General features: G+C 47.9%; 46 protein-coding genes and 1 non-coding gene across 47 annotated transcripts; 27 read left to right on the top strand and 20 right to left on the bottom strand.

Annotated features, from left to right (window-relative positions):
- Nucleotides 1-12,222: 12,222 nt before the first annotated feature.
- On the top strand, nucleotides 12,223-13,223 carry HRG_09914 (uncharacterized protein; the record flags this gene model as incomplete). Its single annotated transcript, XM_044868385.1, has 2 exons — nucleotides 12,223-12,367; nucleotides 12,454-13,223. 2 exons carry the CDS (start codon nucleotides 12,223-12,225, stop codon nucleotides 13,221-13,223), a joined length of 915 nt encoding a protein of 304 aa, XP_044716382.1.
- Nucleotides 13,224-17,497: 4,274 nt separating this feature from the next.
- Nucleotides 17,498-17,583, bottom strand: HRG_12131. The gene has a single exon. It is a non-coding gene; the product is annotated as a tRNA-Ala (tRNA).
- Nucleotides 17,584-21,431: 3,848 nt separating this feature from the next.
- On the top strand, nucleotides 21,432-23,905 carry HRG_09913 (PIF1-like helicase domain-containing protein; the record flags this gene model as incomplete). Its single annotated transcript, XM_044868384.1, has 8 exons — nucleotides 21,432-21,573; nucleotides 21,765-21,956; nucleotides 22,101-22,336; nucleotides 22,487-22,911; nucleotides 23,121-23,123; nucleotides 23,222-23,327; nucleotides 23,400-23,555; nucleotides 23,654-23,905. The coding sequence occupies 8 exons, from the start codon at nucleotides 21,432-21,434 to the stop codon at nucleotides 23,903-23,905; spliced, it is 1,512 nt and encodes a 503-aa protein (XP_044716381.1).
- A 679-nt stretch (nucleotides 23,906-24,584) lies between these two features.
- On the bottom strand, nucleotides 24,585-26,180 carry HRG_09912 (phosphoesterase family domain-containing protein; the record flags this gene model as incomplete). The annotated part of the gene is made up of 4 exons (XM_044868383.1): nucleotides 24,585-24,617; nucleotides 24,970-25,434; nucleotides 25,624-25,988; nucleotides 26,069-26,180. 4 exons carry the CDS (start codon nucleotides 26,178-26,180, stop codon nucleotides 24,585-24,587), a joined length of 975 nt encoding a protein of 324 aa, XP_044716380.1.
- A 597-nt stretch (nucleotides 26,181-26,777) lies between these two features.
- HRG_09911 (multicopper oxidase domain-containing protein) lies at nucleotides 26,778-28,768 on the bottom strand (the record flags this gene model as incomplete). The annotated part of the gene is made up of 5 exons (XM_044868382.1): nucleotides 26,778-27,078; nucleotides 27,283-27,528; nucleotides 27,585-27,933; nucleotides 28,141-28,356; nucleotides 28,411-28,768. 5 exons carry the CDS (start codon nucleotides 28,766-28,768, stop codon nucleotides 26,778-26,780), a joined length of 1,470 nt encoding a protein of 489 aa, XP_044716379.1.
- A 5,719-nt stretch (nucleotides 28,769-34,487) lies between these two features.
- Nucleotides 34,488-35,631, top strand: HRG_09910 (salicylate hydroxylase; the record flags this gene model as incomplete). The annotated part of the gene is made up of 2 exons (XM_044868381.1): nucleotides 34,488-34,512; nucleotides 34,565-35,631. 2 exons carry the CDS (start codon nucleotides 34,488-34,490, stop codon nucleotides 35,629-35,631), a joined length of 1,092 nt encoding a protein of 363 aa, XP_044716378.1.
- Nucleotides 35,632-35,752: 121 nt separating this feature from the next.
- Nucleotides 35,753-38,385, bottom strand: HRG_09909 (fungal specific transcription factor domain-containing protein; the record flags this gene model as incomplete). Its single annotated transcript, XM_044868380.1, has 7 exons — nucleotides 35,753-36,288; nucleotides 36,350-36,819; nucleotides 36,893-37,042; nucleotides 37,100-37,292; nucleotides 37,352-37,831; nucleotides 37,893-38,232; nucleotides 38,305-38,385. The coding sequence occupies 7 exons, from the start codon at nucleotides 38,383-38,385 to the stop codon at nucleotides 35,753-35,755; spliced, it is 2,250 nt and encodes a 749-aa protein (XP_044716377.1).
- A 637-nt stretch (nucleotides 38,386-39,022) lies between these two features.
- HRG_09908 (mitochondrial carrier protein) lies at nucleotides 39,023-40,283 on the bottom strand (the record flags this gene model as incomplete). Its single annotated transcript, XM_044868379.1, has 4 exons — nucleotides 39,023-39,235; nucleotides 39,292-39,348; nucleotides 39,406-40,030; nucleotides 40,090-40,283. 4 exons carry the CDS (start codon nucleotides 40,281-40,283, stop codon nucleotides 39,023-39,025), a joined length of 1,089 nt encoding a protein of 362 aa, XP_044716376.1.
- An 898-nt stretch (nucleotides 40,284-41,181) lies between these two features.
- HRG_09907 (uncharacterized protein) lies at nucleotides 41,182-43,114 on the bottom strand (the record flags this gene model as incomplete). The annotated part of the gene is made up of 3 exons (XM_044868378.1): nucleotides 41,182-42,470; nucleotides 42,558-42,650; nucleotides 43,012-43,114. 3 exons carry the CDS (start codon nucleotides 43,112-43,114, stop codon nucleotides 41,182-41,184), a joined length of 1,485 nt encoding a protein of 494 aa, XP_044716375.1.
- A 3,592-nt stretch (nucleotides 43,115-46,706) lies between these two features.
- On the top strand, nucleotides 46,707-47,271 carry HRG_09906 (LSM domain-containing protein; the record flags this gene model as incomplete). Its single annotated transcript, XM_044868377.1, has 3 exons — nucleotides 46,707-46,896; nucleotides 46,976-47,047; nucleotides 47,138-47,271. 3 exons carry the CDS (start codon nucleotides 46,707-46,709, stop codon nucleotides 47,269-47,271), a joined length of 396 nt encoding a protein of 131 aa, XP_044716374.1.
- Nucleotides 47,272-48,143: 872 nt separating this feature from the next.
- HRG_09905 (PAB-dependent poly(A)-specific ribonuclease subunit) lies at nucleotides 48,144-50,469 on the bottom strand (the record flags this gene model as incomplete). The annotated part of the gene is made up of 5 exons (XM_044868376.1): nucleotides 48,144-49,664; nucleotides 49,711-49,808; nucleotides 49,871-50,004; nucleotides 50,211-50,331; nucleotides 50,400-50,469. 5 exons carry the CDS (start codon nucleotides 50,467-50,469, stop codon nucleotides 48,144-48,146), a joined length of 1,944 nt encoding a protein of 647 aa, XP_044716373.1.
- A 1,490-nt stretch (nucleotides 50,470-51,959) lies between these two features.
- Nucleotides 51,960-53,610, top strand: HRG_09904 (UBA-like domain-containing protein; the record flags this gene model as incomplete). Its single annotated transcript, XM_044868375.1, has 2 exons — nucleotides 51,960-52,148; nucleotides 52,198-53,610. The coding sequence occupies 2 exons, from the start codon at nucleotides 51,960-51,962 to the stop codon at nucleotides 53,608-53,610; spliced, it is 1,602 nt and encodes a 533-aa protein (XP_044716372.1).
- A 1,033-nt stretch (nucleotides 53,611-54,643) lies between these two features.
- Nucleotides 54,644-56,230, top strand: HRG_09903 (GAT domain-containing protein; the record flags this gene model as incomplete). The annotated part of the gene is made up of 4 exons (XM_044868374.1): nucleotides 54,644-54,731; nucleotides 54,830-54,864; nucleotides 54,926-55,333; nucleotides 55,388-56,230. 4 exons carry the CDS (start codon nucleotides 54,644-54,646, stop codon nucleotides 56,228-56,230), a joined length of 1,374 nt encoding a protein of 457 aa, XP_044716371.1.
- Nucleotides 56,231-62,096: 5,866 nt separating this feature from the next.
- Nucleotides 62,097-63,570, bottom strand: HRG_09902 (fungal zn(2)-Cys(6) binuclear cluster domain-containing protein; the record flags this gene model as incomplete). The annotated part of the gene is made up of 2 exons (XM_044868373.1): nucleotides 62,097-62,885; nucleotides 62,950-63,570. The coding sequence occupies 2 exons, from the start codon at nucleotides 63,568-63,570 to the stop codon at nucleotides 62,097-62,099; spliced, it is 1,410 nt and encodes a 469-aa protein (XP_044716370.1).
- A 16,199-nt stretch (nucleotides 63,571-79,769) lies between these two features.
- Nucleotides 79,770-80,916, top strand: HRG_09901 (methyltransferase domain-containing protein; the record flags this gene model as incomplete). Its single annotated transcript, XM_044868372.1, has 4 exons — nucleotides 79,770-79,807; nucleotides 80,004-80,148; nucleotides 80,207-80,293; nucleotides 80,488-80,916. 4 exons carry the CDS (start codon nucleotides 79,770-79,772, stop codon nucleotides 80,914-80,916), a joined length of 699 nt encoding a protein of 232 aa, XP_044716369.1.
- Nucleotides 80,917-81,107: 191 nt separating this feature from the next.
- Nucleotides 81,108-83,059, bottom strand: HRG_09900 (histidine phosphatase superfamily (branch 1) domain-containing protein; the record flags this gene model as incomplete). The annotated part of the gene is made up of 4 exons (XM_044868371.1): nucleotides 81,108-81,195; nucleotides 81,310-81,534; nucleotides 81,712-81,978; nucleotides 82,878-83,059. The coding sequence occupies 4 exons, from the start codon at nucleotides 83,057-83,059 to the stop codon at nucleotides 81,108-81,110; spliced, it is 762 nt and encodes a 253-aa protein (XP_044716368.1).
- Nucleotides 83,060-83,977: 918 nt separating this feature from the next.
- Nucleotides 83,978-89,316, bottom strand: HRG_09899 (endonuclease-reverse transcriptase domain-containing protein; the record flags this gene model as incomplete). Its single annotated transcript, XM_044868370.1, has 15 exons — nucleotides 83,978-84,113; nucleotides 84,204-84,747; nucleotides 84,799-84,977; nucleotides 85,022-85,199; nucleotides 85,289-85,683; nucleotides 85,780-85,800; nucleotides 85,922-85,949; nucleotides 86,008-86,445; nucleotides 86,491-86,575; nucleotides 86,634-86,732; nucleotides 86,867-87,152; nucleotides 87,204-87,535; nucleotides 87,840-88,712; nucleotides 88,796-88,939; nucleotides 89,041-89,316. The coding sequence occupies 15 exons, from the start codon at nucleotides 89,314-89,316 to the stop codon at nucleotides 83,978-83,980; spliced, it is 4,014 nt and encodes a 1,337-aa protein (XP_044716367.1).
- A 978-nt stretch (nucleotides 89,317-90,294) lies between these two features.
- HRG_09898 (uncharacterized protein) lies at nucleotides 90,295-90,705 on the top strand (the record flags this gene model as incomplete). Its single annotated transcript, XM_044868369.1, has 1 exon — nucleotides 90,295-90,705. One exon carries the CDS (start codon nucleotides 90,295-90,297, stop codon nucleotides 90,703-90,705), a length of 411 nt encoding a protein of 136 aa, XP_044716366.1.
- Nucleotides 90,706-90,797: 92 nt separating this feature from the next.
- On the top strand, nucleotides 90,798-91,184 carry HRG_09897 (uncharacterized protein; the record flags this gene model as incomplete). Its single annotated transcript, XM_044868368.1, has 2 exons — nucleotides 90,798-90,923; nucleotides 91,020-91,184. 2 exons carry the CDS (start codon nucleotides 90,798-90,800, stop codon nucleotides 91,182-91,184), a joined length of 291 nt encoding a protein of 96 aa, XP_044716365.1.
- Nucleotides 91,185-91,439: 255 nt separating this feature from the next.
- Nucleotides 91,440-93,218, bottom strand: HRG_09896 (ubiquitin carboxyl-terminal hydrolase domain-containing protein; the record flags this gene model as incomplete). Its single annotated transcript, XM_044868367.1, has 2 exons — nucleotides 91,440-93,118; nucleotides 93,203-93,218. The coding sequence occupies 2 exons, from the start codon at nucleotides 93,216-93,218 to the stop codon at nucleotides 91,440-91,442; spliced, it is 1,695 nt and encodes a 564-aa protein (XP_044716364.1).
- An 850-nt stretch (nucleotides 93,219-94,068) lies between these two features.
- HRG_09895 (ARP2/3 complex 20 kDa subunit (ARPC4) domain-containing protein) lies at nucleotides 94,069-94,830 on the top strand (the record flags this gene model as incomplete). The annotated part of the gene is made up of 5 exons (XM_044868366.1): nucleotides 94,069-94,071; nucleotides 94,153-94,479; nucleotides 94,533-94,658; nucleotides 94,720-94,764; nucleotides 94,822-94,830. 5 exons carry the CDS (start codon nucleotides 94,069-94,071, stop codon nucleotides 94,828-94,830), a joined length of 510 nt encoding a protein of 169 aa, XP_044716363.1.
- Nucleotides 94,831-96,086: 1,256 nt separating this feature from the next.
- HRG_09894 (uncharacterized protein) lies at nucleotides 96,087-96,718 on the top strand (the record flags this gene model as incomplete). Its single annotated transcript, XM_044868365.1, has 2 exons — nucleotides 96,087-96,320; nucleotides 96,380-96,718. The coding sequence occupies 2 exons, from the start codon at nucleotides 96,087-96,089 to the stop codon at nucleotides 96,716-96,718; spliced, it is 573 nt and encodes a 190-aa protein (XP_044716362.1).
- Nucleotides 96,719-96,763: 45 nt separating this feature from the next.
- HRG_09893 (RNA recognition, RNP-1) lies at nucleotides 96,764-98,614 on the top strand (the record flags this gene model as incomplete). The annotated part of the gene is made up of 4 exons (XM_044868364.1): nucleotides 96,764-97,399; nucleotides 97,451-97,867; nucleotides 97,930-98,316; nucleotides 98,378-98,614. The coding sequence occupies 4 exons, from the start codon at nucleotides 96,764-96,766 to the stop codon at nucleotides 98,612-98,614; spliced, it is 1,677 nt and encodes a 558-aa protein (XP_044716361.1).
- Nucleotides 98,615-99,534: 920 nt separating this feature from the next.
- HRG_09892 (CRAL/TRIO domain-containing protein) lies at nucleotides 99,535-100,735 on the top strand (the record flags this gene model as incomplete). The annotated part of the gene is made up of 3 exons (XM_044868363.1): nucleotides 99,535-99,965; nucleotides 100,045-100,462; nucleotides 100,523-100,735. The coding sequence occupies 3 exons, from the start codon at nucleotides 99,535-99,537 to the stop codon at nucleotides 100,733-100,735; spliced, it is 1,062 nt and encodes a 353-aa protein (XP_044716360.1).
- A 3,004-nt stretch (nucleotides 100,736-103,739) lies between these two features.
- Nucleotides 103,740-106,150, top strand: HRG_09891 (SET domain-containing protein; the record flags this gene model as incomplete). The annotated part of the gene is made up of 3 exons (XM_044868362.1): nucleotides 103,740-104,805; nucleotides 104,855-105,237; nucleotides 105,305-106,150. 3 exons carry the CDS (start codon nucleotides 103,740-103,742, stop codon nucleotides 106,148-106,150), a joined length of 2,295 nt encoding a protein of 764 aa, XP_044716359.1.
- A 2,820-nt stretch (nucleotides 106,151-108,970) lies between these two features.
- Nucleotides 108,971-110,302, top strand: HRG_09890 (DHHC palmitoyltransferase domain-containing protein; the record flags this gene model as incomplete). The annotated part of the gene is made up of 4 exons (XM_044868361.1): nucleotides 108,971-109,088; nucleotides 109,143-109,420; nucleotides 109,475-109,574; nucleotides 109,626-110,302. The coding sequence occupies 4 exons, from the start codon at nucleotides 108,971-108,973 to the stop codon at nucleotides 110,300-110,302; spliced, it is 1,173 nt and encodes a 390-aa protein (XP_044716358.1).
- An 809-nt stretch (nucleotides 110,303-111,111) lies between these two features.
- HRG_09889 (uncharacterized protein) lies at nucleotides 111,112-111,402 on the top strand (the record flags this gene model as incomplete). Its single annotated transcript, XM_044868360.1, has 1 exon — nucleotides 111,112-111,402. One exon carries the CDS (start codon nucleotides 111,112-111,114, stop codon nucleotides 111,400-111,402), a length of 291 nt encoding a protein of 96 aa, XP_044716357.1.
- A 912-nt stretch (nucleotides 111,403-112,314) lies between these two features.
- HRG_09888 (G protein-coupled glucose receptor regulating gpa2 domain-containing protein) lies at nucleotides 112,315-113,837 on the top strand (the record flags this gene model as incomplete). The annotated part of the gene is made up of 2 exons (XM_044868359.1): nucleotides 112,315-113,013; nucleotides 113,088-113,837. The coding sequence occupies 2 exons, from the start codon at nucleotides 112,315-112,317 to the stop codon at nucleotides 113,835-113,837; spliced, it is 1,449 nt and encodes a 482-aa protein (XP_044716356.1).
- Nucleotides 113,838-118,376: 4,539 nt separating this feature from the next.
- On the top strand, nucleotides 118,377-118,757 carry HRG_09887 (uncharacterized protein; the record flags this gene model as incomplete). Its single annotated transcript, XM_044868358.1, has 1 exon — nucleotides 118,377-118,757. The coding sequence occupies one exon, from the start codon at nucleotides 118,377-118,379 to the stop codon at nucleotides 118,755-118,757; it is 381 nt and encodes a 126-aa protein (XP_044716355.1).
- Nucleotides 118,758-119,760: 1,003 nt separating this feature from the next.
- On the bottom strand, nucleotides 119,761-121,074 carry HRG_09886 (peroxidase domain-containing protein; the record flags this gene model as incomplete). The annotated part of the gene is made up of 3 exons (XM_044868357.1): nucleotides 119,761-119,964; nucleotides 120,042-120,451; nucleotides 120,516-121,074. The coding sequence occupies 3 exons, from the start codon at nucleotides 121,072-121,074 to the stop codon at nucleotides 119,761-119,763; spliced, it is 1,173 nt and encodes a 390-aa protein (XP_044716354.1).
- Nucleotides 121,075-122,814: 1,740 nt separating this feature from the next.
- On the top strand, nucleotides 122,815-123,414 carry HRG_09885 (NUDIX domain-containing protein; the record flags this gene model as incomplete). Its single annotated transcript, XM_044868356.1, has 1 exon — nucleotides 122,815-123,414. The coding sequence occupies one exon, from the start codon at nucleotides 122,815-122,817 to the stop codon at nucleotides 123,412-123,414; it is 600 nt and encodes a 199-aa protein (XP_044716353.1).
- A 2,361-nt stretch (nucleotides 123,415-125,775) lies between these two features.
- On the bottom strand, nucleotides 125,776-126,309 carry HRG_09884 (uncharacterized protein; the record flags this gene model as incomplete). The annotated part of the gene is made up of 1 exon (XM_044868355.1): nucleotides 125,776-126,309. The coding sequence occupies one exon, from the start codon at nucleotides 126,307-126,309 to the stop codon at nucleotides 125,776-125,778; it is 534 nt and encodes a 177-aa protein (XP_044716352.1).
- Nucleotides 126,310-127,869: 1,560 nt separating this feature from the next.
- Nucleotides 127,870-128,508, top strand: HRG_09883 (uncharacterized protein; the record flags this gene model as incomplete). Its single annotated transcript, XM_044868354.1, has 1 exon — nucleotides 127,870-128,508. The coding sequence occupies one exon, from the start codon at nucleotides 127,870-127,872 to the stop codon at nucleotides 128,506-128,508; it is 639 nt and encodes a 212-aa protein (XP_044716351.1).
- Nucleotides 128,509-130,182: 1,674 nt separating this feature from the next.
- Nucleotides 130,183-131,829, bottom strand: HRG_09882 (uncharacterized protein; the record flags this gene model as incomplete). Its single annotated transcript, XM_044868353.1, has 2 exons — nucleotides 130,183-131,601; nucleotides 131,650-131,829. The coding sequence occupies 2 exons, from the start codon at nucleotides 131,827-131,829 to the stop codon at nucleotides 130,183-130,185; spliced, it is 1,599 nt and encodes a 532-aa protein (XP_044716350.1).
- Nucleotides 131,830-134,492: 2,663 nt separating this feature from the next.
- HRG_09881 (uncharacterized protein) lies at nucleotides 134,493-136,281 on the top strand (the record flags this gene model as incomplete). The annotated part of the gene is made up of 10 exons (XM_044868352.1): nucleotides 134,493-134,601; nucleotides 134,651-134,755; nucleotides 134,876-135,031; nucleotides 135,089-135,136; nucleotides 135,189-135,236; nucleotides 135,325-135,441; nucleotides 135,491-135,580; nucleotides 135,637-135,677; nucleotides 135,736-135,896; nucleotides 135,954-136,281. 10 exons carry the CDS (start codon nucleotides 134,493-134,495, stop codon nucleotides 136,279-136,281), a joined length of 1,203 nt encoding a protein of 400 aa, XP_044716349.1.
- A 1,253-nt stretch (nucleotides 136,282-137,534) lies between these two features.
- HRG_09880 (enoyl-(Acyl carrier protein) reductase domain-containing protein) lies at nucleotides 137,535-138,485 on the top strand (the record flags this gene model as incomplete). The annotated part of the gene is made up of 2 exons (XM_044868351.1): nucleotides 137,535-137,641; nucleotides 137,717-138,485. 2 exons carry the CDS (start codon nucleotides 137,535-137,537, stop codon nucleotides 138,483-138,485), a joined length of 876 nt encoding a protein of 291 aa, XP_044716348.1.
- A 260-nt stretch (nucleotides 138,486-138,745) lies between these two features.
- HRG_09879 (uncharacterized protein) lies at nucleotides 138,746-140,187 on the bottom strand (the record flags this gene model as incomplete). The annotated part of the gene is made up of 3 exons (XM_044868350.1): nucleotides 138,746-139,470; nucleotides 139,513-139,943; nucleotides 140,072-140,187. The coding sequence occupies 3 exons, from the start codon at nucleotides 140,185-140,187 to the stop codon at nucleotides 138,746-138,748; spliced, it is 1,272 nt and encodes a 423-aa protein (XP_044716347.1).
- Nucleotides 140,188-140,574: 387 nt separating this feature from the next.
- On the top strand, nucleotides 140,575-141,088 carry HRG_09878 (proteasome assembly chaperone 4 domain-containing protein; the record flags this gene model as incomplete). The annotated part of the gene is made up of 2 exons (XM_044868349.1): nucleotides 140,575-140,760; nucleotides 140,822-141,088. 2 exons carry the CDS (start codon nucleotides 140,575-140,577, stop codon nucleotides 141,086-141,088), a joined length of 453 nt encoding a protein of 150 aa, XP_044716346.1.
- A 1,315-nt stretch (nucleotides 141,089-142,403) lies between these two features.
- HRG_09877 (importin subunit beta-2) lies at nucleotides 142,404-145,364 on the top strand (the record flags this gene model as incomplete). The annotated part of the gene is made up of 4 exons (XM_044868348.1): nucleotides 142,404-142,505; nucleotides 142,567-143,849; nucleotides 143,934-145,197; nucleotides 145,263-145,364. 4 exons carry the CDS (start codon nucleotides 142,404-142,406, stop codon nucleotides 145,362-145,364), a joined length of 2,751 nt encoding a protein of 916 aa, XP_044716345.1.
- Nucleotides 145,365-158,551: 13,187 nt separating this feature from the next.
- HRG_09876 (fungal zn(2)-Cys(6) binuclear cluster domain-containing protein) lies at nucleotides 158,552-160,788 on the top strand (the record flags this gene model as incomplete). The annotated part of the gene is made up of 7 exons (XM_044868347.1): nucleotides 158,552-158,586; nucleotides 158,660-158,692; nucleotides 158,774-158,815; nucleotides 158,895-159,197; nucleotides 159,305-159,532; nucleotides 159,610-159,646; nucleotides 159,751-160,788. 7 exons carry the CDS (start codon nucleotides 158,552-158,554, stop codon nucleotides 160,786-160,788), a joined length of 1,716 nt encoding a protein of 571 aa, XP_044716344.1.
- A 2,015-nt stretch (nucleotides 160,789-162,803) lies between these two features.
- HRG_09875 (SPRY domain-containing protein) lies at nucleotides 162,804-164,424 on the bottom strand (the record flags this gene model as incomplete). Its single annotated transcript, XM_044868346.1, has 3 exons — nucleotides 162,804-163,738; nucleotides 163,801-164,106; nucleotides 164,166-164,424. The coding sequence occupies 3 exons, from the start codon at nucleotides 164,422-164,424 to the stop codon at nucleotides 162,804-162,806; spliced, it is 1,500 nt and encodes a 499-aa protein (XP_044716343.1).
- A 2,125-nt stretch (nucleotides 164,425-166,549) lies between these two features.
- HRG_09874 (uncharacterized protein) lies at nucleotides 166,550-167,695 on the bottom strand (the record flags this gene model as incomplete). Its single annotated transcript, XM_044868345.1, has 1 exon — nucleotides 166,550-167,695. One exon carries the CDS (start codon nucleotides 167,693-167,695, stop codon nucleotides 166,550-166,552), a length of 1,146 nt encoding a protein of 381 aa, XP_044716342.1.
- A 2,062-nt stretch (nucleotides 167,696-169,757) lies between these two features.
- On the bottom strand, nucleotides 169,758-171,662 carry HRG_09873 (uncharacterized protein; the record flags this gene model as incomplete). Its single annotated transcript, XM_044868344.1, has 2 exons — nucleotides 169,758-171,255; nucleotides 171,301-171,662. 2 exons carry the CDS (start codon nucleotides 171,660-171,662, stop codon nucleotides 169,758-169,760), a joined length of 1,860 nt encoding a protein of 619 aa, XP_044716341.1.
- Nucleotides 171,663-177,339: 5,677 nt separating this feature from the next.
- On the bottom strand, nucleotides 177,340-178,422 carry HRG_09872 (endonuclease/Exonuclease/phosphatase family domain-containing protein; the record flags this gene model as incomplete). Its single annotated transcript, XM_044868343.1, has 1 exon — nucleotides 177,340-178,422. The coding sequence occupies one exon, from the start codon at nucleotides 178,420-178,422 to the stop codon at nucleotides 177,340-177,342; it is 1,083 nt and encodes a 360-aa protein (XP_044716340.1).
- A 2,086-nt stretch (nucleotides 178,423-180,508) lies between these two features.
- On the top strand, nucleotides 180,509-181,261 carry HRG_09871 (uncharacterized protein; the record flags this gene model as incomplete). Its single annotated transcript, XM_044868342.1, has 1 exon — nucleotides 180,509-181,261. One exon carries the CDS (start codon nucleotides 180,509-180,511, stop codon nucleotides 181,259-181,261), a length of 753 nt encoding a protein of 250 aa, XP_044716339.1.
- Nucleotides 181,262-188,778: 7,517 nt separating this feature from the next.
- Nucleotides 188,779-189,624, top strand: HRG_09870 (uncharacterized protein; the record flags this gene model as incomplete). The annotated part of the gene is made up of 1 exon (XM_044868341.1): nucleotides 188,779-189,624. The coding sequence occupies one exon, from the start codon at nucleotides 188,779-188,781 to the stop codon at nucleotides 189,622-189,624; it is 846 nt and encodes a 281-aa protein (XP_044716338.1).
- Nucleotides 189,625-191,237: 1,613 nt separating this feature from the next.
- HRG_09869 (reverse transcriptase) lies at nucleotides 191,238-193,153 on the bottom strand (the record flags this gene model as incomplete). Its single annotated transcript, XM_044868340.1, has 4 exons — nucleotides 191,238-192,668; nucleotides 192,731-192,845; nucleotides 192,899-192,932; nucleotides 193,129-193,153. The coding sequence occupies 4 exons, from the start codon at nucleotides 193,151-193,153 to the stop codon at nucleotides 191,238-191,240; spliced, it is 1,605 nt and encodes a 534-aa protein (XP_044716337.1).
- Between the last annotated feature and the right edge of the window lie 87,144 nt (nucleotides 193,154-280,297).

The following is a 280,297-nucleotide window of genomic DNA, read 5'->3' as shown; positions in this document are numbered from 1 at the left end:
CTAAGGAAGCTCTATACGCTTATTTATATAGTTAGGGCCGCTTAGTCTTAGATCGCTTAGATCTTTATAGGATCCGCCTATATACCTACGCTTATATAGATAATAAAGCCTAGGTACTTAACCCTCTTAACCTTAAATTCGTACTTATCTAGGTTAAGGTAGAGCCTATAAAGCTAGAGGCACTCTAGGACCCTTTATACTTTCTATATATAGTCCTTATAAGAGCCGCTTATATAAATAAGGATATTATCTATATATATAAAGGCGAACTTATCTAAGAAGTCTTAACGTACGTTATTAATATAATACTAAAAGGTAGCGGGCGCTCTTAAGAGGCTAAAGGGCGTTATAAGCTACTTAAATAAGCTATAGCGTATATAGAACGCTATCTTTTACTTATTACCCTCTAAGATCTATACTTTATAGAACGCTTATTTTATATCTAGCTTTATAAACTACTTTACCTTTAAGAGGTTATAAAGTATATCTAAGATTAAGGGTAAAGGGTAGCGGTCTAGCCTTATAATTATATTTAAAGCCCTATAGTTATAATAGAACTATATCCCGCCCCTTAGTTTATATATAAATAAGACTAGCGCTCTTACTTTAAAGCTACTTACTTAAATAAAACCCTTATCTAAGAGGTCCCTTAACGTCTTCTTTAGCACTAATAGCTCTATATATAATATACTATATAGCGGTCTAAATAGTATAGGTAGTTCCTACCCCTTCTTATTAATATAAAGTACGATCTTATAGTCTACCCTTAGCTTATATAGGTTAAGCTTATTTACTTCTTAGGACTTAAATAGCGGTAGGAGGTCGTAAAAGCGCTTTAGTATCTACTACTATAGCTTAGAGGGCGACTTTAGCTTCTTTATTTAAAGGGCCTTATCGATATCCGCTAGGCTAACTATATAGACTATAGCGTTAGCCGCTACCTAGCCTTGCCCCCGCTCTACCTATTATATAGTTCCTACGAAGATAGAGGTAAGGACTTCTTATATTAAGTATAAAGCTCGCACGCTTAGTCCTACGCCTATAGAACTATCGTCGTAGTAGACTTACTATTATATAGGCCTAAACTATAGCTTCCTTTAGTATAGAACTAAGTATAACTCTATATATAATAACTAAGGTTTCCTAAGGATTAAGGGAAACTTTAGTTAAGGGATTATATAGGCTACGATAAGCTTATAGTAACTATCGACCTCTATAGCTAGCTATATAATACCCTTAATTACTATACCCTCTATCGCGCTTAAGGCGCCCTTTACTTACCTTAAAGCGATCTTTTCTACTAGTACTTATATCTCTTACGTAAGCGCCTCGTTAACTACGGCGTAGTACTAGTAGCCCTCGTCTATAAAGGTAGTAATAGGTAAAGAGTTATTAATTATAACTTATATTAAAGTAAGCTCCTTCTTTATATAAGCGGATAATTCCTCCTTCTCCTTTACTAGTACTAGTAACTAAGGCTCTAGAGCCTATCTTTACTCCGGAGCTACTCTTTTTCCTCTAGGCCTAAGGGGGCAAAGTCCTCCTCGTTATCTAAGGCAAGGAGCGATTCTATCTTCGCTACTTAAACCGCTATAGGCCGCTTAGCTAGAAGGAAGGGGCATTTTAATATAAAGTATATAAACGCGCCGTAATATAGGTAGCGGCCGTTAGCTTTCTTCTTCTTAATTTCCTTGCTTATTACTTACTTCGCCCGCTACTTAGAGTATAGGGCGGTATAGGGGGTAGTCGACGGTATCTTTTTACTACGTTTAGCCTAGTCTATATAAGTAGCCGATATTAAGGTATCTCTATCTATATCGATAGCTAGTTATTTATCTTATAAAGGGGCGGTAATCTTATCGCCGCTATACGGCGAGCGCTTATAGAGCTTTTAGAAACATAGCGTTTACTTATAGCCCTATACTACCTTTATTAACTAGCTTATATACTCGCTATAGTTAGTAGGTATAATTATAGGGATAAGTAGCTCTTATAGGGCTAGAGTAATTAAATTCTATAGCTATATAAGCTTCGCGCTATCTTCCTATACTATAGTCCCTGCTACTTATAAGAGCGTCTCTTTAAAATCGGGTAAGAATTCGCTAAAGGTTTATCTATCTCTTTACTTAAGGGTCTATAGCCTATCTTATACCTTCTCCCGCTCCTATACGTTACCGAACGTATATATAAGGTATTAAAAGAAGTCCTATAGGTCGCGTCTACCCTTAGGGCCGCCCTTATCCTAGAATCCGGAGATCTACTATATCTAGGGCTTTAGTAGCGTATAGAGGAGCGAATACTACGCTATATCGCGATAGCTATTTAGGCCCTATTTCTTATCGGTTATAAACTTTATCTATAGCCGGCTAAGGAAGAAGTAAAAGGACTCTAGCTTACTATCCTAAGTCGGCTAAGGGAGCGGCTTCTACGTTAGTAGTATTACTGCCGTAACTAGCGTTATAGAGGTCGTAGGGGTTAAAGCTAGTCTCGTAGATAGCTCCCTTAGTATAGCGAGAACCTTATCTTTCTCGCTAGCTATCGCGCTTTTAATCGCTTCTAGGATAGCTATAATACTTCTTATCCGTCTAAGGAGGGGCGGAGTACTTCCTCGAGGAGGAGGCACCCCCTCTAGAGAGATATCTATTAGATCTATTAGTTAATAGCTTATACTATTATAAAGTAGGTAAAGGTATATATATAGGTGCTATTTATAGGATAATATTAATAAGCTATATAGAGCTCTCCTATATATAGCTAGCCTATATATATACGTATAGGATCTAGCCCTCTATATATAACTATATAGCTTAAGCTATAGCCTAAGCCTATAACCTATAATAGTTAAAGACTCTTATAGTACGCGCTAAGCTAGCTAGAAGAAGTACGTATATAGTTACTAGGAAGTTCTTAGAAGGGTAACCCCTTTACCTAGGCTTATAACTATTATAAAAAAGATATAGCCGCCGATTAAATATAAGCGATAGCGTTAATTAACGTATATAGTATACGCGATATTCTTAGCCTATAAAGGTAAGCTTATTAGTAGTTAAAGTTAAGGTATTTAGCGGGGTAATAAAGGTATAACCCTCGCTAATATTAGGTCTTAAACTAAGAGTCTTTTAAGACTAAGACTCCCTTATACCTTTCTTAGCTTTCTTTATTAAGGGAGAACTAATATTACTATAAGACTTCTAAGCTAATTACTTATACTTTAAAAGTAAACCTACCTTTACTTACTTTTATATATAGCGTACGAAATTAATATTATAATTCTTTATTTTCTTTAGCGTAAAAGGTATTAATATTAATAAATCGTTAATAAAAAGTAATATAAAAAGGTATAAGGGATTAATAAAAAAAGATATAAAACTCTATAGTAATTATAAGTAAAAGAGTTAAAGAGAAAAAGAAAATAGAAAAAGTAAGAGATATATATATACGCTCTTTATATTATAGTTACGTAGCTAATATATAAGTAATACTATAACGGTTACTTAATAGTAACTACTAGTATAATAACTATTAATATTATAGAGTATAGATTAATATATACTTATATAGGCGTATATATATAATATATAACCGAAACTACTTTTTTTCTTAACTAAATATATATAGTATAGTAAAAGTAATATATATTAAAGATATAGCTAAGATATTTATATAAAAGGGGAGATAATTATAAGAGCGCTACTAAAAGGTATAAGCTAATTATAAGAATATACCCTTATATTCCTATTTTACTATTATAAAGAAATAATAAGTATAGGGAGGCTCTATAAAATAAGCTAGTAAAAAGAGGCTCTATAATATAGTCTAAGGGAATAACCCTTAAAGATAAAGACCTCTACTAGATATCTATACCTTCCTCTAAGAAAAGCGGGTTAAGATAAGCCTATCCTAATAAAATAAAATATATATAAAATGCATAAGTTAATTACGAGCAGAACGGATACCCTATTACCTATTTTAGCCTAGCGGTTCCGAAGATATCCGCGATATAAGAATAGGTAGGGCATAGAACATTCTAGTTAAATCTACTACTTATACTAGAACCTATAGTCTTACGTTAACTATTATGTTATAATTAGACCACCTACTAAGTTAGAAAGATATACTATAGATAGAGCTTTTTAAGCACTATAGAAAGTGCTAGAAAGCTAACTAATTAGTCTACTAGTAGTCGAGCAATAGTCTATAAAAGACAAAGGATTTCCCTAGGAGTAGTAGATAGAATAAGTAAGTTTATAAGTATCCTTTATAACGCTATTCTTTTAATATATTATTTAGCCCCTTATATGCTCGTTATAAATTCCGGACGAAATCCTACCCTATACTCCTTCGACTAATCTTTCCGCTTACGTTATCGATTACCCGATTCTACGCTTATTACTTATACCTTCTTATACTAATAAAGTACTTAGGTACGTAGTACTAATATATTAGTAGGGTATTAATAGGGAATTATACTTACCTTACTTATAGGTTATAAACTACTTACTACTTTAACTAAAAAGGAGAAATTCCTCTTTTTATAAGCTTTAGTTTTATAATAAGGAGAATATAATATATATAGTATAGTACCTCTAGCTATCTCTACTACCTAACTAATCGTACTATAATATATATTCCTTTATAAGCTAATTTTAAGATATAAGTAGTTACTATTTAAGAGACTTTTAAGAGTATTAAAAGAGCTAATAATACTTAGACGGCCGTTAATAATAAATACTACCGCTTTAAGGGCTATAAGTACTAGGGCTTTTAGTATTTTTAAGCTATACTTTATTTCTTTAAAGGAAAGGTTATTTATTTATATCTTAGTCGGTTTTAACTATATTCTTATTAGCCCGCTAAGTAGGTAATAGCTAGGTTTTCTAAGTTATAAAGAAAGTAATATAAGCTAGGCCTAAAAGTACTAATATAATATAAATCTCTAATAGTATTAAAGAAGAAGTAGTAGTAGGTTTTACTACTAATAAAATTAAAGCGGTATTTAAATATTATACTTCTATAGTTTATAATATAATAGCAACTAATACTAGTATATTATATACTAGTCCCTTAGTATAAGGCTAGTACTTAACCTTACCGTTTACCTAGATTAAGTATAAGTCTAATAGGTAACTAAATAAACTAGCTACTATATATTATTATACGTATTTATAAGGAACGGTATTCCTATTATAAATAAAGCAGCTATAATATACTCTCCTAATTATATAAGCTAATAAGTAGTATATTAATTATAGATAAAATCCTATATTATAGAGTAAGAATCGCTCGTTATTTTATATATTATTATATATTAAACGGGTTGCCGGTTATTATATAATCGGGAATTAAAGAAATAGAGCTAGCTTAGAATACTAGCTAAGACCTCTTAAGAATACTAGCACGACTAACCTCCTTTAAACACGAATATTAGTAGAACTAAGATACTTTCTAATATACTTAAGGTATTACTAAATTCCTTAGTCTTAGGGCTATACAGCAGCCTAAATCTAGTCCTAAAAGGTTCTTCCGTTTAGCTATAATTATCTATATAAGATAGTATATCCGCTAGTAGATAGAGATAGAATTATTAACTTTAATACCTCTTTTATATACTAATATATTACTAATAAATTCTATTAAAAATCCTACTTTATACTCCTTCTTCCCCTTTATTACGTAGTCCTATATTATTCCTTAATTTCTTAAATTTCCGCCTTTGCTTATATATATTAAGAGGTTATAAGCCCGGCTTACTTCTTTTAAGCTAGGAAATTAACTTATACCTTTAAAAAATTCCTCGTCGAAATATTCAATTAAAATTCCTTTCGAAATTCCCCTTAACTTCTTTTACCTTCCTACGCTCTTAAACTCCTATTTAGATTTCTAGATCCCTATAAACGAAATAATACCGAATTTATATAAAATAGGTAGATAGAAAGAATATAAATTTACTAGACTTAAGGGAAATTTAAATTATACCTTATAAACTATAAGGATAGAAGCTATCCTTATAAAAGAAAAGCTTATTACTACTCTAGAGTAAGTAAATTATATATAGACTATAGAGGCTTTATCTCTAATATTCCTTTAAGTTAAAGATAGTCCCTTAATATAAATTCGGTATCTAAAAAATGCTAAAGAAGTATAGGATAGGCTTAAAAAGCTATATAATCTATCGAACTTTTCGTTAAATTATCTACTTATTAAGCAGCTCTTTAATCTTAGTCCCTTAGACTTTAATTTAAAGAAATACCTTTATAAGGTAAAAGAAATTTATAAGGATTTAAAATCCTATAATATAGAAATTCTAGAAGTTATTCTTATAGTATAGATTCTTAATTACCTTAATAAGGAATCTAGAAGCTATATTATAAATATTATATAGAGCCTTAGGTATAATTCTATAGCGTTTACCCTCGAATCCTTAATAGCTAGTCTTTTAGACGAAGCTAGAAGAATAAAGGATATAGATAGATCTTTAGAGAAAGCCTTCTTAATATAAAGGAAGCCTTAGAAATCCTATAGAAATTCTATAGATACTCCTTATTATAAGGAATATAAAAAACAAGGGCATTTTATAGTAAATTACTATAAATTATACCCGAATAAGGCTCCTACTTATTAGGTTTTAAATAAAGGAAAAAATAATTATAGGACTTAAATTTCTAAGAAGAGAAAATCTTCTTCTTCTTCTTCTTCTCCTTCTTCTTTTAGGAAGAAATCCCCTTTTAATAGTATTTCTACTACTAATAAAAGAAGGAAGGCTCGAATTATAGAGCTAGAGTCTAATTTAAACGATAGTAATAAGGTCCTAAATAAAGCTTCGTAAGAAAATATAGACCTAGATATCGACCTTATAGACCTTTCTAGGGCTCCGACCCCTATATAAACGTCTAAGGATTTAGAAGTAATTTTAACCTCTATAAATACCCTTATAGTAAAATCTAATAAAGACTCTCTTTTAGGACCTTTAAAAGCCTCGATTCCTAGAATAAAGGAATTAGTTTTAAAGGTAAGAGAAAGTAGATTTCCTAGTTATAAAAATAAAAGGACCTTTAATTTTATTTATAATACCGGAGCTACTAAGTATATAGTATTAAATAAGAATTTCCTTATTAACTATAAAGAAATTAAGTTTAAAGTTTACTAGGGAAAAGCTTCTTTTATATTAGTAAAATAAAAGGGGGATTTAGTATTTAAGTTCCCGTATAATCGTAAAAGGTATATTCTTCGAGACTGCTTTTATATACCTAAATTAAGGGTAAATATACTATCCTAATCTTATTTTAATAATACCTATGCCTTAATAGGAGGAAATAAAGTCCTTTTATTAGATAATAAAGCTAAGGTCCTTACTAAAGGATTTCTTAGAAATAAATTATATTATATTCTTATAGAACCTTTATTAGAAAGCTAATTAATCCTTATTATATCTTTAAGGGCAAAGGATATAGATTTTTATACTTAGCACTTACGCCTAGGGTATATAAATAGTAGGGCTATTTTAGAAATATTAAAAAGATATAATAAGGATATAAAAATGCCTCTAAAAGAGGAAAATAAAATAAGATAATGCAAAATATATATTAAAGCTAAAGCAACGAATAAGGTTAATAAACAACCTTCGTATAAGTCTTATACCTATTTAAAAAAAATAGTATAAGATATTTAGGGGCTAATTAAAGTACCTACTTATAATAAATATTACTATTATATTTCTTTCCTAGATATAAGAACCTAATATCTAGAAATATACCTTCTTCGAAAAAAAGGGGAAGCTTTAAATAGGTTCCTAGAATTTAAAAATAAGGTAGAAAATAACCCTAAAAATACTAGGATTAGAGAAGCATTTTCTAATAATACTAAAGAATTTATATATAAAATAAAGCTCTATTACGAAAAAGAAGGAATTACCTTTAATTCTAGTCCTCCTAGGACGCTAGAATCTAATAGTAGAATAAAAGGAATAAATCGTACTATATTAGAAAAAGTACGAGCTCTTTTATTTACTACTAGGCTTCTTAAATATCTATAAGGAGAAGCTGTTTTAATAGCTACCTATTTATATAATAGATTACTATATTCTATAATAGGACTTAAAAGTCCTATAGAAAAGAAGGATAATATAATACTACCCTTCGAGACCTTAAATAAAATTAAGACCTTCGGAAGCCTTATATATTATAAGAATAAAGACCCTAAAGATAAGCTAGATAATAAAGCTTTTAAGGGAATAATAGTAGGCTATTTAGAAAATATATATAAAATCTAGGATTTTACTAAGAGAAAGATTACTATCTCTAGAGATATTACTATACTAGAAAATAAATTTATAAAAAATCTAGAAATTTCTAGTAGTAATAATACCTTTGATTTTAATTTTATTCTAAATAAAGATAAGCTAGAAAGCTATATCTTTATAGAGGAAGCTACTAAAGAACCTAGAGATAAAAGTCCCTTGCCTTTTATAAAAGAAGAGTCTCTAAATAACAATCCTATTCCTACTACTAGTAAAATAGTAGTAGAATTACCTAAGAAGCTAGAAGGGTTCGATTTTAACTATATCGAATACCCTAATATTAATTTATTTTTAAACTACGATTTTATAAAGTTAATTCTAGCTAGTATAGAAAATTAAGATCTAAAAATTCTAAAGACCTATAAATAGGTAATAAATAGCCCCGAAGTAGCATTTTAGAAAGAAGCTATAATTAAGGAAATTATCTAGCTAATTAAATATAAAACTTAGGAATTTTCTTACCTCCCTAAGGATAAGGACGCTATAGGAGGCCGCTAGGTTTATACTATAAAGAAGGATAGTTAAAATAATATAATAAAATATAAAGCCCGTTTCGTAATATAGGGATTTAAGTAGATCTATAGCTTAGATTTCCTAAATACCTTCTCGACTATAGCTAGACCTAAGTCTATTAGAATTCTACTTATTTTAGCTATTATTTATAAATTCGAAGTTTTATAAATAGATATAATAAATGCCTTCGTATATACCGATATAGATAGTAAAGTATATATCGATCTTCCTATAAGCTACGAAGAATACGCTCTTAAAGAGTATTATTTAAAATATAGATTAGCTTATAAAGCTAAAGGAATTAAATTAACTAAATTCCTAGACCTATATAAAACCGGTTAAATTAAAGCAAAGCTAAAGAAAGTATTATATAGCCTAAAATAAAGTCCTAAGCTCTAGTATAATTATTTAAAAATTATACTAAATAAACTCGGATTTCTTCCTTTTTAATAGATAAAGGAGTATTTATAAATAAGGACTATAGTATAGCCTTAGAAATCTATATCGACGACTTTCTTATAGTAGGGCCCTTTAAATCTATAATAAAAGAAAGATTATTTAAAGAATTATTTAAATTCCTAGATTTTACTATCTTAGGAGATATAAAAGACTTCTTAGGTCTAAATATTATACTAAATAGAGAAAATAAAGAGATATATATATCCTAAGAAATTTATACCTTAAATAAATTAAAGGAATTTAATAAAGAAGGTTTAGGAACTTCGAATTTACCCGCTATAATAGGCTTTAAGCTTATAAAAGCAAAGGAATTACCTTTTAAGGAAGATATATTATAATTTTAGAAAGAAATAGGATCTCTATTATACTTAGCCTTATTTACTAGGCTAGATATCTTATATTCTATAATTTCCTACGCTAGATTCGTAGCTAAGCCCGACTAAACGTATTTTAAGGCATTAAATATAATTTAGAAATATTTAAATAAATTCCCTAGCCTAAAGATTAAATATAATTATAATATCCCTTTTACCTATCTATATATAAAGGGTTTTACCGACTCTAGCTAGTCGTTAGATTTAATAAACGGAAAATCCTTTTCCGGTTACTATTTTTATATATATAATAATATAATAAGCTAAGCTTGCTCTAAGTAGAAAGCCGTTGCCCTTTCTACTTACGAAGTAGAGTATATTAGCTTTAAGGAGGTAAATAAAGAAGCTATTTATTTAAATATGCTTTTTAAAAATATTACTAAGGATCTATCTATTAAGATTCTTAATACTATACCTCTTATTTTAATAGATAATACTACTGCTATTAAATTAATAGAAAATCCGGAATTTTATAAAAGGTCTAAATATATAAGATTAGCCTATTACTATACTAAAACTAGTATAAGAGAAGGGGAAATTAAAGTCTTTTATATTAAATTAGAAGATAATATAGCTAATATTTTTATAAAGGAATTAAGACCTAGATTACTCTATAAATTTAAAGACGGTCTATCCTTAATATAAGTTCCTAAGTAATTAAAAGGGGTTTTTAGATATTTCTTATACTTTCTATATCTTTCCCCTACTAGGTTTTTCCTTTTTAGGTTTCCTAGAGAAATATTTACTAGGTTTTTATCTATTAAGACTTTCCTAGTAATAATAGGTTTTACCTTATATAAGGTTATCCTATAAATAATTATTATAACTATAGATTTTTCCTACTATAGGTTTTTCTATTAGTATATACCTAAGGATTTTTTTTTCCTAAGAAAGAATAGGTTTTTATATCCTATTAAGGTATAAGAATAGTTTTCCTAAATTAGGTTTTTACCCTATATATATATTACTATAAATAAATTAGTAAAGAGTATATAAATCTACTCTTTAAGGGAGGCTATAAGGAACAGTGTTCCTACTATAAATAAAGCAGCTATAATATACTCTCCCGATTATATAAGCTAATAAGTAGTATATTAATTATAGATAAAATCCTATATTATAGAGTAAGAATCGCTCGTTATTTTATATGTTATTATATATTAAATAGGTTGCGGGTTATCGTATAGTCGGGAATTAAAGAAATAGAGCTAGCTTAAAATACTAGCTAAGACCTCTTAAGAATACTAGTACGACTAAACTCCTTTAAACACGAATATTAATAGAACTAAGATACTTCCTAATATACTCGAGGTATTACTAAATTCCTTAGTCTTAGGGCTATATAGCAGCCTAAATCTAGTCCTAAAAGGTTCTTCCGTTTAGCTATAATTATCTATATAAGATAGTATATCCGCTAGTAAATAGAGATAGAATTATTAACTTTAATACCTCTTCTATATACTAATATATTACTAATAAATTCTATTAAAAATCCTACCTTATACTCCTTCTTCCCCTCTATTATATAGTCTTATATAATTCCTTTATTTCCTAAAATTTCGCTTTTACTTATATACCTTAAGAGTATTAAATATAGACTAATAACTAGTCTTATAAGTTAAAGTAAAAGTAGTAATAACTATCTATATTCTTTTTTACCCGCCTAAGATCTAAAGGGTTCTCTATCTTTTATATATACTATAGCGAGTATAAGACCCTACTTAGGGCTTTAACTAAGTAATATCTTAACCTTATAATTATATAATATTAGTATAGTATATTTAGCGGTATTTCTTAGTATTTTCCCTAAGTAAGTATAGGTATTTCCCTATAATTTCCCTACTATAATCTTATAGTAACTTCTTAAGAAAATATTAATATAATCCTTAAGAAGCTATTATTACTTAGGAAATCATAGTATATTCCCTATATATTATATCTATAAAGGAAATCTCTATAAAATATCTATATAATCTACTAGGTTATTATTTCTAGGATTTCTAGGTAATTTCCTAGAGTTTACCTAGTAGCTTCTAGGTTCCTTCTTCTATAAGGAGCCTTAGGGAGTTAGTAGTAACTTCCTTAAGGGAAGTAGATATTATTATAGGTACCTAGATTATCGATTATAGGGTATCCTATAATAGGTAACGTCCTCGATATCCTTAGTTATATAGATCTAGCTGTCTTAAGGTATATAAGTAATAGTAGAATTTTAGGAAATTAAGGAATTATATAAGATGTCACACATAGGATATCAGCCTCCAACAGTCTGACCCCCTATTCGCACAGTCCGTTTCCACATTTCCCCACAGAAACTTCTAGGAGGCATCATCAACGCATCAGTGGCTTCCAGATGATCTGATCAGATGCTTCCATTCACTACCATTCCCTTCCATTCTCATATTCAGGCAGTCTATAAAGATCTCGCCTCTTTCCCACCTTAGATAGCAGAATCAAGAGTCTTCCAGTCCCTGATCTTTATGCCCACTTGCTCATCCTCCGTGCGATAGTTATGAGCCCGGTCTGCCACTGACTGGGTATCTTATTCTTGTTCACCTGCTGCGCAGAATAGCTTCCACAATGAGCTCAGCTCTAGATCTTGATGGCTCTTCCAAGGGCACCGTGCTCAACGGCCCTTGCGACTGGAAACAATGGATTTCTATCATCAAGAAATTCGCCACGTCCCACAGTCTTTGGGACTTTCTGGACCCTGCCGTCAAGGAGGGTAAGCCGGTTCTTCAGCAGCCAGTTGAACCAACATTCCGACAAATCAACCACGAAGCATCTGATCTCGTGGATCTGACCTCGGAGGAATTTCGCCGTCTCGAATTCTCCACACCCAATACCGCTCGAAGCTTCAAGGGTATAGGGATCAAGTGAAGGCACTCGCCAGCCTTCAACAACACATCGTCAAGACCATCGGCAACTACTACAGCACCATTGCCGAGGAACACGACGTTGCAAAGCAACTTGCCTTGCTTCAGGCTCGTGTGGCCCCAACCGACTGGGCACTCGAGAGGGAAGTTGTTCAGCGTTATCGTTCCACCCTTCAGTCGCCAAACAGGACCAAGATCGAAGCTTGGGTCACCCAATGGCAGAAAGTCCTCACTGAGGCAAAGCAATTAGGGCTTCCTGATGTCCAGGACCTTCGCCCTACCCAAGATTTCCTACAGGCTGTTTCGTCCATCAACGCCCCATTCACAGACTATTGGGTCAACAAAATGGAAGACGAGGCCGTATTCGGCAAGCCTGATTGGAAGACGGACTTCCCGGACGGCATTAAGATCAGTGAGATCTTTGAACGAGCTCACCGAATCAAGGCCGCCAACAACAGCAAAGGATCATTCGGAGCTGCCTTCCAAGGCAAGGGAGAGAAATCGGAGAGGAAAGAGGACAAGCCTAAGTGGTCTTCAAGCAAGAACGCTGATGGTGTTCCTATGTGTGTCTGCGGAGAATATCACCGCTTCGTAGATTGCTTCTATCTCATCAAATCAGCTCGGCCTGATGGCTGGACTCCTGATCAGAAGGTTGAGAAGAAGATCAAGGAAATCCTCGACTCAATCCATGGGCAAAGAAGATGACGGAGAAAGCACAAGACTTCAAGAAGAAGGAAATGGAGAAATCGTCCGACTCCTCCGTTAAAGGCACAGCGTTTGCCGGTCTTCTACCAGCTCCTGACAACACACCGCCTCCTCAACACCTCCATCAACCAGTTTCTCGACGGGAAAGGCAGTCTACCCGCTGTATGACTCCTTTATCCTTGATTCCGGATCAGACACACACATTTGCAACAACCGATCCCGTTTTCTTGACTACACCGCCCTTGCAGAGCCAAAAGAGCTCTTTGCAGGCGATAGTCAACTTCAGATCCTTGGCTACGGCACAGTCCGTATGAAGCTTGAAGAAGGAGGACTTTTTCAGCTCAACGAAGTTGCCTTCGTGCCAAAATTCCACACCAACATCGCACCCTCTACCGCTTTCTTGCGAAGGGATACAACTGGAATCCACTATCTGGACGCGTCTCTAAAGACGATCAGATTATATTTCATACGAAACGCCGCTTTCGTCAACCGGTCATCGAGTTCAACCCGATTAAGGAGGACTCTCACGCCTCCAACTTCACATCTTCATCTGCACCTCGCGCAGTGAAAACAGCAGATGCTACGCTTTGGCATAAGCGCCTAGGCCACTTGAACGCTCAAGCCCTAGAGCGTCTTGTTGAGAACACGACGGGTTCGAAGATCAAAGGCCCAGTTACCATCGATTGCACCGCGTGTTCCCTTGGGAAGGGAAAGAAGGTCGTCTCTCGCCGAACCCCTCAAAACCGAGCCCCCAGACCATTCTGGAGAATCTACGTTGATATCTTCAGTATGAACACCTCATTCAACGGCAAGGAAGCTGTTCTTCTTATCAAAGATGAATTTACAAGCATGATCTTCATCTACCTTCTGAATGACGCGACACAAGGGTCCGTTATGACTGCTTTGAGAAACCATGAGGCAATGATTCAACGCCAATGGAATCTCAATATTTGCATTATCCACCGTGATAACGATCGTTCTCTTCAGAGTGCGTATGAGAGCTGGATCGAGGAAAAGGGATTCAAGATGAACCTTCTGCCCTTACTCCCGCTCAAAACGGCTCTGCAGAGCGATCTGGGGGTAATATCTGCCCAGGCCAGAACAATGGGAATTGATGCCAATTTACCATCTGATCTTTGGCCAGAGACTTGGAAAGCAGCAGTGTTTTTGCACAACAGATCGCCCATGCAGAACCACAGCTTCCGAACGCCTTTCCAGCTGCTTCATCAGTGGCTGCGAGACAACAACAGAGACATAGGCTACCAGCAAGACCAGCCTGACATCACGTTTCTCAAGGCATACGGCTGCAGAGCCTATCCTTGACACCCCAGGCCCTTCAGAACAGACAGAAGAAGGACCTAAAGACCGACCTCACACAGAAATCGGTTATCTCGTTGGATATGATTCCACGAACATTTTCAGGATCTGGATTCCGTCCACATCAGAAGTCCGAAGGGTCCGAGATGTGACCTTCAATGAAAGCATCTTCTATGACGGAAATGATCAGCCACCAGAACCTATCCCACAGCGCGTGGAAGTACAGCTTCCAGCCCACATCGAGGACGAGTCGGATTACGAGGAAATCCCCACTCAAATCGATGAACCTGAACCTGACCCCGTTGAGCAATCTCCTCAACCTCAGACCAAGGAGACGCCACCACGATTGTGGTACAACCCGAACCATCTGATCATGAGGACTCGGATGATCAGGATGAGTTTCATGACATTCAGCACCCATATCCGACACCGGACCCCGGTCCGAGTGACTCTCAGCCACGGCGCTCAGCCCGCACTCCAAAGCCTCGCAAGCTCAGTGCTTTTTCGACCAACACTAAGGGTCAATTCCACAGCTCTTTCTTTCTCGGCAGAGAAGAAAACTTCACAGACGACACCTTCCTCCCGAACCTACGACGTATAAGGAACTTCGCACCCACAGATTTGGTCCTCAGTTCAGAGAAGGAGCCCACGCCGAGTGGAAAGCACTCCAACAGAGAGGAACCTTCAGAGCGGTCCCCAGAGACCAGGTCACGGGCAAGCTTTGCCACTTACCTGGGTCTTTAAGTATAAGTTCGACAAGCATGGCTTTCTTACAAAGTTCAAAGCCCGTCTTTGTGTTCGAGGAGATCTTCAACAGCTAGGTGACAAGGACACCTATGCAGCAACCCTTGCAGGACGTTCTTTCCGGATTCTCATGGCCATCACCGCCAAATTCGACCTTGAGACCCGACAGCTCGACGCAGTTAATGCCTTCACAAACGCCCTCTTAGAAGACGAGGAGGAGGTCTATGTAGCCTTCCCAGACGGATACTACAGACAGGGATGGGCTCTTCGCCTCATGCGAGCCCTCTATGGCCTCCGACGGTCCCCTCTTCTTTGGCAGAAGGAACTCACTGCTGCATTCAGAGAGCTTGGTCTTACACAGTGTCCCGACGAACCCTGCATCTTCCAGAACGACTGGCTCACTGTTTTCTTCTTCGTTGACGATATTGTTTTCCTCTATCGCAAGGAAAACGAGGACGCAGCTGATGAGATGGTTGCAGCCCTCAAGAGGAAGTACGCGATGACAGACCAAGGGGAATTACAATGGTTCCTTGGTATCAGACTCTACGTTGCTAGGGATCTAGTTTCTTTCTTCAGTTTGCACTGCCCACTAGCCAGCACAACCTGGGGGGGGGGTATGTCACACAGAGTATATCAGCCTCCAACAGTCTGATTCCCCTATTCGCACAGTCCGTTTCCACATTTCCCCACAGAAACTTCTAGGAGGCATCATCAACGCATCAGTGGCTTCCAGATGATCTGATCAGATGCTTCCATTCACTACCATTCCCTTCCATTCTCATATTCAGGCAGTCTATAAAGATCTCGCCTCTTTCCCACCTTAGATAGCAGAATCAAGAGTCTTCCAGTCCCTGATCTTTATGCCCACTTGCTCATCCTCCGTGCGATATAAGACTACGTAATAGAGAGGAAGAAGGAGTATAAGGTAGGATTTTCAACGGAATTTATTAGTAGTATATTAGTATATAGAAGAGGTATTAAAGTTAATAATTCTATCTTTATTTACTAGCGGATATACTACCTTATATAGATAATTATAGCTAAATAGAAGAACCTTTCGGGACTAGATTTAAGCTACTATATAGCCCTAAGACTAAGGAATTTAATAATACCTCGAGTATAGCTAGAAGTATATTAGTTCTACTAGTATTTATATTTAAAGGAGGTTAGTCGTGCTAGTATTCTTAAGAGGTCTTAGCTAGTATTCTAAGCTAGCTCTATTCCTTCGACTCCCGATTATATAATAACCGGCAACCCGTTTTATATATAGTAATATATAAAATAACGAGCGATTCTTACTCTATAAGATAGGATTTTATCTATAATTAATATACTACTTATTAGCTTATATAATTAGGAGAGTATATTATAGCTACTTTATTTATAGTAGGAACACCGTTCCTTATAAATCGCCGTCGCTTAGTAGCTAAGTAATAGTAATATTAAAAGGGGTCTTATTTACTATAGCTCTCTTCTCTTCTATTACGCTTATACTTAGGTCTAGAAGCGTAGCTAAGAGCTAGCTAAGCGTAAGTATAGCGATCGTTACGAACTTTATAGTTTTAATACTAAATTACTATTTAGAGAGCCCTTAATTTAAGTAAAAAGAAAGAAGCTCTAGCTTCGTCTTTTTATAGTTCTTTAATTACTATAACTCGGCTAAGTGCTAGCACGCTAAACTATTAATCGGGGAGATAAGTATCTTCTATTTAAGGGTTTTATTAAGTAGAAAGGGGGGGTAAGGGGAGAATTAAATAACTATTATATTAGTTTAATCTATAAGTAACGTAAAAGCCTAGGAGTCGACCTATATAAGCTTTTATAAAAAGACTAAGTAGTTATACCCTAGTATAGTAAGTCGATACTAAGGATAAGGTAACTTCCGTAGGATCTAGTAGATATAAGGTAATATCTTCCTAGCTAGTAGCTCTGGTCCCTAAGCTAGTAACTAGGTAGACAGGGTCCCTATTTATACGGGCCTGCTATGTCTAGTAAGTTATACGACTTTATATATAATATAGGGCACGATAGTAAAGGGACCTAGTTATCCCTTAATAGCTAAAGAATAAGAATTATTAAATGTAAGGGGCAATACTAATATAATATATCGATATCTTAGTATAAACATAGCCGTTTATTAGAATGGAATAGAGGTAGTTTTGCGTAGAATCTAAGTACGAGCGACCGAGCAAAAATTAAAGCCGTTTAAAGGATGGACGAACAGGGAATCGAACCCTGGACCTTTCCCAAGCGACCCGGAAAGTGCTAAGGGAAAATTATACCACTAAACCATTCGCCCAATTAACAATATAAATCAGAAGTTTTAGCAGCTTATAAATACTACGTCTTAAAGACTAGGCTTTTAGTTTAGCCTCTACTAAGACTACTAGAGTTATCCGATATTCGCTTACTTTTAACTTCTTTTATCCTAGTTCTAGATATATATATAAGCCTTTATTATAGGCTTATATCTAATTCCCTATTTATATACTAGTTATTAATAAAGATAAAGTTATAGGATTTAGTTTTTATTAGTCTTCTATTTATATATATAGTAAATATATAAAGTTAGGTAGATAAAATAATTTATAACCTTTATTTAAGGTCTTACTATAGATAATAGCTATTTAAAGCTTATAGGCGTCTATCGGGGCTACCCTTATTTCTTTAGTATATAATAAGCCCCTTAGGAAAGCATCTATATTTTGCACCCTTTATTCAGCCGAAGGCTGACTCTACATCAATCCATAAGTTTCCCGAATAATGAGGGTTTGGTGCAGACAGGGGTCAATAAGTTTCCCGAGTTCTGATTGGCCCGAATTTTGTATGGACGGCCGCAAAACGTGCAACAATTGGATAACGGCTGCAAAAATGTGGGACTAGGTGTCTGTGGCCCGTAGCAACCCTGGTTTGTTTACTTGCGCGTCGCCTTGACGTGGAAACTTCGTTGAAGCAACGCGTCTTGATGCGTGGTTCGCGAAGTACTGAGTCCTAAGTCTACTCCTCAAGGGCTTCAAGATGGACTTGATTTCCATCGTCTGTGCCCGCTGTGGCGAGGAGAAACCGGCGGGTGACTTCGTCAGCAAACGGAAGTCTGTTTGGAAGACCAAGAACTGCCTCGCCTGTCGTAGTCAGTGCAATTCTCATGTCAGCTCCGTCTTCCTCACTCCGTAAGGCCATTCAACGCTAACTAAATGAAGAACTCCAGATCCAGAGGCGCGACCCTGACGTTGAGGAATCTCGCCGCCCGTCCTTCCTTAGCCGAGAGACCTGCTCCGAAGAGAACTGAAGGGAATGCTGGTCTATCGCCTTGCAACGAGAGATCCGGAACCCGGCCCACATCGCCAGAGAAGCTACGGCAACTTCATACAACTAGGAGGTTATTCGAGAGCCAAAGAGCCAGCCCCAGGTAGTGCTTGGGACGCCAATTCCACCAACCCAACAGAGCTCGCGGCTCTTCCGGACTCTTGCTCCTCCCCACCGTACAGCCAACGACCCATCCGATCGCCTCAGATTCTAGTCCGTTTACTGTACGAAGCATCAGCATAGCCGACAAAGATTACTCTTACCTAGCGTCTAGGTTCCACAAAGGTGGGAAGCACTCACAAGATGATGCCTCCAAGACTGGGGCGAGGGCCAAGCAGGCCGCTATCCAGCGCGGCCACCGTTCACGGCGTCGTGCAGGGGAGATTGTGTCACCGACTCCCACAATATCCCAACTCGGCGTCTTTAAAGGTTCGGAGGTTCCTGGAGAAGATATCCTTGCGCTGTGCTCGCAGTGGTTTGTTTGCGCTAACCACGGAACGTAGGTGCGAGTCAAGATCGACCGCAGCTGATTGGGCTTCCAGATGGGGATGAGGTAAGGAGGGAAGGACATGACAGCGGCCAGTTCTCTGAGTCCGATATTGACGCTGAGGACTACTTCAACTTGCTGCTTTCACCCGCCTGACCTCGCCGGTACCTCAAACAATTAGGGTGGAGCCCGATTCCGATCTAGGGACGAAGACGAGGACAGCGATGATGATTACGTGGATGGAAGCCCTCTTCGCCATCGCATGCGGCAGCCTTCGGCACAGCCAAGGCGTGGCGGCCGTGGTCCTGCCCCAGGTACAGGAGGGCGGCCGAGACAATCTCGAAGGCAAACTCGACCGTTGAGGCCGCCACGACGTGTTCGGAGCCCGGTAATGATTCCACCTGAACAGTCGGCGGTATTTCACGCACAAGATCCGGCGTGGAATGGCGACCTCGACGCTTGCGCCTTGACTGACCGTGACAAGACCACCCTCCGCGAGTTCTGGACAAAGCTGGACAATGACCAAATGCAGTTTTGCAGTCGATGCCAAGAGAGTTGGTTTCAGATGAATATCGATACCGACGGCATTTGTGCGCGTTGCTATCGAAAGGATGCGAAACGCGGCCCCCGCGAGCCGTATTTCTTCTCTGCGGATAATCAGCTCGACTTTGGCCCTGTGTCGGCCCGGTTGCCCGAGCTTACGCCTACCGAAGAGTCGTTGATTGCTCGCGTTCACGCCCACGTCAACATTATGCTTGTGCGAGGGCAGCAGTACAAATATCGGGGGCACGTCGTTCACTTCCTCCGCGAGGTTGGCTTAGTGTACAACCAGCTCCCGCTGTTGCCGCAGGAGTTGAACACTGTATTATTACGGCCTGCCAATACGTCGTCCCACGCCAATCTTAGCCGGCAATTCACCCGCCAGTTCCCGTGCGCCGCCAGGCGGTTGTGATATGGCTCAACCACCTGCGGCGCCATCATCCTGGCTATCGATGCATCGTTATCGACGAAGAGCGGCTGAGCCAACTGCCTGAGAATGGCAATATCCTGGATGCAATACCCCAAAGTCAGGTGGAGGCTGCCGATGTTGGACCCGAGGAAGATCACGAGGCAGAGCCTGACCTAGAGGACGAAGCTGCGGTGCCGGACCTTTGGCCAAGGACACGGAGCTCGATGCTCTGCGGGCTATTCTCACTAGAGAATCAGAAGCTGATGCAGAGCTTCCACGAACGTCCAGGCTCGGCCGCAACACGAGTTGCAGCTCCCGAATATACGGCACACGCCAATAAACGAGTTCAATCGCTCTCATGCCCTTCTCCTTGGCCTTTCCCTGCCTCTTTCCTGACGGTAGAGCTGACTTTGTTGAGCCTCGATTACGCTCCATTGATTACAAGGATTACATTGAGCACGCGATGCGTTGGCATGACGGGCGTTTTGCCCGCCACCCGACCTTCCGCTTCGTCGCATTCAACACTCTAATGCGGTCACAGGCACGTACACGGTCCAAGTTCTTTGTGAAGCAGCACGATGGCACTCATGAAGCGCTCACAAGAGAGCGGCTTGTTCAGGCGCTCCAGCACAGCGAGGACCCTGAGGCGCAGGCGCTGATCAACTCGATCACAAGACACGCAGTGTCTATTCGCGGTACACGCCCCTTCTGGAACAAAAAGAGGCAGGACCTGGAGGCTTATGCCTATAACCTTGGCTGTCCTGCTGCATTCATCACATTTAGCCCGGCAGATCTGCACTGGCGGAGTCTCTACCAACACATGCCCCGATATGAAGAATGGCTGGCCGCATCCGAGTCGGAGAGGATGGCTCTATCCCGCCAGTTATTGCGGCAGAACCTCACATTGCAGCTTTCCACTTCTACCGCCGATACTGCTTCTTTCGGGATATCGTGTTAAGGAAGAAGTTCAACGTCACGGATTACTGGGATCGGTATGAATGGCAGGGCCGTGGTAGCCCGCACAACCATGGCCTGTACTGGATGGAGGATTGCCCGGGACCGACATGGAGGACGAAGCCGCTCGTGAGGTATTCGCACGCACGTGGGGATTTCACATCACCGCTATCAACCCCGAGCCGAGTAGGACTGTGCCTCAAGGTGAGGGTAATCCCCTGAGCGCGGATCCGCTGGGCACGGAGATGACGTTCTTGCGGCTCTCGCAAATTGTCAACCGCTGCCAGCGTCACAAATGCAATACCACGTACTGCTTGCGCGTCAGAAAGCGAACGGGCGATCTAGCGAGGGACATGGAGGCGGCTGCTGCAGATATCGAGGCTGCAAATGCGGCCAATCCAGAGAGGAGTGCCGCTTGACTTCCTCGCGCCTTGCGGAGCTGGCCGCAGTTATGAGGAAGGAAGGAAGGTCGTACTTCGTCTTCGAGGCGGCCCGGAACGACAGCCTCATGAACCATTTCAATCCTGCTATTGTCCTAGGCTGGCTGGCCAATATCGACATATCTCCTGCACCAGCTTACAGGCGGTTATTACGTACGCTGCGAAGTACTGCAGCAAATCTGAGAAGAAGACCGAGCCATACTGCAAGCTGGCCGACCAGGTGTTGCCACACACAGCGCACCTTCAGCCCCTGCTCTCTCCTCTCGCCTTATGAATAAGCTGATTGCCGAGAGGGATTACTCGGCGTAAGAGATTTCCCACCTGCTGCTCAACATCCTCTGCAGGAAGGTACGCGGATGGTGGTGTACGTCGACTGCCGCCCGTTGAGCATCATGCGCGGTCGTACCGCGTCGACGATGATGTCAATGAGACTGTCGGCAGCTACCAGAAATATCTGGAGAGAAATGGTCAGCATGAACGAGTAACCTACCTTGAGTACCTTCAGTCGTACAATCTCAAGACGTGGAGGATACTCTGTGCGAACGCGAAGAAGAGGGTCCTGTCTTACTTCCTCGGTACCGGCCGGAGGCTTCTCCCAGTTTAATGACTTCTGCCGTGTCAAGTTGATGATGGTCCATCCGCATCGCTACCCAGAGGAGTTGCTCACTGTGGGCGGGCAGCGGTTCGAATCTTCGCGGCCGCGTACCAATACTGCCGACAGCAGCACCATTCCCATGAGGACGACCATTACGGAGAGCCAGGAGCAAAGGAACTGAGGGCAGAGGACGATCAGTTTGAGCTGGAGGAGCATGTGGATCCCGTTGTGGAAGAAGATTGGCATGAACTCGCCCGCATGCTGCCGGATCATCCGCTGGGGGAAGAGGACATCGACATACTCGGCCGCCGAGACCTCGATGTGAATTATGATTGACTCCCACGTTGGACGGTATACCGACAGTGGCATTCTGACCGGCGACTACTGGAAGCAGCGCAAAGCGGAGAACCCCATGTCCCTTGAGGTGGATGATCAACCCTTGGATGCTCGCGATTCCTAAATCCGGAGCAGCGTCTAGTGTACGACACGGTCATGGACCACTTTCTGACCCAGCACGCTTCCCAGCTGCTGCTCCACGTAGATGGCGGAGGCGGCACCGGCAAGTCATACCTCATTAACATACTCTCCGCCCACCTCCAAGCCGCCGCAGGCGGAAGGGGAACGCCTGTTTGGCGTGCCGCTCCCACAGGCGTTGCGGGAAATCAGATTTCGGGCACTACCTTGCACTCCCTGTTGCATCTCCCAATCAACAAAGACTTCAAGCCCCTGTTAGCGATTGACAAGGCTCAGCTCCAGAAGAAGCTTAAGGATGTCAAGTACCTGATCATTGATGAGAAGAGCATGCTAGGACTGCGTCAACTATCATGGATCGATGACCGTCTCCGCGAGGCGTTCCCGAATCGGAATGAGGAATTCTTTGGCGGCCTGAATATCCTGTTGGTTGGCGACTTCTTTCAACTTCCCCCAGTGCTGCAGAAGCCGCTTTATTACGACAAGGAAGTGCAGGAGTAGAGATCAAGGGCCGGAACGCATATCGGCGCTTCGACAAGACGGTCTTCTTAAATGTTGTCCAGCGTCAGCGTGGTGACGACCAGGAGGCATTTCGCACGGCCCTCGGGGAATTGCGACTGCACCAACTATCCAGGGAGTCCTGGAAGCTCCTCTCCAGTCGTGTACAGGCGAAGCTAGACGATCGGGAGGTTGCAAGTTCGACAACGCCTTACGGGTGTACGCCACGAAAGACAGGGTCAACGAGTTCAACCACTACCACCTCGACCGCCTCGGCCGGCCTGTCATCCAGGTAATGGCCAAAAACGTAGGCCCTGGCGCCGCGGCAGCGCCTGATGACAAGGCGGGCAACCTTGCGAAGCAGATCCCCATATGCATTGGCTCCCGTCTGATGCTGACGTCCAACCTTTGGCAGCCAGTTGGCCTCTGCAACGGCGCTCGTGGCACAGTTCACGATATCGGCTGGGCACCTGGGGCCGACCCCATCCAAGACCCTCCCTGCGTTATCATGATGGAGTTTGACAAATACAGCGGACCGGTATTCCTGACCACCCCTGATGGCAGGAAGATTGTGCCGATTCTCCCAGTGGAGAGGACTTCATCGGAGCCACTCTCTGCACTCGCACCCAGTTTCCTCTGATCGTATGCTATGCAATTACCGTGCACAAGTCACAAAGCATCACCGAGGACATGGTCGTTACAGATCTGTCCTGCCGAGACTTCCAGACTGGTTTAAGCTACGTGGCCGTCTCACGCGTGAAGACGCTGCAGGGTCTGATGCTGGATGCGCCGTTTGACCGCAATCACCTGACTTACGCGTCTCCACCCGAGGGCATCAAAATGAAGATGAGGGATCAGGAGATCCGCAGACGACAGGTTCTTACTCGGAACCCCTACGAGACATACCACGGGCCAGCGTAACTCCAGGTGATGCAACTCGCATTAGAGAAATACTGCCGAAAATATCCGTGGGCGTAGATAAGGTAACAATTACATGCTTGTAGATGATTTGACTGCTCGGTGATTGACCGCTTGGCCCGTTGGCCCGCGGACTCGCAGCCTTCGGCTGATTGTACGCCTTGCACAACCGCTCTAAACTGCAAGGCGTGACGTAGTATTTTATCGTCTCTAATGTTTAGAAGCAAATACCACGCAACTAGTCTAACCAGAGGTATTTATACTTAGTAGTTTACACTATACATCCTCCAAAACTCCTGTCCTGTTTGAATCGATAGCTGTCCTTCTTTGGTGGCTGCCATGTATAACTTCTTGTCTTTAACTTGCAAGCTATAGCCTCTGCTGGATTGAAAGGTCACCTTGAATACAATCGCTTTCTCTTTATCAGCACACAGGGATGCATTGCCGCACATGTATCGTCTATCAATGGCGCTGGATAGAGTAAACTCATCTCCGCCCAACTCCACGGCATGAACCACCCATCGCTGGGATGGCCCGTCATGCTTTTCTGTGCATTTGCTCAAGGAAACTTGGTCTCTTGCGGTGCAAGGGGGCGGAGCGGATAGCGCGTAGCCGTTCATCTCTAGAACGAGATATCGGCCTTCGGTAAGTCGACCTCGGATGGGCTTGAAGCCATGCTCAACTAAGCGGTCGATATCTTCCACAGCTCCGTTACCTGTGTAAGGAACGGGAGGTCTTGGCCACGAATATAGTCCTGAGCAGTGAGCAGCTCCATCAAAATTCCCATGCTTGTCTTTATGCGGCTCTGGTACATCTGGTAAGCCTGGAATGCTATAGTCCGGGCTGGAAAAGTCGAGAGCTCCGACTAGGTCGCCCATGTGGTTCCGACGCCAGTGAACCATCTCGTCAGTAGTGACGTTGCGACCCTTTGCGGCCTGCCACTTCTCTATAAATAAGAGTTGCGAGTTATGGTCCGAGTGTTCCGTATAGACACCCCCGTTCCTGGTCCAGGGAGAAATGATATACATCGGCACCCGAAATCCTGGGCCGGCAAAGGTATGACCGACTTGGCCGTAGGGATCATCTAACCATTCCCCCGGCGTTCGATCCGGCGAACGGTAGGGGTCAACGTGGTCGAACCAGCCACCTGTCTCGTCAAAGGAGATGATAAGGACTGTTTTTGAATATTTTGGCGATTTGATCACTGCTTCGGCAATCTTGTTTTCCAGCCAGGCGCCATCATGGGGAGAGTACGGAGCGTGTTCTGACAGCTGCGCCGGCCCGATAATGTAGGACACCTCAGGCAGTGTCCCGTTGGCGGCCTGCTCGTAGAAAGTATTGAGCGGCAAGCCCTTGATTCCCCTTTCGTGAAGACTTGTTCCCTTTTTGGCGTCCTGGAATTGCTGAAACCAGGAAAAAGCATTATCATCAAAGTTGTCGGCGTCTTGGAAGACTTGCCACGACACTCCAGCATCTTCATAGTATTCAGCAGCAGTCTTCCACTTCAAAGGATAGCAGTTGAAGCCGTCGCCCTGACAGCCAGGTGTCTCGTTGTTGTCAATGTACGGGTTTCCCCCCTGGTCCGGCTTCTGAGGCCCACCTGGTACGTTGATGGAGCCGGAGGCCCAAACGACTCGGTTCGGTGACGTCGACGCCACGACGGATTCCTAATATTGTTAACTGCTGCGGAGGGTGCATAGAGGAGCCTTTGATCTGGATACCTGATACATGTCCGCGACTATCCAATTATCCACTAGTGCCCATTGAGTAGGCAAATCCTTTCGCTTATAGAATCCAATGCTCCATGGCGTGTTATTCATGGCCCAGTGGTCATTGGTGCCGTGGTTCCAGGCAGCATGGTTTTGGTACCAGCCGTTGCTCCCTGCTATCATACACTGCGTAGCCTCGGACCAATTGCCGCCGAGATAGTTGAGATACCAGGGGGTCACGTATGTCGTCTCGTTCGTCAAGTCAGTGGTCGTCAGCTGTTTCCAGACCGGAACCCCGTCATTTGTCTGAAGATTGGCATCGTTGAATCCACGCACGCCTGCCATCGTACCAAAATAATGGTCAAAAGCTCGGTTCTCTATGCGCCATTGACATCGTTGTTGTTAGCTTCGAAGACCGGAGTAAACCGCGACTAACCAACCACAAAATATGCCCTACCTTGCATGAAGAGAACGACATGATCAATGTCAGCCAGCCCTGTGGCATGTGCCAAATTGACAACGCTGAACCCGGTGGCCAGGATCCGGGCCAAGAGCCCAAGTTGAGTCATGGCTTGTGACTGTTTGACACAAGAAGACTCCCAGGGGGGGGGGTTCGATTTGGATCAAGAGGTTCGGCACTTCGACGAGGCGATTTGGAGCGTATTAAATGCAATTCTACAAGCTTCCCAACTCGCGTCGCGTTGCTCACAGTGCAGCTTTTGTATGAACATTGGCAAAAGGTCCCAGTACAGCAACAACTGTGTACCGCCCACGCTGTTTATTGGGGCCCGGTGATCACTCGGTTACATCGAGCCGGGTGTGTGGAGCCAGGCCCTGCACCTGCGGTAGAAAAGGGGCCATCGCCCAGTGATTTGCGGATCGTTTCCCCATGCCAGCGTAGTATTATTGAAATTAAGATGATGGCCAGCTTCTCCGCATTTTGACTCTCCATAAGTCGCTGTGACTAATAGCCCTCGGTAAAGTTGAAAAGATCGATGAATCAAAGGGGATTTGGGACAGCTAGTATCGTCACATCTTCAGTCGAGCCTCACTCAGCCGCCAATGAGCCCCTTTGTGGCACAATCTGGCGTTAGTGTTTTCCAAGGCACGGGCGTTTGCCCAACCCGTCCGGTCGGGCGTGCATTGCTAGTTGCCGGACACCGCCGCTAAAGCAGTCCGCCTCCATCCTTGCAAAGCCTTGCAGCCGCTGATTCTATGTCATGAACGTGATCAAAGTCCTCGGAAGTACCCACATGAAGCCCGGCTACCATGCCCGTGCCCATGTGTACCAGCATGTGACAGTGTATCGCCCAAATTCCGGGATTGTCTGCAGTGAGGCGGACCACAACATGGCCTCGCCGAGGAACGATAATGGTGTCCTTGATAAGGGGGTTTTCCAAGTTGATGGCTGGGGGGTGCTTCGATTCGAATGGGTTGTAGCTGCCCCAGCCATCGCGGCCTTCGGCTCTGAACGAGGACAGCACGTGAAAGGAATAACCGTGAAGATGAATGGGATGTGACCCATCATCCAGGTTATTGATGACAAGGTCAACTGCCCTCGGCTGAGCTGTGGAGTTGATAAAAGGGAGCATTTGATGAGCGTTCCAAGATGTTCGGTTCAGCGACAACAAAGGTGGTGTCTGTGCCTTCCAAGTAGTTTGATTTACGAACCCCAAGGGCTTGTTTTCAAACCTGGAAAGTTTTTGAGTTTTCATGTACAGAAGAATGGTCTGCTGGGCTTTGGCGGGGAGAGCCGCAGTCGGCGTTGAGAGCGCCGTCAAACTCCCGAGGTCGCGATGATCAGGGCCGAGCTGCAGAAGCGGAGTGTCTTCGACCCGAAAGCCTCTTTTGGCCTCTGGCAGTGCCACAAAAGACTGGTTCGGGCTCAGGGCATCATTCGGGAAGCCTGAGAAGTTCCTGCCAACGTTAGCTTTCAGTGCGTCTCTTTCTGGCAAGACCGGACTGGAACATACTCGTCATCAAGATAGATGTTCACGCTTGGTTTTCTGTCCCCACCAGCCTGCCAGCTCAGCGCCAAGTCAATCCTCTCTCCGGGATAAAGAATGCCAACGGAACGACCAGGCCGGGCGTCGACAGCACAGGCGCCGTCAACGGCCAACGGCTGAACCGACGCCCCGTTAACCGAGAAGTAAAACCCGGCTATTGTGCCTGTGTTCACAATTCTCAACCGCATCGGAGATTTTTCACGAGCTCCGAATATGGGATCTATATCAGTCGGGGAAATCTGTCTGCAGACGAGAGGTCGAGCCGGGATGGCCATGGAGCAGTTGAAGTGGCCCTGGCCATTAATTAGGAGCGAGTCTGGGACAGGTTCGTTCCCAAGACTGCCATAATCGGCGTACCAGCTCAAGACATCAGTATGCCTGCGATGGAACCAGTCACCTATTAAAAGGAGCGCGTCACTCCCCGTCGAAACAGGGGAAACCACTCCAGGCCGATGAACTATCAGGCCCCCGAAAAGGCCATCGCCTCTTTGGACATGGCTGTGGCTGTGCCACCAAAATGTACCATGCTCCTTTTTGCCGATGGCAAAGCCGTAGATGAAAGACTCCCCTGGCGGAATCGGACACTGAGTAAACCCAACGGCCCCGTCCATGTTGTTGTGGCCCTTCATCTGCAGCCCGTGCCAGTGGATGGCGAGGCCTTCGGACTCGAGCCTATTCGAGACATCGACAATGATTCTATCTCCTGAACGAGCTTCGACTGTTGGCCCGGGGAACTGGCCTTTTTCTGGATAAGTCGCCCAAGTATGCCCTCAACGCAAAGGGAGGCACATACCGTTGACCAGGTAAACCTCCTTCTCGACTCCATCAGGCGCCCTCGTCCCCAGGGTAATGGTCCAGTTGAATACTAGCGTCGCTGGTCCTCGTGTGACATGCTGCTCGGGATGCAGCGCCAATGCAATCTGCTTCTCATTTTCATGCTTCGCAATGGGCAATCTTTCGTGGCGCGTGTAGGCAAGCAGCGGCAGCGCCAGCACCGTCGCCAGCACCAGAGAGGCCAGTACAGTCCATTTCGAAACACTTGCAAGGAGCTCACTGAAGCCCATCGACTGCCGCGGTGGCCTGCGAGGTGGAGACGACTCTGTTTCAGGCTCCTCCAACAGGCCACAGCCTTCTTCTCCGCGCTCGCTCATGTCTGATGGTGTGCTGTGGGATGTAATGGCTACCTCGAGTCATCGGAGCCCCGCAAGCCAGAAATCTCCGTGTCCTAGGAGAAGGAAATTGCAAGGTTTCTTCCCACTTTTCTCCGACCCGACGGGGATATTCACGTCAGTACTGTACAGAGCAGGCCTGTATCTTGGCATCAGCTGCCTCTCTGTGGGCCTTGGCTGTCGATACCACCTGCAAGCACGGCCAGGTCATGTATTGTAGCTATGGTGGGCCAATGGGGATGACAAGACCCATGTTCATCCAGCTAGCAATCTCACAAGGTCGCCTGCGTCACAAGTCTTTGGTTGTGCATTCATGGAAATGTCAGGTGGCTTGCAGAGAAGGCAACGCTCGACATTCAGGGGCGTCGATTACGTTGACGATGGCACTGGCGCGAACGAGTCGGGGCATGCAAATGACCGTAGCCATCTTGTGTGTATACTCTCGGAGTCTCAGCCAGGGGCAACTGTTTGTTCCACCCCTTCTTGCCTGGTCTCGTTACTCTCAATTGGGCAAAATGTGAGTACGCCTTACCAAAAATCTCACGAGATTTGTACTCATATCTCAAGCCTGTCCTTCCAATGGGCTCCTCGGCACTGGCGGTATCGTTCACAACCACTCTCGCGACACTCCATACTGGACCCGGAAATATATTCCTATGTGACAGCTTCACATGTGTCAACCCTCACTCGCTGAAACGTTTACGCCCTTTATTCCAGCTGCGACCCTTCCATTGGGGCAACATGGTATGGGTTGAAGAGTCTAACTCGGCTTCATGGGACAAAGCCACGAACCTTGCTTAGTTTCGAATTGACGAGTAACCTGATACGGATGACGTGACAAAGGGCGAGATGAATGGATGTAAAGGTGTAGTCTTACACTACTGGGGTGGCTGCTCCTTCCAGGGGGATACATGTAGGAGCTCATCCAACAGTCGATCCTGGGGAAGCGGGCCGGATTGAGCCACACCGGCATCTTGGTCTAGACACAGCCTGAGGCCATTATAACACAAAGTACGTGTGGTATACCAATGCATTTTCGCTGAACTTTGTTGAACCCTGGAACTTGTTCACCGCGGCAGCCACAGTCTGGCACAAGCTTCCGAACTTTCGGCGTCTTTAACACGGTGTTTGGGGGCCGAGACATGGACGGCGGCGCGAGACGGCTTCAAGAGCCCAATCGGAATTCGATCGGCCGTCACCACAAGTAAGGCCACCAGGCGGCAAAGTCAATGTCTGTACGAAGAACGGATGAATGTAGTATCGGCATGCGTCCCCAGATGCGTCCCTTGGTTGAAACAGTGGTGACGGAAATGAAGCCGACTGAGATGGCCTTTCGTTTAATCTCATGTGGCTGGCCATTCTTTGACCTCCCAAATGCTACACAGCATGTCACCAAGTCGTCGACGACGCTGTGTCGTGATGCAACCCCGTGTCCACGCGTGATCTATCGCAGTATCTGCCTACACCGAAATACTGAGCTAGCAACAGCAGGCTGCGTGTAAGTTACACCGTGCCCCGCGCAGACATACAAGTGCCCGTGGCCCCATACAACCACGAGCGGTTGGGGAAAACGCCATGAATACATGCAGAAACAAATTGAACGAAACGGGAATTACAAGCTAACGTAAAAGCTCAGAGCCGTATCACTTCGCTGTGTTCCTGGTCGATTGCGATGGCCTCAGCTCCATTCAAAAGTCTGTCCCATGCCCGGGATCAAACTCCGTAGTATCATGCCATGATCTCCCCCATTGGTGGTCCAGAGAAGGGTGTGTATATGGAACTTTCGTTCGTCAGGGCACGCCCGAGTGATGGTCAAGCTCGACAATTATCACAGGACTCTGCAGCCGATAACAATAGGCGTCGGCGTCTTCGAAGTTGCCGATCCAGCAGAAGAATGTTTCTTGAAACCAGGATTTAGTCTCGGAAAGTCGCAAGCTGCGCGCCTTTTCAGGCAAGTATAGGAGAAACTGATGAAAATCTCCATGGCCGTCTCACGCTGTGCCGGACTCAGGTAGGAGAGACGGATGTCCTCGTATGCAACCACCCGGTTGTCCCTGTATGCTCCGCACTGGTGCCTTTGATCGTTGTGATTTCAGCGCCCGGCCGCCATCGCCGGGTCTCGCATCTTCTTGTATACCTGAGCTCGCGCCTTGGCTTCACTTAGTAAGCTGCGCATTAGATGAAGGCCCTAGGCTTCCTCTCCCTGCAGGATGCGAGTTCCCTTGTGATGCCCTTGGTCGATGAGATTTGGCTGAGCGCCCGTGAAGCATGGCGATAGAACCATTTGCGACTTATTGAAGACGACATTGAGGCAAACGTGATGGCCATAGACGGAGAATCCTCAGGGCTTCGTGGCAGAAGGTCCAGAGCTGAAAATGACAAAGTTGTAAGAAAACTCATTCATGATAGCAGGCGCCTAGACCAGGTCCCCGAGGAACCCGTTGATGCCCATAGCTCCGACTGCTTTTATGTATCCCCCGGGCGAAAGAGACGCCTCGATGACACGCATTACCGCATTCCGCAACTCTTTCACGACCTTTTCCAGCCTTATGCCTTTGTCGCTCTGAAGGAATTCGGGGTTAGACCAAGCTCGCCACTCTTGGGAGTCGATGTCGAGATGCGATTTCTCCCTTTGCCCTGGATTCAGCATAGAAACGGTAGCCTTTACAGCTGCCGTACTTCGGTCATTCGGTGTTCCCTGATCCTCAAGCTTGAAGAGATCAAGCCGTACATGGCCTTGGGATATAGAGAATCAGCGGGGTGTCGCGCGACTGTCCACGCCACATGTAATGCTTTTGAAGGATTCCATTAGCAGCTTCCGCCAGTGCTAATGCAATGCATAGAACCATGGCGGGCTCCCCGATTGCTTGAAAGCGTCTGCGTATTGACGCGCGTCTTGCCTCCTTATCGTCACGGGCGCCAAGGTCAGGAAGGGACACCCTAAACAGGCTGTTGCTCTCCACATTGTCCGCACTGCAAGAGACTATGGTTGCTTGATACTTGGCAGTGGCTAAGTGTTTCCGGAGCTCAGCACGGCCTTGGGGTGATATTGAGGCCGGTGACGGCTCTCACAGCTCCTGGAAAAGGCTGAGCCAGCAACGTTCTCGCGCTTTATGTTTTGACATGGTTCTCATCAGAATTCGAAAACTAACATGGTAGCATGGTCCAGTGGGAACCGGACTGATGAACCCGCCTCGGAGCTGGGCCGAATGCCTTGATCCCTTTTGGCCAGTCCTGCAAGCACCGAAAGAACACACGACGACGACGCCGACAGAGACCGAATAGAGTTATTCCGTGAGAATTATCCGGTCTTCTTACAGAACGCAACATTACGTCGGTACAAGGTTAGTTACTCGTGGTGCCATCTCAGAAGGATATGTTGATTGTTGATTCAAATCTAAAGCACTTGGCAGGGGCAGCCCCGTCGCTTGAGTAGTCGTTTATCGATCGCATCGCATGGGAATTACCCCATTCGTCATATTCCACTTTGAAACGCCACGTCCTCATCGTCTTTCAAGCTATGCTACACATGTCCACTCACACCGAGATGTGAGCTCTCGAACAAGACTAACCCTGGGCCCTCTCGAGGCAAACGAAGGCCTAGTTCATTTCGTCCCCAAGTCCAATTCATCCATAGTGGTAATCGGTGAGCCGGTGCAGCACAATCTAGATGTCGGCGTCGCTCTTCGCCAGGGACTCTCAGTTGTTGCCCAAGTTTCTCCGGAGCGTCTGTCTTGGCCCCCGGCGAGCGAACTGCGGAGACGGCAGAGATCCTTCGTGTGCCGTCCCCGTTGGCGGCCGACGAGATTGGAACAACTCGATGCATTGGGCTCAACGTAGGTGATTCCGAGCAGCCTGCGCGACTGGATCATCAGCCACTCACATACTATCACGGCATCTTGCAGTATAGAGAACATGTTCGCGAAGTCAATATGACAATCCGAGAGCTTCCGACCGTTTTCACGTTTGTCCAGTCCCCTTTCCTTTCTCAGCGGTGCCACCCGAGGTACGTGAGGTCAGAGCACGATACTTCATCCAGGCTTTTTCAGGAAACCAAATACGGCGCTCGTAGACCCCTGGCCTTTCCCAACCGAGCTACCAAGTCTCACGCAAGCAGGATGACTGCGGAGACTACGAGGAGAACTTGACGTCGTCATTGGCAAAAGCGCCAAGAACGTTGGTGAAATAGAAGCCATGGCTCACGTTCTGGGCTACACTGCGTGCAACAACGTGTCAAGCAGTACGAGCCAGTTTGCCCAGAGTCAGTGATGCTTTTCCAAAGGCTTCGATGGGCCATGCTCGATATGCCAGTGACGGCTCGGCACTGCCTAGGATCTCATTACTCTTAAAAATGCCACTCAAACTAATCGATCTTCAGACCCGACTTTGGTCTCGACCGAAGTCATCCAGGACCCCTCGAGGCTAAGTGTAAGGGGCTTAAAGAACGGCGAGATCCTGCGGGACTGCGGTACAGTCAGTACCTTGCGCACACAAGGGACCGATGTGAATTTCACTAACATGCAGTACGCACTGCAGTGACCTGATCTTTGGTGTCTCCCGACTAGTCAGCTTGTTGTCGCAAAGCACGACTTTGCCCCCGGGGACGTTGATCTTGACCGGCACACCCGAAGGCTTGGGCGTGGGGAGAAGGCCAAAGGTCACGCTTCGAGGAGGAGACGAGATCTGCTCGCACATCGGGACGTCGTTCAAAGTGTTTAAAACGAGCCACGAGTCGACTACGACGTGTTTGTGCTGAATGACGCATGCATGGTACTTTTCAAAAGAAGACCGGCCAAGATCGGAATGCAAGTGACCATTCTCGAGGAGCCGGAATAATCAAGAATGGTTGGTTGGTTGCCTATGTTGTTCTGAAATCCCAGCCTCTTTGCATCACCCCGTCTTCTTTCCATGTTGTCATTTCAGAGTTAAATTTCCCGCCCAGCAAAGCTCGAATATGTTCTTTTAGGTGGGCAACGATGACATCTCGACCTGGCGGTATAGCGTACGTCTTGATATCTGGCCGAACAGCCCTCGCAATATTTTGCATTTCTCTGCTCTCCTCGGCCGACCACATGGACGCACAAAGCTACGCCTGGCCGGCGTCTATTCGTAGCTCCAAGCAGCCACTACGAGGCTCTTGCGTGCGCCAAAGCTTCAAAGTATCGCCGGGGGGGTGGTCTCTCACAAGCACATCCGGCTGCAGATCCTCCACCGTCGCCTTCACGACTTCTTTGCCTGCACGTGTACGCGTGTAGTCACATACGTCAGCCACGAGCCCGAACCCAACTGTGTCAAGGCCGAGGATGAAAAGGGGTTGGATAGGTGCAGTTCCCGACGTGTTCGATCTTATAACTAGCGTTCCTGGAAATCTTCTCCGACGAGCCCAGGGAACAACTTGGCCCGTGCCGGCGCATTGTTGACTGTGACTGGTCGGAAAGGCCCCTTTGGAGCCGGGCCACCCATGCTGGATCCTGGTCCTGCAATGCAAGCTGAACGTCACCTGTCGTCAAGGAACTTGCAAATGCTTGAGCATATCTCAATATTCCCGAACGACCCCGGTAGCAGCAATATGTACTCGTGAGAACTCCACGTCCGAGGCCGACTCGCAGAGTCCAACAGCTCTGCGCATCGCCATTGTCGGAGCAGATGCGAGTTCCCTTGGACGATCGATCCAGCATGTCTTCTTCTTTACGAGGCCACTATGACTCGTGCTCGCGCCGCCATCTGTGCTACACCTTCGAAAAGATGGCATCTCCAATCGAGAATTCACCCACGTAGACAAGTCCGACATCCGCGAAAAGTACGGTTTACCTGTTGTACAGGACATCGGGCCTCTCTCGCAGGCGGGCTACACGAAGCTTGCAAGACCACGGCCCGCCGTGAAATTCAACTTCGGCCACACGCTGGGGCGCGTAGACACGTTCGGGTCGCAGCCCACCTTCACCGTCACGGCTGGGCACGGCCAGTCGTATCGCGTGACGGTCGGCGTGCTCCTCGCGGCAGATGGGGTCAAGTCCGCCACCCGCGCACAGCTGCTCGGGCAGAGGCGCGCCGCCGCGCCGGCACAGGATACAGGCCAGGCCACCTACCAGGTGGTGCTGCCTCGCGACAAGATGGTCTCGGACCCGGAGATGATGGCCCTGCTCGACGGCAACGAGGCGACGCGGTGGATAGGCGAAAAGCGGCCCTGGATAGAGTACCTCGTCGCGGCCAAGACGCTGTACAACATGTCATCAATCCAGCCCGATACAAACCTTGCCGCCGCGCCGTCGGCGACGTACACGACCAAGGGTTTCAAGGGAGCCATGCTGCGAGCCGTTTCCGACTTTTGCCCCCTCGTCCAACGCCTGCAGAGCCTAATCCCAGACGGCGAGGTGTGCCAGTGGAAGCTGCGTGTGCACGAGCTGTTGCCGACCTGGGTCCACGGCGGCGTTGCCTTAATGGGCGGCGCGTGCCATCCCACCCTGCCGCACCTTAACCAAGGGGCATCCATGGCCATCGAGGACGGAGCGGTGCTGGCCGAGGTGCTGGCCAGGGCGCCTGGCTCGACGCCTGCGGCGATCAATAAGTGCCTCCAAGTGTATGGGCTTCTCCGAAAGGAGCGCACGACGAGGCTGGTCGAGCTGGCGGCGCTTTCGGGGCGCACCCTGCATCTGGGCCAGGAGGAGACCAAGGAAGAGCGCGACAGGCAGTTTCCTGCGTGCAGAATCAAGGAGGGCGTCGTCCCGGATAGAATGGGCATCGTCCGAGGTCCAGATGATTGTTCCCACAACTGCATGATGGAAGTCGGCCACAAGTTGGCGAACTGTATAAAGGTAGGCTTTTCCAAGGGTCCTGAAGGTTGAGGGGGGTAGAGTTACAGGATCCCTTCGTGATGAGGGCACTTCGATGTTCAAATGTAAATTTGAAGCCGTTCAGTAAAGGGGAGTACATTGCGCGTCGGGACGTGATTGCCACAACACGCGGCTAGATGAAACCGCAGGCGTCAAAGTCGCTGATTGCCTGCTCGAGGCCAAAAAAGTGTGTATTCATAAAGCTGTCGTGGTCGAGGCTGCCAAACATGTCATCAATGCAGCTGGCAATCACGTCGTTGCCAATCTCAACCGACAGGCCCTCGCCGACCGGGTTCGCCGGGGTCCACTGCATTTCCGGCGGGTCCGTCGGCGGCAGGCCTTCGTCGGTCTGGTCGCAAGCGGTGGGCGATGCGCGGGTCGGCTCGGTGGCCGGGGCCGAGAGAGCGCCGACCTCGCTGGTTACGGCGCCCGTGTTCATGGAGCTGCCGGTAGGCGGGCGCATGTTATTCAAGAACTCCATGTATCGCTGGAGACAGCGATGTGCCTTGCGGCTCATGATGCTGGTGCCCCCCAGGAGCTTCAGCGTGTCGAGGCTACCCCGGAGGAGGGCCTCAACGTCGTTGGTGTGGACGCTGAGAACTGCCATGCTCGACTTGAGGTTTGACGACAGCTGCCAAAAGGCAAACGTATGAATACATGTAGAGAGCACTGCGTGAGGAACATGTATCAGCACGCCGTCTCTACGGGGCCCAGGACGGAGAGAACCTACTCATGTAGTTGCTCGTCCACCACACCGCATTTCGGTTAAGGAACGAGCGCCCGTGGCGGAGGATGCCGTTGATGAGGCGGAGCCAGTCCCGAATGGCCCGCAGGTAGTTGCTCAAGAGAGACAGGGCCGCGTCCTGGAGAACGCCCGAGGAGGCATCCTGCCCGAAGCTCGTGACTCGCTCCAGGACCCTCATCAGCAGCGACCCGTGCAGAAGCATCATGGCGCGGTAGTGGAAGATGGAGAGGAGGATGGTGTATCGCTCGGCCTCGAAGCCCGCCGCCGTCCACGTGCCGAAGTCGGCGTCGGCGCTGACGATGCCGGGAGGGGCTGCGCTCTCGCGCCACTTCTCGAGTCTCCAGGAAAGATCAACCGTCTTGGCCAACAAGTCTCCGAGCGCGAGTCTGCTAGACGAGCTGATGTTGGAGCTGTAGATGGAGTCGACGGTGATGCCGAGAATTTCGTGCAGGGCTCTGTCATGGAATAGTTTGTCAGCTTAGCCCAGGAGTAGGAGGAGGAAAGGGGAGAAGGGTCGCAGTCCATTACATGAGATGGCGGAAGTAAACCAAGCTCTCCTTGGGACACGACATGTCGGCGGTCCGGATCGGGCGCAGGGGACCCAGGAAGTCTGTGAGCTCCATGCGGACGTGTTGCAACGGGATGAGACAGGGACGGGCCAGGCCAGCCGTCAGGATCCTATCGAGGGGACAGGGGTCAGTGCCATACGGTGCCATTCGGGCGGCGGAAGCTCACCTGTCCTGGTTCACGACGGCAAACCACAGCCTCGAGCGAATCTCTTTCTCCTGGATGCCCAGGTACTCGTACGACGCCGGCGCGTGGATGCCGAGCTGATAGGAGATCCGGACGGCGCGGTAGTGCGGTGTCCAACTCTCCATGGATCGCTGCGTGTTCTGCTGGAGGCTGGCGAGAAGAAGCAACGCTTGAACTGCTCATGGTCAGCATCGTGTGAGGGGGTGAAAGGGGGGGCATGCAGATGCGGCATACGCGCGTCGATGGTGGGGATGTAAACCGTTTTTTCATCCAGCAAGCTCAAGGCGCGTCGATAAAAGGGCTCAGGCGAACGCTCGCCGCCCATGGCGTACAGGGCCTGGGCAAAGACGATGCTGAGCAGGGCCTGTGTGGAGCGGCCGGCCGACTGCCACCCCTGGCCGCGGGTATCAATCTTGTCAATCTCGCGGAGGACGTCTGACTCGCCAATATAGGGCAAGACGGTGCCGACGGTGTCGAAGAAGCGGGTGGTCCACTCGACGGCCAGGCGAGGCTCCGGGAAGGAATCGTCGTCCGAGACCGGCGCCGGCGGCGCAGCATGACTCGCGGACGCCGGCTCTGCCGGGTGGCGAGGGCGGTGGTCGACGGCCGGGCCCTGGCGCGAGAAGGGCTCCTGGTAGCGACAGGCGCTGCGGTGGCCGACGTTTTCAATGCTGGCCGACAGGGACCAGAAGAAGGCGTGGTTGGAGCTCGACCCTGCCGAAGACGGGGCTGAGTATGCTTGTATGGTTCAACGGGAGAAGCAGCGGCGTCTTACCAAAGTAGCCAATGTCGACGGCGGGCGGCTGGTCGAAGAGGCCGGTGGCGATGGCGTCGGCCGTCGTCATCGATTCGGCGGTCCGGACAGCGGCCTTGGTCCCGGCGTCGGGCAGGGCCTCGAGGGGGTCGGCGGGACGGTCTTTGGGAGTCGGGTCCGGGGTCTGGCGGGCGGTGGCGGCGGCCAGGCGGGCTTCGAGCTCCTTGACGCGGCTGACGAGGGCCATGTTTGCCCTGCGCTCCTCCTGGCGCTCCATGCGCTTGTCGCGGCCGCCCTGGGTGTAGACGCAGGCGCTGCCATTGTTTCTGCAGCGCTCGCAGACGGGTCGGTTGCCGTCGCACTGGGGGCGAATGGCGGTGAGCAGCTGAGTATCTGCCTCGAATTGGCGGCCACCCCACTCGAGGCCTCTCACCTTGGACTTTGTCTGGCGACACGCGTTGCAGGCCAGCGACGCGCGTGGCCGCTTGGTGAGCGGCCGGCTTGCGAGGTCCATGCTGGACGGCGGCTCCGCGAGCATCCGGGTCCGCCTTCTTGATGTCTTTGGTCGATGAGGGGATCGCAAGAACCAGCTCTGCATAACCGAACGGATAAAGGAAAGAAGCAGTGACGACGGGGCGCATCGCCCTCCCCCCCCCCCCACAACACAACCGCCCCCCGGGATTGAGATGGTGCGGGGAGGGATTGGCGAGAATAAGCTTGCCGGACGACCGAGTCAAGAACAACGCCGCCGCCCTTGGCCTTGAAAGCCGTTGCGCGCGGCCGGTTCCATCAACGGCTGAAAAACGGGCCCGGCAGATTCTACAGAGCTCGCAACCCCGCTGCCGCATGGAATTGGCCTTCCATCGCCAGACTCCGAGGACAGCGTATGAGTCATGTCCACGTTACAGGCTTGTTCACCACGTACGCGACCAATGCAACAACAGACATGATCAGAGATGCTTTAGTCGACATGGGCGTCTTCCCCGACACCATCCACGTCTCATCCGTGACTTGGACCTTCATTTAGCCAAGTAACCTTTTTCCAGAACGCCAGATCCAGAGGGGCATCGACCGTCCGGTATCACATTCCGGCGCTCCGCGCGTCATATCGTACAACATGTCGGAAATATACAGCAACAGGCACACGTCTGTTACGCCGGCGTGTTGAAGAGCCGCAGAATGCCCTCGTACATGCCAAACATAATGGCGGCGCTGGGCACGGTCCTCATCAGGTGCGGCGTCAGCCCGCCGTACAGGCCCATCATGCCTTGTTCTTTCCACACGAGCTTGAAGCACTGGATCAGGCCCGTGTACTTGGGCTGCCCATTGTCCATGGGCGCTTGGCGCAGTCGCGTTCGAGCCACCTAGCAGCGCACAAGGGTCAGTCCCCAAACGCATCCATGCGCGCCGCGCCACTCACCTCGTGGGGATAGGCCAGGACGGCGGCAAACAGCTTGGCGCCCCCCGCCGCGCCCACCTTGCCCGTCCAATCGATCGACTTGTCCCACCACGTCTTTTCCCTGCCGCTGCTCACGATGCGCGCCTCGCGCCGGGCCAGGGCCGCCTTGAGCTGCTCGTAGAGCATCCACTGCATCGTCGACTCGACGACGCCGAGGTAGCTGGCGCTCATGCCCCGGTAGAGGCTGCCGACGCCTTCGTTGCGCACAATCTGCCGCACGCAGTCGACGCTGTTGCGGTACTGCCGCTTCATGGCGCCGCCGCTGCGCTCTGCGACGTTCTTGTCGAGCTGCAACCTCGTTTTTACCATCCAGATGGGGTTCGTCGCCGTCGATGTCGCCACCCCGGCCGCCACCCCGGCCAACAGATGCACCCAGGGGGCCTCTTGCCCGCGGTTCCAGTACTGCGAGATGAGGCGCTTGCCATTGCCGTAGACGTAAAAGTTGATACTCCTCGCGGGCACAACGCCGATGAGGTTGGGCCCGAGGCCCTTGAACAGAGCCCTGGGGCCCTCAGTGCGGTAGACCGAGGCGAGGATCTGCAACGTGTCGGTGAGGTGGTATAGGGCGGCGCTCGCGGGGTTCAGGCGTCGAATGGCGTGCGACTTGGCTCGCAGCTGGGCCTGGTAAATGTCCGACTGCAGCCTCGTCTTGAGGACGTCGAGGGGCGCCGTCAACGTAGCAGCCGCCATGCCGCCGACTCTAGAGGGACGCCCGCGTCAGCCCGAGGTTGCGCGCGGGATGCGCCAGGCCCGACATACCCTCCAGCCATGAAGTGAACCCAGGACTTGGCAAAGGGCAGGGCCTTGACGTGGCCCTCGGGGGGCGAGTCGTCGGGGATGACATCGCCCGTCTCGCGCGACTGGACGAGCGCCGCGTGCTCGACAGTCGCGTGTGGGTGCTGAAAGGGCCGGGCGTCGTCGCGGCCGTCGATGAATCGTTGAGGCTGCGCCATGGCGGGCTCGCCTTGTGGACGCGTGGCCGTCGAGGCAATCGGGTGTGGGAGGAGAGAGCGAAGCGCGGGTTACCTGGCCGCCATAGACATGTGCTTTGCCATCCGTCGCGTGGTTTGAGGGAGTCGAGCGCCAGCTTGAAGAGGGGGGGGGGGAGGAAGAGAAAAGGGTTTGAGATATGATGGTTGGCGAATTGAGGCTCCAAACTTTTTCTTCCTGCCGCTGCAGGTGAATGCACGCCGGTGCAGGTACGTACCGCCCACCCCGCGGGTCTGGATTCGAGGTGGGTCGGTCAGTGAGCTTGCAGACGTCAGAGGCCTACCGTGCACTGCCAAACCGGCACTGTGCTTCGAGGTCTCTGCATCACACGGGTTGATGATGATGGCGTCGAAGATGAATCTGCTGCGTGCTTCCCTGTTTATTCTTTCTTCTTTTTTTTAGACAAGAGTGTCCCAGTCTCTACCACGTGCGACGGACAAACTGCCGCATCTTTGAAAGATATTAAAATTCAATGCCGCTCAGCCTACCATCCCCGGATCCCGGCTGCACGTCATACCATTGCTGCGTCTAGGCAAATGATGAAAATCGTGCTTGTTCAAGCGCTTCTCCACCAAAGCAGGTCACCAAAGGCTCATCATGTATATGTACTCCTCGCGCGTGACTGCAACCGATGTTCTGCCACAAGTCACTGACACCGATTACTTTGTAGTTTGTACAGTGATTAACCAGTGATGCCTCTTACACGGCCAAACGCAATGTCCTCGGGTGTAGGTGGTATCATAGTCCAGAGCTTCATGATTGACCGTTGGCCTCTAGGTGCTCGTCGACTCCTTCTTCCTCCTCTTACACCATGTCCAGCCCGTCCTGGACGCAGGGCCGAGACTTGTCCTTCGACGCCCCCTATCCAGTCTCGGTGATGAGCGATGAAATGCGACTCGACCTCGACTGCTCCCTCGTCGGGGCTGGTCCTTCCTGCCCCAGCGGCAACTGGCTCCTCCGCGTCTCCTGGTTTGCCTCCGACTTGACCGCAGAAAAGGGGTCCGGGCTGCGCATCGCCGGCCGCCCCCCGAGCTCCGGCCCGGCGCGGCTTGCCGGCCGCGATGCGCCCTCGGCCACATTCATTGTGGCCCCCGACGACGACGTGGCCTCTCCCCCGGCCGCCGCTCTCGCCACGGGGGCCTCTCGAAAGTCGGTACCCCCTCCGCCGCCTTCTTGCTCTCCTTCCGTCGTCTCCCCCTCGGCGCCGGCCTCGGACCTCAGCCACGCAATCTCGTCGTCGGTCAGGAACCTCCAGCTGCACTTGGCGTGCTTCTTGGTACACCCCTGGCACGCCGTCAGGTGCTTGGTGCACTGCAGCCGGAGCCGTCGGCAGCGGTCGCACGGCGGGTGAATCATGTCCCCCTTGGCCAGCTTGTCCGTGCTCTGCGTGATGAGCACCCGGTACGCCTCGCCCCCGACGTCCGCGGCTGCGCCCTGCGGCGAGAGCCGGTGAAGCTGCTGCCGGTGCGGCGACGTCCTGGCCGGCGACAGGGGCCCCAGGCTGGCCACGGACATGCCGGCACCCGACGTGGACCGGGACGGCGGCACGCACGTCGTCTGCGGCGCCGCCATATACTGCTGGAGCAGATCGGCATGGAGATCGTACGACGAGCCGAAGCCCGGGGGACGGGCCGGCTGGTTGACGGCGTGGAAACGGGCCCCGCCGCCCTCCTGTGTCCTGCGCCGCCGTGCCAGGTCGCCTCTCCGATGCCCGAGCTTGTGGTGAAGGATACGAGCCCTAGCCGCCACCTCGTCGGCTTTTTTGTAGAGAATCGACGCCCGCTGCTCGAGAATGTCGAGCGTCGCCAGCTCCGCCGTCTCGTCCTCCTCAAACGGCCGCTCCAGCTGAAACCGGTCGAACGCGCCCGACGAGATGAGGCGCCAGTCGTCCTCTGAAATCTCGGTCCGCACGCCCTTGCATACAAAGTGGCAGCACCGCGTGCCGTCGGCCATGGTTGTCAGCATAAAGCTGTTGGGGTTGGCCTTGGCAAAGGCCACAATGTCGAGCCAGCTGATGGCCGTCACGTAGGGCTGCGACGAGCTCGTCCGGATGGGCCCGTCAAAGAACTTTTCAATGCCCTTGAGCAGCCTCGGCCCCGTCAGCTTCGCCCCAAGGCTTGCCGCCAGGCTTTCGTGCCGCTCCAAGACGCCTGCGCAAGACGGTCAGTACGCGAGCTTCGGCCCTCGCAAGTAAGAGGGGGGCCAGGCCGGCATTCCTTCGTACTCGCCAATCAGACCGATGATGTCGCTAAACGTATCCGCGTCGCCCTGGAGGAGGCCGAGACGCTCGGCGCTGGTCCTGGGAAGGTAGTTGATAAACCCGGCGCCTCCTGGAAAGGTCAGACAAGGCCAACGATGGCATGCAGAGCAGATTTAGCGATGAATAATAGGAGACAGAGAGGAGGCGGAGTCAAGGGAAAGATCATGACGTGTTGGCAGAAAGCAGGTACAGAAAGCAACAGACGACCGTGGCCGGCGTTTACGAAGCAGGGGGCGTGAGTAGGAGTCCGCCACATGCCGGCGGCGTCTCGACATCTGTCTCGGAAGGTTTCGCTCAAGCAGGAGGCATTGGTCTTCCTTTTTTCTTTCCCTTTTCTTTCTTTTTATGTCTCTTGACCAAGACAGGCCGCAGAAGAATAGCGGAGAAGGAAAAGAGCAACGTGAGCCCCAGGGAACTCAACAGGAGCGTACCTTGATGGCTCGTCGTTGACAAAGGCAAATGGTACTGGGGTCCGCCGTCCTCGACGTCTCGCTTGCGCTTGTGGATGTCGTAATCCGGAGCGATATGTGCCATCTCTGCTGCGACGACGAGGGCCCCTTTCAGCCCCAGTCTTGCTGGGAAAACAGTCGACTTCCAAGTAGAACGGTTTTGTGGATTCGTATGTTCGAAATCGACGACGGCAGACGGCAACGCGGCCCGGACCCCAAGCTGGACAAAGGCAATAGCGCGCAGTGAGGCGACGGGGGTGGTTCTCCGGACCGGACGAGCGATTCTTGCGGCGAGGGACTCGTCCGGAACGGCGCGCGCAAAGGAGGACGAGGTCGGAGGGAAGGAGTCGGGCGTTCGAGAAGTGGTGAGAGAGGAGGAAGAGAGAGCAGAAGGCGAGAGAGAGTGGGAAGAGCAAAGGCCGGTGATATGTATGCATATGCCTACAAATACGTACGTGTGGTATTCAACAAAGTTACATTTGTACGCGCCAAAGGGGATCGCCGGGGGGCGGGCGGGCTTGGGGGGTTGGGAAGCTGTCGGCCCTGCATGGCGGACGGCTCAAAATTCAAAAAGATGAAAGGGTGGGTCCCCAAAGAGACGAGCCGAGGGCCGGGGGTTGAGATGGCGGCGAGGACTTGGGACGCTTCGTAGGGAAGAGGTGTGCACCGCAACTTGCATCGCCCGCCTGGCGCAGAGGCCGGACGCGGGAGGCGCCCGGACAAGGAGATATCCATCCGGCCACGTGCGGTCTAGACCGTGGTCTCGGCCGGAGATGTTATTTGCCACGCTATTTTCTGCAGCGTCGAATAGGAGGGAGGGCGGCGAGACGGAGAGGCGGCGGGACGGGACATGGAGTGGGAGCGGTGACGCCAGCGCCAACAACGGCCAAGCCAGGAGTCCATGGCCATCGTCACAGTCGAGAACCGGTCTCAGGATGACGACTAGGACGGGTTACCATAGGGGCGGAGCAGGCAAGGGGGTGGGGATGAGGAGGAAGAGGCAAATATCCAGGATGTGTGTGTGGAGGGGGAAGGCGGACGTCTATCAATAGGCCGGAGAAGGGGGGCGAACGGGGGGAGGGGGGGTGCAGATCTGTGAAGATCCGCGCCTGGCCTCGCAACATGAAGCCTATCCCAGCTGATGGGGAAATAGGCATTCCGTGGTGCCTGCAGCATGGTAAGAGAGAGCAGCTGCGTGCAATAGATACATGCTGAATCCTCGTGCAGCGGGGGAAGCCCGTCGGGGAGTCCAACGGGGAGGGGCCATGCACGGCTGCGTTGCGGTAAGGGCAAGGATATGCACCAGGCGAGGATGAAGTCGTGAGCTGGATGTATGTAGGCGAGGATGGATATGCACGAGGGTCGAAGCATGCCAGGCAAGGTGTCCATCCCGAAGGCCTGCAGCGGCGCGTCGACCTGCTGCTGCCGGGCACGCATCAAGCATACAACGAAGAAGGCCCTCGGAGCTCCTCATCATGTAACTAGATTGTAAACGTAAACTAAATACCATACATACACTTGGCCTAGGAAAAGCCGAGAACTCGGAAAGCAGTGAAGCACAAAGGCCGGCACTTCTCAGTTCTCACCCCCCCCCCCCCCCCCTCCCTCCCTGGACCGTCAGCAGCCACCACCGCGCCGTTGTCCGTCCACGTCGACGGCTGCGAGACAAGGCAAGACAGGGATCACATCGCCCACACGCTTGCTACCCAAGCTCTCCCGAGGTCCCGACCGGGGCGCATGTGGCCTCGGGGGATTGCTAAGCCGAGCGGGAGGCGGACGGGCCCGCCCTGCCCTAGACGACGGGGACCCACACGAGGCGGAACTTGATGGGGCGGTCGTGGCGAGGCCGTGGCGAGGCATGTGCAGTTGTCGGGCAACGGGTGGTGAAAAGGAGAAAGGGGGGCGGAGATGAGATGAAGTCTCCCGAGGACGGTGCTGTACCCAATGGGACCAATCCTCTGCTTGAAGTGCATCCCGAGGACGGGGAGTCGGAGACCCACTAAGCCCGAAGATTTCCTTGGCCTTCCTTGGCCTGCCTGCATCCGCTTGTATGTATAACTATCTCTTGTTTTGTTCTCCATTCTCCCCGGCACACGCCAGTCCAACAAAGAAGAAGCTTGGCCGTTCTTGGCATCGCCACTGTCGATGGGCCTGCGTCGATTCCACGTTGCAATGACGGCGCTCCTGCGTCAGGTGACAGCGAGGCAAAAAAGGCCTTGCATGTCGTGCAGATCGCCGTAAGCGAGCCGACGGCTTCGTGTTGATGGCGTCATTATTATTATTATTATTATTATTATTGTATTTTCCGTCCAGCGACCTTTAGGTCGCTCAGGTCCCCGAGACGGGGCACAGGACGTGCTGAGCTGCTGGAAGTCTACTATCGCGGAGTAGGCCCACAATACGCGAAACGAAACGAGTACCAATCCGCGTCTTCTGCCCCTTCCACAGAACGTAAACAATCCACCATTCAGCATTTCATCGGCTCAAAGGCGCTTCTTTGCTCAGCCTGCTGCCCGTCAGCGGGACGTTCAGGCGCGACAGCCATGTCTTTCGTTTTGGCCTCACAGGGCCGGTTCCGAGAGCACCCTCCGCCCGGCCGAGTCGGGTAAGAGAAAATGGTGTGTGTGCAAACAAAGGGAAGGGAAGGAGGAAAGCGGTTGCTGCCGCCTAGTGGCGAGGGCAGATCGTTCCAAAGAACGAGCTTGCCTTCGCCACCTTGACGAACTGGTCGAAGTCTCTGCCTATTGCTCGGTTGACCGCCGCGCTCGGTGAGGGTGCCAACCTCATCCGATGTCGCGGCGCGATCTTCCGGCAATAGAAGAGATGCTTTGGTTCTTTTCGTCGACCACATGAGCACGTCAGTCGCGCATCGTCGTGGTTCAACCTTTCGTGGTAATCAGCGAAGTCCCCGTGGTGGGTTCTTGCTGCGAGCAGATGGTGGAGCAGAGGTCGTGGAATGGTAAGTTCTGGCGGGCAGCCAGTCGTGGCATCGAGGTCGAGGACCCTGTACTGTTGGGGTGCAGAAACTTCCCACCAGTGTTGATGGCGTCTCGTGCATTACACGGGTGGTCCAGGGTAGCTGGCTCTGCCAGTGGCTCGCTTACACAAGACATTGTGTGTGCCTGGGACAACGCCACTCATGTGATGAGAGAAGCGAGGCACACGCCGGGTGGGTTGTGTTAGACAAGGTTGAAGCCAGTCATGATGGTGATTGATACATCTTGAATGCCAAAACTGCCCGCCCAATGTCCAGCCAGTCAACGGGGTTGGTCAAGGGGGAAGCCCATACTCACCCACTGCGACATGTATCGAGGGTTTGATCAGCATCTCTCATTCAATGGCCATCAATGGCCATCGACACTCATACAAACCTATCTAGCTGTCCGTTCCCTGTCTGTGCACAAAGGAGGAGGAGAAAAAGAAGTAAAGAAACGTCCAACGCCTCTGTCTATCCGCGTACGTGGTACTTCGTAGCCTCTCCTCAGTTCGCAGGCCGAAGAGGGCAACTACCCCTCCACCGCCAAGGTCAAGATAAGCCGATAAGAGTTGTGAGCTTGTCCCGTCCTTTCTCCGGCGCAATGACAGGCAGGACTGACATTCATCCACCCATCGTCACCGCCGACACAATCCTCCTCCCAAACCATCACCACCATCTACCCTCTGCGCCCACGCCCCCAATGTCCGACAGACCAACGTATCGAGGTGGACGCGGCGGCGGCGGCGGCGTCCGCGGTGGCCGGGGCGGAGCAGGCGGCCGTGGGGGAGCTGCCGCCGACAAGGGCGAGCGGCCCAAGAAGGAAAACATTCTCGACCTGGCAAAGTACATGGACAAGCAGATCAACGTCAAGTTCAACGGCGGGCGTGAAGGTGAGTGCGCGCGCAGCCATCGTCATATACCGTGGTCGCGCAAGCGCATTTGCTAACCGGATAAAAAACCGACAAATAGTCAAGGGCACGCTCAAGGGCTACGACGCTCTCATGAACCTTGTCCTCGACGACGTCCAGGAGACAGTCCGCGGTGAGCTCCTTCCCAGCCAAGCACGCACGGCCAAACTGGACAAAAAGAAAAACCGCCGAACAAAATAACGATGCTAACGCCCCTCCGCAGACGACGAAGGAAACGAATCCACCCGACCCCTCGGCCTCGTCGTCGCCCGCGGCACCCTCCTCGTCGTCATCACCCCCGTTGACGGCAGCGAGCCCATCGCCAACCCCTTTGCGCAGCCCGACGAGGCATCTTGACGTCACCCCCTTGGCGGGGTTGGATTTGGATACCCAGTAACCGACGCCGATGCGCCATGTGCACCCCATATCTCGGCCACGATGCGCGCCTGGACCCGCCCCCTCCTGTTCGGAGAGGCGGGAAGCTCGAGGCTTTCTGTCTGGATGGGGGAATAAGTACACAGAGCGGATAAGATGGAATGACCATGTGCATGCAGTGCCAGAGGGCTGCCACGACGACCAGCGGCCATCTTTGCGTCGCAGGCCTGTTGCCGTATACTAGCACCAGAGCCATCTCGCAGTTGCGCAATCGACACAGCTGGCAGGTTGCACATATCTGCTAGTATCGACGGCCTTCAACTACCAGACAGGGGCACTGAATCAGGGGCTGGCCACGTCATGAACATATGCTACTATTCCAATGATTCCTGCCTACTCTCCTCACCTGTCGCTTTGCTCGCTCGCCTGACTCTGCATGGATATGCTCGAACTGACCTCTCTCCGCATGGCCCCCCATCTCTGACACTCAACTCTGCCGTTTCCGATAATGTGACATCTAGCAAGCGCAGGGCGGCGCGGCACATCCTGCCATGTCACCACCTCCTACCACAGTCGGTCTGATGCTCATCCTCGCACCTCCTTGGGAGAAGAGCAAAACCATCAGTTGACATGTCGAGTGCATGGATCCAAGTCGTCCTCTTGTAGCCAACTCTTGTGGCCGCATCACCCTCTCCTCCAGCAAATCCCACCTGGCACCGACAGCAAAGTGGACCTGGGTCAATCGTCGCCGGCTCCGCTAAGAGGGGGAAGGCTGGGGAATTCTCAACCTGACTTGTGCCGGCCGTTTGCGACCCGGATGCGCCTGCCTCCTCGGACTCTGCACCCGGGCCCGACTAGAAGCCCCTCCCTTGCTTGCTCCCCTTGAGCAGCTCTCCAAAAGCATTGCCCAGCTGCTTCTTCAGCTCCTTATAGCTGACGAGGAAGCTGGTCTGCTCGTCGCGGCTCGTCAGGCAGATTCTCTCGTCCGTGCCCGCGTCGAGGCGGTTGAGGCACCGAATCATGTGCCCGAGATCCAGGACCGGGTTTCCATTGCTGTCGACCTGGTGAAAGACGTAGTCTCGGAACAGCTTCAGCATGTATCGCTCTCCATTCTCGGACCAAGCTCGGTCGCCGTCAAACTCGTGACGCTCGTTGACGGCGCCCAGCTTCATTAGTAGACGTGCAATGCGGCCATTCTCCAGCTCCCGGAAGAGCCCCGCGTTGAGCTCATCGGCCTTGTGTTGGCTCTGGTCGAGTGCGGCGACAATGTGGCCGGCGATGCCCCGGACAAACTCGTCGATCGTCTTTGGGGTCGGTGCTTGCTGGGGAGTCAGAAGCCAGACAATGGTGTCCCGCAGCTCCGTTGAGTATGACCGGCTCATCTGCTCTACCGATGCGTTGAGGTTGGTGAGCTGCACCGGCGGCGTACTCGCGGCGAGGCACAGCATGGTGCGGCCAAACTGCAAAAAGTCTTCTTGCTGCAGCTCGTGCACAGGTCGCCGCAGATCAAACTGGACGACGTCGAGCACCGAGCACGCGTTGAGCCGGATCCTGTTCTTGTCCGTCAGGATGATTTTGCTCACATCGATGCACCGTGCAGCTAGGTTGACGGAATGGATAGCCCTGAGCGCGTTGGCGATCTGGGAGATGTAGGCCCACAGGACCGGCTCGGGGATCGGCCCTTTTGGCTGGAATCGGTTGCCGGCGCCGGCGCCTGGGGTGAGGTGAGCCTCGGCAAGCGTCTTGGATATCGGGTGATAATCTTGAACGAAAATCAGGGAGCTGTCCCCAAACGCCCTGGCGGTGAAGGCGTCGTGTATCGTCACCACGTTGGCATTGTCAATCTTCCTCCATTCCTTGACGGACCGGATGGCGTGTTCATTGGTAAGCCGGAAGCCTTCGAGCCGTCTGAGGCAATACAGGTGTCCGGTCTTGGAAGAGGTTGCCTTGTAGACCCAGCTGGGATAGCCAAAAATGTTTGCGTTCTTCCTGTGGGTCGTGTCCAGAGCAACGAGCGAGTGGTAGTTGTCCAGCTGGGGTAGCTGGGAATTTGGTATAATCTGCAGTGAGGCTTCAGCCTTTTTCTGAAGCTCCTCTCGGATCTTCTCGGGGAGGAAAAAGTCGTGCGTCATCCGGTGGTACGGCATCAGATCCTCCCGGTGCGGGCCAACGGGGGCATAGAGGTGGTGCTGGAGCGGCTGGAGAGGTGTAGTAAAGGCGCCCTGCGGTTGGAAAAAGGACGAGCTGCCGGCCATGGCGCCGTGGTCGTCGGCATAAGGGTTGTAAGGGGCCGCGGGTAGGCTTTGGCCGACGGCCGCCATAGCGAAGGGGTCATAGGGTACGGCGGCGTCTTGCGCGGATCCATTTACGCCAGTCTGACTGGTTTAGCGAGGATCACATGGGCCGAGAACAGCATCTCACCTGCGAGCTCACATCAAAGCTCGGCGTGAATTCGCGGATGGCAGCTGGGTTGAAAACCGCTGCTTCGGGGTCTGCTGGAGCTAGGACGGGGGCGCCGGCTGGACCGCAAGTCAGCAAACGGGAGCGCCGTAGTATATGCGCGTGTTGGTGGCAAGCATACCGCCCAAGGCTCGAGGAGTAAAAGCTGGCGCACTCGCAGCTTGCGTGGGGATGGTGGCCTTTCTGACCAGAGGGGGGGGTTGGATGCTTGCAGGGGTAAATGACGGAGATTCGACGTTGAGAGCCCTTTTGGACCTGTGAATCAAACGTCAGCGATACAGCAGCGCAGATGACGGACGTCGATTAAACCACGTCTTTGGCCATGGCGGATACGCAACTTGACTGCCACGAACGCAACGCCACGTATGGCGCATGCCGCTATCCGCTAGAACGGCTCATGGGCGCACGGATATCGCCAACCAAAACGTGCTGCCAGGCCACGTAGTCGAGGATGAACTCACATGTCGGATTGGGTTCCATTGTTATTATTCTTGTTTAGATCGTGGGAAAAGGTGCATCCCTGGTCTTCGTAACGACAATGCCCGTAGATGAGGACGTTTCGGCAGAGCGTTTCTTTGTTTTCTGGCGGCGGTTGAATGTCAGCGGACTCGAGACGGCAGGCTCGGGCGTGAGTGACGAGGGCGACGTACCTCGCGTCTTGGGCCTCGGAGACCCGACCTGACGACGTAGATCGGTCTGAGGGAACCGCGAAGTCGCCATTGTCAAATAGCGATGCTAGGGAGAGCGCCGTCCTCTGGACCCGGTCTACAGCGTCTGCACGAGCGTCAGCCTCCAAGCCCGACCAATCCAGGAACGTCACGCCAGTCAAGAGCCTCGTCCCCGACCGGCAAGTCGAGGCATAACCCTGGCGGGTCGGTGCGTGACGGTGGACGGGTGCGCAAAGACGAACCTTGGTGCGGCAAGGCTCTGCCATGGCTCAATTGGTCGCCTCGGCGTCGCGCCCATGGAGAAGAGAGCCAGGCGCGCAAGAGCTGCGGGAGGGCGCGGCTCAGTTGAGGAGCGCGGAAAGGGATCGGCGCGGGCGAATGCGGGCGATGGAGGAATCTGAGATGAGGCTGCAACGGAATGCAGCTGGTGATAATCCGTCGTCGCCGGTGGTGTTTCGCGTTGGTGGGGCGCGAGTTCGGGGCCACAAGGCGGAGGAGAGGGGGAGAGGACGCTGGCCCTGGTCCACCGAGTACCTGTGGACCGAGAGTTACTCGGTGGTGGTCATTGCGGAGGTGTGCAGGCAAGTAACTGAGCCTGATCGATACCTACCAAGATGCCTGCGTGAGGGAGGCTACGGTACGCCAAAGGCACCTGGAACCTTGCTTGCACCCGGCCGCCTGGAGCGGCGGCTACGCCTGCTAAAAGTTTGGGGGACGTTGCGTGGAAATGTCTCTGCCAGTCTTTGTTTGAATGATGATGAGAGACATTGCGTCAAAGACATGTTTTGGTGCTCAAAAACTCTCATCTTAGCCGATGCTGAGATGCGCTCTGCCAAACTCCCAGTAGCAGGGAGGAGGTACCTGCCAGGTACTTCTCTAGGCCGCTTCGCCCGCAGTATCCGCAGATCTTGGTGCAGCAGAGACTCGATAGATCTGGGTACGTAGCTCAAGACTGCCTGTAAAGCATGGAGGAACTGGTATCATTGCATGCAGCCTTCGGGGTCCGGCAGCCGTTTGAGAAAAGCATTGCTCAGTCTGGAGACGAGCACCTGGTCGAGGAACAGGCTTTTGAGCAGAGCATCATCGCTCGGCGCTCGTCTAGAGAGTTGGGTCGCCTCGCCGGTGGAGATGGATGGTGAATGCGTAGGTATTTAAAACACTCGGTCGGATCAGTGCAAAGGTGCGTTATAAGCAATTTCTACAAGAGATGAAACCTCCGATATGCCGTCGGCTTGCATCCAGTCTATGGAAATCGCGTTGAATCTGCCCGCCATTTGTTGGGTGGCTTCCGTCACCTTTACTGAGCGCGCACGGGCCACCTGCAGCCAAACAAGTACCGAATGGGGACGGAAGGCCGTACAGTGCGTCTGTGGTAACGTGTAAGTACTTGGCTGTCTTGCTTCCATCACCACTCAAGCCACCACAGCCATCTGCAGACTCCAGCAGCTTAGCATCGGCCATCACAACAAGCCAGGCCGCCGCCTCGGCACTTGAAAACCCCTCCGGCCCCCCCAAAAGACAGATTTACTGCTGCCTCCGCGTATGCCCACAGAGCTTGCGACTCCCCTGCGCTACACCGAGGAGCCGAGGGTAGGCGACATGGCAGACGCCGACGCCGAGGGACAGCTGTCCGCAAGCCAACAAGAGGCTCTTGAGCAATACATCCAGGTCACCAACCAAGACGCCGCCGCTGCCGTGCCGCTGCTGCAGCGCTCGCAATGGAATGTTCAGGTATTACCCCGGGCCCTTGGCTGCCTGCGTCTTGCTCACCGCGCTCCAGATAGCCATCGCCAAGTTCTTTGACGGCGAAGGGCCCGATCCGGTGGCCGAGGCCATGTCCGCTCAACAGGCCCCACAGACGGCCGCCCGACACGAAAACCTCCAAGAAAGCCTCATGGCCTCGTCGGCCTGGCCGTCGCCGTCCTCGCGCAGAGACCGAACCGACCCCGCCCCCCGAATCGTTCCGCAACAGCCCGTCACGCACCGGTCACCGTGGCTCGTCGGCCTCTTGCTGACGCCCTTTGGCTGGGGCTGGCGCGCTGCCTCGACCCTGTTCCGCACCTTTTGCTACGTCCTGTCCTTTCTCCCCGCCTCGATACGCCCGCCGGCCCTCACGACGGGCTGGACGACTACGACGGGCCGCCGCATGCTCCTGCCCCGCGATACGGCCGCGAGATTCAAGCGCGAGTTCGACGAAGAGTACGGGCCCAACGAAGTCCAGTTCTTCGAGGGCGGGCTGGCGCAGGCGCACGATCTGGCCAAGAAGGAGCTCAGGTTCTTGCTGGTCCTGCTCATGTCGCCCGAGCACGACGACACGTCCTCCTTTGTCCGGGACACCCTCCTCAATCCCGAGATTGTCGAATTCATCAAGAACCCCGCAAACAACATTATCTTCTGGGGAGGCAACGTGCTGGACTCGGAAGCCTACCAAGCAGCGACCGAGTACAACTGCACAAAGTACCCCTTCTCGGCTCTGGTCTGCCTGACGCCCAAGGAAGGCAGCACGCGAATGGGCATCGTCAAGCGCCTGACGGGTCCCATGCCTCCAGCGACGTACTTGTCGGAGCTTCAGGGCGCCATGGAAAAGTACGGCGTCGACCTTGAGGGCGTGCGCGCCGAACGAACTGCGCAAGAGGTGTCCCGCAATATCCGGACGGAGCAAGACTCGGCGTACGAGAGATCCCTGGCCATTGACAGGGAACGCGCGCGAGAAAAGAGGGAGGCAGCTGCCGCGGCCGAGGAAGCCGAGAGGAGAGCACAGGAACAAGCGGACGCAGCGGCGCACGTGGCGGAGCGGCGGCAGCAGTGGAAGTCGTGGAGGGCGGCCAGGATCACGGCGGAGCCGGCGGCGGGCGACAACAAGGTGGTGCGAGTGGCCCTCAAGATGCCGGAGGAATCGGGAGCCGGACGCATCGTGCGGCGCTTCCCGCACGACGCACCCATGGAAGAGCTTTACGCCTTTGTAGAGTGCTTCGACGTGGCGCCGGAGCAGGCAGGGGAGGCCCGGCCAGACGGGTACGAGCACCTGTACACGTTCAGAATAGTGTCGACGCTGCCGCGGGTCGTCTATGAGCCCAGCACAACGGTCACCATGGGGGACAAGATTGGCAAGTCGGGGAACCTGATTGTGGAGAGCATGTCGCTTGAATCAGACGAGCCGGGCGAAGCAGGGCAAGAGGAGGACAGGGAGTAATTATGCATCAAGGCACAGGGATCTGATGCTTGACGGCGACGCCTCCCCCAGATGTGTGCGTCTCGGGATGAGGCCAGGTAGACGGATGAAACAGGGTGCGAGCCTGACAAATGACAGCTTCGAGAACTCGATGGACCCGCGGCGGCTAGTCATGTGCGGCGACGAGCCTCGGGCCAAGATGCATACGTAGTCGCCTGCGGGATGCGAAGGGGGGAGGATTGCGTAGAGCTGTGAGGCTGTGCAGGTGAGGGAGCGTAGGGCATCACCGATACACGCAAGTACCTGGCCGGCCGAGATAAAACCGTACACGAGGCATGTACTTGCTCGGTATCGTTTCTGCACGCCTCACCTCGTTACCGACTTTCCTTTCTGCCCATCATCGTCAACCAACCACCCCATCGACAAGACATCATCGGACGAGCGACAATCCAGGGGCAACGTCAGCGCCAAGATCCATCTGTGCGCAAAAGCGTCTGGAAGACCGGTGAGACTCTGGTTTTTCCTGCCCTGCGCCTCTTTTCTCCCTCCCTCTCTCTCCCTCTCTCTCCTCGTCTCTCTCACGCACGCCCAACGACGTCCTCATTTGGCTTCTGTCCGTCTCTCCGTCTCTCGCAAACTCTCCTCGTCCCGCCGACGACGACACGCGCACGACTGTATCATCCAGACGGTTGCCCCACGTGTGGAGCCCGACTGGTCGGGGGGCCGGCTTGGGGACGTTGCGGATCCACGACGACCCCTGCTTTTGCTTGCGCAGCACAACCACCACCACTGCGGAGGCGGCTGCTACCACGACACAGGAGAAGCGCGAACCCTCCGCGTCGTCTTTATCGGCTGTCCAGAACCCGCCATCCCGCGAATCCCGAGCCCCAAAGGTCCTCGTTTTCACTCTCCCCTCCACGGCGCCTCAACGGTCTGCTCCTCGACGACAGTACTTTGCCGTGGGCCCGTCGAGACGCCTCAACCGCTGCTTTGCTCCTCCGAGCGTCGCACAAGTCCGCCACGTCCTCGGTCGTGCGGATAGATACCCGCCACCATGAAGGCCATGAAGGGGCTCAGCATGAACAAGATGCTGGGAAGCATCAAGCGGAAAGCCGGCGGCAGTGCCTCGTCTTCTCCTAACCGTGAGTCCCCAAGCCAATGTGCCAGGAACTCGGTGACTGACAAGCCGCAGGCGGCTCCCAGGTCCTTGAGGTCCCGTCGGCCTCGGCCGCGACACCAGCAGATAACCCCGAAGTCACCGCCCACAACAGCGTGGTACGTGCCAGCCCCTCCCGGCCACTCCCTTCCCTATGCCCCGCTGACCCGAGTCTTGCAGAAAGCGTTTTGCGAGTCTGGCGGCAATGCCCAAAGCGACGAGGTCCTCTTCCTCCCCCCCATTGTCGACGCAGCCGAGTCGTCGCCCGCGGCCGCGGCCGAGTGCGCGCGCGTCATCCGCAAGTACCTCGGCAAGGACTACTTCTCGCGGCCCTCGTGGCAGTACAACGCCCTCATGCTGGTGCGCATATTGACCGACAACCCTGGCGAGACGTTTACAAGGAATCTCGACGACAAGTTTGCCGACACGGCCAAGTCCTTACTCAAGAACGCAAAGGACCTCGGTGTGCGGCAGCTCATGATGGAAACGCTCGACGACTTTGAGCACACCAAAGTGGACGACCCCAACCTCGGCGTGATGGTGCAGATGTGGAAGAAGGAAAAAGAAAAGGCGCTCAAGGACCAAGGAGTAAGACACGGCGGCACTGTCCTGCTCACTCGAAAGCTGACCCTGAATGCCAAGGGCCGCATGCCCCCGTTAGGACCGCGGCCATCCTTTGGGAGCCCTGCTTTTCAGTCCAACAGCAGCTCGCAAAATTATTTTGCCAAGTCCCACTCCAACAATCAGCTGCCCAACGCCGTCGAGCTGGCCAGCCGGCTCGAGGAGGCGCGGACCTCGGCCAAGCTGCTGGAGCAGGTCGTCATGAACACGCCGCCGGCCGAGATGATGCACAATGACCTGATCCGGGAGTTTGCCAACCGCTGCCTGAGCGCGTCGCGCAGTATACAGGGCTACATGACGTCGGAGAACCCGGCGCCCGACAATGACACCATGGAGAGCCTCATCGACACCAACGAGCAACTGCAGACGGCGCTCAACCAGCATCAACGCGCCGTCCTCAGCGCGCGGAAACAGCTGGGCCCCTCGGCCAGCCCGAGCGAGGAGGACGCGCCGCCGGTGCCTCGCGGATCGGACCGGGCGCGGGACCAGCAAACGGTAGTGCCCATGGCATCGGGAGCCGCCGGCGGCGGCTTCTTTGCCTCGGGCGGAAACGGCAAAGGCAAGCAAGCAGAGGTCTACAACCCGCCGGACGGGGCGCCGCCAAAACCACCTCGGCCTGGTCAGGGGCGAGCACGCGATGGCGACACGGCGGCGAATCCGTTTGAGGATCCCTTCACGGCCAGACAAGCAGGCGGCTCCAATGACGTTGGCCAGAACCCGAGCAAAAAGGAGGCGACGAACAGCGCACCTCGTCATCCGCCTCCTCAGCCTCCCCTGCCCCCTCCCCCTCCGCCGGGGCTCGAAGACGACGACGACCTATATGCAGCGACTCCAAAGAGCAAAAGATCCGTGTCCAAGTTCTAGCGGCCTTGCGGACGTAGATGGGGGCAGGGTGGGGTTTCTAGTGAGGATGGGTGCGAGCGCGGGCATGTCGAAGAAGACGCTGATCCTTTGTTGTTGCTGCTGTCCGAGTTGCTTTCCTCTGGCCTTGGCGACCTGTGAGCCTCGCAGCCATGTGCCGCGATTCCCTTTTGATTTTGCAGACGAGCGCGTCACTTCAGATGCGGGACACTGTGCGGCGGAATGACCGCGGGCAAGACTATTCCATAGCGCGAGCGCACCGCAAGGCATTTCAATATCACGCAAGTTGGTGTCGCGCCTTAGCCGACTGTCTGGCAGAGTGTGCATGCATCTTGACTATCTGTCCCCGTCTGGTAGCGTGGAAGAGGTTCGTGGACCTTGAAGCTGTCTGTGTACCACTCCATGCTTGTCATCGGCTCGGGCTCGGCTCGGCCGGGAGACGGGCGGGTCGGGGTCCGGAGAGGCCCGGCGCAGGCCCGAAGGTCCGCACGGGGCCATCGGGGAGCCGTGAAGCATGAGCATGCACGTCGTACACGCACGCAGCACCGGCATGCCGATTCCCACAGTGCGTAGCATGTATGTACTCGCCACTCGCCAAGAGAGTACATGTGAATACTCATTCAGTGCGCTCTGGACGGTGGTACAAGACGCATGGGATGCTCGCCTCGCACAGAGGGCGGCTGCTGGTCTCGGAGCGGATAACAGTGGGGGACGAGGGCACATACGAATAGATGATGCGGATACGGCGCTGCCTGCTTCGTACAAGGTGGTACCCGGCATGCAAAGGGGGAGGGGGCTTGTGGCAGGCGAGTTTCCAGGACGCCACCCGCGCGAGAGGGAGACGAATCATGCGAGCAGTGTGGTGAGGTGCGGCTCGTGTCTTGCATCTTGGCCTGACCTCGTCTGCGGCTCGCTTGTGGTCATGTTGACCTCCAACTCGGGGGCTATCACGATGGCTGTTGGATATACTTGTGTCGGTTGAATATCATGTCTGTCTCGCCATGCTTTCTGCGCTCGGCTCGGAGGCAGCTTACGGCCCCGTCTCTGCTCTCCTCGCCGCTATCCAGAGGCGGGAGCTTAACCACCATGGGTAAACAGGCCAGCCTTGCCCTGTGCACCGGTGAAGTTTGCTTGCATCGCCTCTCGTCGGCTATCCGTCCCCTGCTCTTCTCACGTATGTGCAGAAGCCCCGGATTCATACACTGCCGCTTCGGATGCTGTGCGAGCGAGCAGGCCGGGAGCTGGTTGGCAGGCTTCGCTGCACCGGGGGCAGGGGGCTGGCTGCTTGGGCCGCACTTGTGTGCGGAATGGCACATGCCATCGTCCCGTCCCGTCGCCGTCCCGGCGGCTGCTCTGCGTCGAGCCGGTTACGAGCAAAGCGGGTAGAGGATTAAGGAGTATGTGAAACTTTGCTGGTGCTGCTCTGTGCGGGTTTACCTGCTGCAGCCGAGCAGAAGGGCCGTGGCATTTGCCCCTGACGATCTAGGTCTCCGCCTGGTCGTGACTGTCCTGTACGGCAAAGGGGGCCCGGTTGCTTTGCTCCCTATCTCGAAGCCGATGCTTGCGAGCTATTGTCGGCTAGATGCTGGTGTTGGTGCTAATGTGATTCTGCCTCCATTGTTGCACGCCTTCTGGGTACACGTCGTGATTTATCCAGCCCGCATCGCCCTGCGCCCTGTAAGTGGAGTAGAGTCCTGGAAAGGGGGAGCCAGGAAGAGCAAGACGGAAGGGGAAACGAAGAAGCAACTGGAAGGCTGAGAAAGCGGTGGTGGTGGTGGAGGAAGGGGGGGAAGATGGCAGTCGCCGTTACGCTCTACCGCCTCCAGGGGGGGGAGCTGGCATCACCGGGACATGTAGGCCCTCAATAGCTCGGCCTCCTGCTTCACCGTGCTTGACCTGGCCTGCCTGGTAGAGAGGAGAGGGGCAGTGGAAAAGGGGGGTCAGGGAATCAGGGCCACGATGGCTGCGGAGTGACGGTAATTACTGAAGCATGGATACAAACGGAACCCCTCTTTGATGCCTGTTGCGTCTTCCAGCGTCTGCCTCTACGCACAGAACCCGTCCGGCTGGAGTTACTTGCCTCCCATTCTCAGGAACTCTGCTCCAGCGGCCCCCCCTCTTCCCCCCTGACAGGGGCCTCGGTCTACTTGTCAAGACGCCCCCAGCCTTCTCCGGCTCTCCTGCTCGACGGGATCCTCGGGCGAAGGTGGCCAGTAACACCGCGCGTGTCGTAGAAGCACGACGCCCCGACGCCCCAAAGATGCCTGGTTTGATATTTGGATTACGCAGGGAGTCTCGCTGCATTGGCATCACTCTGCCGCCGCTCCAGCTAGCAGCTACATGCATTCCCGAGGAAGGCAGTCAGACAGACAGACAGACAGACAGGCAAACGGCGGCGCCAACCACGAGCCCGTCCGTCCCGTCTCGACGCTGCGTCGGGGGGCCTGTTGCAGGCCTAGTGGCCTCTGGGCCCCGCGGGGTGCGTGATGCATGGGCGGAGCATCTGGATCCTTGGTGTGTCCTCTGCAGCACGGTTCCCACTTGGCAAGCGACATGGTGCTCCGGAGAGGCCACTAGGGCGGGCGTGTTGTCCAAAGGGTTCGAGAGAGTCTGGCAAGTGCTGGAGAAGGACAGGGCCGCCGAGTTGCCCCGTCTCGAGCGTCTCCCGCTTGCATCGGTTTCCGCCCCCCCTGAGCGAACTCTACGCTACAGCGCCCTCGGGATGAGAACCAGGTTTTTATTTTAGCGGCGCCGAAGCAACGCTCTCCCTCCCCGACCGTCTCGCAGCGGTGGTAGACTACTCGCCTGACGCGGTCAAGATCACCCTCGGCCTCGGTGGATGGGACTCTGAGCAGGAGAGCAGCCCGCGGGAGATTGTCGAGGAATCCAACGCACATACTGCCGAGCCGGTGCTATGAAAATCTCGACACGTCCTGGTCTCCCCGTACACGGCGGTGTAGCCAGCACTCCCCCCTCCCCTCCCCCTACGACACGGCAGCTGGCAGGTTTGCTGAGCACGAGGACTACAAGGAGGACGACGGCCCCGGGGCGCCACGTCGATGGAAACAGGCCACTTTGACGCGGGCCGGGCAGGAGGAGATGGGGACACGGGACGGGCAGGGGCCGACTGGCATGCTCCACGGAGGACAAGTTTCTCGACGGCTGACTTTGCTTCATCGGCGGACTGGCAGACCGAGAACAGGTGGCCGGTCGGCTTCAGGGGCTACCCTGCCGTGCATGTACGGCGGGCGGCGAGTTGGCGATGGGGGCTCTGGAGTTGTACGGGTCTGGTCCCAGGTTCCAGGTTCCAGGTTCCAGGTTCCAGCGGTATGGATTTATGAAATATGAATATGAAAGAACGTAAGAAGAGCATTCCACCACGATTCAAAATTTCAGATGAATCCATGAAAAAAGGCGTGTAATCAGAGCCGGTGAGCCCAAAGGCCCTTCGTATTCGCATCGTCACCTCCACAACCTCGGCCAGCCGGACATGGACACACACGCAGGCAGGGACACACACGCAGGCAGGGACCGGGCATGCGGCTCAACATGCGGATAAAGCCTGGCAGCGAGCGCGAGCGCAAAAGGGGCGGGCAAGTCGCCCTCTCCGCGCGGGCTTCAGCGCCCCCCCCACCGGCGTGCGCCTAGTAGCCGAGCTACAAGGCCTCTTGTACAGCGGGGACTCATGTGACCGCCGCGCCATGTGTGTGCGTCTTTAATTGGCGCGGGTGCATAAAAACCTTGATCCATCCCCGGTAGCCTCTACACGCCCGCGACCGCAGCCTCCGCCACACTCCACGGCGCCAGCCAAGTACTGCTCGGGAACCATGCACAAGCCAGCGATCCCGGGCCCAGGTTCCAACAGCACATGGACCCGGCCGTGGATGCGGTACGGCTCGATGACCAGGGGAGGTGCGTTTATATATACCGACAGACATATAGCAAAAAATACACATATATCAACAGAGCAGTTGTTGGCTGGCTGTGTGGGAAAAGGGAGCATTTTTTAATTAAGCTTTCGCCGCGCACACACGCTTAAGCGTTGCCGGCGCACCACAGGAGGCCGCCGCCCCGAGAGCCGTTGATCCGCGTCCATTCTTGAATCCCCATCCTCCTCGTCTGCCGTCTTCGACACAAGGCCATACGCAGTCGCCGGGCCTTGCGTCAACCCCGTCCCGTCCGGCGCCGAGACAGCCAGGCCCGGCCGGGATAAATAGAAGAAACAAGACTCCTCTCCTCCTACACTCTGCTAGTATCCCCCCCTCCCCCCTTCGCCAAGCCCCTAGCCCCCAAGCTGTCCATCCATTTCTCCGCCTCGCGTAGGCCGTGAGGCTCTCCGTACAGATGGGACCAGCTCCGCCAAGCCTATTCCCTCCGATGGCCCCAGGGATTCTTCACCTCTCCTCCCCTGAAGCGAGGAAAAGAACCGAATCAAGATCGCAAGCCAACCTTGGCGCCGCCAGTGCCCCCTTTCGTTCCCCCGGGATTCATCCCGCCCACGCGTACACACTCACACACTTACAAGCCAGGCCTCTCGCACGCCCCCTCACACCCTCCTCCCTCTCTCCGCCTGTCTCTCTTCCCATCAGCCGTCAAACCTTGTCCCCCTCCATCTCGTCTCCGGTGTCAGCGAGGGCCCCTCCTGCCAGCTCGCCATGCCCCATCCCTGGACGTATGAATATAGATCATATACCACACGGATATATAGTACCACTGGATCAGCAAACCATACTCACACACACGCCATCCCCGAATTGGACTCGCCCGTCCTTCTCCTCGGCGCGCTGATCCCCTCCTCATGGCGCCGTAGCTTGAGCGAGTGGCAGCCGACATGGCCAGGCGGGAAAAAGAAAGAAAAACAAGACGGACGCTACGTCAAGCCACGAGGGCCTTGAAAGGGGGCCAGACGTGCGAGGACAACAAGGGGGAAGTCACTTCAGGAGAGCCAGCCGCACACCGCATCGGGCACATCGTCAGATACTTTGGGCATGCTGTATGGAGAATACGGCTACCAAGACAAGCCAAGCTAGACAAACCCCCGTCCCCCAGGCCAACTCCTGACCAGCGCCGACGCAGCCGGCTTCACGCCCACCGCTTCTTCTGGCCGCAGCCGACCAAAAAACCAGAAACCGCAGCCCATCCAGCCCATCCCATGCATGCCCTCGACCCTTCCAGCCAGCCGTCAATTCAACGAGAAAAGGCACAAGTGGATTCGGAACCGTAGAATGGAAAAACGAAACTCGTTTGGCGCCGTGAGGCATATCCATCTTCTCCGCGAACAAAGGCAAGGAAAGGAAGTCGAAAAGTAAAAAAGACACGAGCACAATCAAGCCGAGACGCTCGTCGTCCCGTACCTGCTTGCGCAGAAGAGAACCCCCTCGACACCGTCACCGCCGTTGTGAGCGGGGGACCTACGCCTCGCCTCCAAGTCGACGGAACCAGAGCCCGTGACCCCGTCATCAAAACGCATCGAGCAAAAGGCAGGCGAGTCGAAATCGAGCAAATAGGGTGGGAAAGTAAAAGGTCCAAAATCGAAAGGGGCGAAAATCAAAAGGCGGCGTGGGGAATTAACAAGAAAACAAAAGTATCCGCGCCCGATTTTTGTTTGTTGCCAAACAGGTAGTTGTTCTAACCTTGGTATCGCCGTCCTGTACCGCTCAAAAGACCTCCCGAAAGGATTTCGGAATCAATCAGATGCTCAGTCCTCTCGTCAACGAGAAAGCACGCATCCCGCCGAGGGCCTTTCGATTTGCCACAAGAATCGTGCGCGCACAGCTCGATTGACCAACTGTCCGGCAGAGTCAACACACGCCTTCCCCCTCCTGTCCGCGCGACACCCCTCGTGGGTCGCTGCTCTGGCCAGTCGAGCTCAGCGGGAGCCGTTGGCGCTCTTGCTGTCCCGGGAATGATTCAGGCGGTCAATCATCGTCCTATCGATGTCGTTTTTCTCCACCAGGTTGCTCAGACTCATGACGGAGTGGCTCTGGGGCTGGCTGGTGGGAGGCGCCTGCTGCCGTGCGGGGGTCGACCCACCGCTCGACCCGTTTTGCGCCCTCGGCGATCGCCCACCTTGTCCCGACAGCTGGGGCAGCGCGGGAGCATTGCGAGGGCTCTGCCGGGGGGGCTGGTAGGGTAGGTGCGCCAGGCCGCCGGGGCTGCTGTTGTTGGAGAACTCGGCGGGCGACCTGCGGCGGGGCTCCTCCTCGGGCGCGCCGCCTCCTCTCGGCGGAGGCAGTCTGTAGCCCTCCTCGCGCTCCTCGGGCGTGCGCCTTCGCCTCCTGCCCGCCACCTGCGAGGCCTCGTCACCGTAGGAAGAGAAGGACTCGGTGGGAGACTGCGTCGGCGGCGGCGGCTGCTGCTGCTGCTGTTGCTGCTGCTGCGGAGGGTAAAAGTTGGGCGGAGGTCCTCCCGGCGGCGGGGGGCCGCCATGGTGCTGCGGCGGATAGGGATGGGCGACGGTGACGGGGCTCGGGGCCAGGGGTTGGCCGTATGCGCCGAACAGCTGGGTTCCCGGGGGCACGCCGCCCGGGACGGCGGACACGGGGATAAAGGCGGTCGAGGTCGATGAGGAGACGGGCTGGAAGATGCACTCCTGGTTCATGCGTGCACAGTTCTGACACTTGCCGCCCGGCGTATTTTGGTAGCCGCTGCAGCGGATCTGAAGAGCCAGTTAGCGACGGGCCCGTGCTATCTTGGAGAGGAGAGACGCGCGTGACACATACCTTGCGCTTCCTGCAATATCTGCACGCAATCGATGTTCGCTGTCGCGGAGCAGCCTGGGCCATGGCGGCGGCACTGCCGGCCGGCTGCGCAAACTCCTGGTAGGCACCCTGGGGTGGGCGCGGGTACCCATTCGGCGGGACGGGCCCCGAGGGCGGGCCGCGGTAGTAGTAGCCCTCGCCGGCGTACTGCTGTGGCTGGTGATGCTCGGGGTAGGGCCGGCGGTCGTCGTAGTAGGCGCCGCGCTGGTCGGGGGGCGGGTAGCCCGGCGAGCGGGGGTCGGAGGGGCTGGTCTGTAGAGGCGGCAGGTAGGTCGAGGGGGGTTGGCCGCCGGCGGTAGGAGGCGGGTAGCCGTTGACGGCGCTCGGCGAGGCGAAGCGAGGGTCGTGGGGGTAGCCACGGGCGGCGGGCGTAGGAGGCGGCTGGGGAGCTTGGGGTTGCGAGCCGTAGCCGGCAGCAGCGCGGGCCTCGTGGATCGAGGGGAGAGTGACGGTGGTAGCCATGGTGGCTCGAGGGCCTTCGGCTTGATGGTCGTCGGCCGGGTGGCGGGATGACGACGGGTGGTGCTTTTCCTCGGGGCGATTCTGCTGGGGACGGTCCTGTCGATGTCGGTCGTCGGCCATGCTATGCCTGTCGACGCCAAGGTGCGCAAGGCCGCACGTTACGGGGACAGCAGACCGCGGGTGAGGTCTGACGTTGGGCTCCTACTCAAACTGGACAGTGGCCAGGCGGCGAGGGCGCATTTGGTAGTCTGGAGGGAGCGACGGGCGCAGACGGGCGGGGGAGCCTCGGCGTTTACGGGCTGCGCAGACGGGGCGACGGACTCTTGTCCTCTGGCGTATAGAAGTAGGCGGAGAAGAGGGGAGTCGAGGTGGAAAGCTGACGTGGCCGTCGAGAGATCGTTTGCGAGCGAGAGATTCGATGACGGGGGCGAGGACGGAGTTGGGAGTAAGGCCGGCGGGGCGCGCGAGAGTGGTGGAGAGGAGCGCGCAGTCAACGAGGGGAGAGGCGTCCTTGGTAGGTGTCGGTCAGCGGGCGTATGCTTGCACAAGGCCAAGGTCCGAGGTCGCCGCAAGGCCAGGTGGTTGACGATGTCGCGAACCGAGTTTTGGCTGGTGGAGGAGGGGAGATGCGGTGGAAGAGGAAAGGAAGATTGGGTTGGGCAGAGGGGGGGTGTGTTACTCGTTGCGGTCCGCGAGGTAAAGAGCGAGCGAGAGGCAAGGTTCGGTAGGTACAAGTACTGCGCTGTACCCCGAGGAGGGGAGGAGGGGGTGTGTGAGTCGGGGCGCCGAGGGGAGTTGCCAGAATGGGGGGGGTGGGCAGGGCAGCGTGCAGGGGAGGGGGTGGGCGGTGGGCGGTGGACAGGCTCGGGTGTGAGGGGGCCGCCGCTGTGGGTGTCGATTGAAGCTTTTCTGGGTGGCCACCGGAACGGCGGGCACCTCTTTTCAGTGGTGTGGTTTGCGGTTGTAGCGTCCGAGGAACGGCCCAGCACAGGGGGCCCAGTGGGCTTGGGGGGCCGGCTGGCTGCCAACCAGAGGTGCGACGGCCTAGTACTTGGCCGCTACCTCTGGGCCCGGGCTGCTGGACGGAATGAATCAGGTACCCAGCGGTACGGTCTCGCACGCAGCGTCCTGGTGGATGGTCCCGCCCCCCGGTGCCGCAGAGACACTGTAGCAGCGGCGCCAGCAGCTACCAGCGGTACCCACTAAGGTAACTGCCCGCTGGACGTGTGCTGAGGCTGCAGGTGGTGGTAGGGCGCCGTGCCGTGGGCCAGGTGGGTGGGGTGCGGCAGGGCGGGACAACCGCTGCTGCAGGCGCGGAATGCAACGAGCAGTTGCTGAGAGTCTACAGACATGGCCGGGAGCGGCAGGGCGCCCGTGGGGGCCTGACCGTCCAAGACCGCTCTGCCGGGTCAGCGAGAGCCGGCCTTTGACGGGCGCGGGCGGGATGGACAAATGGACGCGGACAAAAGGCACGGCGACAAACAAACACAGAGGGGCTCCGAAACGGAGGTGACGATGCGGTGGACAAAGAACCTTGGAAGCAACCCCTGGACAAGCCCTGTGGGCGGTGGTACCTGTGATGTGATGACGCGGGCCGGGCCATGGGGGCTGGATTTGCCATCTCGCAGCAGCCACTGCAGCGGGCCCGCGCGAGCTTGTCATGTAGGTACCGCAGGCGTCCACGCAGGTATCCCCCGGGTACTAGTCCCTCTCCAGTGCTCCAGTGCTCCACCTATCACTCAGTATCACTCAGTATCACTCAGGGTGGCCAGCATCACCACCACCCAGCACCCAGCAGGTGGATGCGGTTGGGCGGCAATCAATCAAGCGCTCCTCTCTTTGCTCCCGCCCGCCGGCATGTGGCTCGCCGCCTTGGCCTCGCCTCTCCGACGTAGCGCCGCCCAATCGAGCAGGAAAGGCTTCATTTTGCTCGCAGCCAAAGTCCATGGCGGGCGTTGGTCGTGCAGCCAACACGCTCAACACGGCATCGTCACGCACAGCCGGCGCCGCCTCCTGGCAGGCCCATTGGCAGCAATAATAGCGATACGACAAAAAGAAAGGAGAAAGGGGAAAGTAAACAGACAAAAGTCGGCCTTGTTTCCTCGCTTCGGGCGACGACAAACACGGCAGGCAGCAGCAGCAGCAGCAGCAGCAGCGAGGCATTGCGGCCCCACGATGGATGACGACGACATGGACCCGTACGCGTGGGTGGCAAACACGTACCCGACGACGACGCTCGGCATGGCCCAATATGTCGCGGCGAAACGCAGGCGAGAGAACAAAGCCTCGTCATGACGGAACAGGAACGCCGGGGGTCGAATGGATCGGGCTGGGTGGCAAGCTAGCGGTTGGCGCGACCCGGCGGGACGGATGCAGAGACTGGCCAGGAATCGTTGGGAGAAGGAGGCTCTGGCCACATGGTGGTTTGGGCTCCGGCTCCGGTGCCGTGTCACAGCAGGGCCAGCCGTGGCCACGGGCGAATCCATGCGCGCCCCCCAGCCCCGGCCGCTGCCGTTGTGACCGGAGAGGCCACAGCAGCAGGCAAACACCAACGACATCGACAAAGAGGTGACGGTATCCGTGCACCGCGCACGGAGCGGACACTGCCAGCTAGCCTACCCAGGACACGGTAAGGGCGGTTGGTACCTTGCTTGCCCTCGGTGGAAGCAGAAGAATGGTTGTTGGCCGGGGGGTGGTGTTAGCGGGCGTCGTCGTCGTCCTTGGGGAGCCACGGAGTAGCCGTGGTGTGCCAGACGCCACGAGAAGCTGGGCTTGGCTGTGACCCGAGAGGGGGAGTGCGTGCAGGAGAGCGTGTCCATGTGGCCTCTGTCCGTCTCCCTCCTACCGGCCTGCTGTTCATGTGAGTGCGTGCGAGTGTGTGTGCGTACGTGGCGTGGTGTGTTGTGTTGTGTTGTGTTGGGACGTGGCCGACGAACGAACGATGACGAGGGACGCACAACTGACGCAGAGTAATGAGAAGGTCGTGTGCGAGAGAGAGAGAGAGAAAGTGCGTGTGTGTGGCGGTGAGTGAGCCGTGGAATGGAGAGAGAGGCAGTACGAATGGTTTGGGCTCAGGACGTGGTAGAAGACGCAGAGCACTCAATCCCGGGGAAAGGGCACTTCAATGTACGGACTACAGAGCACACACATGGGCCAGGAAACGGCGCCGGGCACAGTGTGAGTGTTTCAAGAGTCCCACGAGCGACGGCGCAGGTGACGACAGGCAAGAAAGGGGGGGGAGCGGAGGCGGAGGGAAGAGGGAGAGCGGCCCCGCGGGAGGGAGGGAGGGATGCATCCCCGCAAAGACGGACGGAGCCTTGTCAGCACCATGCGGTGCTTCGGTCAGCATGCCCGAGAGAGACGAATAGATATATGAGCGGAAAGGAGGCGGAAAGGAGGCGGAAAGGAGGCGGGGAGAAGGCGGCAAGAGGAGAGAGAGGAGAGGGGGGCTCTTGAACGAGGCCCTTGTACATACATACATACATATATACATACATACATAGCATGCAGCAAAGCACGAGGCCCCGTGACGGCCCTTTGCAGCCGAAAAGAAGAAGGAAAGAAAAAAAGGAGGAGTGGGGGTGCGCCCCTTTGGAGAGCGAGGAATCCAGTCCGGGGTCCCGAGGCGGCGCCCGTTCCCGAGAGCGGGTTGGGTTGCAGAGGCGGCCGCAGCATTCAAGAGCAGTGTGCTTCTCTCCACCCCGCGCATGGCCCGGAATATCAGTGGTCCTGTGAGCTCTCCAAGCCACTCACTACCAACCCGGTAGACGGCTAAGGCAACCCCCCATCCCACCTCCCCCCTCCCCCCTCACCCCCCCGAGGGCCCCGCAGCCCGGGCGGAGGGGGCCTGGGTGGAAAACCCTGTGGCAGCGCTGCGCTGCAGGGGTTTTTCTATCTCGTCCGTCTGTCGATTGGAATTGACGGGCGGCGGCGGCAGCCGTCTTGGACATATGATTCTTTCTGTCACTTGTCATTTCTGGCCCGCTGTCGCTTTTCGCCCATGGCTGGCTCACATGTGTGTTACTGGCCCATGCCATCACTTTTCTTATTCATGCACGTGTGCGGGCGGACACATAGGTTAGAATTAGTAGTATGTTGGGCATGCATGTCCAAGGGCAGCCCATAAGCACACGATCCACGGAGTCGGAGGGGGGAGAGACAGCTACACAGGTGCTTGCTTGACTACCCACCGCTGCTTGCGTCAATGTGCTTTTCCTCGCCGCGCACCAAAAGTCAAACTCGTCCCTCTCCTTCTTTCGCCTGGGCCATCAACAACGCGGTGGCCCCATGTCCGGGGCCTCGCGTGCCTCGACCAGAGAGCTGCGAAGACCGTGTCCGAGCGGCGGTGGGTGGGTGATGCTTCCTGTTATAGATGGCCATCCTTGTCGCGCCTCAGCTACTTCACAAAGAGCGGATAAGAAAAGAAAGAGGCGCATAAATAAACTTTGGCGATCCGCCCCGTGGTTTCTCCCTCGCCGGCGGGTCAGTCAATCAGCATCTCCTCCCGCTGGCTGGCCGCGTCCGTCGGTTCCTGGCTTTCTTTCGCAAAGGGAAAAAGAATCAAAAATAAAAGGTCACACAACGCCCCCCCCTCCGCCCCCCTTTTCCCTCCCCACTACTCACCACCCACCCCCCCCGGCTTTCTCGCGAATCTTTTGTCTCGATCTCGGTCTGGCCTTGCCCGTGCGCGATGGGTCTTGGCCTTCCTCTCGGTCCGCTTTCGGGTCATGTGCCGGAAGTCCTTATTCGGCTGCCCCGGCTGGTGCCGGCCTAACCATGACGGCCCCCCGTCCCCTTTGATCCTTCATCCTTCAGCCTGGAGAAAACGGGGAAATAGACAATCAGAGAAAGAAAGGGGGAGGGACGAGCCGCCAGCGGACACCGACCGGCTCCCCGGGCCAGCGGAGGGGGCATGTAAGCGAACAAGACGCATGTACAGTATGCACGTCGGTACCAAGTACATGCACCGGATGCCGCCGCCCGACCGACCGCCCGATGGCCCGGGCCAGGTCGGGGCGCGGACTCCCAAGCCGCTCGGTGGCCAAGCGCGCGCTGCTTTTTTCTCTCTTTGAATGCTCGCAGCAACAGCTCGCAGCAGCGCACCAGCAGCGCATGGAGCACGTGGAGAAATAACAAACATCTCTCGGGTATTCGGGTCTCTGTCGACCCCATCCATCTCACCTCGTGAAACCCGTCGTTTCGTTTCCGAAGCGGGGCCGCCTTTTGCCCGCTGTCGTCCACCTCCGCAGCCGATGCACCCAGCGAGACAGCACCGTGGCAGCGTACAGTCAGAATCGCATGATGGGGGAGTTTCACATCTGGATAGCAAGGCGGCTGTCTCGGCGCGGGAAATGGGTAGTCCGGCATTTACTCCGGCGGGGGGGAGGGGGAGGGGGTTTGTTGACTTGGCCTAACTGGCGACAATGTATGTCGCGATGCTGAGTGAGCCGGCAGCAACAAGGCGGTTGTTCTCAGGACCCAAGAGATGATGATGGGAGGGCGGGCCGTGCAATCTCCCGCCCGCCCGACGAAACGCGGCCCGGCCGGGACTCGATCCAAGGCTCCAGCGCCGTATGCTTTGTCGCGCTTGCACATTCTTGCTTGCTATTGTCCCTGTATTGCGCCTTGCTATTGCGCCTTGCTAATATTGCGCCTTGCTATTGCGCCTTGTTATTGCGCCTTGCCACTGCTTTGTCGAGCTTGGGGGGGGGGGCGGTCCCTGGCCATGGCGTCAGCGGCACAGCCCTCGAACCGGCCGCGAGCCGAGCCAGCCAGCAGCCCGCACCAGCAGCCCGTGCCGAGCGTCCGGCTGCCCGCCCACTTGTTGCCAGCGCCAGCAGCAGAAGCGTCCCGTGCCTCGATCCCGACCCCGGGGTAATGGATCCAGCCCCCCCTGTTTCGTCGCCCTAATAAGCGGCATTCCAGTCAGCGCCGTGTGCCTCGCCTCGGGGAGCCGCACTCCATGTGTTGGCTCGCGACGGACTGGTAGGGCTCCGATGCGTCGCGATGCAGCCGTCACTCACACCGCCCGCCTCGTCCACCAGCCCGACGCTGCATTCTCTCGTCGGCCAACACCAAGCGCCTCGGCTGAGTCATGTGGGCTCCCATGCGTACGGCAACATGGGCCGAGTACGGATGTGCAGGGATGGATGGATGCACGCTGCTGGCACGTGCTGTTGTGCCGATAAGCGCGCATCCGCAGGCCGAGCGAAAATTCCTAACCTCTCAGCCGCAACTCGTCACCTGCGTTTTACCGTATCGTTGCCCGTCTATCTCTCTCTCTCTCTCTGTCTCTCTTGTCCCTGGCTGGCTTTCATGACGGCCAGTCCCTTGTGCTCGGCAATTCGTCATACGCGCAATCGGCTGCCGGCCGCCAGATCTTGCCCCCTTCGACAAGATGCCGTCTCGGGGAGCCCGGCCACTGGCGACGGGGCCCCAAGGGACAGAGCTCGGCAGCTTTTGCATCGGATAGGACGGCGGTCAGGTCCGAAGGCGTGGCCTTGGGCCCACACATGCAAACTTTTCCCTCACTCACATGTACATGCCGTGCTTCGTACATGCAGGCCACGGGCCGCGACCCCATCTCGTGCCCGCCCGGAAGCTGTTGCTTTGCGCATGCATGCCTACGTATTGAAGTCCGTATGCCTGCCTGTATGCATACCAAGTATGCCGACCACATCCCCCAGTCGTACGGAAGCAGCGTCAAGACGCGTACGCATAAACTGCCGCCGAGCCAGCCCAATGCTTGGTACCTTGCACGGCGTCGGGAAAAGCGCCGCCTCTGCGTCTCCTCCGCTCTTGGCTGTCGTAGACTCCATGCTGGGATTGGCCCGTCTCCAGGAGAAGGGGGGGGGGAAGGGGAGGACAACCGGGCTCTGTCGGACCAGGCTGCCTGATTCATTCCCACGCTGTGTCTGCGACGATCCGTCATGACTGGCTGGCACCGAATCTGACAGGTCAGCCAGGCTCGTGGGCCTCGCTCTTTGTGGGGAGGGGGGGAAGAAGGGGGTGTCGGGGGTGTCGGGGGTGTCGGGGGGGCGTGTTTCTTGATGCGCAGCACCGCACCCGAGGTAGGTATGCGTGTGCGGTAGGCCTCGTTTTACGGCCACGCCCCTCACAGGCGGGAGCATCTCGTCAAGTGTCGATGTGCCTCCTGGATGCTCTCTGCCCGTCGCCGAGCCATCTATCCGTCCCCGCAGCCCATTTACACGACATGGCCAGGTCCCATGTTGCACTGCAGATTTGCGCCTAGGACCCGTTTCCTTGCATCCGGATACACGGCTTGGGCCCGGGCCTCGCGCCATGTCGGTATGGGTGCGGATGCCGGGGTGAGGATCCGTGCAGCATACGACAACGGACGACTCGTCCACGGATACGCCATGCATGGATGTACCGTGTCATCCACGGACAGGCATCGAAGGATTGGAAAGCCGTACGTAACGGAGAGGGGTGTGCGCGCTTGGAAAACGACCGGAGTCGGGAACACCTTGCCGCAGTTCGCCGAGCCAAGACCCTCCCCGAGGAAAGGGGGCTCCCTACGAGGATGGGGGTAAGACCAGGTCTACGTCGGAATATACGGATACCTTGTGCCTGCCTGGTAAGGAGGGGAAGAGAGACTGATGAAAAAGCCGCGGCGTCGTCTCATCAAGCCAAAGCCAAGGAGGGAAAGAGGGACAGAGGAAGAGAGAGAGAGAGAGAGAAGGCTGCAGGAGAAGAGGGGAGACTGAGAGGTTCGCCGAGAGCGGCAGAACGGCCGACGGGGCCCATGCCGCAATTAACCGTTTCCTCCGGCGTGCATTGCAGCAAAGGCCCAAAGGAGAAAAGAAGAGGGATTTAAAAAGAATGAATTGATAGAATTAAACGAGCTCCCGTGGCCCCGTCGATATGCACGGCGGTTCAACCCGCTGCTCCCGCTACTCCAGGACGGGAAACGCCCTGGTTGGTCAAACACTCGTCGTGCTGTCTATCCCTGGCGAGGGGGATTGGGGGGGATTGGGGGGGTGACGAGTCTTGTGCAGGCGAGACACATGACACCTTTGACCTGGCGCGGCAACATTTCTCCGTCTGTCATATTCTCGCCCTCCGGTCGAGACAAGGGAATTAGAAAGATGAGGGTCAGCTGGGCCGCGTCTGCCATGCACAGGCGACGCGCTGCACGCGCCAAGGCGGGGGCGGTTGGAGGAGGAAAAGTGAGGAGGAAAAGTGAGGGTGCAAGGCGCAGGGCATGTATATCTCGACGCCTTTCCTCGCTGCTGTTTTTTGTTATGCTTCAACCGCCGTGGTTTTCCTTACTCGTCTTGCTTGCTAGCCCCCTGGGACCCCCCTTTTTCCACCCCCCATACACGCACATCGGTCTCCACGCACATCGGCCTCCGCCGTGGGAAATATACCGAGCACAGTGTACTGTGCAGCGAAATGGCGCCATCTTCAGCAGACGTCAAGTTACCGAGTCCATCCGGGTGCACGCATGACGACATTTCCGCTCTTTCTGTCTAGACGCGGCGACCGTATGTGAGGGTCCACAAGGATTTCAGTACATGATTACTGTACATACTGTATCTACCTATACAGTAAATGGACTGGCGAATGGCCCCCGCGACATGCAGCGGCCGGTGATGAGTCAAAATGCCCGGATCCTTGCTCTCTGCAGAACACGCGTGTGCAACGCTTGCGCTCCTCCAGCACACCAGCACAGAGCCGTCGGGTAATTGCAGGAAGAGACCGTCACGCGCTCGTCCTTTTATTGATGGCGCCATGCTCGGGCGCTTGGGCCCTCGTCAGCTGCCTCCATCCCAGTCCATCTCCTGCTGTCTCTGCATCTCTGCATAAGGAGCTGAGCCACTAACTTAGTCGCTCCCGGCTGTCTGGAAATGCCGCGGCCGCCGCTGTTTTGCTCTGACATGCAAAGGCCTGCCAGCATTCACGTGCTCAACTTGCAGATGCAAAGACTCCAATGACGCGGACGGACAGAAAGACGGCCTCTCCCGCCCGTGCATGCTGTTGCTCCCCCCGTGGCCCACTCGTCCCGATGGCGATGATGCACAGGCGGGCCAAGTGTAGGAATCTTGCGCACCTTGGCCCGGCCCTTGTGGCTGGCATGGGCTCATGGCCAGATTGGGTCGTCATCTTGCTGCTGTTTCTTCAAAAGGGAAACGGGAATAAATAGGCTCCAGCAGGCTCCAGCAGGCTCCAGCTGACGCCAGCTGACTTTACTGAGCCAAACACAAGCATGTCCTGGGCACTTGTGGCTGCATGAATACACCGCCCAGGAACGTACCTACCTCTACCTACCTTGCCATTCTTACCCAAGGTAGGTACCTAACTATGCTGCTACAGAGTACAGTGAGATGAGTGTCCAAGTAGTGGTGGGCACTTACCTACCTACCTACCCAGTCCGCATGTACTGAGTACATACAAGCCGTATACGCACGTTATAGCGTAGCGTTGGCGTGGAACTCATGATGCAAGTAGCTGCTCCCTTTGAAAAAAAATCCTCGCCGACACACCTCCTCTCCTCTCCTCCGCCGTCTCGTCTGCAAAGGCTTGGCGCCGACCGCCCGTTGACGAACAGTCCCTCGCTCGCGCCAGGCCAAGGGTCTCCGGCTCTGCATCCCTGATCCCTCCCGCAGCTGCCTGGATCACCGGATGCGTGCGACAGTTGACAGCGCCCGCCCCGAACAACTGACTCTGCCTCTTCAGCTCAACACGTCGCCTCGGCATTCCCCGCCCGAGCATGTACACCTCGGTTCCCTGACCATCGACGGTCGTCGTGTCCGGCACCAACTGAGACACGGCCTTTCTTTCTTCTTCCAGCATGCCTGCCTGCCCCCAGGGTCTTGCGGCGTTCGTGCATTTTCTGGTCGACGTGAGATCCCGACTAAGGGCGGCTCGGGGCCTCCCGCCTGAAATTGCGGGAAAGCTAGTGCCGCACAACGCCGGAGCATCTAGCCACGCTCAGCAAACGCGCCTTCTCTCGAGCTTCTCCTGTGACGGGTGCGAGCGCCAAGGCGAGGCGAGCCATCTGCCTGCCGCTGCTCTTGGACCGCTTGAACTGCAACCCGGCCTGAAGAGAATGCGCGCAGTACAAGTACGAGTACGTCTCAGTACACGCACGCATGCGTCGGCACTTGCAACCTGTCGCTCGATCTTGACCTCGGCCTCCGAGCCACGGCCATCCTCCGCTGGATCCGCGTCTCGACTGTCGCCGAGCAGGGATAGCGTGCAAGGACAGCCCGGGCTTGGACGGTAGAGACGATCCACAGACGCGGCAGTTGATTGTCGGTATGGTTCGATGGTGCCCAAGTATCTTCTCCGACCGGCCGCACAATCCCCGCATCCGCTTGCTTCTGCAGCCCTCTCCATGATAGGTGCAGAGAGGTCACCGAGCCGTGCTCCCTAGACCCAGTCGGAAATGCCCCGAAGGCGCTTCGGCGACTTGGAAGTTGGCCGATGTCGACCCCAATCACCCCGCGAGAGCGAGCCAGGAAAGCAATTCTGGGCAAGACAGACAGCCGCACGAGCAGTCTCTCGCTGTCTTGCTACCAAGACTTGCTCCAAAGCCGCAGCTTGACCCTCAATGTATGCAACAGCCCACCGTCATCTACCACGAGTACCGGACTGGGCGATTTGGAGGATGGTAGTACACAAAGGTGCAGTGAAAACTAGTGCCCAATTCAAGGATAATGTTGTCCTTGGCCACACTCGTCCCCTGGACACTGTTGTCTTCGCCGCACGGTGAGTGCTCACGGGTGCCCCCAGGACTAGGTACTGACCATCGAAAGGGGCCCGGTATGTGTACACGGAATGCCGTTGCAAAAAGGCAGTCCGACACGGGCCCGGAGGCGAGAAAAAAAAGGAAAAGGGGAACCCCGGGCCAGGTCCTGAATTGGGATAGCGTTCGTTCCTGTGATGGACCTCCACAGACCAATACGCGGGAAGATGAAAGGGGGGGAAAGCACACATTAGACAGCAATCGGCGGCAAGAGCCAGGTCGTGCCAACATATTGGTAAGCATTGCTTGGTCAGGGGAAGCGACAGCAGGGTCCGTCTCGCGCACGGCTGTGCTGGACAGAGCGGCGCCGGCCAACACTCACGTCGCAGCCGCCCGCATCACTTGGAGACGCTGTGCTGGTGAGGGGGCCATTGCACGAGCCAGTTCTTTCCTCTCCTCGCGTTGCCGAAAAGGATTGCACCGGCTCGCCGATTGCTACACGGGCCTGTGTTGTCTGACGGTCGGCGCCGGGGGCCTTGGAGCCAACACGCAGTCGCACCGCAGGCCTCGGCGTCACATGACTGGACGAGATCGTGGCCGGCAGCTCTTGTGTGCTTCAAGTGCCTCACGCAGCTGCGACTGGGCGAGGGCCAGAGACAAGGGGGCATGAGACACGACTGGACCAGTTGGACCCGTCAGACACGAGGCATCCATCGTGTTGGATCATCAAGCGCCGAGGGGCCGTTTGTTCCTTTTGTCTTCACCTGCTCCGGTTGGTCCCAAGGTCCTCAGCTCCGGCATGGGCCGGCTGCTTAGCTTGCCCCAGACAAGGCCCGGCCCGCCAATCGCACACAGCGACGGGCCATCACGTGACCGAACTCTCATGCGGACGATTCATGCAGCCCGGCCCGGCCGCATGCAGTCTTCCGTGGTCAGCCCCGGTTTTGGGGCTGAGGCCTTGGGTGCACATTGGGCGGGTGCGTGGATGCAGTGACGTGTCCACCACTCGCTGCTCTGCCGCGGAGACCGCCGCAACCCTGGGCAGCAGGGGCGTTTCGAAAAGTCGACGTCTTCCCCCCTTTTCCCCTGGCCATGGATCATGTTGGAGAGGAAGAGACACGGCACCCTTGATGGAGTGGGGCAGGCTCGCCGCGGATTCCGTCAGCGGACCAGGAAAGGGGGGGGGGGGAGGCAGCCACGTCGCCTGCGACAATGCGACTTTCTGCGTGCCAAACCCCCTCGGCCGTCACAGTACGAGAAAGCAGATTCCCCAACGACCCCAGAAACAGGGCTCGGCCCGGCAGCAAGCGGGACCTAATCTCGGCGGCATTGCCAGTGCGTACAGTTCTCACAACACAGTCCCTTGGGGTGCTAGGGGGGCCCCCGGTTGGCTGGCTCATTTTCTGGTCCTGCTGCCTGCCGAACGTTGGCATTGGAACGGTGGTCGGTGTCATTGGGTGGCGCCTGGGACTTGGGCATCAGCCGCTCCCCCCTCCTCCGACTCATTTCCTCCACCCTCACAGCGCGAGCCGCGCTAACCCGGTGACCGTTCATCGAGTCGTGCGCGCGAATCGGCTTGCCGCCCCGTGTACAGATGCCGTCGGGACCAACCGTTGGCCCCGAGCGCGGTTGGCTGACGGGGTGCCCTGCAGAGCTGTGTTCCACGCCTTCCCGCTTGTTCCGTGTGTCGGACAGGGGGCCAGCTGATTCGCCCACGACTGGTTCCGGCGCCGCGGCATTGCCGCCAACCACGAGGCACGAAAGAGAGAAGGGGAATCGAGTTGGCTCTTCTCGACGCTCCAACACGGGCCGCGAGGCGCCACACAATCCCGGCCATCCTTTCGGTTTTGATTTTTTCCTCGTTGCTCTTTTTTAGACTTTGCCTTGGCGTGCGGGCGAACGGGCCGACGAGCAAAACCGCCCGTCAAGCGGTCATTCAATCTCAGCGGGGACTGCATGAATGGGCACTGTCATTCGTCCCCCTCCCCCGTCCCCCCTGTCCTCTTCGCTCACTTGCGCGCGGGACAAGCGCTGATGCGGCGGCGGCGGTGTGCAGATGAGACGAGGGCATGGAATCTCGTGCGTCGATCCCTTGCCGCTCGCAGCCGGGAAAAGGGAGGGGCGCGTGCAAGGTAGCCATGCATCGTTTGCACTCTATTTATTATCCAGTCTCGTAATGGCACTGGTTAGTGTTCCAACCATGCAACTAACTTTACCCTCTGGTCGTTGGCAGACCATGTATTCTTCCACTGTCGTCGTCGGTCGACCGCGACACCCCTCCCCCCTGGTGCCCCCCTCGTTGTACAGTAGTAACCTTGTTGCCGACTGAGGGAACTCGTATTCAGTTGTGGAGGCCAATCAAGAGTCGGCGTGGATCGCAGTGCAGTGGTGGTCCCGTTATGCACGAGGCCGGCACGCACAGCTGCAAACCGCTGGTCCGCTTACCCATTGATGTAGGTATATATTATACGTTGTGTACTCATACCAGTTGGCTGAGGGTTTAGCAGACGCTGTTATTATACCGTCCCTCGATGCTGGCGGCCGTTTCTTGGACGTTGGTACATGGCATAATGGCTGAAGCACCGAGTAATCAAGTCATGGGACGGCATTGCGGATACTCGATTCCGCGCTGTGCTCACTTACTCACTCGGGCTCGCATGCCTGCTGATCCTCCTCCTCCCTCCACCCCTGCTCTCTCGCCCAACCCTTGGAAGGCCATTGCGTGTGAAAACAGGCCACGTTTCGACACCGCCGCGACTGTACATGGACTCGTACGAATGTACCGAGCCGTGGTTCTTGCCTACCCCCGACTTTTTTTGCATGTTGCGGTTGGCCGGCTGGCTGGATCCTGTACCTTCTCTCTCCTCCCTGCTTGCTCCTCTTGTTGGTTCTCTTTTACTTGCAAGCATGTGTGTCTTAATCAACACATCCTCTGGGGCGGAGGGCGCGGAGGTGGATGAACGGCAAGTGGCTCTTGATTTTCCGGGGCCGGCTAATCATACAGAGATTCGGATTCCAAGATTATGGGGGTGGAGAGCGGGGGAGACAGGGGGGGTTGGGAAGGCGGACTGTTGTCGGTCCAAGTGGACAGACGAGAAAGAGGGAGAGGGAGAGGGAGGTTGGGCTGTATACACGTGGGTATGTAGGTTCATCCCGTGCTTCCATCTCTGTCGTGGCCAATCTGTCTCGCCTGGCGGATACCAGTTGCGCCAAAGGGGGACGATCACAGCCGTCGAATGTTGATCGACATGTCGTGCTTCGGGGGAAAAGGGGAGGGGAGGGGAGGGTGGGTAAGACGGGTAAAAGCCAGCCCACGGTAACGACGATGGTGATGCCGTACGCGGAGCGGGAAGATCCCGTACAAATCTAAGGCTTGACAGGTTGTACCCGGAAGGCGCGTTTGATCTTTCGTCTGTTCAGGCTCAGAGGCTCGCGGTGCTTTTTCCTCGAGAGCTCATGGGGTAACGTGTGTGTATCAGTGTTTGGCCAGGGCCACGCTGGCGTTGAGAGCTGTGACGAATCAAGCACGAGACTCTAGGCTCTTTCGTGTCGTCGGTGCCTGGTTGACTTGGCTGTTTGGCGTTGAGTCGCCTTGAGAGGGCGAGGGTTCTTGGGAATCGATTCGGCGGGTTTGCGAGCGGATGGCCTGCGGGTCGGTAGAGTTCTCGGGTTAGCTAGGCTCCGTGTGCTGGCTCTCGCGGGTCTGTTGATACTCGATACCGGGTGAAGCTGTCGAATATGACGTAAAGACAGCTGGGCATTCTATGGGAGACGGTGGTTGGCGATGGACTCGCAGATTCTTCCGAAAGGGGCGTGGTGGCTATTCGCACCACTGCGACCCCTGTACAAGGCTTGCCTCTTTACTTTGTATTGTCTAGGTTAAGAGCCTGGACTTGTTTGTGTTCGGAAATGCCGTTCAATCGCCTTGAAATGGTTGAGGGATGGAACTCGGCAACATATGAAGACGTGTAAACAGGAAACGAAGGGGGACGTCCTGCTTATTGATTCCCCTTCCCGTGCTTTACTATATACTTGCACATGGCGACGCTGCCCGATGGCCAATTCCCCCGAGACTACGACTCGAACAGCGTAAGCGCGAAGCCGCAGATAGCTGCCGTTGCTCCTAGAACGATGGACACTATCAAGTTCATTCGTCCAGTCGGTCTCTTGTGAGTAGATTCGATGCCGTTTGAGGGGCACATGATCAATCAGCTGGAGGGAATGTCCTGCCTCAGTGGGGAGAGCATGTGCGGTTCCTTGCTCTTTTCTTTGTCTAAAGCACCTGGCTTCTTTCTGCAAGCTGAACAGCAAAAGAAACAAGTGGTGCTTTGTCCCCAGCTGAAGCTTTCTTGTTCGTCGGTGCTTTGTTTCTGTTGTCAACGCAGTCGATGTCTCCAGGCAGCAGATTTTGGACCACGTCAGAGCGCTGAGTAGACTTCGACTCCCGTCCACTCCTTTGCGGACGACTCTTGATATTGACTTGATTAGTTGCGTTTTTGCAACCCGTACTTGTCGGTTTTGCATCGCCTCCTGAGACGGCTTTCAGCACCTCTTGCCGGTAATCGTTGACCGGGCTCGGGATGCTCTTTTCGGCGGCTTGGACAACGAGGCGCGGCGGAGAGGATTGGGAAGGACCGCAGATGCTTGCTGCATCTACGCCTCAGCGACTGCCTGGAGATTCATGTGTGTTCGGCAGCGGGACGTTTTTCTTTGCGATGGCGCTGCCTGGTACACTCGCCGGGCGCGGCTCGTCACGCCCTCGTCCTGCGAGTCGGGGAGTGGCTCCTTTTGAATTCGGCAAGATCCTATAGCGAAGCGTAAGCCACGGCAAGAAGGATGGGGCGATGCGGAGGCGCGATCTGTGACGTGGTCTGCGGCGTGACCGGACGCGGAGACGGCTTCTCAAGCGGAATCGGGAGTCGCAGCGAGGTCACCGAGCAGCAACTGGTCTGATTTTCGAGAGGAACTCAGGAAACGGCAGCTCGAATCGGACCTGGACTAGAATCAGTCGGCTTGCATCTGTTGCATCAATTGCGTCCAATCCATAACACGGCATTAGGGGGGGGGAAGATGCCCCTGGATGCGAATCATGCGATGTAGGCGGGAGATGCCGGGGTAGGGGGAAGAGAGCGCGTGCCAGGGCCGAGATGTGGCCAACGACAGACTGTGAGGAGTCCTCCTGGGCCGCGATGGCGCCTGGCCCATCCCACGCGGCACCAGGAGCCAGCCTCGGATGCAAAAATGCCCGTCCTCGATAGCTCCCGATGGACCAGCAGTCAATCTCGCCAGAGCACGTGACTCGACGGCGGCGCGCCACGGGCCCAGCTCCAACCCCGCACCCAGTCCGGGGGGGGGCCGGCTGACGGACCCACCCCACTCTCCGCCGCGCTCTCCGAACAAGGCGGGGCGCCCCCGGAGAGAAGCAGACGTCGAGGCAAAAAAGCTGCCGAGATGTGTCCGGCAGCGCGGGTATAAAAGGCCGTGGCGGCGCTGTCCTTGCGACAGGGGGGAGGCAGACTCGGCTTTTCATGCGTTGTTGACCTGCTGCTTGGGCAACGACTCTCCTTTGCATTTCATCACATCGTCTTTTCCCCTTCCAATCCTCGTCATGGCGGATGCTTCAGCCGTGAACCGGGCTTATTTCAAGTACGTTGTCCGCACTCCGGCTTGCTCGTCTGCAGGTCCGCAAGGCCGCCTCGCGTATCTTATCCAACCCCCCCTGCCCATAACATCACACTCTTCAAGCCGTCGTTCCCCCTCCCGTAACCCCCCCTCTCTGAGCGAGGAAAGAAAAACAAACACTCTCAGATACATTACTTACCGGTGAATCCCAAACGCGCAGCAAGCTTGCTCCCGAATACGACGCCAAGTTCCACAAGGCGAGGGCCGTCATGGAGAGACAGGTCAGGGGCAATGCCGCCTTCATCGGGGCCCGCGAGGGAGGCCGGATGCTCGACTATGCCTGTGGCACGGGCTTCTTGTCGGCGGTGTGTGTGCTCTGGAAACCGTGCCGTGTGAGACGGGGCTTTGCTGACTGCGGCCCAGGCGTTGGGGGACCGTCTCAGCCAGTGCGTCGGCATCGACGTCTCGGAGAGCATGGTCGAGGCGTATAATGCAAGGGCCCGGAGTGAGGTGAGTTCTACTTGTTTGGCTTTTGAGCAGCATTCCCATGTCAAGCGTCCTCGAGCAAGAGAACAAACCTATGCATACACACATCGAACAAGAACCATAGTCGAAACCTGACCCCCTCCCCTTGGGTTCTCAGTCCCACGAAAACCACAACAAATACACTCAACCGTCCCTTTGTCCACTGACCCCCTCGTCAGGGCTTCACGCCAGAGCAGCGCACAGCACACGTAGGCAACCTCCTCGACCCGTCAGACCCACGGCCGCGCGCGCTCTCGACGCCCAACCTCGGGGGCTTCGACGTGGCCGGCGTCGGCGCCGGCTTCCACCACTTCGACGACTGCCACCTCGCGGCGTCGCGCCTCGCCCAGCGCCTGCGGCCCGGCGGCGTGCTCCTCGTGCTCGACTTTGTGGCGCACGCGGCCGGCGCCGTCGACGACGCGGCCGTGCGCGGGGTGCGGCACCACGGCTTCGTCGAGGACGAGGTGCGGCGCATCTTTGAGGGCGCCGGCGTGGGGCGGGGGTTTGCGTTTCGTGAGATGGATGAGGAGCTTGTCTTTGAGGGCGCCGGCGAGGGGCGCGGGGATATGGTCAGGAGGGTGTTTTTGGCTAGGGGGGAGAAGGCTTGATGTGGCGTGTTCGCCGGTGGACTCTTGCTCGTTGATTGTCGTTGCTCGGACATTCGCCTTGTAGAGTGCGAGATATATTATTATAAGACAACCTTGTCATCTCTTGCTCGATACAAAGAGGCGGGGGAATACGCCTCCTCTATTGATGTCCCCAACTCCCCCAGGGACCACAAGCTTATTCCCCATCCCCCTTATTTCTGCATGCCCTTTTCGACCATGTCAACGACAAAGGCGCCGCCAAGCAGAATGGCGGGCTCCTCGATGTTGTGATGCTCATAGCTGGCGACGAAAAATCAGCTTCCGTCCCTGTCCCAAACCTCGCGGGCGGGTGGCCCCTCGTGTCACGCCGGGGTTTCCGCGTCATGGCACCCACCGCGACGAGGAAAAACTCACCTGAGGGTGCCGACGCCGCCGGCCTCGAGCAAAAACGCCGGCCCGTCCTGGAGCGTCTTGCCGGCCCAGCGCATGGCGAAGGCGCGCAGGATGTGGCCGTGGGCGACGATGAGGACGTCTCCGGCCTCGTCGGCGGCGTGCTTGCTGCTCATGACGGGCTGGTGCCACTTTTGCCTGATGTCGGCGATGAGCCGGTCCAGTCGTTGTGTCACCTGCTCGGGGCTCCTGTTGCCGCGCGCAGCGGCTGGTTAGCAGAGAAAGCCTTTGTCTCGGTCTTGGAGTGGGTGGGAGATGGCGAGAGAGGTGACGAGGAAAGTCCAGCAGTCACGTCGAGGCCATGGACCGGCACGGATGACGGGAAAGAAAAGGATATGTGTCTGGACAGGCAAGGGGCAAACCCACTCTCCCCCAGGACAGCCATCCCGCCAAATGTCCCAAGTCCCCTGGAGGCCCTGCTCGGCCCTCATCCTGCGAATCTCGGGGGTCACGATGCCCTCATAGTCGCCATAGTCCCACTCGCGGACGTCCTCGATGACCTCGACGCGGGCGTCGCACACAGACCCCTTGCGCTGGAGGGCGCCGCCGTGGGCGGCCCAGGGGAGGGCGCCGGCGGTGCCGAGGCCGAGCAGCTCAAAGGTGCGCTGGGCACGCTTGCGGGGCGAGACGTAGCTGTGCGTGGCGTGCGAGGCCGGGTCGTCAGTCTATCTTCAGAAGCTCCTCCTCCTCCTCCCGGGGAATGCTGCCGTTGCTGGTGCTGGGGAGACGGCTTGCATGAGTGGAGGAAGGGATGTATCCCTGTGGGTATATCTTGTGCAGTCAAGTATACGACGAGGCCGGGCTGGCAGAACAGAGGGGGGGGGCAGATACATGACGGGTGATGTGACGAGGCAAAGCACCCATCAAGGAGCAAAAGAGTTTGATTTGCAGAACAAGGGAGGGGGGGTCGACGTAGTCAGTGGCCGCAAACCGCGTACTCGACGGACCGCAGCCGCTGATGATGGTGGCATATGTGTTTTCCCCGGAGTCGTTGAGGCCATGACACCCTTTCACTCCCCCTCCCCTTCTTCCCGGCTGTTTGCAGCTGGGCCATGGCGACAGTGATGCAGCGGCAGAGTGCCGTGGCTGCCTCGCAGGCCGTCGCCCCCATGGCAGCTCAAACCCTCCATGTGGTGGCAATGCCGTGCCGCGCCCCCCTTGAACGGGTGGACGCATAAATGCCGTGCCGCGCATGAACGAGGACCGCATGTCTGATTTGCCGCTGCCGTGACTTTGCTCTGTACACACACACACACACACACACGCACACTTGGACGCACATACATGCGTATAACATGATGTGTCGTCCCATGCAATGTACGGTATATATGGCGTACATGCAGCGTGCCATCCCGCGATGTCTCAAGGGATGGATGGCGGACGGGAGAGGAGGGCACGGGAGGTGGGCATGGGAGGTGGGAACGGCCAGCCGTGGCGTTCCGCCACGACGGCAGCAGGAAGAAGCAAGCACAAAGGCTCAGGGCGCGGGGAGTGAGAAGGCAACCAGGAGACGAAAAAAAGGGCTCACTGACATGTGGGAGAGCTTCCGGGGCACAATGAGGCGGTTGTTGCCGACGAGGGCCTCGCCCGTGGCACGCACGCGCTCCTCGCCGTCTGCCGTGAGCGGGATGTCGGTGCGGCCCGTGTGTTTGCCGCTCAGCGACCACTCCGTCTCGCCGTGGCGGACGAGGAAGACGCGCGGCGACGACGGCATCGGGGCGGGTCGGGGGGGGGGTGAGGAGGCCGGGGGTGGAAACTGGAAAGGATGGTCTCTCCTTCGAAGCCGATGCGTTGATTTTGCCTCGTCGGGGGGGCGAGCAAGCAGTGTGAGGCTTCAGGTGGACGAGAAGGATCGCGGCGGTAGTGACGGGAGCAGGGCGACGTCGGAGAGATGGGGGTGGAGCGCAGCGGAGAGCAAGGAACATGCCGTGCCGCCCCCGGAGGACAAGGGAGAAAAAGAGGGGCCGGATCGCCCGGGCCACTCCCTGAATCCCTACGTAACTGTACACGGCACCGAATGCCGACCTGGCAGAAAGCGGCCCAAACCATAAAAGACGCGGCTCAAAAGGCCAACCCTGCAGCTGCAGTGGGTGATCAGCAGCAGAGGGAGGTGAGACCGTCATTATTATTATTATTATTATTATTATTATTGTATTTTCCGTCCAGCGACCTTTAGGTCGCTCAGGTCCCCGAGACGGGGCACAGGACGTGCTGAGCTGCTGGAAGTCTACTATCGCGGAGTAGGCCCACAATACGCGAAACGAAACGAGTACCAATCCGCGTCTTCTGCCCCTTCCACAGAACGTAAACAATCCACCATTCAGCATTTCATCGGCTCAAAGGCGCTTCTTTGCTCAGCCTGCTGCCCGTCAGCGGGACGTTCAGGCGCGACAGCCATGTCTTTCGTTTTGGCCTCACAGGGCCGGTTCCGAGAGCACCTCCGCCCGGCCGAGTCGGGTAAGAGAAAATGGGTGTGTGCAAACAAAGGAAGGGAAGGAGGAAAGCGGTTGCTGCCGCCTAGTGGCGAGGGCAGATCGTTCCAAAGAACGAGCTTGCCTTCGCCACCTTGACGAACTGGTCGAAGTCTCTGCCTATTGCTCGGTTGACCGCCGCGCTCGGTGAGGTGCCAACCTCATCCGATGTCGCGGCGCGATCTTCCGGCAATAGAAGAGATGCTTTGTTCTTTTCGTCGACCACATGAGCACGTCAGTCGCGCATCGTCGTGGTTCAACCTTTCGTGGTAATCAGCGAAGTCCCCGTGGTGGGTTCTTGCTGCGAGCAGATGGTGGAGCAGAGGTCGTGGAATGGTAAGTTCTGGCGGGCAGCCAGTCGTGGCATCGAGGTCGAGGACCCTGTACTGTTGGGGTGCAGAAACTTCCCACCAGGCTTTGAATGCGTCTTTTGGTCGCTGCCTAGCGACCTTGCGCAGATATGCCAGCGTCGGGAGAGCGTCTGCAGGCTCGGGTTGAGAGGTTCCTGCCTTTGCTAAGGCGTCTGCCTGCTCGTTACCTGGGATGTTGGTGTGGCCGGGGATCCAGCGGATCTCAGTGGCACCATGTTCTGCGGCCAAGGCCTGGAATTCCAGGAACTCCTTCTGGGAGGAATCTGACGGCATGCCTTGAAGACACGTCGCGACCGCGAGGTTATCGAGGCATACGACAATCTGGTCTGCAGCCGGGAGGCTCAACGCAGCACGCAGACCCTCTAGGGAGCCTCTCGCCTCGGCATCAAAGACCTCAGCAAGCCCAAGACGGCCGTTACCGCTGAGGACGGTGAGTCCATCCTGATGTACCGCATAGCCGTACCCCGCGGCTCCCTCCGGGGAGAGGGATCCGTCCGAGTAGACGATTGCTGTCCGTGGAGCAACTGATTGGAGCCACTCGCCGAAGTTTGCCGCCGATTCTTCTTTCGGCGCAGTTTGCAAGGGTCCACGCTGGTCGCTGGCGAACCTACGTGCGAGAAGGTCTGGCCTGGCGCACCTTGGGAGCAGCTCGTCAGTGCGACGCAGTCTGGTCCGGAAAGGTTGTCGTGGACGCTGGTATTTTAACTTAATGGCCCTGTTGATGACAGGGGCCCGGATCGGCTTCGTTCGCACCGCAAGCGGGTGCGCTTCGTCGAGGACTTGAGACGGGCTGCGAAGCGCGTTCGACACGCCTGGAGCAGGTGCGAAACTGGCGGTATGCCCGCCTCCCGGTGCCTGGCGCTGAGCGGCGTCGTCTTCCAGACCGGGAGGATGGCTCGCATGGCCGTGTTGAGCGACTTGTCCATCCGCCGGATGAGGTGCCGTATTCTTGATGGCCCTTCCTTTGCCGGCTTATTCCATCGCGGGCAGGTCATGCCCGGGTACCACGCCTCTGCCCCAAAGAACAATTGCGGCTCGATGCAGGCGCGGACGGCTCTCCGGACCGCACCTGGTAGGGGCCGCGGTTGGTATTTGTCAAACCCTTGAGATGGTAGGCCACTGCTTGCGCTTTGGCAGTCCACTTCTCGACGTGCGTCTTGAACGTCAGGGTGCTGTCAAGCCAGATGCCGAGCCACCGCATGGCTGAGCCTGGCCGCTTTTCTACCTCGCCATGGAAGACTGGAGGTGCATTCCTCGGTGTAGTTCGGGAGAAGTGCATGACTTCAGTCTTCTTGGGGTCGAAGGTTATCGCGTTCGCGGTGCCCCATGTCATGAGTTCGTGAACATGTTTCGACGCTCTGTGGGCAGTCTCCTCCAGGGAGTCTCCGACGCAAAGGACGGCAGTGTCGTCTGCATAGCCGAAACGCCCTTGGGGTTGCTCAGGCGGTAGATTGGCTCTGTGTATAGTAGGAAAAGTATGGGAGAAGCTGGCGATCCTTGCGGCAGTCCGCACTGCAAGGGTGACGAGGGTGTCATGACATCCTGGTAGCGGACACGTGCTGCTCGGTCATGCATAAAGGAGCCAGCCCAACGAGCGACATTCCGAGGCCATCCTTGCTGCCGAAGGCGAAGAATGAGCCTGCTACGAAGGACAGTGTCGAAGGCGCCTTCGACGTCCATTGTCACGAGTGTGGCGACCTGCTTGCGCGAGAAAGCCTCCTCGATGTCGTGTACCAATGCGGCGACAAGGTCAACAGCGGACCTTTTCGGCAATGCGCCAGCTTGTTGGGTGCAAGACACCATAGTGGACGGATGCCCACGCCAAACGGCGCGCAATAAGCCGTTCGAGGCCTTTGCCCAGACAGGAGAGGAGAGATTGGACGCCAGGCGCGGGCCTCTGACAGGTTCCGACGCCCCGGCTTCGTGATCATAACCACTTCCGCTTCCTGAAAGGCTTAGGATGGTGACCGATGTCGAGACAGCCCTGATACAGCTTGTGGACGAGGCTTCAATGGTATGCCAGACGGCACGGAGCATCTTGACCGTAATGTTATCGGAGCCGGGAGAGGTGTTACCCGTGCGAAGGGTCGCGTCCCGGACCTCCTCCAGGGAAACGTTCTGAGCGAAAGGAATCGTCCTCGCTGTGTCCACTGGGACCCACGGATCCGTGATGTCATCCTGCGAAGTGCGACGTTCGAGCGTTGCTCGTCGCAGGGCGTTGGCTTTGTCTAGTTGGGTCTCATAGACGGTATCATCCACTTGCAGAGGCGGTGGTTGGAAAGCACCGGGCGATCTCAGCCAACGGACCGCCTTGAAGACGGACGCACTGTCCGTGAAGCTGTCAATCAGATCGCGCCAGTAACGGCGCTTGACTCGCCGCACGACTCTCTTGAACTTTCGCGAGCTGAACCTCTCGGCCGAAACCGAGAGCGTAGACTCTCCTCACTGCGCGATACTCCACCGCGGCCAAGGAGCATTCCTCCGTCCACCAGGGCGCGCTGCGTGCGCCCTTGCGGACCGGCCGGCCTGCAGCTTTGGCGGCAAACTGAAGTAGGTTAGTCACTGCTAAGGCAAGTGAATCCAAGTCTTGAGGGAAGCGGTTGACGGCTCGATAGCCGCCACGCCGTTTTCAACCATCTCTACGAAGCGTCTTATTTCCTCGTCAGAGGTAAGGCGAACCTTCCCAGTGGGTGGGGGCGCTACAGCGAGCTCAGGCAGGGTAGTGCTGAGCGTGAAGTGGTCGGAGCTGGTGGCAAGATGGTCTTCCACCACGGCATTGGCCAAGGCGATATTAGAGAAGGCAAGGTCGATCGTATTGCCGCGAGGATTTGTCGGGACGTCAGCCGGGTTGAGCAGGTTCAGACCGTTGGCTGTCGCCCATGCAGCTACAGCCTCGCCGCGGCCCTCGATGCGGCCGGCTTGCCAGCTGTGGTGTTTGGCGTTGAAATCGCCTGCTACCAGACATCTGTTTGGCGCGGGCCATTGGAGTAGTATGTCGAGGGCCTCGTCGTATGACGGTTGGCGGTAAACGTTGACCAAAGTGATGTCGTTGACCGTGAGCCAAAGAATGTCACGAGTTGCCGCGGGCCTCCTCTGATCTACCATCAGCCCAGGCCTGCGGCGGACATAGGTCATGACTCTGGGTCGGGTGCTATTGTCTTCCCAGCTGTCAACCGGGGAGAAGGTGTCGTAGGCGGGATGTGTTTTGGTAAGGCATCGGCCGCCCTTTGTTTCTGTCCATGGCTCCTGGAGGAGCACCACATCGTAATGTTCGGAATCGGCGAGGGCAAGGGCGCAGTCGTGCGCCGGCGAGATCTTGCCCACGTTCGCTTGGAAGACTCGCAGAGTCTTATTGCCATTGATTTGTGCGTGGGTATCTCGTCATGGAGAGACAGAGTCCTCAATGATGCGTCGCTTCTTCGTAGGAGAAGCAGATCTGTGTCGTTGGCCTCCACCCGGAGGTTTGGGTGCCGAGGCCATCATGACGGAAGGCGGGGTTACGGTCCTGGTCGAGCTTAGGGTCGATTCGCTACCGCGCCGTGGGGCTTCGTCATGAGGTTGGGCTTGCTGTCCGTCGTCCCGGGCAGCACTTGAGGTCGGGGGTGAGGTGCGTCGATTCCGAGGCGGTCTTCCTGTCAGGCCCAGGCGTTACTGTCTTTTCGGTGACACCACCCGGCGAGCAGGTGGCATCCCGTTCGGGCTGCTCGGATCGTTCTACTCTTTCGTATTGTTCCTTTCGCCGGGCGGACAGTTGAGCGCCCAGCTCTCGGACGCGAGATTTCTCTTCTCTCGTCAGACGGCGAATGACGCCGTGTGATCGCTTCGGGCGCGCAGGGCACTTCGCAAAGTCTGCGGCGTGGGGCCCAAGGCAGTTCGCGCACCGCTCGAGGGCCACGCAAGCTTCCGCGTCGTGGCCGCGCCGTCCGCACCGCTTGCAGGATGCTTGTCGGTCGCAGGTGTGTCGGGCGTGAAAGTCCCAGCACTTGTCGCACTGGCTGGGCAGGCTAGATCTCTCAATGTATTGGGCGAGCCGACTGGATCCAAACAGCCTCCAGGGCTTATCAGTCGGTTCGAGGAATGAGACAATCAAGGTACAGGTCAGGGGTCGTTCGGCTTGCGCCTGGCGGGCGCACCCTGATGGGTTTGAGGCCGGTCTGGCAGGCGATTTCATCTTTGGCGGCTGGCTCGTAGTCCAATTCTTTCCCTGTAGGTCGGTAAGAATATAGGGGCAGTTTGCCACGGCGTAGGTGTACCATCTCTGGCTGATTTCTACATCTGTCGCGCCCATGTCTTGGGACCACTCTGACTGTCGTTGGACGATAAGATCCCGAATGGTCGCATCTGTTGTTCTGATGGCCCATCCGGAGTTCACCTTGAAAGCGGCTGGGACTTGGTGAAGGTCGATGCCGACTTTGGCGGCAATGTGGGTCCGGATTGCGTAGCTATTGTGGTCCCTCGCCGGTGCTTCGGCCGGAGTCGCACAAAACCCGGAGGTCTTCTTTCGGCGGGCGGGGATTGGTCGTCCCTGGAGACGGGAAATTGGCTGTTGTGGCTCTTGTTGCGGGGCTGCAGCGGCCGTGGAGAGTGGCCACATGGCCGCTGGCTTGCGGTGCGACCGGCGGCCACGCTGCTGTACGTCGGCGCAGATGCGAGTCGGAGATCGGAGGGCGTCTGCCTCCAGAGGTCGAGAAAACGGTTGGAGAAGTGCTCTGCGAAGCTGTGTTCGAGACCAGATGTGAATTGCTTCGCAGTCTGCTCGAATGATTCGCAGAAGGCCCGAAAACCGTCATTTTGGCGTTGTGGGCATCGGTTTCGTCGCCGGCGAGTTTGTTAGCTGCATCAATGATAGACACCGGTTGGAGCACGTCGGTCTCGGTGGTGCCGGGCAGGCTCGGGACGGGTTCACGCCGCGCTCCTTCCGTAGCGGCGGCATTGGACAGGCGGATGAGGGGCGACGACGGCGTTGCTGCCGGCCGCCGGAATGCTGAAGAGAGACCAATGGGACGGGTCACAATGGGAGAACTATTTCGCAGCTGAGATGCACGGGCTAAGCGAGCAAGGTTAGGCGGGGTATGAGCACCCAGATCAAAGGGATCCGAGCTGGCATGCGAGCTCGTGGCAGATGCCATGGCCGCAGCCGAAGCCAGCGCAGAGCGCGGCTACAGAGGTTGTCGTGCACGTGTTAAGCAAATTGGTAGAAATTGTGCCACTTTCTTAACAATTGCATGCCAAGAAAGTGTGATGACAAAGGAAGGTGAGGTGAGACCGTCACGACGTCGATCCTGCGGTACCGGGTAGGCCGGACGTCCTCGGCCTCCCGCCTTTTGGCACCACGTTTCGCCTTTCAGCTTTGACAAAACCCCAGACAGGGGAGTTTGAAACCTGTCGTTGAAACCCGACGCAAAGTGATGACGGAAAGCAGTAGACAGAGGGAGAGGGGAGAGGACATCCGTCAGCCACGGCTTGCCGTGCCACACTCGAGCAGTTGCGCAGATTCCAGAGAGGAAGACACATGAAAGCAGCAACAGTCCCAAACCTGCTTGCCCTTGGCATCTTCAGCGCTGCACCCTCGGATTCAGGCCCGTCGGGTCCTGCCTGACGCGCCGCCCCCAGCCCGCCAGGAGAAGAAGCGACGTCTCGAACGGCATTGGTTTCATGGGGGGCCGGAATTCTCGAATCACACGCGCACATCGATCCCCCACGCTTGGCGATGATCGGCAAATGGGCGTTTCCAGTCCCAAAGCTTGCGCAAACCGCAAACATACAGGGTCACAATGGCGAGGCAGAAAGGGCAGGAAAAAGCCCCTTGTTTCGCCCCGAGTCTGGGCAAAGGGTGGGAATCACGGCTCGTCTGCTTCTGCTCCCCCGGCCTGGTCTTTCCTCTTTTAATCGGCATATCCGCATCTTCTTCCCCCTCATCCTCTGCCATTGAATATCAACCAGCGCCATCATCATCACCATCACCATCAACAGCATCATCAGTCGTCGTCGTGCGTACTCGACACCTCCTAGACCGTCCTTCCCTTGCCAATCTGGCCTTGTCTGTCCTTGCTGCTGCCATTGACGAAACAAGAAAACCATTTCCCCGCTTGTTGATCCATCCAGCCATGGCCGCCGCGGTGCGCTTACTAATCAGCCGGGGTCCCGCCTCGCTCGACGACGACGGCTATTTCCACTGCCAAGACGTCGAGCTGACAACCTTCAACATCCACGGCCGCAAACGCTCGCCCTCGATCGCTTCGACTTCGTCTTCCTCGTCTCCCTCTTCGTCGTCGTCATCATTTGTGGCGTCTCCTCCCGCGGTAGCGCCGCCGCCGCGTCGCCGCAGCCACCGACGTTCCCAAGACGCCCGTCACGGCCGCTCCCTCAGCATCGTCACGCTGCTGTCCTCGTCCTCGTCCTCGTCCTCGTCTACATCTCTGTACCAGTGCCCGTCGCCGTCCCTCGTCTACATCCGGGGCATGACTGCCGACCAGCGCCGCAAGCTCGCCGACCAAATCTGGCGTGAAATCTGGTGAAGACCAAGAACAGTCGCATTCCACATTCCACCTCGCTCCGTCCTCTCTCTGGCATTGCGCACTCTTCCCCTACTATATACAAACCCGCAGCCATGGCCCACGCCTGGACGAGGCAGGATAAGATCAGGCGAGGTGTATGGGCCGCTGCCTTTGCCGCCGTCGTCTTCGTCGGCTCCATCACCGGAGCTCAACTCAAGTCGGATCGGCAAAAGGAAGAGGTACGCCGCCCCTCTGCTGCCCCTAAACACATCATCACCAAGGCTATTGTGATACACGAGGGTACTTGGGCTGACCATCTTGCTTTGAATGGTTAGGTAATCGACGAGTTCCGACAAACGTCTCCCTCGGAGCAAATCGCCATGCTCCAGACGCAAAAGGAGAGCTTGCTGCAGCAAAGGGCCGCTCTCGAGAGGAAGATGGCCTTGTTCCGCGAGCGTGTCCGGGAACGCGAGTCGGAAAAGACCGCCAGGCCCAAGTAAAGACAGGCCAAGGCTTCTTGGCCTTCAACCTCGAGCAGGACTGCCATGCATGGTTCACGGCGTTTTGGACATGATTAAATGATACCCCAATAGATGTTGCAGTACAGCTACTCTATTCCGTAAATCGCCTTGCCTCGTCGTTGCACCCGCTTTCCTCTTAATCGCTGTCATGGGGGCCTCCCTGTACACCGACAGCGCCCCTGTTGGGGCCCGAGCGTGGACCAGTTCCCCGAAAGCATGACGGCTCCGCCCCGTCTACTCCACGACTCCCTCCGCCGTCGGGAGCGGAATGGCCTTGTAGAGCAGGATGAGCGCCGAGTGCGACTCGCCGCCGCCGGCCAGGGCCTCGACCTTGTCCACCGTCACCTCCGACACCTTGTCGTCGTTGAACCACCACCACTTGCCGTCCTCTTCGCCCTTCTTGCCCGTCTTGGGATCCGCGGGCGCAGTCTTCTTGACGTAGGCCGTGTAGTGGCCGCTGTCGGCGCTGGCCCCCTGGTGCGTCACGACGCCGCGCAGCTCGTACATGCCCGACTGGTTGGCGCCGTCGTCGCCGCGCAGTCCGGGGTCAATCATGGCGTTGAGCTCCTTCTTGGCCGCCAGCACCTGGGCGTCCTTTTCGGCGTCAATCTCAGCATCCGTCTTGAACGTCTCGCCCATGATTGCGTCGCCGTCGCTCGACTTGTCAGTCTTCTTGTCCGTCCCGGGCTTGTCTTGCGCCTTGGCGGCCTTGTCCGAGGGCAGTCCGGCACCCCCGGGAATATCGGCGACGTTCTGCTCATGATTCTTCTTCCGGCGCTTGCGGGCGCGCTCAATGTCCTCCTCGTCCTTTCGTATCTCGCGCACCTTGTCGCGGACGGGTATCAACGCCTTCTTCAGCTCCTCGGAGCAAAACTCGACAATGTCCAACTCTTGAGGAAACGTCACCTTTCGCATAATCTTGGCCTTTTTCTGCGTCTCTCGCTTCCAAAAGAATCGCACAAAGTGGACTGTCAGATACTTGGGGGCCCGGGAAATCTTGGACTTTTTGGTGTACGTGGCATCGCGGCCGAGCACCTCCGACTTCTTCTCGAGCTTTTCGCTCAGCGCAGCCATGATGCCGTCTCGCAGGTGGTTTGTCGAGCCGTCAATGTGGCAGTTGAGCTTGAAGAAGCCGTCCTTGGCGATGACGGCCTTCTCGCCGCCGTTGCGGGCCTCTTCCTCATCGCACTCCATTGTCGAGGAAAACTCGCCAGACATGTACTTGTCGACAAACGAGGCCTCGGGGGCGTCTGCCGAGTCCTTGACCTTTACTTTTTGACTCAATTGTTGGACAATCTGGGACCAGGCTTCCTCAGCGTCCTGCTGCGCGTAGCCGTTGTTGGATTTTGCCTTTTCGGCAAACTGAGGAAAGACGGCTCGCAGGGCGTTCAGGAAGCTCATGGGGGGAAAGGCCTCTTGCGTCTGGCCCATTTTGGTGTACAAGCTCGACAGTTGGGCGGCCAAGTCCATTTGCGCCGTGCCGGCCAAGGGACCCGAAGGGCCGGGCGAGTACTTGGTCAGGGCCGTCTGGAGCTCGGGGATGGAGCGCAGAGTCTGAAGCGTCGAGTTCAAGTAGCAGGTGTTGCCGAGGTTGACGAGTCCTGCGGGGGTGGCGCCGACCTGCTGCGCCTGTTCTGCCTCGGTCATGTCCTCGACAAACTTGATCTTCTCTTTCGGACGGACAAGATCGCGACCGCTCGAGCTGGGAGTGCCCATCATCATGATGTTCTGGCCGGCCGTGAGGCCGAGCTTGCCCATGTCGGCGTCATCCTTGAGCTGCCCCCCTTTGATGAAGACCTTTTGCCGGTCGGGCTCGACGTTGGTAAGGCTGAAAAGCTGGAGCTTGAAATCTTCTCCGGTGGAGCTCGGGTCGACCTCGACCTCGTGCTTTTTGCCATGATGCTTGACGACAACTAGGGCGAGGGTTTTTTTAGCCGCCGATTCCAGGTGTGTGCTGGCCAGATGGGGTCGGTGGGAGGGGAAGGTATGGCACGAACCTGTTATTGTCGCCATGGTGATGGACAGCAAGGGGAGGACGTGTGTTAAGTGTATGCGGAACTGCTGCAAGTTGTAGCGCACGTAATCAGTCCGGCTGGCGGGTGTGTCTGGTGGATGAAGAGAGGAGAAGAAGCAACCATGGAGGTTGTTGATGGAGGAATGGAGGGACTGCCGAGAGCTAAAGGTGGCGGCACAAGGCAGCTGCGTCACTGCGGTGGCTACCTACCTGCCTGGTCACCCAGTCACTGTACAGGGAGGTACTCTCCTCTGTGGCTAAGCAGAAGTGTGGCGAGAGCACGATTGATGTGGCTTAGTCCCGCTGGTGCCGATGTCGGCATTGCGATGCCAGCTTGGGACGCGCTTTGGCAGATTGAGAGATTTTGCCTTGTGCTTCTTGCGAAAGAGAGCTCTGTTATGCTATCTTTTCACCATAATCGATTCCTGTTGGCTCTCTGGAGTACAGGCAGGTGTGTCCCTGGTAGCTAGCTACCTTAGGTATCCAGCTTCTGCGCGTGAGCAAGCGGAAAATGCATTTTGGCACAGCCTGTTCCCCCAATACTTGGTATACCGGTAAATGGAGAAGGAAAAGAAACACCGAAAGTCTCTGCAGGGTTTCGCTGGGTCAGTCAAGCTAAAGAAATTCTATTTCGTCGCTGTAGAAGTCTGCGTTGCTCAGCCAGATATCAAAGTACAAAGTACGAGGTTTGGCCTGAAGGTGACGGCTCACGTGACTACGCTCCACGCTCCCCCGCGCATGGCATCGCAACGTCAGACCCCACCAAGGCGTACGTACCTCGAGCCACGATCCCCTCCGCCGACGACATCGCCATCCCCCGGGACATCTGAGCCTTCAGCTTCAGCAGCCATGGTGAGCCGCCGCCGTATCCCTACTGCCCGGTAACTCGGTCTTCCTGCGCCGACCACCGCTGACCCCTTTGCGCCGCCGCAGTCTCAATCCCTGCGGCCGTACCTGCAGTGCGTCCGCAGCAGCTTGACGGCCGCCTTGACGCTATCAAACTTCGCCTCCCAGACGGCCGAGCGGCATAATGTCCCCGAAATCGAGGCCTGCACCTCGCCCGAAGTCCTCCTTGCTCCCCTGACGATCGCGCGCAACGAAAACGAGCGCGTCCTCATCGAGCCGAGCATCAACTCGATCCGCATCAGCATCAAGATCAAGCAGGCAGACGAGATTGAGCACATTCTCGTCCACAAGTTCACCCGATTCCTCACACAGAGAGCCGAGTCCTTCTTTATCCTGCGGCGCAAGCCCATCAAGGTCGGCGCGCGAGGCCTCCCAGCGGCAGGGACGCACATGCTGACGACTCCTAGGGCTACGACATTTCCTTCTTGATAACAAACTTCCACACAGATGAGATGCTCAAGCACAAGCTCGTCGACTTCATCATTCAGTTCATGGAAGATGTCGACAAGGAAATATCCGAGATGAAGCTCTTCGTGCGTGATGCCCCACAGGCAGCGGCGCCACCAGGCCATGAGATTGCTGACAGAGACGCAGCTTAACGCAAGGGCGAGATTTGTGGCAGAGTCCTTTTTGACACCGGTGCGTCTGGTAATTCTCTTTTTATTCCGATATTTGATCGCTGACGTATCTTTGTAGTTCGATTGAGTCGAGTGAATGATGCAGTTGGAGATTGAGACTTTTGAACGCTGGCCGCTGTGCCATGTTACGAATCGGCGACGATACGCCAGCTCGACCTGGGATGGCTTCTTCGAGGCAAGGGAGCAGGGGTTCGGTACGAATTAGAATCACAGCTACCGCCAGAGTAGCTGCAATGAAGCCTATGGCGAATATTGTTTCTTCGTCAAGTCGACCAGCCAGAGACTACTATCCGCCCGTGAAGTCTGTATCTGGAATGTCAATCGTCCTGAGCTACACGGCTCTCCTACCTTGGACCCGGAATACGGAATCGCTCAATATCCGCCAGCCTGCGGGAGCGAGAGACGCTCGAAGGACAAAACTAACAGCCCAAGGACTGTCAATGAAAGCTGGCCGCAGCGTCAAGACATTGCGTTGGACCCACTCTTGACTCTGCATCGACGACCAAGTTGTGGCTGTTCAACTTGAGCCACTGATGAGTTAAATCGTGCAAAGCGGCATGGAGCACCTGCCTTTCTTGCAAGATTCTCTCAACAAGGGAAACTCGGCCTTTCCTTCCCTCGAAATGGAGGACGAGGTGGTATCTAATCTTCTAGAAGTCAACCCCAAGGAGGAAAGACACTCTTGAATACAGACCTTGGAATATTCAAGTGTGGGCACTGCTTATTGTGGCAGAGTTTGACAGTAAGGGTGAATCAGACTGCGAGCAACGTGGCATCGGAGACGCGGAAACGCGCAACAACAAACACTCGAAAGAGCAGTGCAGCCTGCAGCTGTTCGCCGCCCGGCAACCACTTGCACGCACCCACTCCTTTGAACAAAGGTGCATGCAATTTTTTTTCGCCACTTGCACCTTCTAGGCAACAAATGATTTTCGCCTAGGCACATTTTTCGGAATTGTGCGAGTAAACAAGCGCAGTTGCTCGCTCTCATCGCTCTCTATTGCTCTGCCTCTTTGGTATTGTTTGACTTTTGGCTCGGTTTGCGGCTTTGCAGTTGCCGCGAGCCCTGAGCAGTTGATTTTCTAACCACTTGCTTTGCTTCAGTCGCCTCGCCAAAGACAAGGGCAGGGCCGCAGACCTCCAACCAACGCCTCCTCGCGCCCAAGAGCCAAAGGTCTGCTCATCATACACCACCCTTCTATCCAACGTTCTACGATTCACTCGCTTTGATGACTCGTTGAGGCCCCCTCTCGTCTCCTTTCGAGAGTTGCTCAACTTGCTCAGACGACACGGCTGACATTGCCGCCACCAAGTCCTGCGACAATGGCGTGCAGACGCAGCAGACTCAAGAAAATGGCCGCCACCAATAACAACGAGGGCGGCTCGCGCGTCAAGCCTGACGATGCCGAGTCACGTTCTGCCAACTCGCGTCCTGCTATGGCAGATCATCGCGGGCGCGGACGCAGCAACGGCTCAAAGAACACGGCCGGGATAAGCATGCTCAACCCGGAGTCGGATATCTGGGTCCCCACGTCTGCGCAAGCCACGTCTCCGAATGTAAGCATCTGATGACCTCTCTCCTCTCTTCTCGAGACTCTGCCAACACTGGAAACAAGGTTCAAAATGCTTTCGTCGATGCTACCATCTTTGACCTTGGCAACGTGAAGCATGACAGCAGTGGCCTTGACAATCAGGCTGAGGAGAGCAACGGCCAGCAAGCCCACAACGGGACTGCAGACGGCGCCGTTCTTCAGAATCATGGCAACGTCGTCACAACTCCCGGTGGCGTCGAAGCCAAAGGCACCGCGCGTCGCGTCCCCGTCAAGGCCCGGGCCAATACAATTGCCACGGCCGGGGCTCCAGGTTCGGGATCGGGGCTCTTTGAGCAGATGACGTTTAATCTTCTCAATAAGACTCTTCGCAATGGCGACGGCTGGAAAGCCGGAACTCCTTAGGAAGGCGTTCCGGGTGGCGTGGCCGTCCATAATACCCCCGAGACGATGGGCCAGCAGCAGAATGCAGGCTCTCAGAACTACTTCCATCCTGTCGAGGTCCAGCAGCAGCATGGGGCTTCGCTCCAAGAAAGCGGACCTTCTGTGGTTTATTGCCAGCCCAAGCCCATCACGTCTGGAGCTCGTATCCCGCAGAGCCAGTCTTGCGGAAGCGTCCTCGGCATGCTGAGCCCAGCCTCTTCTCGCTGTGCGGATAGCATTCGCGCCAACGGTATTCCGTTCAGCCCTGCTAGCTCGATCTCGGGCAACTTGACAGAGCCGCGAAGCTATGCACCTCGAACTCCTGGGCAGCAGGAAGTCGGTAACGATCCTCCGCCCAAGTTTGACCCAACTGGCATCGTCAACGGACAGCAGCAGCAGAATGGTCCGCATCCTCAGATCCATGCTGTAACGGCAAATCAGGTCATGGCCCATGCTTGCCCGGGCGCGGAGGCGTCTTGGCCGGCGGCAATGCCTGCGATGAACGCCATCGGGGCGACTCGATCGACGGAGCTCATGAGGCTGACCAACACGCCGACTGGTCTGCCTCTCTTGGCCACTGCCATGGCCCCAAACAACTTTCCGTTCATTGAGGCTCCGCGCATGGCAAATTCTTTCAACCATGGCGTCGTCAAGCTCAAGAATGTGAGTTGCCTCTGTGGTCTACGGCGAGTAGACAAGTGCTGACGCTACCAGATTCCGTTTTCCACTCGACGCTCTGAGGTAATTGCATTTCTTGGACGCAACTCCAAGATCTTGAATGACTCGGACGAGCCTGTGCATATCATCATGGAGCGAGTCACCAGCAAGACAATGGACGCCTATGTCGAGTTTGTGAGCCTTGAGGAGGCCATGAAGGCTGTCGAAAAGCACCGCCATAACCTGCAGAACGGTCGAGTCACCCGCCTCGGGGATCGCCCCGTCGAGGTGGAGCTTTCGAGCCAGGCGAGCCTCATGAAGGACTTGTTCCCACTTGCTCGCGGCCTCATCTGGGACGGCGTGACGCCCCAGTTCAAGCCGTACAACCACCAGTTTGCGTGGGAGAACTTCCGGGGCTTCATTTCCGAGGAGGAAATGGTCATGCTCATCAAGCATGTCGAGGTTCCGCACCGAGTACGTAGCTCCTGTTGCTGCCGAGAGCGTCGGCTGGAGCAGCATCACTGACCCATGCCCAGTCGCCTTACTCCAAGGACTGCCCGCAGAGACCCTACGAGTGCTTGATCAGCACGCTCAAAAAGTTTCCGTGGTACGCGACCGACTGCGTCACCATCAGCCAGCGCCACGCCGTGTACATTGGCACCGAGCGGCTCCTCTCTGTGCTCTCGGACAAGGTGAGTCGCGGCGTCGACCCCGTCAACCTCGGGGCGCAGCTGCAGACGCGGATGGTCAACGCGGCGCTGGCGTGCCCCGGCTTCACGCCGTTGATGAAGGACAACATCTCGTGGCTGCTCAACATCTCAGAAGCGGACCAGCGCTTCTTTGGGCAGCCGCTGCATGCTCATTTGTGGCGCCACCAGTACTCGCTGGCGCCCAAGCCGGGCATCCCGCTTGATGTCATCGAGGTCAGTCTCAAGCATGCGTGAGAAGGGGGCACTTTGACTAACGAGGTTGGCGGCCTTGCAGTGGTACGTTTCCGTCATTCGCGAGCAGACGAGCCGCGATATGCTTGGCCTTTCGCACTCGAGCCGAACAGACCTGCAGGAAAAGGGCCAGCAGACGGACATGCACTGGGGGTATTTCTGGGCCGAGCTGGGCCACAGCTTCGGGCCGCAGTTTGACCAGATGACGCTGGCCCAGGTTGCCCACGCCGAGTTCTCGGCCGTGGAGCGCATCCTCTCGCGAGCCTTGCCCCATGCCTGAGAGTGCGGATTGGAGAGGATGACGAGTCAGTCGCGTTTGCACCTGGGTGGTTTCGGAAAGGTTGAAATGCTGCGGGAGTTTTCCAGTTTTGTTTCTTGATTTTGCGCCCTAGGCCACCGGTTCACTGGTCTTGTGTGCGTGGGAGAGAGGCAGGGAGAAGAGGAAACTCGGGCAGCGGAACGGGAGAAGGCTGGGGGACTGGAGGACCCTTGGGCGGGCTCTTTGATTTCTGCAAGCACCTTTGGACGTCTTTCCTCGGGCAGGCATGGAGAGAGGGATGGTTCGAGTCGGAGTGAGTGGTGCATCGACTGCGCCTTTAATTAGGCATTGCTTGCTCTAGAGGGCATTGGAGGGTGAATGAAAGCAACGACTGACTCGTGAGAGGGGAGCGGGTTTTCAAGCCGCGGTTGCTCCGGCGTGATATGGGATCAGAAAGGCTCCATTTGCCCCGGCCAGAAGATCGTTGACTTGAAGGTGAAGCGTCCCGTCTCTGTAATGCCGGCCGAGACGCGATTCAGGGCACTGTCCACTAGCAAAGAGGCCTGTAGCCAGCAGCCGCTACAGGGGGGTTCTGCCCAGACGTACTTCGTACAGCAAGGCCGCCGTCTCACTTGTCCTCATCGACAAAGAATATTTCACCTCGGAGAAAGACTGCATTATTGTTCGAAACCTTGTGCTCATCGTCTCATCAACTCGTGAGGCCAGGCGCGGTCATTTAGCTACCTTGAGCTTCGTGCCCTCGACAACGACAAGGCTGGCTGGCTGTTGTTTTGTTTGCCAGTTTTTCACATCGAAATTTCTGCCAGCATCCAAAACCCCCTCCCCCCTCCCCTTGATCTTACTTATCTCTGAATTTTCCCTCCAAAATCACCACGCACCAACTCATCAAGACAACCAAACGTCCAAAACACGCGCACACAATGGCGACCACGACGGAAGAACAGACGCCCCTCGCCCAGCTAGCGGCCCGCCTGCCCCAGATGGTGGCCCAGGCCGGCCACTCGGAGATGTGGGGCGTCGAGCTCGCGTCGGCTGCCGTTGCATCGTCGCCGGACCAGCAGCAGCAGGACAAGACCATCGACGACGCGCCCACGCAGGTGGTGCTGCACAAGTTCCTGCGCGCAAACAACGACGACGTGGACGCCGCCGAGAAGCAGCTCACGGCCGCCCTCGAGTGGCGCAAGGCTGTCGACCCGGCCTCGCTCGTCGCCCAGCCGTTTGATGCCCGCAGGTTTGGCGGCCTCGGCTTCGTCACCACGCACCAGGACGAGGCTGGCAAGGAAGTGGTTGTGACGTGGAACGTCTACGGCTCCGTCAAGGACAACAAGGCCACCTTTGGCAATGTCCAAGAGTCTGTTCCTCCTCCTTCTCATCCCGCCCATGATGGCGAGTGTGGGCATCGATGAGTGGGTGGCTAACCCCGAACACAGCTTCATCAAGTGGCGCGCCGCCCTCATGGAGCTCGGCGTGCAGAAGCTGCGCCTCAACGACATCAAGGAACCCATCCCCGCCGGCGCCGAGGATCCCCACCGCATGATCCAGGTGCACGACTACCAGTCCGTCAGTTTCTTCCGCATGGACCCAGACGTCAAGGCCGCCAGCCGCGAGACCATCCAAACCTTGTCCATGGCCTACCCGGAGCTGCTCGCCCACAAGTACTTTGTCAATGTGCCCGCCATCATGGGCTGGGTCTTTGGCGCCATGAAGTTCTTCCTCGCACCCGCCACCCTCCGCAAGTTTCACCCCATGGCCTCGGGCACCAGCCTGGCCGCCGAGCTCAAGGGTATTGCCCAGACTCTGCCCAGCGAGTACGGTGGGCAGGGACCCAGCGTCAAGGAAGGCCTCACCGTGCGTCTGACCGATGACGGGGCTGTCAAAGACGCGTCTGCTCCCGCACCCTCGGGCGAGACGGCTCCGCTTGCCGCCGTCCCCGAGCCCAAGGATCAAGAGAAGCCGGCGACGGAGGAGCAGCTGGCAAAGACGACCCCGACGACTGCCGCGGTCGCGAGCAAGGCGGAAAAGGACTCCAAGCCCGCCGAGGAGACCAAGGCTGGCGTTGAAGCCGCCGCGCCTCCTGCGATGCCTCCCGCGATGCCTCCCGTCAAGGAGGCGACGCAGTGAGCATGTGAACTGTCGCTGCTACCGGCTACGGCTCCTGCCTGTTCTGCATGCCATACTCGCCGAACATCGTCTTCAGCACGCAGAGACGCCAGGCTCTCGCATCACGGGGCGATTCAACTCGAGCATGTCGTGGCATTGCGTTGACTTTGCTTACATGGCCGATATAATACCCTTCTCTCTTACCATGTTTTTTTTTTCATTCTCAGGTCAGGCGTTTGTTCCAGCGCAATGATGCTAGATCAATGCTATTTGTCATGAGCAGGGTAGTTTAATACATCACCTTGGTTCATAGAGGTTTTGTCCGTCTCTGGCCTGGAAGGGAAGTGAGGCTATCGCACGCGCCCATCAAAGCCGGTTGGTCTGCTTCCCGCTCTTGCCTGACCGAGCCTGGGCCGCGGGACCTTTAGCCGCGGCTGCGATAGCCACAAGCAAGTTGTCTCGTGAGCGAATGAGACGTGACATTGACCTTGGCGAACAAAGTAGACACATGTTGTCCGGCCGTGGTTATCCGACTCGCAGCCGCTTGCGGTCATTCCCTGCAACCGTGCCTTGTCCGCCGTGCTGTTGCTGCTGTCCATGTGGCGCCCCGTCCCCGGCGTTTTTTGAATTTCACTGTTGCTCCTGCTGAGCAGCACTCGTCCCGGCCCGCGCCAGTGATGATGTCGATGGGGATGTGCCATTATCTCGTCCATGTGCCGAGTAGCCAATCATGGTGTCTGTCTTTTTGTGTCCGCATATCGCCCGCATATCAAATACGGTGCCGGCCGAGGATCGGGTATGCTGAGGACGGGCTGGGAAGCAGCCGCCGTCTGCGAAGGCCGAGGAGGCGCTCGACGGGTGGACCTGAATCTGCGTTTACCCGGGAAGCCAGGGTGCGTCGCCGACAGAAGGGAGATGAGCCTATATCAAGAGCAGGTCTGGCAATATGGGTCTTGAAGGGCTTCGCCATGCATCTCGGCACTCGGTGGCCCCTTTGGCATCTCGGTCGGTTTGTGCAGGTGAAGCGAGGCCGGGGTGTGTTCACCGGGGGGCCGGAATTGGATCGTCAACGCCTCCTGGGTTTCATGGGCCTTGAGCCGCACAATGTATAGAAAAGCGGCCCTTTCCGTCTACCTTGCTCGATATGGGGATTGGCCCACAGGCGGGATAGGCGGCGTGGGCAGTCTCAAGGGGCGTGTGTTCCAGCGGCTTGCCCTAGCGAAGCGGTGGTCTCGGGAACCGAACAAGGTTGGGTCCCAAGGGAGAAGAGGCGAGTACGGGGAAGAGACAAGGAAGGAATGGTGGAAAAGACGTGGAAAAAGAAAGGAACGGAAGAAAAAGAGAAAGAGGCGTAACTTATTAATACGGTGTCGGGCGTTTCGAGGCAAGGCGGCACCGGCGAGCGAGTCGAGGAGGAGACGCGATTGGAGTTGCCCATCGAGGCACACAGATAAGAGGACGGAATTAAGCTTGTGGACAGCGGGCAACAAGACCATCACGGCCGTTGAGGGAGTGCAATGTACGCCGGCCATCTGCACTCATGGCGGTCCGGGAGCACCAGACATGGCGTGAATCACGGCGCCGGGTCGATGGACGTGTTCTTGCTCGGCACCAAGGCACGAAGGGGCTGTAGAGGAAGTCTTTTGACGGGTTCAGGGGTTTGGCAAAATGATGTATTTGCTCCAACACCGGCATCTAAGTGCAACCATGCGGGTTCAGGAAAGCATCCATGATGACGACCAAGCTGGACAAGATTGAAGAGAGAGCAACTCGATGCATAGCGCATCAGTCCCGGTGCGGGAGGCCCGTCTACGCAGAGGGCCAGAAGTCGGGGAAACGAAACGAGCTGGAGCGTCATCAGGGTGGGGGGTTAAGGGGCACAAGCGAGGCGTTTGTGGTTCATGGCATATTACGTGACTCTGTACAGGAAGGATGCGGACGATGGCATCTGATTCGAGGCACGAGGCGGCACAGTGCCAGTGAACAAGTCATCGAACGGCGGGTGGACGACGGGGACGGGCATGTCTGCCGCCAAGTACACGAGGGAGATGGGGCGGCGATGATGATGACGAGGAGCAAGACGAGGCGGACAAGGAACGCCATTGCAGAAGAGGTCGAAACACGAGTAATAAATGGAGGAGAGGCAAAGGTAAAAAGTAAAACGACGACAAGCGACGGGACAGATTGGGGCTTGTGCTGCCCCCCCCCCCCCCCCCTCTCTTAGAGTGCTTCCCCAGCCTCGTTTATTAAGCCATTCCCTCTCTCACCTCATCCCTATTTTTCTCTCCCTTTGGGTGCCTCTTTTTCTTTCCTCTACCGCCATCTCTTACATCCAAGCCGAGCCTGACTCCGGGCCTCGTCTGGCTCTTGCTCGCCGTGTCCAGTAAAAAAAAGGGCAAGCAGTCGATGCTTTTATTAGCTGCTCTGCTTTGCTATAGTCCAGGTACGTGAGTTGTAACTTAAGTAGCGTCTTTTTTCTCCATCTTTCTCATTCTCGTCCGTCCGCCTTCGTCTCTCCTCGCACGCTCCACCCCTCCTCTCTCGCTCTCTCTTCTCTCTAACACACACACACACACACATACACACTCCTTCTCTCCCTGTTGTTTCTCTTCACACCCGCCTTGCCCCCCCTACTTCTCTCTATCCAACTCCCGCCTCTCTCTACCGTGAGAAGCGGCTCCGTCTCGCGCGGCACCTTGAGAGAACGCGTCATTTGCTCACCGTTAGTCTCTTCCTTTATTAGAGCCAAGCAGAAGCGCGTCTTTTGGGGCCAACAGTACCTTGGCCGACCAACCACGGCCGCCAATCGTCAACCTCAACCTTGTTTCCGGCCTGGAAAGCCTCTTTTTTGCACCCGCTCACAAAACTACCTCATCGCTCCCGCACCCGCCTCGGCTCGCCCCATCTCGCGCACTCTTGCTGCCTCTTTCTCCTCGACGCATCCCCTTCTCGAGGCACCCGCTCCTCGAGGCACCGTGTCGTCGGCGGCGACGTGCGCGAGCGAGCACGCAGCATCAGCACCATCATGTCTTTCTTCGCCGAGACCAGCAGCTTCTCCGCACTCACCACCGACTCCTCGTCCAACCTCGCCTCGTCGGGCTCCACCCCTCCCACCACCGTCGCAGACACGGCCAGCCTGCACTCTGACGCCGCCTCGTCCAAGCACGACGTCATCACCGTCGCCGACGATGCGGCCGACGCGCCTCCCGTCGCCCCCCAAGAGCCCTCGCCGCCTCGCCGCGCCCGCCGCGCCCGCCTGTCCGACCCCGTCTACAACCTCACCCGCCTGAGCGGCACCGACGCCCATGGCAAGCGGAGGGCAAAGGGTGACGCCGTTTCCGACCGCCGCCGCCGCACCATCTCGGGTGACACGCTTGTCGGCAGCATCGAGGTGGCCCCCGACAGCGCGCCGGCCAAGAAGCAGAGCCTCGACGCGCTGCTGTCCTCCCCCTCGTCGACACCCCGCCTCAACACGCCACGGACGCGTCGCCGGGCCCGCCAATGCCACGACGTCCCGCCCCCCTCGGCCATCTCGTCCCTCGGCACCAAGCTCTCCACCCTGGGCAAGCGTGGCCGCGGCGCCGTCGACAAGGGCATGACCAAGATATCGCGCGAGCTGAGGCGCCTGCAGGACACAAACGAGTTCTCGGGCATCGACGACAGGCCCGTCGTCCACACCGTCTGGTCCAACGGCAAGTACGTCAACTCCGACGAGCCCGCCGCCCCCGCCCGCAAGAGGACAAAGCTCGACACGCCCGCCGCCTCCTCGGAACCCGCCAAGGAGGACGACGCGGAGCCCATAACAAACACCAAGCAGCGCCGCGTCAAAAAGTTCCTCGACAAGGGCCTCTATGCCGGCCAGGATGCCCCGCTCGACCCGACAAAGGGCCTCACTCCGGCCGAGAAGAAGAAGCTTGCCCAGCTGCCCGAGCTCGCCCCGAGCGGCCGCGTCAGCAAGACGATGCCCTCGCCCATCTACACCGGATTGCGCACCCTCATCGCCGGCCGCGACTTCAGGCTGCCCTACAACGTCTGCAACCCGCTACCCCCTGGCCAGCCCAAGCCCGACGAGTGGAAGCGAATGACCAAGAGTAAGGCCCCCTCCGCCCCCTCCCCGAAGCTTGCTGACCACTCATCTAGATCGGTTCATCGGCGATTCCAAGGACTATTGGCGCAAGACGCCACACTTGCACGACTATCAGTCCAAGTGCGTCTGCACGCCCGACGACGGCTGCGGCGAGAGCTGCCAGAACCGCATCATGCTGTATGAATGCGACGCCACAAACTGCAACGTCGGCAAGCAGCACTGCACCAACCGCGCCTTTGCTGACCTCACGGCCCGCCGCGCCAAGGGGGGCAAGTACCGCGTCGGCGTCGAGGTCATCAAGACGTCGGACCGGGGCTACGGCGTCCGAAGCAACCGCTGCTTCAAGCCCAACCAGATCATCATGGAGTACGCCGGCGAAATCATCACCGAGGAGGAGTGCGAGCGTCGCATGAATGAGGTCTACAAGGACAACGAGGTACGCCACGAGTCCCTCCCTTTGACGTCTCCCGTGTCCGTTGACCCGGACTAACCACTCTTCGCAGTGCTACTACTTGATGAGCTTTGACCAAAACATGATCATCGATGCCACCACCGGAAGCATCGCCCGCTTTGTCAATCACAGCTGCAACCCGAATTGTAGGATGATTAAATGGATCGTCTCGGGACAGCCTCGAATGGCACTATTCGCCGGCGACCGGCCCATCATGACGGGGGATGAGCTGACTTACGACTACAACTTTGACCCCTTTTCAGCCAAGAACGTCCAGTCGTGCCTCTGCGGAGAGGCCAACTGCCGCGGTGTTCTTGGCCCCAAGCCCCGCGAGGTCAAGGCGCCCAAGACGGACCTCAGGACCGCCGTCAAGGCCACCGTCAAGGCCGGCAAGCGCAAGCTCAAGGAGCTCATCGGAGACGAGGCCGACGACGGCAATGCCAGCAGCACCAAGAAGCGCAAGAAGATTCAGCCCGCGACCAAGTCAAAGGCGTCCCTCTCGAGCGCCGGCCTCAAGGCGGCCAAGGGCGCCGCCATGGCCCTTAAGAAGGGCGTGTCGACCATCTCCGTCGCCGCCAAGAAGGCGGCGTTGGGGGGTGCAAAGACGCCCGCCAAGCGCCCTGCCGCCACCCTGATCAAGAAAGCGAGCGCCAAGAAGGTGGTCAAGACGTACGGTCAGGCCCGTGCCAAGCACATCTCGACGTCTCGCGCCTCGAGCCTCACCATTGTCGCCATGGGGGATGAGAATGACCAACCGGGTAAGAAGGCATCGCCCGGCAAAGGCACTCTGGCCAAAAAGGCGTCACCCGGAGAAAACACGCCAACGAAGAAAGTTGCGGGCCGGAACGTGTCGGCGCAGCTGTCACTCAAGGCCAAGATCCGAGTTGTGTCTCAGTAAATGATCCTCTGACGAAAACATTGGTCAATTTTTCCTGGCATAATTGCTTACTATCCCCTTTTCCACCTGTTTGGACCGCGATGGACATGGTTGAAGAGACAGGCGAGGGGAAACGGCGTCTTGGCGAAAGGCGGAACTGAAAGCGTGTATAGTAGAGACGTCATGTTTTGTTTCTGCTCCTTTTGCCTCTTTTGCCCCCCTCTGGCTGCACGGCTGTGACTGCTGATGTGGGCCCGGCCAGCGGTGGCGACGGTGAGACAGAAAGGGGCAGCGAACACGAAAATAGAGGATGTCCCTCTTTTTGCTTGAACGATAGGTAGCTATGCGAGAGCTGATGCGAATCCGAGTTGCTTTTTAGGGGATTGGGGACAAGGTTGTGATAGAGATGGGCCGGCTGGTGGCAAGGGAGGCTTCGATAATGTCCAGGGAGGGACGGGGGAACGGTCAAGCTGTCCATACAAGAGTGGTGGTACGGAGAGCGAGAGCCAATGCCTGGGTTGCCGGTGCTGAGTTTAGGGAATGTCTGCGTCTGGGCGCGCAAAGCTTGGATAGAAGAAGTCGAGTGATGGCCAAAGTTTGTGTTGCGCTTCCAATAATGGGGCGTACAACAACTACCTGCTCCAGTTATTATCTCGGCGGTGAGCGTTCCCCAGCCCACGACAGATGACGACGCACTTTGGCGAGGATCCCCAGTGTCTCCTAGTAATTAGAGCGGTAGCTGGCATGGCTTGAAGCACCGTGGCGTGAAACCCCGGGGGTATCCAGGCAAAGGGTAGCCGATTCTCTCTTCTTTGCTTGGCGGGTTCCTGGTTCACAGCAGCCAAGCTCGCAGATACATTCGCCATGAGCTGATAATCTTCCCGGGGCTCACAACGGCTGTCGGCATTGATTCCTGTTGAGCTTGTCAGCAACAGTATGCACGGCGGTCATGTCGGGGGGGCAGGTGGGCAAGCAGGCCAGAAAACCCAGCATCTATTCGGAGACGGCTGCTCAAGTGCAGAAGCGAAGCAAAGGCAAGTACATATGGGAAACAAGTCTATATCGGTTCAACGCCCTGTGTCCATCCCCCAGATCCCAGGCAAGCGTCAGCTTCCTCCGTCTATCCGTAAAGCTAGGTGCATCGCTGTCTCTCGCCACACGCTCCAACTCCTTGGAAAGAACCCCCCAAAGAAATCTAAAATGGCCCACGCAGCAAGGTTTGCCGTAGTACAGATGAGAATCGAAGCGCCGAGGTAATCGATGTCGCAGGATATAGGTGGCCAGCCGCTGCGTAGCCCAAGCCATTGCAACCATCCTCGTCGGGGCCCTGGTGGGAAGAGCATGTGGGTTGACGGCAGACCACCACTGGGCTACTTAGCAGCAGCTACTTGGCGGCCGACCTCTCGGCTGCGATAAAATCTCGGAACACCTGGCAAGCACGACAGCGAGCGTGCGAGCAGTACAGGCATGCTGGCGTGGTCGAGCATACGAACGTGCCGCCACCGCAGTTGTGGCAGCTCCACGTGTACAGGGTCAGCGTGGCAGGCTTCCTGGAGGAGGAGGAGGGCATTGTGGGTGGCTTCTTCGATGAGTGGTTGTGGAAGTCAATGAGTCGAGGATTCAACTTGTAGATTAACGATTGCTTTGCTTTGCTGCTGCTATCAATGATATCTCCAAGAACCCAAGTAGGGCAGGATGATCTGTTTTAAACTGAACAAGACCCATTTGTGCAATTCGCTCAACCAGCTTCGCCAGAGGCCTGCGGGCCTCGGGTAACCGTGGCGAGGCTTCAAGAAGCCAGGTGGGAAACATCGTCGACCACTCAGGGGACAGACGCGGAGGGAGGTGCTTGGAAACTAGACAAAACAGACTACGTATAGCCCTTCAATAAGCTCGATCAGGGCAAGAGCAGTTCTCACCGGGGCGCAAAGTGCAAGTCCTCCCGTCACGAGGGCCGTAATGTTGCGAGCCCTCTTCCTCGCGGGGACCAGCAGCCCTGCAGAGGAGAGGATGATGCCTGGTTAGAAAGGGGCTTCGCTGTGGCCCTGGAATTGGAAGAAGCATGCGGGACCCTGGGACCAAGAAGCTTCGCCTCGAACTATCAAGGTGGGAACCGGAGCGATATCGGAGCAGTCTGTCGGCGGCGAATGAGAGGAACTGGGCGTCGACTGCCAGCACAGCAACGCCGGCTCCCTCTCCAGGCACGTTCTCACCTGTAGTCGAGGAAGTGGATAAAGGCAGTGCGGGAGACATGCTCGGGGAGTTATTTATCGTGTTACAGCGCCTTCCATGACGTATTGATGCCAACGCCGCCTGTCGGACCGGAAGCTTGCCAAGGCAGTGCTGGCGCTTCCGCCTCGCAGAGGGCAAGTCGGCGGGCGAGCCGAGCAGCTCGCAGACGGGGCAAGCGCGAGTGATGCCATTGCACGCGGGAGGATTTGCCGTAAGCAGTGTGGGTGGCTTAAGCGTCGGGGCAGCCAAGGCGCCTTTGATAGGGCGGCAGCGGGTCGTCAGCAACGACGGACGGCCTTGCTCAGGGAGAGACGGCGAGGAAAATCATGGCTGTTGACGACGCCTCTTGCTCGAGGCGAGGAAGAGGACTCGTTGTAATTGGCGTTTGCACAAGTCGAATGTTTGATAACTTGATGACATCGTCGTGGAATGTGATGCGTCAGGAAGGGGAGAGAAAGCGGGGTTCCGGGGGAGAGAAATGGAGGCTCAGAAAACACAGTGTCCACTGCGGCGCTGGCACGGTCCTCTATCCTGCGCGACCCACCTCGCATCATCCCGCCCATGTCATGATCTCTGTTTGGACGACGAAGCCATCGCCGCGATGCCGCCATGACGCGATCCGGCGACAGCAACCGCGCTGCCACCCGCTGGACCATCCGCGTAATCCCCTTCTTCATCGCCGCCGCCTTCGTCCTCGGCACGTACGCAGTCGTCTACCGGCTCTGCGGTGAGCTCCAATCGGCCTCTCGTCGCCAATGGCCGTCGCTGACTCCCTCTCCAGTCCACTACCTGTATCGCACCAGGGGCAATTCGGGACTCACGGCCACTTTCCTCGTCCTTTACTTCGTCTTCTTCATCCTCGCCGTCTCGACCTACCTTCGCACCTTCCTCGCCATCCAGCTCGATCCCGGGCTCGTCCCCCTGATTCGCGACCGCGATGCCAACGGCAAAAGCCAGGGCCCTCGGCGCACGCGCGGCAGAGACGCCGAGGCGAATCCGTGGGTGCCGCCGGACCAGAACCCCGACAGCCCCGGCCTCGAGGCCTTCTACAGCAAAGACGTCTTTGTCTGCGAGGCTGACGGCCGCCCGAAATGGTGCTCTGATTGCCGCCAGTGGAAGCCTGACCGCGCCCACCACTCGAGCGAGCTGGAGCGCTGCGTGCGCAAAATGGACCATCTGTGTCCCTGGGTGGGCGGCATGGTATCGGAGACGTGTGGGTGCTCAGCTGGAAGCTGCGGGAACCTCTATGCTGACGCCCGTCCAGCCTTCAACTTCTTCTTTCAGTTCACCTTTTATACCACGTGTCTATGCTCAATCAGCGTCGCAGCCGGCGCATACTGTCTTCAGCAGCAGACGGCCCGGGGGTCCTCAGTCGACGGCTGGGTCATAGCTGCCATCGCCTTGGCGTCGCTCTTTGGCTTCTTCACCTTTGCCATGACGTTGACGGCGGCCCGCTTCATCTTCACAAACATTACAAACATTGACATTCTTAGGAAGACACAGATCTTTTTTCTCGCCATTCGCATCCCCAGGAATAGCCCGCCCTCGGATGCTTTCCCCACCATCATCTACCCGCTGCAGCGACCTCCCATTCGGCAAATGACAGATGTGGCGAGCCCTCAAAGCAACGGTTACCTGGAGCATGATACGGACAGAGACATGCGGGCATCGAGAAAGTTTGCCATTTTACGGACCGAGCCCCGCGAGAACCCGTGGGACTTGGGCTTCTGGGCAAACTGGAAGTCCGTCATGGGAAACCACCCCATAGACTGGTTGCTCCCCATCCGGCGCTCTCCGTGCTGCAACCACGAGAGCATGGAGAGCGACTACCAGCTCGGCCCGCTGCTGGCAGATCTCAAGAAGCGATATTGCGTCCCTGAGCTCAACGGCGACGTGGGCGGGGTGGTGGAGATGCACAACACGGAGGCGCCTGCTGTTTGAGTCCGGCCACCGACCGATTTTATCCTTGTTGGATTTTCTGGCGTTTGTGGATGCATAGCGGTGGCCTTTGCATGAGATAGACAGCAGGGAGCGCGGAGACGATAAGTGTGCAAAATATGGATAGAACACTTACTACCACTGCAGCGCCGTTAATAAATACGAATCAGACATGTTCCCAGAAACTGGATTCTGTTCTCAAACGCGACTCAAACGTATTGTTCCGCTTCCATGTCGTTGATTGCTCGACGGATACTGACGACAGATCCTTGCGTTGCCCTGTTTACACTCCTAGAGTACAAACGTACGAGGTCATTCCTGGCACTGACATACTCGGCATGCTATGTTCAACGAAGAAGATCGACGACGACGACGATTCTGCGGACCCGGGAGGGATATTGTATATGTCCCATGTGAGATGGACCATGTCCACGGTTGTTCAGACACATTTGACACACGTTCTATAACTCGCAGTTAACAGAGCTTCACTTTTATCATATGCGTCGTGAACAGCAAAGAAGTCTCGCTTCGACTCGGGTCCTTGAGCGGTAGAGAAATGCGGATGACTCCCGTTCAAAGAACAAGTCCAACTCCTTTCAGACCGCGTTCAACGCCCAGCATGCTTCACCATGTCCTCGAACCATGCGGTTCTGCGCCTCGCCAGCATATAAGCCTTTCTACATCTCTCGCTCCCCTCCAGTAAAGCCTCGTACAGAAACCGACACCAAGAGCCACTTTCCAGAACTCCCACACCAGCCAAGCATCTACCACACTCGACTTTACAGCATCCACCTCATCTCATCCCGATCAACATGCCAGGCAATCGATCGGCAGTGCCCGCGGTCCCGCTCAAGGGGGCCGAACTCATCCAGACAATGAACGACGATTTTAAAGTGCTGGAGGACGAGGCGGGCAAAATCAAAACCGCCGCCGATGCTCTCGTCTCGAAACTGAAGAGTACCCGTGGCATCCTAGGCCGCGAAAGACTGCTCGATAAATGCAAAATCTTGTCCGTCATGTCCATGCGTTTCCAGGACGAACTCAAGGATATCCGGGAGGATTGCAAGCAGAACCCCGAGAGAGCCGAATACTACAAGGAGTAGAGCGTCTTGGCAAGGGGACAGGGCTGAAGAACGCGGGGCCACGGAGAACGAGGAGCGGGAGGAGAGAGGATGAGCCTACGGATGGTTCATGTCGGGCAATGCCTCAAAAGGAGTCTGCCGGAGTAGGGAAAGGCGGATATACTATATGTTGGAGCAGCAGCGCCCTTGACAATGAAGTTTGCACCGAAGACCCAGTCCATTGCATCGTCTGTTTGCTACATTTGCTAAAGTCTTGTCTTTTCAATCGTCGGTGCAAGCAGTAACAGGCCCAACGACCAAACGGGTTACCGTGAATCGTGCCCATGCATTCAGCTCCAACGCATGATGGCGGCCTGGGAACTCAGCCCGCCCAAGGAAGCAGGGTCTCCGTTGCAGCTCGCGACGGCCAGAGGCGCCACGCACTTGGGGCGCAATTCTCTGCCATGAATCAATCAATGGCCGAGAGCAAGCCACGCCCTGCCAACCCGGCTGGTTTCAGGCTCTGCCCTGCCCAGGCGACAGAGTCAATCCGTGATTGCTTGCCTCGTCCTTGGATCTAGCCGCAAGGAGGACCCAAATCTTACCCGTGCCCGATGTTCGCTAGAGGCTCGTAGCTTGGCTTATTGGTGAGCTGAACCTCGCCCTGACGAGGTCGACCGTCAAGACCCCGGTCCTGGCCACATGTCGGAACAGGGGCCCAGGATACCCGAGTCGGCTAGAGCAAATCAGCTTACTTGCAGAAACGTGGCGGTTTCTTTGCTTCCATACCGCTTCCATTCGCCCGTGGGCTTCGTCGCCCATGGCTAAAAGGCGATGGGGGCCGGCTGGCATCCGCCGCGCCCAGCTCTTGGACGACACAGCAGCAGGTTCTGCTCGTCGGCCGCTTCTCGTTCATTATCTCTTTCACTTGCTCCGGGTGCCGGCGAGACGACCATGGCGTGGGCCGAGTTGGAGCTCCAAGGCCAGACTCTCAGTCCTCTCTCGCCGGACCTCCGACAGGGCCTGATTGCCGTCTCGGCGCTGGCCCTCGTTTCCTTTGTTGCGTCGACGGCGCTGTTTCTCTACCTGACGTACAAGCTGGTCGTCTGGCGCTGGCTTGTCCGGACGGAGCAGCTCCGGCAGGGCGAGCCGCCTCGACCATCGTCACATGCAATCACAGACTTCACTCTCGGGATCGAGGGCATCTTCACCGAGGGCGATCCAGCACAGGCCGAGGCGGCGGCTCCGCGGGACGAGCGCCGAGATGGCCGCAGCTGGTGGGCCAGGAGTCCGCCGCCGAACCAATTCGCCGTCTTGATTTACAACCTCTTCCTGGCCGACATGCATCAGAGCCTGGCTTTTCTCCTCAACGCCTCCTGGCTATGGCGTGACGGCATCGTCGTCTCGACGCCGACGTGCTTTGCGCAGGGCCTGTTGGTCTCGACGGGGGATCTTTCGTCGAGCATCTTCATCACCACCATTGCAATCCACACGTACCTTTCGGTTGTGCGGCAACGCAGGCCCTCGCACCGCACCGTCGGTGCCGTTGTCGTCTGCAACTGGATCTTTGTCTACGCCATATCCTTGCTGCCCGTCTTGGTAACGCGCAACGGTGCTGAGCGCGGCGGCTTCTTTGTCAGGGCCGGCGCCTGGGTACGTGTTGATCAAGTAGTATAACCGTCTTGATGAAGCTCCAGACATGGCTAATCCGTCGGCTCCGTACGCAGTGCTGGATAAACAAAGACTACGAGCAGCTCCGTCTCGCCACGCACTACTTCTTCATCTTCCTTGCACTGGGCGTCACGTCAACCCTGTACGTCGCCATCTTCGTGGCTCTTCGCCGGCAGCGAAGCCAAGCACAAAGGGTAGCCTTCGCGGACAGCCAGGCGCCGCTGACCCACGAGCTGGTGTTTCTCGTATACCCGCTCATCTATGTCTTGTGCACCCTGCCTCTTGCTCTCGGACGCATTGCCACAATGGCAGGCAAGGATGTGCCGACGGGGTACTTTTGCTTCGCCGGCGCCATCATCGCCTTCAACGGGGCGTTCGACTGCTTGCTGTTTGGGACAACACGCAGCGCCATCATCTTCGGATCGGCGTCGGATCTGTCCTCCGACAGCATCGGCTTCAAGACCTTTGCATTCCTCAAGACCCCGTCAGCAAGGCGTTATGGCAACATGATCTGGATACAGGGGGGTGGCGATGGCGGAAGAAGATCATGGCGAGACAATAAGATGGCTGGTGGATGGTGGCCGTGGAACCAACGCGGACGCCCATGGCCTCGGAAGGAAAGGCACCAGAGCACGAGCCAAGAGCCGCTCGGCGCCGCCGCCATACAGATGGACATGGTGACGAGCGTCGTGGTCGAGGTGGACTCTGACCAGGACTCATGGCCCGGCCCGACGCGTTCTAAGCGTACGGCAGCCAGTGCCAGTGTGTCGGCGATGAGTACGGATGGAGTCACTTTGAAGGAATAGCCGCTGATATGGTAACAAGAAATTGGACGGAATACCGTGATGAGCTCTACTGCTGTTGAGGTCCCTCTTCAAAGCTGATACCATGCCTGGTACTCGCCGTGTCATTGTATTCCTCTGTCGCGAGCCTCGCGGACAAGAATCTGTTCTGCTCACCGCTGGCTAACACGGTTCCCACGAGTAGAGCCAAGTGCAGCAGGTAGGGAGTTCACGCTGCCAGGAGGTCACGTTGACGAGGTGTAAAGTGTCCACGCACGGCGGATTCTGCTTCCCGCGAGTGAATGCTACATATATCAAGCATTCGGCCGTGACGACCCTATGCCAAGTCAAGTACGGTTGCGTAGTGAAGTGCTGACAGTTCGTGTTCAACTCATGTTCTAAACCAGATCCGATGAATTCTTCACTCTCGTGAAAAGGTTACATGGAACTAACTGTGATACCTGCCGCATCGCCTCTGACCAGAGTAAAAGACCCTTCAGCCCCTTCCTTGACTTTCTCCATCGACACTCTGATCGCAGGTAACAGCCGAGATGTTGCTAGATAGCGGCTCACAATACAGCTTTCCGATGCGGAAACTGCGCTATCCAATTGTGATATGCAAGAAGCTCCTGGTGACAAGACCGCGACTGATGGCGGTAGGGAACCAAAGGCTTGGGTTTTACGAGCCAAGCGATCAACTCGCCGACGGCGAGCGGAGTTCGGAGTTCAAGCGAATAGTCTACATGCGGTGAAAGGCGTCTGTTCACGTATGTTGTGTGAACCACGTATATTGTGTAAAGTCCCAACAAAGACGAAGCTGTAGAGCTTGAAGCACTGCAAAGAGACCCGCTTGAGATACGGGACAAGAGCCGTTCATCGTCAGAACGCCTCAAGAATGCATGATCAACGGGCGTTGCATCCTACGACACCGCGCAGCAACATTGTTCAAAACTGATGCAATACTATTTGGGAGACCATCATGTTGCATCCGCAGGATGAACGCCATGGCTGTTCTGACCCGGTTTAGGATCAACCGCGGTACATCAGTGGATCGTTCCTCTCCGTCCAAAGCAGTTGGCCGGTTGTTCACAATTCACGTCTCTCACCGCAGCCACAGCTTCCTGACGTGGTCTTGTCAGTGGCCCTGGGCGAATCACCGTCTTGGTCCAGAAACTACACGGGTTTTGTGACAAGGAGAAAAGCGCGAGAGATGAAGTCATGTGTAACTCGATTCAAGTATAAGTAAAGCCCTCGCCGCCGTCGTGTTCTCTCAACCGATTTCTGGTCATCTTCTCTTCAACCTCGCACTCAGCCTTCACGTGCTCGACGAATCAGACCGAAACCACATTCTACCTCGACAAGTTTCGTTCAACAAACCGCCAGCATGCCCAGGGCTGTTACCAACGGCGACGTGCCCACTGGCACCGAACTGACCGAACAAATTGCCCAGATGATAAACCGATGTGATCCCGACGCGCCCAGCATGACGGATGAGGAGCACTGCGAAGTGGGCGAAAGGATTCTTCGTTTCTATAAACACTGGAGCCAAATTGGGTCTACACTCAGAGTCGAGTTGGAAACGCTTTACGTCATGTGGAGGGAGAAGGTGTCACTGGAGTTTTTTTTGCTATCGGAACGGCTCCGTCGCGCGATCGGCGACATCGGGATCCAGCGGCTTCTTATTCCTGAAATCAACGACGAAGAAACGGAATGACTCGGGAGAAGAAGCTGAGGCATGTTTCCACGACTCGAGAGCATGCAAGTTTTGAATGGATCTCAACCTACAGGTATTTTGAGCCATTGCCTGATGACCCGGCTCTTGTTTGCGCGTCGTTTTCAGAGTCTGGGTGGAAACAAAAGTCCATCAAAGACGTTCGGTTCTTCTGCACGAAAGATTGCTATTGCGATGACAAGATAGTTCATTGACCAAAATTAAAATGGTTCTTTATGCCACTAAGACATCAGTTGAATATACTGTCTTTCAGAAAGAGAACCTACCGTGATGCTCTTTGTTACTTGCCGTCGGCCCCAGCTTATGAGTATTCACACTGTATGCATCTTTGTGCATTTGCCCACCGGTCGACTGCAGTACTGTTATTCGACCAAGCTGCTCCCGTCCTAACTCTTGGGCACCGTATGTAACTGTGAAGCTCGTAAAATACGGCTACACCAGGCAAAATAGGTACACCCCCATTGGAGGTGTTATTAACGCGTATTATAAGTCCTTTTCTCCGCTCTGCAGGAACACGCACAAAGCCGCCGCCTTGCGTTTTGATCTTGACATGTTTCCTAGGGTACTCCAAATTCACTCTAGGCAGTTCTCAAGGTTACCAAATCTATATCTACAAAGCGTCGAGACTGCATGGGGCGGAAGTAGTTCATGTCGTACATGGTGAAAAGCAGCTTTCCAACCCCTTTGTCCATCCAAACCGCACAGGTACCCAAGCAACAGAAATTATGCTGTTCTGATGCAGGGACCCAAAAAGCTAAAATCCGTTCGTGACGTATTCAGAGAAAGCGATGTCGACATTGGCAGATGAAACCGCTTTGGGTTTTGGACAAATCAGTGTTCTGACGCCGTTGCACTCTGAACGTTTCGTGAATCGGCTAGTGCCAACGAGAAGCTTTCTCATCGTTCTCAGAACCGCATCAGACTCATCTATACATGAGTGTGGAAGCCCAGTGGTTGCCGGAACCATGATGGGTTGGACGACGTGTGGGATCGGAGACCCTACATGTCCCTCGTCATGGGCCGCGATACCGAATGAAAACCAGGGTGAACAGGTCCTTCACTCACTGCTCTTGAAGAGTATGGGGTCGACGTCTCAAGTTTGGAAGGGTTCAGAAAGTAGGGGGTTCAGCGAAGCTCAATCTCATGACACAGATACGACACGATCGGACTCAGGCCTTCTAACCCTCTTGTAACGGGCCACAACGCGGTATCAATTTTTGAACAGTGATTAAAGGTCGAATTGCAAACGCGGTCCGTCAGGACAGCTGTTCACTGGATCCGAACACTGTTCATCTCCGCTGCTGTCCCAGAAGACAGCAGGCTAACGGGATGGCACCGCTCCTCCGGCTCCAGTCGCACGAGCTTTGTTCTGATTGACGTGAGTCCTGTAGCAATCGCTTCACTAAAGACCAAGTAGGGACATTTGGAAGTCGTGATCCTGTGTAACATGAAGGAGCTGGGTATTAAAAACGAGAAGCGATCCCCGAAAGCCTTGATCTTCTGAGCGAGACGACAGCAGCCGGCAAATACAAAGACCTCTCGACAAGACACAACGCTTTATTCCGCTCTTCGTCCACCTAATCTCTTTCGACATACCCGGCGGATCCGTAACTCGACCCTGACGTCTGAAGGGAAGAATCTCGCACAAACATCAACGCGTACATGATGGCGGAACAAGTCACCGACAGACATGCTTCGATAATGAAATTCATAGAAGGAAGAGAACTCCTACTCTCCTCGTTGAAAGAATTCATAGAAATCGGGAAGAGAATGAAGTCCTTCAGGACGCAGGACACTACCGGCATGACACTCTTGCACGTCAACAGGGTCGAAGGAGCGTTGAAGGTAGTGAAGCGTGAATTCAACAAGGCATTCGACAACGAAAGGCTCGTCATAGTTGGAAATCTTTTGGGCTCGATCTTTGAAGAGCTCGAAATAGCAGAGGACGAGATCAAGGATGCGGAGGCAAAGCGCAAGGAGAGTCAGGGTTGATCATTTCGAGTTCCCGTATCAGGGTTAGGGCAAGTCGATATTGTACGGCTTTCTCAAAGGTGGAAAACAATCATGCGGGGCTCTGTTATGGTATTTCTCTAGAGATAGATGGCTCTTCTTCTCTCTTGGAACAAAAATTGTTCTTTTTCCATCATGAGTCTTGCCACGCCGTGCTTTGACTCCATCATGCAGCCGTAGACGCGTATCTCTTTACGTACCATATTTTTAGTAACAAGCAAGAGATTTTCAGTACATGTACATAGTTCCACGATGATAGGTGTCGCAGTCAGAAGCAATGTATGTATTGTTGGACCAAACCCGACGCTGTGACATGCTCCAGAGAGCCTAGAGGTGCAGTCGAGCAGCCGTACACACGCAGAGGAGTACAGTTCACGAGTGAGGCTCGTATAGTACTTTTTTGCCACTCTGAATCTGGGGAGAAAGTCGGTTAGGGACCTTGTTGTTGGACGCAACGACACCACCGTGAATGATGCCAGTTCTCCAGGAGCATCGGGCTGCGCATATCTGCATTTTGTCATCGAATGCCCGGCGTGAATCGTCCAGGAAATCAGAGAAGCCAATGCCTCTGACTTGGGTCAACCTCGAGTGTACTCGTCAGTGTTACGAGCGCCTCCCTGACGCTGTAACACCTGTATGCATCCCGAGGTGCTGAGCACTGAGTAGAGGCACAATTCGCAACGAGTATAAATACCCTCGCCGGTCCCCCTTTTGAAGTTTGATTCCCCAGTCCTGTGCGAAGAAGTTCGAAAGTAAACCGACTCGCAATTCCTCTGCCCTCGAGCACCCAGCGCGCTTGCGACGACGCAAAACCAACCACCATGAGTTCGTCCAGAACAAACGGATTGCCCGCGAGCCGGGCCCATCTATACCAGGAGTTCACGGAGCGCTTCGAGCGGGCCCGCACCGAGAAGGACGGACTCCTGCGCTACATGTCTCAGCTGTCGGGGCAAATCAGCCAAACCGACCGCGTTCTCGCCGAGAAGGAGCGCAGCCGGGCCGCCATTGCGTTTCGCCGCCCCAGAACCAGTGGCAGTCAAGAACATATTAATGTGCTGGAGCAAGAAATCAGAAGTCTCAGTGTCGCCGTCAGGCGATTGGAGGAGAGCAGGGACCTCGCTGGGCGCGCGATTCGCATCGCCGAAGCAGAGATGGTGGCGGCAAGAACAAAGCTCGACGAGGAGCTGGCCAGATTGGAATGACATGAGAAAGGCTGTCGGACGCAAAAGGGCTTTGCGGCTGCTGAGACGAGATGCCTTATCCAGTCTTTGCCGGAGTCCTTTGTTTCTGTTTGGGACGCAGCGAGGCGGTTGTTGCTAGTATCATTGACCCTTGAGGGCTCTGCTCTTTTTTCCTGCTTTGCTCAGAATATTACACAAACACTGGCTCTGGTCCATAGTGTCTTTGCCCCCGATGGGCTTCGTTATTACCCGTGACGAGCAGAGGTCTGAGCCAAAGTATCATGCGACGAGGTCGAGGCGTCTTGCTCTAGCCATCCTCTCACGGCATACGATCGGTAGATGATTGTCTTTACGTAGGCAATTGACTAGCGCAGCGAATCAGTCCTCTCCAGTCCGAGATAAGACCCAGCTAAAGTGCAGGATATATTTTGCTGTCTGCCACTTGTGGAACGTGAGGGCGATGGTGATGCAGGCTATGGGCTAGTCTGATTGAGTGTACGGGCGAGGAGCGCCATCCGGGATGTCCTCGGGGTGCCCTCAACACCACTCAAGACACGAAGGTTCCATTGGCGGTGCGAATGATCCCTGATTGGCATAAGGTGTCCTTGTCATCTTGGACGCAAACGCACTTCGCTGAGACCTGGTTGGCCGCGGGGCACGTCTTTCTTCCCGGTGTTAAGCTTAGCAGTATAAGAAACTTCTATTCCCATCGTCGTATGTACAGTACACTGATATTAGATAATATGTTTACACCAATCTGAAGCTACTCCACAGAGGTGTGATACGAGGGGCCTTCCTTCTTAGTATTATTAGTCTATGTTTGTTTGTTTGTTTGTTCACCAGCTCAGGCCAGGAATGAGCTGAACTTTGAGAAAGCATGCAACCGATACCCGCGCCGTTCGAACAGGGGAAACTCCGTCAAGAGTTGATCGCATCAGAACGGCGGCAGATCATGCCTTGACCTCTCTCCTATCGTGGCCACTAAGCCTGATGCTCACTCTCATCGTTGCGAGGACCTAGTTTATTAGGGAGGGGCGGTGATATTGTCGCCCTGCATTAATTGACCCTTGGCGTCGTTGAATTTACCATTGGCGAAAGCATCGAGCTGCGACTGGTCGGGAGACTGGAAAAAATCGAGGGCCGACGGCAGCGCCTTGGAGCATTCCTTCAGATCGTTGATGTTATTGACGCCCAGCAAGCTGAGCCTGATATAGGCGCGGGAATAAGCCTGCAGGGACAGGAAATGTCAGCCGTCACGGGCTCAGCTCAACATGGCTCTGAAGGTGGCTCTCCGGGCATGCTTACCCCGTTCCAAGGGCGCTGGCCGGTGGGTCCAGAGAAAGCCTTCCACGGGCCGTTGGTGCGAGGATCTTGGGACAGGTTGATGTCGCTTTGGAACTTGAAGACGCGACGGGGGGTGGAGCTGCTGGTGACTTGGCCGTAGAAGCGGACGTCCCAGACACCAGGGGTGCTGTCGAGCGGGTCGCCGGCGCGGCTGGGGTCCACGAACCGCTGCTGAGCTGTGGTGTGGGCACCGACGAGGGCCACGAGCTCATCGGGAGCGATGGTCTTGCTGCCAAACATACTGATGAGCTTGTCGGCACTGTCAGAAGGCAAAGGCATGAGGCCATCGGGCGCCGGCTTTGAATCGTCCTTGCGGCCGACAAAGGTGCGGACGCGGGGGCCCAGGGGGCAAGCGACGGTGGCCACGTTGGCTATCTCGTGTGTTAGTCTTGGAGCTGTCCCACGTTCAGAAAGAGAACGGCCCTGGATACGCACCGGCAAACTGGATCAGGTCGGCCATGCCGACGTTGTACTTCTTGTACTGATTATGCCAGGCCGTCATCTGGTCGCAGGTGGGCTCGAGGCCCTTGTTGATCTCGCGGTCGTAGCACTCGCGGGCCAGGACAATGGAGCCGTCCGATCCGCCGCCGGGGCCCGTGTTCTTGGACCAGGTGGCGGCATCGTGAAAGCCGAGACGGATGCAGCCGCGGGCAAGGTCGTTGCAACGGCGGGCGCTGCCCACCATCTTGGATCTCATGTCGTCGGCAATGTGCTTCCAGATACAGCACGTGTCGGCCTTGCACTTGGGCGAGTCCTTGTCCGGGACTTTGTCGTAGCGATCGGTGAGCTCCTCGGGGTTCTGACCCCCGGTCAGGAGGGCCTTGATGTCGGCGCCGGTCTTGGTGAGGCGGTTGTCGGGGAGGTTGACGAGATCGCCAATCATCTCATTGGTGCCCCGGCTCTCGAGACTGGCGGCTCGGGCCTTCAAGTCCCTCATGCCAGAAAAGCCATGAGCTAGGTTGCCAGCAAGAAGGAGGAGTGCTGTGGCCTTCATGGTTGCTGTATGATATTGGCAAACGAGAGAGAGCAGTCAGTGAACGAGGGATTAAATAATAAGACTTTGATATAATAAAAACGACTGTTGCTGCTCTAGATGGCATCGGCGAGTACGCCTTTTGAAGACGGGGTGCTCGTGGTGTTTTATACGTTGAGTTGGCATCTTCCATGTCCATTGTGGGCTTTGCTCGGGCCCTCGAACTCGACGAGTCCGGGGCAAGGGAGAGTCATCAGGCAGGCACCAGCTGGAGACGAGCACTTTTAGAGGAGCCCCTTGTAAGGCTAAGCCCGCCTTACCTGCCACCGTGAGGCTAAGCCCGCTTTACCTGTTACCATGGGGTTCGTGGGGTAAGGGTTTCGGAGCTGATAGAAGCAAGGCGTCGGAGGTCTGGTGGTGTCAACAATGGAGTCCAGGGCCCCGGCCTAGCAAACGCCATGGGCCTTAATGAATACGAAGGACGGAAAAGGTCTGAGGGAAGTTGGATATAAGGTTTAATTTGTGAACGGTTTGGTGGATCCAATCTTGGAACTGACGGAACGGTTCCTTGCCTGCCCCGGGGCATGGAGCCGGTAGGGCTGTATTTCGAGATTGACGGGCACCTGATAGGGAGGGTCTCAACTCGCTTCTACCTGAGCATGCAGCCCCAACGGCGTCAAGGCGTTCGCCGGCGGAGGTCAGGTATACGAGCGGTTCGAGGTTAACACAGCCCAAGTTGAGGTGCGGAGGCAGATTAAGCTCGCGCTCGGACGATGCACAACTCAGTGGCTAGCGGCCGTCGCTATTTCAAGAACAGCATATAGGGGAAGGGACGTTGACTCGCGAGAAAACAGGGGCTGGTGCTAAACGAGGCGTTCGGGCAACGAGGCACAGGGCTACACGGCGCTCGATGTCAGCAGAGGCCTCCTGTCAGACGACACTGGAGGGAGAAAAGGAGGTGGAGCAAGGCAAGGTCGTCGTAATTTAAGTGTATTTATCGAAGGAGAGCCAGAGAAGAACAATGCCAGTCTCGAGAAGAGGGCCAGGCTTGGGGGTTCGGGATCGAAATCGGAGATGCATCAAATCAGTGTAGACGAGGTGATGTCGAAAAACAGGAGACTATCAACATCGAGCGTGGCATCTCCAAGCTGGAACCCGAATCAGGAATGTATCAACTTTCCAGGTGAGCTGACACTGCCTGGCCGGACGTAGCGAAAACGAAGTAAGCACGGGGGGGGCGGTGTCCCGAAACCGACTCCGTGATGATGACGGTGATGAAGTGGAATGAGCACCAACGGACTAGGGAGTAGGGAGGTGCCTTTGGGCGGCTCGTGTTGGACACGTGACTGGCTGGGGTCCTAGATTAAGTCACCTGATAGGCTGGCAGACCTCAGACTTGCTTTCCAGCGCCTCTTGTGCGTGTCTGCGTGAGCATCTGTTGCCATGCACAGCCAGCTTCGCATGTCCCAAGAGGCGCTTGCAAGCCGTAAGCCATCGGCTGTCTCTTCCTGCTTATCCGAAAGCCATCAATGGCTTCTCGGCCTCGCCGACGTCACGTGTTGAGGCCTGGCGGAGCCTGTAGACCCACCAAATTGGCCGTCTACCAACTTGACCTTCATTTCTTCTTGATTTGTTTAGCAGCCCAGCAAAGCCCTCATCGTCACCATACAGCTTCTAATTACTTGCCGCGCCTCATCCAGGGGCCCCGAAGCCTTCTACTCTCAAGCGTATATTCCGGCCCCTCCCGACCCCGACTCGGCCATGGCACAGCCCGCTCCCTCCGCTCAAGAAGCTGCCTCCGGCTTCGACTTCGACACCCGTTTGGCCGAGTGGGACGTGCCGGCCAAGACCTGGCTCGCGAGCAACGAGGCGAAGCTGCGACAGAGACGGCTGAAGCTGGACGGCCTAGCCACCGGTGCCGTCGTCTTCAACCCCGAGGGCAAGGTTCTCGTCATCCAACGCGCCAGCCACGACACCATGCCTGACCGATGGGAGATACCCGGCGGCGCCGTCGACCAAGACGACCCGACCATTCTCCACGGCGCTGCTCGCGAACTCTGGGAGGAGGCTGGCCTTGTTGCCACGCACTTCCGCCAGCTCGCGACCGAGGACGAAGACGGGCCTGGCGGTGACCTCGCAGTCTTTTCTAACCGCGATGGCACTCGTTGGTTCTGTCGCTTTGCCTTTCACGTCGACGTTGCGTCTTGCCAAGATATTCGACTCGATCCGGCCGAGCATCAAGCTTTTACCTGGGCCTCGGAAGAGGAAATCAGAGAGCAGAGAGTGGGCAGCCGCGACATGCCCATCACCCACAAGTCCATGCAAGGGCTCATTCTCAGGGCGTTCAAGTCGAGACGATGAGACTTGCTCCTCTTGATAACGCACTGGCGCTGGTGTGTCATCACTAGGCCACCGGGTTTCGAGATGGGGGTGATCGTGCAACTTGAATGTAGTATCGACTTGGACGTCTCTGCAGTATCCCACAAGAAGCCCTGTATGATGGATGGCTCCATGTCACTAGCTGATGCGGCATGTGCCGCGAGACTGACTCAGGGTGGACCCGATGATGGGAGCAAATACCACCTGGTGAGTTGGGTGCTGACTTTGCTCGCCTTTTATGATGTGTATCCGCTCGAGTCGGATAGCGTTGCCCCCTCGGCCGGTCCGGGGCATTGACTTCGCGTTGACAGCATGCCCAATGCCGCCCCTCTGCCACTAGGTCCTTCCTGACTCTTATGCCAACCGCAAGAGCCAGTTAGTTCGGCCAACGCTGCGTCACATGTTGACCTGGCTCCACCTTGTGCTGAAACACGTAGTCGGTAAACTGCCAACGAGCTAACCGTTCCGGGGCCTTGGACAGACCAAGGGGTGCGGGGGCACCACACGTTGAAAGCATTCAGACACGTGCTTCCTCCCGCCGCCGTCCCCCTGAAATTGACTGACTCGTCTCAAATCCTGCAAGTCGCTTCAGTAGGTGAATCCGTTCCGACACATAAATGGCCAATGAAATCCACGCACATTGTTCCACTTGAAATCTGGATGTCTACTTCGTACCAATCCCATTCAAGACCTGGGCTCGTCGGAAATTCCACTATAGGGCCCTTACCACTAGCACCAGAACTCTACACTAGGAATCCAAGTTATCTATAAGGCGAGTAAGCTTTTTTGGAACCTTCTTTTCTTGTCTTTCTAACCGGCACGCATAACGTCCGCCTTCAGGCCTCACCCTTGTTGCCCGGATGCCATAGTTCCAAACAGCACTGGTCAGAGAGATGAATCGAGTCATATATCAATAGAAGTATCCATCGCTACACGTAAATTGACTGGTCTGGTCCTTGATCTGCCATCTCAAGTTCCCCAGGGTTGCCCTCTTTGGCATTGACTTGTGGGAAAACATCCGCTCGTATGAGTCGGGCACGATAAGGCAAAGCCAAGCCTTTTCTTGGCGAACGGGAGTTGTCATTCACGCCCCGTGTCCCCCCATTTCTTGAGTTCTATTTCAAAGACAGCCTTCATCCCTTCAACTTTCACCGAACCGTCTCTGGGTACGGACTAGAATAACCATATTCCCCTTGCGCTCGGCATCGTACCCGGTCGGTCTGAGTCAACCTGAGCGCTCGTGGTATCTCATCACTCGACGAGCATTACCATGACGCGCTGGATAGCTACGACGGTCTGGATGAGCATGCTCGTTGCTGCTGCGATTCGACACTTGGACCAATGTACCACTCCAGGAGAAATCACAGGCGGCCAAGAAGATGCCGGTGACTTTATGCTCGTTTGCGCTTCAAATCGAAAGTGGCAATTCCTGACAGTCTGAGAGCCGCAATCTGGTGGGCGCCAGAATTCATTCTTGAACGAGTAAGCCTCTTCGACCACTGCTCATACAGCACTAAACTGAATACCGATTAACACCCTTTTTTTTAGGTCGATTCTACTGCGGCGCTATTTCTCGCTTGTCTCGACAATGACCGCCTCACTCCTGAACTAAAGCGGTAGCGAGCTGTCTACATCAGACATACGACGCGGAAGAACACTGTCTGGCCAGGCAGACCATGGATGGAGAAAGATTTCATCCGTGGCCCTGATACTTAGAGCCAAAGGACCACGCAACTGCGTTCATAAACACAAAACAGCAGCTGTTGCAACCTCCGGCTCTTTTCGACCTTGGCCGACCCGAGAGACTCCTGACGTTCCCCGAGTGTCGAAAGACATCATTTGTATACGGTGTCTCTCAAAAGTATAGAGCTTGATGTCAAGCTACGGAAGCGGCCATGTAAAAAATGACTTGTATAGTCAATGGCGGAAGCTACAAAGGGCTTCAAACTCAGAAAGTCATAGTGGGAGTGTCCTGGTACGTTTACTGTCACATTTGCTCTGATTTAGAGTCTCAAATACATGAACCTGCCGTTCGAGGGTTACAAGTCTTCATCTGATTCATTCATCTTAACGAGAGTACACATCAGTTCGTCATTGATCAGCCCAGTCCCGCCGGCGAATCTGCCAATCCTCAAATTCATCCAACTTATACCGAATGATCCTGGCCGTAAAGGTCCCTCACCCAAGCGACCCTGTATCCTTGCAGCCAGCCCCGGGCAACGCAAATGCCATCATCATCCTTTCCTGAGGACAGACTCGTGACGGCGCGGAGACAGCTGAACGAAAAGGGAGGGCTCAAGGATGACCGTACCCCCTCTCGGTGCGGGGACGGCACAAGTCTTCCTATTCATCCTCTTCCATGCTCATAGCTTTGGCCCCTTGGACGTCTCGGGAAAGCTTCGCAGAGGACGTGGTCATGTTGGCATAGACCATCTTGTTCCTGGCCACCATCGGTGTCGACGGGTTTGCTTGGCGCATGGATCCGCCAACCATGCTGTCCATTGCTTGACCGGAAACACGCTCCGGACCGGCGGTAGAAGCGCCAACTGCCTCGCCGCGGGAAACAAGACGCCTCTCGCCGGTCGCCGCCTTGTTCATGGCCGAAAAGCCCATGCCAGTGTTTGCATGGCTATCCTGCTCGCTGCCCATCTGGGTCCTCTTATACTGCTTTTGCGACGCAGTGTTTCCATGGCTATTCTGCTCACTGCCCATCTGGGTCCTCTTGTACTGCTTTTGCGGCGCAAAGCCACCCTCCGTCATGTTCATCATGGTGCCCGATTCCTTGAGGAGCGCGGCATCGGCTACGTTCATGGCGGGAGCAGCAAGAGCAGTCCCGACGAGGGAGACGATGAGAGCGGTGGCGGCGGAGAACTTCATTGTCGCTGGAGTGGATTTTGATGTGAGCTGTGCTAGGGAGAAGGTTGATTCGTAGAGTGGTTGTTGGAAGCTAAGTGAGTATGGTAGTGAGTATCTGAGGATGAAGAGATTGGGTTGGAGAGAGCAAAGGGGCCTTGATATAGATGACGGCTCTGGAAGCCAAGTGCTGCATGTCGTCACGCCCGGTGGACCTCAGCCATCAATTCTAAGCAATTGTCTTGATGAATCTCCCCCAGAATCATTGAGGCTGAAGAGGTCAGAAATGAAGGCGCTGGGGAGGAAAGTGATTCCGCCCGGTGGTGGCTGCTTGCATAGTTGGCGACAGGTTGGAGATGCTCTTACTGAGGAAGTCCAACCTCTGGCGCTGCGACTCCAGATGCTAGCGTTCCAAGCCATAGCCCTCTTGTTGGCTCTCACCTTGCCCTGTCCAGACTTGAAGAGTAATCGGTAACCCTGTGAGCAGGATCACAGCAACTGTGTGCCGAGTTGGGCCGCGTAATCCGGACCACTCGAGCCTCTGTCATGAACGCCCGCCCGTGCCATTTGCTCAGTGATGGCTGCCCAAGAGTCAGGCGGCGAGACCGAGGATGATACGGAAATTACACATGAAGAACATGATGAACGGGATCCATGTCAGCCTTGCACTACGCACGCGAGGGTGTGTTGGCCGCCATCGCGCTGTCGACATGAATACTAATCGCCGTCGAGAAGCTGCAGAGGCCAAGTCTGGTAGGCTACAAGATATCCTCTCAGCCACTTACACCGCATGTCTTGCTCTGGGCACAAAATCTGGAACGGCCTCACCTGGAAGAGGAGAAACGTCCACATTCCTGCGGCTGCATCTTCCGCGAAGACTCGCAGCAACGGCACATGCAACGACAAGGCCAGCCAGGCATCGGCAAGGGGAAGCTGTAATCACCACGGCCAGACGCCCTCGCGCAGACAGCATTCAGGATGCCCCAGCATTCTCAGGGGCATGAGAGAGGAAGAAGCAGGCGGCTCGCTTGTAGAACGAGATAGATGGGTGTCTTCATTGTCGAATGCAGGCTGAGAGCGAGCAGACGTGAAGGCATCACCAAAGACGAGTCGTGGAAGGAGCGGCAGAATGGCGCAAGGGCAGCTGCCTTGCTGCCTAGCTGCGGCGTCATGAACTGACTCATCGCCATGCGTTGGCCGCGCCTCCCCAACCGCCAACCGAACAGTCCGGCATCGTGATGGAGCCCTCCATCCCTCGACTCGGCATGGAAGGCAACGCCTGCATCTCCAGCCTCCGCAACAAGCTCAGTGTTAGTATCTTGACGGCCTCCATATGGCTCCCCCTCCCGGTTAAACTGCTTCTCCTCCCTTCTTACCTTTTCCCTACGACGAATCTCCATTCCGCCCTCCCGATTGCAACAGCCTAGCATGCCGCCTTGTGCCACTTCCAGCCTCCTCCGACGCCGCCCTCTTGGCCCCATCGTCATCGTCGAGCACGCAAACGCTGCGAGCGCCCACTAGGTCGCCCTTCTCCTCCTCACCACTTCTCCTCTTCCGCTGCCGTCCAGCACGGCCCCCCTGTCCATGTCCTATAGCTATGGGTCAAGCTCCGGCATGGGCACAGGCTTCGCCGTCGGCCCGGGCTATAGCTATGCTGCCCTGACGTCCTCCATGGACCCCGGCGAAGCCCTCGATGCACCCGCTTCAGCCCGTCGCTCGTCGCACGGCGGCTCGGCGGCTGCCTGTCATGGCGCCCGCTCCGACAAGCGCAAGACGCCCTCGCCCCGACATCGCGCAGAGGCCGGCGGTCCGTCCTTCATCTACAAGAGTCTGGGAGCTGGCCTGACGCTCCCCCGCACAGCCATCACCAAGACGTCGCTACGGGCCAAGAACAGCGCCATGGAGACGCCCGCCAAGAAGGCTCACTCGGACCGCCACGTCCCAAACACCGGCTCAAAAGTGGCCAAGCAGCACTCAGCTACCAAGGAGCAGTGCAAGCCCAAACGAAGCCGGCAGGAAAAGAAATCGCACCGGATACGAAGCACGCCCAAGCAAAGCCGGGACGACGAAGCGGAGGCGTCCCGTCGGCGCAGTTTGAGCAGCCCCCGAGCCAAGAGCGCTGCTCGGCTGCGGCCGGCAGCAGCGGGCTTGAGACATGCCGTCTCGCGCAGGAGCAAGAAAAAGAACAAGACGGTGTTTGCGTGGGGATGCTTCGGAGCGTGATTACGCAGATGAAGGATAGTGGGAGTGCGACAAAGGGGTTCTGGTCTGCGCGGCAACGAGGCGTACTGGCGGGTATTCCAGTCCCGGCTCTGGAGACGTGACCAAGGACGACGTCTTCAATTGTATCGACTTGCTTTTATAAGTTTCCCCGTATCATTATTCTACCTAGACAAAGACACATGTCGAAACACGTGCCAGACCGGTGTGATGGGTGCCTGCACCGTAGCCAAGCCTTCGGATGCAACCCTCCCTCCGGATCGACGTACTTGAAGCCAAAGCCTGCTTCCGACCATGTGACATCTGATACGCCCACACGCCAAGAAAGTCGTTCGAGCCGGACGAGGAGGGTTGCATGAGCTTGACAAGCTCGGAGAGGGGAAAGGGGGCCGCCATCACCACATCACATGCCTGCGAACCTATCGTGATTTGACCAAATCAGGAGCTCCCTCCGGCACCCTCGTTCGCAGTGCTACGGGACTTTGGTTTCCCCTTTTCCCTGAGCAAGATTAGCCATGCAGGAGAAGAGGGGGGGGGGGGCAGTGAGAGAGAAGTGGGTGGCAAGCTCTTAAGCCGAGCAGTGCCATCTCCCTCACTCGTGTACAGAGCTCGTCCTCCTAGCAGCAAGGGAGAGCGCGTTCCCCGCCCCGAGTACGGAGTCCCGGTCCCTGCGCCGATCGCCCATCCGATCCGCCTGCCTCTCCCCGCATAGCCCCCTGGCTCCAAAAAGGCCCGAGGCCCCCGATCCATGCCGCTGCCCGTGATACAGCAGTTACACGAGGCGCGGAGAATTGATGCGTGCAAGGCCGGGCCGAGACATCTGTTCCGACGCCAGAAGTTATGGGCCTTTCTGCTCCCCTCCTTCGTTGCCGACCCAGCGACCTCGGTGGTACATGTACAGAGGCCTGGAGGTAACGACAGCACAGGCTCGTCAAGAGCTTCTGCTTATTCTAGTCCGTGTCCCGCTACGGTTCATAGTAGTCTGTGCGGAGTTTTATATGTTAGTCATGCATAGGTAGGCAGGTAGGTAGGCATGTTTCTCTTCAACGTTGAACGGGTACTTATGCACGTCAGACGGGACAAGAACAAGCTCTTGACTTACTGTGTATGCATCTGCCACAGTCCCTGGCTTTAGCACAGAGATCCCAAGCGTTGGCTTTCAGGCGCCCCCTTGTAATAATGAATCACACCTTTCGAGTTTCTCCACGGTCCATCATGGGACGCACCCTGAGGACATGCCGTGACCATCTCCGCCCAGCACGTCACCAGGGCTAGACCCGTTGTCGTTGCTCTCGGCCGAATAATCGTCTTTTCCCATTGACAGAAGGAAAACGTAGAGCCTGCAGTGTAAGGCCCCCCCAGATCGTACATGCGTGCTCCGTGGAGACGCTGACATTGCAGCGCAAGTCCCCGTCGTCCATTGGTCCGCGACTCTGCGCTCGGCGCTCTCCACCGGGCGCCGAAAGCGCGAGGCGACATGGCTTCGATTTCGTCCCTTGCCATTCTTCCCTTGACCTCATAATTATTCTTTTCGTGTGGTAATCCCAGCGCCGGCTTTTTCATCGCTCATAATCACATCACAAGAAAATGAAAACTTCATCCTCTCAATCATGCACTCTAAGAGGAGCTTGCTGTGCCCAGGATTGCTGCGCGAGCATCATCGGCCTCATTGTGCATCTATCCCGTGGCGGTCACTGCGCTGTCACTCTCACGGCGAGCCGGGTGGTGATCGTAGCATCCCAGTTGGCCCTCCGACACCGCTCTTGACATCTGCGGCGTTCCCGGGCAAGAAGCGTCATTGGAGTCAACACTCGTGATGCACTTGGGCGTGTCTTCGGCTGGGCCCATGGTACTGTCGCGCCACCAATAGTACATGGCGTCGCGCTGCCATCGCCAGAGATCCCGGATTCTCAGCGACCGGCTTGCGACAAACGTCGAGTGCAGGAGCTGCACATTGAGCGGCGACTGACGAAGCTGTTGAAGTAGCCATCTGTTGACCAAGTCTCCTCTGCCTCCCGCTTCGCCTCCTGGCGTTAGGTTGTCAATGGAGTACTCCTTGGCGGCCAGTCGTTGCCTCTCTTTGTTCTCGGCATTGTCCTGCGGGAGTCGAGCCGCGGCCCGGAGAGCCTGGAGCGACGTCAGCGGCTCCGGCTCAGCCAAGACATGGTCGGGCTGAGACAGAATCTCGGAAAAGACGGCATGGGCCAGAGACTTCTTCCTGGCGAGGATCGAAGCTTTGTCCTCCAGCTCCAGTTCCTCGAATCTGGTATGAGGATCCAATGCGTACGCCATCCGAAGCGACATGTGCTTCCTCATCACCTTCTTTGCCTCGCAAAGCTGCTTGAGGCTTTCGACCTGATTCTCAAGCCTCGAAACCTCGTCCTTCATCCTTGCCTCCTCCGCGGGAAACTCGGCAAAAAAGTCATCGGCTTCGGCCGTCGTCTTCTTGCCCGTAGACCATTTGAGCTTGGATTCGAATTCGTACTGTTCCTTGACGTAAAGCAGGTCCTGGTACTCCTCTTTTGCATTCTCGAGATCGCCGACGGCCGACGTCAGCTCAACGTAGAGCGGATGAAGGTCTTCTGATGGCTTGTCCGCGGATATTCCCCTCAACTCGTAGGGCACGTCGGAGGGTGGGCCCGACTCTGCTTCCGAAGGGGTCGCGCGATACGAGGCGGCGTGCTCCACCCTGCTTTGCCCGGCTGCCAGCAGACTGAAGAATCTCGTCTCCAAACCGTTAAGTTTCGTTTCCTCGTCGTCCACCATAAGCTCAAGAGCTTCATAGTCTGTCTCTCGGAAGTGGTGTTGGTCTCGCAAGTCTTGCATGGCTGCCATCCGGCTGTCGAGGACCTGGGCCGAGGTTGGCGGCAGGCCCCACGGGTTGACGAGTACGGGCCGGATGACGCTCATGAATGCGTTGTCCGCTTCGTCTTGGCGTCGGCGGAGGATTCTGAGCTCCTGCCGCATCTTGGCCATCTGTTGTTTGATGTCGCCCACTTTGGCTCTTTTCTCTTTGAGCTGCTGCCATAGCAGCTGCACTTCGGCGTACGAAGAGACATCGGAGACGACGGAAGCCTCGTCGTCCGCTGAACTTCGCTGCTCCGACGTTGTGGTCGAGCCCGTAGCTCTCAATGGAGTCCTCGCAGGGCTCCGAGCCTTTTCGTACTGAGAAACCCACGTTGTGATGCGGTTCGTGGCCAGAGACCTGCTCCGCGGTGCCGACGAACGGCAAGTCGGAGGAGCTGGAAATTGGGGCGGGAATATGCGAGTATTTCGATAGGCAATGGGATCCTCCTCCGATGAGGAAGCGGAACTGGACGACATGGCGCGGGCGGGACGAGAGAGCGAGAAGGTCGATGGTTCAGACTCAAAGTTCCGCATTTGCTGCGTAGCACGTCTGGTGGGACGACCTTTGAGGTAGATTTGGCTTGGAGCCTGAACGGGCTCGTCACTGGCATGAAGCGCGGAATGGCTAGGGGGGAAATGTAGTGTTTTTGACCGGTGAGGCTTCTGTGACACACTCGACCAAGTATTGTTCATTTTTGTCTGTCCCTGCGTCATGCTGGCGGAAGGCGGCGCTGATGGGACGGGTCTAGTCTGCGATTGTCTCCCATCGCGGAGGGACTCGGGGCGGAGGACTAGAGGGAGATGGGGGGGAGGAGGCTGAGGCGACGGTCGACTCGAGTTGGGTCTTTGTTGAGGCCGACGAGCATCAATGCCAAGCAGGACGAATCCGGGTGGCGGAAGCTGACCCGGAGCCGCGTTGGGAGGAGTCGAGGAAGAATCTGGCGCTGATCGGCTTGAACAGTGAGTCGGCAGCGGCGAAGGTAGAGGTGCCGGAGGGGGGGGCAGCACGGCAACGGGACGAGCAACAGACGGAGCCGAGTTTCTCGAGGGCGGAGGAGGATGGAGATGCGGATCGGGCGTTGCGACTCGACTGGAAGTGTCGCTGCTGGCAAGGCGCCATCGGTCGCTCCCCTTCATGTCGGCTCTAGCACGGGACAAGGCGCTGGCAGCCGAGTCGAGGGTGTCGGTGGCTGTCTTGTCGTCGCCGGGGGGCACATGGACGGGATGCAGCTGCGCAGCATGAGGCCGAGGTGCCAGGCTGGCCGGGCTGCAGACGGCGGTTTCCATGGGCTGAGCCGCAATGCTGCTTGCTGTCACACAGGGCAGGGAGTGCGTGCATCAACGACACGCGGCGGCCATGTCTTGGAACCAAGAAAGGCATTCGAGCCTGGCGTGTCGTCCAACAGACACGTTCATTCCGCCCGCTGGCTTTCCTTTTTGGCAGGCCCACGAGCAGCTGAGAAGCCTCGGGTAGAGTACAGGCTGGCTTCAGGTGTCAAGGGGAGACGACGGTGGCAGCTCTCGTTCAAGGTGGTGGACAGCCGGGATGCGTCGCAGCGTTGTTGTCTAATTTCCTTGGCCTGTAGGAGAGTGCCTTTCACTGCCGCTGCCAGGCCGTGAGTGAAGGGGGACCCACAGACGTCAGCCCTGTGCTGCCACGGCCAGCGGTGTCTCGCACAGTACCACCCGACCCGCGTCTGGGTGGCATGGAAGCTCGCATGCAAGCACTGTACCGTGCCTGAGGGCACTGTGCAGCCTGCAGCCGCGTAGAGGCGGACGTCTTCCCCGGGGCTTCAGGGGTGCCAACCCGACGAGCCCCAGGTCAGACAGACGCTTGCCCAGGTACATATAGTACTTACTTGGGTAGGCCAGCGAGCGAATTCTGCTCACCGCGGCATAATTACGGCACATTATTACCATATTCCATCATTGCCGAAACAAGAAGTGGCAGGATCAAAGACAGAAACAACAATTGCAGCCGTCCACGTAACTTAGCGTTTCAAGTTTACCGTGGCTTACAGACAGTGCGCACAGTACGAATCCAGACCACCTCGAGAGGGGGCACGAGGACGGCAGTAGGGGGGGGGCAGTTCTGCGGCATCCATGCCATGATAGGAAAAATCGCGACGCAAGCCGTCCTCCGGCACACATCTGCCACGAATAGCGACCGCCAGATGGATTACACACGCACAAGTGTCATGGGCTCTCCATCCATGTCTCGCCCACCATGGCTTTGTCCGACGATGCAGGCGGGACGAAAACTCTCGTGTCCGGCCGCTGTGGACTGGAACCAACGGTCCTGTCCCAGAACTGCAGACAAATGCGGTCTACGAAGGGAAAAGAGAGGGAAAAGAGAGGATGAGGATGCCAACATGGAGGGGGAAATGACACCCTCCACCACAACCCAGCACCACCACCCAGCACCACCACCCAGCACCACCACCCAGCACCACCACCTTCGCTCTCCGTCGTTTGCCCTCAGCCGCGCCACTTCACAGGCGCGACGGCTGCCTGACGAATGCTGTGCGACATAGCTCTCCTTAGCCACCTATCACGCCTGGCGCGGGCCGTCGGTTGCAGGCTCCATCCTGGACAAGTCGACGTTGGTACTTGACGCGGACGGCCATTCCTCCACCCATCCATCTCCTGTCAACCCACTCGCGGGCCGCGACCCTGCAGCCCAGCTCCCCGTCGCCAACCAACCCCAAGGCGTCCAAGTGAGAGAGAAGGCAGAGAGGCCCCGGTCTCCCCCAATCTAGCCATACGACGGTACTTGCACTACATGACTGTACTGTACACGCAGCCATGGCGAGGCATCAGGCTCTTCCGACCCGGTCTGGCTCCCCTCTCTCGGCGCTTCTGCTTTGCTCTCCTGTTGAGCCGCATGGCCTTGGTCACCTACAAGAACCCCTCACGGCCGTCCTCTCCCGATCAGCTCCGCTCGTCCTTGCCGCCCCGTCTTTCTCCCCCCTTCATCCACTTGCTCCATCCTCCTCTCCTCTCCCAACCTCAGCCTGGCGTCAGTCTCCGTCGCCCGACCCGACCCGGCCCGGCCCGCCCGCCTGAGTGGTGCTCGTGTGGCGGCTCTTCGGCCGGCATCGCAGGCTCTGGGCGTGGCCAGCCCAGCGCAAGATGCCACCATGCACAAGCACAAGCATAAATCAAAGTCGCATCCCTGGGGCCCCTGGTCTGAATGGGCTTTGGACGAGAGTCGCGGCCGCTGGTATCGCGTTCGCCAGGATATCAACGGTTCGCGCACTCTTCCGCGCCACACAGCTCGTGCTCACGCCAATTGCAGGAAAAGTCGAGTACGACTGGGATAACCGCCAGACCCCGCGAGAAGTAGAGGAGCTTACAGAAGACTTTCGAAACCTCTCCCCCGGCTCCTCTTACGACGCTCAGGGTACGTCAAGTCAGCCTGCAAGCTCGGCCGGCTCTTCACACCGCCACGTCCCCATGTCCTCTCATTTGCCGGCGCGCGCAGACGATTCACGACTACGAACTAAAACGCAACTTTTTCTAGCCGAAGAGTACACAGTCTCGAGCAGTTCCAAGGACAAGTCCAAGTCGAGCAAATCCAAGGCCAAGGGGAAAACCCCCGACGATGCCCTTCGAAACCCCTATGGCGCCCCGGCGGCTGGGGCCGGAGCTGGATATGCCACCTTTGACGAGTCACAGTGTAGGGCGAGTCCCCAGCTTGGAGTCCTGTCTCAGCTGACATCTTCTTTGCACAAAGACGGCTATGACCAATCTTCGGGCAACTACTACGGACATTCATCCTCAGGTGCGATCCCCGGGCGAACGCATCACCATTCGGAAAGCTCACCGTCGTCTAGATCCTCGAGCATCGACATCTTATTCTGGCAACACTTCGGGCTATACCAGTAAGCGATTCCCCATCTACACGCGCGTTGGCGCAGGCTGTGATGTCTTCGTCCCTAACCACTTGCGTCCGCTAATCCGAGTGCACAGCGGCCGGTCAGGGCCCAAGCCGCGAGCCCGGTGACGCCGAACTGCAGGCAGCGGCCAGTCGAGCCATGTACTACGGCGATGCCCCGAGCGGCGAGGAATCGTCCGCGGCGGCATATGGTTTGAATGACCCATCACGGCCTTTGTGATGCTGGCTGACCGATTGTAGGTGCATACTACGAGGAAGAGGACGAAGGTCCACCCACACCCAAGGCTCGCATCACCGCCGATGAGGAGATCCTGGACGAACTGGACCCTCGTGCGTATCCCGGAATCTACTGTGTCAACCATCACTTGGCTGACAGTCATCATCAGGCTACAGAGTCGAGCACTCGAGCAAGTTCCAGCCGGGCGAGGTGGGTAGAGCCTTCCTGTGGTCTTGACAGCCACTCAACTGATTACATTGGCATCCAGATCTTCAAGGTCCATTGGTCTGAGCCGCAAGGATCTGGCAACGAGCATGCCCCAAGCGTCTCGGGCAGGCAGGAAATCCAGAACCGATTCGGAACAAAATTCTTTGTCGGCTTCCGGCGGTTCATCGTGATTGCAAACGACCTCGGGCACAGCACTTGCGTGTAAGCCTGCCGAAGCCATTGCCGTGACTGGGACAGACTTTACTGACCACAGGCTAGCCCCATCCTCACGTACGGCGGCAAAGGCTGCAAAAAGAGGGGCGTCAAGCCAGTAAAGCATGGAGTGATCCATGAGCGTGGCCACAAAGCCCGTTTGCTCGACGGAGAGCCAAAGCTGGGCTTTGCGCCCGTTCGCGTCGAGATGACGGAGGAGGGCGAGAAGCTGTCCAAGGAGTCGCGCGTCAACTACTCCAAGCTGGTGACTGTCGAGCACAACGTCAAGGTCTTCTTCATCGGATCCGTCGTGGCCAGTGACTGGGACCTAGTGCAGGAGGCGGTGAACCGATGCTGGAATGAGAAGAACCACCACAAAAGGAGGTCCAAGTGAGCTGGAATAATGCTCCGGGACCATGCATGACCAGACGTTTTTCTTTATCCAACCAGATGCCCTTGGTCAGCCAGAGCGACATCGAAACTCTCATACGTTAGTCCGACAAAGGAACAGAAGTCTAGCCCCGAGGCGCAGGCAGGTCTCGGTGGATCTTTTCCAGGAAGACAGCCGAGACGGGTCTTGGATAGGCCCCTTGCACACTCGGGGGTGAACGGGTGGGCATCTACGAAGCACCTTCGTAAGGAAGGCAGAGCGCACAAAGATGTTGATGGCCGGGGCGCTCTCAGCGGGTTGACACTTTTGGTATCGTGTTATTTGCAGCCCGTGGCCACGCAGGCACCAAAGCAGACTGATGAGCGGCAAAAAAAGGACAAGGGCACATTGACTGACAGAGCAGGCCGCCTAGGACGGCAGAGAGCGGCGGTTTCTTTCCCCCAACCCATTTAATTGAGCTTTACTATTAGCCCAGACCGAATCTCTATTTAGTCAATAAGACACGTACGGGGCCCTTTGATACTGTGACAAGCTCTGCCGCTCGCGAGGCCACGCCAAAAAAAATTGGGACATGTCGATATACACATACGGGTTGTTGACCAAATACATGCCTTGTTTGGCCCTCGGCAGATAGTGACACTCAAGACTTTTTCTGATTTCACGTTCCGATCGCTTCAAGTCGTCGTGTTAAGGATGCCAAGCTTAAGCTGCTACTCGCACAGCTCGGCGAAGAGTAGAGAATCAAGTCCAGCTCACGGGCACCAACCTAGGGCAGACAAGGCGATATTGGCGCCTCGATCGTCGAGAATCGAATACACTCGACACACGGGCAAAAAGCGGTCAGTGTTTGCCCGAGTCGGCGTCGTCGGCATCGGCGTGAAGGCATCATGGAGTGAAGATGAAGAGAGAGGTCTTTGGGAAGAAGAGCAGGGGGCGTGTCGGGGTTGGTTGGGCGATAAAGACACTCCCTCTCAAATAGACGGAACCTCGGCAAGGGCGGGGTGGCGCTGTACCGGCGCCGAGGCGGTTCGGTCTTTGGCCCGGACTTCCACTGCTTCCGCGACTTGCTCCCTCTCCATTGATGACCCAAGCCTACGCTCCTCATACCGCATATCCTCTCGGGCAATCAACTCTCAAATCACCGCCGTCGAGCTTTAGTACCTACGCGCGACCGATATTGCCCAAGAATTGCAGTGCTGCCCGTACTGCGTCGCGTCGTCCAGAGTCCAGACCTGCTTCGAGGCGCATATCGAACCATGGCCGAGGCGCAGCTCAACAACTTCCCCTCGCTCTTTTCTCTCCGGGGCAAGGTTGCCGTCGTCACGGGCGGCTCCCGCGGTCTTGGCCTACACGCCGCCTCTGCGTACGCCATCGCGCATCTGTCCTCATCGACAAGGAGCGCTCTGTGCTGACATTGCTCCCCCTCCCCCCGCAATAGCTTCCTCCAAGCCGGCGCCTCGACCGTCTTCATCTCGTCGCGCAAGGCCGCCGCCTGCGACGCCGCCTGCAAGGCCCTCAACGCCCTGCCCAACCTGGCCCCCGGCGCGCGCGCCATCCCCGTGCCCGCCGACTCGGCGACCCCCCAGGGCGTGCGGCACTTGCTCGCCGAGGTCAAGAAGCACACGGACAAGGTCGACATCTTGCTCGCCAACGCGGGCGCTACCTGGGGAGCCGAGTTCGACAAGCACCCTGACGAGGCCTTTGCCAAAGTCATGAACCTCAACGTCCGCGCCGTCTTCAACACGGTCCGCGACTTTGCCCCCTTGCTCGAGGAGGCGGCGCGGCAGGGCGGCGCCGACGGCGAGCCCAGCCGCGTCATCATCACGGCCAGCGTCGCCGGTCTCGGCATCGGCACCATCGGGCCGCAGGGCACGTACGGCTACTCGGCCAGCAAGGCCGCCGTCATCCATCTCGGCCGTAACCTGGCCGTCGAGCTGGGCCCGCGGCGCATCACCGTCAACTCCATCTGCCCGGGCTTCTTCCCCAGCAAAATGTCAAACGGACTGCTCGACATGGCCGGCGGCGCAGACGTGATTGCGGAGGGTAACCCCATGGGCCGCCTGGGCCGCCCCGAGGACATTGCCGGCGCCGTTGTCTACCTGGCCAGCAGGGCAGGCTCCCACGTCAACGGCGAGGCCATCGCCATTGATGGCGGGGCCGTGTGGGCTCGTGGCGAGTTGATGCGCGGCGGCGACTCGAAGCTCTAATTGCCAAATCCATGCCGTCGACCCTTCGTCCAACGGACACGGCGCCGTGGGACTGTGGGTGTGTACAAGCACTGCATCGTGTTCCCCTGTGTGTTGACGGGGTCTAGACTCTTTCGGCAGGCTGGTCCTGGTCATCTAGAACAAATAAGTAAAGAATTCCATATGCTGTTAATGCTATGCTCAAACGATACGTCTCCCGTCACCCAAACTGGGCCAAGTCCTCGCCATCTACCGCTTGCGCGCCAAGCCCAGGACTGTCCTCATGGTGTTTCCTCCGCGGCCGTCTGCGAAGATTTATCCGTAGTCTTCTTCCTGGCTTCCTCCTTGGGTTTTTCGACCTTGCGCGCCAACCAAATGTTCGCGCGGTACACCGTGTGGAGCATGCTCTTATCGTCTCGGATATACGGCGCCTCGTGGCCCGTCTCGTGCGACTCGATCTTGAACCCAAGCGTTTCCACCAGCGCTATGGTCTCGTCCTCGCACAGCTCAAAGCTGCCCGGATCGGCGATGCCCGACGAGTTTTTCGGGTCATGCTGGCCGTCGCCGTCGTCGTCGAGGCCGTGGTTGCCGGGCGGAAGGTTTTCAAAGTGCCACAGCAGCGGCCCGACGTTTATGAGGACGCCGCCTGGCCGGAGACAGTGCCAGATGGCCTCAAGGTACCGGATCAGGTTGGGCGCCGTGTCGAGGAAGAAAACGCTGGCAACGGCGTCGTAGGCCTCCTCGTGCTCGTCGTCGGCGTACAGGCACAGAAAGTCGGACGCGCTCATGGACATGGAGCCGGCTGCAGGGGTGTTGGCGAGGACGGTGGCGGGATGGATGTCCGGCACCTTGTATCCGCAAAGGTGGTTCTCCCGCGAGAGGTGGTTGGAGAAGGAGTGTACCCAGGGGTAGATGGTGTGGGACTCAGCACCGGCGCAGTCGTTGAGAATGTACGACGACGCCAGGAGCTGGTGATAGGATATCTCGTTTCCCTCCGTCGCGAAGCCTTTCAGAGCCAGGTCGAAAACCAGTCTTCCCAGGCCCGCACCTGGGACCAAAACCTTTAGGCGATCGCTCTGCGGCCGCTTTTCCCTCTCTCGCTCCATAAAGGATACGACAGGCCCGTAGCACGCATCCCTCTCCGCCTCTCCCTCGGCCGACCAGTCACGGAAGAACTGCCGGATGGTGCTTCTGGCCTTGTCAATGTCGGAGTACTTGGCGACACCCTGCCACTCTTGCGGCATGGCGGGTTCTGGCTCGCCGGATGCCGGGGCTATGGAACTAAAGGCGCGGAGGCCGGAGTTCAGAATGGCGCGGCCTAGCTCGGCATTGGAGTCGATGGCGTTGTCGGCCCTTTCCAGCGTCTCAAGATAGCTAAAGGGCGGTTCCGCAAGGAGCTTCCAATGGGCTTGCGGCAGGGCATAGAACGACTGTCGCCGGATGTGGGTGACGTTGAAATGTGTGACTTTGGCGTACTGGCTGTGGCGAGCATTGTCAGCCTGGATTCGCAGGAGATGTGACGTTGAAGCCTTTGCCACGGTCATCCAGACTCGCTTTCGCCGATGACTTTCACTCTCTCGCACAGCAATTGGGCAGCCGACACTCACCGGAAAGAGTCCAGGGCAGAGAAAATGACTCTGACTTCTTCCGGATCCTGGGTCCCCTCGTCAACGTTACCCCAGGCCGTCTCATCGGCAACGGCCGACTCTGGATGAAGGTTCATGGCGATTGGTCATGAGCTGGGCCTCGACATTGATGCCAATCAGGCGAGGAGCGGCGACAACCCGATCTTGTGACATTCGTCGCTGTTTTTATACCGCAGTCAGGCTTCGAGTGTCGTGGAATCGCCCAAGTCTCACTTTTTGTTCTCCCGGTGAGCGCGAGGTTCCTTTGTCGACGGACCTTAGACGTGCACTTGCGGGAGGCTCCCTCGGCAATGTCCAATCAGGAAAGGCGGTGGAGAGCCGGCGGGCCAATCATGTGATTTGGGCTCGCTTCGGAACAAGCGCCCGCTACGCCGATGCATGTACTTGTACCTCTGAAGCTTTCGAAGCTTGGATGCTTGCACGGCCGGACATATCATCAGATCACGATGGCGTCGGCTCCAACAATGGTCGACTCCGCTTCTAGCGAGCCCGTGCAGCTGTCGATTCCCCTGCCTCGATCGCTAGACACGCGCATCTACCTGCGCTTGTCGACGCACACAAAGGCCGTCGTCCTGTCTCTCACAACGGCGTCTCAGGACGAGCTCGCGGCATCAAAAGCCATGGGCTCCTTTGTCTACGCACTGCCCAACGTCGGTGCCGCCGCCACTCGGCTCTCGTCCAAGGCACGTCTCCAAACTAACCTTGCCACAGCGCTTCGACGCCCAGCAGCCGCTGTCAACCACCCTCTTCCCCCATGAGCCAACGGTGGAATTCACCACTCGCCTGGCCAAGCTCATTGCTCGGCGCACGCAGCTGCCGGCATACGTGACCAACTCTATGAGCTTTGCCGATGCGGGTATGGGCGGCACAGTCGAAGAGGAGATGGAGGCCTTTCGCAGTATTGTTGACGTTGTGCTCATGCGGCTAAGAGGCAGTCATGCCGGTTCTGGGACAGCGACTGAGGGTGCCAAATCATGAGCTTTCGCAACCTGACGGAAGCGCGAGGGGGGGAGAAGATGACGTATCCTACAGCCATGCTCGCCTCGCTTAGGGCTGCCCCTACCCATGGTCAATCGAGCAGGCCGACTGTTCTTACAGGGTCGTTCCCGTGGAGAATGCGAGCATCCGGCCGCGGTGCCACTCGAGGCGGGTTTGGGCGTGATTGGACTGTATGACTCGTCTCAGGAAGAACGCGAAATGTCGTTATTGCATGCCGCATCATGTTATAGGCGTGGCATGACAAACAAGGCATCTGCCGCGGATACCTAGACAGGAAGGCTTTCTTGTTTCTGCTGAAGCTCCATCTTCCACCATCTGTAGCGCCAAGGGGCTCCGCCCCTGGCCTGTCAGCGCTCGAGCGGTGGACCTAGCGCGTCACCTCGAGCTTGAACGAGCCGTCGACGAGGAGCAAAGGAATGACCTGACATTTTGCTTGGATGGGGGGCACGCGGTAATAAGCATTCTCGCTGGCACAATGCGGTACAGTGTATGCTTTGTACCCGTCTCTGAGAGCGCGGCAAAACGGAGACGGCCGAGGGAGCGGAGAATGATGCTATTCCGGAGGCTGAAAACGGTGAGCCAGGCAAGAGGTTGAATAGCTTGAAACTGTGCACCAAGCTGCCGTCTCTGCAGCAAGCCCTTGCAGATAATTCAAGTGCTTCGACAATAAGACGTCGATTGTTCGTTCCGCTGGACCAGCTCCTCGTCAAAGGGCACCTACAAAATTAATACGTAAGGGGGAGCCAAGCGAAAAAAAAAACGTTGCCCTGGCCTAAGCCTACCAGGGAAACGGGTCTTCTCCCCCCGCCCCGCCGAGCCTTGGTGCCAGCAAGCGCCGGGTTATCGTTATCGCACCCCGCCGCTGGTGTCGTGGTCCTGTCTGGCTGCTCCCCGCCAAACCCGCACAGAGGCTGTTCAACCCTCCCGCAAACGCCCGCCATCACGCCTCTCTCCTTGTGCAGATTTGGTGTCAACCCTCTCTGCCCGGCGACCGCCCCGGCCCTCGCCATCCATTAATCGAGCCCCAAGTCGCCGCCCGCGCGACAAGCTTGGATACCGAGCCAGCCAGCCAGACAGACAGACCCTGACGCTCCACATCACTGGGGCCCCGCGACCAACGAGCCCCGACTCCAGGCACAGGTCTCGTACCCGCGCCCAGCGCCCGTCGCATCCTGCTCTCTCGCTGACTTGTGGTGCCTCTAGACTGGTCTTGCCGGAGCTCATGTCATAGAGCAGACAGCTGCGCCGCCCACCTCCGTCTCGCGCCTCGCCCTCGCTCGACTTGCCCGCAGCCATGTCTTGGCAGCCCGCCCCCGAGTCGCTGAGGCAGCTCGCCGCATGCCTCAAGGACTCCTTGAGTGGCTTCGACAAGAACGCTCAGAAGCAGGCGGAGCAGGTGGGTGCTCTTTCGTGACCCAGTCTCCCCCTCAACCTCACGTGCTCATCCCCCTTTGCAGATGCTCCAGCAGGCAAAGAACTCGCCCGACATCAACAACTACCTTGCCTACATCTTCTCCAGCTCTCAACCTCCCGATGGCCTGCAATGCACCGAGCAGGACTACCATCTCGCCCGCTCGGCCGCTGGCATCATGATCAAGAACAACGTCAGGTCCGATTGGAAGTCCATACCCGAGTCGAGTCTGCAGCTCGTCAAGCTCGCCGTTCCCCTCGGCCTGCAGGACAAGAACTCCCAGATCCGCAATTTTGCCGGAAACATCGCCACAGAGGTCATCAAAAGGGGTGGCCTTCTCACCTGGCCTGACTTGCTCCCGCAGCTGCTCGACATGGTGGGTAACACGAGCGGGCAAGTCACCAACGAAGCTCAGGAGGGAGCCATGTCTGCCATGGCCAAGATATGCGAGGACAACGCCAAGATGCTCATGAGAGAAGTCAATGGCCAACGACCCCTGAATTTCGTCCTGCCCCATTTTATTGCCGCAACCAAGAGCCCCCTGCCCAAGGTCCGCGTCGGCGCTCTCACGGCCATCAACGTCTTCACCCCACGCGAGTCGCAGGCCATGCTCAACTCGGTCGACGACCTACTGCAGCATCTCTTTGTTCTTTCAGGCGACGAAAACCCCGACGTGCGCCGACAAGTGTGCCGAGCCTTTGTGCATCTCGTCGAGACCCGGCCCGACAAGCTGCAGCCCCACATCGCGGGTCTCGTCGACTACATCGTCTGCCAGCAGAAGAGCGAAGACGAGGACCTGGCTTGCGAGGCCGCCGAGTTCTGGTTGGCTATAGGAGAGCACGAGAATCTATGGAAGGCCCTGCGGCCCTACCTCAACAACATCATCCCCGTCCTGCTCCGATGCATGGTCTACAGTGCCGAGGAAATTGCCCTCCTGGGTGGTCTTTCAGATGATGAGGAGGAGGAAGATCGCCAGGAGGACATCAAACCAGCCTTTGCCAAGAAGAATCTCAAAAGGACGGCCAACGGTGAGGGATCTGCATCGGCCGACCAGCCCAAGAACGGCGACGCGTACGAAAAGCTCAACGAAATGGATGAGGGGCTCGAGGAAGGCGAGGTCGAAGATGAGTACGACGACGGCGACGATGCGAACCCTGACGAGCGATGGACAGTCCGCAAATGCTCGGCCGCGGCCCTCGACGTCTTTGCTCGCGACTTCCAAGGCGCCGTGTTCGAGGCCATCTTCCCCTATCTGTCCCAAAATCTCAAGCACGAAGAGTGGCCGTATCGAGAGGCTGCCGTGCTGGCCCTTGGCGCGGTGGCAGAAGGGTGCATGGACGTTGTTGTCCCTCACCTACCCGAGCTCGTCCCTTACCTGATTTCGCTGCTCGAGGACCAGGAACCGATTGTCAGGCAGATTACCTGCTGGACGCTGGGCCGTTACTCGTCGTGGGCGGCGAACCTGGCTGATCAGAGCCAAAAAGAACAGTACTTTGTGCCCCTGATGGACGGCATACTGCGCAAGATGCTCGATAAGAACAAAAAGGTGCAGGAGGCCGGCGCGTCGGCGTTTGCCAACATCGAGGAAAAGGCCGGCAAGCACCTGGAGCCATACTGCGGTCCCATCATTCAACAGTTTGTCCGATGCTTCGCCAAATACAAGGACCGCAACATGTATATCCTCTACGACTGCGTCCAGACCCTTGCGGAGCGCATTGGTCCGTTGCTCGCGACACCCGAGTTGGCGAACCAGCTGATGCCAGCTCTGATCACACGCTACAACGCCGTCTCTGACCAGTCCCGCGAGGTCTTCCCGCTGCTGGAATGCCTGTCCTACGTCGCGCTGGCCCTGAGCCACTCATTCGCTCCTTACGCTCCGCCCATATTCATGAGATGCGTCAACATTATCCACATGAATCTCGAGCAGAGCCTAGCTGCTGCCGGCAACGTGACTCTGGACCAGCCCGACAAAGACTTCCTCATCACGAGCCTCGACCTCCTGAGCGCCGTCGTACAGGCCTTGGAAGACGAGAAGTCGGCCGAGCTGGTCAAGAACTCACCCCACCCCTTCTTTGAGCTGCTGGGCTTCTGCATGGAGGACCCTACCGACGAGGTTCGGCAGTCGGCGTACGCCCTGCTCGGTGACTGCGCCAAGTACGTGTTCCCGCAGCTGCAACAGCACCTCCCCACAATGGTCCCGATTCTGCTCAAGCAACTCGACATGGACAACGTCTTGGACGAAGAGATGGACAGCGGATTTGGCGTCGTCAACAACGCCTGCTGGTCCGCGGGCGAGGTTGCCATGCAGCACGGTAAAGGCATGACGCAGTGGGCGCCGGAGCTGCTCCAGCAGTTTGTGGAGATCATGAGCAACCCTCGGGTGCCCAAAGGCCTCAGCGAGAATGCCGCCATTGCGCTGGGCAGGCTTGGCCTGCACTCTGCCGATGCGCTGGCACCCGCCTTGCCCACGTTCGCAGAAGACTTCCTGAACGCGATGCAGGAAGTAGACCCGTCCGAGGAGAAGGCCACTGCGTTCAAGGGATTTTCAATAGTGGTGGGCCAGAATCCTCAGGCGATGGAAAAGGTCTTGATGGACTATTTTGTGTCCATTGCGCAGTACCAGGACATGAACCTGCGGAATCCGATCAAGCAAGAGCTGCATGAAGTTTTTCAAAGCGTGAGCATAACCATGGCCCTGTCGATGACTTTGTTTCTTGTTGCTAACGCATGTCCCTTGTACAGGTGCTCAACGTTTACAAGCAGATGATTCCACAGTTTCACGAGTTTATCAGCCAGATGCAGCCTCGGGACCAGCAGAACCTCAAGAACAACTATTCCATCTGAGCTAGATGAGGATTTTGACTGGCTCAAGATGCCTTGTTGCATTAGTACTTTGAGCAGGGCAAAGGCATTCAAGCTCAACCCGGGAGCATGGTTGATGGGTGATATATGCAGACTTGTTTTAACAAGTGCCTATCGGAAGGCACGGGATAGACTGCTTTCCTTTTCGTCACGGCTCATGCGAGGTGGTGCACAAACGGTGCAGGGTGCGATCAAAAACAGCTCAATCGGAGGAGCAGAACATGCGATGGAGACGCGATGAGACGCGATGGCAAGCCGGCATGGAGGAGTATGGGTCATGAGGGAACAAGTGGGACAGTGGCGGGAGGAACCGCATTTCAAGGACGCAATATCCGACGATGGACGGGTGAGAGTACGGGCGGGGGAGGGCCGTGGATGTTTATGTGGCATCGGAAGTGGCCATCGAAGTGATATCAACACGAGGTGCGTTGTTGGGGGCTTACGCTTGCTTTCCCTCGCCTAGTGCAGATGTAAATGGGTGAGAAGGTAGATAGACACTGAACGACAATATCAAAGCGAGTTGACCGCAATAGGCGCCTACGTGTTGAGCTTGTCAACGGGTTTTCCACAGATGACTCGGACAATGGCCGGAAAGGGGCAGACTTACGGTGGGGAGAAGTGCGAACTGCACGCCGTTCATCGCTTGAATTTGAGGCAAGCTATTTATATATCACCTGTTTGTGAGAATGCCCATTATCGTCGTGGGCACCAGAGGTCTTACGCCCGAACCCCTGGCCGACTGAAGCCCTATTGTTTCACTCGACCGTATCCGACTACCGATGTTCGAATGGAGGCCCTTTGATGTATGTGACATCGATTTTGTCTTTTCACAGCAAGAATCAACGCTCACGGACTCGGTCTTGATGAAGGTTTCCCGAAGCGCTGTTCCTAGCTCGGACCATTGTCCTACCCTGAACAGTGTCCGTATTCGAGTCCAAGTTTCTCGGAACCATCGATTTTGTCATTGATTTCCATAAGGAGGATGGATGCTAAAGAACTCGGGCTGGAGAAGGATCCCTTGAAACTTGAATCTCAACTTGGGCTAGGACGGGCCTATCTTGATCAACAGAGCTACTGACTCTCCCTTGTGTTCTATCTCTACGCCCTGCTTTACTGAGAGGCTCAGTACGAGCACCGTGACAGCCGCCGCCGTCGAGTACTGCTACATGCAGCCCCTGTTCGGACGTTCAACGCCTCATGCTACACCGCGGTTCTCGGCCAGAGGAAACGGCGATTTCTTCGGCAACGGCATGACAGAATCGTCGGTTCCTATTCCTTGACTTTGGATATTCCATGTCAGTGTGGCTTTGCAACCACGTGTCCCCTGAAGATTATTTCTTTTCTTGACTCGAGTCGGATCACGGCAAGTCCATCCATGCCAGGGTAAAAACGCATCAATTTCGTTTCCAACCATCACAGCCCCTTTTTGACAACGCTAGAGGGGAGAGGACTGCGGAGTTTTACTCGCCGGGGACCGCTCCGGGGCAACCTGTGAGGCCATTGAGCAAATTGAACTACACCTGAGTCGATTGGCGAATGGCATACTTGGGAGGCAGGCAGAGGCCGAGCGTGTCATGATTTTTCGACACTAGCCCCTCGAGATGCGTCGGCGAATAGGCTCTTGGCAGGTTTTTTTTCAAGCAGGAACAGGGGGCGGTGGGAAGAGACACATTGGGTATTCATGGCCGAGTCGCATACACGATGACGAGGCGAATACTCCCCGACGCTGCATTCTGCATGAACAACAGTTCACGACGACGACGACTTACACCTTCTGCTTCTATCATTGGTGCATTATGGCACTTGATACGGTGCGTTTGCTTGCCGAATGCCGGCCGCCTTGCCATCACGAGTTTCTGTCCGGGTCTGCCTTGCCTATATGTGAGATCGCCATGGATAAGTGCGACAAGTGAGGACCTGGGGAACTGGAAAAGGGGCTAAATTAATAGGGGCATTATTACCCCAAAAAATACCGTACAGGCAGAGAAACACGCTCAAGGCATGCACTGCGACGAGGTGCTTGGACAGTGCCGGCGCGCGTGCATGGTCGGTGGGCCCCGGCGAGCCTTCTCGGCCTGCCATCCGGCTGTTCGATTTCGAGCCCGTCGATGATATCGGGTTGCTATCGAGTCGCCGTCACAATATACTCCGAGTGCCCTGTCCCTCCATGATAGCCGACTGGTGCCTGGGTTGAGCGAAGCAGGGACTGCGGCGGGTGATGCGACGAAGACCGAACCCCAGCCCGCCCCTGACACGTCGACCCTCGGAGCCTGTCACTCTGGCGGTGGATCTATCTACATACATCTGTACATACATACATACATGCATCCATGCGTGTGCTCTTGGCCGGCTAAGCGAGCCTGGGGTCTAAGCTCGGCGTATGCTGAATTGGGAAATGGGACACTTGCTGCCGCGAGCAAAACCCTGAATGGCCTGACGGGCCGGCATTCTTGTCACCGGGGAGATTGCCTGGCTCCCTGATGCATAGATGGTCGCTGCTATGCCATCGACACCCTTCCTCCTCGACGATGCAGAATCACGGGAACCACCCCCGGAGTGCTTGCCGGCCGTAGAGTGACGACACTCACTCATTCTGGCTCACGATGAAACCCAGCGGAGCTATTATCCCGAAGTACATTAGAAAAGGACAGGGAAGAGCAGCATGCGTGCTGGACGAGATCGACTGCTGCACATCCTACATTGCATGATGCATCCACCAGGGCCGAAGGGGAAGAGGGGGGAGAGGGGGGCAGTCAATCGAGAGTTAGTGACGGAGGGGAATGCATTGCGGTAGACGTTCTCGGTGCGGTTTCCTTGAATACCGTGTGTGGATGGGCGAGGACTGGAACGGAGCGCGAAGCCTGTCATACAATCAACGAGCTCACAGAATACATCCGACCGCACAAGATGGCCATGTGGCATCAAGACTGTGTTTCTTGTACAGGGCACGAGGCAGGCGAGGGGCCAGGCTTTCGCTATGCCATATAGAACGACTCGGTCATGATCTTAGGATAGGGGGGGCACGATGCAGGGGAGACACGGCAGCCTTGCTGTGGGTGCGAGATTCGAAAAAGCCTTGGCTTCCCATGGCCCTCTCGGCCGGTGTCTGCTCCAAGAGACTGGATATGATTATTTCACGTCCCGTCGGGCTTTTGTCCTGATGTACGGAGTATGCCTAGTTCTTTGCCTGCAGCTTGGTGCCGTCAGTATACTACAACAGCATGCATTCGATAGTGGATGCCGTCCTTGCATGTGTTCAGGAACTTCAGGTCCAGGAAACGAGTCAGCCCGGGAAGTGGGGAAAGCAAGGAGTGACGTGAAGGAAGCCAGCGCAGAGAGCACGGGTTTGTGCAAGACCGCGGGAGAGGCTGCCTTGTCCTTTGCCAAGCAGCTGATGGCGGCCACGATGACCAGCCCGCCAGCACCAAGTCACCTGGTCCGACGACGTCGCCAAGCCGTTGGTGCGAGAAAGACTGATGGGTTGAAGCCAATCAAAGGGGCGGAGACGAGATGCCAGTGTCTATATATAGAACCCCGGCTGCGGCGCGGCTGTTGCTGCGGGCCTCTGTTCGGCAACTCGGCTCCACGAGCACCTGGGCCGATGTATTTTCTTTTTGCGACCCTTTTTATAGCGAGTGTGTGTGTGTGTCTTGGCTTGCTTGGTCGGCATCACGTCATGGTGGGCTCCTTCGCGCATATTCGTGGTTGCATGTGCCCACGACATCCCTACACTGACACATATATGGGCCGTAATAACCACACACCTATATAACGGCCTGGTAATCACACATCCACAACGTACAGGGCTGGCGGGCAAGTGTGCACCACCAAGTCCACACCTACGCCTGGATTTCCAACTGCCTGGGCTCGAGCCACGGCTCCTACTAGGTTGATCCTGGGCAAAGGCCTGACCGGGCCCTGCACAACGGCGAGGGCGAGCATAAAAGTGGCAGAGAGAGCGAGGCAGGGGGGGTGAGCGGGCAGGTATAAGCTTTCCCCAGCAGTGCCCTTTTCGGCTTGGCTACGAGCAAGGAAGGGCATAGCATAGTGCGGGTGTTGGTATAGAAGACAGCAAAGAGTAGAAGAAGCAAAACCCAGCCCGCCAATGATGTGATTCGCCCAAGGACTCGGCGTAATGCCGGCCGATATAGTCTACCGTGCCAGTGCGGAGCGTCACACAACGCGGCGCGACTGAGGCAAGGAAGCGCGGGTCATGTTGGAGCCGCCCTCTCTGCGATATGGTGAGAGAGAGAGAGAGTCTGTCGATGCTCCACTCGCTATTTCTCCAATGCCAACCTACTCTCCATCCCCGCGGGGACCAGCACACTGAGGGTTATTCATGCGTAGCAAAGCAGGTGAGCAGGCGGCAAGGACGAAGCTCAGTATAGGCTTAGTTAATTCATAGCCAATATCGACGGGGAAAAGGGGTCGAGTCGACCATGGGGTCCAAGATCGAGGCATTAATCAATCAATTTAATCAATCAATCAAAGATCACAACATGTAAACGTGACTCTTGGCGTCGATAGTGTTGCTCCGTTACCCCTGTTTGCTCAACCATCAGTGCCAAGAGCACACTGTCGTCGACGAGGAGAAGCGCCAGGGGGCCGACATGCCAAGCGAAGCAGAGACTTTTGCGAGTCCAAGCAAGGAGGAGGCCGTCGATGGGCATCCCTTGAGCAGACGTGGCTGTGGGCACGGCGTCGGTGGTATCAGGACAATTTTACGCATGTTGTACGTCCCTGGGTGCCTTGTCTCACAAGCTCACCGCTCTGCTCTCCTTGGACCGCGGCGTAGGACGAAGGCGTTTCTTTGATGTACACGGCACTTTATCTCGCAAGACCAGCCCTGTTATGGATGGGGCTGGACGGGGATCACCGGCAGGCGGCGTGGTCACGAGAGCGGTAGAGGCGGAGAGAGAACCAGTGCACTGGACTGGACGAACTGCTACTTGGCACCAGTGGAGAGAGGAGAAGGGAAACCCCTGGTGGTTGATTCGTTGCGGCCTTTGAGATGGGAAAGATGCAACGAGCGGGACCACTCCACGGCCGGCTGGTGATGGCCCGTCACACCACAGTGGGCATGCCGTGTCCCTCTTACAAGCACGGCATACCATGGGCGGGCGGAGGGAGGTATTTCGTTTGGCCGGGTCAGGGACACATCGGCCAGCCCGTTGCGTCGCGCTTGATGGCACGAGATGCATACTCGATGGGCAGACATGGCGTGCGCGCCCGCTCCGTTGTCGGCATCGACAGGCCACGACGGCGGCCCCAGGGAGATCTCTGCTGGCCTGGTCCTGGCCCATCCGGCCCGTCCAGCTTGCCATGGGCGTTCCCTTACCCCGAGCGCCCAGGCGCCATGTGGGCTGCTGCCAACTGCCGAGATGCCACTTAGACGCAACGTGAAGTCTAGCGAGGAGGGAGAGATAACAAGGAAAGTTCCATAGAGGCAGGGAATGGGCTAGGAGATTTAACGCGAAGCCGACGCCGTTCCGCCGGCTTCTACGATGGAGCAAGAGCTTTCCTGGTGTTGCGGCAGGGCCCGTGAGCTCCCGCTGCTCCGTGGCAGCACGATGACTCCTGTCCGGAAGCGTAGTCCGAGGCTCGGTAGATCGTATGCCGAAGCATAGACGGGCGAGCAAGGATGATCCCTCTGGACCCTGGAGAGGTCTTGGGACCGCACTTGGGTACCGGCCCCATACCTCTCTGGCCCTCGGCTTTCTCCATTATGCTACTTTTTCTTAGCTTTGAATATGGGGTGAGATGGAGCGGGCGCGAGGTAGCGTCGTGTACGAGCCGGGCCCTGTTCCCCCATTGCTGGTGTAAGTGGCAAGTCACGCAGTTTGCAGCACGAGGCTTCCAACCAAAGCCATGTACGTGCTTTTCGATGCCTGACAGATACCCAAGGGCAGCGTCGGAACGTTGGAATGGTGTGGTGGGCGAGAGGAGGAGAGCACGCGGCTGAGATGAGACAAGAATCTACCACAGGCTCATGTGCCGTGTCTCCAGCACCACATGTGCAATCGGCGTGTGTGTCGAGCATCCGCCTTCGGTTCGCTGGACGCCTGCAGCCATACATGTAGGTAATATGTCGGTTGTGTCTGCTGTATTACATACGTGGGCAGCTGTGTATGTCGGCGGCAGAGGCGACTCGGGCTGAAGCGGCGGCGATGGAACGTTGTATTTTTTTTTTTTTTTTAGTTCCTGTTCCCTCTTACTCTCTCTGTCTCTCTCTCTCTCTCGCTCTCTCTCTCCCTTGCAGCTGGACGAGTGTCCCGCGCCTGTCTTCTCCTCCATTCGTGTCTGGCCGTCAGCATGGGCCGTGCCAAGGGGCTTGCGCGCGCGGTGGCTGGCGGCGGTGGAGGACGTTGTGTGGGATTGGCTGGCTGGCACACATGGGGAGAAAAGCTTATATTCGTATCCGGCTCCCCTTTTACACCGTTTAATCATTCTTCCCTTCTTCTCGTTGCTTTCTCGGCCCAGCGCCGACGTCAGCGGTCGACGGCCCAGCGGCATGCATGCATCCCATGCTGTATGTACGCTGCGTCTCTCTCGCACCCTCTCTCGCACCCTCTCTCGCACCCTCTCTCGCACCCTCTCTTCCCTCGTCCCCTTTTCCGTAAATGCCGCACATCTACCGCAAAGACCAAAGACATGACACGGAGGAAAAGACGGATAAGCGGGCCAACGTACGGGCAAGGGGGGAGAGGGAGAAGAGAGAGCCTGTGTCGAAGGCGCAATTCCGTACATCACATGATGAGCCTTGCAGCCAGCCATGCGTAACCCTTGCGTCCCCTGCCAGGCCAGGAGATGGTTCATAATTAGAGGGCGGATAGAGCAGTCTGTAGGCCTGGTTGTCGGGGTCCACCGTAGGACCGACGGGCTGACTTTGTCTTGCGCGCCCATTCTCGGCAGCCCGCGGATCGAATGAATCCTGGCCCCCGCGACTTCCGATCCGGCTCCCACGAGCTGCAAGGTGGGCGAGAAACAAGGTGAAACCGGCAACGAGCGTGTGTCTTACACGCGTGGGCAGGCAAGAGCAGCAGCAGGTCTAACACATCCATACACAAGCTCCGAAGGCCTTATACCGCTGACCAACGTATCTTGCCGGAGGACACATCCTTTCATGGCATAGGTAGGCAGGACTGGTTGTCGACCCGCCACGTCTGCCAACCGAGCACGAGGAGTGGAATGGCGGCGGGAAACTCGGGGGGGGGCCACGGCGCACGACGCAAGGCCCTCGCCCTCTCTCCACTGCGCGCCGTGCCTTGCCCTGCCTCGCAAGAGCAAAGGCAGAGCAGAGGCAGAGCATCGACCCACGGCGCCGTGCCGTGGGGGCCGAGTCGCGACAGCTGGGGAGCCTCGTTGGGTCCGAAAGCCCTCAACTCAGGCTGACCACGACAGCTGGTCATGGCGGCAACGCGGTGCCAAGACTTGTTCGGACCCGACGGCTGAGCCAGAATGGACTTATTTTTCCCGTGGCCCGTCCCATTCATGCACATCTCCTCCCTATCTCATCCAATCCGCCGTGGGCTTTGCATCGGATCGACGACGACAACCGCCTTTCAAGGGCCCTCCCAGTCTGCATTCCACGCGTGTCATCCACCCCCCCCCCCCTTTTTCATTACATACGATTACATACGTGTAGGCGTGAGATCTTGGGTAGCATCTCAGCCCATGTAGGAACGGGACGCGATAGGGCTATCGGCGAACAGGTTGCATGTACTGTACAGAGTACGGCATGTCAGGGATCATGGCTTTGCCTCGGCCCGGCCAACAGAGCGCCCACGCCCCAGGTCGGCCAAGATATGCACTCTTCTGTCCTGTCCATTGTACCGGACGTCACTGGGCCTACAGACACAGCCCAGCAGCTGTGCACAGATGGCACGTCACACCATGCACGGATCGATCGGTAGGCAAGAATGAGATGCAGGAGGCAGGACAGCACCGCCGGCGGAGAAATAGAGACAGACAGGCGCGGGACCGAGCCACGGGAGCGGACGGGGGACAGAAGGGGGTGTGTGACCTTGTATCCGTACTTTTGGGTGCAAAAGCGTCCTGTTTCTCTGTCTCCTGTTACTTTTTCCTCCATTTCCCCCCCTCCCCCTGTTCCCTTCTCCTTGTATTCCGCCCCCTTTGCTTTCGGCTCCCTCTCCTGTTCCCCGTGCCTTCGGGTTCCGGCCCGAAAGGAGCCGCAAGCAAGGCATTTTACCTCAGATCTTGGCCTTGGCGATAGGGAAGGGAGGGGGGAAGCGGACCGAGCGCCGGCGAACGGGGTCCGAGGCTCCGTGGGTCCTCGGGTCGCATGTCCGGGACCGGGCGGTGCTTACTGGCCAACTAGCGCTCAAAGAGGCAAGAAGATGAACAAAAAGCCGTTGGGAAAGGGGACCGAGGCACGCGGCGAGTCAGTCTAGGGGATGTCGGTTCCGTTGGCCCGTGGGCTAAACACTGTAGTGCCGGTTTGGCAGCATGCTTTGTGCGACGATGCCTGTCCAGGGACGAAATACCGTATGCTGTACGCTGTTTGCTGTATATGCTGTATGCTGTATGTGCACAAGCGAAGCATGTCCCGTCAGTCTACGGGTATGCGTGTGTGCACAGATGCTCTCGGTCTGCCGGCATGGCCGTTTTACTCCCCCTGAAGCTCCCAAGGCCAAACCACTGCCTGCGAATGACCTCATGCACCACACACTCGCTCCCCCACGAACGCCCTCCTGGGAGGCTTAGCTCTTAGCCCCAATCACGGGGTAGGTAATACGTAGTCAAATGAAACGAAATGAGGGTATGCTGGCACTCGTGCTCTGCACCTGCTGGCAGACGAGGCGGACGTGAGAGGCTGAGCACCCCTGGCCACGCGACGACGGCGCTGGGTGGGGATGGGAAGAAAAGATGCGAGGCGTCAGTTTGGTTCCAGGGGTCTCGCGCCCTGGGCGTGCTTGTTGATTCCATGGTGAAGCGTGGGGTGGGTGGCCCTTGGCCCGGGAATCTCCACGCATCTCCGGGGAGAAAGGAGACAACAGAGGGCCCGTTTCTCAGCAAATTCGGGCAAAATCCTATGAGCGAGTGGTCCGCGGAACCCGCCACGGAAGAGGAGGGAGCCTCGTCGGACTTGGCTTGGCGACAAAAGAGGGCGCCGGAGAGGCCATGACGGCCAATGACGATGGCGATGAAACGGGAGCGTGCGCCGACGACGATCCCGTTCATCGGCCCTCTGTTTCTCTGCATGGACATGTGCACGAACCGTATGTGCGGTAACGTTCAATTGTCGTCAGCCAAGACCGCCTCGTTGCAAGGACTCTGTTGACACATCGGAGAGAGACTGGTCACATCCAACTTTGGATCCTGGGGCCTCGGGCCAAAGACGGGCGAGAGGAGCGAGATGAAGCGCCGTGGAAGCCGTTTTCTATTTTTCCCTTTTTTTATATTCTGGTTCTTTCATGCCCGGCGTTCCCCCGTCATCTTGCTCCGGGGAGTCACGTCATGCCTGCCATGTTGCTGGACTCGGCATGAGGTTGTTGCATTGCAAACCCGCCTTGCTTTCGATCGGCCAGATGCTACCATCCGGGCCTTTGTCTTACCCGGACTTGCAGTACTGTACACATGGGATTGTGAATACGCAGAGAGACCAGGAGGGAGAGACAGACAGGCGGCCTCGCAGCATCCCTGCCCAAGAGAGGGTCTGATTCTACCTAGGGCTGTCTGGGCCTAGGCTCTGCGAGAAAAGCAAAAGTCGAAACAGGGATGGCGGGCCTTGGCGGCTACCGCTCCGCCAACGTCATTGATTCGTCCATTGCCTGTCGGTGAGGCTGTCTTGTCGCCGTGCAGACCGGGCGCGGGCCCTCGGCGACCCGAGAGGCCCATTGCGGCGGCGTAGTCGTTGACGGAGCAATAGCCGGCCGGCGACTGACTCACCTTTTGTGCCTCGCGAGCAAAGAAGAGAGCCAAGTCACAGGTCAATCCAACTCGTGGGCGCTGGTTGGTTGATGGCCCATGTCTCCAACAGCGGAGGATGCCGTAGGGCTGGCCTGAAGGGGACGGACGGATGGGGCTCCAGTGGTTTCTTTCGACGACTGACAGGCATTCCCAGGCTTGCGATGCTTTCCCCAAAGAGGGGCAGCGAATAATAGCAGTACTATAACTATCCGTGGAGTACGGATAGGCCGGCTTCTTTCTCGAGATTTTACCCTTTTTGGTCTTTTTTTTTACGCCGCGGAGTATGTCAGGCCGAGAAGGTCAAAATGGCAGGGAGAGAGGCAGATTGGGGCCGCACGGACTGGCCAGATTGGCCCATTTCTCGTCGTCGACAGCAGGGTCCCCGGGCGGGGTCGGGGAGCGCAGGCGACGAGGACGAGTGATGGTTGAGGATGTTGGTGACGATGGTGACGATGGTGACGATGGTGACGATGGTGATGATGGCGTGATGCAGCCCGTCACGATGTCCCGGCCCCTTGTGCTCCAAAGTAAATCTCATGTGGTCAATCAATCTCTTGATGGCTTCACTTCGGCCATGGAACCCTACCGTCGATTCCGTGGGATGATTGGGCAAGGGAGATGCTGAGTAGATGCTTGATTCGTCCAAGCGAGAAAAACAAAGAGATAAAGCGACGCCCACCACGCTCTGGTGGCCTACCGGTATCCCCACCACCGACGTGGTGGTGGTGGAGGAGGAGGAGCACCCCCGGCCTGTTGTTATTTTTACTCGCGGCTGTGAGTGGACAGGGACGAGACGCTTGTCTCTGGCCGGACCATGTGCGTCATTGCAGGACATGGCATGGGGCATGGTTTTTGGGGACTCTCTCGCGCTCCCTCGCCCACTCACCCACGCACCCGCGCACCCACTCACCCACGCACCCACTCACTAGCCGTGAATCCATTCACCCCCAAGCCCTAGGTGCATTCATGCATTGCACACATACCTATAGCATGATAAGGGCCTTTGCCTTGCCCGTCTTGGGACCCCATTCCCCCGGACGCATCTGGACAGACATGGAAATCTGTGTGTGTTTTTAGGGCTTGGGTAGCTCAGGTGAGCGACGAGGTGGCGGTGCTGCCGCCCTGTCCAACCGCGCCAGCGATAGCGCTACCGGGAGGACGGCGACATTCACTGGCAGTGCGTGTCATGGCACACATGTATCTCCGTACCTGCCTTGGCCGTCAGCAAAGGGCGGCTCCTCACTTATCCGTCGGTACAGAGGCAGCCGTCCTCGCTGTGTGCCGCAGCCCTGTAGGTGGCCGTAGCTATACTTGCAGCAGCTGTATTCTCGCGACGAGAACTGTATCTTAGGCGGTAGATAAATACCTAGGTACCAAGTAAACAGACTCTCCCCGGTGCTGCATCTTCGGCACGAACGTCGACAAGTCTGCAAAGGCTGTGTGTACATATCCACCGATTCCCTCCAACAAGGCGGTCCCTTGGATTCTCGGATCACTAGATGCCGTCCAGCAATATCATGAATGCACGTATTGCTTTCTGGACCCATCCAAGTATTTTGCCCGGCAGAGATTCCATCGCCTCTCTGTAATCACCGGTACTCCTGACGGGGAGTGAGGGATTCAGACACGGTACCTTCCGCGCCATGTACAAGCGCCAGGCACCGGCGCTGAAAAATGCTTCCCGCTTCGGAGGTACAGCACATGGCCCATGCACGGGGGTAGCACCCAGGGCCAAGTATTCCTTGTTAGCATGTACTGTGTCCAGGCAGGGTGTGTGCCCGTGCTAGCAGCAGCAGCAAAGGTACTGAAGGTTCCCCCCCAGCATTTGTGCCCCAGGTGTAGCCGAGTGGCTCTCCATCTGTTAGTACCGGTACTGGGGCTTGTGTCATGCTGGGGGCCCACTTACCTTGGGTACTCGGCTAGGAGGGCTAACTACTCCGAAGTACCTTTGTATATCGCCCCCAGACGAAACAGGTACCTGCCTGGGGCTCAGGGCCTTGTGGGGGGTAGGGCCCCGCCCACTCTCGAGACCCCCTCCCCCCCCTTGACCCTGGCCCGTCTGGCTAGTCGCGTAGCGGCTTAGTGCGGGCAGGGAAACTGGGCCGACCTCAGGCGGTGGTTGTGGTGGCATGGTGGGTGGTGGATGGCGGATGATGGTGGTGGTGGTGCACTGAATGCTGCTGCTTTGCTGCTGCTCTTCTTACCAACTACGTACTGTAGGTTGGTACTTGGCTGCTGCTAATTCTGGACATCCATCCCTCTGTATTTAACAATCTCCATCCCCTCTTGCCTCTCTTCCCGCCCCCCTACCCCTAGACTCTGCCGCCTCCCCGGTCCAACATCTCAAATCTCATCTGCATCTCCAATCCCGTCCCAGCTGCACTCTCGCTCTTAGGAAGTCCTCGCTGACTCCTGTCATTCGCTTTGCGTTGTGTCTTTTCTGCCATTTGCAGCTACCCTTTTTTTACCTCTCTCTCTCGCTCTCCCCCTCCTGCCTACCGCCCGCCCGCCCGCCTCGGACATCTTTCCTCTCTCTCTCTCCGCCTCTCCCTCTCCACCAACCGTCCTCGGCCTCTTCGACTTCATTGCCTCGGAGTGGAGATTCTCTGTCTTGTCTTGTCCGCGCCGCGCTTGTGGGACGGACAGCTATCGGGAGGAAAAAGGAAAGAAGGAAAAAAAAAGAATCAGACCGAGGAGCCAGGACGACGCCAGACGGACCTTGACGGGTAAAAAGCCCCATCCAGAGACATCAGCTTCTTTTCTCGCCGCTCAACAACTTTCGTCCTCGCCCGACGACTGTATAAGACGAAGACGGCCCATGCCTTGACCACTCGCAGACATCTCATCTTCCACCACGACGCTCGCTTTTTCGAAACCCATCCGACCAAGCCTCGCTTCATTTTTTTTTCTCTTTTGCAGCAAGTGCCGGGCCATACTCTTGTCACCATTCACGATCGCTACCTGTGCCGACACCAGCCCGCGCCATACCGACTCGACCCCTTGATCTTCTTGGGACTGCGGACAGGCTCTTCGTTTTCCTGGCCGCATCTTGGCCATCCTCGACCTCTTTTGGGAGGCCTTCTTCCTCCCCCTCGCTCGCTACCGCCGCATCGCGGACTGTGCCTTCCCGTACGTCCCCCGTCTCTGCGCCACCAGAGTGCAGTCGCTGCGCCGTCTGTTCTCATCCAGCTGACGCGCCGTCTTCTACAGGTCCCTCGCTACACCTCCCATCCTTCGACATGGCTGGTCCCGGTGGCGGTCCTCCTCGCCGCAGGTTCGCTGCCTCTTGTCCCCTCGCACCCCCGCGTCTTTGGGTTGCTCAGCTGGCTAACCTGGCGGTATAACAGTCACACAAAGTCCCGCAAGGGTTGTGAAACCTGGTACGTTTTGACGAGCCCGTCCTCAGCTCGCCCGAGGCTGCGTTTCCATTTGTGCAGTCGCGTCTAACTGCCTTCTCGCAGCAAACGTCGTCACATTCGATGCGATGAAAACTTCCCGCAATGGTTAGCCTCGTCTTCTGCTGCCGCTTTTTCGCTGTTGGGCCTGTTGCCGGGACCTCGGCTGACCTGCCCCTTCCAACAGCCGCAACTGCACCAAGCACAAGATTCGCTGCCCCTACAACGACGTGCAGGTGCCCGACGCCGATCGCTCGACGACCCCGGACAAGCCCGACCTCATGTGGACGCCTCAGGTCGAGGCCGCCATTGCTGACTGGCAGTCCACGGGCATCTTCCCCTTCCCGTCCCTCGGCGCCTACCCGGCCCCCATGCCGCAGTTGTACTCGTACGAGGACCTTCGCCTCATCTACCACGTCGCCAGCCTCTATCACCAGCTTGCCTCGATTGACGCCAACAACTTCACGCTGTGGACCCGTCATGTTCCGACGTACGTGGACCCATCCCTGCTCCCCAAGCTGCACGTGCCGGCCGCCTTGTGTGACACGGCGTCTTGGCAACGAATCTCTCCTTGGCTAACCTTGTCTTGTCCATCAGTCTCCTCAGGATCGGGGCTACGACTCCATACGTCATGCATGCGCTGCTCGCCTTCTCTGCCATGCACATCGCCTTCCTCACTGACTGTCCCCTGGTCGGCAGCATGGCCTTTGAACATCGCGGCGTGGCCCTCAGCGGCCTGCACGAGGCCATTGGCTCCTTCTCTCGCGAGACCTCAGACGCCATCCTGGCAGCCTCGCTCGTGCTCTCCTGGCAAGCGACGGATTGGTAAGCTCATGGGCCCCTGCAGCCTGCTGCGCGTGCCCCGGTCAAACGCAACGCATCATGGCTAACATGCTCGACAGGCGCAGCTGGACCCAGCTAATGCAGGGGACCTCGACGGTACGTTGGGAGACGCCTGCTCAGATGCACGGGAATCGGGCCGATTTTCGGCGGCCTTGTGCGCCCTGGCGTGGGAAACTCGAATGCTGACTGTTCACCGCTAGGTCATCGACGCCATGGATGCGTGGAAGCACGAGTCTCAGTTTGGCGACTTCATCGGCGAGAGCAGCACCTTTCCCACGGCGCCGCCGTCGCCGGGCCCCGATCACCGGGCCAGCCAGCCGCGCGAGGAGGACATTCAAGCCTACCAGCGAACGCTCGAGCAGGTGCAAAAGGTCGAGGCTCATCTCAAGCGCAACAAGGAGGAGACGACGCAGATCCAACACCTCATCGGCTTCCTCAAGGGTGCCCGCAAGATCAGCCCCACGCTATCCATTGCCGCCCAGTACGAGCGCCTCCAGCCCCTGAGGACCTGGCTCTTCTGGATGCCCGTGGGCTACCTGCAGAACCATCACGGCTCCCCCAACTCGCTCGTCATCATCGCCCACCTCTACACGGTGGCCCTTGTCATGGAGCGCCTCTTCCCCGAGATTGGCGCCGCCTACTTTGGCAGCCTGTCCATCTCGCCCGTCGAGGAGATTGCCCGGCGTCTCATGTCCATCAGTGTCGCCGGCGGCGGCGACGGCCGCGTCCAGCAGCAGACGCCGCTCACCCTCATGGAGTTCCCCATCGACACGGTCAACGAGTTCCGCTCCCGCATGGGCTGGATCCACCCCGAGAGGACTCCTTCGTTCCCGCAGTTCAACCCGCCCAACTTCCCTGTCGCCGACGAGTTGGCCATGCCCGTCGCCAAGCAGCACTTCGCGCCCTACGGCAACCTGCCCTTCAGCTACAGCGCCGAGGAGCTGCCCATGCTCAACAGCGCCTCCATCCCCGGGCACAACCAGGCCTCGATCAGCCCGCTGCTGCTGTCGTCGCCGTTTCCGAACCAGCAATACCTGAGCATCCCGTCGCCGTCGTATGCTGGTGCGTACAGCCCGGCTTCGTCGACGCTCGAAGGCTCGGTCGCGTACAGCGATGCCGACGAGTGCGGGGTGTTTGCTCACACGGCCTATTCCTCTGGCCAGCCGTCCATGTTGAGCGAAGCGAATCGCAGCTACGGCGTCGGGTTCGTCACTCCCCACCAACCCGTGTGGATCTAAGGCCCCTTTGATGGCACCGAGCACTCGCGGCCAAGCCTCCGCTCGAGGAAGACGCAATCGGATTGACCCTTTTGTTCTCATCGTCCAGGAACTCGCCACGCGGCTCCATCACGCCCACGTACATAAAGTCGGAGGATCCAGCCGCCTTTGTGGGGGGGGCTTCTTCACCCTTCATTCAACACCTCGGCATACTCTCCGCCCCCGAGTCTCGGGTGTCAAGCAACGATGCGCACGTGCCCCGTCATCGCCACACAGCCTCTGTGTCTTCCTGCTGGCACCCCTCGTCTCCCCTGACGCAGGCTCCGCTGGTTCCACCCTCCGACGAGCTCACCCAGTCTGACGTGAAAGCGCGAAGGATAGGCTAGCGGGCCGGCTAGCTCAATACCCACTGCACATGGACGGCTAGCGTGTCTCTGCGCCTCACGTAATCTCGGTATCAGGGGTGCTGTTGATGCCGCGACTCGATGGCGCGAACTACGCTCCTTAACATGCTCACTACTCGAAGAATCGTTTGCAATACCTTGGGGAAAACATCGACAGCTCGAACCCGGTCGATGCCATCGCCCCCTATCCGATCCCACGCCACAACCCCTTTGGGGTACACGACACTCCTTTGACCCCGAGTTGACCTCGGGCGACGGTCCTTTCGAAATTCCACCTGCCATCGAAACTAATGTATTTGTTGAATACGCCACTATCCTTACGATGATGATACCCAACCATAACCTGACACTCCTTTTCGAATGATACCCGAAGCATAGACACTCCTTTACGATTTTTACGAAATAGATTTCACTCCTTACGGACCTACACATTGCAAAAAGTTTGCGAGGTTGGTGGCGACGGAAGCTTGTCCATTAGGAGGGGAAAACCACTTGGCTGGCGGAGGTGTCCAACGCGCCAAGAGACGCGCGTTTTTTATTAGCGTGGCGTTTGCACGGAACTCATGGGATAGCCGCTTTGATTTTTGTTCTACTTGTTTGTCGGACATGGACTGGAGTTGGATCTAATGTGTGGGGAAGGATGTCCAACGGTCCATCTGGACGGGGAAAAGCCGGGCCATCAGCTGTGCTCGGATGAAGGAACAGCGTTGGGTCTGGCGGGTGCCATGACTTTAACGAGCGCTTGGATTGTACTGGAGAGCCGTGCAGCTCGACGCATGTAATTTCTGCAGCTATCGGAACTGAGATCGGTCTTGGCTCCAGGTCTCTTGTCGCGCCGTGGACCACGTCTTGGACGGGGAGAATGGCGCCGTCTCCGGCTGTGAGAGTCGCCACGCCGCTGGCCAAGGCATTAATTATGTCTCTGAATATGACGACTGGGACACCAATTTTTCTTCTTGTCCTCTCGACCTATTAATTCACACCCTCCAAGTCATGAGGCGCCCGCCTCCTCCCTCTCCCCTCCCCCTTGGGGAAAATATCGCGGACAAGGACCCATGGAGGCGCTCGTCACCGCCTCGCCCCCTACGGCCCCGCGCATTTCTGCACTCGCCGCAAAGCCCGACAGGAAGCGCGCGCGCAGCCGGCGAATCAAGAGAGAGCGCGAGACACAGGGGGAGGAAACCAAAATAAAATAAAAAGGAACTTGAAAGGGACGTGGGCCATGCAGAGCTGTGGGTGTTTGAGTGTGTGAGTGTGTATATAACCAGGCCCGAGAGCTGCGACTAAACGACATGGAAGAAACAAGGGGGGCCCCAAGACTCGCATCCTGATGCTATACAAGAAAAAACTCCCAGACGCCTGCGCGAGAGACAAACATGGCATTACGTGCGTGAGCGAGCTGCACGGCCGGACCAAGCCAGACTCCATCCACCCATCTCCCCACGACCTCTCTCTCCTAGCTTTTCCGATACCCGCCCTTTTCCGTATCCTCGTGTGCGATGGCCAATCACCCTTCATTCCGCTGCATGGCTGCGACGTCGGTTCGTCTGTTCAGGGTACGTAGAGAATCGTCCAGTGGCACCTGCGCACGAATCCGATGGGCAGCCTTGGGCCCCGCTGCCCCGGCCGCGGCTACAGGTCCCCGCGCGGCGCGTCGTGCCTCGGCCTGTGCGAGCCCGCGCCGTCCCGCACGGCGTCGCTGTAGCTGGGCACGGGCGGATGCGGCGGGCCTTGACGCCGCGGGGCAGGAATCACCGTGGCCGATGACTCGGCCCGGCTCCGGTTCATGACCCTGATGAGGGGCGCATTCTCCTCGCTATCGGTGCTGCTCCTCGGGCTGTCCTCCTCGGCCGAATGGGTCGGGCTCGCGTAGTCCGGCGGGGGGTTTGTCGCGTCTTCGAGGTGCAGATGCAGGGGGTTGCTGTCATGTTCCTCGTCGCGGCGCCGCTCTGCCGCAGCACTGCCGCTGGCCTCGCCCACCTCGTCGTTGGGCACCAACTGGGCGAGCGAGATGTCAGTCGGGCTTCTGATGGGGCCGGGGCTCGTGGGAGGAAGCACTCTGAAGTTGCCGCTCCGCGAACGCCCGTGCTGCGCGTTCAGGTTGAAGCCGCCGTGGTGGGCGTGAAAGGGCGAGCCGCTGATCGACTGGCGATGCGAGTGGGCCTGGCCCGGCGCGGCCCCGTCCTTGGTACCCGTCTCGAGCAGGATGCTACCCTGCTCGGAGCCGTACGGCGGCGGCGGCGCAAGGCTGCCCGTGACGGGCGCCAGGCCCCATTTCTTGACGTTGGCCTCGATGAAGACGAAGCCCGACTGGCCCAGATTGACGTGCACAATCGCCGGTCCGTTGGCCCCGATGGCGGGGAAGAAGTTTGGCGCCTTGAGTCCGTGAACCACCTCCTCGAGCCTCTTGCCGTTTCGCGTGAAGAAGATGGCACCCGTCCGGGGCCTGTAGCCGACGCCGACGACGTCCCCCTGAACCAGCTGCGGCCCGTACGGCGTGCGGCTGAAAGGCTGGTTGTAGTGGCGAGAGCCGTTTGAGTGGTATGCGACGGAGTATTTGTGGTATCCTAGACAAGGCAGGTTAGACGGGCTCGAGACTGCGCCACCCAGGACGAAAGAATCCACTCACCGGGCAGCCGGAACAGCGGATAGGGTTTTGTGGCCATGCCAATGGCAAGCATGGTGTTTTCGGGCTTTTCGTAAATCTTGGCCTCCCAGTAGTATACATCGTTTTGCTTTGGAACGGGCAGATTGCTCATGACGGTACACTCGGAGTCGAAGAACTCGATTTCGGTGCGGGCCTCGACGAAGCAATTGGCGATTTCCAGCTCAGGCTCAAACTCCCAGGCAGAGACACCCTTTTCCTGGATGGCCAGGTACTGGGAAAGGGATATGTCGGTTTGCACGGACTCGGGGGGGTTGGCAGTGACAAAGGCTAGAGGGCGCCAGGGTTAGCGAATTACCGCAGAGGGGTCGGTTCAGCATGTCTCGTACCCTTTGCTCTGAGATACTCGGTGCGCGACATGTCATCCATGTTCTCGAGGGCCTCGGCCTCGTCCCTCGCAAAGGCCTGCTCATCGTCGTACTCGCCGGGGCGGCCCAGACGGTCGAGGAGAATGCGCCCGGAGCCGGCACATCCCGAAGCCCAGAAGATAAAGACGACGAGGGCTATGAGGATGATGGAGCCGAAGGAGGAGACGAGGCCGATGATGATGCCGGTGAAGGCGGACGAGGGAGCCCCAACGACTGCCATGGCGGTGTGGGCGCCGCAGCGGGAGCGGCGAACCGAGTCGGGGTCGGAGAGTAGGGGGCTTGGGACGGGCCGGCGTGACCGCCGCGACGGCTGCGGGAGGGCGACTATCGCTGCCGTCGCGGATCGAGGAATGGGGATCGATCAGACAGTGGCGAGAGGTCAAGTGGGTGGGCCCCGTGCGTCACTGGCGGGCGGCGGCGGAAGCGGTGATGCAGGTCGCTCGTTGCTGGGACGAGAGGGAAGACGGACGGCAGGCGGGAGGGAGAAGTGGCGAGGCGAGCGGTGGGAGGGCGTGGGAAAAGAGGAGGTTGTCGCGGCGGGAGTGAGTAGGTGATGTGTGATGACGAAGCAGCCAATGGAGGAGCAGCAGGCCACGGATGGGCAAAAGTCGAGTCGAAGAAAAGGCGAGAATGGCGCGAGCCGGTGAACAAAGGGACAAGGCGGAGAGTCGAAGATGCGACGGAGGGCACACCAAAAAAACCAAGGAGAAAGGAAGCCGAGAGGATGGATGCGAAGTAGAGTGAAGGATGCTGGCGAGCGGGTGGAGTTGGGAAGAGGAGGCGAAGGAGGGAGGAAAAAGCGGCGCGAGTAAGGCAGACGCACAGTGGAGCGGGTACCTCGAGGTACAGGCTGGCGGCGCGGTACTTGGGGAGGCCCCGGGGGCTGGTAGCGGTTGCGCGGGGGCTCAGGGCGCGGTGCTTAGTGCGTTGGCGGGGAAGCGCAGGTTCCTCGGGACCCGCCGGGGGAGGGCGCTGTCGATGATGGCGGCGCCCCAAGCAGCGAGTACTGCCTGGTAGACTTTGGCCCAAGGTACTTGTGCCGCGAGGTAAAATCATGCGGACGACACTGGACTTTGTTGGACGAAACTCTGCTGGCCAGACGTGCGGCTGGTAAGTTACAGTGCTGGGCGTTGATTGAGGTGCCTCGGAGGAGAGACAAGACTCGGTTGCCACGGAACCGCAAAAGAGGCCCAGAGGTCAAGGAGACGCAGTGTTTTACAGCACAGGCAAAAGGCCGGAGACGCCGCGCCGAGGAATTGAGCAGCCAACTAAGTCAAGGGCACCGCTGGTTCACGGAGGCGTCGTACTGTAACTTATCTGTGCGCCTGTTCGGGCCCTGCGCCTCATCCTTTTTGGTTTACTCAAAGCCCGAGGCTCATGTTCTTTGGCCTTTGTTCTCCCCGCCAGCCAGTTCCCGTCCCGTGTCCGCCTGCCTACCTATCTGCTGCCCGTTCGCCCGACCTACAGTGGCTGTACGTACTAAACTCCCCCCCCTGGCGCCCGCAACACCCAAGACCTGCAGCGCCCGCCGCCCGCGCCGTCAATGCAGCTGCGCAGTGCAGCGCAAGCGCGGCCTCGTTTCACCACGGCGCCCCCACCCAGTTTCAGCGTGCGTATTTGCGCTTTCCACCGCTCGCTTGCGCTGTCACCACTCTGTCTCCTTTTATACCCCCTATCTGTAGATTTCGCCTGGGCGTGGAGCCTTCTCCGCTAGTCTGACAGCGGGACATGCTGACCATTTATGGAGTTTCTTGCGCCGCCTTCTCCCTGCAGGTTTGACGAGGGCTCTCCCAATTACAAATTAAACCATGTGATTCGAGAGAGTAAGTTATAGGTTGCCAAGCCAGTCCCGAGAGCTTATCTTGCAGAACTCCCTTCCGTTCCCCCACCTGCAATGTGTCTGTCTACCGGTACTTCGTGTACGGTACGGATACCTGGGCTTCTTACTTTCAAGCTGTAGATACTGCCGCTGGTAGTGGGTACAGATACTTTGTCATGGCATTTACAAAAAGAATCCTCGGGGGATTCAGGGCCGCCATGCAAGGCGACGCCTGAGCCTCCCTGTGTGGGCTAATAATAAGTCATGCAATCTCTCCTCTGCCTTGCTGCACCCAGAGCTCTTATTCCAAGGCTCTTGTCATAAAGCATCTCATCAAAACAAGGGGGAGTCAATTCCCATTCTGCCTTCGTCGTCTAGAATTTGTGCTAAAAGTACTCGTCATCAATCTTGCAAGTCCATCAACATCCCCCCCTCCCCTCACGCCCACTCCCAATACCACCTGGGCTCTCGTCACCTCTTCATCCTCACCCTCTCCCGTCATAAGCGAGGCTGACAAAGCCGCCCATCAAACCTCCTCATCCCCCCCCCCCCGCCTATACCCCCCCCTCGCCCCCCTCTCCTCCCTCTCCCTCCGCCTCTCCCTCTCCCTCTCCTTGTCTCGCCCCGCATCCTTGCCGCCGCCGCCGCTGCCGCCCTCGTGCTCCCTCAGCTCCGGCATCGGGTGGTGATAGCTCTTGGTCCCCAGCTCGCTGCCGCCGCCGCTTCCCTCGAGCAGGCTCTCGCTCAGCGCGCTCTCCGCCCCGCCGGGCCGCTGGTAGCTGAAGTCGCGCCGCGCCGTCCGGCTCTCCTCGCGTAGCCGCCGCGCCTCGCTGCGGATCCGCTCCGTCTCCCGCTCCGACGGCACCGTCGTTGTCGAGTACACCTTGCGGATGGCAGGCTGCGGCTGCTGGGTGCTGCGCGTCGGCGTGCTCTGTCGGTTCGAGAGGAGGTCCGACGACGCGGCTGTGGACTCGGTCGCGTTGGTCGATCCGTCCCAGTTGGATCCTTCCGATTGCTTGTTCAGGCCGCCCACGCGCGCCGGCTTCTCGTGGCGGTAGCTGCGCAGCTGCTTTTGCGCCTCCTTCTCCGCCTTCTCGTCCATGACGCCCCCGTCCTCGCCGACATGCCGTCCTTCGCGCTGCTTCTTGTCGCCCCGCCGCTTGCGTCGTTCCCGCTCGCGCTCTCGCTCCCGCCGCGCTTGCTTGTGCTTGCGCTTCTCCCGGGCCACCACGTCGCTCGCGCCCGCCGTGACGCCGCTGAGGGCCGTGCTCTCCGTCACGACGGTGGTGCCGTCGTCCTCGCCCACGTCCTTGTAGACGCTGCCGCCGCCGAGGTCGGTGGTCGGGGTGGCGCCCGAGAGGATGGTGCCGTTGGGGCCCTTGCGGCGCAGGACCGTCGACTTGTAGTCGTCCCAGTCGTTGTCTTTAAAGTAGAAGCCGCCGTTCTTGGCCCAGAAGAAGAACCAGATGCCCGTGATGACAAAGGCCACGCCGATGAGGGCAAAGAGGACAAAGAAGCCGGCGTTGTTGATGTCGTGCGGGTCCAGCACCCCGTGCGGCTTGACCTTGCTGGGCTTGGCTTCATCGTCGCGAGCAAAGAGGCCGCTTGCCTCGAGGGCCGACGGCACCGTGGGAAGTACGCCCCGGAGGGAGAGCCGGCCGGCCGGAGCCATGGTATGCGGCCCAGGCGCTGGAATGCTTTCGTCTCGTCAGGGTCGAAGGGGGCTGCGGCTATGTGTGGATCGCGTTCCGATAGAGGTGCTCGGTTGTAAAGGAAGAAAAGGATGACCTCGGTCCCGCGAGGCTCGGTTTGTTGTGTCGTATGGTTCAGAGTCGAGACCCTTTCTCTCCATCGACGGGTTTGAAAGAAAGAGGAGAGAGGAAGAAGAGAGGAAGAAGAGAGAGGCCTCGACAGACGGAAAAGAAGGGTGCAACTGTTCCCCTAGAAACGGCGTGGCTGGGGAACTGCGGGGGTTGGTTGGCTGGTTTACAGGGCTTCTCTCCCCACCCACTTTGCCAGGAAGCTGCCCTCTCAATTTGTCCCCGTACGTCATGCGCGCAGCCTTTTGCCTAGAACACAAGCCAGGAAAATGCACGCACCCGGTCCCTCTCACGAGTCGACAGTCGTGCATCTTGCCTACGTTTTCCTGGCCTTTCATTTGCTCCCGTGCGCCAGCTGTCATCAAGCCACAAGCCCGCGGCGCACGTAAACAGAGCGTCCGCTGGCCCAGCAACCGGCTTCAGCTAGCTGCTGCACACACACACGCCCCCTCTCCACCGTCAGCCACGCCTCGTCAACGTCATAGCCCCCCCCCCGGTTGGGCCAAACAAACTCCCGTCACTTTTAAACTCCAGCGGCATACGGCACGTTTCAACGGCCCCTTGGCTTTCATGCCTCGCTCCTGCAGGAAAGCTTCAAACTCTCTTACGCCCCCATCTCGGGGCCGATAACTTTGTAGCAGGTACGAATACCCATCTCTCTACGAAGTACCTACACCCATCCGATCCGCGTCTCACGACGGACACCCGTCGCTGCTTCACGACGAGCCATTATTCTCAACACTGGCGACAGTGTCGGGACTGGATCATGTGCCCTTTGAAAAAGCCAATTATTAATCATCCGCACACCCGAGATAGCATGCCGTCTCGAGGTCCTCGCCCCCAAGCACACAAAAGTCCTCTTACAATATGCTGCGATGCCGTCTACGCACGGCACCAGGCCTTGCCTCCCCTTCTCCGGCCCTTGCAAGCCATTCTACTTCCACGGCATTACATCGTGTTTTTTGGCATCTGTCTTTTCTCGTTTGTGTCACATCTCCATCATCCTTCATCCTTCTCTCTCCCTAGGCCACAACCTAGGTCGCGTCTCCCGCTGCTGGCCCGCCCCCATCTCCGCCGGAATGATTCTCCAGACAAAAGACCCATTAGCCCAGACATGGTCAAGCCCCGCCGTCAACGTCGTGGACCCAGTGACATGTCCGTAGTCGCGTAGGCGGAGGCCGGCCTGCTGCAGTGAGAACGCCCCTGGAGGGTCAGAGAGTGCGGGGGCGCGAACCCCCATCGCCCCGTACAGTCTATATCGTGTCGAGCCGAGTGGAAATAAACAAGTCCGCCTCGCTCGCCCCGTCGAAGCGGCAGCGCCTCCGCGAATCTGCAAGTGCCGCAAGAGGACATCGCAAAGAATCAAAATAGGAAATGTATCAAGTCTTGAGCACTCGGCCTCCCGAAAAGTCCGACGAGGGTGGTGGGCATCAGCAGTGGATGCCTGCCACGCCTCCTCGACGACTAGGCAATCTGATCCGCGTCCATCCTGGAGTATCGAAATAAATCGGTGAAATGCTGCTGGAACAGGCGCCACAGATAGGCCGTGTCTGAAAGATAAACACAGCCGAGACGGTCTTCAATGTTCCAGACAAGCCTCCCGATGCCGCTGTTTGAGAGAGGAGTTAACCCCCTTTTTTTGGTATTTGTCTCTTGGCCCGGCCATTTCGAAGGGAAAAGGTAAACCAACTTCTAGCACATCCACGGGTGCGAGGAGAAGAATCCAAGTAAAAACATCAACGCTTGCTTCCATAAGTTGGCTTGCCGGGTGTAAAGGTCGAGGGCGAAAGAGCCGGGCGTAGTCCAAGGAAATGACCCTAGATATAGATAAAAGCAATCGTAAAGAAATCCGCCAGACGTGTCTCGTAATCGTAAAAAAAAATTCCATCATCCGTCGTCCAGTCTTGTCCGTCGTCAAAAGTAGTTTCCGCCGGCAAAGGCCGGTTCGTAAGGCGCATAGGTCGGCGCATACCCGCGGCTCTGCGAGTCTGCCTGGCTCGGGGCGCGCGGGCGGTGCGGTAGGGCCTTGCGCTCCATGCGCATGGGTGGGTCTTCGAGTCGGCGCGGGTCTTCGTGGTGGCGCCCGTCGCCGATTCGCCGCGAGTCCTCGAGTTGTGGGAAGACGGTGCTGGCTCTGTCGCTGCCTGCGCGCGAGCCCGCCGCGCGGCTTGACCAGGTGATCTCGCCCCCCTCGTTGCTGCACTCAATCTCGGCCCCCCCCTGCAGCCGGACGACCGAGTTGCCGGGCACCTTGATGGTGAACTCGTCGTTTCCGTACGAGGACCGCGTGATGCCCGTCGTGTTGCTGCGCCGGTACTCGCTGTCGTCTCGGCTTCCGCTGCTGCGCGTGGATTGGCTGCTGGGCACGCCGCCGCGCCTCATCACCTTGCGCAGCGTCTCGGCCGTCAGGGGCACCTGGGAGCCCCCGTTGACGTCGTCCTGATACTTGAGGGCGGCGTTGAGCTTGCTGTCCCCGAGGCTCACGCCCCCAGGGCCGGGGCCGTACATGGAAGCCCGCCGGGCACGTCCGGCGGCCGGGACAAGGTCGTAGTCGGGCTGCTCGTACACGACAGATGCCCGCCTCTGGCGGGAGACGACAGCCCGCCGTTGGTCGTACGACGCATTGGGAGATATGTCGTGGAACAAGCCCTGGTCTGGGTCGTCGCCCAGGGAGGCCTCGGAGGACGAGTCGTCGTACGTGACGTCTTCGTACCCGGCCGACCTCCGTTGCAGGGGCGGCGGGCGCGACTGGTTCTGGCGGGACGGCGGGCGTTGGATCGGTGGCGGCCGGAAGGACGTGGTGGGGGGCAGCGCCGACTGGGGCCTCTTGGGGATGTAGCTCGGGGGCGGCATGCGCATGGCGTCTTGGTCGGCCCGTTTGGTGCGTGAGAGCCGACGTGAGACGCGGGGGGGCGGCTCGTCCGAGAAGTCGTCCTGGCGGGAGTCGTGGGCGGGGGGACCGCGGAAGCCCAGGGCAGACGAGGGCCGGGACTCGAGCCGGGACTCGAATCGGTGCTTCAGGCGGCTGTGGGGGCTCGAGCCCAGGGCAGACGAATCCAGGTAGCCAGGGGGCGGCTGCCCGACAGGCGATGGCGGAGGAGGGCCAAAGCCGGGGGTTGGGGGGCCGGCGCCGGACCACAGGGGTGGGGGCGGGAAGCTGCCGACGGGAAACGGGCCTCCGGGGTTGGGCCCACCTGGAGGCCAACCCGGTCCCACCATGGGCGGCCCAGGTGGCTGGCCGGCGTAGTAGCTGACGGGCCGTGTCTGGGCTCGGGGCCGAGTGCCCGAGGCAGCCGGCTGCCTGACGCCGTAAAAGGCCGGGTGCTCGACACGGCCCCTCACGTAGCCACCAGGCTGCTGCTGGACGACTGGCATCGAGAGGGAGTGCTTGGAGGGGGGCGGCCTGGAGTTTCTGGGGGCGGAGCTGGCGTCTCGATGCTTGGGCGGCGCGGCCGACTCGTTTCTGGCGCGGCGCGGACGAGCCTCGTCTTCCCTGGGCCTCCGCTCGCGTCGCTTCGGGTCGCGCTGGCTCGTGTCGGAGGGCTCCCTCCGCGGCGGACGCACGGCTTCCTTGCTCCTCTTCTCCGAGGAGCGGGCCGTCGAGTCGGAGTCTGTGAGGCCGGCGCCAGCAGACGACGACGTGGACCTAGAGAGGGCGTGGCTCCTGTCGGCGCGTGACTTGCTCGTGTTGGGGCGCTCCTTGGCCGGGGCCTCGGACATGGCGTACTTGCGGGTGCTCGAGATGCCTTCGACGGCGTCTTCGTCGGCGGCATCCTCGACGTGGGCGACGAGGGAGCTCCTCTTGGAGCTGTTTGACATTTTGAATAGACACCAAGGCGACGGAGGCCGTTGGGGGGGGGAGGGTTAAGAGGGGGCAGTGCGTGTGCCCTCGTCAGCACGGCCGGGGAGAGGGGGGGAGGATGAAAGAGGGCGGATTGATGATGGATTGGATTGCAACGCTCGCTAGCGGAATTATGCGGGTTGCGATTTTGTTCTGGGCGGGCGGCGGTGGAGAGCGAACGGTGGGGGAGGGACGTTTCGATCGGCGCCAGTGAGTTTTTCCTGGTCGGTAGGTGGTAGGTACTAGTGACTTGTCCAAGGTACCTGTAAGTGCCGCAAAGGGCATGTACCACTTCCCACTGGGCGGAGGAGAGGGGAAAGATGACCAGACGAGACCGAGACAAGCCAGCTCTGGAAGCCAGAGAAGGAAAAAGGGTAAAGGGGATGGCTCCGGGTGGGAGAAGGAGGAGGGAGGAGGGAGAGAGAGAGGATGAGGTGGGGGAGGAGAGACACCGTCCAGGGCGTCAACGGTCGACGGCACGGCGTGGCCAGGGAGTCGTCGGATAAGCAGCGTCGAATGGTGAAGCGGCCGATGAGTAAAGGCCACGGTGAGGAGGAAGCAAGGGGCGGCGATGGGAGTGGTGGTGGTGAAGATGGCGATGGCGATGGCGATGGCGATGGAGATGGTGGCCCGGGGTCGATTCGACGCGCGACAACAGCTGACGGCCAGAAACGCGAGGAGTCATGATGGAACTGGCAGAGGGCGGTCGGCCGGCGGGCCCTGAGGCAGCGAACGAGGTTTTATTAATTTAGTCGGCAAGGCGCTTTCGCTCACTCTGTCTATCTATGTCTCTGCCCCCCCCTGGACTGGCTCCCCCCCCCCGGTCCAGCTTGTTTGGTTGCAGCTCCCATTCATCACCACGCACCTCGCACACGCCCCCCCCTCCTTTTGCCGGCCAGCCAATACATGGGCGTCCCAGACAGACAGCCAGAGAGAGGTGCAACCCGAGGAGGCCGCTACAAGCCAAATTAGACGCGACGTCGATGGCAATCCAGCCAGCGAAGCGGTTTTCCAAGGTGAGAAAAGAGAGGGAGGAGGAGGAGGAGGGGCGAGGGGGTGAAGCCAAGGGGGCTATACTTTGTACAAAAGTATATCGACACGTCCAGCTCTGCCAGCGCACTCGGTAGAAGCATCGCGTACTTGCTGTCATCCTACATTGTGCTCTCTTTGACCTGTGTCCGTATCTGCTTACAAAACACGGAGCAGGAGAAACAGAGTGGACGGTGCGACTTGGCGACAAGGCTACGTGCGACGCTCTCGGCCATGCCAAGCACCACCGATCGCCAGGCTGCAAAGACGGAGATGGATGGGGTGCGTGTCAAAAGGACGGGCGTCTCCGAATCATGGGCAGGAAAGAGGCGGCAGTGGTGGCATCGGCTAGCAGGGGGCAGGCTGGATGGGCTCTTGGGTTTCTTCGGGGGGGCTCTGGGTCTCGGGATGTACCTGCTCGGCCATCTCACAGGTTTTCGTAAAAGAGCAAATCTCAGTGCAGACTGCAGAGGCATCCTGATGCTGGAGGGCAGCAGCAAGTACAGTCCTTACACGGTGCAGCCATGTGTCGGTGGAATGCCGCCGTACCGTGCGCCAGACACTCACCAAAGACAGCCAGCTGGACCCTTGGAGACGGACGTTTACAGATATATCGCGGGAAAAAAAAGGAGGCTCCCAACAAGCACCGCAAAAGGACAGCGCAGCGTCGCTTGACTCATCCACCTGCCATTACTCACTCACCTCGCTCTCTGCTGCACATTGTCCGGGCCAATAACTCGAGCATAATGACCGGTGCTTGCGCCCAACTGTGGAGCTCGTGGTGGCTCGTCTCTACCCGCCGCCGCCCTCCCGTCGGGCCCGCTAAGTTATTTGCAATTACTACCTAGGTAGGTGCTAACCTAGGTACATCCAGCAGGTAGGCACCTAAGGTAAGGTACCTAGCAGTAACACCCACCGTCGTCGGTACGGTAGGTACCTGCCCAAGCAGCCCTGCCGCACGACAGGTACAGTACGGAGTACGTGATTACCTCGTCCATCTTCAGGGCGCCTCACCTGTCATGGCCGTTTTATTTTTATTATTCCTCGCATTCGCCATGAGCCTGGCCGGAATCAAAGGCGTCAACCCTCTCTGCAGTATTCTTCCTGTAGCACCCCAAAAAAACAGCATCCACGTAGCGAACGCCCTCGGGCACACGACAAAACTTGACCGCACCTCTGTGATATCGCGTTGCTCGGTTGAGCATTCCCGACCACAGGGGCGGCCATCTGCGTCTCACGCGCAGCTCAATGGATCGGATTGAAAGAAAAATCTGAATCTGAAACCAGAGCTTTGGGTTCCGCTGCTGCGGGCACGGGGCGCTCGTTGGGCCTTTTCCTGCATGTTGGCGACCTGACGAACGAGCCTTATAACGCCTAGAGATTGTTGCCTTGTCCCGGCTATTCGTCAACATGGCGAAGCCGGATGCGTCATGGCCTCAAAGCCATCCAGCTGTCCCAAGCTGACCAGGTGCCCGATCCCATCTACTGGTGAATTCATCTCATGCAGGCAGCTCAGTCGCTGGAAGCATCCCATATATACAAGGTAGCCATGATCCGTCGGCGACCTTGTCATAAGTAGGACCTGAAAGGCCAGGCGCTCCATCCATCTCCATCCCTCGCCTCTTCCTTCCACGGTGCCTGTATCTGCTTCAATTGTCGGCGCAAATTTAGCATAGCCTCGCAAGCCCTGCCCCCCCCAACGCTTTCTTCTCTGCACTTTGTCTCTGCACTTTGCCCTGCCCAATCAGTCTTCTCCCCGTGGCGGCAGTTGGGTATCAACTTTGGCACGTTCCCCCCCTCCCCCTCCAACGCATCATGTCTTTTTTTTCCTCCTCCTCCTCCTCCTCCTCCTCCTCCTCCTCTCCAACAAACTTTGACTCACGGCCTTTTTCGGGGCGCGGGCTCCCGCCGACTATGTGAGCAGCAGGGCCGGAGCGCCGAGGGGGGTGGGGGCCGGCGAGGAAGGGGGGCGCACGAGACGACGACGTGTTCGCTCTTCACCCCCTCCCTACCAAGTAGACCCCCCTTTTTATACTCGAGTACTCTACTGTGCCTACACAGTATGAGAGTCGGCCGGCGGCCGTGGGTGGCGACGAGCGGGGGGGCTCGAGGCCTTGTGATGGGCGCCGCCAAGAGAGAGAGACAGACGGGTGCCAGGCCTTTCGTCATGGTGCTCGACAGCGCCCCAATCGTCAACCAGGCCGGACCCCCTTTGTCGTCATGCACGCGGCTGCTCGAGTAATCAATCCATGACAATAGAGCGAGGCCCCGTCTGGCGAGCGAGCGGCCAGGCTTCGTCGTTCGTTGCTGGTCAAGGTCCAGAGCCAGGGTCATACAGGGTCATACATACATTGGACAGTCGGTCCTGTACAACAAGCACTGCGGTAGAGGCTGCAACCTCCCGGTTCGGCACGTCAAGTGTGGCCCCTGACGGACTCGATCCGAGCAAAGAATGGGCCTTTGGTGGCACATACACAGTCTTGACGTCGACTATGTATTCCTCGACTTACACTGATGCGGTTGGTTCAACAAACGTCAAAGCATTGTGAGACTGGCCTCTGCTATGCCTCAGAAAAAGGAAAAAAGGAATACCATTCATCGTGCAATAAACCCCGGCTGCGGGAAAGAGGAGCAGCGAGGAACAAGCTCAACATTCTTGCGAACCAAGCTTCATCAACTCGGCATCTCGATAGCGGCAGATCCAACTCACCCGGCTGCGCAAGCAGGCAGCAGCCATGTCGATTGTGCACATGCGGCCATGTGCCTTATGCACGTCAAAGGGAGATTCATGCCCGCAATGCCGAGCCTGTTTGGCGAGCATCCCCCGGGCCATGGAACGCACCCTCACGATGCTCCTCGCCGTCTCCATGCTTGCCCGCTCTCCCTTGCAGGCGCCACTTGAGCGTCACGAACCTCCAGGCTCGCCGAGGCAAAGAATTGTCTCAACGCCCCTCCGTGCTGCTGCGGCGCGACCCTGTATCGCTGGCTAGACAGCTGGCCCGTGTTTCTGGCCCCAGAGACGTGTGCCGAGTGTCTCGTTCAAGTATCTGGATGTCCTCCCTCTTCGTACACGGGTGTGTCTTGTAATCCACAAGGGAGGGTATAAGCCAAAGGCATCCTCTCGGCTCGTGGCCCTCGTCAACCAAGCAAGTCGGGTCGTATTGCAACCCCTTCGTCCTCCTCCTTCTCCTTCTCCTCCTCCTCCTCCACCACCACCGCCACCCTCCATCTACAGTATAAACGAGCATGCACCTACTTGCTCCCATGGTTACTCAAGAACCCTCACGCAGACGACGAATTCGGTCAGTCCATGCCTATTGATTGGGCGGGCTCCCCTCCCGTCGTGCGCCCCCTCCGCCTTTCTCCCTGCCGTGTCCCGCGATCCAGGTCATGCACACACACTTTGCTTTCCGGGGTCCTGTAGAACCTTGAGAGCCAGGGAAGCAGAATCCCCCTTTGCTGTGGACATCGTGCAAGGCTGCCGACTGTGTTGAGTGAGCGTGTGCCGCGTCTTGGTGGCAGACCGTCGTCAGCCAACCAACACACTCGGAGCCTTGCTTTCTGATATCCGGCATCGACCACGGCTCGATTGCTCTGCCACACATGGAGCAATTCGCCAGTCATGGCCCGGGCCTCGTCGTCTCCAATCACAGAATCCCGTCGGCTGCCGGGCCAAGGCGCAGGACCGTGTGGCCCGATGCGGCACGCGCCGTCAACGACCCCAATCGCCATGCCGTTTTTCTGTTGGCCTATATCTGCCCCATGAGGTCGGTGCAGCTTCGCCGTTTCTGTCATGGCTGTCCTACCCTTCTCGTGACACTGGCTTTCCATCACCTCTCAGTTGCCTTCTGCCTACCACTGTTACATCGTCATTGATCAAGGTCATTGCCACCATGATGAACATGGACTGCCCATGTCCGGCTCGCAACAGGACGCATCCCACGACTCTGCCGCCCCACACACCGCCATTTCCAACCCCTCCCATTGCCGAGTCTCCAGATTCCCCATGCATCTCATGGCCTCACTCCCGTCCGCGAAACCTCGCTAGCCCTTCATGTCGGTGCCAGAACTGACCGTAGCGTGCGTGCCAAATGTGGGGTACACCACCTCCCCGGATAGAAGCGTCAATATGCCTCGCAAGGGGGACGGGGCGGCATGTGGGGTTTGCCGAGCCGCAAGAGTAGTCACGAAAGCTTCCCGCGACGCACTGCTTTTTCCCGTGGTGCGGGAGCCGTCACAAAGTTGTGTGCCATGTCACCACTCCAGCTTGTTGTGCAACTTCGATTGCGATCCGTGGAGCGATCGCAGGTCTGGGCTGACCGTGTACATGCTATGTGTGCTTGTCGAAACAGGAATCTGCCCGTCCGTGAGCTTGTCTGGCACCGGGCGCCGAGGCCCGGTGCGGGGAGTCGGGTGAGCGGTTCCGAGTCATGGCATCCGATCCCTCGGGTGGCCATCAGGCAGCGGCGATTCGAGCATCGCATCACGGGCTACGGCCCGCTGCGCTCGGCAATCTTGGCTAGATCTCACGAATGACGAGGCGACACAAGCGAGCGTCGTCATGGCCACGACGCGTCCGTCGTCCCGGCTTACACCACCTCCTCGCCCCTCGACCCCCAGCATTGGCTAGATTTTGACGTCAAGATCGGCCACGACAGGCCGATGGTCTGACAGGAGAAGCCGATCGTCGAAGCTGTTGTCCAGCACACCAAACGTGTTGATGGTGGCCGTGCGAGGCTCCTGGATGAAGAGAAAGTCGATGAGCAGGGGCGGCTCGTTGGGCTCGCCGAAGCTCGTGTAAGTCAGGTTGTTCCCGTAATGCTTCTCCTTGGGCACCAGATTGGCAATGTCGGACATGCCCGACCCTGGCGCCGTCATGACCTTGTAGGCCTCCTCGTCGGGCGGGCTATTAAAGTCGCCGGCGACCAAGACGGCTGACGGCGGCGCCGTTACCCCATCGCCCGCACCCCACTCCTTTGCAAACTTGATGAGCAGCTTGGCGCTCTCTGTCCGCGCGCGGTAGCCGACATGGTCAAAGTGTGTGTTCATGACGACGACGCTGGTGCCCGTCTCGTTGTGCAAGAACTCGCCCATGGTGACGATTCGGCTGAAGGCGGCATCCCAGCCGCGAGAGGGCACCTCGGGCGTCGGGCTGAGCCAGCGCGTCTGGCTCCGCGTGCACTTCCACGTGTCTGAGCGATAAAAGATGGGCGAGTACTCGCCGTCTGCCTCGCCCTCCTCGCGGCCGCGGCCAATAAAGGCCCACGAGGGCCCCAGCTCGGCTTGGACATCGTTGACCTGCGCATGGAGGGCCTCCTGCAGACACAGGAAGGGGTTCTCGTGGCCCGTGGTGATGAAGCGCACCTGGTTGCAGAGCTTTGGGCAGCGGATCGTCCAGGGCTTTTCATCGGCCACCTGCTTCTCCGTGGCGTACCTGATGTTGTAGGTGATGATGCGCATGGGCATCGAGGCAGAGCGGGGTGCCATATCCTTGTCCACGGGCGTCAGGACCACCTGGGCCGCGTTGTCTGGCTGAAAATCGAAATTTGCCGCTTGTTGGGGCGGGCGGTCGAGCTGTGCGCGGAGGGAAAAGCTGCCGCTGCGCCAGGCGAGAAGCAGGCAGAAGAGCAGAGCGGCGGCGAGAACGAGATGGAACTGCGGCGAGGATCGTGCCGCGCGCCTCTTGGCAGTGAAACTGTCTCGCTCCATCGGGTCTCTGACCAGGGGGGGCCCAACACAGATATTATCGCCTACAGCAGTAACTTACGGATGTGAGTAGGTAATAATAATAGAGGGGCGATGAAGACTGGGAGGGGAGTGGATCGCCAGCCGCCTCAGTCACGTGGTTCCCCCTGGTTGGGGACAGCTTTTCCGTCTGCCGCCACGGTCAAGGTTTTCTCTGGGATGAACCTTGTTATAACCAACTCCCGCCGGCTCGTCGGGTATCCGTGTCGTCAGTGCCCAGCAGCGATAGGATCCGTTTCCTCCCGAGTTCCGGCACATCGTTTCAGCTTCGATTGGCGTTTTCTCGAACAGGCAGCCCGGCATTGCAAAGGGCGGCGAGCTGAGTGGTCCAAAACTTTGTAATCAAGAACCCCCCGTCAGACCAGCAAGCCATGTATGCATACGAGGCACGCTGCTCCTTGGGGCATGGCAGCTCTGTGCCGGCAGATGAGAGGAGACTGCCCCAGCGGCAGATGACTGACTGCCTGGTGTCTCCAGTCGCCGAGTTGCAACGGTGGTGTTGGGACTGCGCGGTCATGCTATCCAGACGACAACGACCCGAGACCGAGACACCTTGGCGCATGTGCCACGCTCGTGCTGAGAGAGCTCTTGTTCCGCCGCCAATATTCACCCAGCTGCACACCCATTTACGAGCGGGTGTTCCTAGGAGGGCCGGCGCGTGATCGAGGCGCCGTGTCTATTGACTCGGAGCAGGTCTGCAGTGGCTCTGGGTCACAGCCAGATTCTCCTTCCTGCTTCTCTGGCTTGCCATTTACTCCCTAGAGTCATCCATGAGATGGTGTCGAGCCGCGCTTCGGGGCTCGCAAAGCCATCAGCTGGGGCGCGTTTCCCCCGTCGCGGCAGCGTGGCGTCTTCTCAAGGCGAGGCTGATGCTGCTGGTGAGTCAAAGGCGCAGTCCATGGGCGCCGGAGCAAACGTCTCCCGTCGCCAGCAGCTCTAGCTATTCAGCTTGGCACTTTCGACCACGTTCGGTGGTCACTCTGGGCAGGTTACACTGTTGTGTCCCGCTCTGGCAAGCCATGGACGGCCTGGCTCGAAATCTGATGACCCTCGCGTGCCATTTGGGATCATATCAATACTTGCAAGGCCAAGGGCGTGGTTCGGCCGGTTGACGCGCCGCCGCCGCCCTCGGGATGCACAATGCAAGGCACCGTGCATCCATCTCGAGGCGCAACATGCGGTTTCACGGCCTGGAAAGCTTCCGGTCCAACAGGATATGCTTGATACAAATCGCCAGATCATGCAGATGGGATTCTCGTTGTGCGCACATGGGCTTGGTCAAACCCCCCGGCCTTGTCGTGCCGGCATTCGCTGCCATGGCCACGAGCTGCCGGGACCACCATGGGGAACTGTCAGATGCTCAACTTTGGCTTTCCGCATTTGCGTCGTGATGGTGTCCCGAGTCTCAGCTTACGAGCCCGCTCAAGAGCTAGGAGCCGGCCAAGTTCAGGCTTTCGTCAGCCTCCCAGGCCATGATTCATCCTCCCCACCACCCTAGGCTCCCGCCCGTCGCCGCCGCCGGCAGGTTTCGCTATCCTGCGCCATGCAGCCTCGCCGCGGCCTCACGTTGGCTTCTGCAGTTGGCAGCACCGGGAGACCCATGACTTGGGGCAGACGGGACGACAGAAGTCGGCATGGCGTAGGGCACCGTCTTTTGGAGGGTGGCCGCCGATCCCTGATAGGCCGCTTCATGTGGGCGCAGCACCCTTGCTTGGCTGCCTATCTGCACGACACCCACCTCGAGAACTCACAAGGCCACCCTTTTGGGCGATGTGACTAAGACGACGAGCAGCCAAGTTGACACAAGGCGTACGCGAGAGCGGAAATGATGGGTGTGGAGGCCTACCGGAGATGGGACGGCGGCGAGCGCTGCATCGTGCATACGTGAGCTATATATATGACGCCACGCCGCCCTTTCTCCCTCGGTGCTCGAAGCCTCTTGGAGCTCTAGGCTTGATGTCGAAATCATCAGGTTCCTCAGACTGGAACAGTTCCAACGCTGAGGGATACTCAAACACCAATACACAGCAGCCGGGCACATACAGACACTATGCCTGCAGAGTCAAGCGTCTGGTCTCGTCGAGACTCGTGGCCACCGACCCAGGTGCGGCTGAACCCGTCCATGTCCAAGGCGAGCAGCGACCCCAGGCCGCTCCTCGAGGACATTGATGACAACCCTCTCACCTACTTCCTCACCCCGGGCAACGACATGGGCGACGTTGGATATGAGGACATGGTCTATGATGCCGGCATCGAAGACTCGAGCCAGCCCCGCGACATTGTGCGCAGCGTGAGCCCATCGAGCCTCGAGGGCCTCGGCAATCCCAAGGCGCGTGCCGCGTCCCCGGAACTGGACTCGGACGGCCTCACCACCGACGAGGACGACGACGAGGACTACGTGCGCTTCTCGCCCGGCAGCCCGTCGCGCCTTGCATCGCTGCGAAACATTGCCATTGACGGCCTCAGGCTACGCACCATGAGCCCCGTGCACGGGCGTGCCGCGGACGGCCTCTTGTCGCCAGCGTCTTACCCGGCCGCACGGACTCGTGGCAGGAGCTCGGCGCGGACTCAGCGGGTGGGCCAGGCGAGAAGCATGTCGGCCCGCCCACGTCCAGGGCGGCTGTGGCGGGAGCCGAGCCCGGATGTGTGGTCCATTGAGGAGGAGACGGAGGAGGAGATGATGAGGAGCCAGACGGACGGCGAGGGGGATGGAAGCGGCACGGGAAGTAATGGAGCGACGCTAAAGAAGACGGCTGCGAGGCCGAAGAAGAGGGTGCGATTCCTGCTTCCGGCGCGGGAGTAGCTGACCTGTTTGAGGGAGACTCTTGTCTTCCTTTGGTCTTGGATCTGTGGGGTCTAGGTAGGATGCTTTTGGGCTATGCATATGGCGGTGTTGGCGTCATGATGTGTTTTTGCATTGGAAGGTGTTACGGTGACTTACTGTGGGGGCTATAAGTTATTACCTACTTAATACTCGAGGCAACAAAGTGTACAGGCTGGGGGAGGGCTTTGCTTGGATTGGCTGTACTTAATACCAGGACGGCTTCTACTCATCCAAGCCTTTCCTCGAACCTACCGTGATTGCATTGAGGAGGTGTCGCACTGCCGCCCCGTGTAAGTGGCCGAGGACTCTAGGGTAGATGAAGCTTTGCATGGTCTTGGAAGTCACTGTACAGTACCTACCAGCAGCAGCAGGGTGGGCACATGGAACGTGATTCTGCAGAGGCGTCGGGTGCAGGGATGGAGGAGATGGTGTGGGTGGATGCGGCGGGGAAACATGACCCGGTGGGATGGGATCAGCTGGACTGTGTGCGTGTGTGTGTGTGTGTGTCTGTGTAAGTGAGTGCGAGTGTGTGTGTCGGTAAATTACATGTCTCGTCTGTCTGCCATGGCGTAGACTCTTGTTCGTCCCGAGCCGCCGCGGACGCATTCCTGCCCGTGTCGAGATGTACGGGTGTTTTGGAAAATTCTCCGGACCGGTTGATTTGCTGGGGGGAGAGTTGAGCGTTGACTGAGTTAGTGTTAGCCGGTGACAGCGACCCATGGGCAAGGAGGAGAAGGCATGACGACGAGGTCATCTCGGGCGTCGTTGGAATTGCCATGGGGCGAAGAGGAGGCGGGCGAAGAGGAGGCGGGCGAACGGGGCTGTTGGCGGCAGGTCCCGTGACGGCACAGGGTCGGGAAAATGGTGGCGCGCTAGGTATCGTGGTCGGGTAGGTTAGATGGGTAGGTTAGATGGGTAGGTTATTGGGTAGGTTATTGGGTAGGTGAGTTGGCCAGGTAGGAGGAGGTATGGAGAGCCGGACATTTTCCCCTCGCACGAACACTGGGGTGTCTATCCTCTCACGCGGTGTTGGTCAGGTTCCAGGAAAACGGTCCGGCTGTGGCGGCAGGCGGGAGGGAGCAAGAAAGGGAAGGGGGCCGAGACAAGCATGGGGCGCTGGGGGGCGTAGATGCTATAATTACCTTGCACAGACAGCTTGCACGTGGATGATTTGTAGTTTGCAGTCAAGAAAGATGGTCACGGCACTGACGAGGCTGGCAAAAAGATGACGACACGGGCGGGCCGGCCGAATGTGACGGGCAACGGATGGACACTTGCTTGCCGTGCCGATACAGCGATACAGCTCGTGAAACGCCAATAAGTGACGAGTCACAAGAGGCTTAACAGGAAAGGCGAGTGCCGTGTCTTGTGCCAAGCATGCACGCCATATGAGGTACAGCGCAGAACAGTACAGTGCAGTACAGTACGCGGAACAGACGGCCCAGCTGCTCCGTCTCTCCTCCCCATCCGTCGGTAGCCACCCGCTAGCAGTGGTTGGTTGAAAAGAGAGAGAGAGAGAGAGAGAGCTGCGCTTTGTAGAGAAAGTAGAGGAGGTGAAAGGAGATTCTTGCGATGCCAGCAGGTATGGAAGGGAGGTGCTTATTGATATACTTCTACTCCGGGTGGCGAGCATCTGCACGCAAGAGCCGGGGCCCGCAGCGGAGCTTTGCTTGGCGAGACGAAGCATCCACGGGCCTCACCAGGACGTACGTACCGGTACTGTACTTGTACTGTACATACATACTTAGGTACTACGTGGATTTTCTTGCAGGCAGCTTGAGGCCTTTTTTTTGGTGCGACCCGCGATGCGCGCCTTGCTTGGTCCTTGGTTCTCTCGCCCGGAAGCTCGTACTCGTGTGTGGGTGGCCCGACTCGTTGGTTACGGGCGGGACGACATTGACGGATAGTTACTGTACATGCTGGCTACACGGCTGGACAGCCGCTGCACAGACAAGCGTTGGTACCTCGCATGGGCCCCCCACCCGCTGGCATGTACAGCAGAGGTACCTGGGTTCCACGACCGTTCTGTTGTTTACCTTGGCAAGTTCAGCCCAAAAGAGGCGCCTTTGTTGGTTACTGCGGTATCCGCTAGACTCAAGCCACTCCAGGGTCTCAAGCTCCAGGTCCGGCCCCCAAACCACCACTCTCGTCGTCGTCGGCTGTCCATGGGGAGCTTCTCTCTCGCCATCTCTCCCGCCATCTCTCTCGCGCGCACGCGCTTGTCCCTGCTCGTCTGACGCACGCGAACGAACAAATATACACACCAGTGGACACATTCTCTCTTACGCTCGCTAACTAACCAACCAAACCTCTTGTCTGTGCCTCTCTCTGCCCATTCGTGCTCATCCGCCTCCTACCTTCTCCTCTGCATCCGCGACGAGTCCTCGCATTCGTCCTCTGTGCCCTCTGTGCCTATCCGACGACACGGGCGGCCAGCAATCTCTTGTTAGGCACCGGCAAACACACCCTCTGCCTACCGGGCCCGACCTTGCCTTACCTTTTCGTCCTCGTCCACCTTATCTCCTTGCCGTAACCTGCTGCTCGCCTTGCCGTCTTTTGTTGGCTGTCCCCCCCCCTCCGAGGCCCGGCTTCAAGCTCGCGACAACGGCACTTCCCTCGAACCACGGCCTCCCCTGCCATGCTGTGCTGGTAGCGTCGCGCGCCTTGCCGACGGCTGCCACAGCATGCTACCCTTTCAAGGTAAATCTTCTGTCTGACGCTGTTTGACCGAGGAGCCTCAAGCACCCCCACCCGTGACTGCCCTGCTGAGATTGCTTGACCTTGCAGTCTAGGGTACTATGCCTTCCTCAACCCACGCCATTGACGACGACCAAGATGCGTTGCCCGAGCACTCGACTCCCTCCCGGCCCGCCTCAGACGCAAAGACCCCCCGCGACGACGACTCCAGCCATGCGCCGACGACGCCGACCTCCAAGAACCAGAGGGCCGCCCCCAAGTCCGCTCCCGCCGCCGCCGGGAGTCGCGCCCGCTCAAACTCGAGGAAGCCCGAGCCCACCCTGTTGACCGACTTCCTCAAGGGCCGCCCGTCGCCCGCTCGCCTGGCCGCCGAGCGCAGACGCCGCCTGAGTGTCGAGGCCATCAAGGCCGAGCTGCGCTACGAGATGCGGCAGAGCGCCGTCCGCAAGATCCAGGCCCCCGGCGGCGTGCGCGACAGGGTCCAGACATGGCAAAAGTCAAATGCCTCGGCCATGGCTCAAGGCGACCCCGACGATGCCGCCACCGAACCCCCGGACGTGGCCTTCAGGGACGACGACCTGGACAGCGTCACCGAGGAGGACCGCATCCGCATCAAGATGAGGCAGAACAAGAGGCGCCCTTCCAATTCGAACCCCTTCCTCCACACCGCCCCGGCCGCAAAGGCCTCGGAGCGCGACAAGTCCCCGGATACTGCGCGGCCCAACTCGCCTCCCAAGAAGAGGGTCGTTAGTGACGACAACTGGAGGAAGCCCAAGGCCCGCAAGAACTCCCCCAAGGTCCGCAAGTCCCCGACCCTCAAGCCCAGTCCCATTCCGCCCGACTTTGTCCTGCGCTCGGCCCCGAACCCGTCCGTCCCCAAAAAGATCAAGGCCTGGGCCGCCAAGGTCGACGCTGCCGACAACCCCCCACCGCCTCGCTACAGGCCGAACCAGGCCCAGTCTAGCAGTTCGCGCTCCGAGGGCGTCAGTGATGGAGGATATACGTCGAGCCACACCACCAAGCACGCGCCGAGCTCCACCCCCCGCGCCGGCAACGGCATCTGTGTCACCCCGCTGGGGGACAAGGCCGATCGTGGCGGCATCAGAATCAACACCTCCAGACGGTCCTCGGGACGCGGTGCAGATGGCAGTTTACGCCTCAAATCAAAGGACGCGGCGAGACCAAGGGTCAAGACAGACACCTCCCCGGCCTCGAGGCCAGGAGGCCGAGCGACACCGGGGTCGGAGCGAGATGTGTCCTTTTCCGACCACATCGAGGTTATGACGGATCCGTCGGAGCACTCGTCCACGGTCAGGTCGCATTACGACGACGGCTCCGACCGGATCCAAGTCATTGAAGAGCCGGACTCGGTCCTCGATACCCCTACGAGGGGCTCGGGATCCAAGAGACGCTTCAGACGATGCAAGCCCAGGGTCATCCATCCCGCGCCCAGCTCCATACTCTCCCAGGGTCCGTCGGGTCCTGGCGATGAGGCTTCGTATCTGGGCACGGCGCTCAACGAACCATCCGAGCTGAGCTCTAGCCTGGCAAACAAGTCCATGGCGGACATCCCGGGAGACATTCCCTTTGGCCACTCCGCGTTTAGCGAACTTGATCTCCCCTTCAACCAGAGCAAACCGAAGCGCGCCAAGGTGGACCGAAACTCGAGCCTCAAGACGATGCCCAACGTCTTCAAAAAGGTCATGGAGGAAGGCAAGAAGATGATTCACGACATAAATGAGCCGCCCAAACAGCCCGCCATCAACAGCCCGCCGAGCATCGAAAAGTGGCTCAACAGTACAGTCGATCCGTTTGTCGAAAATTCGGCAAAGCCCTCTGCCACGACCGTCGAGGAGCAGACGCTTCACGACAGCCACTCTTCCCAGCATCGGACCAAGTCCCGGCGGCGTTCATCCCACGAGACGAGGCCCTCGCGCCAGTCCACCCCTCGGTCCGACGATGCCGAGAGCCGAGAGGGCAAGGCACCTCGCACTGACAGCACCGGGACCGCGACCGAGACCGAGGTTGGAAAGGAGCCCACAAGTCCGACCGCTAGCGCCCTCCAGAGGCGGCGAGCGCTCAAAGGCCCATCGTCGCCTCGGAGATCGCCCGGCCGGCGCCCATTCCTGGGGGTGCTGAAGGAGGCTTTTCAGGGCGAGTCTACCGGGCATGGTCCCCGGCCCATGAGCTACCAAGGCCATGAGGAGCGCCTGTTTAACAGCCACGACCCGGCCGCCTCTAGCTACCATTCCTCAGACTATACGTCGACCTCCGTGTCACGCGATACTCCCCGTGCAGCCGAGAGCGACCGTGACGAACAGGTCACCCCAAGGGCCGCTCCTAGGCCGCGGCCACCGACAAGCGGGAAGCAGGAGCTGTCTACTATCCTGTCCGAGGATGACTCTAGTGCTCTCAGCTCGGATCTGGCGTCCGACTTGTCCATTTCCACCATGACGCAGTCAACGACCGTCACGAGGGACAGCGAACCGGGAAGGTCGCATGGCCACGCGCCCGGCCTCAAGCGGCGGCTAACGCGCCATTCGGACCTGGTGTCTGTGCTCTCTCTGCCCGACGACTCGAGTATCCCGAGCGGCATCAGGGACAAGCGATCGCGGCCAAGCTTGAGAAAGGCCCGGGGCACCGTGGACGTGACGGCCGACGAGCTGCTGCGAGAGTTTGTCGATGACGAAAATCTCTACCTACGGCAGCTCAAGACCATGGTTGATGGCGTCGTGCCGGTCCTGCTGTCTCATGTCGTGTACGGCACGAGCGCGACAGAGCTCTTTGGCAGCAGCCCCTCGAAGCCCGGCTCGTACAGCCTGTCAAAGTCGGTCGTCAGCATGGGCGTCGCCCTCGAGAAGCTAAACAATGCGCACAAAAAGGCGTCAACCTCGGACATTCGGAAGCTGTCCCACTGGGCACACGGCATCGTGCCTATCTACAGCAGTTATCTGAGCGCATGGCGGCTGGGCTTCGAAGACGTCGTCGTCAACCTCGCCCCGGCCGAGGGCTCGTCGGGCGACGATGACTCTCTCCTGAATGCGCTGCCCAGGAACGAGAGCGGAGACATTGTCAATGCAGAGGGGGAGCGGGTGGCTGTCGCATACTTGCTCAAGCGACCACTGATTCGGGTCAAGCAGTTGGCGCGCTTCTTCCAATGCGTGGATGCCATTCAAGGCTCCTCGGACACGCATGACCTGGTCCGGGATTTTGAGGTCCTGCAAGAAAAGGCCAGACGGCGACACAAGGAGGAGACGGCCCGGATGACGGACGAAGACGCCGTCGACACCGACACGGCGAGAACCCGTGATCTCAGAACGCTCGAGAGCGCCAAGAGCCCGGTGAAGATTGACCCCAGCCGCCAGGTCAATGCCAAGGACCTCTTCTCGCTCAGCTTGGCGCACTCCAACGGCCAGAGGCTCGAGTGCCAGGTGGAGTTGGTTCACCGCGACAAGCAGAGCCATCCAGGCGACGAGGGCGACTTGCTGATTCGAGAAACGGGGGATCTTCTCCGATCATACCTCCTCTTTGCGCCCATTTCCATGTCGGTGGTGTCTGCGCGCGCCAGCATGGCAGCTCTGGAGATGGTTGTCATGGTTCACGGCACGTACAATGGCAGGGCGTGGCACGAACTGCTCACCCTCGGAGCAGACAGTGAAGACCAGATACAGGATTGGCTCGACATCTTCCCCCGGACTCCCGTGCCGCCGACGGAGCTGGAGCCCAGCGTCGTCAGCGAGCCCGGCCGTCCGTCCACTCCCGAGAGCATGCCGGATATCTCGGTCGGAGCCCCGAGCGAGCTGTCAAGCTCCCCCAGATCGCCGATAGCCAAGGATCTCTCGGCGCCCAGCCCTGACGGCCGCCGTGCTCTTCCGTCGCGATACCGACCCCGATCTTCGACCATTCCGTCGCAACCGTCCCCGGCGCCATCTTCCGACGACGGGGATCCCGAAAAGACCCCCACCCGCCAACATGAGTACAGGGAAGAGAAGAGTCGACGGCCGAGCGAGAGCACGCGGACGGACTCCCGGAGCCTTTGGGCGGAGGACTCGAAACATGTCTACCCGCAAGCTGATGACACGCCGCCGCCGCCGCCGCCAGCGCACCGGTCGCCGCCCAGCCCCAGCCCTCGGGCTGCGGACACGTCGACACCGAAGCTGTCTCCGCCGGTGGACAAGCAGAGTAATGACCGCGTTAAGCGCCGAGGCTCGTCCCCTCTCAAGCACGAGTACCTGCCGTCTGACACGTCGTCTGCGTCTGGCGCCTACTCGACGGAGGAGTCCGAGCCCGAGTCGTCCGACGACGAGATTGAGAGCGTGGACATTCCCGAGACGGAGCTCGGCGTCAGTATCAAGCAGGACACGCTCCCCGAGGCCGAGTCTCAAGTGTCGGCAGTGTCGGCGGCTTCGGCATGCAGCTTGACCCCCTCCAACTCGGCCTCCCAGGCCGGCCTGCACGGCCCCAAGGCGGCACCCGAGGACAAGGCAGAGCGGTTCATTGCAACCATCTCGCGGTGGTCGGATAAGGGCACGTGGAAAGACATGTCGGCACACCCGTGCTCCATCATCGTCAAGGCCGGCCTGGTCGAGGCCTACAATTTTCACAAGAGGGACTCCAAAAAGGACGACAGGCCTCTGCTGGCCCTCGATCTCACCCCGCTCGTCCTGATCAGGCAGAGCACGGCCCTCGACCTCGAGATTCGCTCGTCGGTGCAGCCCCACTGCCTGCTGCATCCGTCGCACGGCGGGGGCAACTTTCGGTTCCGATGCCACAGCGCCCCCGAATGCTTCAGCCTCTACATGTCGGTCCACCACGCGCGGCTCAACAACCAAAAGTTTATCCAGCTCGAAAACGAGGCACGCTTCAAGAGCTTCGGCGAGCGCAATGCGACGGCGGCCGGCGAAGGCAGCTCCAGCAGCCGGCGACGAGGCTGGTTCGGTAGGAAGAACAGCTACCGCGGCTCGGTGAGGGCGCCGTCGCAGTCCCACGACGGAACCAGCACGACGCCGTCGTCGGTGCCCTCGGCGTCGACGTTTCTCAAGAAGCTGACGCTGGCGGGCAACCTGTCGTTTAACATTGCGCGCTCGTCGGTCGACCGACAGGGCGCGGGGAGCGGCGGTGGCGGCAACAGCATGTACACGCTGAATTCCTCGTCGTCGGGCGCGTCCCCCCTGCGGTCGCCATCTGTCAGTATGGCGGAGAGCGGGCGGCACTCGGCGAGCCCGAGCACCGAAAACATCAAAATCCGACTGCACCTCCTGCTGGTGGCGGCGGCCAAATGGGAAGACTACGGCAACTGCAGCCTGCAGATCCGGCGGCCGCCGCCCGGGTGGCGGCAGGCGCTGCGGGCCAACCACGGGCTGGAGAAGCGGGTGACGGTGACGACGGTGCCCAAGAAGGAGTCGGAGGCGCCCAAGGTGGTGCTGGACGCGGTGCTGGGCAGCGGGTGCTTCTCGGGCATGGGCAGCAGGGGCATCGTGTGCGGCGTGTGGGAGGAGGTCAAAGATGGCGACGGCGTCGTGGGCATGGTGCCGGCGACGGGGGCGACGGGGGGCAACATTAAGAAGTGGTGTTTTCAGCTCGCGACGGCAGGCGAGGCGGGATGGGTGTTACGGCTGCTGCACCAGGAGGTTCTCCGCGCTTGACGACACGACATGATGAACGACAGAACCCCCTCCCCCTTGTTTCTCCCTCACATATCCTGTCTTCTCGAGAGGATCCCTTTTTCTCTTCTCTCTCCCCTTTCCCTTTTTTGGTTGCCCTCCGCGTGCCCTTTAGTCTCGTGGTCCGTGACTACTACAGGAGGCGGCCATGTTTGTGTTTTTTTTGGTCGATATTCCCCTGATGTGTGACCGCTGTGGTAAAGCACGCCCTTCTTATTGTCCTGCCCGGGAGACGCGAGCTTGTCTGTGTGTATACTCGTCTGCGAGCATCGCGGTACATATGTGTGGGGTGGCGCAGAGGGCGAGTTCAGCGTGGTGGTGGTGATGTCCATGGGCGAACCAGACAACAAAAGTGCATAGTACGAAGTACAGAAGATTCAAGAAATACAACATTCCTAGTTGAGAGAGGATGGTGGCTACATTGCGAGATTCTCGAGCTATTTGTATCCCTGCTTGACTTTTACTGCCGGACTGCTCGGCTGGCTGCTTTGCTGTCTGCCTGACTGTCTGCCCGACTACTTGATTGACTGCTAGGCTGAATATCCGATTGATTACTTAGTTGACTGCTTGCCTGGCTGCCCGGTTGTTCGATTAAATATCAAGTGCCTCCTTGTACTGTTACGGTGTTTACCTGTCACCGCATCGCTAGTGATGCTTCTATCCGGCGGGCAGCGAACCCCTGTATGGATTAGGTAAACTTGCAGCACGTATTGATACATACGGCCATACCTGCCTGAAAGCATCCGATCCCGTTCGATCTCGGTAAATCAACCAGGCAAGGGGCAGATTAGTAGTTGGGTCGGTGACGACCAGCGAACACCGGCTGCTGTATGTTTTTTAAGTTGTTTCTTTTTGCTACTTCTACTTAAAAGCCTCCCTATGCCTATTATTTCTTTATAACCGTATAATAGGAGTATAGGGGTATATTCTTCTAGTAGCTATAGTATACTCCTTACTATAGCTAATATAGGTAGCGCTAAGCTAGTCTTAGCAGCGCCTTTATATATTAGAAACTACCTAGAAATAATAACTTATTAGTAGATTATATAGCGAATTTTTGGGGAATTCCCTTGATAAGTATAAAGTATAAGAAATATACTAGGGATTCTTAATTAATAATAGTTACACGAGCCCGAGCTATATCGCCTAGAGCCCTAAGATAGACATATGGTCCCACTTACAGCACATGTGCAATGCATCTCCTCTGCGCTCGCACCACACCCCTCCAGGTGAACGTTGCGTGAAGCACGCATGAATATCTACTCTGAGCGAGCATGTTTAAGAATTAAATTCAACAACTCGGGGTCTTTCTGCCTCGAACACCCTTCCTCGTCGCAGCACGCCAGGCGTCAAGGCTACAACTCCCGGGCAAGCCAATTAACTGGCGCATCAGCTCATTTGCTGATCAGTGGGTGAACACCGGCTCCTCCTTCGCGGCAGTGCCCAGCCAATCATTATGCCTCATTCGCCGCGCCGCCTACTCACAATTCCATCAGCTAATGAGGAGTGCGGTCAGGCATTCATGGTAAGGAGAGAGCGGGGTCGCAAGGCGGCAGTCATCACGCAATAAATTCATTCTGGAATGGAAATCCTATCTATCCCTCCGCCAACTTCCGGCCTTTCCTCCTCTTTGCTCCCCCACTGAATGAGGTGTCTGGAGTGACCGCTTGCTGCTCGGCGATACTCGACTGGCTGTCCTGCTCGCCAGCAGAACCGGAGTAACCCGACTGCACCAGATTTCCTAAATCCTGGGAAAGCCCGGTCGCCCCAGAAAGTGGTGGGACATCAAAGTCCAAATCCGACGGCAACTGGTTGATGGCAGAGCAGATGTTCTCGAAATGCTTGGGCATCCATGTGTCGTAGACGTTCTTCGTGAATCGATATGCCGTCCATCTGTCCTTTCCGTCAAGCGCGGTGAAGTCGAATTTATGGATCGGATGGCGGTAGTACTTGATGTCTTTCCCGGCTATCACCGGGTAGTGGCCGTAGATGCGGACCGAGCTATGGTCATGCGAGACAGAGAAGGCGAGGATCTTCCGGTTGACTCTATCCTCGCGCTTTATAGCACGGAAGAGCTCAACAATGGCCCGTACCGCAAGGGTCATGCTGTGCGCATTCTGCCGGTCTGCGATGTCGAGCGCCGCGGCGCCGCATTTCACCTCGGAAGTCAGGAACGGGAAGTACATGTAGTACGTGGCCATGAAGAAGGACTGGTCCCCGGCGATAAAGTCGCCAATAAATGGCGATAGCTTGGCGAGCTGGTCCTCGGTGAATGCGTCTCGTTTGAACCCAACGGAGTAGTCAGGCTGTGGACGGGTGTTTGTGAGAGGGATCGAGTTGTTCCACCCTTCGTTGACGCTCTCGACAAGGCGTTTATAGTTCTTGTTCCGGAGTGCGAGCGATTCCGCCGAAGGAACGATAAGCCTTGAGATATCTTGAATGATCCTCGCCTCATTCTTATTCTCGAGGTTGCGACAAGCATCCACGAAGATATCGTCGTCGAAGAGGGTCCCCTGAGGAACCGACTGCCCATCGCTAAGGAGGTCCCTAATAAGTTGCTTGCTCGTATTGGTAACACCAAGCTCAGAGATATCCATATATGAGCCCTTAGTCTGGAGCAGGAGCGGGTATCGCGCGTCCCTATACGGCGCACTCTTCTCCTCCCTCGGCTTCTGGTCGCTGGGCGTCGTGGATGTAGCAGAGTTCGATCGCTTCCGGGACAGGGTGGACAAGGATTTCTTCCGCGCAAGTAGTAGACGGTCCAATGTAAAACCCGTCCTTGAGGTCTCTTCTGGCCAGTCCTGTTCCTCTGGCCAGCGCCCTTGCTTCACCCAGAAAGCAACCGGGTTAGTGTGTTTGTGGGCGCCGCTGGTAATCGCTGGCTCGCCAAATGCGTCTTCGGTAGGGCGTGGAGGGGATGTCCGTTGTCGCTTCGGGTTTAAGTCTAGGTCTGGGCTGGCCTCGAGCGCGTGCCCGACTGATTGCTTGCGCTTGCGACCTCTGCTCTGCATAGGCGCTGGCGAATCCTGTGGACCCTGTGAACCAACTTCGCTTGTGAACCGTATAATACGAAGGATAGAAGTCATACTTGTGGATATGGTGTCTCGCTGGGTGTAGTTGGATGCGGGCGATTGCGTTCGGCGCGCCTGGTTGCGCGCTTTCGAGAACTGCCTTTGCGCGGCTGGATGCCCTGGGGTCGATTCCTGCAAGTGTCAGCGGAAGGGAGATGTCCTTTAGCGCTGCGAATAATGAGTACCTTGATTGTTTGACGCCGGCGATGGGGGCGCCCCCTGGGCTGCTGTTTGGGCTCGAGTGCGCGCCATGGCGATGAGAACACGGAAGGGAGGGGGAGGTCTTGGTTATGTGCCCTGGGACGAAGGTCTCGAGATGGAGTGGCGTGTGGGGAATGCATGGCTGCGAGCCTGCAGGAATGGGGTCCACGAGCGCCGACCAATCGTCAAGCGCCACCGTAACTGTGAGTCCCACAATTTCCATCCAATGGCAGGACCATGGTTCTTTCGATGCGACGTGCCCCCAGCTGCTCATTCACGCCCAACCTGCATCGAAACACCGGGTCAGGAATCTGCAGGACCCCATTGCCGAGTGTTAAGTGTCACGACCTAACAAGGGTCCCAGTGGGCCATAGACTAATGTGTAGGTAGCTATTGAAGGTTGGGCTCACGCCTACACGCACTAATAGGCGCGCTCCTTATCCCTATAAGCGAAAACGATGCTATCGCCGTATCCGGAGGCACCGAATGCGGCAGTTAACCTAAGGGATACTAAGGAAGTTACTTAATAGATCCGGATAACCGTAAGCTACCGGATTAATAGGGAAACCTATCCCCCCCTATACTTTATATATATATATATATAGTTATACTTATAGACTCCTTCTCTTAAGTAGGAAAGAGTAATATATACCTTCTTTTTTTAATATAAAGACCTAATAACTAGTAATAGTTATAAGCTTAGTATAAGTCTATAGCTATTATCTTTTTATATTATTTAATTAATTATAATATAAGGAAGTAAAGCTACTTATAGCCCCTTTTTATACTAATAATATTAATTTTTATTAAAAAAAAACTTCTTATAAAACTAATATACGCCCGCGGTAGGTATATATCGCGACTAAAATACTAACTAATACTAAGAATTAATTTAGCGGTATTAATTACCTTTAGTAATAATACTATAATAAGGCTAAGGGGTAGGTAGACGTAAAAGCGGCCCTCGATATACTAGGCTCGACTAAAGCGTATAGCGTAAAGAGACGCTACCTAAGTTTATATACCTTAATAAAGCGAGTTAATAAACCTAAAGTAGTAATATAATACTTAGTTAAGCGCTAAGTAACCTTATAGAAAAAGTAGTATATAATAAACTTATAGGCTTTATCCTAAGTATATAGTTTAGTAAGGTATAGGTAGTAGTTAAATAGCTTTTTAAGGTAAAGAGCTATATTAATAGCGCGTTATTAGCGGTGCTTTACGCGAATAAGAGCTTTAAGACGATAATCTAGGAAGTAATTAAGGAGGTAGTTAAGGAGGAACTCCGCCTAAGTATCGCTTTAGGCCTAGGGGGCCTAAAGCGAACTTAAGCCGCGGTTATAGCTAAGACTAAGGGATCGACCTAATATAAAGCCGCGGTAAAATAGGTCCTACCGCGCTATAAATATAAGATTATCGTAGTCCTTACTAAGGTACTACTTAAAATCCTAAGCTATAAACTAAAGGATATAATAAAAGTAGTAAATACGGCCTTAAAAGCTATAAGCGTTATAGTAGCGAGGCGCCTTTAAAGTAAAGATACCGCGGTTATATTTAATACCTTAGTAAGAGCCTATTAAAGGGACTAAGGCTAGGTTAAGGCTATATTTAGACTAAAGGCTATAATTACTTACCGTGCGTATATAGTAGTCGCTAAGAATATCTCTTTAAGGGTAGTAATAGTAAATAAAGAGCGATTACTTTATAAGATTAAAAAGGTAAATAAAGTTAAGGTCTTTTAGGCCTAAGTATTATACCCTTAATTTAAGATATTAATAGTAATAACTATACTTATTAAGGTTAATAGCTTAAAGGAAGCTAATAAGCTTTATAACTTAAGCTTAGTCCTTAAAGTATAAATCTTTTAATATAAACCTTATAATAAGTTAGTTTAACTATAAAAGTATTATAATTACTATAGGTATAGCTATATCGCTAAGCGGTATATATCGATATAACTTTATAGCTAATATAGAAGTATAGTATATAATAAAAGTAAGGATAAATATAAAGCTAAGAAGGGTAAAATCCCTTATAACTATATCTTATATTAAGAGAACTACTTATTATAAACCTAAACTTACTTTATAGTAAATAAAGCCTAAGAAAAGGTAAGGGAAAACTACTTATAATAACCTTAATAGTTCGCGAATACCTAGACTTATATTAAGTAATAAGTACTACTTACTATTAAAACCTAAGGTATTCTTAAATTAACCGCGGTTTAAAAGTAAGGACTAAATAAACCGCGCTAAGATAAAAGGTCTAGCTAAAGATACCTACTAGCTAGTAAGGCTAGGGAAGCTAAACTAAATATAAACGATATTTATAAGTATAGTAAATAAAAAAGTACTAAGAGATAAAGCGCTTCTTTTTTTATATAAATAACCTTTTTTACCTTAACCTTACTTATATATAACTAAAAGTACTATTTTAAAATATATAAAAGAAATATAAGCTAGCTTAGTTAGCGCTTTATTACTAGGCTAGCTTTAACTTAATAGTATTATAGGAAGTAAAAGCTATATTAAGATATAGGGCCCTACCTCTTAAAGCAGCGCCTTATAGCTTAGGTTATAAGGAGGGGAGGTATACGCTATATATATATAAAAGGCTTAGGCTAAGGACTTAGTTACCTTAGTTTAAACTAAACTAAAGTAAGGTAATTTTTAAGGATAGTATTAAACTATAAATAATTTACTTATTACTAAGGGCCGCGAAGGCTAGAATATTATAAGACTTAAGTATAATTAAACTAAAGTACCTTATAATAATAGTAAAGAACTTTAATATCTATTACTTACTTTAAGATAAATATAATAGAACCTTAGATAGTATAATATAACTTATATAAGAGGTAATAAAACTATAACTTAAACTTACTACTTTAAAAAGAGAGTATATAAGATTTTTCTATAGCTAAAGGGATAGTACTATTAACCTAGCTTAAGTAATACTAAAGACTAAGATATAGTATACTAAGCTTAACTTAGACTTAACTAGGTTAGATTATATCCCTTAAACTATTATACTATAAATTAATACTTAGGCCTAGGCGCTTAAACTAGCTTTAAGGTAAAAAGAAGTAAAAGCTAGGCTAGTTAAAGCTAAGACTATATCTTAGCTAAGACTATACTAGCTAATACTTTAGATATTAAAGGATATTAACTAAGACCTAAACTATATCTTTACTACTTTAATATAGATCGCGATAGCTATAGTTCCGCGCTAAAGGTAAGTAGTACTTAAGGGCAATATATAGTTTACCTTAAAGGTAAGAAGGGCGATAAGGGAGGCTAAAAGGGTAAGGAGGAAGTATAAGTAAGAAAGGAGTAAAGTAAACTAAAAAGACTTATATAAAGCGACTATAGCTTAAAAGTAGACTATCTATAAAGTAAGGAGGGCTTACTAGTATAAGTTCTTAAAGGGATTTAGCACTAATAATACTAAGCTTTAAAATATAAAGAGGTAAGCTAAACTCTATAGTAAGCTACTTCTTAAGCAGTGGCTTAAGAGCATAGTAGAAGAAATAGGGGCATAGAAAGGTGAATTTAGTGATATATGTCTTGGTCTATCTATTAGGATAAGGGAGGGGCTTATATAGGTATAGTGACTATATATAGCTAGCTAAAAGAGGGCAATAGGATGTTCCTATACCTAAGTTAGGCCTATATAGTATCCTTAGGCTAGGGGAGTTATATTATTTAGGCAGGCTTCCTTATGCATAACTATTAGGTCTACTAAGCATAACTATGGCCTCTTATGCCCACTCTCTCTCCTTAACACACCCCCTTATCACACCAGCTTCTAGATAGTGGGGCAATAGGTAGAGGAGGGTTCGGTCTAATAAATATAAGGTTATTCCGATATTAAATTCGGCTGCTTTATTATCTATTTAAGGAGGTTGTCTAAAAATAGGGGAGGCTCTTAATTATATCCTATAAAAAAGGGAAGGTAAATACAGCAAAAGGCAAAAGCCGGGACCCGAGAGGATAGGATGTAAGGAGAACCCTCCTCCGTATATCCTATCTCCTCGGGCCCCTAAGTTCGTTGACCGCGCCCCCCCTAAGGCGTGGTCATATAACCTGCTCTTCCGCCCTAGGGGGAGTCGAACTTACGATTAATAGGGTTATATAACCTACTCTTACCGTTTAACTAGTAGTTATAAGTTATATTTATAACCTTCCTTATAAGGAGGGGGGATAGCGGGGCATCCCTTTAAATAGCCTAGGTACCGTAGTACCTTTACCGGCGATGTTATTATTTAGGATAAAAGTAATCCTAAAGGTAGGCTTTCTAATAATATATTCCTTATATTAATTAGTCTTAATTTAGTAAAGCTATCGCGATTATCGTAAGTTTAAGCGCTATAGTATTATACTAATTAAGGGGTAGTCTAGTAATAGCTTTACTTCTTAGTAGTAAATAGGGCTAACTTCTACCCCCTAGATCTTTATGGTTTCTTAACTAAATTAAGATCTAACTACGCCGTTAGAATCCCTTAATCTTAGTGTATATAGTAGTGCTCTTATTATCGGGATCCGGCGATTATCGAGTTCGCTATAGTAGGGAGATATCACGCCTTAATACGGTGGTTAGGTATATTATCTCTTAATATATCTTCCGGCCGTGTTACTAGTCCTAGTTACTTAATAAAGCTCTAATACTTCTAGTATATAAGCGCCTTCGTTATGCTATTAGCTAGGTTATTTACTAATGCGATCTAGCTAACTTATATCCGATCTTGCTATACCTCCTAACGAAGCTAGTATCTATAAACGTTAACGTGCTTAAGGTTCGTCTTAAGCTTCGCGCTTAATTTAGTTAGAAGCCTAATAGTCTAAAGGTTATTATACTAGAGCTCTATAGTCCCTTTAATACTAATGCTAAGCTCCTTAATTAGTCGGCTAAATACTATCTATTCCTTAGCTGTCTATAAGAGTGCTAATAATTTAGCTTCTATAGAGGACGTTATTATAGTAGCTTGCTTAGTAGCTTTCTAGTTAATTAGCCTACTAAGGAGTAGGAATACGTATCCTTATAAGGACTTCCTAGTCTCTAGGTTATCGGCGTATAAGGAGTTAGATATATATATTAGCCGCCTTATTAGGTTTATCGCCGTAAAGTAAATATAGCGGTTTCTCGTGTAATAGAGGTAAGCTAGGCACTTGCGTGCTTCGTGCCTATAGCGCGGCCCGGGGTTATAATTATATTAGGCTAGCATTCCGGCTATAAATGCGATATCTAGCCTAGTATAAATTGCTAGATAAATAAGCGACCTAATTAGAGAGAGATATTCGTATATCTCTTCCTTTAAGGCCTGCTTTTTATAGGGGACGAGCTTTTCTATTATTAGCGGGATCTTAGGCTTACGAAGGATATTATTATTAAGGATATAATATTTCTTCGCGGTCTTAGAGATATAGGAAGCTTGCAAGAGCTATATCTTCTTAAGACCCCTATCCCTAATAATCTCGATACTAAGGAACTAGCGTAGCTCTCCTATATACGTAACGGTGTATTTCTTCGTAATAGCCTTATATAGCTCTTCCTAATCTTATTTTTGCCTTTTCGGATATATTATAACGATATTATCTACGAAGATAAAGATAATAACGCCCTTATAGACTAGCACGTAAAGCGTCTTCTACTAGCTACTAGGCTCCTAGTTTAGTAAAGAAACTAGATATCTCTTTAAACTATAGCTTTAGAGAGATACGGAGCCCGTATAGTGCTTTTAATAGCTTTAGGCATAGCCTAGGCATTAAGAATCCCGGTAGAGGCTAGCAATAGACTTCTTAGCGTAGGATTGCGTATAGAAATGCTGTTTTTACATTATATTGTTCTATCTTAAAGTCCTCGAGGCAGTAGAAGGCTATTAGTAGTCGAAATGTTTATGCTCGTAGGGTAGCTATATATATATCCTCGTTACCTTCGGGTTATAGGTCTCTACGAACCATAATATATGCTTTAAAGCGTGTAATATACCCCTATTTATCGGTCTTATATGCAAAGACCTAACGTAAGGGGATTAGGAAGTAACCTTTCTATTTAATAATAGCTTTTAGGATGGTCTTCTATGTGCCCCTTGCTAGGTTTTCCTCTATTTCGCGGTCTATAGCTTCCTTCTACTCGTGTGCGAATTCTAAAGCTATTGCCGCGTTAAAGGAGGTAGGGGGGGGCGGCATATCTTTAACGTAAAGCTTATGCTTACTTGCCTTTGCGATAATATTATTAATAAGGGATTTCTTAGGCCTACGAGCCCGTTTTCCTTTAATAACGTTGCTTAGGTTAATCCCTTATAACGTATCCTTTCGTCTGCGTTGTTCTTATATTTATAATATCCTTAAGCCGGCCCTACTAACCGCTAGGTTAAGGGTACGGGGTTCGGACTAGGGGTTATCTTCTTAAACCCGTACTACAATCGTTCCTTTACCCCCTAGGTTAAGAGGTATATTATTGCGTTCGTCTTAAGGAGACGAGTCGATTAATATAGGTATCGTATCTTTAAGCTATCTCCCTAACGAGATATAGGAGGGGTTGCTAGCTATAGTGTCTATTCATGCGTAGGAGGCATAGAGCTTAGTAACTCCGTGTTAAATATAGTATTAGGTAGAAGGGGTAACGTTAAAATCTCTATCCCTAGGCCTACTATTTCCGGAGGGGAAAGATATATATATCTCTTAAGCAGTAGCTTAAGAGCATAGTAGAAGAAATAGGGGCATAGAAAGGTAAATTTAGTAATATATGTCTTAGTCTATCTATTAGGATAAGGGAGGGGCTTATATAGGTATAGTAACTATATATAGCTAGCTAAAAGAGGGCAATAGGATGTTCCTATAACTAAGTTAGGCCTATATAGTATCCTTAGGCTAGGGGAGTTATATTATTTAGGCAAGCTTCCTTATATATAACTATTAGGTCTACTAAGTATAACTATAGCCTCTTATACCTACTCTCTCTCCTTAATAATATTTATGTGATCCCTATAAGGGCGTCTTTAATCCCTAATCTTCCGGAGTATATAGGGGCAATAGGTCCCGTAGGAGGGTAATTACTTCTTCCGGCGTCTAACCGTTATCCGTATTATCGTCGGATAAACTTAGTACCCTAAAGGTTTTAGGTTCCCCGCTGTCTATAACGTCGGTTACGGCTATATCTCTAAGGATATCGTAGCTATATATTTAGACTAGCTAGGCTTGCTCTTCTCTTTTTATATCGTAGCTTATAGACTCGTTAAACTATATATTAGCTAATACTATTAGTTTGTTCTATCTAATTAACGGTATCTATATAACGTATTATTAAGTAGACCTATAGCCTACTAGGTAGCCGATATAAGCTCTCTACTTAAGGGGTAATTGCGTCTTATATAACTTAATGTGTTTTAATACCGTAATTATTATTAGGAACGCTATATAGCTAAAGACCCTTAAATGTATAATATTTAGTTTAATATCTTTAATATAGTAATATAGTAGATTATTTTCTTTTATCTAGGTCTACTAACGCTCGTATAGGCTCTGCTAGCTATAATTATATAATTCGAAGGGTATTATATTAAGCAGGTATACCGCTATATAGTATATCTCTAGCTATAGCTCTTCTAGAAGCTTTAAGTTAAGCCTTATAACCCTTGCTTTTTCCTTTACTATTGCCCTTAATCTCTCTATATAACCGTTTTGCGTAGGCGTTAAAGGGGCTAACTATATAACTCGTATCCCTTTATTAGTTATATAATCTATTTGTTTTATTGTTAAAAGAGCCCTTTCCCTATTAGTAACTAATATAGTTATTTTAACTCCGTACTAGGTCTTAAGTAACGCTACGAAGTTATTAAAGATATCCCTAATACCCGTTTTTCTTTCTATTAGGTAATAGAACCTTATAGATATATCTATATAGGTAAATAGGGCGAAGTTCTTTTCCCGTTATATACTATTATAGGGCTAGGTAAAGGTCGAAGTTAACTTATACCCCGGACCTTTAGGCCTTAGGGATAGTGTTTTTCTCGAGACTTCCCTCTTAGCTTTCCCTATTACGTATATCTAATAGCTATATATTATAGGGCCTTAAAGCTTAGTGCCTAGGCAGGCTTCTAATAGCTTCTCTAGTGATTTTAGACTAGGATGCCTAAGGCGGCGATACTATAGGTCACCCACCCCCCTAGTTAGCGGCTTAGGCGCTTATATAACTGCGAATACCCGCTTATTCTACGGGAGTGTTCCTATTATAAATTGACCTTCGAAGTCGGTTAGTTTAATACGAACCTCCTTCGTAGGTTCCGAATAAAGGTATCCTAGGAGCTGGTTCTAGAATATCCCTGCTGTTATCCCTAGCCTAGCTAAGAAGACACTTGTCGGCATTTCTAGGATAAAGTAGGCATCTAGCAGGGTTATCTTTCTACCGTTAATTATAGGGATAACTACTATTCCTATTCCTTATACCCTAAAGGCTTAGTCTCTAACCTAGACTTCGTCGTTAGAACCCTACTTAAAGGTTCCTTCCTAGAACTAACCTAGGTTATTAAAGAGGTTAATATCGGCCCCTAAGTCGTATATTAATTTATCGGCAAGTAACGACGTTCCCTTAATAGCCGTGTTTACCCTAGATAGAGTGACCGTGTTAATAGTCTTTCCTAGCCCGTTATTGCTAATAATAGTGTCTGCTGGTTCTCTTCCTTTAGGGTAGGAATTAGGGGTCTAGGCTATGCATTTTGCTTTCTCGTCTAGATAGTCCTTTAGCCGTTTTTCGATATTCTATTTAGCTAGATCACTGCATTTCCAGCCTATTAAGGGCTTCTTATTATATATCACCCGTAGTAAGTAGCAATTTTCCCACTAGCTTATTAAGCTATTAACGTGCTGCTTATAGCCAGCGCATTTAGCTTAGGTGTCTGATTTCCTAGAGATTTAATTAGCGCTTCCCCTTTTTACGGGTAGTTGCGACTTCTTCCTATAGGTATATTCTTATTTAAAGTTAGCGATTAGGTTCCTTAGGGGAAGTTGATCTTTGCCGTGTCTTTCGTTATAGAGGTCGAGAGCCCTTATTATTATAGACCAATGTAGGTCCTACTCGTCTGCCGCTATAAGAAAGTCCTGTCTAATTCTTATATCGTTGAGTGTGTCGACCTTAAGGTCTCGTAAATCTATGATAATTTAGTCGAGCTATTCTGCCTATGCTTTCTAGTCTCGCGTGCTCTTTATTGATAGAGGTCGTATCTCTCGTAAATTAGCTTTTCTCCTCTGCCCCTAAAGGCAGGGCTTGCTTCTTTAATTCCCTGATTTTCTCTCTTAGGCTATTATATATTAGGGTTGTCCCTTAAAGCCCTTTACTAATCGTTTTCTTAATTAATTCTTCGAGTGCGATTAGGGATTTCTGCTAGACCTTATAGCGATCGAATTATAGCTAGAACCTTTTCTCGAGGTTACGAAAGGAGTCCTTTGCATCCTAGTATCGTTCGTTATAGCCTATTCGCCTCGCTAGGAACGTAGCCTCGGTTTCATCTTCTCGTTAGGATAGTCTCCCTCTAAGGTTAACAATAAATTGCTCCTAGTCCGGCTATTAGGGCTGTTTAAGCTCCTTTATGCCGTCTAGGTCAGCATATTCCTAAATCTCGTAAGTCTAGGCCTACGATTTAATCCCCCTAATCTATAGGGTCTAATCGAGGCTTTCCTTTAGTCTCACGATATAATTATCCCCTCTTACTTCCTTTAACGTTATCTTAGGAAAATAAGGGGTTCTAGCTTAATAAGTAATATCCTTCTTTAAGGGATACGTAATTCGTGCAATTCGTGTGTTTTTAGTAGTGCCCCTTAGTATGGCTAGGTTCCTTGCCTTAACACTATAATTTAAGCGTTATAACGGCGTTAATAGCTCGTAAATAGCTTTAAAGGTAATATCGGTGGGCAAAAGATAGTCTAGCCGTATAGGCCGGGCTTATAACTCTTAAGCAGTAGCTTAAGAGCATAGTAGAAGAAATAGGGGCATAGAAAGGTAAATTTAGTAATATATATCTTAGTCTATTTATTAAGATAAGGGAGGGGCTTATATAGGTATAGTGACTATATATAGCTGGCTAAAAGAGGGCAATAGGATGTTCCTATACCTAAGTCAGGCCTATATAGTGTCATGAGGCTAAGGGAGTTATATTATTTAGGCAGGCTTCCTTATATATAACTATTAGGTCTACTAAGTATAACTATAGCCTCTTATACCTACTCTCTCTCCTTAACACTACTATTAAAACCGACCTATATCTTACTATTAATTAAAGAGGGTAAGGACTAACTAATAAAAACCTTTAAAAGGAAGGCTTAGATATTAGCCGCTAAGTTCTTTTTATTAAAAGCTAGTATAACTTAAGAGCTACCTTAGCTTATAACTAAGGTAACCCTTATAGTTAACTAATAGATCTAGCTAGTTAACGTTATAATAGTACTAGGTAAAATAATAAGCTAGAAAGTAATAAGTTTAAATAGTATCCCCTTAAGGTTTATTAAGAAGTATAGACTAGCCTTAGTTTAGTAACTAGCTATAATCTTTAATACTTATACCTAACTTTTATATTTTCTAGGATAATTTTATAGCGCGAATATAGTAGTAATTTAAAAGCTAAGTAAGAGGCTAGAAGCTTATTATATAGTAAGGGGATAGAGACTAATTTCCCTCCTACTTATAATAAGGAAAGTACTTAAGTAAATACTAGCTTAAAAGATTATAGGAGTAATAAAGGTAAATAGTATCTTACTAAATAGATAAATAAGGAATAAGAGGAAGCGCTTTATAAGAGTAGCGATCCTATTAATAATAAAACTAATAAGTATAACCTAGGCTTAGAAGGGTATTATATCGTTCTTATAGCTAGATATTAAAGGCGTATTTAATATAGTTAACTATAATAAGCTTATAAGGGAACTAAAGCTTTAGGAATACCTTAGATAGCTTATAAGCTTAATATAGAGCTTTATAAGTAATAGAAAATCGACCTTTTACTTTAATAAAAGAACTTTAAAGCTAACTTAAGTACTAATAAAAGTTCTTTAAAGCTCCCTTTTATCCTTAATCCTATTTCTATACTATATAACCCCCTTATATAAAAAGCTTAGTATAATATATAGTATTTATATTATTAACTTCGCCGATAATATAAATATAGTTAGTATTAAACTTAATAAGGCTATTATAGTAGTATACTTAAAAGAAGCCTAGAAGGTATATATAGAGTAGGCGATTAAGTTTATAGTTACTTTTAAACTATTAAAGAGTAAGTTAATATACTTTATATAAAGGAGATAAGTAATAATAATACTAGTCCGCCTTAAGGCTAATATAATAATACCGGTCTAAGAGGCCCGCTTACTAAGGGTTTAAGTATACTAGAAATTATATTAAAAGGTATACTTAAAATAGCTTTAAGTAAAAATAAAGCGCTAGACTATAGCCTTAACTAAGCTCGCGGCGTTTATATAGGGTTATACCTTACTATAAGCTAAGAAAGTCTATAGTAAGGTAATCTAGTCCTTAATCTCCTACGCTATAGTTATATTTTATAAGATATAAGGAACGGTATTCCTATTATAAATAAAGTAGCTATAATATACTCTCCTAATTATATAAGCTAATAGGTAGTATATTAATTATAGATAAAATCCTATCCTATAAAATAAGAATCGCTCGTTATTTTATATATTATTATATATTAAATAGGTTACTAGTTATTATATAGTTAGGAATTAAAGGAATAGAGCTAGCTTAGAATACTAGCTAAGGCCTCTTAAAAATACTAGTATAACTAACCTCCTTTAAATATAAATATTAGTAGAACTAAGATACTTCTAGCTATACTTAAGGTATTACTAAATTCCTTAGTTTTAGGGCTATATAGTAGCTTAAATCCGGTCTTAAAAGGTTCTTCCGTTTAGCTATAATTATCTATATAAGGTAGTATGTCCGCTAGTAAATAAAGAGAGAATTATTAACTTTAACTATCGCGAAGCGTAGCTTAATTTTATAGTTCTCGGAGATATCCCTTAGTATAAGGGACCTAGGAAGCTAAAAAAACAGGTTTTAAGGAAGGAGCTAAAAAGAGGTATAGAGAGGAGGGTAGGGGTATAAGGGGAATTAGAAGTAGCGATAGCTTCTTATAGAGGTAGCGAAAGATAAGACGGATATACTAGCAACGGCTAGAAAAAAAAGAAAAGACTAGTAAAAAGTTCGGTAGTTAAAAGGATATTAGTAGCTTCTTTAAGTAGGATCTTCTTTATTAATTAAGATACTAGATAGGTATAAAGAGGGGCGTTAGATAAAGGAAAGAAGGATAATTAAGGCAATAAAATAATTACTCCCTTACCTTTATTACTACTCCTATAAGAATTAAATCTCTCTACCCTACCTATCCGACCCCTTACTTTTAATTTTACCTTTATATATTTTTATATACTTCTTATATCTCTCTATATAAGAGTTATAAGCCTAGGAGGAATAGAATTCCTATACCTTCCGGCTACTATAAAAGGCACCTTTCTTATATCCCTCGTAGCTCCCTTTTACCCCTCTTACTAGAAAAGCCGATTTTTAACTTACTTTTCTACCCTCTCTCCTATAATAATATCGAAAAATAACTCTACCGCCCTTATAGTCTATAGGACGATTCTTATAGAGCCCTAAGATTAGGATAAGTAGGCAAAGGAGCTATAGGCTCGTATAGATAGAACTATCTATAATTTAGTCTTCTTTAATAAATAGGACCCTCTTAAGCCCCCTCTTTATCTTAGGGCAACGGATTTTATAAAGGGAGCTACTCTCTTCTCTAAGCTAACCTCTATATAGTAAAAAGCTTTTTCTACTACCTTAGGTAACTATAAGAGTTACTATAAGGAGTACCTTTATAAGATAAAGCTACTAACTACTATACGTACGGCGATAACGGAATCTATTAGTACCGTAAAGCTAATCTCTCTTTAAAAAGAAAAGACTCTTAAGTAGTAGCTTTTAAAGCTCGAGACCTTAATAGCTCCCTCGAGGGGCTATATAACTAACCGTATTAAGAAGACCTATATAGTATACCTAGGAGCTTTTTCTACTAGGAACCTACTAGCTTCTTTATAGCTAGCTAAGTAGGAAGAAATCCTCGAGGAAGCTAACTAATACTTCCTTATAAAAGCTCTTTCTAGCTAGTAGCTATAGGATATATCTCTACTAATAAAGCCTATTAATAATAGTTACTTAACTATCTTTCGAGAAGCTAGCTAGGAACTAAATAAAGAGGCTACTAAAGTATAATAGTAAGTAGTCTTATTCCTTCGTAGCTAGCACTCGACCTAGACAGCTCGACCTACTACCCCTATAGCTGCTATAGCCCTAGTTACTACGGCCCCCGCTACTACTACTATAGCTATTGCTCCTTTAGCTCTACCTCCCTTAAGAGCCTTAATACCGTCTTTAACGGCTGCCCTAGTCCCGGCCCTAGCTTTATATCTTACTCCGGGCCCGGCCCCGGTCCTATTAGTCCGTCTAGTACGACTAGTCCCTTAATAGACCGTTTAGTCCGTTAGTTAAAAAATTAGGGAACTAGTCGAAATCGAACCTCGTTAAAATTAGTAATAAGGGGTAAAAAGGGGGGGTTTTTAAGTAGACCTTCTAGATCGGGACGAGGATTCCTCGAAGAAATAGAAGACTAAACGATAAAACGGCTGTCTAGCTTATAAATTACTAGGCTATCGGTTATTATAATACTAGTTAGTCTTTAAGGAAAACCGACCTAAAGGATTTAACCCTTTAAAGAGGCTATAAGAAACGATATAATAGTCTCTTAAGGAGGACCCCTTATTATAGAAGAAGATAGACGAGATTTAGGTTACTAAGAAATAGTAACTAACGCCGCTGCCCTTATTTAAGCCGTAAATTTAAGGAAAAATCGTTAGTATAGTAAATCCGGTATTTATCTTCCCTATAGATTAGTAAGACTACCTATTAGGACCCTCCGATTATCCCCTACGAAAATTAGCTATCCTTAACTTTAGTACTTCCCTTAATATCTATAATATACTCTTATAATTGCGGTCCTTTAAGAAGGTATAGAGGGAATACCTTATTACCGGGGAATTAACTATATAGATAGAGGGATATAAAAGGGTAAATTTTATAATAAAATTACCTAATAGGTCTATACGAATTCTTCGATAAAAAAGGGTAGCTTTTTGCCCTCGATTTTTAATAAGCTTAATTTCCTTCCGCCTTCTTTAAAAGGAAGGAATCTTTTAGGATATAACGTTTAAGCCTACGAGGCTAGTTTAGAAGAATTAGACTATTAGGCTTATCGAGGAGAAATTCGGTTAATATATTCTCGAATTCCGACCTATCCTTAAGAAGGAATATCTTAAGAAGTTAGCTTTCCTTACTAGGAGGGTAGGTTCTAAGGACCCTCTTTTAGTAGCCTAAGGAGACGGTCTTCTTTAGCACGCACGACTTAGTTACCTAGGCCCCCTAGCTTTATATAAGCTAGGCCTATAATAAGGCGTATAAATAAGGTGCCTAAAGACCGTTAAATATAAATACTATAGCTAAGGAAAAACTAAGAGACGAATTTCTAGACGAACGCCTTTATAGCTAGACTAGCTATATCAGGAAATTTAGGTCGATTAGACTAATATCTCTAAGGACTAAGAAAGCTTCGTTAGGGTAATATTATTTATAGACGCTTTTTTAAGGATGGTTTTCCTCTATTTCTTATAGACCTACCTAAGTAAGTATAACTAGTCTACCCTTTAGGACTTCGTTAACTAAATAAAATCCTACTTCGGCTATAAGGTAACGAAGATACGGTCTAATAGAGAGCTATTTATAAAGGATATCTTAAAATAGCTACGAAAAAGGGGCATTTTACCCCTCCCGTTAGCACTAAATACCTAGGCCTAGAACGGAGGGGTAGAAAGATTAAGGGGTGCTATAATAAAAAGGGCCTATATAATAAAACTTACTATAAAGCTTCTATATAACCTTTAAAGGGAAGTCGTTAAGACCGCCTATTACCTATAGAACCGGACCCTTAGAGGGACTACCTAAGGAATAGACTAGAAATCCCCCCTTAAGCTCTTTACGAAAAAGAGGGCCTTGCTAGCCTACCTTCGTGCTTATAGCTATAAGGTATACGCAATAACTACCGATATATAGCTAAAAAGAAAGAAGAAAAGAAAGCTTAATCCTAGAGCCTTTATTAGTTACCTCGTTAGTTATAATTCTATAAATATCTTCTAGATCTAGATTCCTCTTTTATAAAAGGTTATTTCGACTAAGGATATAATTTTCGACGAATCTAGCTTCTTTAACGGAAAGAGGGATTAATAACCCTTCTTACTCTTATAACGTTAGCTAATTTAGAAGATCTAAATCCCCCCTTCCTAATAGTCTTAAGAAGAGGTCCTAGATAAGGAAATAGAAGAAGAAACTAATATTAAAGTAGTCGAGGATAACGTTAACTTTAAAGGAAAAGAGAAAGCTACTAGATTAAATAATCTAGATAAAGAAGGAGACTATAGGAAAGCGGTAGAGCTAGAATACGCCTACCTTCCTACGCCTCCTCTTATAGAATAAGAAGAAGATCTAGAAGTAGCTTTTTCGGTTAGTCTTCTATCTCGACCCCTAAGGGGGTAGGAAAGGCACCTCTCTTAAAGGATTACCCGGCTGCCTTTTTATCCCTACTTTAAGAAGTAAAGGATAGTATAGGGCTTAATATAAAAGAAGACTAATATCTCCCTTATTTTAATCGTTTTCCGACTTCTACCTAACGCTAATAGAAGACGGTTCCTACGGAGTATTTATAGTAGGCCGGCTTTTTAAGCTATTATTAGTAAGGAAGGTATATAAAAGAGACCTCCCGGACCTACTAGTAAACTAAAAGTAGCTAGAAAGACACCCTTTTAGGAACTAGTTTTTCTAGGCCTAAAAGGATTACCTAGCCTTATATAAAGAGATAAGGTCTTTTAAAGAGGTCCTTAAGGAAAAAGTAAGAGGAAAATAGGTCCTTAGCTATAAGTAGGTCTTTATCTATAAGACTAATAAATATAGCTTCCTTTAAAAGTATAAAGCCCGGCTAGTTATCTATTAAAACTAGTAAGAAAAGGGGGATCTTCCTACTAAGGTAACTACCTTAGTAGGGATATCTTTTCCGACCCTTATAGCTATAGTAGTAGAATTCGACCTCGAGCTTAATTAAATAGATATAGTTAATGCTTTTATTAACTGCTTACTTAAAGAAGAAGAAGTTATTTATATACGCCTTCTACTAAGCTTCTAATAGCTAGGAAAGGTTCTATAGCTTAGGAAAGCTCTATACGGACTACGAAGATTACCCCTTCTTTAGCTATAGTATTTAACCGGTTCCTTTAAAGCCCTAGGCTTTAAGAAAGTCCCTTAAGAACCGTGTATAATATAGAAGGGTAAAACTATAGTCTTCTTCTACGTCGACGATATTATCTAAGCCTACCTAAAAGAAAAAGAGGCTACTACTAGGGAGGCTATATAAGGCCTATAATAAAGGTATAAGATAACTAGGCTAAAGGAGCTAAAGTAGTTCCTAGGGATACGAATCCTTTAGAATAGGTCCTAACGGACTATCTAGCTTACCTAGGACGCTTATATCGATAAGGTCGCTTATAAATTCCTTCCTAAATCCCTTAATAAGAAGCTTTTCTCTATGCCTATATTAGATAAAGAGCTTTTACTTAATCCGTTCTTTTAAGCTAGGGAGTAAGAGAAATACTAATATTAATAGAAGGTAAGCTCCTTACTTTTTTTTAGCTATTTCTACTAGACCGGATATCTCTTTTACGGTCTCCTAGCTAGCTAGGTATAACTAGAATCCTAGCCCTAGGCATTAAGAAGTAGTAGATAGAGCTATCCTTTATCTTTATTTAACGAGATTATATAGTCTACGCCTAGGAAGATAGGAAAGAAAGAAATTAGCTACCGAAATCTTCCTTTATTTAAGTAATTCGTCCTTTATAAATAATTTATTAAATAGAAAGAGCTTATAAAGGTATATTATATCCCTTTTTAGAGGAACTATTGCTTAGAGAGCTTTAAAGTAAGCTACTATTATAACTTTAAGTATAAAGGCAGAGCTACTAGCTCTTTTAGAAGCGTTAAAAAAAGCGATTTTCCTTAGCTAGCTACTTATATCTTTACGACTATAAATTCTATCCCTATTAGCTATAAAATATAATAATATATAGACTATACGAATTCTTATAGAGGAAAATAGTAAGCTATCGACCTAGTTATAGTATATCGATATCTATTAGTATTAGCTACGCTAAGAGGTTTAAAGGGGACTTATTTCCGTTTATTAGGTTTTAATAGTATTAATAAAAGCTAACAGTCTTATAAAGCCCTTACTAAAGTAAAAGCTAGCTATCTTTTTATAGTAAATTAAGCTAGAAGACGTTTAAGAGAAGCTATCCTTAGAAGCCCGCCTTAAAAGTCTATAAGAGGAGCTAATAGTACGTAGGAGGAAGGAGACGTCTATAGCTAAAGAGAGGAATTAGGACTTATCCTAAAGGAGGGCCCCTAGCTTAATTAGGACTTATTCTTCTTAAAGGCCCCCTTTTTAGGGACTTATCCTTAGAGAAGCCCCCCTTTCTTATAGGACTTAATTTCCTCTTTAAGGCCCCTTTTCCTAAAGTAGGTCTAAAAGAGCCTAGGGCTAAAACCCGGATTTCTTAAGTAGGGGATAAGTATAAACTAAGACCTCCTCTATACGCTTACCGGCCTAGGCATTTAGCTTTACCCTTTCTATAAGGATAGGCTATAGCTAAGAGGGTATATCGCGAAGTATAGCTTAATTTTATAGTTCTTAGAGATATCCCTTAGTATAAGGGACCTAGGAAGCTAAAAAATAGGTTTTAAAGAAGGAGCTAAAAGGAGGTATAGAGAGGAGGGTAAGGGTAAGAGGGGAAGTAAAAGTAGTAATAGCTTCTTATAAAGGTAGCGAAAGATAAGACGGATATACCGGTAATAGCTAGAAAAGAAGGAAAAAACTAGTAAAAAGTTTAGTAGTTAAAAGGATATTAATAGCTTCTTTAAGTAGGATTATCTTTATTAATTAAGATACTAGATAGGTATAAAGAAGGGCGTTAGATAGAGGAAAGAAGGATAATTAAGGTAATAAAATAATAACTCCCTTACTTTTATTACTACTCTTATAAGAATTAAATCTCTCTACCTTACTTATCTAACCCCTTACTTTTAATTTTACTTTTATATATTTTTATATACTTCTTATATCTCTTTACGTAAGATTAATACCTCTTCTATATACTAATATACTACTAATAAATTCCGTTAAAAATCCTACCTTATACTCCTTTTTCCCTTTTATTATATAGTCTTATATAATTCCTTAATTTCCTAAAATTCCGCTTTTACTTATATATCTTAAGATAAGATAATACTTATAAGCGGGAAATTATATAAGATCGCACGGGACCTAGTATAAGACTAGTTAGCCTACCTTTAGGTAGTAATAAGCGCTTACTATATAACCTTAGTCTATTAAGTTAAAGTAAAAGTATAGGTACCTATAAAAAGGTATAAGTAAGTAGTATAGGATTAGGTAATCGATAATATAAGTAGAAAGATTAGTTAAAGGAGTATAAGCTAAGATTTCGTTTAAAATTTATAATAAGTATATAAGGGACTAAATAATATATTAAAAGAATAGTATTATAAAAGATACTTATAAACTTACTTATTTTATTTACTACTCCTAAGGAAATCCTTTATCTTTTATAGACTATTACTTACTTACTAATAAACTAATTAATTAGCTTTTTAGTATATTTTATAGTACTTAAAAAACTCTATCTATAGTAGGTCTTCCTTACTTAGTAGGTAGTTTAATTATAGTATAATAGTTAATATTAGACTATAGGTTCTAGTATAAGTAGTAGATTTAACTAGAATATTCTATGCCCTACTTATTCTTATATCGCGGATATCTTTAGAACCGCTAGGCTAAAATAGGTAATAGGGTATCCGTTCTACTCGTAATTAACTTATACATTTTATATATATTTTATTTATTAGGATAAGCTTATCTTAACCCGCTTTTCTTAAAGGAAGATATAGATATCTAGTAGAGGTCTTTTATCTTTAAGGGTTATTTCCTTAGACTATTTTATAAAGCCTCTTTTTACTAGCTTATTTAATAGAGCCTCCTTATACTTATTATTTCTTTATAATAGTAAAATAGAAATTTAAAGGTATATTCTTATAGCCTCCCTTAAAGAGTATTAAGTAAATAATACTCTTTACTAATTATTTCTTTTATAATAGAATTATTCTTATTAAGAATAAGGTATATAATAGGAATATAAGGGAAAGTTTTAAAACCCTTTTTAGGAAAAACCTTAGTAAGAAAAATCCTAGTTATAGTTATAATATTTCTCTTTTTTTTAAGTAAACCTATATAAGGAAAAAGCCTTATAGAGTTATTATAAGAAACCTTTAATAAGGAAAAACCTTATTTTTATAAGTTATTTTTTATTAATAGGAAACCTTTTTAAAGGAAAAAACCTATTAGTTATATATAAAGGAAAAGCTAAGAAAGTAAAAGATAGCTAAAAACCCTTTATTAAAGGCATATAAGCTTTTCTTTTAAGGCTCTTTTAATTCCCTAAGGGAAAGAAGCTCTTAGAACTTAAAGAATTTTTTTCTTTTTAGTTCCTTAGTAAATATTATCGCGAAGTATAGCCTGATTTCTATTACGACTACGGCTACTAGGCCGCTAACGATCGACCGCGTTAAGCACGTAACACGGCCTAACGGATAAATAGTCGGCACGACTATCTAATAAATATAGGATCGAGGGGATTATAAAGATCTAAGTAATCTAGGATTAACGAGATTACTACGCTCTATACGATCTAACGTTAGGGATTATAGCTAGGCCTATAATCTAAGGACAGTCTCTATAAGTATATATAGCTACCTACTTTTACTCCTTTAGATAGATAGCTCGATAGCTTTTAATATATTATAATTATTACGATCTCTATTACGATTTTATCTTTAATTCCGATTACTTAATTACCTAGTTATAGTCTATAGTCTACGACCTCTAACTTATTACTAACGTAATATACTTATTATTACTTAGACCACGCCCTATTATATCTACTAATATAAACCCCTTAATAGGTTTATCCCTTAGGAATAATACTAATCGTTATACGTTAAAAGCTCTTATTTAATATAATACCGCGTTACTTTAAGTAATATCGTAACTATTAATATGCCTATATAGTAAACTAAATTAACTAACTCTAGAGCTACTATATCGCCTTAGGATATAATACGCGAGATTATCGCCCTTCGATATAAGGTATAGTTACTTAAGAACGGAGGAGGCAACGGATAAGTTAGGGACCTCGGAGAAGTAGTTAAACTAAAATAGCTAGGACTATTCGATAGTACTTATAGCACGCTTCGAGACTTTCTTACCTAACTTAAGGCCTACTACCGGTTTTACCCTACTAAACTCTCGGACTTAGTCGAAAAGGTACTCTACGTAGGAAATTATTTATTTAGAACGGTACTCGCTTAGTTTAGACCTATTATAAGGGATTTTCTCGATAACTAATTAGCGCGATAAGATAGAGAGATAGATAAAGTCTTTATTAGTTTCTAAGGATTCGAAGAAGCTATTATAAAGGTATTTAGAATAACTAACGAGGAATAAGAAGCTAAATAGAAACTTTAAGAACTCTAATAAAGGATCTTAGTATTAGATTATACTACGAAGTTCCGTTAAGTTACCTTAAAACTTAATTAAGACAACGAACCTCTTATATTATAATTCTACGATAGGCTTAAAGAAGAAGTTAAGGATAAGCTTTATAAGGAAAATTAACTTAATAACCTCTTAGACTATATTACTATAGTAGTACGAATCGATAATAGATAGTATATATAACGCTAAGAAAAGAAATAAGGAAGAGGAAACTAGAACCTTTCTTATAGGAATAACTTTAACTAATGCGCTAACTATAAAAAGAAGCGCGAAACTCCTATTACCTATACTTATATAACTAACCTAGGTAGGATAGATCTAGATATAATATAGAAAAGTAAAGGAAAGTATTTTAACTATAAGAAACTTAGATATTACTTTAAGGAATATAGATAACCCTATAAGGAAAAGAAAACCTACTAAGTACTAGCCCTAAAAGGTAAGAAATACTTAAACGCTACTAATAGATAGGAACTAAAGTATAAACTCCTTAGTTAGACTATATACTATAACGATAAATATATAGTATACTTAAGCGATAAGAATAGTACTAAATAGTTCCTAAAGCTACTAAAGAAGACCCTTATAATAATATAACGAAGGGATCTTAAAATATAGAAATAAGTTAAATTTATAGAACTAAAATACCCCTATCTTAAAGGAGTCTTTTAAGACTAGATTAGGAAAAATAGTAAATAATTCTAGGAAAATATATAAAATAAAAATTAATAATAATAATAGGTAGTTTATAAATAATATAATAAAGAAGATATAGATATAGCCTTTATACTTATAAAACTCGGATAATAACTTAAAGAGGACTAACGAAGTATTAATAATATAAGCTCTAAAGAATAAGAAATACCTAGAGAAACGGAAGATAAGAATAAACTTATACTACTACCCTCGCTATTAAGGGAAAATACTACGATTAAAGAATACGCTCTATACTTTAAAGAATTTAAAGAAATACTTAAAATTAGAACCTAATAAATACCTTAAATTCTTATAGAAAACTAATAAGCTATATTAATTCGGTATTAACCGGTACTATATAAAGGAGACTATACTATAGCTATCGCTATAGTTAATACCTTTATAGTACTATAATAAGAATAGTAACTATAAGGAGAATTTAAAGATAATCTATAAATACTACTTACTTAGGAGTACTATAAGTATATTTTATAGATATTATACGTTTACCTAGATTATATAATATACTTTTAGATAAAGGCACGATATAATACCTTCTTAGTTAGGTTTAAGGGATAAGTACTTTCGAAACCCTACTTAAGTATAGAACTAAACTACTAGAAAATCGATTAACGCTACCTAAACGACTAAGTTATATTATTAAAACCTAATTACGGTATATTACTTAAATGCCGCGATAATTACGGTTTATTAATAAGATATCTTTTAGAGATATATAAAATCTATAAATACGCTAAAATAGAAGAATAGTATAACGCTACTTACTTTAAGGTATCTAAACCCTTAATCTTTTAAAGACTTATATAATAAGTTAAATATAACGAAGAAGATTATAACGAATATATATACCTAAACTATAGAGTTTATAAATATAAAAAGGTATAAGTATAGTATAAATAATATAATAGTATACTAAAAGATTATTAGTAATATATATAAAGGCTATAAGCTATATTTAACTAAGGAAGAATCGATAAGGAAATACTATATAAAAAATAGAAAGACGCTAAATAAAAACTTAACCTTTAGTACGAAAATAAATAGAATTATAAAGTATAGTATATAATTAACTACGAAGTAGTATAATATAAACGATATAGCGTTAAGAAATAAGAAATCTTTAATTAGCTATAAGAAATTAGTCTTTTAAGCCCCGATATAATATTACGCGATAAAAATATAAAGAAATAATATTAATAATAAATTAAAGAAGAATACCTAAATAAAATAAATAAAGACTAGGTAAAAAATAAGGTACGCTATCTATAAAAGGGCTATAGACTAGCACGATGTAATAAGATCTATAGACCCTATATATAGTAACGGTAAGTTATAGTAACTAAATAGTATTAGATATTTAAATCGCGGGATATTATATATATATACTTTTAGACTATAGCGCGATAGGTAATTACGTTTTACCTAGAGTCGTTAATCGTTACCGACTTATATAAAGATATAAGAAAGATCTATATAAACTTATAAATATTAAAGGAGAGGCTTTTAACTATAATAACGGAATTATTAATATAGAGATTAATTACCTCGATATTAATATCTAAGGCTACGATAAACGAGTTAACTTTAATATTATAAATATTAGAAAATATAACCTTATATTAGGACTTTTATAGCTATAGGAGAGCAACCTACTAATTAACTAGAAAACTAGCTAGCTATATTAAAATAAAGATATAAGTTTCTAGGACTAGTAGATTTAAAAGAAAGTAAAATTTTACGATAATTTAGCTACTAAATAGGATAAAAGGGATAACTATTTAAATAAATTATTATAGGCTTTAGCGATATAAATAGAAATAGTAACTAAACTAGCCTATATAATAAAATCGACTAATAAGACCTATATACTAACTAACACGGCTATATAACCTAGTATCTAATATAAATAGAATAAAGGATATAATATAAAGATCTAAAGAGTTATTACTACTTTAAGGAAAGACCTTAAATAAATTAATAAAGAGCTTAAGTTAAGAAAAACTAGCTCTTAAAAGAAAGAATAAAGCTTATAAGATAAAATAAAGAATATCCCTTAGGAATACTAAAAATATAATAAACTCTTTAAGGAAGAACTTAAGATAGGGTTACTTAAATATAGCTAATAGGACCACGAAATTTATCTTAAGGATAGAATAACGCTAACGTTCTATAAAATCTATAACCTAAACGAAAAGTAACTATAAACGCTACGCGACTACCTTAACGAGAATCTATAAAAGGGATATATATAAATATTAATATCTAAAGTAGGCTATCTAGTTATATTTATTTTAAAGAAAAATAGTAAGCTATAACTAGTTATCGACTATAGACGCTTAAATAATATTATAATAAAGGACCGAATACTATTACCGCTTATATCGGAACTATAAGATCGATTATATAGTAAAAAATAGTTTATAGCCCTCGATCTTAAAGGCGCCTATAACTTAATACATATAAAAAAGGTATATAAATAGATAATAGCCTTTAAAACGAAATTCGGACTATTTAAATATCTAGTAATACTATTTAAACTTATAAATATACTAGCTACCTTTTAATAGATAATTAATAATATCCTATATAAATACTTAGATATCTTTATAGTAGTATACCTAGATAATATCTTAATCTTCTTAGATACCCTAAAAGAATATAAGGAATATATCTATAAGGTACTCCGCGTACTTTAGAATATAAAGTTACTAGTTAAACTAAAGAAAAGTAAGTTCTATATATAGGAAGTAGACTTCCTTAGATATACGATCTTACTAAGAGAGATATAAATATAATAAGATAAGATTAACTTAGTTAAAGAATAGCTAACGCTAAAGAACGTTAAGGACGTATAAAGTTTCCTAGGATTTATAAATTACTACTAACGATTTATTAAAGATTTTAAAAAGATCGTAGTATTACTATATAACTTAATAAAGAAGGAAAAAGAATTTATATAGGATAATAAAGCTAATAAAGCTTTTAAATATATTAAAACTATGATTATATAAGAACTAGTCTTAACTACCTTTAATTTAAAACGATAAATCGAACTTAAAACTAATATATTAGACTTTACTTTAAGAGTATAAATCGGATAAAAGGATAATAAAGGAAGACTATAACTAATTATATTCTACTTAAAAAAGCTATATAGCGTAGAACTTAATTACCTTATTTATAATAAAGAATTCCTCGTAATTATTTAAGCTTTTAAAGAATTTTAATACTACCTTCTTAGAAGTAAGTATAAAGTTAAGGTTTATATAGATTATAAGAATATCTTATACTTTATAATAATATAATAGTTAAATAGACGATAGATCTAATAAGCTGAATATTTATTAGAATTCGACTATAAAATAATCTATAGAAAAGGAATAGAAAATAGTTAAGCTAATACCCTTAATCGACGAAGTAACTATAATATAGGAGTACCTATAGCGAAAGAATAGCTCCTAAAAATTAACGAAAACGGAAACTACTAGTAATAATAGCTAAATATAATATTTAAAGTATAACTTAACGACTTAATATACTAAAAGATCCTAAAATAAATAAAAGAATATAAAGTATTAAAGGGATATAATATAGAATATTTAGAAGTTCTAATATATAAGAATAAAATCTAGATACTACTAGTATTATAAGATAAAGTTATATAAGATATATATAAATATTTAATATATAGATACTAAGGAATCTAAAGAATACTAAAATAGATTAAACGATAATATAACTTCTTATAGCTTAAAGAAGTAGTATAATAAGTTATTAAAGAATATAAACTTTATATACGAAGTAAAGCTAAACGATATAAACTATATAGAGAATTATAACCGCTACTAGTATTAGAGAAACTATAGGATTTAATAGCTTTCGACTATATTATAAAGCTATTACTATTAAAAGAACTTATAACTAACGTTAAGTATAATAGTATATTTATTATTACCGACCGATTAACGAAATATAGATACTTCTTACTATATAAAGAAGTAAGTAATATAAAAGAGCTAGTATATATATTCCTATAAACTATTATTAGTAATTATAAACTACTAAACGAGATTATCTTTAATAGAGGAAGTATATTTATAGCTAAGTTTTAGTAAGCTCTTATAGTATAATTAAGGACGAAATATAAGCTTAGTATAGCTTATTATCTATAAATAGATAGATAAATAAAACGACTTAACTAAACGCTTAAATAATATTTACGATACTATATTAGCTATAAATAAAACAATTAAGTTAAATAGCTACTAATAGTATAACTAGCTTATAATAGCTTAGTTATAGAAATAACTAAGCTCTTACTAATATACGCTAATTACGGATATAACCTAGAAGTATTTAAGGTTACTTAATAAGGACTATAAGCGGAACGAGCGATACTTTAAGTAGATTAGCTATAAAAATTATATAAAGAAATATAATAAGAACTTTAATTCGTTAAAGAATAAATATCTACTTACTATAATTAGAAAAGATTATAGGGACTAATCTTTTAAGAGGGAGATATAGTCTACCTTATATAACGAAATATTAAAATAAAATAACTAAGTAATAAATTAGATTTTAAGAAACTTAGACTATTTAAGGTTAAGAAAACTATTTTAAAAGTTAACTATAAACTTTTACTATTAATTACGATATAGATATACCTAATATTTTATATCTTATTATTAGAACTAGCGCTATAAAACGCTAAACTATAGGAAAAAATCGAAGTTAACGACGATTAAGAATATAAAGTAGAATAAATACTAGATATAAGAAAATAAGGTTAATAATAAGAATACCTTATTAAGTAGAAGGGATATAGACTAGAGGAAAATACCTAGGAACTACTTAAGCACTTAACCTACTATAGCTCTTTACTTCGATAATTTTACTAGAAGGTTTAGAAGGGATTAAAGAACTAAGATCTACGAACTCTTCGCTAATACCGAATAAAGACTAATTCGCCTTATTAGGAACGCTTAATAATTATAAGTTATTTACTACTTAATACTTATACGTATTAAGCGTAGGTAAAACGCTATCCTTAGTATCTACTTCTTAGATACTACGACGAAATAACTTAGAACTCTTTTCCTTTATATAATTCTAAATCTTCCGGATATAAGCTAAACGATTAACGGCGATAGATATTTATAACTAAAGATTTATAAGCTATACCTAAAGCTTTAATAAGGCTTCCTTAGCTTCCTCCTCTTTAGAATATAGCCTATACTACTCCGCTAATAATTTAGTTACTAAAAGAAATATATTAGCTACTATACGTAAAAAGAATTAAAAGATACTTATAAGAAGAGGCTACTAAAACACTATTATAATAAGGATAACTACTAGTAATATAATTATTATAGCGCGAAGAATTTTCGGCTATCTAATAATTTATCTTCTTCGCCTTAAAGTATCGAGTGCACGGTATATTAGTAGGATCTCTACTTAAGTCGATATATTCGGTAAGAGTAGCGCGCTTAAAGGCTTTTTAGGAACGATTTTTTAATATACGACTAAATATACTATTAGTAGTATATCCTAAAAGGATAAAGAGATAAGGAACGATATACTTACGTACGACGCGATAAGGGTATATTTATATATAGCGGCTAAGGTAGCTATAGTAAGTCTTATGGATAAGACTAAAAGGAGGGGAGATATCGTATTACGACTATAGCTACTAGGCCGCTAACGATCGACCGCGTTAAGCACGTAATACGGCCTAATAGATAAATAGTCGGTATAACTATTTAATAAATATAGGATCGAGGGGATCGTAGAGATCTAAGTAATCTAGGATTAATAAGATTACTACGCTCTATACGATCTAATATTAGGGATTATAGCTAGGCCTATAATCTAAGGATAGTCTTTATAGGTATATATAGCTACCTACTTTTACTCCTTTAAATAGATAGCTCGATAGCTTTTAATATATTATAATTATTACGATCTCTATTACGATTTTATCTTTAATTCCGATTACTTAATTACCTAGTTATAGTCTATAGTCTACGACCTCTAACTTATTACTAACGTAATATACTTATTATTGCTTAGACTACGCCCTATTATATCTACTAATATAAACCCCTCGATAGGTTTATCCCTTAGGAATAATACTAGTTATTATAATTTTATAGTTCTTAGAAATATCCCTTAGTAAGAGGGACTAAGGAAGCTAAAAATATATAGTATAAAAGAAGGAAGAAGGAGCTAAAAAGAGGTATAGAAAGGAGGGTAGGGTTATAAGGGGAAGTATAAGTAGCGATAGCTTCTTATAGAGGTAGCGAGAGATAAGATAGATATCCTAGTAACGGCTAGAAAGGAGGGGAAAAACCGGTAAAAAGCTTAGTAGTTAAAAGGATATTAGTAGCTTCTTTAAGTAGGATCTTCTTTATTAATTAAGATACTAGATAGGTATAAAGAGGGGCGTTAGATAAAGGAAAGAAGGATAATTAAGGAAATATAATAATTACTCCCCTACCTTTATTACTACTACTATAAGAATTAAATCCCTCTGCCCTACCTATCCGACCCTTTACTTTTAATTTTACCTTTATGCATTTTTATATACTTCTTATATCTCTCTTCGCGAGAGTTATAAGCCTAGGAGGGGATGGTATACTACCCCTATAACTTCCGGTAACTATACGCGGTGCGGGGTTTAATCCCCTATAGACGACTACCTCTCTTAGATTTCCTTAGGTTATTAGCGTAGCGCTTAGTATTCGACTCCCGCGTCTTAGGCTATAAGGTCTAGGGCTCCTAGCGGAGCCGCGATCCCTAAGGGGGTATATCGGAAAACGCGGTTATTAGTTATATATATTAATTATAGCGTACCTATAGGAGCGCGTTCTACTTTTACCTACGTAGTATAATAGTCTTCGCGATAAATATATCGGTAATATTATCTTTAAATTTAATATAGAAAATCCGGATCTTCTTCTTCTTAATATTATCTTAGGTATAAAAGTAAGCTATATTTATATACTTTATCTTTTTATAGAATTCCGGACTTCTAGCTAATTTAATAGCTGCCTTATTATCCGTTAAGATAAAAGGTATAGTATTAAGAATCTTAATAAATAAGCTATTATTTATAAAATAAAATAGCTAATTTAAATATAAAGCTTCTTTATTAGCCTTCCTAAGGGTAATAAATTTAGCTTTATAGGTTAATAGGGCTATAGATTTTTACTTTTAGCTAGCCTAACTTATAATATTTTTATAAATATAGAAATAGTATCTAAAAACGGATTTTTTATTTATAAGGTTAGATACCTAGCTAGCGTTAAAATAACCTTTTATAAAGTTATAAGTATAAGTATCGCAAAGACTATTACGCTACGTAGGTAAAAGTAAAACGCGCTCTTATAGGTGCGCTATAAATAATATATATCTAGTAACTACGTCTTTTAATATACCCCCTTAGGGATCGCGGCTTTATTAGGAGCCCTAGTCTATAGCCTAAGATATAGGAGTCGAATACTAAGCGCCGCGTTAATAACCTAAGGAAATCTAAGAGAGGTAGTTACTTATAGGGGATTAAACCCTATACTACGCGTAGTTACCGGAAGTTATAGGGGTAGTATACTATCCCCTCCTAGGCTTATAACTATTACGAAGACTATTACGCTACGTAGGTAAAAGTAGAACGCGCTCTTATAGGTACGCTATAAATAATATATATCTAGTAACCGCGTCTTTTAATAATAAGAGATATTATAGTAATAAATTATTTCTAGGTTAAGGTATTTATTTAAATATTTCTAAATAGTATTTAACGTTTTAAAATATATATTATTTACTTTAAAAGTTAATTTAATATAGGAAATAATAGTATATAAAAGGTAAAAGAAAATTCCTTATAAAACTAATATATACTTATAGTAGGTATATATCGTAACTAAAATACTAACTAATACTAAGAATTAATTTAGCGGTATTAATTACCTTTAATAACAATATTATACTAAGGCTAAGGGGTAGGTAGATATAGTAGTAGCCCTCGACGTACTAAGCTCGACTAAAGTATATAGCGTAAAGAGACGCTACTTAAATTTATATACCTTAATAGGGCGAGTTAATAAACTTAAAGCTATTACGTATACTATATACGTTAATTAACGCTATTACTTATATTTAATAGGCGGCTATATCTTTTTTATAATAGTTATAAGCCTAGGTAAAAAGGTTACCCCTTTAGGAACTTCCTAGTAACTATATATATACTTCTTTTAGCTAGCTTAGCGCGTATTACCTAAAGGCCTATAGTTTAAGTCCTACTAGCGTAATTAAGCGCGGTATTAATATAGGGCCTACCTATATAAAAATTCCCTCTATAGTCTAGGATATCTAGGTATCCTAGGACGAATTAACCCGGTATCTTTAAGGGGGTATATCGCGTACTTTATATATATTAATTAACGCTATCGCTTATATTTAATAAGCGGCTATATCTTTTTTATAATAGTATTAGTTAATATATAAGTCTTATTAGTCGATTTTATTATATTTATTAGTTTAGTTATTATTTTCGTTTATATCGCTAAAGCCTATAATAATTTACTTAAATAAGTATCCTTTTTATCTTATTTAGTAGCTAAATTATTATAAAATTTTACTTTCTCTTAAATCTACTAGTCTTAGAAACTTATATCTTTATTTTAATATAGCTTACTAGTTTTCTAGTTAATTAATAGGTTGCTCTCTTATAGCTATAGAAGTCTTAATATAAGGTTATATTCTTTAATATCTATAATATTAAAGTTAACTTTTTTATTATAGCCCTAGATATTAATATTAAGGTAATTATTCTCTATATTAATAATTCTATTATTATAGTTAAAGGCCTCTCCTTTAATATTTATAAGTATATATAGATCTTTCTTATATCTTATATAAGTTAGTAACGATTAATAACTTTAAGTAAAATATAATTACTTATTATACTATAATCTAAAAGTATATATATATAATATCCTATAATTTAAATATCTAATACTATTTAGTTACTATAGCTTACTATTACTATATATAGGGTCCTTAGATCTTATTATATTATACTAGTCTATAGCCCTTTTATAGATAGCGTACCTTATTTTTACTTAGTCCTTATTTATTTTATTTAGGTATTTTTCTTTAATTTATTATTAATATTATTTCTTTATATTTTCGTTATATAGTATTATATTAAGGCTTAAGAGACTAATTTCTTATAGCTAATTAAAGATTTCTTATTTCTTAACGTTATATCGTTTATATTATACTACTTTATAGTTAATTATATACTATACTTTATAATTTTATTTATTTTTATACTAAAAGTTAAGTTTTCGTTTAATATCTTTTTATTTTTTACGTAGTATTTCTATATTAATTCTTCCTTAGTTAAATATAGCTTATAGCCTTTATATATACTACTAGTAATCTTTTAGTATACTATTATATTATTTATACTATACTTATACTTTTTTAAACTTATAAACTTTATATTTTAAGTATATATATTTATTATAATCTTCTTTATTATATTTAACTTATTATATAAGTCTTTAAAAGATTAAGGGTTTAGATACCTTAAAGCGAGTAGCGTTATACTATTCCTTTATTTTAGCGTATTTATAGATTTTATATATCTCTAAAAGATATCTTATTAATAAACCGTAATTATCGCGGTATTTAAGTAGTATACTATAATTAGGTTCTAATAATATAACTTAGTTATTTAGGTAGTATTAATCGATTTTCTAGTAGTCTAGTTCTATACTTAGGTAGGGTTTTAAAAGTACTTATCCCTTAAATATAACTAAGAAAGTATTATATTATACTTTTATTTACCCTTATAGTATAGTAGTTATATACCTAGGAAGCTTACTAGCTATAATACTAAAGTCGGTTCGAATTTAGCTAGTAGTACGATTAATTTTTAGTTAGACTAGTAAACTACGCTAACGTACTTATTAATTAGCTAATTAGCGCTTCTAAAAGCGCTTATAAATATACTAGTAGTCTAGCCCTACTATAAGTAGGCCGGCTTAGACCTCGCCTACTTAGACCTAGCGACGAATTTATTAAGACCTCCCCCTTTAACCCCGGTCTAGGCCCCTTAACTAGGAAAATAAAAACCTAAGGCCGATACTAGTAACTTAATAAGTACGGCGTAAAGCTAGTATAATAACCCGACTACCGGCCTAGCTAAAGGCTAGTATTAATAAAAAAAATAGCCCGCTAAGCCTTATAATAGAAAAATAAGGTAGAGCCTAAGAAGATATCCTTATAGGATAAGGTTAAAGATAATTATATAATTAACTATTAACCGTTAACTAGAAAACGCTTATACTACCGATTAACGCTATATACCCCGCGTATATAAAGGAGTTACTTTCTAAGGTTACTTTATAGCAGGGCTAATATAATTCCGATTAACTATAACGATACCTAAGATAGCTAGCGTAAGATTCCTATATATTATAACCGCGACCTAGTATAAGGGCGGACTAGCTACGAAAAAGGGGAGGGTTTTCCTTTAAGCACTTTAGTTTTTCCCTCTTATTTAACGTTAAAGTTCTAGATACCTCTAAATTAGTTACTAGTATAATCTTAATAATAATAATATACTTTTATTTAAAAGTATATTATATAATCTAAGTAAATATATAATATCTATAAAATATACTTATAGTACTTATAAGTAAGTAGTATTTATAGATTATCTTTAAACTCTCCTTATAGTTATTATTCTTATTATAAAGCTATAAAGGTATTAACTATAGTAATAGCTATAGTATAGTCTCTTTTATATAGTATTAGTTAATACCGAATTAATATAGCTTATTAGTTTTCTATAAGAATTTAAAGTATTTATTAAGTTTTAATTTTAAGTATTTCTTTAAATTCTTTAAAGTATAAAGAGTATTCTTTAATTATTTCGTTTTCCTTTAATAGTAAGGGTAGTAGTATAAGCTCGTTCTTATCTTTTATTTCTCTAAATATTTCTTATTTTTTAAAGCTTATATCTTTAATACTTTATTATTCCTCCTTAGGTTATTATCTAAGTTTTATAAGTATAAAGGCTATATCTATATCTTTTTTATTATATTATTTATAGACTACTTATTATTATTATCGATTTTTATTTTATATATTTTCTTAGAATTATTTACTATTCTTCTTAATCTAGTCTTAAAAGACTCCTTTAAGATAGGGGTAATCTAGTTCTATAAATTTAACTTATTTTTATATTTTAGGATCCCTTTATTATATTATTATAAGGGTTTTCCTTAATAGCTTTAAGAACTATCTAGTACTATTTTTATCGCTTAGATATACTATATATTTATTATTATAGTATATAGTTTAACTAAGGAGTTTATATTTTAGTTCTTATTTATTAATAGCGTTTAGGTATTTCTTACTTTTTAAGGCTAGTACTTAGTAGGTTTTCTTCTCCTTATAAAGTTATCTATATTCTTTAAAGTAATATCTAAGTTTCTTATAGTTAAAATACTTTCCTTTACTTTTTTATATTATATTTAGATCTATCTTACCTAGGTTAATTATATAGGTATAAGTAATAAGAGTTTTATACTTCTTTTTATAGTTAGCGCGTTAATTAAAGTTATTCTTATAAGAAGGGTTTTAGTTTCCCCTTTCTTATTTCTTTTCTTAGCGTTATATATACTATCTATTATTAATTTATACTATTATAGTAATATAGTCTAAAAGGTTATTAAGTCGATTTTCCTTATAAAGCTTATCCTTAACTTCTTCTTTAAGCCTTTTATAGAATTATAATATAAGAGGTTTATCGTCCTAATTAAGCTTTAAGGTAACTTAATAGAACTTTATAGTATAATCTAATATTAAGATCTTTTATTAAAGTTCTTAAAGTTTCTATTTAGCTTCTTATTCCTTATTAGTTATTTTAAATACCTTTATAATAGCTTCTTTAAATCCTTAGAAACTAGTAAAGACTTTATCTATTTTATTATCTTATTACGCTAGTTAGTTATCGAGAAAATCCCTTATAATAGGTCTAAACTAAGTAAGTACTATTTTAAATAAATAATTTCCTATATAAAGTACCTTTTTAACTAGGTCTAAGAGTTTAGTAAGATAAAACCGGTAGTAAGCCTTAAGTTAAGTAAGAAAGTCTTAAAGCGTACTATAAGTACTATTAAATAGTCCTAGCTATTTTAGTTTAACTACTTTTTTAAGGTCCTTAACTTATTTATTACCTCTTTTATTCCTAAGTAACTATACTTTATATTAAAAGGTAATAATCTCGCGTATTATATCTAAAAGCAATATAGTAGCTCTAGAGTTAGTTAATCTAGCTTACTATATAGGTATATTAATAGTTATAATATTACTTAAAGTAATACGGTATTATACTAAATAAGAGCTTTTAACGTATAATAACTAGTATTATTCCTAAGGGATAAACCTATTAAGGGGTTTATATTAGTAGATATAATAGGGCGTAGGCTAAGTAATAATAAGTATATTATATTAGTAATAAGTTAGAGCTTATAAACTATAAACTATAACTAAGTAATTAGAATTAAAGATAGAATTATAATAAAGATCTATATTAAAAGCTAGAGAGCTATCTATTTAAAGGAGTAAAAGTAGGTAACTATATATACTTATAAAGACTATCTTTAGATTATAGACCTAGCTATAATCCCTTTTATAGCTTACTATAGCTTACTTATAAGCTATGCTCCTAAGTAGTAATCTATTTATATAAGGCTTACTTAGCTTATATATACTCTAGGTAAGCTAAGCCTAAGTAGCTTCTTATTCTAACTATTATTCTAAGCCGTTTTATTATATAACTATAGCTAGCTCTCTTATAGCTTACTAACTATAGTTATAATAGATAACCTAACTACCGGCCTAGCTAAAGGCTAGTATTAATAAAAAATAGCCTACTAAGCCTTATAGTAAAAAAATAAGGTAGAGCTTAAGAAGATATTATTATAAGATAGGTTAAAGATAATTATATAATTAACTATTAACTATTAACTAAAAACGCTTATATATAATAACCGGTGTTATTCTTAAAGGATAAACCTATTAAGGGGTTTATATTAGTAGATATAATAGGGCGTGGTCTAAGTAATAATAAGTATATTACGTTAGTAATAAGTTAGAGGTTATAGACCGTAAACTATAACTAGGTAATTAAAATTAAAGATAGAATCGTAATAAAGATCTATAATATATTAAAAGCTAGAGAGCTATCTATTTAAAGGAGTAAAAGTAGGTAGCTATATATACCTATAAAGACTATCCTTAGATTATAGGCCTAGCTATAATCCCTAACGTTAGATCGTATAGAGCGTAGTAATCCTATTAATCTTAGATTACTTAGATCTCTACGATCCCCTTAATCCTATATCTATTAGATAGTCGTGCCGACTATTTATCTATTAGACCGTGTTACGTGCTTAACGCGGTCGACTATTAGTAGCTTAGTAGCCGTAGTCGTAATACGATATCTCCCCTCCTTTTAGTCTTATCTATAAGACCTACTATAGCTACCTTAGCCGCTGTATATAAATATACCCTTATTACGTTATACGTAAGTATATCGTTCTTTATTTCTTTATCTTTTCGGGATATACTACTAATAGTATATCTAGTTATATACTAAAAAATCGTTCCTAAAAAGCCTCTAAGCGCGCTACTCTTACCGAATATATCGACTTAAGTAGAGATCCTACTAATATACTATATACTTAATACTTTAAGGCAAAGAAGATAAATTATTAAATAGCTAAAAGTTCTTCGCGCTATAATAATTATATTGCTAGTAGTTATTCCTATTATAATAGTATTTTAGTAGCCTCTTCTTATAGGTATCTTTTAATTCTTTCTATATATAGTAGCTAATATATTTCTTTTAGTAACTAAATTATTAGCGGAGTAGTATAAGCTATATTCTAAAAAGGAGAAAGCTAGGGAAGCCTTATTAAAGCTTTAGGTATAGCTTATAAACCTTTAGTCGTAAATATCTACCGCTATTAATCGTTTAGCTTATATCTAGAAGATTCGGAATTATATAAAGGAAAAGAGTTTTAAGTTATTTCGTCGTAGTATCTAAGAAGTAGATACTAAGGATAGCGTTTTACCTACGCTTAATATATATAAGTATTAAGTAGTAAATAATTTATAATTATTAAGCGTTCTTAATAAGGCGAATTAGTCTTTATTTAGTATTAGTAAGGAGTTTATAGATCTTAGTCCTTTAATCCCTCCTAAACCTTCTAGTAAAATTATCGAAGTAAAGAGCTATAGTAGGTTAAGTGCTTAAGTAGTTCTTAGGTATTTTCCTCTAGTCTATATCCCTTTTACTTAATAAGGTATTCTTATTACTAACCTTATTTTCTTATATCTAGTATTTATTTTACTTTATATTCTTAATCGTTATTAACTTTAACTTTTTCCTATAATTTAGTATTTTATAGCGCTAGTTCTAATAATAAGATATAAAATATTAGGTATATCTATATTATTATTAATAGCGAAAGTTCGTAGTTAACTTTTAAAATAGTTTTCTTAACCTTAAACGGTCTAAGTTTCTTAAAATCTAATTTATTACTTAGTCGTTTTATTTTAATATTTCGTTATATAAGGTAGACTATATCTCCCCGATTATAGTAAGTAGATATTTATTCTTTAATAAATTAAAGTTCTTATTATATTTCTTTATATAATTTTTATAGCTAATCTACTTATAGTATCGCTCGTTTTACTTATAGTCCTTATTAAGTAACCTTAAATACTTTTAGGTTATATCCGTAATTAGTATATACTAGTAAGAGCTTAGTTATTTCCGTAACTAAGCTATTATAAGCTAGTTACGCTATTAATAGCTATTTAACTTAATTGTTTTATTTATAGCTAATATAGTATCGTAAGTATTATTTAAGCGTTTAGTTAAGTCGTTTTATTTATCTATTTATTTATAGGTAATAAGCTATACTAAGCTTATATTTCGTCTTTAATTATACTATAAGAGCTTACTAAAACTTAGCTATAAACGTACTTTCTTTATTAAAGATAATCTTATTTAATAGTCTATAATTACTAATAATAGTTTATAGGAATATATATACTAGCTCTTTTATATTACTTACTTCTTTATATAGTAAGAAGTATCTATACTTTATTAATTAGTTAGTAATAATAAATATACTATTATACTTAATATTAGTTATAGGTTCTTTTAATAGTAGTAGCTTTATAATATAATTAAAAGCTATCGAATCCTATAGTTTCTTTAGTATTAGTAGCGGTTATAATTCTTTATATAGTTTATATCGTTTAGCTTTACTTTATATATAAAGTTTATATTCTTTAATAACTTATTATACTACTTCTTTAAGCTATAGGAAGTTATATTATTATTTAATCTATTTTATTATTCTTTAGATTCCTTAGTATCTATATATTAAATATTTATATATATCTTATATAACTTTATCTTATAATTCTAGTAGTATCTAGATTTTATTCTTATATATTAGAACTTCCGAATATTCTATATTATATCCCTTTAATACTTTATATTCTTTTATCTATTTTAAGATCTTTTAGTATATTAAGTCGTTAGGTTATACTTTAAATATTATATTTAGCTATTATTACTAGTAGTTCCCGTTTTCGTTAATTTCTAAGAGCTATCCTTTTACTATAGGTGCTCCTATATTATAGTTACTTCGTCGACTAAGGGTATTAGCTCGACCGTTTTTTATTCCTTTTCTATAGATTATTTTATAGTCGAATTTTAATAGATATTTAGCCTATTAAATCTATCCTCCGTTTAACTATTATATTATTATAAAGTATAAGATATTCTTATAATTTATATAAACCTTAACTTTATATTTACTTTTAAAAAGGTAGTATCGAAATTCCTTAAAAGCTTAAATAATTATAAGGAATTCTTTATTATAAATAGGGTAATTAAGTTCTATATTATATAGCTTTTTCGAGTAGAATATAATTAGTTATAGTCTTTCTTTATTGTCCTTTTATCCGATTTATACTCTTAAAGTAAAGTCTAATATATTAGTTTTAAGTTCGATTTATTATTTTAGATTAAAGGTAGTTAAGACTAGTTCTTATATAATTATAGTTTTAATATATTTAAAAGCTTTATTAGCTTTATCGTCTTATATAAATTCTTTTTCCTTCTTTATTAAGTTATATAGTAGTACTATAATCTTTCCGAAATCTTTAATAAATCGTCGGTAGTAATTTATAAATCCTAGGAAATTTTATATATCCTTAACGTTCTTTAGCGTTAGCTATTCTTTAACTAAGTTAATCTTATCTTATTATATTTATATCTCTCTTAGTAAGATCGTATATCTAAGGAAGTTTACTTCCTATATATAAAACTTACTTTTCTTTAGTTTAACTAGTAATTTTATATTCTAAAGTACGCGGAGTACCTTATAGATATATTCCTTATATTCTTTTAAGGTATCTAAGAAGATTAAGATATTATCTAGGTATACTAATATAAAGATATCTAAGTATTTATATAGGATATTATTAATTATCTATTAAAAGGTAGCTAGTATATTTATAAGTCTAAATAGTATTACTAGATATTCGAATAGTCCGAATTTCGTTTTAAAGGCTATTATCTATTTATATCCCTTTTTTATATATATTAAGTTATAGGCGCCTTTAAGATTAAGGGCTATAAACCATTTTTTACTATATAATCGATCTTATAGTTTTAATATAAGTAGTAATAGTATTTAATCCTTTATTATAATATCGTTTAAGCGTCTATAGTTAATAATTAATTATAGCTTACTATTTTTTTTTAGAATAAATATAACTAGATAGCCTACTTTAAATATTAATATTTATATATATCCCTTTTATAGATTCTCGTTAAGGTAGTCGCGTAGCGTTTATAGTTACTTTTCGTTTAGGTTATAGATTTTATAAAACGTCGGCGTTATTCTATCCTTAAGATAAATTTCGTGGTCCTATTAGCTATATTTAAGTAACCCTATCTTAAGTTCTTCCTTAAAGAGTTTATTATATTTTTAGTATTCCTAAGGGATATTCTTTATTCTATCTTATAGGCTTTATTCTTTCTTTTAAGAGCTAGTTTCTCTTAACTTAAGCTCTTTATTAATTTATTTAAGGTCTTTCCTTAGAGTAGTAATAACTCTTTAAATCTTTATATTATATCCTTTATTTTATTTATATTAGATACTAGGTTATATAGCTATATTAGTTAGTATATAGGTCTTATTAGTTAATTTTATTATATTTACTAGTTCGGTTACTATTTTCGTTTATATCGCTAAAGCCTATAATAATTTACTTAAACGGTTATCCCTTTTATTTTATTTAATAACTAAATTATTATAAAATTTTACTTTCTTTTAAATTTACTAGTCTTAGAAACTTATATCTTCGTTTTAACGTAGTTAGTTAGTTTTCTAGTTAATTAGTAGGTTACTTTCCTATAGCTATAAAAGTCTTAATATAAGGTTATATTCTTTAATATCTATAATATTAAAGTTAACTTATTTATCGTAGCCCTAGATATTAATATTAAGGTAATTAATCTCTATATTAATAATTCCGTTATTATAGTTAAAGGCCTCTCCTTCGATATTTATAAGTTTATATAGATCTTTCTTATATCTTTATATAAGTTAGTAACGATTAACGACTTTAGGTAAAATATAATTACCTATCGCGCTATAGTTTAAAAGTATATATACGTAATATCCCGCGATTTAAATATCTAATACTATTTAGTCGCTATAGCTTACCGTTGCTATATATAGGGTCCTTAGATCTTATTATATCGTGCTAGTCTATAGCCCTTTTATAGATAGCGTACCTCGTTTTTTACTTAGTTTTTATTTATTTTATTTAGGTATTCTTCTTTAATTTATTATTAATATTATTTCTTTATATTTTCGTTATATAGTATTATATTAGGGCTTAAGAGACTAATTTCTTATAGCTAATCGAAGATTTCTTATTTCTTAATACTATATTATTTATATTATACTACTTTATAGTTAATTATATAGTATACTTTATAATTTTATTTATTTTTATACTAAAGGTCGAGTTTTTATTCTATATCTTTCTATTTTATATATAGTATTTCCTTATTAATTCTTCCTTAGTCGAATATAATATATAGCCTTTATATATATTACTAATAATCTTTTAGTATACCGTTATATTATTTATACTATACTTATACCTTTTTATATTTATAAACTCTATAGTTTAAGTATATATATTCGTTATAATCTTCTTTATTATATTTAACTTATTATATAAGTCTTTAAAAGATTAAGGGTTTAGATACCTTAAAGTATGTAGCGCTATACTATTCCTTTATTTTAGTATATTCGTAGATTTTATATATCTTTAAAAGATATCTCGTTAATAAACTATAATTATCGCGGTATTTAAGTAGCGTACTATAATCGGGTTCTAATAATATAACTTAGTCGTCTAGGTAGCGTTTATTAATTTTCTAGTAGTCTAGTTCTATACTTAAGTAGGGTTTCGAAAGTACTTATCCCTTAAACTTAACTAAGAAGGCATTATATTATACCTTTATCTAAAAGTATATTATATAATTTAGGTAGACGTATAATATCTATAAAATATACTTATAATACTTATAAGTAAGTAGTATTTATAGATTATCTTTAAATTCTCTTTATAGTTACTATTCTTATTATAGAGCTATAAACGTATCGACTATAGTAATAGCTATAGTATAGTCTCCTTTATATAGTACTAGTTAATATCGAATTAATATAGCTTATTAGTTTTCTATAAGAATTTAAGGTATTTATTAAGTTTTAATTTTAAGTATTTCTTTAAATTCTTTAAAGTATAGAGCGTATTCTTTAATCGTAGTATTTTCCCTTAGTAGTAAGGGTAGTAGTATAAGTTCGTTCTTATCTTCTATTTCTCTAGGTATTTCTTATTCTTTAAAGCTTATATTATCGATACTTTATTATTCCTCTTTAAGTTATTATCTAAGTTTTATAAGTATAAAGGCTATATCCTTATCTTCTTTATTATATTATTTATAGACTACCTATCGCTATTATCGATTTTTATTTTATATATCTTCTTAGAATCGTTTACCGTTTTTCCTAATCTAGTCTTATAAGACTCCTTTAAGATAGGGGTATTTTAGTTCTATAAATTTAACTTATTTCTATATTTTAGGATCCCTTTATTATATTATTATAAGGGTCTTCTTTAATAGCTTTAAGAACTATCCGGTACCGTTCTTATCGCTTAAGTATACTATATATTCGTTATTATAATATATAGTCTAACTAAGGAGTTTATACTTTAGTTCCTATCTATTAATAGCGTTTAGGTATTTCTTACCTTTTAAGGCTAGTACCTAGTAGGTTTTCTTCTCCTTATAAGGTTATTTATATTCTTTAAAGTAATATCTAAGTTTCTTATAGTTAAAATACTTTCTTTTACTTTTTTATATTATATTTAGGTCTATCCTACCTAGGTTAGTTATATAGGCGTAAGTAATAAGTGTTTTACGCTTCTTTTTATAGTTAGCGCGTTAGTTAAAGTTATTCTTATAAGAAGGGTTTTAGTTTTCTCTTTCTTATTTCTTTTCTTAGTATCGCGTATACTATCTATCGTTAATTTATACTACTATAGTAATATAGTCTAAGAGGTTATTAAGTCGATTTTCCTTATAAAGCTTATCCTTAACTTCTTCTTTAAGCCTATTATAAAATCGTAATATAAGAGGTTTATTATCTTAATTAAGCTTTAAGGTAACTTAATAGAACTTTATAGTATAATCCGATATTAAGATCCTTTATTAGAGTTCTTAAAGTTTTTATTTAGCTTCTCGTTCCTTATTAGTTATTTTAAATACCTTTATAATAGCGTCTTCGAATCCTTAGAAACTAATAAAGACTTCGTTTATCTTATTATCTTATCGCGCTAGTTAATTATCGAGAAAGTCCCTTATAATAGGTCTAAACTAAGTAAGTACTATTTTAGATAAATAATTTCCTATATAGAGTACCTTTTCGACTAAGTCCGAAAGTTTTATAAGGTAAAACCGGTAGTAGGCCTTAAGCTAAGTAAGAAAGTCTTAAGGCATACTATAAGTACTATTAAATAGTCCTAGCTATTTTAGTTTAACTATTTCTCTAAGGTCCTTAACTTATCTATTACCTCCTTTATTCCTAAGTAACTATACCTTATATTAAAGGGTAATAATTTCGCGTATTATATCCTAAGGTAATATAGTAGCTCTAGAGTTAGTTAATCTAGCTTACTATATAGGTATATTAATAGTTATAATATTACTTAGAGTAACGCGGTATTATACTAAATAAAAGCTTTTAACGTATAACGACCGGTATTATTCCTAAGGGATAAACCTATTAAGGGGTTTATATTAGTAGATATAATAGGGCGTGGTCTAAGTAATAATAAGTATATTACGTTAGTAATAAGTTAGAGGTCGTAGACCGTAGACTATAACTAGGTAATTAGAATTAAAGATAGAATTATAATAAAGATCTATAATATATTAAAAGCTAGAGAGCTATTTATTTAAAGGAGTAAAAGTAGGTAGCTATATATACCTATAGAGACTATTCTTAGATTATAGGCCTAGCTATAATCCCTAACGTTAGATCGTATAGAGCGTAGTAATCTTATTAATCTTAGATTACTTAGATCTCTACGATCCCCTTAATCCTATATCTATTAGATAGTCGTGCTAACTATTTATTTATTAGACCGTGTTACGTGCTTAACGCGGTCGACCGTTAGCGGCCTAGTAGCCGTGGTCGTAATATTATACTACCGATTAACGCTATATACCTTATATATATAAAGGAGTTACTTTCTAAGGTTACTTTATAATAGGGCTAATACGATTTTAACTAACTATAATAATACCTAAGATAGCTAGTATAAGATTCTTATATATTATATTCGCGACCTAGTATAAGGGTAGAATAGCTATAAAAGAAAGGAGGGATTTCCTTTAAGTACTTTAGGTTTTCCCTTTTATTTAACGCTAAAGTTTTAGATACCTTTAAATAAGCTATTAGTATAATCTTAATAATAATAATAATAATAATAAATAGCTATAGTTAAAGGCTATATTTTTTAAGTATTTAGTATCTTATCTTTAATAGCTAAAGTATAGTCTATTATTATAAGAAGCTATTTAAGAATAGTATTAACTTATTTATAGTTACCTTAACTATAGTCCCTAGTATTTATTAAGCTTTCTTATTATAATAGTAAATTTAATTATTACTTTAACTACTTATATATCTAGCGCTTAATTCTTTAACTTATATACTATTTTCCCTTTATTAAAGTATAATAGGTTCTTAATATTTATTTTATATATTATATTATAATCTCGCGTTTTACTATTTACTTTTAATATTAAAAAAGAAAATACTTTAAGGTCTTTAATACCTAGCCGTAATCCTATAAGTAGGATTCCGCTACCCCGACCTTATATAAGGAGTTATTAAGCCTTAATATATTAATATTAACCTTAAAGCCGCGGTAGTTAAGGTTTAATATTAAGATCTCTATTATTATACTACCGTTAGTATCTTTACTAATAATATTTTTCCCCTTTTAGTTTAAAATTAAGTATAAAACGCTATTACTAGTAGTAGAGTCGCTTATACTATCGCTTATATTACTATTTATAGTACTACTAAAATAGTCTCTAAGCCTATTTATATATAGGATTCTATATATAAGGAGGATAAATAATAAGGTAATTATAAGCTAAATAAACTATAGTAGCTAAGTAAGAATAATAAGTTACTAGCGACGATATATAAGACCGGCTAGCTAATCTAGAGTATATTTTAGGTATAAAGTAACCTTAAAGTAAAGTAAGCGGTAATATAGTTAGCGGATTTAGTAGCGGTAATCCTTTAGCTACTAAACCTAGATCTAATAGTAGTATTATATATATTAAGGGGAAGAGTAAAGAGGCGCTACTAAGAGTAGTAAGAGAGATATATATATTAGCGGTAGGCTTCTATAGTAAAACTAAATAGTAAGTAAATATAGTTATAGGGGACTTTACTATACCTTACCCCCCCTTAAGTAATACCCCCCTTTAAGTAGCGTATTTAAAAAGATCCTTACTAAAAGTCTAATATTTAAACTATATATAATATAATTAAAACTTAAAATAATAAATATAAAAATTATATTATTTTATAAAGAAATAAACGCTCTTATTAATTCTAGCGCTTTTTTACTACTTTCTTAAACCTAGTAGTAATAAGAAGTAACTTAAGTGCTCCCTTAACTATAATTACTAATACTATTTTTACTTTTAAGACCTCTTCCTCCTTAGTATTAAAATTCCTTATAATAAGTATTTCTTAGCTTTTAATTTAAAAAATAGCTTCCTTAGCTACTAAAGCTTTACTAAGAGTTATAAACCGCTTATTTAGGTTTAAAATTACTTTCCTCTTTTTACCTCTCTATAACTAAGCTACTTTTTCTTCTAGCTTTATAATTCTAGTACTATATTTAATAAGCGTTTATTCTTAAGCTTTAAAGCCTTTAGCTATAATAGTAAAACGCCGCTAAGTATAAAAAGTCTTATTCTTATTAATATCTTAAATATAGTAGCTAGTTCTTAGTATATCGTTAAAACCTAAAAATAGTATAGACTTTAAAGATATCTTTATTATATCTATATAAATTTCTATATACTATAATACCTTATATTATAAGACTTATAAAGTATAACTATAGTCTACGAAAGTAGCTACCGTATTATATTATAAAGTATTATAGCTAGCTTTAAAGAGGATAATATTAAAATAGCAATAGCTAACTTTAATAAGACTATATATAATATAAAGGTAGGAATATAGGTTTAATTAAGCCTATCTTTCTCTATAGTAGGTAAAGAGTTAATAATATAGCTAATACTAAATAAGATATACTAAATCGCTTTCTTAATTATATACCGCTAGCTTAATTTAATATAATAAAACAATAGAAGCTATATTAGCTAGCTTTACTAGTTTATTAAAGGTAAGGGTAGGACTAGTAAGTCGCGAATTATTAAGGTACTTATTTAGTATTTTATAAGAGGAGGCTTTTAAATTACCTATTAATTATAGCGATATTAAGGACTACTATAGCGCGTATTAATAATAGTATAATCTAGCCGTAAATATAGCTAGAGATCTTAATAAGGTATAGCTATTAAGTAAGTAGATCGGCTTATTTATAACTAATCTTAGATAAGTTAGTAAGAGGAAGATATACTAGCTATATTATATACTATCTTTATTAAAATATATCTCTATATTATACTAATATACTAGTTTATTAGCAGGGAATTATTATAACCTTATAGTAAAGTAATAGTAAAGTTAAGTTATTAGTAAAGGGCTAGTATAATTACCTTACTATTTATTATAAAGATAAGTTATAGGAAATAAGTTAAGTAAGGAAACTTAAGGCATTACTTTTAGACCCTTTTACTACTACTTAGTAAGGATAGTAATACTACTTAACGCTAGCTTACTTTTTAGCTATAGTAAAGACGATTTCCTTTATTATAAAGGGGTTATAGCCCTTATAGCTTAGTACTACTTAGTAGCTAAAAGTAAGGGTATTATTAGTCGCTTAGGATAAGGACTTACTATATTATTATAAAGCTAGAATCGGCCGTAGTTAATAGGAACCTAGGCACCTATAATAAGTAAAAGGGTCTAAGAGTAATACCCTATATTTTTTATATCCGACCTTCTCCCTTAAACGTCTCTTATATAATAGCTAGTAATTTATCTTATAGTACTAATTATCCGCTAACTACTTACTTAATCTTACTATTATTCTACTATAGGCTAGAATAGCTACTAAATATTTAAAGGTATATATTTAAAGGCTTATACTAGCTACGTAATTATAACCGCGGCTAGCTAAGCTCCTATAAGTAGAGTCCCCTTACCTAGCTAGCCCTTACTAAAGTATTACTTCTTAGAAAATAAGATAATAATAATAACTTTAAAAGTAGTATTAATACTTAGGCTAATAACCTAAGGGTATAACCTTATCTAAGCTTAAAAGCTTATAAGATAATAGCCTCGTATAAACTAATAAGTATTAAGCGGGTTATATTTACTAGCGAACGATAATAATATATCGCGCGAGTATAGCTATATTTCTACTATAAGCGGAGATATAAGAGGCGTTATAATAACTACTTAATAAGGCTATAGAGCTTTCTAACTAATTATTAAGGGCAATATTTACCTTTATAAGTTCTATTATATATACTATCTTATACTAAATAATCGCTTCTTTACTATACCTATTAGCCTTAATAAGATAAGTAAGTATCTCTTAATACTACTATAAGTATAGAGGAATATATAGGCTACTAAACTATAAGGTAAGTAGTACTAGATATTAAGCTAAACCGGCCGCTATATTTAAGAAATAATATTACTACTAATTTATAATTAGTTATATTAATATAGCTTTATAAAGCTATAAACGCTTCTTAAAAGATAATTTAAGTATAAAAGTTAGTAAATATTTAAAAAAGGTAGATAAAGCGTTACCTAGTAAATATATATAAGCTATATATTTACGCTTAATAAGAGAGAAGCTAGTATACTATTATAGCTTTATACTAGTATATTAAGGCTTAATAACTACCTATATAAGATCGGGGTAGCGGAATCCGACCTATAAGATTATAGCTAGGTACTAAAGACTACTAAGTATCTTTTTTTTCGACATTAAAAATAAATAGTAGAATATAAGATTATAATATAATATATAAAATAAATATTAAGAACTTATTATACTTTAGTAAAAGGAAAATAATATATAAGTTAAAGAATTAGGCGCTAGATATATAGGAAGTTAAAGTAGCAATTAAATTTACTATTATAATAAGAAGGCTTAATAAAAAATAAAGACTATAGTTAAGGTAATTATAAATAAGTTAATACTATTATTAAATAGCTTTATATAGTAATAGACTATACTTTAGCTACTAAGGATAAAATACTAAATATATAAAGAATATAGCTATTAACTATACTTATTTATTAATATTAATAATATAAGAAGTAAGGGCTTATAAGTAGTTAAAAGGAATTATAGTTAGCTAAATATCTAGGCCTTATAAAGGCATAGGCCTATTAAGTAATATTTATTTATTTATTCTATAGCTAGCCCCTTTAATAGCTATAAACGCCCCGATACTTACTTAGGAGCTAAATACGCTTTAGCTACTTACTCTTAAATACTACTTAGACCTAAGCTTATATCCTTACCTTTCTAGCCTTATTTTATATAAAGGATAAATAGTTTTTAAGGAGTTCTTTAAGCCCTATTTTATTTAGTACTTTAAAACCTATCCTAAGGTATATTATACTTAATCTTAACTCTATTTAATAGCTTATTTTTAAGATACCCCTTAACTTTAAACTAATTATAATTATTAGATATTAAGATATAGAAAGTTAGCTATAATAAACTAATTTCTTCTTAGTTATCTTATAGTAAAGTAAATAGGCTATATAAGTTATTAGTAGGTATAGCGTTAAGTAACTTAGTTTTAATAGGCGGACTTCTTTTAGTATTTCTTACTTTATAATATATAGAGCCTAGGTTCTAGGGCAAGGGGGCTAATAAGCTATTATTAGAAAGTACTAGCCCTTAGTAATTATAGCGGTAACCTATCTACTTATAAGGAAGCGGCTCCTTATTAAGTAAGTCTATATCTTTAAAGACTATTAAAAAGCTTATCGATATAGTAAGAAAATAGTAGTAGGGTAACTTATATATTTCTTTGCTCCTATATCTAAAAGTAAAGGATACCTTATACTTTAAATTACTTACTATAGCTTACTTAATATTAAGTAGCGCTAAAAGTCCGTTCCTAAGTAGTAATAACTTACTAGCTACTTAGAGGTATATAAACTAACCTTTTATAGATATCTACTTTATACTATAGTAACTTAGTCTTTAAAAAGCTATAGAACGGTCTAAGTATCTACTTACTTATTTATATCCTTCTTTTATAAGTAGTTAACGCTTTAGTTTATATATATAAAGGTAAGTTAGTATACTTATATACTTAGGTCTTAATACTATAGTAGGTTTAAGCGAAACGCTAGCTAAGGTATATATAGTAAGCTAAATAATATTATATACGTCCTTAGGATAGTAAAGCTAACTTATATAGCTTAAGTTAAAAATTAAACTTAGCTAGCCTTAAGCTAAGTCTAAGAATTTTAAAAAGGAGTAAGGTACTACTAGGTCTAGAGTAGCTATTAAAACTAAAGACAGTTTAATATTATTATTATAAAAAAGATATAGCCGCCTATTAGATAAAAGCGATAGCGTTAATTAACGTATATAGTATACGCGATATACCCCCTTAAGGATATCAGGTTAATTCGTCCCGGGATACCTAGATATCCTAGACTATAGTAGGAATTTTTATATAGGCAGGCCCTATACTAATACCGCGTAATTACTTTAGCGGGACTTAAACCTCGGGCCTTTAGGTAATACGCACTAAGCTAGCTAGAAGTGCGTATATAGTTACTAGGAAGTTCCTAGAGGGGTAACCCCTCCGCCTAAGCTTATAACTATTACGAAAAAGATATAGCCGCCTATTAAATATAAGCGACAGCGTTAATTAACGTATATAGTATACGCGATAATTATAAACTAATACTTAAGTTAAGGGTTATAAGCTCTTTTTACCTTAGTATCTTACTATCCTCCTCTTAGCTTATTATACCTTATAACGCTATATATAAAGAGTAACTACTCTACTAAGGAAAATAAAAGGTACCCTTATTATAAGGTATTTTATAGTTACTTATATAAGTATCTATCTCGCTAAAGTAGTAAATAGTAAGCTAAGTCCTATAAGAGTAGGCTTAATATAAAGGAGTTAAGTAAGTACTTTAGCTACCTTACCCCCTTCCCTTATATAAGATTTAGGTAATAGGCCTTAACCCTATTAAGCTAGTATAATATCCTAGCCTATAATCTTTTCTTATATTAAGAAATTAGTTAATTCCCTACTCTTTTAAGTTAACTTTTAAGTTTAAAAGCTTTAAGGCGCTTACTTTCCTAACTAAAACTAAACTTCTTTATAGCTATTAAGATACTTTAAAATATAGTTACTAAAGATAATTATAAGAACCGCTAAAGTTAAAGGTTAAGGCTCTATTTCCCTTTAATAAGGATTATAGATAGCTTAACTAGCGTAATACTAAGAGTAAGGAGGGATATATTAATTACTTATAGTAGTTATAGGGAGCTATAAAGATAAAGAATCTAAGTATAGTTTTATATAATAAGGCTTATTACTATAAGCGTAACGCGATTAATATTACTTTTTAAGTCGCTATATACCGCTATAAGGATATAGTATCTTAAAGTTAAAAGACGTTCCTTTTAAAGGTCTAAAGTAAATAAGGCATCGCTATATTATATATAGAAAAGGCTAGTAGAATGCCCTAAGTTACCTTTCCTTAGTACTTTCCTAGGTAATATAATATAAAAGCGCGTATATAGGATTACTATATATTATCTTAGTAGGTAGTTAATTAGCTACTAGGGAGGATACTAGAAATAGTATTATCTATAATAATTAAACTAAAAATAAGTCGCGATAGTTTTCTAATAAAAGTAGTAAATTAGCTACTTATAGAGTAAGCTTTATTATAAGTTAAGGTTATTAACTACCTCCTAAGGTACTTAAGCGAGTTTATAAGTAATAGCGCTTAGGCGTATATACCTAAGCGTATTAATACTATACTAGCACGTTTTTAAATTATAGTAATAACTTTAGTAAGAGAGCGGTATTATAGTTATAGACCTATCTATAGATAAGTCGGTCGCTATAGAAAAAGTAAGCGAGAGGATTAGCTTCGCTAAGGTATACTACTATTATAGATATATCTTATAAGTATTACGACCACGGTCTAGTAAACCGCGGGGACTAATATATATTACGAGGTTACGTAACGTAGGGAGTAAGGAATATTAAACGGACCGACGGGCTAATTAAGTTTAGAGCAACGGATCGCTTTAGCGCTCTAACGCTCTATAGCTAGGATCGTAGGATCGCTCTAGCGCTCTAGCGCTCCTAGATAACGGGATTACCTAGTGCTCTCTACGATCTAGGGAAGCTCTTAAGATATATAAGGAAGGAATAGAATACTCCTTTAAATAGATAGCTCGATAGCTTTTAATATTATAATTATTACGATCTCTATTACGATCTTATCTTTAATTCCGATTACTTAATTACCTAGTTATAGTCTATAGTCTATAACCTCTAACTTATTACTAATATAATATACTTATTATTACTTAGACTACGCCCTATTATATCTACTAATATAAACCCCTCGATAGGTTTATCCCTTAAGAATAATACTAGTCGTTATACGTTAAAAGCTTTTATTTAGTATAATACCGCGTTACTTTAAGTAATATCGTAACTATTAATATACCTATATAGTAAGCTAGATTAACTAACTCTAGAGCTACTATATTACCTTAGGATATAATACGCGAAATTATCGCCCTTTAATATAAGGTATAGTTACTTAGGAACGGAGGAGGTAATAAATAAGTTAGGGACCTTAGAGAAGTAGTTAAACTAAAATAGCTAGGACTATTTAACGGTACTTATAGCACGCTTTAAGACTTTCTTACTTAACTTAAGGCCTACTACCGGTTTTACCTTACTAAACTCTTAGACTTAGTCGAAAAGGTACTCTATATAGGAAATTATTTATTTAAAATAGCACTTACTTAGTTTAGACCTATTATAAGGGACTTTCTCGATAACTAACTAGTACGATAAGATAACGAGATAGATAAAGTCTTTATTAGTTTCTAAGGATTTAAAGAAGCTATTATAAAGGTATTCGGAATAACTAATAAGGAATAAGAAGCTAAATAAAAACTTTAAGAACTTTAATAAAGGATCTTAGTATTAGATTATACTACGAAGTTCTAATAAGTTACCTTAAAGCTTAATTAAGACGATAAACCTCTTATATTACGATTCTATAATAGGCTTAAAGAAGAAGTTAAGGATAAGCTTTATAAGGAAAATCGACCTAATAACCTCTTAAACTATATTACTATAGTAGTATAAATCGACGATAGATAGTATATATAACGCTAAGAAAAGAAATAAAGAAAAGGAAACTAAAACCCTTCTTATAGGAATAACTTTAACTAACGCGCTAACTATAAAAAGAAGCGCGAAACTCCTATTACCTATACTTATATAACTAACCTAAGTAGGATAGACCTAGATATAATATAGAAAAGTAAAGGAAAGTATTTTAACTATAAGAAACTTAGATATTACTTTAAAGAATATAGATAACCTCGTAAGGAGAAGAAAACCTACTAGGCACTAGCCCTAGAAGGTAAGAAATACCTAAACGCTATTAATAGATAGGAACTAAAGTATAAACTCCTTAGTTAGACCGTATACTACGATAATAAATATATAGTATACTTAAGCGATAAGAATAATATTAAATAGTTCTTAAAGCTATTAAAGAAGACCCTTATAATAATATAATAAAGGGATCCTAAAATATAGAAATAAGTTAAATTTATAGAACTAAAATACCCTTATCTTAAAAGAGTCTCTTAAAACTATATTAGGAAAAATAGTAAACGATTTTAAGAGGATATATAAAATAAAAATCGATAATAATAATAGGTAGTTTATAAGTAATATAATAAAGAAGATATAGATATAGCCCTTATACTTATAAAACTTAGATAATAACCTAAAGAGGAATAATAAAGTATCGACGATATAAGCTCTAAAGAATAAGAAATACTTAAAGAAATAGAAGATAAGAACGAACTTATATTACTACCCTTACTACTAAGGGAGAATACTATAATTAGAGAATACGCTCTATACTTTAAAGAATTTAAAGAAATACTTAAAATTAGAACCTAATAAACGCCTTAAATTCTTATAGAAAACTAATAAGCTATATTAATTCGATATTAACCGGTACTATATAAAAGAGACTATACTATAGCTATCGCTATAGTTAATACCTTTATAGCTCTATAATAAGAATAGTAACTATAAGAAGAATTTAAAGATAATCTATAAATACTACTTACTTATAAGCACTATAAGTATATTTTATAGATATTATACGTCTACCTAGATTATATAATATACTTTTAAATAAAGGCACGATATAACGCCTTCTTAGTTAGGTTTAAAGGATAAGTACTTTCGAAACCCTACCTAAGTATAGAACTAAACTACTAGAAAATCGATTAACGCTACTTAAATAACTAAGTTATATTATTAGAACCTAATTATAGTATACTACTAAAATACCGCGATAATTATAGTTTATTAACGAGATATCTTTTAGAGATATATAAAATCTATAAATACGCTAAAATAGAAAAATAGTATAATACTACTTACTCTAAGATATCTAAACCCTTAATCTTCTAAAGACTTACGTAATAAGTTAAATATAACGAAGAAGATTATAACGAATATATATACCTAAACTATAGAGTTTATAAATACGAAAAAGTATAAGTATAGTATAAATAATATAACGGTATATTAAAAGATTATTAGTAATATATATAAAGGCTATAAGCCGTATTTAACTAAGGAAGAATTAATATAGAAATACTATATAAAAAGTAAAAAGATATAGAACGAAAACTTAACCTTTAGTATAAAAACGAATAGAATTATAAAGTATAGTATATAATTAACTATAAAGTAGTATAATATAAACGATATAGCGTTAAGAAATAGGAAATCTTTAATTAGCTATAAGAAATTAGTTTCTTAAGCCCCGATATAATACTATATAATAAAAATATAAAGAAACGATATTAATAATAAATTAAAGAAGAATACCTAAATAAAATAAATAAGGACTAAGTAAAAAACGAGGTACGCTATCTATAAAAGGGCTATAGACTAGTACGATATAATAAGATCTAAGGACCTTATATATAGTAATAGTAAGCTATAGCGACTAAATAGTATTAAATATCTAAATCGCGGGATACTATATATATATACTTTTAGACTATAGCGCGATAGGTAATTACGTTTTACCTAGAGTCGTTAATCGTTACTAACTTATATAGAGATATAAGATAGATCTATATAAACTTATAAATATTAAAGGAGAGGCCTTTAACTATAATAACGGAATTATTAATATAGAGATTAATTACCTTAATATTAATATCTAAGGCTATAATAAATAAGTTAACTTTAATATTATAAATATTAAAGAATATAACCTTATATTAGGGCTTCTATAGCTATAGGAGAGCAACCTACTAATTAACTAGAAAACTAGCTAGCTATATTAGAACGAAGATATAAGATTCTAGGACTAGTAGATTTAAGAGAAAGTAAAATTTTACGATAATTTAGCTACTAAATAGGATAAAAGGGATAACCGTTTAAGTAAATTATTATAGGCTTTAGCGATATAAACGAAAATAGTAACCGAACTAGCGGATATAATAAAATCGATTAATAAGACCTACGTACTAACTAATACGGCTATATAACTTAGCATCCGATATAAATAAAATAAAGGATATAATATAAAGATCTAAAAAGTTATTACTACTCTAAGAAAAGACCTTAAATAAATTAATAAAGAGCTTAAGTTAAGAGAAACTAGCTCTTAAGAGAAAGAATAAAGCTTATAAGATAGAATAAAGAATATCCCTTAAGAATACCGGAAATATAATAAACTCTTTAAAGAAGAACTTAAGATAGGGTTACTTAAATAAAGCTAATAGGACTACGAAATTTATCTTAAAGATAGAATAACGCTAACGTTCTATAAAATCTATAACCTAAACGAAAAGCAACTATAAACGCTACGCGACTACTTTAACGAGAATCTATAAAAAGGATATATACGAATATTAATATCTAAAGTAGGCTATTTAGTTATATTTATTCTAAAATAAAACGGTAAGCTACGATTAGTTATTAACTATAGACGCTTAAACGATATTATAATAAAAGACCGAATACTATTACCGCTTATATTAGAACTACGAGATCGACTATATAGTAAAAAATAGTTTATAGCCCTTAACCTTAAAGGCGCTTATAACTTAATATATATAAAAAAGGGATATAAATAGATAATAGCCTTTAGAACGAAATTCGGACTATTCGAATATCTAGTAATACTATTTAGACTTATAAATATACTAGCTACCTTTTAATAGATAATTAATAATATCCTACGTAAATACTTAAATATCTTTATAGTAGTATACTTAGATAATATCCTAATCTTCTTAGATACCTTAGAAGAATATAAGGAATACGTTTATAAGGTACTCCGCGTACTTTAAAATATAAAACTACTAGTTAAACTAAAGAAAAGTAAGTTCTATATATAGGAAGTAGACTTCCTTAGATATACGATCTTACTAAGAGAGATATAAATATAATAAAATAAGATTAACTTAGTTAAAGAATAGCTAACGCTAAAGAACGTTAAGGATATATAAAGTTTCCTAGGATTTATAAATTACTATTAATAATTTATTAAAGATTTCGGAAAGATTATAGTACTACTATACGACTTAATAAAGAAGGAAAAAGAATTTATATAGGACGATAAAGCTAACGAAGCTTTCGAATATATTAAGACTACGATTATATAAGAACTAGTCTTAACTACCTTTAATCTAAAATAATAAATCGAACTTAAAACTAATATATTAGACTTTACTTTAAGAGTATAAATCGGATAAAAGGATAATAAAGGAAGACTATAACTAATTATATTCTACTTAAAAAAGCTATATAGTATAGAACTTAATTACTTTATCTATAATAAAGAATTCCTTATAATTATTTAAGCTTTTAAGGAATTTCGATACTACCTTCTTAAAAGTAAATATAAGGTTAAGGTCTATATAGATTATAAGAATATCTTATATTTTATAACGACGTAATAGTTAAATAGATAATAGATCTAATAGGCTAAATACTTATTAGAATTCGACTACGAAATAATCTATAGAAAAGGAATAGAAAACGGTTAAGCTAATACCCTTAGTCGACGAAGTAACTACGATATAAGAGCACCTATAGCGAAAGGATAGCTCTTAGAAATTAACGAAAATAAGAACTACTAGTAATAATAGCTAAATATAATACTTAAAGTATAACCCGATAACTTAATATACTAGAAGATCCTAAAATAGATAAAAGAGTATAAAGTACTAAACGGATATAATATAGAATATTTAGAAGTTCTAATATATAAAAATAAAATCTAGATACTACTAGAATTACGAGATAAAGTTATATAAGATATATATAAATATCTAATATATAGATACTAAGGAATCTAAAGAATAATAGAATAGATTAAACGATAATATAACTTCCTATAGCTTAAAGAAGTAGTATAATAAGTTATTAAAGAATATAAACTTTATATATAAAGTAAAGCTAAACGATATAAACTATATAGAGAATTATAACCGCTACTAGTACTAGAAAAACCATAGGATTCGATAGCTTTCGACTATATTATAAAGCTACTACTATTAAAAGAACCTATAACTAGCGTTAAGTATAATAGTATATTTATTATTACCGATAGATTAACGAAGTATAGATACTTCTTACTATATAAAGAAGTAAGTAATATAGAAGAGCTAGTATATATATTCCTACGAACTATTATTAGTAATTACGAACTATTAAACGAGATTATCTTTAATAGAGGAAGCACGTTTATAGCTAAGTTTTAGTAAGCTCTTATAGTATAATTAGGGACGAAATATAAGCTTAGTATAGCTTATTACCTATAAATAGATAGATAAATAAAACGACTTAACTAAACGCTTAAATAATATTTACGATGCTATATTAGCTACGAATAAAACGATTAAGTTAAATAGCTACTAATAGCGTAACTAGCTTATAATAGCTTAGTTATAAAAATAACTAAGCTCTTACTAGTATACGCTAATTATAGATATAACCTAGAAGTATTTAAGGTTACTCGATAAGGACTATAAGCGGAACGAGCGATACTATAAGTAAATTAGCTACGAAAATTATATAAAGAAATATAATAAGAACTTTAATTTATTAGAGAACGAATATCTACTTACTATAATCGGAACAGATTATAGGGACTAATCTTTTAAGAGGGAGATATAGTCTACCTCGTACGACGAAATATTAAAATAAAATAACCAAGTAATAAATTAGATTTTAAGAAACTTAGACTATTTAAGGTTAAAAAAACTATTTTAAAAGTTAACTATAAACTTTCGCTACTAATAATAATACGGATATACCTAATATTTTATATCTTATTATTAAAACTAGTACTACGAAACGCTAAACTATAGGATAAAATTAAAGTCGATAATAATTAGGAATATAAAGCTAAATAAATACTAGATATAAGAAAATAAGGTTAGTAATAGGAATACCTTATTAAGTAAAAGGGATATAGACTAAAGGAAAATACCTAGGAACTACTTAAGCACTTAACCTACTACGGCTCTCTACTCTAATAGTTTTACTAAGCGAACCCTTAATCGGAAATATAAGGTTACTAAGAATAGTATCTTAGTTTAATACGTCTAAGGCACTAAACGATTAAACCTCGCTAATAGTAATAGTTTCCTTATTTAATAAACGAACCGATTTATCTCGAGAAGAACGTATTATACTATCTTCTTTATTAATAGCTTATATACCCCGCTAAAATAACTTACTACCTCGGTCTTTTAGGAAACGCTTCTATTTCCTAATCTAAGCTAAGCGAGCTATTACTTCCTCTAACGCTTCTTCTACTTTCCGTTTATCCGAATTAATCTTTTACTATTAATTTATAATATAACGAACTAGAAAAGAAGGAATATTAGTAAAAAGAATAATAGGGAAGGAAAGGGATAAAATAAATAAGCGGACGCTATATTATAACTATTATAAGAACGGCCTATAAAGGTATATTTAGAATACTAATTAAAACGCTCGCCGACTTTATAAGTTAGGCTTAACCGAAAATAATAGGAGTAAGGTATAATTTTAATACTATAGATCTCGGTCTAGGATACTAGCTCCGATTATTCACGCGATTTATCGGAATTACGGGAATAGGATTTTTAAATATAACTAGATATACTATTAGTAGTATATCCTAAAAAGATAAAAGAATAAGGAACGATATACTTACGCACAACGCGATAAGGGTATATTTATATACGGCGGCTAAAGTAGTAGGTCTTAGGGATAAGACTAAAAGGAGGGGAGGCATCCTATTACGACTACGGTCTAGCGAACCGCGGGGACTAATATATATTACGAGGTCACGTAACGTAGGGAGCAAGGAATATTAGACGGACCGACGGGCTAATTAAGTTTAGAGCGACGGATCGCTTTAGCGCTTTAACGCTCTATAGCTAGGATCGTAGGATCGCTCTAGCGCTTTAGCGCTCCTAGATAACGGGATTACCTAGTGCTCTTAGCGATCTAGGGAAGCTCTCGAGATATATAAGGAAGGAACGGAATACTCTTTTAGATAGATAGCTCGATAGCTTTTAATATTATAATTATTACGATCTTTATTACGATCTTATCTTTAATTCCGATTACTTAATTACCTAGTTATAGTCTATAGTCTACGACCTCTAACTTATTACTAACGTAATATACTTATTATTACTTAGACCACGCCCTATTATATCTACTAATATAAACCCCTCGATAGGTTTATCCCTTAGGAATAATACCGGTCGTTATAATAAGGCTTATACCTATATAACTATATTTCGATCGTTAGGCTTTAACGCGTTAGTAAGAAAGGGTGCTTTAGTACTTAGGAGAGGTACCGTTTAAGAGTAGCTAAGTAGTAAGGGAAGAAGGGTCGCGATATATAGGGGCTTACTATACTATTATAAAGCAGCTATATAGTATCTTACTTATTTATACTATAGGAGGCCTTTCTTAGTAAGGGCAAAGTAATATTAGTAATATATAAAGGTAGGTATAAGAGTAGTTTCTACTAAGAAGTTACCTTTTATTCCCTTACTATAATAGCTATCGCTATTAGCCCTATCTTATATTAAAGGAAAAATCTTAAGGGTTAAAATAGAAATTTATAGTAGAAACTCTAACGTATTTACTTAGTAGCTATTAGTATTAATTAATTAATAACTAATAGTAGTAGCTAATATTAAAGACCCTTAAAAGATAAATAATAACGTAATTAGTAGTATACTTACGGCCTATTAGCTACTCTTATTAATTAACCTACTTCCTAAAATAAGGGTAGGAGTTTAGCGCTTCTTAAAAGATAATAAAATATACCTTATTATAGCTTTATTAGCCCTTTATTAAACTAATAAGATTTTAAGTAAAGCGATAGCTTCGCCTACTAAAATAGCTATAGATATAATACTATATAACTTCTATATTATATAGCTTATTAGCTATCTTATAAAGATCTTATAATACCTCTTTTAAAACGTTTAGCTAATATTAATATAAAAGTAAAAGTAAGAGAAACCCTTAAAAATTAAAAAATATTAAGTTATTAGCTTCTTCTTAAGTATATTACTAAATTAGGTTATTTACTAGTTAGTATTAAGTTTCCTTAACTAGTAGGTAGGCTTAGGAAGGAAATAAAGTCTTTAACTAATAAGTATAAGAATAAGGAGTATATATTATAGTTAATATAAAGGAAAAGGGCGAGGGGGGTTTAAGGGTTATTTTAAATAATATTTAGTATTTTACTTAGACTTAGTATTTATAATAAGATAGCTATATCTACTTACTTCTTTCTTTTATATAAGTTAGCTAATATTACTTATAGTAATATCCTTAGCCTCTTTTAACGCTTACTCTTTTTAAAGGTTATTAATAAATATTTTTACTAGCTTTTAAATAGTATTATATTAGATTAATCTATTTAATGCCTTTAGTACCTCCTTAAAAATTTTAAAATACGCTTTTTTTAAATATAATATAAAGTAGTATTAATAGCGCGTAGTATAAATTCCCTCCTCTACTAAGTTTAGTACGTTTTAGTTACTTCGGACTTTTTTAAGGCTATAGTTACTTTAGGAAGCGCTTATATTAAGTCGCTCGCTACTAATAATATATAAGAGAAAGCGTTATAAGGGAAAGGTTTTATTTAAGGTAAATAAAGCTATATATATTTTATACTTAAAAGGCTAGTAATAGTAGCTATATAGCTACTATTAACGATAGTAATAGCCTAGATATTTTCTAACTATAGTAAAAGGAAAACTTTAGTATTACTATACTTTATATATAATTAATAGCTAAACGCGGGTAAGTTTAAGCGTATAACTTTAAGGCTCTTAAACTACTTATATAAGTTAAGTAGATCGGCGGGGTAGGTATTAAATAATATCTACCTTTATTAGCTATCCTTACTGCGCTATAGAAGTATAGCTAAGAGAAGATAAGAATAAGTAGCGGTATAAGTATAAGCGGTACTTTTTATATATATTATACCGCGTAAGCCTTAAATAATAAGATTAAGATTAAGGTTATAAATAGCTTTATTTATAAAGCTACTATTAGCGCTAATATATTTATTATTAATTAAGCTATTATTAAGTTTACGCTAAGGTATTAGGTTAAATAAGTTTTTAAGTTAATAAGAAATATAGTCTAAGTAATACTTATATTAAATAAGGGTAATAAAAATAAAGGGTAGGCCGCTACTAATACTTAATAAGAACTATATAGTATTAGAATTAACGCTAGTATACTAAGTTTAATTTAGCTAGTAGTAACTTACTATAAACCTAATATTAGTAATCCTTTATAATTATTATTAAGGTTAACTAGTATATATATACGTATCTTACCTTTTTAGCTAGCTAGGTAAAGCTATTATAGCCTTAAATAGCTATATACCTATATATAATCTTATTAGTTATATACTAGTAACTACCCTTTATAGCTATAGATAAATCTTATATTCTTATACCTTAGTATATTATATAATAGGATATTAAACCTTACTATACTAAACCTTACTATATTAAACTATACTATACTAAACTATACTATACTAAACTATACTATATTAAACCTTACTACGCTAAACCTTATTATACTAAACCTTACTATACTAAACCTTACTATATTAAACCTAGCCGTTTTATACTTAATTAATTAAGACTTAATAACTTAATAACTTTTAAGCTCGCTAATTTATATATCTTACTTTCTATTAAGTATAAATTACCTATATAGTATAGATAGTATAATATATATATAGACTTAATATCTTATTATAACTATATTAATTTAGTACTAATTAAATACTATTAATAGACTATTATTCTAGTACTTATAAAGTAAGGGTAGTATAAAAATAGATAAAGATATATAATCTAGCTAGAAAGAAGTAGCTATAAGGCCTTATTTTTTCTTATAAAGAGAGATATAAAAAGTATATATAAATATATAAAGGTAAAATTAAAAGTAAGGGGTTAGATAGGTAGGGTAAAGAGATTTAATTCTTATAGGGGCAGTAGTTATAGTAAGGAAATAATTATTATATTACCTTAATTATCCTTCTTTCCTTTATTTAATACCTCTCTTTATACCTATCTAGTATTTTAATTAATAAAGAAGATCCTACTTAAAGAAGCTAGTAATATCCTTTTAATTACTAAGCTTTTTACTAGTTTTCCCTTCTTTTCTAGCCGTTACCGGTATATCTATCTTATCTCTCGCTACCTCTATAAGAAGCTATCGCTACTTCTACTTCCCTTTATACCCTTACCCTCCTTTTTATACCTCCTTTTAGCTCCTTCTTTAAAACCTATTTTTTAGCTTCCTAGGTCCCTTATACTAAGGGATATCTCTAAGAACTATAAAATTAAGCTACGCTTCGCGATATACCCCCTTAGCTATAGCCTATCCTTATAGAAAGGGTAAAGCTAAATGCCTAGGCTAGTAAGCGTATAGAGGAGGTCTTAGTTTATACTTATCCCCTACTTAAGAAATCCGGGTTTTAGCCCTAGGCTCTTTTAGACTTACTTTAGGAAAAGGGGCCTTAAAGAGGAAATTAAGTCCTATAAGAAAGGGGGGCTTCTCTAAGGATAAGTCCCTAAAAAGGGGGCCTTTAAGAAGAATAAGTCCTAATTAAGCTAGGGGCCCTCCTTTAGGATAAGTCCTAATTCCTCTCTTTAGCTATAGACGTCTCCTTCCTCCTACGTACTATTAGCTCCTCTTATAGACTTTTAAGGCGGGCTTCTAAGGATAGCTTCTCTTAAACGTCTTCTAGCTTAATTTACTATAAAAAGATAGCTAGCTTTTACTTTAGTAAGGGCTTTATAAGACCGTTAGCTTTTATTAATACTATTAGAACCTAATAAATAGAAATAAGTCCCCTTTAAACCTCTTAGCGTAGCTAATACTAATAGATATTATAAGAATATACCTTTATATTCCTATTTTACTGTTATAAAGAAATAATAGGCATAGGGAGGCTTTATAGAATAAGCTAGTAAAAAGAGGCTCTATAATATAGTCTAAGGGAATAACCCTTAAAAGACAAAGACCTCTACTAGACAACTATACCTTCCTCTAGGAAAGGCGGGTTAGGATAAGCCTATCCTTACAAACAAAAATATACATAAAATGCATAAGTCAATTACGAGCAGAACGGATACCCTATTGCCTATTTTGGCCTAGCGGTTCCGAAGATATCCGCGATACGAGAATAGGTAGGGCATAGAACATTCTAGTTAAATCCACTACTTATACTAGAACCCATAGTCTTACGTTAACTATCACGCTACAATCAGACCACCTACTAAGTTAGGAAGATATACTATAGATAGAGCTTTTTAAGTACTATAGAATATGCTAGAAAGCTAACTAATTAGTCTACTAGTGGGCGAGCAATAGTCTATAAAAGACGAAGGATTTCCCTAGGAGTAGTAGATAGAATAAGTAAGTTCGTAAGTATCTTTTGCAACGCTATTCTTTTAATATATTATTCAGCCCCTTATATGCTCGTTATAAATTCCGGACGAAATCCTACCCTATACTCCTTCGACCGATCTTTCCGCTTACGTTATCGATTACCCGATTCTACGCTTATTGCTTATACCTTCTTATAGATATCGATATACTATAACTAGGTTAATAGCTTACTATTTTCTATAAGAATTTATATAGTCTATATATTATTATATTCTATAGTTAATAAGGTCGGAATTTATAGGTATAGAGATATTAATAGCTAGTTAAGGAAAATCGCTTCTTTTAACGCTTTTAAAAGAGCTAGTAGCTCTACCTCTATACTAAAAGTTATAATAGTAGCTTACTTTAAAGCTCTCTAAGTAATAGTTCCTTTAAAAAGGGATATAATATACCCTTATAAGCTCTTTCTATTTAAGGAATTATCTATAAAAGATAAATCGCTTAAATAAAGGAAGATTTTAGTAGCTAATTTCCTTCCTTACCCTCCTAAGCGTAAACTATATAATCTTATTAAATAGAGATAAAAGATTACTTAGTCTACTACTTCTTAGTACTTAGGGCTAGGATTCTAGTTATACCTAGCTAGCTAGGAGACTATAAAAGAGATATCCGGTCTAGTAGAAATAGCTAAAAAACGTAAGGAGCCTACCTTTTATTAATATTAGTATTTCTTTTACTCCCTAGCTTAAAAGGACGGATTAAGTAAAAGCTCTTTATTTAATATAAGTATAGAGGGAAGCTTCTTATTAAGGGAATTAGGGAGGAATTTATAAGCGACCTTATTAATATAGGCGTCCTAGGTAAGCTAGATAGTCTATTAGGACCTATTCTAAAAGATTCGTATCCCTAGGAACTACTTTAGCTCCCTTAGCTTAGTTATCTTATACTTTTATTATAGGCCTTATATATCCTCCTTAGTAGTTACTTCTTTCTCTTTTAAGTAGGCCTAGATAATATTATTAATATAAAAGAAGACTATAACTTTACCCTTCTATATTATATACGGTTCCTAAGGGACTTTCTTAAAGCCTAAGGCTTTAAGGGAACCTATTAAATACTATTGCTAAAGAAAGGGAAATCTTTATAGTCTATATAGAGCTTTCCTAAGCTATAGAACCTTTCCTAGTTATTAGAAACTAAGAGGAAGTTATATATAGATAACTTTTTCTTCCTTAAGAGGGCAGTTAACAAAGGCGTTAACTATATCTATCTAATTAAGCTTAAGGTCGAATTCTACTACTATAGCTATAAGGGTCTAAAAAGAGATCCTTACTAAGATAGTTACCTTAGTAGGAAGATCCCTTTTTTCTTACTAGTTCCTATAAATAACTAGCTAGGCTTTATACTTTTAAAGGAAGCTGTATTTATTAATCTTATAGATAAAGACCTACTTATAGCTAAGGACCTATTTTCCTCTTACCTTTTCCTTAAGGACCTCTTTAAAAGACCCTATCTCCTTATATAAGGCTAGGTAGTCTTTCTAAGCCTAGAAAAACTAGTCTTTAAAGGGGTGTTTTTCTAGCTGCTTTTAGTTTACTAGTAGGTCTAGGAGGTCTCTTTTATATACCTTCCTTACTAATAGCTATAGCTTAAAGAGCCGGCCTACTATAAATACTCTATAGGAACTGTCTTCTATAGCTATTAAATAAAAGTCGGAAAAATAATTAAAATAAGAGAGAGGTTAGTCTTCTTTTATATTAGGCTCTATACCTTCCTTTGCTTCTTAAAGTAAGGATAAAAAGGCAGCTAGGTAATCCTTTAAGAGGGGTGCTTTTCCTACCCCCTTAAGGGTTAAGATAGGAAGACTAACTAAAAAAGCTACTTTTAGATCTTCTTCTTATTCTATAAGAGGAGGCGTAGGAAGGTAGGCGTATTTTAGCTCTACCGCTTTCTTATAGTCTCCTTTTTCGTCTAGATTATTTAATCTAGTAGCTTCCTCTTCTTCTTTAAAGTTAGCGTTATCCTTAACTACTTTAACATTAGTTTCTTTTTCCGTTTCCTTATCTAAGACCTCTTCTTAAGACTATTAAGAAGGGGGAATTTAGATCTTTTAAATTAGCTAACGTTAAGAGAGTAAGAAGGGCTATTAATCCCTCTTTCTATTAAAGAAGCTAGAGTCGTCGAAAATTATACCCTTAGTTAAAATAACCTTCTATAAAAGAGGAATCTAGATCTAAAAGATATTAATAGAATTATAACTAACGAGGTAACTAATAAAGGCTTTAGGATTAAGCTTTCTTTTCTTCTTCCTTTTTAGCTATATATCGGTAGTTATAGCGTATGCCTTATAGCTATAGGTATATAGGTAGGCTAGCGAGGCCCTCCTTTTTATAAAGAGCTTAAAGGGGGATTTCTAGTCTATTCCTTAGGTCCTTAAGGTCCGGTTCTAAAGGTAATAAGCGGTCTTAACGACTTCCCTTTAAAGGTCGTATAAAAGCCTTATAGCAAGTCTTATTATATAGGCCCTTTCTATTATAGCACCCCTTAATCTTTCTACCCCTCTATTCTAGGCCTAGGTATTTAGTGCTAATAGTAAGGGTAAAATGCCCCTTTTTTAAAGCTTATTTAAGATATCCTTTATAAATAGCTCTCTATTAAACCGTATCTTCTTTACCTTATAGCTAAAGTAAGATTTTATCTAGTTAACGAAGTCTTAGAAAGTAGACTTATTATACTTACTTAGGTAGGTCTATAAGAAATAAGGGAAAACTATCCTTAAAAAAGCGTCTATAAAAAACATTACCCTAATAAAGCTTTCTTAGTCCCTAGAGACGTCGGTCTAGTCGACCTAAATTTCCTTATACGGCTAGTTTAGTAGTAAAGGCGTTCGTTTAGAAATTCGTCCCTTAGTCTTTCCTTAGCTATAGTATTTATATTTAACGATCTTTAAGCCCCTTATTTATACGCCTTATTATTAACCTAGCTTATATAAAGCTAAGGGGCCTAGGTAAATAAGTTATACGTACTAAAGAAGACCGTCTCCTTAGGCTACTAAAAGAGGGTCCTTTAAACCTACCCTCCTTTAAGTAGGGAAAGCTAACTTCTTAAGTAGTTCCTTCCTAAGGATAGGTCGGAATTTAAGAATAAATTAACCGAATTTTTCCTTAATAAGCCTAATAGTTTAATTCTTTTAGACTAGCCTTATAGGCTTAGACGTTATATCTTAGAAGATTCCTTCCTCTTAAAGAAAGTAAAAGGAAATTAAGCTCGTTAAAAATCGAGGGTAAAAAGCTACCTTTTTTTATCGAAGAATTTATATAGTCCTATTAGGTAATTTTATCGTAAAATTCACCCTTCTATATCCCTCTATCTATATAGTTAATTCCCTAGTAATAAGGTATTCCCTCTATACCTTCTTAAAGGACCGGAATTAAGAGAGTATATTATAAATATTAAGGGAAGTACTAGAGTTAAGGATAGCTAATTTTCGTAGGGGGTAATCGGAGGACTCTAATAGTTAGGTTTAGCCTTATTAATCTATAGGGAAGATAAAGGCTGGATTTACTATACTATCGATTTTCCCTTAAATTTACGGCTTAAATAAGGGTAGCGGCGTTAGTTACTATTTCTTAGTAACTTAAATCTCTTCTATCTTTTTCTATAATAAGGGGTCCTCCTTAAGAGACTATTATATCGTTTCTTATAGCCTCTTTAAAGGGTTAAATCCTTTAGGTTAGTTTTCTTTAAAGACCTATTAGTATTATAATAATCGATAACCTAGGGATTTATATACTAGGTAGCCGTTTCGTCGTTTAGTCTTCTATTTCTTTAAGGAATCCTTATCTTAGTCTAGAAGGTTTACTTAAAAACCCCCCTTTTTTACCTCTTATTACTAATTTTAATAAAGAGGTTCGATTTTAACTAGTTCTTTAATTTTTTAACTAATAGACTAAAAGGTCTATTAGGGGACTAGTCGGGCTAGTCTAACTAACGGGACCGGGACCGGGCCTAGAGTAAGAGGCGGAGCCGGGGCTAGGCCTAAGGTAGCTATTAAAGACGGTATTAATACTCTTAAGGGAGGAGGAGCTAAAGGGGTAATAGCTATAGTAGTAGTAGTAGGAACTATAGTAATAGGGGCTATAGCAGCTATAGGGGTAGTAGGTCGAGCCGTCTAGGTTAAGTGCTAGCTATAAAGGAATAAAACTACTTACTATTATACTTTAGTAGCCTCTTTATTTAGTTCCCGGCTAGCTTCTTAAAAGATAGTTAAGTAACTATTACTAATAAGCTTTATTAGTAGAGATATATCGCGTAGCTACTAGCTAGAAAGAGCTTTTATAAGGAAGTATTAGTTAGCTTTCTTAAGGATTTCTTCTTACTTAGCTAGCTATAAAGAAGCTAGTAAGTTCCTAGTAGAAAAGGCTCCTAGGTATACTATATAGGTCTTCTTAATACGGTTAGTTATATAGCCCCTTAAGGGAGCTATTAAGGTCTCGAGCTTTAAAAGCTACTACCTAAGAGTCTCTTCCTCTTAAAAAGAGATTAGCTTTATAGCACTAATAGATTCCGTTATTACTATATATATAGTAGTTAGTAGCTTTATCTTATAAAGGTACTCCTTTCGGTAACTCTCGTAGTCGCTTAAGGTAGTAGAAAAAGCTCTTTACTATACGGAGGTTAGCTTAAAGAAGAGGGAAGCTCTTTCTATAAATTCTATTATCCTAAGATAAAGAGAGGGCTTAAGAAGGTCTTACTTATTAAAGAAGACTAAATTATAGATAGTTCTATCTATACGAGCTTATAGCTCCTTTACCTACTTATCTTAATCTTAGGGCTTTATAAGAATTATTTTATAGACCGTATAGACGGTAGAGGAGTCGTTTTTCGATATTATTATAAAGAGAGGGGGTAGAAAAGTTAGTTAAAAATCGGCTTTTTTAGTAAGAAGGGTAAAAGGAAGCTATAAAGGATATAAGAAAGGTGCCTTTTATAGTAGCTTAAAGGTATAAGAATTCTATTCCTCCTAGGCTTATAACTCTCGTAAAGAGAGATATAAGAAGTATATAAAAATATATAAAGGTAAAATTAAAAGTAAGGGGTCGGATAGGTAAGGTAGAGAGATTTAATTCTTATAAGGGTAGTAATTATAGTAAGGGAATAATTATTATATTGCCTTAATTATCCTTCTTTCTTCTATTTAACGCCTCTTTTTATACCCGTTTAGTATCTTAATTAATAAAGAAGATCCTACTTAAAGAAGCTACTAATATCCTTTTAACTACTAAGCTTTTTACTAGTTTTTCCCCTCTTTTCTAGCCGTTACTAGTATATCCGTCTTATCTCTTACTACCTTTATAGGAAGCTATTACTACTTCTACTTCCCCTTATACCCCTACCCTCCTTTCTATACCTCCTTTTAGCTCTTTTTTTAAAACCTATTTTTTAGCTTCTTAGTTCCCTCTTACTAAGAGATATCTCTAAGAACTATAAAATTAAGCTACGCTTTATAATAATTTATACTATAGTTAGAAGGACCCTTAAGTAACTTATATAAGTACTAAACTAGCTTTATACGTAAGGTCTTTATAGATCCTTAATATATAACTATATAATAATCCTTTAAGTAGCCCTCCCTTAATCCTTTAAGTAACCTATTAATAGTAGTACCTATAGTAACTAATAGATACTATCCTTTATTACTAATTACTTATACTAGTAAAAAGAGTATAATTACTCTTTTAAGTATTTTATATAAACCTATAATATACTATATATCTATAAAAGAATATAGTACGCGGCCTAATAATCTAGCAGTATCTTATATATAGTATTATATAGCGATTATAATCTTAAAATAGCTCCCTCTTAACTTAGTTCTTATAAGTAAAGTCTTTAATAACCTTTAAAACGAATATACTTTTAATATAACGAGCTAGTAGAGAAATATATAAATTTAAAATCTTTAAGTTTATCTTAGTCTTTTTAAATCTTATAGTTATTAAGAACCTTTACTTTATCTCTCTTATTATCCCTCCCTTTATAAAAGAGACTACTTTAAAGATATAAATAAAACGTTAATAATTAATAGTCTTTATATTCTATCCTTCTTTTTCTTTATCTTTATCTTAATATAACTAACTATAAAATATACTTTATTTTTATAATCTTATATACCTTAGTAGCTAGGTAATACTTTAAATAACTTAAGTTAATCTTACTTTTATTATTATTATATCTTAAATAGGTAGCGCTAAAGGTATAATACCTTTACTCTTAGTAAGTTATATACTATATACCGCTAAATATAATATTATATTTAATAAATTTATAAAAGAAGCTAGCCTAAGTTTATTTAAGAAGTATATTATATACTAGCTATAGTAGACCTTTAAGATATAGCGTTAGAAATATATAGATACTATTACTTAAAGAACCCTGCCTCTTAACTATTAAAAGGGCTCTTTAAAGATTAATAATTTAATTATTAGTTTTTATTTCTTATAGTTTTATTATAATTATACTTAATATAAAGTAGATGCCTAAGTATTATTTATTTAAAGCTAAGGAAAAAAGAAGGTAAGGATTAAGATATAGTCCTAAGTATATATTTATATCGCCTATTAAAGAATATTCTTATAGCTACTAGCTTTATAAAGCGGAGCTAGGACCTAAGACCTAAGGCTAGGGTATAACCTACTAAACCTAAGATAGCTAGGTCTACTAAGCTAGGTATAGACCGTAATAATCTATTAGTTAGGTCCGCGTTATTACGCGCTTATTATAAGCCTATAGACCTAAGTTATAGTAAGTAGCTAGTTTATTCCTTATAGTAGCTAAACTACCTACTATACCTTAGAAATATAAGGGCTATAGGATAACTATAGTCTCTTAAAGAAGTTCTTTAAAGATTAATAATTATATTAGTAGCCCTTATTCTTTACTCTTTATTTTATTATAATTATATACCTTATATATATCTTACCGCTCTTAAATATATAAGTTTATATTCTTAACTACTTTAAGTCGAAAAGCGTTTCCTTTAAGTACTATATAAAGCGGTATATAGCTTATTCCTTTTCTTTTCTTAGCTTTTATACTATAAAGATACTACTTATTAGTTATTTAGCGTAATAAGGCTAAAAGAAAAAGAGTTATATTAAAGGTCTTTATAATTTAGCTCTAAGGCTTTATTTACTATAAAATAATTATATAAGAAATAGTATATATAGAAGTTAATAGGTTAAGAAGAACTATTACCTTAGGTTATAGAAATACTTTATAAATAGAATAGTATTTATTCTTTAATAACTCTTTTATATTTAAAATAAAGTAATTAAAAGTAAATACTATTAATAGCTATTAATATTATATTTATAGAATTATCCTCTTACTTTACCTTTAAACGTTTAATTAAGAGGGTTTATAAGGCCGCGAAGTACCTAAGGAAGCTTATAAGGTATTTATATAGTTAACCTTACTCTTACTTTACTAAACTCTTAAATCTATTTAGTTTTTTTTACTTTAAAAGTAAGTCTTATCTTAACTCTTTAAGTCTTATATTTTAGTCTTATACTTAATAGCTTATCTTATTAAGCCTTCCTTATTATATTACTTTCTTTTACGCTAACTATTTAAGCCTTTTACTTTAGTTTCCTATTTATTAATATATACTATAAAGCCTTACTTACTTTAATTTTAGCTCTTACCTTATAATAGCTAAGCTTATATCTTTTTTATCCCTTATTATAAGCTTTCTATTAAATATTACTTATTCTTCTTACTTAATATTAATAGTTATTATCGCTATATTATCGCTTATAGTAATATCTATTATACTAATACTTCTAATTAATAGTAGTAGTCTAAAATAAGTATAGTAGAGAGACTACTATATAGATATTAATATTATTTCTTTTTACTTAACATAGACCTTATCTTATATTTAAAGAAGAAAGAAATAAGCTTTATTATAATTATAATTAAGAGTATTTAGTCTACTATATTATTTTAATAGCTAGTAATATTCTTTAATAACCTTTTATTTTATAACTAGTCCGATACTTTTAAAGCTTAGTATTATAGCTATATATATACTTAGTATCTACTAGATATATTCTTCCTAGTTATAATAGTAATACTAATTAGGCTTATAAGCTATAAAAAGTACTTACTTAGTAATCTATTAATTAATAAGCTTATATAAGATATTACTAATCTTATTAAAGTCGAACCTTAATTAAAAGGTAAGAGATACTAGTTTATATAAAACTATCTTATTTACTTTTATCTATAATAGTACTAAGATATCTTTCTTTTATATAGTAGTATATAGGTTCTTAAAGTAGCGAAAACCTACTAGCTATAGCTATTAAATACTAAGATTTAGTTAAGTTTCGATATTACCTTTAATACTTTTAAAAGTTATCTTAGAAAGCTAAATAATATATCGATTACTCTTTTAGTTTAAGTTACTATAACCCTTTTTTAAGCGGCTTATAGTTATATCTTTCTATCCTACGTTTAATATATTTTTAATATAGTTAGTAATATTACCTAGGAGCCTTTTATCTTTAAAAAACGTATATAAAAATAAGATAAAGTACCGTTATAAAGTTTTATAAACCCTTAACTAAATATCTTAATATTACGCGGTAAGGAAGTTTTTAAAAAAGCTAGTACTCTTTAGTTATACTAAGAGAAAGTTATAATCTAAAGAATAAGTACTTAGCGCTATACCTTAAAGCGTTTTAACCGTTTTTTAGGTAATCTATTATATTATTAATATCTTACTATCGTAGATATAGTACTACTATTTATAAATATATTCTAAGTAAGAAAGATTTAGCTAGGTTATTTTAATATTTATATTATTAGTAAGGGGATTTTATAGATAGTACCTTATTATATTTTATACTTAGTAACTAGTAAATAACGCTTAGCCGGAAGCCATTAAATAACCCTAGAATATTTAAAAGAGTATTAAAAGTAGCGCTATACTTTCTATTCTTTAATATTTAATCGAATAATCTCTAGCTATTCTACTATATTATAAGTCGAGCTATTTATAAGTTTTTAAAAAAGGCTTTTTTTTCGCTATAGATTCCTTAAAACCACCTTATTATAATATAAAGTTCTCTATTATAAGGCCTCTTTTAATAATAATAACTATCGGCGAGTAAAAGTTATAAATTATCGCTTAAATCTATATAAAATCAGCCTATATATAACTATATAATAAATTTAACGTATTATTAAGGTAGAGATCTACTAGCTATTACTTATTAAAACCTTATAAAACCTTATTAGCTATTATAAGGTAATTATAACCTTCGAGGCACTTAAGTATAACCTTAGGGGGGAATTTTAGTTTTAAGTATAGGAGGATATTAGCTAAGAGACGCTTACTAAGGATCGTAGTAAGAGCGGTTACTATTTCTAAAACCTACTAGCTAATAATAGCCTTTATATAATTATAGCTATCCTTTTATCTATAATAATACTTTCTATAAAAAATGCTTTTTAGTATATTAATATATTAACTTTCGGAGTATATAACTTTCTTTTATAGTAGGTCTTAAAAGTTTAAAGATACTACTTATATACTTATAGTTCTATAATACTTAGTACGTCGTTCCTCCTTAATACGATAATAAAGCGCTATAAATTTACTAGCTATTATAGTATAAAGTTTTATTAAGTTTAAAGAAGAATACTAAAGACTAAGAGCGAGTTCTAGGGCTATTAAAGGTAGAATAATATATATTTTAGTCTAGCTATAAGTATTAACTATTACCTATTAAAAGAAAAATAAAAAGACTTAAATCGCTAGTTTATTAAGAAAAAGTAATTTTCTATAAAGATATAGTATATTTAAACGCGAAATAAACTTCCCTTCTTATATACTTTTAATATTTTAAGTATAATTTAATAATAGTACTTAATACTCTTAAATACGCTATAAAGTTAAATAACCTAGGATTAGCTAAAAGATTAAACGTATAGTGCCTTTTAAAGTAGAACCTAACTACTCTTAAAAAGTAATATAAAGTAAAGCGACTTTCTACTACTTACTCTTTTAAGAGAAGCTCTAAAAATAAATATCTAGCTACTTATAGCTATATACTAGCGACGCTATAACCGGGCTTAAGAAGTTTATATTACCTACCTTACCTAAGGCCTTAAGTATATATAAGAGTAAGTATTTATATATATATATACGTATATAGTATAATATAGCTAAGGTTATAGTATAAAGTTATATATAAAGAGTACCTTCCTTAGTAAGAGGTATAGAAAATAGCGTCTTTTAAAACTTCTTCTTTTAATAGATATCTTAGAGCTATATTTAAATCCGTCCTAGGTATAGGTTATATTATAACTACGATATATAATTATATAAGACGAAGGCTAGATAAAGTAAAGTATTTTCTAGCTATAGCGGTACTACTTATAGAGTAATAAGATCTAAGTTACTTTAGTAAGTAACTATCTTAAGAGTAAGGTATAAAGTAAGAGGTATTATATAGTTACTATAGCTATAAAGCAACGGTACTTATATAATAGTATGCCTCTTTATAGTAAAAGCGACTATAAGCGAATATAATACTTACTTTAAATACCTTATAAAAGCCCTTAAGGGCCGCTATATTTCTTAAAAGAGACGTATAAAATATAAAGTATTATTACTAATCTTAGTAAAAGGATTTTCCGGCTCTTTCTACGTATTTCTATATAAGCGTTAGCTTAGCGATATAAGTTTTAGCTCTTAGTTATTCTCCTATAAATAACTCTAAGACCTTATTTCTCTTATCTTTCTTACTCTTTTCCTTTTCTCTAGCTATAAAGAATATATTATATAGTAAAGCACCTATACTTTATAATAAATATTAGTATATCTAAGTTCTAGTATTAAGTAAATATAAGGCTAAAAGAAGTAGTCTACTTTATTTTCGTTAAGTTTTAGGTGCCTAATATAGTAAAAGATCCTAGTACTATTTTAGTAGTAGCGGAGGGTTAGTTAAGCGCTACGCCTTATATAGTAACTCTAGGCCTATATCGACCCTATTTCTTAGCGCGCTAGTAATCTAAATAATCTAATAGTAAGAGAATTTTATTATAAGGACTCTAAAAAGCTTTAGTTAGTATCGGACGGTTCTATAATTAGCTAGAGAGTTAAGCGGTTAATCGAAAGCTCGCTTACCTTTATCTAACCCTATATAAATTCCGTTGCTAATATAAATCGATTTATATATACTATAGATTTACTTAAGTAAGACTCTAACTTACTCTAGCCTATATATAGTAATAATTAAATATTAATAGGTGCGATAGGAAAGGTAGAGAGCGTAAAGCTACCTATATCTTATCTTAGATAGCCTTTATAGTAGCGACGTAGCCGTTATAAGATAGTAGAAGGAGTAAATATAATAGTAAACCTTATAAAAAAGCGGCTAGAGAAAGCTATAGCTAAAAAGGATTAGGCGCTTCGCGGTTTATATATTAAGGGGGGCGGAAGGAGAACCTTTTATTCCTTAAGGTATAATTCTCGTATAGAGAGATATAAGAAGTATATAAAAATATATAAAGGTAAAATTAAAAGTAAGGGGTCGGATAGGTAAGGTAGAGAGATTTAATTCTTATAAGAGTAGTAATAAAGGTAGGGGAGTAATTATTATATTGCCTTAATTATCCTTCTTTCCTCTATCTAACGCCCCCTTTTATACCTATCTAGCACCTTAATTAATAAAGAAGATCCTACTTAAAGAAGCTATTAATATCCTTTTAACTACCGAGCTTTTTACTAGTTTTTCCCCTCCTTTTTAGCCGTTACCGGTATATCCGTCTTATCTCTCGCTACTTATACTTCCCCTTATATACCTCTTTTTAGCTCCTTCTTCTTTCTTTTATACTAAGTGTTTTTAGCTTCCTTAGTCCTTTATATTAAGGGATATCTCTAAGAACTATAAATTTAGGCTATGCTTCGCGATAATAATAAGTAGTATAGCGAAGCTATATCTTACTAAGAAGAGTAAGAATTATATTATTATATATATACTATTAGCTTATACTAGTTATATTACCTAAGACCGTAAGGCCGCTTACTTAAAGTATTATATTAAGAAATATAGATCCTAGCGGTAAGTATTATAGTAGCAGTAATATAGCGGATATATAAATGCGAGATTATAGTAATTTTTATAAGTATTAAATAGTTACTTATTTTTATAAAGGAAGGTTTAAAGCTATTAGTTATAATAAGAAGCGTCATAGCATAGAAAGATCTAAAGTTTAGACGGCCTAAAGTATTAAGAATAGATTTAGTATCTATATTAAAGAAGCAAGATAAAATATAATATAATTTTTAAAGGCGACGTTATAGATTATAAAGAGATACTACTAAATAAGCTATCGCTACGATACTAGTATCTATATACTTATATAGCGAAGTCTTAAAACCTATAACTATAACTCTATAAATAATTTATTATTCCTAGCTACTCTCGACCTTATAAGTAGATCTATTTAAAGACGAGTCCTACTACTAATTATCGAAATAAGATAAGTTATATCTACCTATAGTTAGGAGAATACCTTTAGATTTTAATAGATTTAATAAGAGCGGAAAAGATAATAGTACTCCTTTAAGCGCTATAGTAGCCGATTTAGATTATTAAAGAAAAGAGGTTATCTTATAAAGGATAAGCGCTAATATACTTTTAGTAGCTTATAAAAACCTCTACTAATAATAGTCTTAAGAGACTAAATACTTTAATAATTCGGTTATAATATATACTAGTTTTTATCTTAAAAGTAGCTAAGGATATTATTTATTAGCCTAGGGTCTTACTACTTCCTATTAAAAGCTTTACTTAAAATTAAAATAAAGGGGTTCTATAAAAGGCTAGCCTAAAGTTTCTTTAATAAGTAGGTGCTTATATATTATCTATTTAAATCTAAGGAGAAAAAAGAAAAAGCTTAAGGCCGCGCCTTAAGTAAGGGCCTTAGTCTTAATAAACTTAGTTTTACTAGGTCTACTATATAAGGCTTAGCCTTTAATAGGTTTACTAGGATTAGAAATATAAACTACTAGGTCGAATATTAAGTAATAGCTAGCTATTAAATCTTATTCTTAATATAAACTTACTATATACCTTAGCTATATCTTTTTATTATCTAAGTACTATAACGACCGGCGTTATTCCTAAGGGATAAACCTATCGAGGGGTTTATATTAGTAGATATAATAGGGCGTGGTCTAAGTAATAATAAGTATATTACGTTAGTAATAAGTTAGAGGTTATAGACCGTAGACTATAACTAGGTAATTAAAATTAAAGATAGAATTATAATAAAGATCTATAATATATTAAAAGCTAGAGAGCTATCTATTTAAAGGAGTAAAAGTAGGTAGCTATATATACCTATAGAGACTGTCCTTAGATTACGGTCCTAGCCGTAATCCCTTTCGTAGCTTACTATAGCTTACTCGTAAGCTATGCTCCTAAGTAGTAATCTATCTATATAAGGCTTACTTAGCTTACGTACGCTCTAGGTAAGCTAAGCCTAAGTAACTTCTCGTCCTAACTATTATTCCGAGCCGCCTTATTACGTAAACGTAGCCGGCTCTCCTACGGCCCGCTAACTATAGTCGTAATAAGTACTAGACCGTTTAAAGCTTCTTTAAGCGATTACTTACTTATTAAATAAGAAAGAAGGTTTTACTTTAGTTAACTATATAATTAATAAAAATTAGTATAAATGTTTATCCTATATTAAAAACCTAGCTAGAAGGGTAAAGCGCGATATAGTTAAATATTATAATAAGGAGAGTTAAGAAAGGCTTTAAGGGTAGAACTACTACGCCCTTTAATAGAAGCATAATAGCTATATAACGCTCTTTTAGCTAAGAAAAAGATTTCTCTTATAATTAGCTCCGTTTTCTTCCTTATAGACTTAAGTATAAAGGACCTCTACGTTAAAGTTTAATAATAAAAGGCCTATACTATACCCTTTTTAATTAGGTCTATTACTACTTAGTATTATACTATCTATTAAATAAAGATAGTAAGTCTTACCGCTATAATTATTAAGCTACTTAATAGTAAGGCTTTAGATTAAAGCTTTAAAGAAAGCTTAGATTAAAGTAATAGCGCTAATAAGTTTACTATTATAGAGACCTATACTATTATAAATAATAAAGATAACTACCTTAAAACTAAAGAAAAAAAGCCTATAAATAAGCTAGCTAGGATTATTACTATAGAACTAAGTAGCGATACTCTTAAATAAAGTAGTTATAGACTTATAATTTAGTATATAAGGTAAGAGATAAAAAGAATATAGGAGCCCTTAATTTTTAAAATATTACTATCTTTAGTACTAAAACGCTAATAAGTTTCTAAATTACCTTTAAAGGCTATAAATATTATAATTAAACTAAGCTCTAGATATTATTTAATATTAATATAAGATTATAAATAAAAGAGATAATAAGGTAAGGCCTTTAAAGAGTTCTAGCCTATATAATATCTCCTTAATTATTTTAAAAGCCTTTTAATAAAGGCTTACTATAAAGACTAAGGATCTTATATACTTCTATAAAGAGGCTATAGTATTTTAGAAGACTATAATATTTACTTTATTAAGACGGTTTATCTAAATAAATATAAAATTAAATAGCTTATATAAATTATAGAAGCTAGTAAGACGATAATATACTATAGATCTTAGTACTAAGCTATTAAAAAGAATTATCTAATAAAAAGGAATAGCTAGATATAATACTATATAGGATATTATATATAAGCGGTATTATATATCTTAGAGGCGTTAATTTAAGACTACCTTAATATAAATAATATAGATAATTCGCTATTTACTATAAGAAGCTAGTATTTAAAGCTAGATAATACTTAAGATATATAAATTAGTAGGCCGGACCTAGAGCGCTATATTATAAATATTAGAGCTAGGAAATATATATAAGCTAGCGTAACTATATTATTAAAAGCTATAAAGAGGATAGCTTTTATTTAAGACCTAGCGTTTTCTAATTTTATTTTCTTATATAATATCTAAGCTACTAAGGAAGGGGATACTAAGGTATATATTATATAAGATAACTACTAGCTAAACTAAGTAGTATATAACCCTATATATAAACTAAGAAATAGTCGCTAATAAAATTATAAAGCTTAGTTAGATTATAAAGTAAAACGATTCTTATAAATAAGATTATTAAGAAATCGGAAACCTATTATAGATAAGGACTAAACTAAATAGTAGCTAAGGTTATAAGGGAACTCTCGCCGCTCCTTATATCCTCTTAAACCTCCTAGCTATATTTTCTTATTTACCTTTCCTTTTTATATAAAGCAACGCTTACCTTATATAAATAAACCTATATTTATATTTATTAATATACTTTTACTTAACGTCTCTTAACTTTCTATAGTTATTTAATATCTACTTAGACTAATATTATCTAGAATTCCTTTATAATATAGGCTGTTAATAATAAGTATATATAGATAGTTAGTTTATTTTAAGGTATATAAGTAAAAGCGGAATTTTAGGGAATTAAGGTATTATATAAGACTATATAATAAAAGGGAAGAAGGAGTATAAGGTAGGAATTTCAACGGAATTTATTAGTAGTATATTAGTATATAGAAGAGGTATTAAAGTTAATAATTCTATCTCTATCTACTAGCGGATATACTATCTTATATAGATAATTATAGCTAAATAAAAGAACCTTTTAGGACTAGATTTAAGAGGTCTTAGCTAGTATTTTAAGCTAGCTCTATTTCTTCGATTCCCGATTATATAATAACTAGTAACCCGTTTAATATATAATAATATATAATATAATAAGCGATTCTTACTTTATAGGATAGGATTTTATTTATAATTAATATACTACTTATTAGCTTATATAATTAGGAGAGTATATTATAGCTACTCTATTTATAATAGGAAAACACCGTTCTATATAGTTTAAAGTAGAGAAAGTATAAGATAGGTATAAGAATATACCCTTATATTCTTATTTTACTATTATAAAGAAATAATAGGTATAGGGAGGCTTTATAGAATAAGCTAGTAAAAAGAGGCTCTATAATATAGTCTAAGGGAATAACCCTTAAAGATAAAGACCTTTACTAGATATCTATACCTTCCTTTAGGAAAAGCGGGTTAAGATAAGCCTATCCTAATAAAATAAAATATATATTTTATATATAAGTTAATTATAAGTAGAACGGATACCCTATTGCCTATTTTAGCCTAGCGGTTCCGAAGATATCCGCGATACGAGAATAGGTAGGGCATAGAACATTCTAGTTAAATCTACTACTTATACTAGAACCTATAGTCTTACGTTAACCATCACGTTATAATTAGACTACCTATTAAGTTAGGAAGACATACTATAGATAGAGCATTTTAGGTACTATAGAATATACTAGAAAGCTAACTAATTAGTTTACTAGTAGGCGAGCAATAGTCTATAAAAGACAAAGGATTTCCCTAGGAGTAGTAGATAGAATAAGTAAGTTTATAAGTATCCTTTATAACGCTATTCTTTTAATATATTATTTAGCCCCTTATATACTCGTTATAAATTCCGGACGAAATCCTACCCTATACTCCTTCGACCGATCTTTCTACTTACGTTATTAATTACCCGATTTAACGCTTATTACTTATACCTTTTAATAATAGTAAACTTATTATTTATTATATTAAGGTTATTAGTAGGCTTAAAGGGATATTTAAGGTCTATCCTTAGTAGATATAAATCCGCTTTAGCTATATAAGACTTACTAAGCTCGCTACTTAAAAAGAAAATTAAGAGTATTATACCTTTAACTAGTAAGGGCCTTTTTTATTATATAACTATTACTATAATAAAAAAAGTTATTATTATATAAGTTATCTATAGCTTATAATAAATACTAGGCTATTCTTAAGGCTTTAGTAAGAACCTATTAAGAGCTAGAGTCGATTAATCGCTATAAGAGAATATATATTAAAGAAAGAAAAGAACTTATAATACTAGTAGTACTATTATATAATTTTAATAGAATACTATTTTAGCTTAAATTTAAAGAATTATATTAATCTAAGGCTAACTTTATTAGATTTAGGCCTCTAGTAATATTTAAAGAGCGGACTAGTCGCTAACGACTAATATATATTTTACTCTTAGAAGAATTTCTTTTGTCTTATATAAGATAGGAATAATAAAGCATCCTACTTTAGATCCTTTAGAGTATCTAGGCTACTATTTATACTTCGAGCTACTAAGGAGGGTATATCGCTTTAAATAATAAGAGAATTAGATATAATTTTAGGCGGCCTTAAGGTTAATTATCGCTTATAAGAATAAATAGTCCGCTAGTTAGCTTTCTCTATTTAAGATTAAAGTAATACTAAAGTAAGGCTAATATAGTTAATTATATCTAAGTATTCTACTCTACTATACTTCTAAGCTATTAAGGCTTCTAAACTATAATCTTTACTATTATAAACTATAAGTTCTATAAGGCTACTTATACTATTAGAGAATAAAGATTCTTAATTATTACTAGCTAGGGTATTAAAATATAATTAGCCTTAAAAGAAGAAAAATTAGGTTAGCTATTAATTATATAGTTATAGGTCTTAGATACGCTTAAATCTATTATAGGATTATCTACTTATTAGATAGGCTTATTCTTATATATTATAGCTAATACTAATACTAAGAGAGATTATAGAGTATCTTTAAAACTTATTTATAGTTAAATAAGTATATTTTTCTAGTAAGGAATTTATAATACTATATATAATACTAAAATAAAGGGATAAAAGGTATTTACTATACTAAGCGTTAGTTATAAGTAGTATTAAAAATAGCTTAATACTAGTATTAAATAAGTAGTAATAAAATAATATAAGTCCTTTAATAAATAACTAATATATAGTTATTATAGTATAGCTAAAACCTTACTATTACCTTATATATAAATAGATTTTAGTATTATAGTACTAACATACTACCTTTTAAAATAATAAGTTAATTATATTAGCTTTATAGCGTTTAATAATCTTATTTCTAAGCTTTTTAAATAATATTAATTAAGCTTTATACTTAGTAATATCTTAATCCTAACTTATAGACTTTTTACTTTAACTCTCGCTTATAATATAAGCGCGGATAAGCCTTTAAGATAGCGCTTAGTTTAGAGATTCTTAATAAAGAATCTATAAAACTACTTTAGTTTTCTTTTTTTTTTTAAATAAGTGCCCTTAAGGCTAGATCTAGCTAGCTAATACTACCTAACCTTTTATTCCTTAGAAATAGTACCCTTAAGTATTCCCTAATTCTAAGTAGCTTAGCGTAGTAAGTAACTATTATCTATAATATCGAAAATTATTTTAGCTATCCCTTACTATATAAAAGGTTATTAATATAATAATTATTACTTTAGGAGATAAAACGATATAATAAATATAGAAGGGTTTTAGTTTACTTAGTAACTTTATAAAGGAATATATATTTCTATAGATACCGTTCTTAATTTATTAGATATATTTTTTATTTAACTTTATCTTAGTTATATTATAGCTTAATATACTTATACCCGCTTATAGATAGCCTTAGTAGCTCTCTATAGCGATATTATATAGCCTAGCCTTAACGCTTATAACGGTCTTAACTAAGTATACTAATACCTAGCTAAGCGACTATAATAAGTATCTTAAAGGTAATAAGAAAAGAAAGAAAGAAAAGAAAATAAGAAAGATCTAAAAAGAAAAGTAAGTTCTTAAGCTTTACTTAAGAACTTATATAGGGCTTAGTCGAGTATAGAGCTAAGACTTAGATAGGCTTAGCCTATTATAACGCTTAAGCTACTATACTATATATAGGAGTAATAGATAAAGGTAAATTCTTTAAAGATTTTAAATAAAGGATAAATTAAAGGAATTAAATTTTTAGATCTTAATTTAAAATCTTTAAGCTTTAATTTTCGCGATTTAAGTTAGGTTTAAGCTAATTTAAGCTATTTATAAATAGTTTAAAAGGATCTCCTAAATAAAGTAAATTTAGTATATACCTAAGTAATTATAAAGATACCTTAAAAACGCTAATAAGTAGTATATAGTTTTAAGTTATAGCCTTTTAAAAAGTTAATAATCCTAAATACTATAAAAATTAACTTATATAAATACTAATCTACCTATCTTAAGTAAATCGACTAAAAATAAGTACTTTTAAAGCTTTATTAAATCCTTAAAATATATTAGTATAACGCGTTTAAATCTACTATTATATATAGCTATACTCTTAAAGCCTTAATCCTTTAAAGCCTTTATTATATCTAGATAAAGGGTTAATATTATAGACTTATTAGCTTAGGATATAGGAGGTTTAAGTATAAAGGGTTTAATAAGAGCCTTAGTAAAAGAAAAAGGTTAAGGAGGAGGATTCTTACTTAAATATAAATTAGTATATACCTATATATATAATAAGGGTATATCTATACTATCTTTTAGCTTACTTAAAATATAGTTTAGTCTTTAAATAATACTATTAGTAAAAAGTAAGATATTATACTTTATAGCTACTTTAATTAATACTTAATCGATCTTATCTTCCTAAGTATAAGCACTCTATAAAAGTATTAGTACTTATACTATATCTACTTTTAAAGCGTAATAGTAGATACTAAATTTATTTTTATAACTACTAAAGAAGCGTTCTATATTAACTTTAAAGGTAAAGATATAAAGAAGATTATATACTACTATAGCTAAAAGTAGCTACTTAACCTTATATCTTTTCTATTACTTTAGTAGGAAGTTTAATAACTTTATAATAGACCTATTAAACTTTATTTAAGGAGTTATAAACTACCGTTTAAGCTTTAAAATAAAGATCGCTACGCTTATTTCTACTTCCCTTACTTTCTTTATTTAGATAGCTCTCTATTATATAATAAAGACTTCTTAAGGACGCTTAGCTAGTCTAAATTAGCTTATAGTTAAGTTTATAGTATTTAATATTACTAGCTCTAGCTACTTTATTTTAAAATACTTCTTAACTTTAGCTATAATTATAAAGTATTAATCCGGTATTATTATTTCTAATTAGTAAGTTTTATAATATAGATCTAAGATATAAGCTATAAATAATATTATTTAATCGTTAAGCTTCTTTATATAAGTAATATATTTTACTTTACCCTTTAAGAAGGTATCTTAAATAAATATATTAAGGTCTATAAAGTCGCTAACTCCTTTAACTATATTATTAAAGAGAGCTTCTAAATCCTAATAGATATTAAGACTTTATAAGATCGGCGGTATAACTTTAAAGACTTTTAAAGTATAGTCTTTAAACGGCTTTAAAACCTTTTATAGTTAATAAAGAGCGATAATCTCTTTTAATAAGGGTAAGGGGCACTTAACTTATAAGTAAGTATTAATAAACTTAGTATACTCTACCTTAAGCTTAAGGAATTAGTTAATTATATTATAAGCTAAATTCTAGGAAGTATTAATATTATAGGTTAGCTTTTAGTAGTATATATATAGTATACTTTTAAAGTCTTACTCCTTAGACCTAGATCTTAATATCTAGAAATTAAGGAGGCGGATTTTAATAATCTTACTTTAACTAAAGTCTCTTAAAATAATATAGTTATTACTTTTATTCTCTTTATCCTACTTATTAAGTATCTTCTTAGCTTTCTTCGCTATACTTACTTTAAGATCTTATAAGACGCTCTTATAAATAAGTAAGGTAATATAAGCTAGATAGCGAATCTAACTCTTCCTACTATAAAAGTATATATAGGGCCTCCTTATTAAGCTTACCTTATTATTAAATTTAGTTTTAAGAGAATCGTATAAAGACTAATAAAGCATACTATTATTACTAGCGTTATCTCTTATAATAGTAAAAAGCTTAAGCTTAAGCCTAAGCTTTTTAAGCGTCCTCTTAACTATCTTAGCTAATTATTTACTAGTATAAGATCTTTTAAGCTTAATAAACTTAATAACTTCCTCTCTCTCCTTAAACTTTAGTATAATCTAGTATATAATAATAGCGAAAATAATTTAGTACTATTTAAATATTAAGTATAAACGAGATAGTAGTATAATTATACTTAAGCTTAATCTTTAGCTTCTCCCTACGTTTAATAAAGTCTATATATATATAATTATATAACGTTATATAACTCCTATATATATATATATATTATATTATAAGCTAAGAATATCTCTTAAAAAGTAAGAGTCTTAATAATAAAGAAGGGTTATTAGTATTTTATAAACTATTAGCGGATAGACTCCTTTACTATAAGTCTTACTCTTTACCTAAGTTAACCGCTCTATACGTTTACCTTTATATAATCTCCTCTATTAATAGCGCGGCCGTATCTATTAATTCGAGCGTAGTAAGATTCCTTTATAATACTATAGATTTTTAAATAGTCTCCTATACTAAAGGTAACCCCTTAGCGGTTTAATTTTAGGACCTAGAATCTCTTTTAAAGAGTATTAAGGTTTTAAAGGCACTCTATATAAGTTTACTAAAACTCTTAAAAGATCTTTAGCCTATCCTTATCCTTTAAGTAAAAGCTTCTATTTATAGCTTCCCTCTATATATACTAATAAATATAGCTATTCTTATCTCTCTTCTTATAAATATACTTTTATTTATTATCGGCCTACTTCTTAATTAGTCTAGCTTTCTCTACGAGCGTTATATAACTACTATTTAATAGCGGCTTTAGTATATCTACGTTAGGTATATTATTATCTAACTTATAGTTAGGATAACCTAGGGGCGCGTAGATAATTATATCTTTACTAGTTAAAAGAGGAGAGGAAGGAGCTAGCGTTATACTAAAATTAGCGTATACGCGCGCGGGATTCTAAGGGTTAAATTAAGGACGTTTAATATAAGTATAATTCTATATTAGTAATTTACGCTAGGTCCTAAGAGTAAAGAAATTCGCTATAGTAGATATTTTTATTTTAGTAGGGGCTATACTATATATTATATTATAATTAGCTATCTACTTATAAGGTAATTAAATAAGGAGGGTAGGTTAAAAAGTAATAAAGTTTTACTTAATCTTAGCTAAAAGGCTTAAGAATAAACGTAATATAGGTAGTTAGAATAATACTAAATAAACTATAATAAAGTATTAAGGAGTTAGGGTTAAATAAATAGGATAGGTTATTAGTTAAGGCGTTAATTTAAGGGCTAACCTAAAGCCGCTATTAAAATATTAAAGTAGGAATTAAGTAAGGTTATAGTAAAATAATATCGTAGTAGTTATTATAAAGACCGTTATACTATATAGGTAAAAGGTAGATAGGCTAACGACCCTATCTTTTTAATAGTAGTAAAATTAATAAGTAGTTAATTAAGCGGAAATAATACGTTTAAACGCAGCTAGTTAATATAATATATTCTTATTATATAGATTTTTTAGGTACTTCTTAATCAGCTAATTTATATAGATAAATAAGTAGTAGTTATATTAAGCTTAAGGAGTAAATAAGTCCTTAATAGCCTTTAAATCGCGAGCTAATATAATTTAGGTTACTTTTAATTATTTATATAGTATTAAGATACTAATATATCTAAACGTGTTTTTTAAATTAGCTTACTAAGGGCTATATAGGGGTATAATTATTATATTATATATCTAGAATATAGGTTACCGAGCTTAATATATACTTAAAATATAGTATTTTAACTATTAGTAGGTCTTTTTATATATAAAGGGTAGGGTTAACTAGTATATTATATTTATTTATATTCTACTCTTTAAAGGAGGGAGGAGGCTATAGTACTAGCTATATAGCCTTATCTATATATATAATAGCGTATATAAGCTAGCTAGATAAGTATAATAAATTACTATAATTCCTATACTAGTAACTTTTCTTTTACTATAAGAAGTATAGTAATAATCTATTTAAGTTTAAACGAAAAGAAAGACCTAGTTATATAGGTTATAGTAACTATACTATTATAGCTATTTAAAGTCCGGTTATATAGACTACCTATAATAAGGACCTTAGAGAACGGATAAAAGAAAGATAGGCTAATTAACTATAATAACTATTTAATTATTAGCGTTATAAGTAATTAAGAGCGTTAAACATATCCTTTTATTTAAATTATTAAACTATTAGTATTAATAAGGCGTTTTAGGGCTTAGTTTAGTAATACCTTTATTATAGTATTAGCTAGATTATTTATACTATTAATTTAATAAATCTCTATAATCTCTTATTACTTATACGACTAATAAAGAGCTATAATATTAATTATTAATTACTTCTCCTTTATTATACTTAGTTTAATAAGATATTTATAGAGAGAGTATAAGTATATATAAACGATTAAAGGGATAAAAGGAAGTTTAAGACGGTTAGTAATTATCTTTAAAGTTATTAATATTAATATACTAATATTAAATCTATTAACTATTCTATAGATTTCTAAGGCTAAAACGCTTTAAGTTATCCTTTTATATTTAGTTAAACTTTAGTAAATAATATTACCGTTAATCCTAAACTCTTTCTCTTTATAGTTAGTCTCGTTAGTAAGGATAATAATATAACTAAGTTATAAGGATAGGTCCTTATTATTTATAAATAATCTATTTATAAAGATTAAAAGCTTTATAGTAGCGAGATTAATAGGTTTACATATAAGGCCTCGGTCTTAGTAATCTATTTACTATTATAAGCGCTTATTTAAAGCTTTATAGTTATTTTTATTAAGGGTCTAGGCTTATACTATAATTAAAACGTTAAGGGAAGCTTTAAGTTAATAGATTAAGGTAATATACGATCTTTACGCTTATTACTTAACGTAGTATTAGCTATAATTAAATGCTTTAAGGTTAATAATAGCGATTTTAAAGGCTTATCCTTTCTATTAAAGTAATAGGGATCTTATATTTAGTAAGGTAAATTTTATACTATTAAAGTTAACCGTTATTCCTAGGGTTATTAAAGTCTTTAGTTTAGCTTAAAATTATACTTCCTTAAGCTTTTCTTCTTTATAAGCGGAAAAGCTATATATTCTAAGTATAAGGGTATTATCTATCTATATTTTAATAAAGCCTAATATATTAAGGCTAGTATTTATAATTAAAAGGTAGGAATTATAGGTTAAAGTAAATATATTAAGGTTCTTAAGGTAATATTATTAATATATATAATACTAATAAACTCTAGCTTCTATAATTCTATATAAGGGCTTAATAATATAAATAATTATTTTATAAGGGTATTTATCTTATAATTTAGTAGGTAAATAGGTTAGAATTATCCGGAATAGTATAGTTTAGGATTATAGGTATACTTAAGTAATATTATAAAGGGAAAGGGTTATACCGTTACCTTAAAGAAGTCTAGGGGTAATAGCTAAAATAAGTCTTTAACTAACGCGTTAAATTATTAAGGATTATATTAGTAAGGTAGTTTTCTTAAAGTCGCTATATCCTTAAATAATAAGTTATAATTTCTTATATAGTTTAGTATCTTTACCTTTAACTTTATAAACTATTTAAGAGTAAAAGATATAATAATTACCGTAAATTATTTAATTATATCTTTTAAAGCTAAATATACCTTATCTTATAAGGTTAGTAATCTTAATATTAGCGGATTCTTTAAATAGGGCGCTAGGAGTAGTAATAATACCTTTATTCTTAAGTTTAATAAATAAAGCATATATATCTACTTCCTTTTAAGTTAGGAAACTTTAGCTTAAAGGAGCGGTTATTATAATTAAATCCTTTAGCTTATTCTTAGATCTAAGTAATCGTCCTCTCTTATAAGGTACTAAGGGGTTAAGTTAAGTAAGGGTTTCTTCTTTATCTTAAGTAAGGGTAGGAACTTAAGGGATTATAAAGTTATTATATAAGTATGGCTATATATATATATAATAAAAGACTTAGGGGCTATTAACTATATTAATCGTAACGTTATATTTATTAATTAAAGTAATCTTAAACGGTCCTTACTAGCTATCTTTTTCTCTCTAAATATAAACTTTACTTTATAGTAGGAGGGATAAAACGTTAGCGGTAGACGGTTTATTATATATATAAAGGGTATCTTTAACTTATCTTTCTACTAAGAGTTAATAGAGCGTCTTTATCGCTTTCTATATTACGGCCGACCTTTTTAGGGTAAAAGTAAAAAGGGGCGATTTTATAGTAAATAAAGGTAAGCGCTAAAGATAAGTAAAGTTAAAATAATCTTATTAAGTCTAGCTATATCGTTAATAGCTTTTATAGCTATTTAGAGTACTACTTTAGCGGAGCTAATATTACTTAGTTCTACGTTTAAGATATTATACGCGCGTTAAAAGGGGCGTAATATCTTTTAATTTTTCCGATAGACTAATACGTCTTAATAGGCATTTAAAAGTATTTAATCCCTAAAATTTTTACTTCTTAGCGGAACTCTATTAAAGTAAAGTTAGTCCCTATATTATATCGAATAGTATTAAGGGGTCTAAGGTATATATCGATCTAAACGGTTTAAAGGGTCTCCTATATATCCTTAGCTAATATTAAGGGTAGGAATCTTACTCCTTAAAAAGTAGTAGCTATATTTATAATATATAAAATAGGGCGTTATAGGCTTCCTAGGTATATTATATTAACGAAAATTTCGTAATTAAACTCTTAGTTATCCTTAAGGGTAAATTTAAAGCGTCTTAAGGCTTATAAGTATATT

The sequence above is a fragment of the Hirsutella rhossiliensis genome, assembly GCF_020360975.1.
Source record: "Hirsutella rhossiliensis strain HR02 chromosome Unknown scaffold00014, whole genome shotgun sequence".
In the NCBI taxonomy this organism is placed as follows: domain Eukaryota; kingdom Fungi; phylum Ascomycota; class Sordariomycetes; order Hypocreales; family Ophiocordycipitaceae; genus Hirsutella; species Hirsutella rhossiliensis.
The sequence above is the reverse complement of the archived record's forward strand: the minus strand, read 5'-3'. Positions and strand labels throughout refer to the sequence as shown.